At 46.2% G+C, this 252692-nt stretch overlaps 1 protein-coding gene across 1 annotated transcript; it reads right to left on the bottom strand.

Annotated features, from left to right (window-relative positions):
* Nucleotides 1-91658: 91658 nt before the first annotated feature.
* On the bottom strand, nt 91659-212281 carry LOC115320859. The gene is made up of 14 exons (XM_040209978.1): nt 212164-212281; nt 211650-211822; nt 211465-211554; nt 209724-209847; nt 209532-209588; nt 209301-209416; nt 148110-148181; nt 140266-140408; nt 129143-129192; nt 124465-124573; nt 118014-118193; nt 109670-109817; nt 91811-91945; nt 91659-91691 (listed from the first exon to the last, which is right to left on the bottom strand). Exons 1-14 carry the CDS (start codon nt 212279-212281, stop codon nt 91659-91661), a joined length of 1548 nt encoding a protein of 515 aa, XP_040065912.1.
* Between the last annotated feature and the right edge of the window lie 40411 nt (nt 212282-252692).

Below are 252692 nucleotides of genomic sequence, written 5' to 3'. Positions count from 1 at the left end.
AAAAATTTCTAGCGCAAGCGGTCATTCCGCGAAAACACCTCTGAAGGCTGCACTTTCGTGCCGGTAGCCTTCGCTGTTTAAGGACAAGCCTCGGGCACGTGCAGCATTCGCGCGGAAATATATGTTGGTGGTGTTGCAGTATTTTGAAGTGCAGGAGAAAAGCTGGAAGCCACCCGCATCTATTTCACAAGCAGAGTGCTCGCGAAAGTAGCGTAAGTGCTTTTAACGTAAGCTACCACTTTTAGAAACAGATTGTAATTGTGTGAATAATCTTCATTCTTTTTTTCCCAAAAAATTGATTTGTGATAGGAGTGATCTCCAAGAATACGGGTCACCAGTGATACCTGTATAGTGCCATATTGGCGTGATATTTGAGTGCTGTGCTCTTGATGGATCGTGTTCCTTCTTATTATTCCTGTTTTTTTTTTCTTTTTTTTTTTGCAATTTGAGAACTGGACTTTTATGTAGTCGGACGCTGTGTTTCTCTACCTGTGACAATTTGATAGTTTATGTACGAAATTAATCCCTAAAATAATGCCCTCTGCACACCGTAGGTATTTTATAAATAAATAGAACAAATAAATATCCGCGGGAAGGGTGCGCTAATAACTGATTGAATAATTTTCGATTAGTCTTTCATAGGTTGGCACTTTACGACAGTTAATCATTCAAATATTAAGCTGAGATCTGTTTTTGTAGTGAAGGCAACGTGGAAACCGTTCGCGAGTTTTAGAGATTCGAAGAGTTACACTCTTAGAAAAAAAGGAGTCCAAAGGGAGTCACTGCTTCCATGACTCTCTTTGACACTTCACGACTCTCTTAGAGAGTCAATTTTTCGTGTGACTCTGTTTTGACTCTTCCCCTTCTCAGCGGGAGTCACAGGCCAGCAGCATTTGTACTACCGAAAAAAAAAATTATGAATGCTGCTTCGCGGCGTCCATCCGGCAACCCAAGCCCCGCCGTTTCCCTGTGCACCTCTAGAAAGGGAGTCCGACACCATTTAGTTCAAAGCTTTGTCGACATTTTATTTTCAATAATTGTGCAAAAAAAAAAAAAATTCAAAAGGAAAGGAAAAAAAAAATAATGCACAAAGTTTCGTCGACATTCATTTTTCTCAAGAATAATTGTAAAAAAAAAAAAAAAAAAAAAAAAAAACGTATGTTTATTTTTCCATCGAACCTGGGTTCGCTTTGCAAGAAGCGGGCACCTTTCCACATAGCTACACCTGCGAGTACTCGTTTTGAGAATTCGTTTTATACGAGATTCAACAAGTTTCGCGTCGTGCACATTATTCGAAACCGAATCCTGCGTCTGCATTTTACATGTTTCTAGAACTGTCGTGGGGTGCGTCTCTGGGAGCGAGTGAAGGTGCAGCAGCTTATTCAAGACTATACTCCGTTTCATACGTAGCATGCAACGCAGTCAAAGCTAGCGCACCGGTTTGCATCGCCGACCGTGTCCACGTTCACCCCATAAAATAGTGCGTCCCCTGCGAAAACACTTATAAAAAAGTCGAAAAAGGTGCCTCCTTGGATCTAGAAACTGATAGTGGTGTTATGATTTCGACGGAGCACACATTTTTTTCAATAAAAAGGAAACGATAATGTAAACTACTTTAAATTGTTTTCGTTTTCGTCCGTGCGGCAGCAGCTGCGGGTTTTCGGGTTGTGTGGCACTGGCTGGTTTTGAGAAGATGGCGTCTTACGCAACAAGCTCAAGTACCTCTCCTGCTCGGATATGTTCAAAGATTCGTTGTGCGCAGACCTTGAAAGAGTGCAAGCAGGTGATCGCCAACGTGTACGCGAGTAGAAGAACGCGTTTCCCGGAGAAGTCGGTCGTGAAGTCCTGGAGACGGTCAGTAACAACACCGGAGTGTGGGCCCGTACTGTCGCGAAGTACAAGGCGCAGTGTCTATCTGGCAAGCTGGCGTCCCCGGAGCGAAGACCTCGCCATGTAGAAGTTTCGAGCACGGGCTCTGTCAAGCATGCCGAATTCACAAACAACGCCATTCGCCTCAAGGTGCATCGCAAGTACCCCGAGAGGGGGATTCCTACCCTTGACAGCTATTTCAAAATAAGCTGTTCAGGCCACAACTATTGTCGATTAACGTCCTATTATAAATTTTGGGGCAAGGCTGCTATCAGTGAGATTCCTCATTCCACGCTGCACGAAAAAAAAAATATAACTCGGTACTGCAGGCAAATAACACTTGCAAAGCGGCAGAGCAGATGGTAGAAATGTGGCCTCTCGGCGACTTACAAATAAATAGCAAGAAGAAAGGAGGAATCGAAATATGTAGTTCGGCAATGCGCACAATCTTGCACAAAAAATGGCTAAAAAAAAAAAAAAAAAAACTGCGCGTCTAGAGGGTTTGAACCACTGCCGCCGAGACGTCGGTATCGCCAGAGCAGCCCTACCACTCGTCCACGAAACGCGCCCAGGAACACTTTTTTTTTTCTGTATTTTCATGCGCACCACTTCAGTACCTTTGACAGCTATGCACGCTATGTATGAAAATGAGTATAAGTGCCCATTTTGAGAACCACACCACCACACTGCGAGTTGAAGCAACGCCGAAGGCTCGCGTCTCGCAGCGCCGCCTGTTGAATAACCATTCGAAGAGTTTGCACACTGTGAAGGTAAGAGCGCTCACACCGAAGAGCTCTCTTTACAACGCCTACACACACACAGAGCTCACAATTGAAGGGGGGCCACTGAGGTTTTAAGAGCCACTGATCGTAGCAATCGCATTCCAAAGACGCCGCGTTGTCGTAGATTGTTTTTCACCAGCTAGGTCCTATAGGGATGAGGCCAAGGCCAAGGCTGGGGGATTCATCGCCGGAAACGTAAAGGAACCAAGCAAACGGCGTGAGGCTCGCGGAAGCGGTTCGTGGGAGCCGACGACGTCCAAGCCACGATCCAAGTAGCCCTAGTAGCAGCCTTGCTTCCGAGAAGACTGTATATTCTTTCCGGCGGGCACACAATACTCCGACAGCATGCTTGCGGCTGATGTGGATTGCAAGAGGTGGCTAACAGGACGACCAATGCACAGAAAATAGGTTGAGCACAACACAGCACGCAACGAATGTCGCCGCCATGTTGAAATAAAACCAAGCTGAGACAGGCCAAGCTACAGTTTAGTATACGACGAAGCTGACACAGGCCAAGGTTCAGTTTAGTACACAACCAACATACTTCATTACAAAGAATTAGATAAATGTTTAAACAAATTTTTTTACGTTTAATAGTTTTAATGTATGTCGATTAAAACAGAAACATTCACGTTGCGTCAAATGAGTTTCGTCGTAACCAGCGAACGTCGCCGCGTCGGCCGCGACGCCATCGCCAGCGTAACCAAAATCAAAAACAAAGCAAGCTGCAAACTTTCGGGCGGTTTCAGGCCTTTAGTGCCTTCGAAGAACGTTCTCCGAAAAACAAAAAGTGTCTCAGATGTCGCCGTGCCCATGGACCGAGCTGTGGGTTTTGTGTCTACTTGGTGAGTACTCGTCTATTCGCTTGACTTTTCCAGTGCTTTCTTTTCGGAGCGTTTGTGAAGTGTCCTTGTGTGTGTGTGCAGGAAGCGTGAAGGCGAACGCGGCTAACGTGTGGGGCTCCTTGTCGCACACGTGCTTTGCGCATGGGATGACCTTCGAGCTTTTCCCGAGGAAGTCCCGCAACCGACCTGTCAGCACGGCCTGTCAATGAGCGAGCAGTCCGATTGCGGGAACGCACACAGAGGCGAAGGTCCCACCGAAGCCGGAGGGGGGGGACGGGACTTCGTAAGTGTATCGGGAGCTTTATCTCGTGGATCGGTGGACAAGGCGAGTTCTACAAATCGGGTGGCGCCTTGGTACGGCTGTGGTACCACCTAACTAGGCGGTGTGTTTCGCGGAACCCGACTGCTATGGTACCCATTATGTGCTGGCGCTCGTATTTGCATCCCGTTTGCTTTTACTGCGGGTGTTCGAAATCAGGTTCGTTTCTCTGCATTGTTGATGTTGCTTTCGAAGAGGTCTTTTTTGACTAGGGCACAAACTTTTTATACAAAATGCTGTATATGTTGCAGTTATTTGGTAGCCCTCTGGCTGTAGTGTATTGTGAAGGTTGTGGGAAAAAACGCGCATTGAGTAATTACAAAAAGATATACCGGGTGTTTTTGCGAAGACTTTCAAAAATCCTAAAAATTAGGGCGATTGAACAAAGAAGAAGCTCTCTTCGGGAACAAACTACGAGCCACGGCGGACGGCAGGAATTCCCAAAAACCTACTAATTTGCCAGATAATTAAAACTTGTTAATTAACTTTTTAATTAGTGGAAATAGACATATGATTCCAATTAGAAAGTTGCTGAACGTTATTGAAAACCACTAAATCAGTCATTTTCAGAAAGACTTCAAGCGCTTGAGAAGAGTAGTAGCGCACTAAAATTACCACTTGTGGAGCAGGTACAAGGCTGGGGCTAGATAAGAGGCAGAAAAATCGCGCGGGCGCCTTACCGCAAACGCTAGCCTTCTACCTGCTCCACGAGTGGCAACTTCAGTGCGCTACTACTCGTCTCACGCGCTCAAAGTCTTTCTGAAAATGACTGATTTAGTGGTTTTCGATAACGCTCAGCAACTTTCTAATTGAAACCATATGTCTATTTCCCCTAATTAAAAAGTTAATTAACAAGTTTTAATTAATTATCTGGCTAATTAGTAGGTTTTTGGCAATTCCTGACGTCCGCCGTGGCTGGTAGTTTGTTCCCGAAGAGAGTTTCTTCTTTTTTCAATCGCCCTAATTCTTAGGATTTTTGAAAGTCTTCGCAAAAACACCCGGTATATATATAATGTAGTGTCGAGTACCGTCCGACGGCACTCTTGCAGAACGTTCACGTGCCTTGCAGTGGCACTCCACTCACGTCTTCAAGTGCCGTCCGAAAGTCTTATGTAAAGCGAATTGTCAAAACGAGTTTTTCGAAGTTGTAGCGTAGCTTATTGGAAATTGTAGCATAGCTTGCCTCATAGGCAGCGTACCCGGATTCGATCCACAGTGTGGGCTTACTTTTTAAAATCTTTTTCTCGAACATTTTGTTTTGTCGAGGCATTTGGCAATATTTACGTCATTTCTTTTTTACCATTAACACTGGGAAAAAAAAAGGATGTTGTCGACGAAACTTTGCTTAAAGGGGGCCCTGCAACAACTTTTTGACTGGTTCTTAATTAACACCGAATTTGAGCGCACTGAACGTAGTAACTAAATCTTTTCCCAAATTTCGCTTTATTTTAAAAGTTATAGGCAATTTAGAATTACAAAAACAAACAAAAAATAACCTCTTTCATGACGTTGCAGGTCCTGGCTTGAGTGGCCGTGAACTAGAGGAGTAGTGAGCTCATCGAGCGCTCACGGCTGCTGCACTCCGTGTCGACGGCTCGAGAGGGCGCTACTAAAGCATATTCTGGATAGGCTGTATGAGACGGGTGGCCAGGGCGGCTTGCATTGCATTTGCTGCGCAATTAAGGACTAATTTGGCATAACACTTCATTGGCCACAAACTACAGCAAACACGGTGTAAAGATCAGTTCAGAACGGGAGCCACTTCGCGCTGCCATACCGCCAAACGGCCAAATCGCCAGCCAAGCCCGTGCTGAAAGCCTTCGGAACGCTCGGAACCGGTCGATTCCTCGATCCGGTATACGACCGCAGCGCCGCCGCGTACATCCGGGACCTTTCTACGCTCGCTGTTCGTCGGAGCCTCATCCCACAAGCCTTTTCTAGTATGCGCCGTTTTTTCCGCCGCTTGGTGGCGGGTTTGTCGACGAGTCTTTTCTTGTTTCCATACTTTATAAACCGCATTTGTTTCTTTTCTGATCTAAATTACCAAACAAAAACTACTTTCATACATAACTGAAACGGTTCGCGACACTTATATTTTGTATTTCGACTAAAAAAAAGCTTTAGCGGCTCTGACCAGTGGTAAGCCCAGGACCAAAGACGTTACATAGTGCGCGCTTTCGGCGATGCCGGTCGCCCTCATAAATGGAGGAGGTTTCCGCATCTTCCGGTTAACATATGACTCACTGATATTTAGTTACTCTCTCCGTGCCCGCTGACTTGCCCGAACCCCAAGAGACGTGGAAACCGCAAAGAAGGTAGGCGCTTAAATATGATTGCAGGGCCCCTTAAACAAAATGGTATGGGCGTCCCTTTCCGGAGGTCAACGGGGGACAGCGGGGCTCGGTATGGGACAGAGGGGCTGGACGCTGCGAGGCGTCATGTGCAATGGGGCCAAGTAGGTTAATAGTTTTGTAATTAGCAGCCGCATACTGTTGCCGCGAGGCGGCATGAATGTATGTGGGAAGTTCGTTAACGAGCTCCCCAGGGATACATGTGCTGTTCGACTTTCTTTCGGACGGCACTTGTAGGCACGGGTGGAGTGCCGTCGGACGGCACTGTAGACAGCCAAAAAAACAACAGAAAATGAGGTGTTTCAAACAACTTTCTTGAAGAGATCGTGAACTGATGTTTCAACAACTTCCTCGTCAGCTTTCCTCCTCAGTACATAAGCAGAGTGAGAAACCATGTGGTCGTATTCCACTGAAACCCAAAGTTCTGCCAGCAGTCTGAGAGCCGGCATGGACAAAGCCCTACATAAATTTCACACTTCACATTTTTGCAAGTGCTGACAACCATGAAGGGAGCGACAGGACAAGCGATGGCGACCCTTTTTGCTATCGCTCAGCCGCACGACGAGGCACACTGCATGAAAGCAACTGGAGCAAGCGACCAATGTGATGAGCGACGTTTTCTTGTAATTCAAGACCGAGCAGCGTTACAAGCGACAGTGAGAAATCTCCGTCGCTGTTGCCGATGCTCGTCTCGTTGCTCACTAAATTGCTTACATTACGGTCCAGCCTTAATTGTCTGAAAGCGAGAGACACCTGCCACGAGTGAGTACCGTGCTGCCACTCACTTCCAAGTGCCTCTCATTTCAGGGCTACACTGCCATTTGCTTCCAAGTCCTGCACGGGCCTCCTGCTCAGGCGCTTTGATGCCACTTACGAAACTAGCACAAACTCGTCAAGGGGGTTTAGGTGGGGTTAGTCATCCGGTGTGTTTGCCGCACTATTCTTTACGGTGCCTCGACAGTCCACAGTCACTTCACAGTAACAAGTTGGGACGCCATGATGGCAGCGGCACTTGTACCTGCTTGTCTTATTCACTAGAGGTTTGAAGACCAACTGCAGACTTTCGGCAGCATGACACTTTCGGTTTTGTAACATCATTGTTGCTTCCTTGGGACAACTCTTAATACATGGGAGGAACAAGATGGCAATTGCGCCAGTGGAGAATACGTCCAGGCACTATACCTGTACTAAAACTTGCTTGATCACCTATTTATTTATGATTATCTTTACACTTGCAGCGTTACCTCCGAGGCGGGGATGCCCGACCAGAAGAAAAATTTGACAGGGCCATAGGCAAGGCCAAGTTCGACTCGCGCTGCTGATCCTGTTTTCCCGGTGCCTCTACAAGGGCGAGGACCTGGTCGATAGGAGTGTGACAGGCCAACCTTCCAGGCGTGACAAAGTATGGCGCCGTGGGAGGGAAGCCCATTACACCTGTCAAAGTGGATGCAACTGCAGGTGCGAGCCTTGCTGCATGTCCGCCTTCCCGGTTCTAAACTATGTAGAAATTGGAAGGTTCAGCATCGTGCATTATATAGGTTTTATAGACCATACGCGAAATAGCTCTTGGGTATCATCATCATGCCGCTCGGAGCGACATGTGGTGGGTTTTGATATCTTGAATGTGCAAATGCCACTATACCTCGTCTCGCCTCAGCATGAACTAACTGCAAAAGCTGTGCAAGCGCAAGCGGGTAGCCTTGGCTGGAGGATGGAACCGCAGTATGTGTGCGTCCACAGGTTTCCAATGTCAACGGCAGAAACTTCCGGGGGTGTCCCAAGCATGCACCAGCAACTTCGGGAGGATACATGGGCACTGCTATCTTGGATTTCCAAGATTAAAGAAAATGAACACAGTTGGCAAAAACTTGAGTCTTAAGGTTCACACTCTTGCAACTGAGTACGACCGAGAGAGACGAGATCTGTTAAAACTTCTTAAAAGTTCTTAGGACGAGGGTACATACTGGGGGCATTCTGGCACCATCTATGCGTTGACCCTGGAACTGCATTTTACAAGAGCGAAGGTTTCGCGGAATTTCCAAGGTCAAACATGTGTAATACCTGTAGGAAAGGCTTGTTTATAACGTTGACAAAAGTTTTTCGAGCCAAGAAAGAAAGGATAATGCGCAAGAGAAATAGTAAATATGCCGGACCGCCGAGTTTACACTGCTACCCAATAGATGGTGCCAGTGTGTCCTCTCGTTGTAAGAAGTTTTAAGGAACCCAATTTTAAGAGGTCGCAAGAGTGTGAACGGGCCTTTAGAGAACCATGCAGTGAACGGAAAACTTAACAGTTCATGCATTCTTGGCATTTCATCAGGTTGTCGGCAGGCCTCTTCACGATGTATAATATGTGCATTACTTTGGTATTTGTTCATTTTTCTGGAAACGGGTGCCAGCAGGTACGGGCATAGACAATCCTAATTATATTCGTGCATCTGTACAACTTTTTTTGTTATTTTATTTTAAAGCTTGCTATTTAGTTTTGAAAGAACTTCGTGGTTCCCATGGCGAAGTTGCAAACATTATATTGGTATGCTCAAAACCAGTCCAAGGTCAGAACTAATCATCTAAAAAAATAATGTGACCAGAAACAATGTCATTTATTATGTTGTCAAGCTAGGCCTCGCAAATATTAGCCGAATCAGGTACACTAGTACCCACCCATGTAGGAGGGTGTCTTTAGTGCCCATGCTTGTTGTTTAATTAGACCTTGAACATGGTTCCTTACTATGTAGGACTTGCATTACGAATGAGTTTTCTAGTTAACGGTGGTGTTCCTGTTAACAAACCATTGTATTAGGTAGGTAGAAAATAAGAGTGAAGTGAACTTTACTCTTTAATGGCAAGTAGGTTCATATGGAATCATTTTTGCTTCAGTGGAGGCTCAAGTATGCACGACACTGAAGGGACTTTCCTTTCAGTCGACGCAGACAAGGGTACCACAAGATCCAGCGAGGGAAAGAGAACGGGACCTCTTGGTGTCAACGCCTTGCCGCCTGCGTGGCTGTGCCCCGAAGCGTGCAGTTTTTGCCGAGGTAAACAATTGGGCCATTTGAAAGTTTTGCGTTTTTGCGGATAAAAAAAACATGACTCACTTGCATGCCTTGCTGTAAACAATCCATTGCAGCACTGAAATTTTTGAGTTGCAGATAATGTCACAGGTAGGATAGATAACCTCTACATTCTCGGAGTTCTGTAGACAAAGGGGCTGCCCAAAGATTACACAGCAGGATGGTGCCCCGCTACAGAGCACCAGTATATGTCGTACCATAGCCTCCTTTATACTGACAAAACCTGGCAGATTGTCACGAGAAGCGGTCGCCGAAATGGAAAAGGTGAAGTGGCATACAACGGAGAAGAGTCTCGCCGTAGCGGACGCGAAACACGAAAAATGTATGTTTTGGGTCCTCGCCACTGCAAAAGCTGTGTGCTGACGTCCAGGTTCCGCGAGGAATGGCTCTTTAATGCTCTGTGCTACTAAATCCTCACGCTCCAAAATCTGACCAGGCACTCTATGACTCCGTCGTCGAACTGGCAGGCTTTGTGAGTTTAGAGGTGCTATAATCATACTCTAATCCACTTTACTCCTTTTTTTTTTTTTTTCAGGGGGAGGGCATCTTTTTGTTTGCATTCTTAAAAAAGAGGGTTAGACTGTTGTGATTAAATTGGTGTGGACAACCACTAACAAGCTCTGTTTGCTGTCGTCAGGGCCTACGCTATTCTTATCAATTCCAATCTTCGCAAAAGAAAAGATAGGGGAAGGGACAAAACCGGAGGAAAGTTGCGCCGTTTACGTAGTCGATGTAACTACTCATGCTAAAGATAAATCACATGTAACTATGGTTGTTTGAGATAAATCTGTTTGAAAGGGTGTCTTCGCTATGCCAATCTGTAAACATATTTTTCTTTAAAGCTGGAGACCAAGTGACACAAGTATCATCGCTGTCTTCTCAACTGGTTATTTCAATATTTTATTAGGAGTACTTGGCCATGACTTAAAACAAACCAAAGACCAGATTCGGGCTCATGTTGGCCTTAAGCTGAATTTTGCCAGAAAAATAAATGCTGAAACTAGACAACATAATTCAAAGCAAACTTTCTGCAGCGACAAAGAGTTGGAAATAGTTACTGAAAGAATAGGGGAAGCAGTTTCGGGGCAACGGTATACAGATTGGACCTACGAGAGCCTAACCAGGCTTTTTGCTCTGGAACTAGACAAAGTTCAGAGTAAACGAAAGGGGAAGCAAGGACATAGACCAAAAAGCTGGTGGGACAAAGAAGTGAAGCAAGCGATACAAAAACGTCAAGAAGCCTATAGAGAACACAGGTATTCTAAGCGCAGTGGGGATTCAGAAACGGAAGTAAAGTGAAAATGGGACACTTTTATAACTTGTCGCCGAGAGGCATCCAGTTTGATCAATGCGAAAATTCAGAGAAAGGGTGAGGAATGGATGAGTAATGTAAGCAAGAAAGATAGAAACGCAGCTAAGAAGTTTTGGGAGCACTTGAACTCACTCGGTGAAACGACGCAACCTAGACAGAGGTTCATAATCTCGCGTCAGGGAGATCAATTAGAGGGAGATGATGCGTTACGATATATAGGAGCAGTGATAGAGGAGAAATATCGGGAACGGGTACTTGTGGAAGATAGGAGAACCGAAGGAAGTAGCAGTCCAGCTTGTGATATCGCGGATTTTGGACAAACAGAATGGGAAAAGGCAGAACGAAGAGTCCCTAGTGGCACGTCGACAGGCACAGATGGGATCCCAATCAAGCTGGTGAAGAATTTGGGTCCTAAATCTAAGGCAAAACTAAGGGATGTAGTGAGCGCTATGATAACAGAAGGAAATATTCCAGATGAATGGAGGTTTAGTAGGATGAGTATGATATATAAGGGAAAGGGAGATATTTCTGATATTAGGAATTATCGCCCCATAACCGTGACACCAGTTATTTACAGGTTGGTAATGCAGATTATAAAGCACAGACTGGAGGAATGGGTAGATTGCGAGGGCATACTGGGCGAGTTACAGAACGGGTTTCGGAAACAAAGAAGGTTGGAGGACAATATATTTTCTCTAACACAGTGTATAGAAATAGTTCAAAAACAAAACAGACAGCTCTGGCTGGCATTTCTGGATATCAAGGGTGCCTATGACAATGTGAACCAAAGGAACCTGTGGGACATACAGGAGAGCTTAAACCTAGATTAAGGACTAACAGCCCTATTAAGGAACATTTACAAAGATAATAAGGTGATTATAACATGGGAAGGAAAGGAGACGGGGGAAATAGAGGTAAGACGAGGCCTTAGGCAGGGGTGCCCATTATTGCCTTTGCTGTTTATGTTGTATCCGAGAGGATTGGAGGATAGACTAGAGAAGAGTGGGCTTGGATTCAACCTTTTGTACAGTAAACTAGGCCAAAAAATTTAGCAATCCTTACCGGGATTGATGTATGCGGATGATATTGTACTAATGGCTAACAACAGGACAGAGTTGCAGGAATTAATGAGCATCTGTGGTAAGGAAGAAGAAGAATTAGGTTTAGAATTCAGTAGTGAAAAATCAGCAGTCATGATTTTTAACTGTGATGAAGTTGAGAGGCTGAAAATACAGAATATTACAGTTAAGAGAGCTAGTAAATACAAGTATCTAGGAGTTTGGACATGTGATGGTGCAGAATATCTCAGTGAGCATGAAAAGTATATAATAGGTAAGGGCAACAGAAATGCAGCTGTAATGAAAAATAGAGAACTTTGGAATTACAACAGGTATGAGGTGGTGAGAGAGATCTGGAAAAGGGGTCATGGTGCCTGGCTTGACTTTTGGAAACGCAGTGCTATGCATGAAATCCGAAGTGGATGCAAGACTAGAAATAAAACAGCGCGGAGTAGGTAGACTGGCTTTGGGGGCACATTACAAAACGCCAAACCAGGGAGTACAAGGAGACATGGTTGGGCGTCTTTTGAGAGCAGGGAAGTGGTGAGCAAGATAGGATTTGAGGATCGGTCGAGGCAAATGGATAGGGACCAATGGGCACGAAAGGTTTTCAGCTATTTATGCATGAGTAGTATAGACACAAGGTGGAGACAGCGCACTAGGAAATTAAGAGGAAAGTTTTTAGGCTATAGTGGAGATACGGAAGAGCAGGTCTCAGTTAAGAAGAAAGTTAAGGCCACAGAAAGAGATCGGTGGCTAGACGGAATGCAGACAAAGACGGCTCTGGAAAGCTATAGATTAAACAAAACAGTTATTGCCAAAGAAAGCATTTATGACGACTCTACGGGAAGCTCGTTGTTTGAGGCGAGGACGGGTGTTCTGCGAACCAGAACATACAGAGCGAGGTACCAGGAAATGGATACAGTGTGCACTGCTTGTGGAGAGGAGGACGAGACGGCTGAGCACTTGATAATATACTGTAACGGGCTTCACCCTATGCCTACTGAAGACAACATGAATTTAATAAAGTCATTGGGTTTTAGAGACAGCGAAGGGAAAGTGGATTTCAAGACTGTAGAGATTACCAAGCCAAGATTAAGTGAATGGTGGCAGAAAGCGAGAGAAAACTAGGTATTTTCTTACTAACTGATGGCAAGGGGTTTCATAGCCCCACTTCCTTTGCGGTGCGGAGTGAATATAGATTTCACATATAAATATTCTAAGCTTAAATGGTGAAACAGAATGGCTAAGTGGCATAAGCTACCGTCCGATCCAAAGGGCTCAGCCGGATTCATCCATCTATCCATCCGTTGTAAGAGGTTTTAAGGAACCCAGTTTTAAGAGGTCGCAAGAGAGTGAACGGGCCTTTAGAGAACCATGCAGTGAACGGAAAACTTAACAGTTCATGCGTTCTTGGCATTTCATCAGGTTCTCGGCAGGCCTCTTCACGATGTATATTATGTGCATTACTTTGGTATTTGTTGATTTTTCTGGAAACAGGTGCCAGCAGGTAGGGCATAGACAATGGTAATTATATTCGTGCATCTGTACAACTTTTTTGTTATTTTATTTTAAAGCTTGCTATTTAGTTTTGAAAGAACTTTGTGGTTCCCATGGCAAAGTTGCAAACATGATATTGGTGCACTCAAAACCAGTCCAAGGTGAGAACTAATGCCAAGGCATCTAAAAAAAATAATGTGACCAGAAACAATGTCATTTATTATGTTGTCAAGGTAGGCCTCGCAAATGTTAGCCAAATCGGGTCCACTAATGCCCACCCATGTAAGAGGGTGTCTTTAGTGCCCATGCCTGTTGTTTAATTAGACCTTGAACATGATTCCTTACTACGTAGGACTTGCATTTTGAATGAGTGTTCTAGTTAACGGCGGTGTTCCTGTTAACAAACCATTGTATTAGGTTGGTAGAAAATAAGAGTGAAGAAGTGAACTTTGGTCTTTAATGGCAAGTAGGTTCATATGGAATCATTTTTGCTTCAGTGGAGGCTCAAGTATGCACGACACTGAAGGAACTTTCCTTTCTGTCGACGGAGACAAGGGTACTACAAGAGCCAGCGAGGGAAAGAGAACGGGACCTCTTGGTGTCAACGCCTTGCCGCCTGCGTGGGTGTGCCCCGAACCGTGCAGTTTTTGCCGAGGTAAACAATTCGGCCTTTTGAAAGTTTTGCGGATAAAAAAAAACATGACTCACTTGCATGCCTTGCTGTAAACAATCCAATGCAGCACTGTAATTTGTGAGTTGCAGATAATGTCACAGGTAGGATAGATAATCTCTACATTCTCAGAGTTCTGTGGACGAAGGGGCTGCCCAAAGATTACACAGCAGGATGGCGCCCCGCTACAGAGCACCAGTTTATGTCGTATCATAGCCTCCTTTATACTGACGAAACCTGGCAGATTGCCACGAGGAGCGGTCGCCGAAATGGAAAAATGTGGAGTGGCATACAACGGAGAAGAGTCTCGCTGCAGCGGACGCGAAACACGAAAAAAGTATGTTTTGGGACCTCGCCACTGCAAAAGCTGTGTGCTGACGTCCAGGTTCCCCGAGGAATGGCTCTTTAATGCTCTGTGCTACCAAATCCTCACGTTCCAAATCTGTGACCAGGCACTCTATGACTCCGTCGTCGAACTGGCAGGCTTTATGAGTATAGAGGTGCTATGGTCATACTCTAATCCACTTCACTCCTTTTTTTTTTTCCAGTGGGAGAGCATTCGTTTGTTTGCATTCTTAAAAAAGAGGGTTAGACCGTTATGATTAAATTGGTGCGGACAACCACTAACAAGCTCAGTTTGCTGTCGTCAGGGCCTACGCTATTCTTATCAATGCCGATCTTCGCAAAAGAAAACAAGATGGGGGAAGGGACAAGAGCAGAGGAAAGCCGTGCCGTTTGCGTGGTAGATGTAACTACTCATGCTGAAGATAAATCACATGTAACTATGGTTGTTTAAGATAAATGTGTTTGAAAGGGTGTCTTCGCTATGCCAATCTATAAACATATTTTTTTTTAAAGCTGGAGACCAAGTGAGATAAGTATCATCTGCTGTCTTCTCAACTGGTTATTTCAATATTTTATTAGGAGTACTTGGCCATGACTTCAAAACAAACCAAAGACCAGATTCGGGCTCATGTTGGAAGGCGGGTCTTTCCTGCCAAACTTCAGAAACATTTATCTAAGCAAAGATGATAAACAAATTAGTATTAGTTTTAGTGTCCCGCCATTTCTGCATGCAAAAGATGCCTATATAGGTACAGCACATGAAAATTTATAAGAGACTTTGTAGTGCAGAGATGCATTATGTACTCTTTTTTTTATTGTTGATGAGTGATGATGGAAATTGTAATGATTACTACCTTGTAGTAGGCCTTGTACATGAAGCATTCCCTCACATGCACACAGATGTTAAAGCAAGCTTTAAGCCCTCTCTAAATTCCATCGTGGCTTGCTTTCGTTACAACTCAAAAGGGAGCACAATAAGACGGGGACGAGAAAGGAAGAAACAAGCGCTCACTACCAACTAGTTTATTCAGAAAAAAAGTCTTCCCTTCCTTTCTTGTCCCTGCCTTAATGTACTCTTTTCTTTCATTGCAGCCGCGAAGCACCTTGCCCAGCAAAGAATTTTATAATGCTTCCTTTGACTGTACTAGACACTCTCAGTAGATAAGCCCCAGTCTTGCCTAGCAACTAGATTATGCAGAGTGCTGCAGAACAGGTTCAGCTAGACTTGGTATCCTCCCATCTTTCCTCAGTAGGGACCGTGCCCCTTGTGCTTCAAGTGCTCTCAGTGCACTTACTGATTTATTATTTACGTTCCCTTTGAGCCTTAAATTGATATTCTTTTAAAAGAAAAAGCAGACAATAGCAGCAGCAGCCTCCCCCGCCCCTCCACTCTCTATCTCTCTCCATGGGAATATTTTAAGTTCCTCCTGATGGCTAAAATAATTTTGAATGCAATAGTCTGCATTTTTATGGTGTCCATCTGTAACCTGATACATCATCAGGGTGTCTACCAACCTGAAATTCTCAGGGAAATCGTCAAAAAGTTGGCTTCATCAGGGAAAATGACCACTGAGAGTGGAACGGCGATACGAAACAAAGCTTGATGGTTGCACATGGGCACGACTATGCTGAATAATGTTTCCGAATTATGATCCTTTGACCCAGCAGTGGTCAGGAAGTTTTTATCAAAATAGTCAAGGGAAATTTTAGAAAAGTCGAGGAATTTGAAATCAGAAATTTGGTAGACACCCTGATGCACTAGTTCCACCGTACAAAATGCTTCACAATCAAGTGAGAATTGGGGAAAGCAAAATATAGAAATGCAGCAATGGGCGTCTGCCTCACTTGCCTTCACCCTGTTGCATGGACTTTCCATCTATGACACTGCGGGCACTTAACATGTCCTCGACAATTTTACTTTGCTCACCTACAACTTCGTCCGACTTCCAGAACTTATTTCTTATCATTGGCTTTTTTTTTCCCAGGACCCACCCGGTAAAGACTTTCGGGAACCCGGCGTTACTTTTCACTGGAAAGCACCCATGGACATCTGGCAGCATGTGCGTTGTCTGCGAGGCCCTATCAATCGACATCCTGGACTTTTCAGCAGGAATCTCTCGGGTATTAGCCATGTACTGAGCATAGAAAGGTCAGTATGTGGGGGGAATCGACGAAGCACACTTTTTGTGTTTGAGCACCCTCATGGGTAAAAAAAATACAAAGATTTCGGTAAGAGCTGTGAAAGTTGTGACAGCACTTAAAGCACATTCCTAGAACAGGGGAAAAGAATTACCAATATTGGTTACTCTTTTAATGTTTTCCATATGTATTTGGTGAATATTCCAGTTATAATACAAAGGTTTGTGTGTTCCATTGTGTATCTAAACTTCTGTTAGATTTTTTTTTTGTGCATCTGTTGATATGAGGATTCAAACCATAGAAGAAGAAACTGCAAAAAGAAAAACAAAGCTTTGAAAAAACAGCAAGTAGGCAAACAAAGCTTTTAGGAAACTTGTTGTATTTTTTTAAATTCTAATTTAATCCTCAACGTCAAGCAGGCAAAGCAAGCCTTCACAAAACTTGTCATTGTAATTTATTTTCGTTCTTGTCTAATAGTTATACCAGTTTTGTGTATTAGTATTATTTCTTATGATGTTATTTGTTTAGTGTTTGTGATAAAACCCCTGTGATAAGCCAAAGCAGGCTTTTGAGCCAATATGTATCACATTAATTTCTAATAAAGTAATTGTTTTAAATACTTGTGGCTTGTTTTGCAGTGCCTGCATGGTAGGACTCATGAAGTTTCATTTCCACAAATGGCAGTGATATGAGCTGAGAGAAAACAGCTATCTTTATTGTTAAATTTGAAGATTCCTGCAATTTATTGCCACCCACCTGCCCACTCAAAGCAGGCATAAAGCAACAGAACATGCTCGTTCACACCAGCTCTTGCCAATAGTATAGACATGTATCAAAAAAGATATACAACCTATTGTAAATGATAAGTATAACCAAACTAATAGAAAGTTAAGCTGCCGATTAAAAAAAAAACTTTTACTTTTTTTTTGTTGTGTGCAAATTCCAATGTAACAAAACAATGCTGTCCTGAAAGCTTCTGTTGTGTTTCATGATAAATTTTAGAGCAGCATTCAGTTCAGCATCGTTAAGGCCACCATCGTTCATTTTTCCATGTTTCATTACAGGCAATTGTAAGATATCAGTTCTGCATTTCGACGTTTACACTTGCAGACAATTGGTGTTACCGCTTCTTTTAGGTGGAATCGAAATTCCCATTTCAACTTTTATATTTTCACACAGTTGATGTTACTACCCTTGTTTTAGAGTAATTCAAGTTGAACCTCGCAGGCGACAAGAAGTCTCCTAGCGATCACAACGCCTCCCTTTGTTCAACAAACTGATACTTGACTAGGGCTGCTATACTCCAGACAAAGTGAGAGCCAGCACTGACTATCTTTCGGAGAGTCGCTCATACACTCCCATGACTCTTTTGCGATAGGAGTCGGGGGACTCTTCATAAAAGGAGGGTCCTCACAACTCTTGTTAGAGAGTCACGGGGATTACCAGGATGGAGTCGTGTGACTCTTTTTCTTCGTTGGATAAGAGTCGTTAAAGAGTCGCAGTTGACTACGTCACCTGGAGTCGCCCATACACTACCATGACTCCAGTGTGATGAGAGTCGCGGGACTCTTTTTTAAATAAGAGTCAAGTGACTCTACAAACGAGTCGTGGAGGAGTCAAATCTGTAGCGCGCAGAGACCCCCCACGGGGAGTCGTGGCGACCCTTTTTAAAAAAAGAGTCGAGGGACTCTACAAACTGGAGTCGATTCTGCGGCGCGCCAATACCCCCCAAAGAGAGTCATAGCGACTCTTTTTTTTTTAAGAGTGTATCGCTGTAAAACGCCAAACACTATCCAATGTACTTTTTTTTTTTTCGGACATGTTGGTTTGAATATATTTACTGTGGCGGATGCTTTCAACGCGTGAGCTCTTGTTTAGTGGGGGCATTCCTTCAGTAGTGCACCCGCTCTCTCTTGCCTCGGTATTACGCAAATCATATGATTAATAACCCCTCCAACTAGCAATCCGGAAAATGGGGTTTATCGACGTGTTTTATCCGCTATGGCAATCAGTTTGTTGGAGGATGCTTCATCGACAAAATCGTCTCGTCGGCACCCTGTGCTGTCCCATCGACGGTTTCATCAAAACGAGCGTTGTATCGTTTCATAACATAGCTTGCTTTGTGGTAGCATTTATGGGCGAGCCCTGCGCACTTCACGCGTCCGTAACGGTCCGCCGGTCGGTCGTTTGTAACCATACAACAGATTGGAGCCACCAGGTAACCACAGTGGAAATAGCGCTCCATATAATAGTCACAAGGTCACGTGACTATAATCCATGCGGGCGATGTAAACATCCTCACTGATGAATCCATGAATCCCGAACAAGAGCTCTGCCGGACAAAAGCTTTTATGACCCGTACTAAACCTCAGCACATGTTTTCCAGAGACCCGGATAAAAGTACATCATTTTACGACTACACATGAGCAAAGGGTGCATGAAGAATTTTTTTTATTTCATTGCCGATCTTGATATGGGGACCGTATGTTTGTTCCTGGGGGCCGAAAACTGCGATCAGAAATGTCTCGATATGGGCTCATCGGGGCCGCCAAATGGGGCTGCCGATGTCCGCGTCAATGCCTCGCAGTTCTGTCGCGGCCAAATGCATGGGACCTTTCGCTCCAGATTATTATGTTGACTCTATGACCTCGAGAGAAAAGCTTCGTACTCTAACTACGGGTTTATAGACTCCATTTCGTGTCCAGTGAAGAACCCCGGTGCGATTGACAGGACAAGAACATATTCTGAAACGTGGTTATACAAGGACGGCTCTATGATTTTACGGCACTACTGCTGCCACAATAACACGCCGAATGCCTCCAACATGGCACCAAGGCACTGATAGCAGACGATAACGTTGTTTTTGATTCAGAGTTTAGCCGAAAATAACGTCAACTGCAAAACGCAAAAAAAAAAAAAAAACGAGCACAAAGAAGTATGAGTGCACACTCGGCGCGCTACTGGCTACTGAATTTTATTTGGAAAACACGAACATATATACACACATTATTATACCTCACCCCAAATGAATCTGATTTTCTTGTTTGATGAAACGAGTGACGACGCACTGATGCAACCGTCATCCTTCTTTACACTGATTTTGAATGCCTGGAAAATTTTACCCTCTGTTTTCGGTGCCTACTTGCCCGGAATAGGTATTTTATCTAGCAAAAAATCATACGAACGCTTATCACAGTGGACTGCCAAGTTCCACAAGGGAGACCGCTTTACAGAAAGTTCATGCCCTGTGTACGATCTGGTGGTGCACGAAAGCACCCAATGTCAAAAGCCCGTGCCAAATGCCCCACGACAGACACCTCACCCTTTAGCCCCGCCTTTAAAAGGCTAGCTTGATCAGAAGCCCATGACGCGAATCCCGAGATCACATGGCCGGGTTCTCACCGTGACGGCGGAGCATTCTGCTTTTAATTAAGAGACAGCAAGTGTGCACGCGAGCGTGTGTAACGTAATCATGCCGTCATTTGTAGACCCTCAACGTATTAGCTTAAGACATGGAACTATGCTGGTTGAAGCTCGTACAGGGATTCTGCCCGTACGATCGCCCACATGTGGTTGGTATTTTAGACTACCGATCTGGCGCAATCCACATGTTTGCGTGCATGTTTTTTTTTTTTTGTGCGCATGTTTTGCTGTTTTGTTTATTTTTGAGCTTCGCTGGTGCTCCAAGGCAACGCGAAAGTGACTGACGATTTTCTTGAAAATCATATTGCCTCTTTTTTATTCGTTGGGAGACATTTGATTTATCATTCTCTTTTTAATGTTGACATTAGGCTTCAGGCTGAGTTCGGAGCGTCGTGTCTGCCAGATTCCTTTTGTCTTCTTGCTAGAGCTGTCATGTCTAAGCAATCTCTACCACATTGGTTTTTTGGATATCCGGCAAGCAGATACCAGCAGAGACAAACGAAAGAATTCGAGCGCCCTTCCCCCGCACGGCGTGGGGGGGGGGGGGGGGGGGGGGGTGAAGGAAGGCGCACGCACCGACGGCCTCGAAGCCGGAATGCTTACAAGGTCGCTCGGCCTGGTGCAAGACCTCTATCTTTCCCTGGGAAAGGGCGAGAGAGGGTGATGAGAGGACAGTTCCCCACCCGTTTTCCCCACACTGCCCTACACCATCACCAATATCTCCAAATCTCTTTGTAAGCGGACTCGGCGTCCTTGAGGCGGAACTCCCTTCATTCCTGATAGTGCCGGGCGAGCTAAGCGCCCACCGGACCAGTTACCACCTGCCCCGCTCTCTGCGTGTGGTTACAGGAGGGAGCGTGATCACGTGATTATGGAGAGACGTGCGATTAGTTCACCGGGCACCCCTTAGCTTCCTCTACACTTTCAGCTTAGGAGTGACGGAGCCCAACCCGCAAGACACACACGCTGTAAAAAAAAAAAAAAAAAAAAAAAAAAGAGAAGAAGGCGTTGAAGCGGCGCGCAGCAAAACGCCGTCGAGGCGAGATCTCTTTGCTCTGGCGGCATTTCGCCATCGGAGCGGCGGAGGGAGACGAAAGCCGGTGCACTCAGCTCGCGGACGAACACGTCCGTCACGTGATGTTTACTGGCCGCGCTGGCCGCGCCGTCGACACCACTGCGTGCGCTCGCTCGCGCGGGAACCACCACAGGCGGTCCGGATGACAGCTCTTCCATGACTTCGCTGTTGCCGCTATCACCTGTCACCATTCAACCGCACTTAAAAGGTAAGTAGATCATTTTCGCATGCGCCTTTTAGAGGTAATCGAAGTGCAGAAGGAATGAAAGACGCGTAACTTAACGCGATAGGGCGTGTTGTGTCAGGAAACGCGCTCAACCTTGTTGCTTCCGCTTTCCCCACTCAGTCGCACGAGGTCAACGCTTCCTCGCATCAGACTCGACTCGATTGACGTGTGCAGGACAAGGGCTCATTGCCATGGGAGTTTGGTTTGTTCTGGTTTCTTCCGAACACTTCCTGTTTGTACCTTTTCGCTTTCCGGCGCCGTAAGAAGAACAGAAGAAATCAAAAACACTGAACCGCGCTCGTTGAATAATTATAATGGGCGCTCTCGCGTGCTGAAATTTAAGAGAGCATGTCATCTTTTCTTTAGTCTATATATATATGTATATATATATATAAAAAAAAAAGTTCTTGTCTTAGGCAGTGGTGTGTTCGTTTCACATCGCGCATCCCCGCTCCGCGAGTGCAACCACCGGACGGCCATGTTACAAGTCGAAAAATTGCCTATTTGGAGCGTTGCGGATGCTGGCGGCAGCGTGCTGAAGATACGTGTTCTACTCGTTCGTCGGTATTCGCCGAAGAAGTTATTTAAAACCCTGTGTAAGCCGTGAGACTTGCCGTTGAGAACACGTGAAAAGTTTTACGGAAGCGCAGTGCCGAAGGGAAAAGACGCAACTCGTCGAGATCAAGTTAACCGCGGCGTGATCAAAGCTTCCTTGGCACGCCGAAGCGCTGCGTCTCTCTGCCTTCGCGCGCTTGGATACCGATCAAGAATCGGCGCCGCGGCAAAGTTTTGAAGGTGTGTCGCGCGTATATGTCATTGCATCATATATCGGGCACGGAGTTCTGGGTCGTCCAGCTGTTCCGGCGAGTTGCTATGAATAAAGGGGGAAAACAATATGGGGACAGTTGCTCTTATGCACTATTAACCAAGTTCCATATCTGCTCTAATGAATCACATGGCAGCACAAATAGAGCAACGCTGCGGAGCAAGTTTGGTTTTTGAAGGCAAACCTACAAGACGGCGAGAATTAAAATTTTTGAAGTGCGACCCATACGGTCGTGTGCAGTCCCTTGGCCAATCCCAATTAGGCGAGTCGCGCTCAAACGTCAAGTGCAATAAAGTAGGTTTATAATGAGTCAGCACTGATCATTATAAACCTACTGAGGAGCTGTTGTGCACAATATTCTGTAAACCGTCTAACGACGAAAAAAAGACGTGCTGAGTGCGACACAATTTGTGCGAACAAGTGATCGCTGGTTTTTCCAGTTTTTCTCTTTGAAACCAAGGGATGTCATCCAAGTTATTATTGCTACGGAAAGAGCTCATATAATGTAAGCAAAAACATTTTGTGTTCGCTAATACTATTTGGAAGTAAAATGTGCCGATGTCGTGTTCGCGCTAACAATGTCGTGATGTGTACCTTCCTCTCCTCGTTCGTTGCCACTGGACACTGGATCAAGCTCTTTCTGGACCGCTAGTGCCGGAAGTTACAAATACAGCCGTCAGAGTAAAGTAAAACGCTGCTCCAGAAGCACATATGGCTTCATGTACATTGCACTCGCAAAGCACATTTACACATTGATTCCTGATAGTTATCTGAGCATGGGAAGGCACAGAGACACAGCACTTTTCTGGGCCAGGGAAGCTTTGATCATGCCGCTAGACCGGTGAAACTTGCTTTCGACCAGTTATGCCTTTTTCCTGTGGCACTCTGCTGCCGTAAAAATGTCCACGTTCTCTCAACGGCAAGTTTCACGGCTTACACAGGGTTTTAAAGAACTTCTTTGGCAAATGACGACAAACAAGTAGAAAACGTCTTCAGCTCGCTGCCGCCAGCCTCCGCCACATTCCAAAAACAATTTTTTGACGTGCAAGATGGTTGTTCGGTGGCCGCACTCGCGCTGCAGCGAGGAAGTGGGAATGCGTGATCCGGCAATTGTCATAGAGACCAGTGGTTCGTTCGTTTCGCGGTAGGCCTACCGAGGCGAACGACGACCGTGCTTGCATAACGTACCGCAGGATGGCGCCACCGACATCATTAGATGCTGGCTGGAAGCAGACGAAGACGTGCCACCTGCTTTTGCCACTATGATTTATTAAATACTTTCAGCGGATATGATATGTTACCGCTCGATAATAAATAGGACTGAGGTACACGAACCACTTCTGTCCCACGGTGAGCTGAGCAAGCACTCTGCCATAGACGGAAATAATTTTGTCCTTTCATGAAATTAAGGAACCCCAAGTTACTCGCTCATATTTCTCTACGTAAAAGCAACCATTAAAATATGTGCTTGAGCGAAAAGTAGCCACTTTCCGAGAAAAGTTTTCAACTTTTACTTTTCCTTTATGGCTGCTTCCCTTTGGCTAAAACGATTATTGATGCCTTGCATGGGAGGAAGTGAGGTGTCAATCATTGTTTCAGTGGCCCCAATTACTTGAGGAACACTCGTACGATTCTTCCTCGCTGTATTTGCATTTTAAAGGGATGCTGAACCGAAATCTAGATTCCACAAAACACGGTGGCAAAAGCGTGCAACGGGATGCTACAAACACCAAAACATCACCCTTATAGCGATATCTCGACCATATTTTCTAAAAAAGGAGGTGCATTTGACAGATATGTTGACGTCTTGTTTCTCCGAGAAGAGTCGAGAAGGAAAGGGAACGGTCTCGCGTCTTCCCCGCCTCGCCGCCTTGATAGGGCGAAGCGAAGAGAGGAGAAAACCAGATACGTTGACGCCACGTCCCTCGTCGGCCTCGTTCAATCTTGACCTCTTTTTCCAAAAATACGGCCGTCAATTCAAAATATCGCCTTACGAGTAGTCTCGTAGGGATTCTAGCGTCCCACCTACAGCTCCTGCATTGTTTTCTGAAATCCAAATTTCGGTTCACCATCCCTTTAAGGAAAAATGCATGTTGCAACGTGTGGTTTATTCGCTCTGTTGAAATAGTTTTATTGCCCTGCAGTTGTCGAAGACTGAACTGATTTAGTAAATGGATCGAGATTTAAAGGCGTTTTGCGCTTTTACTTTCTATCCCCTTCTATTACAACACTTCCAACAACAATCTTTTTGCTGCAAATATTTGTCTGTGTTTAATCACAGTTAAAATAGTTTTTATGGCACTTTGAGGAACTGCGGGGTTTTCTATAGTACTTGCATCGCTTTTAGAAGGTGATGAACCGGAACCACCTGCTCCAAAAGCTGAATTCAGAAGGGGGGGGGGGGTCGGGGGTCACACTACCACAGCCATGATGGAGCACTCACACATATTTTTGTTGCAGACTATACTTCTGAGCATCGCCAGCAATGACGGGGCCCATGTGCTGGACGGACCATGGGACGCCACTGAACCGATCATTTTCGAGCCAACCACGGGAAACAGCGGCTCCCAAAACCCGTCCTGGTGGATTTCAAGTTAGGAGCATTAGGAGCCTGCCAACATTGGTCGTCAGCTGCGATGCCTCTACAAAAGCCGTTATCCCATGCCGGTCATTCGGGGCACGCTACCACAGCCGTGATGGAGCACTCAAACATCTTTTTGCTGCAGGTTGGTTATTTGAAAACTTCAGCTTGCTGTCATTCTAGCAACTAATGTCTGCCAGTGCTATTGTGGCCCAGTGATTGCCAAATTTAACATAGCTCTCTCGAAATTTTCTGACAATTATGTTGTAATTTTTTTTTTTTAATTGTACAGTTAATGACAACTAGTTACTTTCCAAACAGAAGTTGGTAGAATTTATTCTTGCCTTTGTTCTATGCTTTCGTATTTGGTTAGACAGCACTAAACCCCGGTACAAGGAAGATTTTGAAAACTAGGGCAACAGAAAGAAAAGACTATTAAAGATAGCCAAAAACTCGAATGTCGAGGCAGCCTGGACCAAATATAACTCTTGGGCCAAACTCTGTATCGAACGTATGCATTTCTTCGAAGACAAATTTTATAACTGTGACCTGCCTTTAATATTATAGAATAACCAAAAAACGTTTTGGAAACTTATTTTCTCATATCAGTCATCCTGTTCAATACTCTTGATGAACAATGATGGCAGTGTTATTTCGGACGCTGTATGTCCTACGGTTTTGAGCAATTGCTTTTAGTCTACTTTTACTGATGGAGATAGTTCCTTCTTACCTTTTGTACCAGATGTCGATTTTAGGTATATGAACACTATTTCTATAACACCGTCTGAAATTGCGATATTGATGATAACCTCAAAATATTCAGCTTGGCTGGTGTCGACTCAATTAATACAAAAATTCTAAAAAATACCAAGGGTGTAACCAGCAAAATATTGTCACCAAAAATAGGTGATGAGGCAAAGTAAAAATGAACGTTTAATGGGGCGAACTTTGCCCAAATTAGAGGGAAATAACAGCACGTCGGAGGCGTCGAGTGTCTTCAATGCAACAGGGTCGAGCACAAGCGATAACTGGTTGCATAAGGCCACGCGGGGCTTCTTTTATAGCACTTTCCTTTCTAGAACATTCTGTACTCGAACATTCTGTACTCGAACATTCCGTACTAAAATATAGAATTAACCACGGCCTTCTCAAATTTTCCAGAAGCATCGTCTTAGGAGTAAATAAAAACATCTGCCGGTCCCAAAATTCAAACCCGGGACCTCTGCATGACAGTCAGGCGCGGTGCCCACTGGGCTACCCCTAAGCATGCCGTAATATGCAGTCTACTTTTCCAGCATTCGTCCACTGGTTGCATCCCACACGAGCGGAAGGTTGGGAAGGTCGTTCCAATCTACAAAAGTGTCGACCGTCACTCTGCGGGAAACTACCGTCTTATATCATTAACCAGCGTTGTATGCAAGTTGTTAGAACCCAATATTTTCTCATGTAGTATCGCTTTTGGAATCTACTAACAACTTTTTCTACCAAGATCAGTACAGGTTTCGTAAAAGATATTCATGCTAGAGGCAGTTGCCGGAGTTCACCCATGATATTCTTGTTAATATGAACACTAACTCCCAAATATGATGCCATATTTTTTTATTACTCTAAGGCTTTCGATCATGTATCTCTCTGTCATTTAATATCAAAACTTTCCTCACTGAATCTTGATTCTCCCACTTTATCATGGATTAAAAATTTTCTTTGTGAAAAACAGCTCAAAAGGGAAAAGGACAAAAAGGAAGGACTACATAGGATAAGTGCTGAATAATAACTGATTTTTCATTGGAATGTGTAGATGGCACTATGTTCGCACGGGCATAGGGCGCACCATGGATTTTGCACTTCTTTCTTCTTCATTGCACACTCCACATGCTAACCAAGATCCAGAAAATGAATCTCACTGTTCGTTGGAGTCAGTGAAGGTTGGCTCACTCAAGATGGTCTGTTTTTTATTATGTAATAGGTTTCCTTCATTTCCTTATACATTTGGTCTTGGTGTTTAAACAATACAATGGTGTTGGAGAACTGCGGTTTGCACCCGCAATCGCGACAGTGCACCGCTAAATACTAGTATTAGGTCCCTTGCAATGAGCTTTGGTGTTCTCAGAGTTCGATGTTCAGGCATCGCCCGGTCACCCAGGTATCCTGGTCACCAGATAGAAATCAGAAACGTTAAAAGATATATTTTTGTAATTATTGGAACTTTAAATATTCTGAAATGTTTTCTGTATGTCCAGTAACCTATGGGGCTGTCATGTAATGAATACTCTTACTTGCCTAATGTCTGTGTCCTGGCGCCTTTCAAGTAATTTCATTTGGGTTTACAGCTTTCTTGAATCACACTGGCACCTGCAGTGCACTTACGTGTAACTCATAGTTTGCAGGTATCGGGTGGTTTAGTTCGTCATTGCATTCTGTTCAGAACCTAACCACATTCCACATTTTTTTGTTTTTCTTTGTTTTCGAGGTTCTATAGTTGTTCATATAGACTTGATTGCTGTGCAAGTTACGAACATTGCCTTCCACTTGAAAGCTGGACGTAACCCACTAATTATTTTTCAAGAAAAAAGATACGAACATGTTTTACTCAGTGCTGCATCTTGTGTGCACTTGCTTGAAATTTCTTACTAACACGGTGTTCAAACACCTATCTCTGAGAGGTGCACTTGGCAGTAACCTCTGAAATTAACTTGTGACAGCAGGCTTGATGAAACTCATTGAATGTGGAAATTTCATTTTGGAAGGTATTTTTCGAACTTGCCTTGTTAAAGTGGTTTCATAGCATAAGTCACAAGTTGGTTTCTCTGCTTAGTGCCTGCCAGAATGAATCTGAGTTACCTGCACTGCGCTTATGTATAACTCATAGTTTGCTGAAATCGGGAGGTTTAGTTTGTCATTGCATTCTGTTCAGAACCTAATCACATTCCACTTTTTTTTTCCAGGTCCTGTAGTTTTCCGTATGGACTTGATTGCTCTGGAAGTTAGAGATTACCTTCCACATAAAAGCTGGACATGGCCCACTAATTTTTTCCCAAGAATAAAGGTATGAACAGGTTTTACTCCGTATTGCATCTTATGTGCACTTGCTTGAAATTTCTTACTAACATAGTGTGTAATTATCTCTGAGAGACACAGTTGGCAGTAACTTTTGAAACTAACTCGTGACAGCATGCTTGAAGAAACTCATTGATTGCAGCAATTTTGTCTTCGAAGGCATTTTCGGACTTCCCTTGTTAGTTCGTAGCATAAGTCTCAAGTTGGTTTTGCTGTCTAGTTCTCGCGAGGAGTTCAGCTGAGGCTCTTGCAATGCGCTTACGTGTAACTCATAGTTTGCAGAAATTGGGAAATTTATTCTGTCATCGCACTCTGTTAATAATCTAATCACATTCCATATTTTCTGTCTTGCTTTTCCAGGATCTGTAGTTCTTCATATGGACTTTGTTGCTCTGAAAATCAGAGATTGCCTTCTACATGAAAGCTGGAAATGACCCACTAATTATTTCTTGAGAAAAAAAGGTATGAACATGTTTTACCTAGTACTGTATCTTGTGTGCACTTGCTTCAAATTTCTAACTGTTTAAGCACCTGCTAACCGCTGGGATGTGCAGTTGGCGTTAACTCTTGAAAGTGACTTGGGCCCACAACCTAATCACATTTTATGGGCGCTAGATATTTAATTTGAATTGTTCCGGCATCAAAAATTAGTTGGCGTGTTCTCCGTAACTTGCGGCATTAGAAAACTGCAACTCTCAATCACTGAGCTGCATGTCAGGCGTGACAACGGGAATCATTCACACATTAAAAATTAGCTGCCGTGTTGTCCACACCTTGCAGCAACGGCTATAGCCTGTTGAACTGCTAGCTGCAATGATCTAATAAAACGGACGTCTCAGTGAACAATAATTATATTAGTAAAATGCCATATTTATTGTTCACTGAGGCGTCCATTTTGTTAAGTCACTGCAGCTAGCAGTTCAACAGGCTCTGGCCGTTGCTTCAAGGTGTGAACAACACGCCAGCTAATTTAAACGATTCCCGCCGTCGCAAGTTACGGAAAACATGGCAGCTAATTTTTGATGCCGGAACAATTCCCGTATCCGTGCATCACGTGCGGTACAGTGACTGAGAGTTACAGTTTTCTGCCATGCTTCTACGGGTCAAGTTACGGGGAAAACCGTAGGGCCTCATTACTCTCATGCACGTAAGACATAGTTAATGCTGTGACCATGATGGAAGACAACGGTAATTGTACCGGCATCAAAAATTAGCTGGCAATTTCTATTCATTTGACGGAATTTGTTTTTACAGTGAATGTACTTTTTGTCAGGATCCGATGAGCTTGGATTGTGTCTAACTCTGGACCGGGAATCTGACAAGTCCAGCGTGTAATCCACGGCGAAAGGCCCTGTACAGTGCTATTTGTAAGTGCTTTTTATTCTAATAGTTCATGAAAGACGTTATGATTGGTTACTTTTGTGTTCGAAGTCATGTTTATTTCATTTTTGCTGTTAAAATATGGCTGTCTTCTTGGCGGTAGATGTGTGCTGTAGTAAAGTCCTCCCAGTAGGTCCAAAGCCGAATGCCACAGAGCGTTGAGTTAGTCCTTATTTGCCAAGATTCGGCTTGTTGGGTGCGAGTGGAGTGTCAGTTACGTCACTGCGATATGTGAATGTATTTGCCAGTAATTGTCTTTAGTCGACGATTTCTTTTTATATGACTGATTTATTTTAAATTCTTGATTCATTCAAATGTCATGTTCTTTCCTATAACAGGGTATTTATTCGACTTAATTTAGTAGTACATTTGACGCTAGTGAGCTGAAGAGGAAGGCCAGCGGTTTGATTTTTAACTTGTAAATGATATGGAGGCAATATGGGTACATTTATGACTACATATTTCTGTGCCGCAAATACCGTAAGCCTTAAAACATTTTTTTGTTTGTTTTCAAATCAACATAAAAATATAGGTGTGAATTTAAATGGCGAGGTTGTAATTATCAGTTCTTAAAAACCGGTAAAAGGAAAAAAAATGTTTTTTTTTTTTTAAATCTGGTTGGTGCACGCGTGTCAAAGAAAATTGAAGTGAAAAAATTTTTTTATTTTAGAGAAATATTGATGGCGCGAGGTGCCTTGCAACTAAGTCAATAGTCACCTCGTTTCAACTGCTTTTCTCTTGGCATTCGGGCGTGTGGAGGAGAGGTGGATCGGCTTCGCCTTCACGTTGAGGTGGAAAGAGCAAATGACCATGCTGCGATGTCATGGACTTTGCCCGCATAATTTCAAATCAACCTTTTGCCGTCAATATTGCTCTAAAAATTTTTATTTTTTTCCGCATAAAATTTATTTTTTGACACGCGTGTCCCAACCAAACTGCATAAAATATATATATATATTTTTTTTTTCAAAGCCTCTTCAAGGTTAGATGAAGGGTTAAGGGTCACTATGATGTTGCAAGGTTAGGCCTAAGCAATTTATGATTCACCTTCCTACTATTTGAAAAAAAGAAAAAAAGAGCTCTAAATTCAACCTTGCAATGCAATGCATTCAGAGTGGTGCAACCAGTTCATTCACATGCAACGAGAAATTTAGAGCCCACATCTATTGTGCAGCTAGCTGCATGATGAAGTGGCACACATGAACAGCTTGCTGACTATCTAGTAGTGTCGGTTGTGGCGGAGCTTAGGCATGCCACGATGCATTCTTTGTTTTGACATGTGGCACATTTATCAATTATTTTAACTCTTGCGAATCAAAACCTGTGTGTTCTTGGGTTGGGGTACTTTTATATATATATATTTAGAATTTGTGCATTTTAGTATGTATAATTTTTTTTTTAAGGTTAAAATGTACTTTATGGCAAATTAGCTCCTTGTAGAGTTGAAATTACTTTCCCCAAACTCTCCCCAAACTGAGATGTTACATGCATTCGCTAGCTTTTTTTCTTTTTTGTAAAGTTGTAAAATAAATTATAATATACGCCAGTCAGCACTGAACCACCACAATAGATTGTTCACACTAACTAATCTATAAAAACTTGAACGAGTCTACTTGGACAAATCCAGATGTTAAGAAATTGCATTCATCCTACCCTTCGGGAAAGTCTGTATAAATATAGAGCTATGTCTTTTACCACTGTGGGCAGAGGCCAGCTGAATTGCTACCTTTTGGAAGGTGGAGGGGTGATGTGCAGGGAAGCTAAACCCTGTCCCCCTCTCCCATATTGTTTGCTACTATAATTGTTTCAAATGTCAGGAAAAAGGGGGGGGGGGGGGCAACTGCCCCCTCCCCTTGCACCCTTGTCCCGATGCCACTGGCAGGGGGTGCAGGCTGGGGGTGCCATAAATAAATGCAACCACTTACGGCTGCCATTGCATACAAAGGAAAAAATAGAGAGAGAGGGAGAGAGATGTGGATTATTTTTCTTTTAGGTGTTCATGTCAGAAGGGGTACTAATGGTTTTGGATGGTTGCGGCTGAGTGAGCTAGCCATGAGTGCTGCCTAAGTGTTCGGTTCAGACTCTTGTTCAATCGGCAAAAATGCAAGTCCCAGCCAACTATTCAAGTATATTCTATGAATGGCTCCTGGGATTTTCGAAAATGATCTATTGTCTTGCAAATGAGTGCACTGGTATTAACTAAGGGCACTTAGCAAGCTTACTCTTTTTTAATATTTCTGACTTTACATTTATGCATTCATTCTTCACAGGAGGAGTGGCACGACGGATCGACCTGCCCGGTGATGCGCAGTGATGAAGAGGACTCAAGTGCCATAACTCTGGTGTCGGAGGACCACTTCTTTGAGGTGACGGATATTGTGGCTCGTGCTGTGCTCGTTCTTGGACTGCACTGGGTCCACGACATATCTTACCGTCAAAAAGCAAGCCGGTCACTCGCAGTGATTGGGCACTTCATTGGTTTGAAGTGCAAGATAAGGTCCGTCCTGGCTTTGGATCTGATATCAAAGTTAGAAACTTTTAGCCACAGGGAATTTAGGTGCCAGTTTTGGTTTTTTTGCCATGTGCTGAAATTAAAGTCTTGGTTTATTAAGCTTTTTTCTACTGTTTTTATTCTTTCCATGCTGACTTTTCATGAAGACCTGTAGCCTCTGTACAGGCTCATTATCTATGTGCCGTTCCACATTTCCTATGCAACCATCTTGTAAACATGTACATAGCCGATTTTAGATTTTAGGGCTACTGTTCATTGCAAAATACTTGAGTTGTCCCTAGTTGTATGCAACAACTCCTGCAATAAGGCCAAAAGCATTCCACATTACATTGAAATCAAGAGAGGTATTGACATTCATAAAATAATTGCAAAAAGAAAAGTACAGTGGTCGCACTTTAACTGGCTAGAAATGCTGATTGCCAGTAGTTTTTTTCTTTTTTACTTTTTTCCAGCAAACTTTTTATTAACAAACAGCCAAATTTACACTTCTGTTCTTCTAATTTTCTTTTCAGGCGTTTCTGTTACTTTTTACTGGGTTAACTTGCACTCAACAACACAACAAAAACAACATATAAGAGTATAATTGAGTGCAGTTTGTGGGACCCCTTCCTGAAAAGTGTGTTTAATTCTTTTATATAGAGTTTAGGCACACGGGGGTGTACTTTACACAATTCTTTGTGGAGAGTAATTGACTCTATTAAAGAGTTAAGCACTCTTCGAAAAGGGGTCACACAAACTGCTCAAGTGTGCTGTTATTTGACATTAACTCTCGCTAGAGAGCATACTTAACTCTTTAGTATGAAGTGTAGGCAACACTTCTAATGGAGTTTTATTTACTCTCCTCAAAATGGTCATCACAACTCTTCCTAGAGAGCATGCTTAATTCTTTAATACAGAGTTTAAGCAACACTTCTAATGGAGTTGTAGTTACTCTGCACAAACAAGTGAAATCAACTCCTCCTGGAGAGTTTTTTTAACTCTACACAGAGTTTAGACAACACTTTTAATGGAGTTCTCATTACTCTACACAAAAAAGTGAAATCAACTCTTCAGGGAGAGTATGTCTAACTCTTCAGTACAGAGTTTAGGCCACACTTCTAATGGAGCTGTAGTTACTCTACACGATGGAGTGAAGGTAACCCTTCCTGGTGAGTACGCGTAACTCTTGAATACAGAGTTGAAGTTACTCTACATGAAGGAGTGAAGGTAACTCTGCTTGGAGAGCCTCCTTAACTCGTTAACAAGGAGTTTAGGCAATACTTTTGGTAGAGTTATAGTCACTCTACACAAAGGAGTGATATTAATTCTCGTCAAAGAGTTTAGACAACACTTTTATGGAGTTATAGTTACTCTACACAAAGGAGTGAAATTAACTCTCACACTTACACATCGAAAGAGTAGTGCTGACTCTGGCAAAAGTATTGGTATGACTCTTTACAGAAGAGTTAAGTGAACACTCGCATGGCAGAGTTAAACTGACTCTCGTCGTTGAAGAGTAACCGTTACTCTCAATAGAGAGTGTGGTTTGCGACAACCCAGATACTCTCCAAAAAGAGTCGAGTCGACACTTGTCGACTCCTTTTTTTTTAGAGTGTAGTCTGACCAATACATGATCAATGCAACTTTTTGTTATTTTGTTTCCAAGATGCTCGTCTCTGATGTAGTCCGCAATCAAGTTTTCAATACCAAAGCCTGCTAACATGTCAAGATAGTCATTGACGCCACTTTTTGAAGCATTTCTCACGTCTATATTAAAGTCACCGGCTAATAATAAAGCTTTACACACATTTAAATTACTTAGCGTATCCGAGAACTCAAAAATGAATGGTCCCACATTTAAATCAGGAGGCCGATAAACAGCACAAACTGTAAATGAAACCGTCGGATTACTTACTTCAATCACTAACAACTCTGCCTGTGTAATTATTATATTAAGCTGATTGGTTAAATAGTTATCATTTATGAACATTACGATACCTCCTCCTTTACGGCCTTGTCTACAAGCTTGATATCGATGAAAGCCCTCTAAAGTGAACATCTCACAAGTTTCTTCATCAACATTTACTTCAGTAAGAATTATCACGCTAAGCTCAGTCAATCTATCTACAAGATAAATGTTTAATTCATCCCAGTGCTTTCTCAAGCTCCGAATATTAACATGCAACAAGTTTAGACCAATAACACCGTTTTTATCCTGAAGAGCGGACTGTACGAACGCGTCCCACTCTTGAAAAGACTGATACGTCCCTGCCACTTATCTTGTTATGGTCATTCTCGTTCTCGATTCGTATGACAGGACTGGTTTCTTTTTTTTTTAACGAATATCTTTCCGTTGCCCGCCCAAACAAATTTGTAGTTCTTTTCCCCTGGCCTTGGTCTTTGTGCTCCAGAAGAGGTTTTTCAGTGTCTTTGTCAAGTTTTCATTTACATATATCCCTTCCTCTTTCAAGGAAAAACGTTTCTTGATCCACATGTCCCTGGTGCTTCTCTGGGTGAATCTGACTAAAATGGGAGCGATTCTCCCCTCTCTGGCCCTGAGTCTATGTGCCGTTTCGATGGTTTGACTTGTTGGAGGTGGGAGGTCAAGTTTCCTGGCTAGGTCAGTCACAACCTCTACCAAGTTTTCGTTTTCACTTCCTCTGACCCCATGTATCTCAATGTTTTTACGCCTTGAGTACTATTCTGCGTTGTCAATAGCAGTCTTGAGGCTCAGGATTTGGTTGTCCCTTTCAAGAATTAGTGCCTCCAGATGGTTCGTTTTCTTGTTTAGCTCCTCGATGAGTTTTGCCTGACTTTGGGAGTTTGCAAGTGTCTCCCGATACTGCGCCGATAGCTGGTTGACGGTTGTTTCCACTCCCTCAACCTTTTTCTCATTTTCATTTATTTTTGTGATAATGCTGTCATACTTCGGTCCATGCGCTTCTAAGGTTTTCTCAATTTTTTCTATCCTATTCAGCACTGTCACCAGAGTTGAGTTCATTTCAGAAATTTTTGCCGTCAAAATGTCGAGACCAATTCCATACGAACTATCAGTCGCTTCTTTACTTGGCCCAGATACATCATCGTTCGACCCAACCGACTGCCTTTGACGGTGGAGTTTGCAAGTGTTGCAACTCCAAGAGTTCAGATCTACCGGTGACATATCTTTCAATGTTTTTTTCCCAACGCCGGAACACTTGCCGACGTGATACTTGTATGAACATTCCGCACATTTCAAATGAAGACAGTCAGGTGACACGGCTTTAAGGCAAGCTAGGCAATCGCTTTCCGACGACATGTTACATACAGGGCAGTCCAGCGGAATTTTAAAGAACCTACAGTAAGGAAAAAGTGTCGGAACCTTACCTAAAAGAACAAGGCGACAGCGTTACACACTGCAGTTCTCATTCCGCCGGACTGCAGCCTGCCGAACCGCCGCAGTTACTTTTGTAGCCCTTCCTGGTGACGTAGTTGCCCCGGACATGCGTCGATGCTCTCCCCGATGATCTTGATACGGCTGTGGTGCGGCCGCACCGCCGTCCGCTGACTGGCAGCTCGAAGATATCAGGGAACCCTTGTCACCGACGCAAACTAAAAGAGCAAGACGACAGCGTTACACACTGCAGTTCTCATTCCGCCGGACTGCAGCCTGCCGAACCGCCGCAGTTACTTTTGTAGCCCTTCCTGGAGACGTATTGCCCCGGGCATGCGTCGATGCTCTCCCCGATGATCTTGATACGGCTGTGGTGCGGCCGCACCGCCGTCCGCTGACTGGCAGCTTAAAGATATCAGGGAACCCTTGTCACCGACGCAAACTAAAAGAGCAAGGCGACAGCGTTACACACTGCAGTTCTCATTCCGCCGGACTGCCTGTGTACACCTGTGCGCTCGGAGGTGACTTCCGTCGTGGAGGAGCTCCGCCGATCAGATCTGGTGCTCTTGGGGGCGGACAAGGTGGGCCAATTCGTCATAATGAACAGAGACAAATTCGGAGAGAAATTGGATGAGGCACTAAAAAAGAACTTTGTTCCCCTAAAGAAACGCCCACCAGGAGCACTCCGGTCTGATGTCAAATCTGTTTTTGATCCTCTCAGCCTCCCATCCTTAAAACGCTAGTTTCTGCCCCGTCAAAACAGTACCTTTCGATCTTCTTCACGGCAAAAATGCACAAGCCAGACATTCCCCTTCGAAGCATAATCTATGAGGGGGATGCTGGCCAGAAACCTCTTACCCTCTTCCTACAAAAGCACCTTTCTTCGGAGGCTTCCTCGATCTCCTCCGGCTCTACCTGGGATCCACTCTGGTTGAGCACGAAGGAAAGGTTTTCATTCAGAAATCGGGTGTATGCATCGGTTCCTGCCTCGCGCCGATCCTCAGCGAGATTTATCTCTTTTTTTGTGGATCGCGCGGTGCAGGAGCATCTTGCTCGCTCGGGTGATGAATGTAGGATCTTTCGGTACGTTGACGACTATCTGGTTTTCATCCTGTCTCCAACTAAAATGTTTCCATTCTTCGGGCATTCAAAGCTCAGGCCAGTGGCCTCACCTTCAAAAGGGAAGACCCTACTAAGGAGGGCATTCAAATCCTCGATCTTCGACTGACCCACTCGTCTCACGGTTTATGCTGGTCTCTACAACAGCGTTCCCAGAAGGCTGTCCTCCCCTTCTCTAGCCATCATTCAAAAACCGTTTAGTCCGGAATTGTCCAGTCTCTCCTTTCCTCCTCTTGCAAAAAGTCCTGCGATCATAAGATCAGAGGGAGCCTGTCTCTGCAGGCCACCAGGCTCCGGAGGGCGGGCTACCCGGAGGGCCTTTTAGATAACTTCAGCAAGAAACTCATCGTACAGTCGAGGAGCCGCCCAAAGGAGGCACCCTCCGGGACCCGGTCTGCCCGCCCTGCGTGCATCCCGTACTCCCACAACACGGCACACCGACTCCGCGCGCTTGCACGTCGATTCGGCACCAGAGTTCTTTTCACATGCAAATTTAAGTTGGGAGGCATGTGCAAGAGAGTAACCAACCCAGAACCCCCACCCACATGCACAAAAAAATACGCGCAGTGCTTATGGCCCTGCACAAGGGAAAAGGTGTATAGCATTCCTCTTGTGTGCGGGCCCGAGTACATCGGCCAGACGGGGCGGTGCGTGAATGGCCGTCTCCGGGAGCACGCCAAGGAGATCTCGTTTTCCTCTCCGGACTCCTTCCATCCAGTCGTGGTTGACGCCAAAAAAGACTGCCCCTCGTGCACCCCCGAGTTCTCGAAAACCAAAATTCCCGGCGGGCACAAATCTCGATTCGGCAGGGAAATCCTTGAGTCCCTACATATCAAATCTTCAGTCTCAAACCTGTTGAGCCCATCCCTTTCTCTTTCCGATCGAGAGATTCGCTTCCTGCGGGGCCGAGAGGGTTTCTCCAAAAACATAAGAAGTCTAAATTCGCGTATCTTCTTCTCCTTCTCTTCTCAGCGCCTTTCCCCCCTCTTCCCTTCCTTCCCCAAGAGAGCATCGCCGGCACATCTTCTCCTCCTCCTCTTCTCCGCGCCCTTCCCCCGCTCCTCCCTTCTTTCCCAAGAAGGGCACCACCCGCACTCGGGGCGGCGTGTAACGGCGACGTGTCGATTGGCAAACAGCAGCCCCCCTTCTGCTACGCACGCTTAGCTGCGAGCTGGCTCGCGCTTCTCTCACCCACCCTCTTCCTTCTCTAACTCCCCGACGCCCCCCGTCGAGCTTCAGGAGGCGAAGTCGAGCCAGTAAACATTTTGTTGAAAGTCGAAAGCCTCTCTTGTCTGTTTGTCTTAAATGTCCCCCTCTTCTTATCGTAAACGCTCCTTACGTTTTAATTTAAAATATGTGTTGCTTGTGTGCGTCCTAATAAATAAATAGGACTCTCTTGCATCTTTAAACAAATTGAGGTTGGGCATCTCAAAATTATATAAGTAGTCTCCCTCTTGATAAAAAAATTTCCTTTAAAAGAAAATCCTTCCGTAAATGTGCTGGGCCAAGTGATTGAAAATAGGCAGGCAAACAGACAGAACCCAGGCAGCACACAGTATTGGGCCCACACTGGATTTCATGTGGCAAAGAATGGCCCAACAATGGCCCAACTGAGCCATATGTTTTCCATTATTGGAAACACATTGGACAATAATGGACTATCAAAGCCAATGGTTTTCCAATATTGGTGATACGTTGGCATAGGCTGTTCAACATTGGACTGTCAAAGCCAATAGCTTTCCAATATTGGATATATGCCGGCAAAAGTTGTCCAATATTGGACTGTCGGAGCCACTTGCTTTCTGATATTGGCTATACGCCGGCATAGGCTGTTCAATATTGGACTGTCAAAGCCAATAGCTTTCCTATATTGGATATACGCCGGCATAACCTGTACAATATTGGACTTTCAGAGCCAATGTTTTTCCGATGTTGAATATACGTTGGCTTAAGCTGGCGAATATTAAACTTTCAAAGCCAAGGGTTTTCTAATATTGGTGATGTCTTGCTATAGGCTGGTCAATATCGGTACTGCCATAACCAATGGCTTATCGATATTTATGTCGCCTAGGCTAAAGACCCGCGAACCTCTTTTTTGCATTGCAGAGGTAGGAAATTGGAAAAGAGTCATTCATGAGCTCGCTCGGGCGAGAGTTTTGTTTAGCCAACTTCATGGGGCGTACGTCGCCGGCGCTTTATAACCGCGATCACAAATACGTCTATAGGACTATTGCAGTTTTTTTTGCCGGCTGCTCTCCATTCGCATTGTCTTTCCTCGGCGTTGACAACTTAACTCCGTTTTTTTTAGATTTAAGTATTTTTGTCTTTTACAATCTATTTTGTATATATACGTAGCGTTAACGTATTCTGCTTGTCCGTGCCCCTGTCGTGTTTGTATTTCTTTCTGCGTGCTCTATTTTTTATATCTAATGTTTCTGTGCATATTTAGTCATTGTCGACGCAGGTGTCAACAAACATAAAGCCGCCGCTTACGCCGCAACCGAAGTGACTCTCAGTTTTACGAGACTATATCGCGCTATAAAGTCATATATTAAACTCGAGCGAAGTTTCGAGAGGGTTGCTTCGACTGCCAGTGCACATGTCATCAGTGTAGGCAGAGCAGCGACGTAGCTATGGCGACGCGAGAGCACACTGCGCCTCGATCTGGCCGGCCGCGCTCGCTCTGCGGAAATGTGAGCGTGGGACTCTTGAGCCCCGTTAGCTTACTGAAGCTGCTAGACACTACTTCGTTGTCGCGAATCATTTGCCCTTCGAACGGTCGCGAAGCCGTTGCGCTCGGAGTACCCTACCCAGCATCTTTCAGAAACCGTTCGCGCAGCATCGCAACCTTCCGTCTGCGAGCGTCGGCGATTCATCGTGTGTTGAAATTCGGACGATGTGCTGTTCGGGGTGTCTTTTATGTGTAACTCTTTCGTAAAACAATTTGAAGTTTAAAAACGCGAACCTAACAGCGTACAAAAAGTTTTAAATTTATTGATAAAAAATATATTTATATGCTTATAGATATACTTGTTTACATCGAGCGCAAAAAATAGTCGCGCTTAGTTCTTCATTATATTATATTATATATTTATATATTATTATATTTACGTTATGCGACGTAAAACATACTGTCTTCAAGCTTGCCCCGTTTAGAACCGCTTTTGGGCTGGAGAGCTTCTTTAGAAGTTCAAAAGCTGACCTTCAAAGAGCTGTCCTGTTAAATCGGTATTGACAGCAGGGTAGACGCTATGCGTGTTTAAGGCCAATCGTGTCTCCGGTTAGGGTCACTTGACTACAGTCTCGAAGCTGGTGATAAGGCAGAGCACGGAACCTGCCTAAAGCCCAAGGTCACGCATAGCATCTACTGCACTATCAACCTTGGGTAGAAGTGACAAATTCTCTCGCTGCGTTCATTGTTGAGATGCCCCTGAAGATTAGCCTTTGTAAGCGCACCCCACCCCGTTCTGGACTGCTTGCTTTGTCCTCCTTCTCTTTTTTTCTCTCTCCCTAAGCTGAAGGCGCGGTAGACGGTCCGTACTCGCTGGACCAATGAACCGTACACGTTTTATCGCTTGAATCTGCTCTCTGTGCGCGGGTGATCACGCAGAAGCGTGATCACGTGGTTTGACGGATGACGCATTAGCCGTTGAAAAACTCGGAATGCCTGCGTCGCGAAGACCGGACCTCGCGTGTGATGCGGCCTGCGGGGTGCGGGCCCGCTGTGGATTTCGCTTCTGTGGTAAATGGTATCTCGTTCGAAAAGTCCCACCCGTGTCGATTTCTTCATAGAAGCCCAAGACATTCTTCTGAATCGTTTAGTGTTCGGTTCGGCAAATGGCAGCGTGTGCTACATCGTGTTGAATCTTCACGGATCACTTCCTTCTGGTTTTTGTGTTTGAGTGGTTTTTCTGCAGTGCCCGTGTTTACAAATATATTGGATTACATCTTTCAAGTCCGGTATTTTCAAACTAAGTGCGCTGCAACCTACTTGGTGATCATTGTCCGTTCTTGTATGGGTAATCTTCCGGATAACCTCTAGAATTGGGCAGGGCCTATCTCCTGGCAGCCGGGTGAATAAGTTTCCCGCAATCTTACCGACAGTCGCCTGCCATTATCTGTCTGAAATAATGTCACAACTGCAGGTAGAATGCTGACTTTTTTATTCTCCGTGCGCTTCGCAAAAACACGTTTCGTGGCCACCTTCTCGTCGACATTTTCGTTTCATCGACATGCGTTACGCGAATTGCGCGCTGTAGGGGCATTTCGGCGCAACGTTTCCTTGACATGCGTTACGCGAATTGCACGCTGTAGGGGCATTTTAACGCAAGTGTATTCCTGAGGCGCGTGCTCACCGAACCAGCCCACCCTTTCACGCCGCTTCATGCTAAGTCTGAAGCAATTCAGTGCAACAAAAAAAAAGGAAAAAAAAACATACTTTGAGTTTTTTTTTATGAAACATCGGGTGTTGATGAAACGATCTGTCTATGATATGTAGTTCGATGAACTGATTGCACCGCCAATGAAGGGCGAATAGCGGTAGAATTTTGGGGAAAAAATTCTTCCAGCTGCCGGGAGACTGGACACTACCCAAGAATTACCCCGGTTGGTGTTTGCTTTGCAATCTTCTTAGTTGTATCACAGTTGAATAGTACCTCTTCACATGTTACAAATTGCTGAGTTGTGCTTGTCTACAGAATAAGCTGTATGTAATAAACTTTTTGGAGATTTTAAAACAATCCCTTGTGTCTGTTTACCTTCCTTTTTGCAAACAACTTGGTGAATGCACTTGCAAAGAGCTGGGCGAGTGCAACGATGGCCAAAAATCAGCATAACGGGCAACATTGGATCGGATCGCTCTTCCAGTGTTGTCCAATATTACGCCGGTCTTCGCCAATGTGGGAGCACCTTGGCTGGAACCATGGTTTAGCAATGACCTAACATTGGCACCGATGATAGGGCCGACATTGGCTGGAACGATGGCTGAACAGTGGCCCAACATTGGCACCAATCACTGGGCCAACGTTGGAAAGGGTAGCGCTTCCAATATTGTCCAATATTGAGGCCGGTCTTTGCCAATTTTAGGCCAATGTCGGACCGACATTGGTGTGCTGCCTGGGAAGGGATTGTTTTCGAATCTCCTAGAACAGTGCTTCTCAACCATTGATGTTTCGCGGACCTTTTACAGATCGGCGAAGATGATGGAGGACCCTCTTTTCGGTGAGGGGAAGGGGAAGGTACAATAGGTTAATCGTGATAATGATTTAATAAATGGATATACATAAGGGTCGTGTGAAGTAGACTTCTATCATTGACAAATATACGAGAAAACTCATTTGAAAATTTGAACGTTTTTTCTCAATCTGAAAAAAATAGAACTTTTTTTTTTGCTGGGAGGCAGGGCTTCGCGGAACCCTAGGATGCCTTCGTACACCCCAAAGGGTCCCCGGACCTCCATTTGAGAACCACTTTCCTAGAAGTTTATTATTCATACAATCACAAAGATGAAATCGATATATGGAACGTCAAGAGATACTTCTGATGTGTTATACAACGGAAAAGATTGAAAAAAACACGACAACCGGGGGCAATTTAGAGGTACAGAAGTACGGTCAATTGCCACTTGGAAGCAGATCGCAGAGTAAATACGATGAAAATGGCGAACTTGATAAATGAACCCGAGATATAGGCTCTGCGAAGATTAAGAATCCTGTGTCACAAGTTGTCTTTTGCCAAACGATCATTTGCCGATATTGGCGACCAGGGCCCGTTTGCTCGAAGCCGGTTAACTTTAACCGCGGTTAAAAGTTAACCGCCCTTTCCTACTAGGTACCTACAAGTACCTAGCCAAGTTTGACGAGGGTTGGATGAGCGAGAGCTCCGTGTTTTATTATGGGGTGGTAGCTGGTGTCACCTACTGGCTGTAGAGAATATAGGTGGCTTCCGTAGAAAGGTTCCCGAAATGGGGGGGGGGGGGGGGGGGGGGCCCAAAAAATACGCGCTGCCTGGTGTTCGCGACGCAGTGCCGCATACATTTGAGCTTAAGAAACAATTTTCACTGCTCGTGGTACAAATAATCGGCAAGGTAAAACAAAATTAACCCTTGTTGGGAAATTTCCTAAATGTTTGGCTGTATGAAGTGAAGAAAGGCCTCGTTGAAATTTCCTTCCGAGTTTGAAAGAAGACGACGAAGTTGAGTCCTAGAAACGACGAGAAAGAAGTGAGCAGTGAAAGGCGGGCGGTACACCGGCAGCATGGTTGGCCAGCATCTAAGAACTGTATATAACACCGTCATAAATTGAAAAACCTGTAACTCGGCTCCACTGAAAATTGACCTATTAGTAAATTACCCGAACATCGAGAAGAACGCTGGAAGTGTAATTCTACGATCCGCGCGCGCTGGCCTTCCACTTAAAAAAAATTTGAAGTAAATAATCATAATAAATTTTTGACGAACGCGCGTGGCCGGCAAAAAGTTTGTTTTAGGCTTTTTGCTTCAGAACAGTTATTACTGCAGACGCCAGCAGGTGCAGCGCGTGTAACTATACGCCCGCAGCATGCACCTCGGTGCTTTTGAAATTTAGCAAAAGGTCTATGGGAACGCTTTGTGTGCTATCAATACCCGGCCGATTGAGTCAAGGCAATCCACTTTCCAAAGACGTCGCCATGCCGACAACTATCGCGTTCATTTAGGCTTAGGAATGGCCAGAGTCGAAAGTCTGTCTAAAAATGCGGCGATATCATTGCTCATGTTTTAAGTGAGGTAAGGCAACGCGAAAACCTCCTGCACCATTCATTGTTGACTAACGCGCCCGCTACTGCAGCTACTGCGACGTATTATTTCCAAAGCGAGCGGCGCTCACTCACCGGGGCACCGCCATGTTTCCCCGCCGTCCTTACTCTGCCGGTCACGTGACACAAAATTCCCCCTCGTAGGGAAATCCGGTTAACCGCGGTTAGTTAACCAGCTTCGAGCAAACGGGCCCAGATGTTTAGGTGTCACTAACTCGCCGCCGACCTCCTGTGGCGGAGCTGGTAGGATGCGAGCAGGCGACGCGGGATGTCAAAGCACGGAGTAGCTACGTTAGTTCGCAACTATGCCGATTGAAACTGTTTTTTTATTTTTTTATTCAAGGTTTAAGGTTTTTTATGGGTGATTTAAAATCACTCACAAAAACGTCATACGGGGTAAAGAAACCCCTATGACGTTTTTGTGAGTGATTTTGAAAATGAATAACAGCGCCTCGAAATTACTGTTAATATTAAAAGAAAAACATTAAAGGGTAACTACAGAGAAAAAAAAAGTGTTTTTTTAAACAGTCTAATTTGGACAAGCATGTCACAAAACATATCTTCCGCGAAAAAACAAATTTTCTTTAGCAATATTTAGGCCACAGGACGTAATTTAGTCGGGGTAACAACTTCTCCACATTTCAAACTCCCGCTCTTTCGACGCGCGCGGAGTGGCTGCTACACGTCACTCCATGACGTATAGCAGCCACTCCGTGACGTATAAAACCAACTTTGTGGCGCGCGATTTAAAACGGACGAAATAGCCGCAAACTAAAATCAGTCTGGCGCAATAAATATTGCTGCAAAAAGTTTTGTTTTTGGCGGAAAAATTGTTTTGTGACATGTTTGTCCCAATTAGGCTGTTTAAAAATACACTTTTTTTCTTTGCAGTAACCCTTTAAAATCCGCGGCTTGAGTCAGGGATATTCACAGCCTTCTGATAATTTTTTTTTCGGATCCTGGTGACTGCTGTAGAAAATGGTTTTGCATTTATCAAAGTAAATGACGTGTTGTCTTCATAGCTGCGCGCGCCCAGTTGTGCTGCAAAGAGTCACCCAATTATTTTAGCTACACTGAGATTGTCGATACCGACACTTCTACTCAAGTAACTCGACAGTTGCATACGAGCAAATGCTCTTCTGAAGCGTACGCGTAGCTCATCCTGCATTGAATGCTTACAAAGAAGTTTCTTAAATCGCGGCTACGGCGCGAAAACAAAGTTGAAATTTTATAAATTCTTAAATTGTAGGAAACGGCCCCACGAATTCAGGCGATTCACTACTTTCGTCTAATATTTAATAAGAATGTCTACAAATATTTAAATCGCTCGATGAGAAGCACATCAAGCATTAAATTCATTTGGGTCCACAAACGTAAACATAAAAACGACAGTAAATCATTGCAGGTGTATATTCGTTTTTCTGATTCTGATGTGTCCTCAACTTACGAGATTTCAGGCTTTGATCACGAGGGACTCTCGCACGTTTTGCGTCGACCGGGATAATACGCAGGAGATTTAACTTAAACGGCTCCGGAAGCCGGCCACCGCTTCTTCCTTCTGGTTATTTTGAGAAAATATTTTTACTGGTTTACAGAATCATGATGATGATTAGGAGTTTATTGGCGCAGCAGCAACGAAGGCCGTAATGCGCCAAACTTAACGTATTTAGAGCATACTATAACAAAAGTTTACTTTGAGGCTACATATTTACAAATGTTATAAATATCCAGTTTGTTTTAAGAAGTCTAAGACACGACTGAAAGGAACTAAAGGTTTATCGCCAAGCAAAAACGAGGGATGAAATGGGAGATGGTCCCTAAAAAGTTCGAGAAAACATGATTGCTGGAGTGGCTGATGGGATGAACAATGCCACAAAATGTGCAACACGGTCAGAAGCTCTCCACAATGTTCACATAGTGCAACATCCTCACCACGAAGCAGATACTGATTTGTCACACGGGAATGACCTATTCTTAGACGGCACAGAAGGACCTCCACACGACGTTCTCTGTTATAAGAGCTCTCCCAAACGCCCAGAAAGGACTTGACAATGCGAAGTTTGTTGTTGCTCTCTGCATCCCATTCCGGCCGCCATTTGAGAAAAATAGATTTCCTCAGAAGTGGTTTCAAATCTTGGCAGGGTAAGCAATTGAATGTTATAGATAAGCATCGGGCAGACACGGCCAATTTATTCGCCTTTTCATTGCCCAAAATCCCAACGTGGCTGGGCACCCAGCAGAACTTAATGTCCCGACCGCGTCACAGTGCGTTGTTGATCTTACCATGTAGATATTGTACAAGGAGGTTCTTTGTGGGCATCAGGGAGGACACAGCCAATACGGCACTTTGTGAGTCGACAAAAATTACAGCTTTCATTACACTATTGTCGAGTATATGTTCGACCGCCAGTAAAATAGCATAAAGCTCTGCGGTGAAAATGCTTGCCCTACAGTCCACTTGCGTGGCTTTGCTGTAGGAGGCGGAATACAGAGCACACCCTACATAAGACGACGATTTGGACCCATCTGTATAAATCTCCAGGTAGTCTGCATATGTTTGTTGCAAGGAGAGGAACTTTTGCCGGAGGATTGTGGTGAAATGACCCTCTTACTGTATTCTACGAGTGACCAGTCAGAAAAAAATCGGCAGAGCATCCCAAGGAGCAACCCTATGAGTGGTTTTAAGAAAGGGAATCTCATGAAGGGGAATATTAAGAGATTGACAAATACTTTGCAAACGGAGTCTTAATGGTCTAATAATGCTCGTCTTGTTTTCGAAAAGCTGTGAACTTCTCCAAGCATGAAGGGCACTGTAGGAGGGATGTTTCGGATTTGAAAATACGTTGTAAGCATAAGAGACGCTAAGGTACTGCCTCCGTTTCTCGAGGGACATTTGATGCATATCAACACAGAAACTCTTCACAGGAGATGCGCGAAATGCACCTGTAGAAAGTCGTAGTCCAAGGTGTTGTATTGGGTCAAGCATCTTAAGAGCAGATGGCCGCGCTGACCCATATACTACTGTACCATAGTCGAGACGGGATCGAACTAAGGAGTTATACAGTTGCAGGAGACAGCGCCTATCAAAACCCCACGACATATGTGACAGCACTTTTAAGATGCTTGATGACATCAAGCATTTCCGTTTTAAAGTTTTCAGATGGGGCAACAAGGTAAGCTTCTTGTCAAAAACCACACCCAAAAATTTGTGTTCTTGCTGGACTGATATTTCAATACTATTAAGATGCAAGGCAGGATCAAGAGACAATCCCCGGCGTAATATAAAAAAAAACCCTGACTGTTTTTTTAGGAGAAAATTTTAAGCAATTTTCGTCTGCCCACTTACACATTCTATTGACTCAGGGATGGGCAGTATTTCAAATACAAGTATTTGAAATACGTATTTTGCATTTGTATTTAATTATAAATTGGGTAATGTATTTGACGTGTGTATTTAAATACTAAAACTTGGGTATTTCAAATACAATTGTAATTAAATACAATTTTGTGGGCGAAAATACATTCTCAAATTTATTGTCACTGTCCAGAGCAGGAAGAGAACTACGTTCTGCACCGAATGTAGTGTCTCTCAATCAAGCACAAGCGTTTAGTGACTTTGTGATTACGGTGCTAGTTTAGGGCAAGAATAGTGACGAAATCGACGTTCACAGGCAGACTGGCTAAATAAGTGCCTGTGACAACTTGTGATGCTTTTTAGCCTGATTTCCATCCATATTTTTGTCTGGAACATTGTAAGTGCGTGGGTCGTCCAGATTTTTGTAACTGGTGCGAGTTGCAACAATAAAAAATTCTCTAGCTAGTGCTACGCGTCTTGGTCGTCTCGGTTCTTTGTTGGTCTATACCAAAATGTAATCGACAAAAAAAGCTGCTTGAAGCTCTGTACTCTTTTTTCACCTATTACGTCCAAGCTGATTACATTTGTTTTTTGTGATTATATTTCTATTACGGTACTAGAGCTTCGCACACTAACTCCCGAGTGTGCGATGCAAAAGTAAAATGAGATACCCAGAAACCCGTTGCAGGTGCCCTGAAGTCGCTGATGCAAATTTTGAGGAATGTATTTGGAAAAGTATTTGGAGGAGACCAAATACATTTGGTTGTATTTGTATCCTGCATTTAAATGCTTTTTTGGAAATGTAATTAGATTTGTAATTAAATATTTTTGACGAAGTATTTTGTATTTGTATTTCGATACATATTTGCATGTATTTTGCCCATCCCTGTATTGACTGTAAGTTGCAACTGTCGTTCACAACTGGAGAGATTACAGGAAGACACAGAGATTTGCACATCATCCACATATAGAGAGTAAGTTACTGATGATGGCATAACCATAGCTAGACTGTTAATCTTAACAGCAAAGAGGGTGACGCTCAGCACTCCTCCCTGAGGAACACCATTTTATTGAGATAAAACATCTGACAGTGTGGAGCCCAATCGGACTTGAAAAGTTCTTTCGCCGAGGAAGCTCTGTATGCACTGAAGCATGCGGCCCCGCACACCACAGTTGTACAAGTCACGAAGTATTCCGTACCTTCATGTGGTATCATATGCTTAGGGTAAATAAAAGAACACTGAGACGCAATGCTGCCGCTGTACGAATGCCTCACGTATAGCCGTCTCTAGGCGAACCAAATGATCTTTGGTCGCTCGTCCCTCCCGAAAGCCGCACTGGTTTACATCAAAAAAATGCTCAGTCTCTAAGAAATGGACAAGACGACGATTCAAAAGCCGCTCGTAAGTCTTCCCTAAGCAACTTGTGAGTGCGATGGGACGATAGCTCGTAGGAATGGAAGGGTCTTTCCCTGGTTTCAAAAAAGGGATTATGTGGGCATGATTCCAGCAACGAGGAAAGGCAGCGGCTTGCCATAGATGATTAAAAACAATTAACAGATCGTTCATAGATTCAGGGGACAGTTTTATCAACATTTCATAGTGGAGTCTGTCTGGCCCTGGTGCAGACTGCTTCTTTGCACGAAGAGCGACCTTGAGTTCACACATTGTGAATGGTCTATTGTAAAAATATGAACCACCCTCCGACATCGAGATGGGCTGCTTTTCAACAGTCGACTGGAACTTCTTGAATTTTTCGCTAAAATTAGAGGAGCTCCTAATAAGCTGAGAATGCTCACCGAGAACATTTGCATGATCTTGCAGCGATACAGGGGGGAAGAAAACAAAGGAGTTCGGAAATATTGGTAATCTTCTCGAACTTTCCGCAGGCAATCCCACACTTCTTTAGCTGAAACAAAGCTATTTAGAGAAGATATATATTTTTTTCATGATGTCCTCTTCGCCTGTTTCCGGGTCCAACGTGCTTTGGCTCTACATTTTTTTAAAAATTCAATCAGGTTAAAAGCAGTGGGATAACGGCGAAATATACCCCATGCCTGGTTTTGTTTCCTGCGAGTGACTGTGCAGTCCTTATTCCACCAGGGTTTGCATCTCTGGGGTAGGACGCCGGATGTTTGCGGAATAGAAGATACAGCAGCATTAATTAGACATTCAGTGACAAACATCGTCGCCTCCTCGGGGGACATACTGCGAAAAAGCGATGAATCCAATACGGCATTTAAACCAAAAAGAGCCCAGTCAGCTTTCTCTAACTTCCACTTTGGAAGGCGGGTCGAAAGCGAAGGAAGGGGTATTGAGCTTTCTAAAATTATAGGGAAATGGTCGCTGCCAAATGGATTATTTAAAACCTTCCATGAAAAGCACGGAAGTAAAGTTGATGATGACATGGAAAGGTCTATTGATGTCAAGGTGTTATGAGCAGCACTAAAAAACGTTGGCTCCTTTTTATTCAGAAGACGAAGCTCGGAGGATAATAAAAATCGTTCTATAACTCCACCACGGGAATCCTGACGAACCCTACCCCACAAAGGGTGGTGGGCGTTAAAATCACTTAGAATTAAAAAAAGGCTAAGCAGCTGATCTATGAGTCCTTGTAGCTCGTGGAGCTGCAGTGGAACGTTGGGTGGCAGGTAGGGGGGGACGAGGGTGACGAGTCGATCAAGGAGAACGCGAACTGCTACTGCCTCGAGTGGTGCTTGTAGAGGAACCTGAGCACACACAACCCCGCTCTGCACTACTACTGCGACACCACCAGAAGAGTTAGGAGAAAGGCGGTCCTTCCTAAAAACCTGGTGACGGCGTAAGAGCTGTGTGTGTTTGTCATTGAGATAGGTTTCCTGCAAACAGAGTGCCACAGGACGAAGCTTATCGAGAAAAAATTAACGTCATCAATATTACAAAGAAGGCCGCGACAGTTCCACTTCATGATTCCTAATTGTTTAATCATAGCAGTGCTAAAATTAAAATAAACTTTAACTTATAAACTGCAGAAATGGGTAAAAACAGGTTACTAGGGCTTAAAACAATTTTTATGCGCGGAGCGTTTTTCCTTTTCGCGGCAATCATTCTGCTTCCCACTAGAGGTAGTGGGAGCAGCGAGGGAGGACTCCGATCCCGAGAGGATAGCCTCGTCGTCGGATCTGAGCCCACACTCTTCCATGGGCTCTTCCGGTGGTGTCGTCAGTTGACCATTAGGGGCCAACTGCTTCGACGTCTCACCGGGCTTCCTCGGGGCAGTGGTTCGAGGTGCCTGGCCCCGGCTCCGGGTGAACACAAAGGCAGGGGGGCCATCCCCTGCTCGAGGGTGGATGCTGGCGGGTCAGCACCCTTTCTGGGCTTGGGACATAGTACCGCTGGCACCATTCCTGCGGGTTTGGGTGGGGACTCCGACGAGACCCGCAGATCGTCCGGAGACGTCTGTGTTCCCGCCGATGCCATTACTGGCCGTGCAGGTCCCATACGCACGACCTCGGCATATCCACCTTTTGCCAAGAAAGAAAAACGTTTTCTGGCCTCATGGTAGAGAATATTGTCCTTTGCCTTTAGAGTGAGAACTTCTTTCTCTTGCTTCCACAAAGGACAGGGGCGAGAATATGCCGGGTGAGGACCGTCACAGTTGGCACATTTCGGATTATTATCGCAGGTGTCAGCAGCACGCTCTCTGCTGGAGCACTTGGCGCAAGTGTCGGCTCCCCGACAGCTCCGTTACCCATGGCAAAACCGTTGGCACTTGAATCACCTCTGAGGGTGCCTGCCCTCAGAGTTCAGGTAGATAGCCTGCCCTCAGAGTTTCAGGTAGTGTGGTCGAGTCAAAGGTCAGGATGATGTGTTCGGTTTTTCTTTCAACACCATCTCGGCGGATGGTGATGCGGCGCGGAGCTACAACCCCTTGACCAGAAAGGCCCTCAACGATTTCTGCCTCGGATGTTTCAAGCAAACATCCTCAGAGATGACTCCCTGTATGGTGTTTAGCTTGCGATGCGGTGTTACGCTAACTTTGTAGTCTGCAACGGCGTTCAAAGCTAGGAGAGCTTCACTTTGTTGTTTTGTATTAATTTCAACAAGGTCACCTGATGCCATCTTTTTGGCATTAAAATTCATTCCAATAATACCCTCAAGAACTTTTGATACGAGGAAAGGGGATAACTTTGCAAGTGGCTTTTCGTCTTCCGAGTGTAATATAAGGAACTTTGGAAATTTTAGGAATTCAATACGTTTTGCGGGATGGTCTTTTGCTTCGGTGCGGACCCTTTTCTTGGCCCGATCAGTAGTTTTTTGCCTGGAACCCATAAAGATGGGAGGAAAGTTCAGTGCCCGGGTGCACCACCCACCACGGAGCCCAACAAGAGGGTAGGTAATGTGCCATAGCAAGAAGGGCTTGGCTGACACAATTACGCTACCAGTACTGCCCGGGCACTATACCCTAGTGTGCCTGCTGGGACAGGTCCTGTTTCCACTCAAGGTTGGCCCTTGCCGCCTAAGAAAATGAAAAAGGAAGGAAGAGAGTGTAGAAGAAAAGAAAAAGAGGTGGGAGGAAAAGTGAAAGAAGGAAGAAGAGGGTAGAAGAGGCGACTGACTGAGTCATCCTGGTCGGGCCAAGCCAGGACACCCGTCTACGAGAAGCAGTTGCCGAAGCAGTGTATTGCCTCGCCCGGGGGGCCCCGAAGTGTCCAAACAAACCCCGGGCTCAGCTCAACCACCAGGGTCCCCTTTTCCCCGGACACGGGCACGCCACGCACAGCCAGACGTGGGTGGGCGGACCCACATGGCTCGGGGTTCGTAGTGACGCCACTCACCGAGCACCTACTAAAGTAGGTGCCCCCTGCTTGCGGGTGTTGTGGCCACGTGGCTGGGGTCCGTGGTGACGCTACTCACCAAGCACCTAGCACCTAAGGTGAAGGCGCCCCCTGCGGGGCTCGGGGTACGTGGAGACGCCAGTCTCCGAACACCTGCTTTCGCAGGTGCCCCCTGTGGGGTGGTTTACAGAATTAAAAAGATGAATTATTTTGGAACAAATAAGATACCCGCACTTACAGAACACATCCGAACCATCAGGATACACTGAGTCACTTTCGCTGAAGTCCTTACTACAGTCGCGAAATATTCTGGAATTTCGATTTCCTATTTCCAATTTGATGAAACATTAATTTGTCATTTTTATTTTGTCTGAATCATAATTTTAAAAAATGCACCCTTTTCGCCGTGTTATATACTGTAATGGGGTCAAGCGCTGGATGTTTCAATTTCATTCTCCAGTTTCGTTAACTGCGATAGAAAGCAGTACATCACCATCCGAACGCTTCGAAACTTTAGCGCCAAATGGGTTTGTTAGCACGACCACGCGTGCCAAGGTTTCAAGATTTTGCGAAATGTCGTACTACAAATATTACTTCAGCAAACAAAAACAACGCATAAAACTGGCTTTGCTATGCGTTACTCAGACAGCTCGTTAAGCGAGTTGACGATCCGAGATATTCAAGATCTGCGCAGTCTGTCCCAGTCTGTCCTACCCGTGAGGTTACAAACTACAATAATTATAAGTAGAGAAGCACCCCCTGTAGTTTCTGCGCGCCGCCAGTACGCGTTGGAAATGTTGAAGGCTGATAGCTTCGGTATATTCGAAACACGTTGTCGCTTGGAACACTTCATTTATCACCGAAAACCACGGCAGCTCCGACGAATACAAAACTAGGTCAGCAAGCGGACATTCCGGGAGCTGCTATTGCGTCATCTTTCACCTTTAGCGCGTGATCACGCTCCTGCTCTTACCAGCGAGCAGAGAGCCTAGTTAGTGATAAAAAAAAAAGACGGTTGATTGGATCGGTGAGGGTGTTACTTCTATGCTAAATTCACCCATAAGTTGACAATACGGTGGATGGTACACGTGCTCGCTGAACCAATCATGCGTACACCTTTCGCCATGCTACCATACTCCCGATCCATACCCACGCGTACAAGAGCAGGGTTATATGATGAGAGGGAGGCCTTTGATTGGTCCGGCCAGTGCCTACCTCTTACTGTACTGTCAGCTTAGGGTTTGACGGAGTGCACTGCCCTTTCAGCTTAGAAAGGCAAAAGCTCCTTCAAGATCAGAATGGGGATGCGCTGCAAAAGTCTAGTCTGGAGGGGCTTACCCCAAAAATGAGTTTGAAGAGAAGATTTGTCACATGTATCCATCTGTAAGCTCGCCCCAAAATGGGGGACGCAGTGGTTGCTCAGTGCATGTCAGAAGGCTATCGGACAACCAACCAGACCTTCCGGCAGGTGCCCGTTTTCCGCCTTATCAACGTCTTGTGGGGTGTTGTCACGCGACCGCAACCGGAGGCACGATTGGCATAGAACCATACTTGTGCCTGTCTTAAATACTCTACTCAAGATATGGTATTTGAAATATATTTGGCAGTTTTTCGGTTTCTCGCAAACACATTTTATCTAGAGTATTTGCTAGTCTATCTTAGTAACATTTCTCACTATCTTGTACTCAGTATCTCGAACACATTTTTAAACCTTCCAAAATATTTGTCGCGTGCACAACTAACGGAACTAGGGATCGCCAAACACCGGGGCAAATCTGAACTGATTTCAGACTTAGACGGAAGCAGTCAAACACCAGACAGGTAACCATTGCGACCAAACGTATTCTCCGAATGCTAACAAAAGAAAAAATGGATAGCCTCAATTACATCTGCCTTTACATGTCTTTTTTGTCCGCTTTTTAATTAAAATTCATGCTGTTTTTGAATGGCATGTTACGCTTTTAGATATCAAAGTGCTGGTGATGTCATCCGTATTTACACCTTTTGTCTAAAGTTACAATGGTTCCGTGAGTGGACGATTGTGACGCCGACGTTCGGGTACGGTCACAATCGGACAACTTCCGGAAATTGCCAGTCCTGGGGGGGCCTTGTATGAAAATGCGCGAACACGTCTTCAAGCGAGCGCGAACACTTCCTCGGCCAAGGAAGCTAGGCCCTACTGGTTTTATTGAGATGCGGTGACCGAGATTGGGCTTCCCCAATGCCCCTTGGTGCCTATTGTGGCTTAACTGGGGCTGCCAAGCTCGTTCAAAAGCTTTTTTTTTTTTTTTTGTTCTTCCGAGTGCGCACATTGTTTTATTCTCAGAATCCTCCAAGCCAGTTTTCCACCAGGGAGAAACAGGAATTGAAATCGGTTTAGTGGACACACTTTTGAGTTACTTGTGTTTAGCTCTTGACCTTCCTAATATATTTTCACCGTTTTTGGGTACAAGCGCTCCTCCTCACCTTTGACTGGACAGACAAAATACTCCCCCTTGGTTGTTGATCAGCGACACAGGCTGCTGTCCTCTAGCCAATGTTTTTCCTGAGCCTGCAGGTTTGTCGTTCACGCGCGTACTGATCGGCAAGTCTGGCTGCCTGATCATGTTCTAGTTTCAGTGAATTCATCGGAAGTAGAGCACCTCCATTACTTTTTTATTCTTATATCACCAGCTTGCAACCTACTTGCCGAGTATCTTCGAGTATTATTCGATTACTTTTTTCGAAATATTTCTACTTCACTCAAGAGAGTATGTAGTAAAATCAACTTAAATACTACGCTAAATATATTTTCAAATTAGTGTTTAGTATCTCATCTTCAAAAAAATAGTTTGTAGTATAAGTAGCTCAAATACTACTCTAAATACAATTAAAATGGGTATTTAGTATCTTATTTTAAATACTTTTGTTGAGTATTTTGTACAACAACGCGCAGAAGACGCATAGCGTTGATTCGGCTGTCAATGCGGGCAGTACTGCTTCGTGAAGGCTATTCCTGGGAGTTTGTAGGAGGAAGATCTTATGTTTTAGGCGACAAAACCCACATTCTAAATCGAACTGCAGATCTAATCCCGACACTGTTTTAGGCGCGATGTTCATAAATAAATATATAAATGAACAATAAAGTTGGAATAATGGGTACACTGCAAGATTCGCGTTCATTTTCAATAGACACGGCAGCCATTTGATCTCTGTCGTGATACACCCTATTGCTCCAGGTCTGATCCTTCAACCTAAAATGTAACAGGAAACAAAGTATAACTACATTTAGTTTCTTAACTCTGTCAATATCAAATGCAACGACCAAAATTGTACTCACATATTCATTTACTTCTGTTTCTCCTTCGAAATATCGTAGCAAAAACATATCAAGAAAAATGTCGGCTCGTTCGAGATTTAGCGTTATTTCGTCATTGACAAAGAGCTTTAGCGGACTCTCTGGACTCCGGGCTTCCAGTAAACGTGGATTACAATCCTTGTTTTTCTGAGGTGCGTTGGAACAAGAAACAGTCCGTAAGATTTTAACATAATTTGGTCACTGTCCAAATGACAATAATATTGCATTGAATAGCGCGGCACATAGGGCGAGCTTTGTTTATTCGAGTTTTTTTATGTCCAAAGTGTATTATTTTAGCCCATGCTAAACTGAAATATCGCTAAGCACACCCGCGCTAGAACCCAGACAAGAGATATAATGCACGCGTTTGTGATATGGGTTTCAACAGTGCTAGCATTTTTGCACGAAACGATGTTTTGATCGAAGTAATACAGTGAGAAATATTAAGCATGACAAAAGCACCGAGAGGGCGGGCAAAACACGACACATACACTATAGTCGGTTACAAGTCAAGAAGGTAGGAGAAGCTCCTCCCACAAGTGTGATGCGCCCGTTTCAAATCTCTCCGCAGTCGAAAGAAGAGTTCACTGGAAGCGCTCCTTGTTCCGCTTCAATGGATTCCAACTTGTCTCCGATCCCACTTTTTAAGAAAGCGACCTTTGTATTCATCGGAGAGGGAACCGAGCCCCTGAAAGCAGCCTTTGTATCCATCGGAGGGGAAGCTAATCCCCGAAAGTCGTATTTGTTTCCGTCGCTGGGGGAGAACTCTAATCTCCCTCTCGTGGCTTCCACAATGCTAAGTCAAAGTCGAAAGATAAAGCAAATATGTACAGAAAGGCAACACCCTCCTCGCGCGTTGTCCGCGACGTCACGGAAACGGTGGGACGCTATTGGATGCAAAGGTGGCGGAGGGATATACGATTCCCTTTGAGGAGCATTTGCCGCTACCTTCTTAACCTGTAACTGACTATAGAAGGTCCCAAACACAGGTAAAAAGAAGTTCCGTGAATATGAAAACAAAAACAAAAAAAAAACATTTTGTAGAAAAAAGAACAAGAGTTAGAAGTTAACATCATTAACAGTGAGAAATATCACTGTTATTCAGCAATGTGTTGTTTTTCTTTCACTAAATCATCCCAATTAGGAGGTAGTCCAGTGCATTCATCTTCAGGTATACGTCGCGTACCTGCAGAATTAAAAGAAATATTTTCTTTAGATTATGCGCATGCCGATTTGGAAGAAGCCCAGTTTTCTCTATATGTTTTTTAGTTTGTCCCTTCATCACTTACCACCCTTGCTTCGCCTTTGGAAACTATTAAACTAGACAAGGTGAAACAAATCTTTGACGAGAGGTCAACACTTTTGAATCTGTGGTAGGAAACATAGCGCGACCTGCGCTTAGGCTGCGCTTCCAACTTGTTCAATTCCATTTAAGAAGCAACTATACCCAATTGCAGAAATGCTATATATGCATTCGCTAGGTCTTTTGTACCCAGGTAATGTCATATTTGTACCGCTCGCGTGTACGAGATGAATATACACAAATTTTTTCATGTTTCAGCTAAAGCTACTCAGAATTGCTTGAATGGCGTTATAGTTGACGGATGTTTTTGCATCTGCTGTAATCAATAGGAAGTCCGGAAATGTACCGATTTCTAGCTTTGCATAATATTACGTTATTTTAGCAAACTTCTTATTTCTAGGGCTTCTTATTATACTTCGTTTTCGCTTAAGTCCAGTCGCAGCTGACGTTACGAGCTAATGGGACCAATCAAGCTGTGTCAAAGGCGCAAGTTACTGAGCCGTTTATGTTTGTGATTGGTTCAGCAATGATAGAACACGTACTACCGAGTACGAATGGAATGCGAACAGCGGAGAGCGTGGCCTACGATACATTCTGCGCGACCAAGACGGAACCAAGAACTCATAAAACTATAGGATGGAAAGGGGCTGCGAGAATGCGCGCCTACTCAACACCTAGATAACAAAGCCGTAGTGTTGTATGAGATGGCGTCATCAGCGAAGGCCAACGCTGGTCACAAATTGGACACGACGATCACGTCAACGCGATCGTCGTGTCCAATTTGTGACCAGCCCAGGGCTGAAGCAGCACTCATTTCCAATCTGTGTCCAGTGTTGGCCTTCGCTGGTGACACAAAAGTATCAGCACTACGGTCTTTTCTTCTAGGTGGTATTGGCCTACTCCCATGTTCACACGCTCGTTGCGCCTCCTTCCACCTTACGGTTTTAGCAGTTCATAGTTGCCTCTAGGTTGCACTGCATGTATCGAAGGCCTTGCGCTCCGCAGTTCGCATTTCATTCGTACCCGATATTAAAAAAAAGTGACGAGTATACTGATGGCGCGCTTCTAACACTGTCTGATTGGTCCCATCAGCTGGTAATGCCGGCTGCGTTTCGCTAAAGGTGAAACGAGGTATACTTACTTTTATAAAAAGTCTGAGGACACCTAAGCACTTCTTATGAGTTGTGAATGCGCAAGCATAATTGTCGATCTTCAACACCCTTAGTTCGGCTGCGGCTTAGTGGCGTGGACGGCCACGTTTCGGCCCTGCCGACGGTCGAGCGCGCGCTCTCGTGAAGTGGCCGCGCCGCGCTGAGCTCGGCCGTACAACCTGTACGGAGTTGGCCCGGGCAGGCTCTGGGGCCAGGCCCGCACCACCGCACCTCGCCGGGCTGCGGCGTGCACTGCGCCGCCATGGAGAGGGCTTCTCTGGTGGTGGTTTTGGAACTGCGCCGCACAAGAGCCAATGGGATCCTCGTTCCTTGATGGCGCGCGCCAGCCAATGGGAGCCCAGCCTCAGAAATCGGCTTAACTTCGCTCCTTTTCGAGAGGTGATTTAAGTTTCTGTTCTGAGTGGCTTTTTGGACAGCTTCAAAGCCGGCAGGCTTCATATCGCGGCTTTACTTCGCTTCGTTGGGACAGGGGAATTTAGCTGCCGTTTGGCGCGGCTTCAAAGCTGTTGACGTCGGCTCATTCCATGGGGCTCTTAATGCTTTTGCAATAAAATATTTCTATGAAGACTGCCCGAAAATTCACCGATTTTAACACATGGTTGTAAGAAGCAAGATACAAAAATCAAAACGGCCTCGTGTCCCATAAGTACATGTCTTTTTTTACTAGTGAACAAATGTTTTGTGCTAGGACAAGTGAAATGCCTCCGGAGATTTTGGCAGGTCGTCAAAAAAAATAGATTTTTGAAGTACTTTTTTATTTGTATTATACCGCTGTACACAAGTCGAACAATAGCGACTTGCTAGCAAAGCTTTTTTAATTATATTACAACTGGGCTGTATATGTTGTTCAGCCTTACCGAGCTCTATAAAAAATTGAGAGTAATTTCACTCTAAGAAATTGGATGGCCAGCGAAGGTGTTCAGCACATGACACAGACGCTCACAGAATTTTTAACGAAGGCGCGAAAACATTTATTGTTTTGATCGTTGGTCATCGGGACGAAAGGTACGCACCAGACTTGTGCTTGTTATTCGAAACATGTAATGAATTACAATTACAAATTATCGAGCCTGAAATGTAATGGGTTACCGTTACAAATTACTTTCGCTGAAAAGTAACGGATTACTTTACTCGTTACGTTACAAATTATTTTTGCGTTACTTTTTTTCTACACTTATCCAGAAAACAAAAAGACAAACAAATTTTGATATTTAAAAAAACAAAATTCTTATACTAGTGCATTTTTCATTCGACCGTATTTGGTGGTCCTTGCAAAAATAAAATATTGTGTTTAACAGAAAGAGTGTAGGTACACGTTGTTACCCTTTAAGCTGACAAGGCACCGAAAGCTGCAATCACACCCGCCATCCCGCTAGCTTACGACCTCCGGAAATAATCCCTGGAATTGTACGGATAACGCTAGCGGTGCGCACGCTCAGTAGCAGGGTCTACATCCGCTACAAGATTCTCAGCTAAAAGAGCGATGAGCGAAAGTTTTTTTTTTCTTTTGACTCGGGTGTTTTGCCAGTTATTTACAAGAAAAGAAAAATTTGGTTCTAACATTACAATGTACAGCCAATGCAGAATTAAGGTGCCCCAGCTTACCTTGATGTGTTTCCGTAGGTTAGACTTTGTTGTGGATGGTGATGACAATTCGTGTGTTTTTGGAAAGCAAAGTGTGCACTGAATCTCTCGGTTTCTGTTCTCCTTAATGCCCTGAATTTTCAACATCTCATTGAGAGATGGCCATGGAGACGACGGACACTCATGACCAAAAACTCGACCAGTCAGCTAAAAAGTGGCAGTTACGGGTTACTGATAGTTCATCGGTTCTCACTTGCATACCAGTATTCGTGGAGGCCAGGGGAGGGGAGGGCATAGAGAGTGAGAGACGCGGTGACCATCGGGCTCTCAAAACAATCCAGGATCACAGCACCTTTATGTGTTCGGTTTCTCTCTCTCTGAGCACAACTTGGATAAGGCCTACCCCACGCCCCTTTATATTGACAGTTGACTGTAAAGTGAGGAGTGGACTCGACCACCATGCCCAGAGAGGGAAACCAAAATAAGTATCGTCCGTACCCTCGAAAGACGATGCTCTTAGCCTAGCGCCCGGCGTTTACAGCCGTGCCTCATGAGCGCGCAAGAATAAAGTAGCGCGCATCAAAAACAATGAGAATTCGACCCCCTCGCGCGAGGCTACATCGTCTATTACGCTAGTTGTAAACCCGCGAATTGAGGGGATACGGACCCGCGTTTGAAGTCTGTCCAGGTGGCGGGCGACGTTGAAGAAGTTGAAAAGGGTGAAACAGTGTAAAAGACAAAAACAAATAAACACCAAGAGCTTTCTCCTGCCCGGAAGAAGAAGAAAAACACGATGGAAGGCGGCGGAGAGCCTACTGGGCGTTATCTTACTTGATCGTTGTGTTTCGTGTATTTGTGCATGCCTCGCCCGTTTTTCTAGTGGTTCTAGTGACCGGTCATGCAAAAAAATCGTGTTCACTTTTCGTCTATTCTCCCCTTCCTTATGTTTTTTATTTTGTTGAACTTGCTCTCTTTATGCTGCTGAATGTTCTGGTGGTATGGCTCCAGTTACTGTATTATGCTCATTTTTTTAAAGTAAGGAGTAATTGAAGTAATCCGTTACCAATATTTTGTAACAGTATTACATTACAAATTACTTCCGAAAAAAAGTAACTTGGGAATTACAAAATCACTTAAAACAGTAACAGATTACAAGTAATCCGTTGCTTGAAACGGATTACTCCCCAAGTCTGGTACGCACACGCACGTGCCGCCCGCCGCCGCCGCTGGCATTCTTATTGCCGTTCTCGCCGTTGCTCTTCGTAGGCGCGTTGCTCTGCTGGGGTCCAGACTATGCGAGGCCTCCCCATTACGACGAGAGAAGAGAAGTGAAATTGAAACTGAATACCGGCAGCTTGCCTTTCGGTTTTTTTTTTTTTTTAATATTTACATTGGAAATTATCGCTAAGTAATTTGGCTAGTAAACTCTTGTTCGCAACGTACAAAACAAAGTACCGCATCCGCTTTGAGCTTCGACCTGTTCACTGAATTGCAGGAGAGTTCCCTGTCTTAAAGGTTCATCGTCTGTCACTCCCTCCCGGGGGAGAGGGGGGGGGGGAGAGGGAGGGGGGCAGTCTTCAGTAAAGTCGCTAATCGGTCTAGTCAATACCACCTAGAAGACAAGGCCTGCGCATGACGTTTCGTGAGTAGATCCCCGACCCGCCCCAAGCGGCAAACACCCCGAAGCTTGACGAGAGTAGGGGCCGCGTCACAACGGTCGCGTTCCAAATCTTACCCAAATGGATCCGAGTTACTCTGGCGCAGTGCTCTGGCGGGTCGTGTCACGTGACAACACAGATTGAAAAACGCTGGACGCGGGTAGGTTTTAGAACGCCAAGGTATAAACACCTTACTCTGGAGTAAGATCGAGTAAATTTTGGAACACGGCCAACTACGTCGCATTCACTTGCGGCCACAGCTGCGTGCGCGTCTGCTGAGCGCGAGCTGATAGCGAGCTTCCAGTTCATTTGTAACGTGCATGCGAACACTCCCTCGGTCAAGAGCGCGAGCTAGCACGCGCTCCTGGCTTTGAGACGAGCATTTCTAGCGCGCGAGCTCGTTCTGCCGTAGAACGCTTCAAAGCATCGACCTCGAGCTCTCGTGCTTGTGGCGTTGGTTGCATTATCTGTTTAAAGTGAACGGAGTATAAACAGCACCCTAAAAAATGGCGTCTAGTGCCAGCGTCCAGCGCCCAGCGAAGGGCTTTGCCCTTCACTGGGCGCTGGACACTGGGCCCTTCACACAGCAGTAAGGCATTTTCACTCATGCATTTGACGCTCCACGTAAACGTTTAACTTCATCGTATGCTATAGCAAGAGACACTGGGCATGAGCATCTGTTTCATTATCTGCTACGCAAACTACTGAAGTAGTCAATGGAGCAGACGATGTCGCAGACGATGTAGCAGACGATACTGCTCATCCGGGATAGCTAGGGGGCGCTGCGGGGATCTACTAGTGATGACGTTTAGAGGAGGAAACGCGCAGGCCTTGTGTTCTAGGTGGTATTGGTCTAGTAGGTATAAATTTTAAAAATTAGAAAAGCGCCGTAGACAACAATATCGAGGAGTAGAAGGTGCCCTAACCAAAAACGATAACCGGAAAGCGTGCATTCAGCCAATAAACAAGAAGAGGAATCGCTTCGTTATTGTTTTTCCGTTTGGAAATGATTTTCGTCGAAGCCAGACAGATACATTGGAGAGGGAGGGTGCGCGTGACGTTGAGTCATTCGTCAGAAAGATGTGACTCATGACCGACCAATGAGAATATCTCTGTCCACCTGCTTCTTCGCCACTTCGCCCGTCTTGGCCTCTTTTATTTTTCGTCCGGATCGAAGTTTCTATTTGCTACTTCCGTTCTTCTCTTGCAAAGTGTTTTATTAAGATAAAAATATTTTATTTACTAAACATGTGGCTAAGAGAAACGTCACAATATATACTCTTTTATATAGTCCTTAACATTTAACGCATGAGAAAGTTGAGCTGTCAGTGCCGGAATGACATTGGTCACCCGCGCAACAAAGTCACACCATCAACTAAGGCTTGTTGCGGACAACCTTCTCCACGGCCTTGTTGTGGTGTGCCAGACACCAACAAGAGCAATCAAGGGTAGTTTAAGGCTCTCATGTAAACAATTTTAAATGTAAAATACCTCCGCGGGTTCTTGGCCGAGATAGACAAGCTCCACATAGAGGAGAATGTCAGTCTGCCTAAGAATGGCTGGTTTAGGGGTTTTCGATTACGTTCAGGCGAGATTCTAGTTGGAAGCATGTTAATTTAACAAGGAGGGATAACAGATTTTCGTGTAATATATGGCCATTCTTTGCAAGCTCCTAGGTGCGCCGTGTTTGATAGGTTGTTCCCGATAACAGTTTTTTCTTTGTTTCTCAATCATCCTGCTTGTAGAAATTACCAGAAGGGTTATTGACAAGTATTCAATGAAATCCCAGTTATCTGCTATATGGTTGAACCTCAAAACAAATACCATATAGCTTCGCCAATACTGGAAACTCCTCCGAAAATCCATGGGAATGGCGGCGAACATGACAGTGGAGCCTCTAGCGGACTCGGAGTTTACGGAAGCAAACGACGCAATAGAAAAGTATAAGCTCTACGACGTCCTCGAGCTTTGCGAGCCCTGTTTCTTTACCCCAACAGCTGAAACAATTCATTACGGTCAGCCCACTTGCAAAGTGGAATCCACTGATCGCAACTGCAACGACAACCAAATAACAACGTGTTCATTAACAAAAATAGAACAGTTTATAACTTTTTATAGCGGTCTCAAACGCCACTGAGGGGATGACACGCGTTTGAAGCGCGTCTGGAAAGGGGAAAAAAGGCGTTTAGCTACTCGAACTACGTCGTAAGAAGTTACTGTTGATCCATGACAAACTGAGTTGTCACAATTTCTTACCTGAATAGGTGATGATTAAAGCGTGAGCAAACAACATGTAAAGATTACCAGAGCAAGCGGACCAGCCTCTGCAGCATAACAAAACCAAAAAGTAGCGGGAAAATGACTGTGCGAACACTTTACAAACTTTTGCAGAGAAGATGGGGTCCCCATCCCGGACGAAAATAAAAGAAAAGGGGAACACTCCTAGACTACGGTGAATGAAACAAAGTTTGCAGACAATACAAAAATGCAAATCATCCAGAAAAGACCTCCTTCAACGACGACGATCGCGCGAGGAGTCGGTAGGAGCATTAAAAATGAGGCGCTGTTGGTAGCCGTCGGTAGTGAGTCGACGACAAACAAAGCGAAAGCAACACTACGAAACTATAAAAAAAAAGAGCTTTACTTTCTTTTTTTTAGCTGCACGTTACACATTTGTTTATTTTCTTTCCGGCGTTGGCAGGAACTAAAAGCAAAACAGAGGAAATTAATAACGTAGTCCAGCTCACACTGCCCGGTAAGTTGCACGCTGCAGTCTGCTACGTGCTAGCAGAGTGTCACCTTTTTGCTTTCGCCCTCCATTTTCCAGTGACTTTGGCAGGTTGTTTGTTTGCTCGCTTGAAGAAGCAGTTCAAAAGTATATTCAAGTACTTGTTGACGTACGTGTCCAGGGAATCCTTGCACACCGTGTCTTTGTTTCGAGTGTCGATCAGCAGCCTCAAGTACGCCTTCAGCTGAACTCTTGTTTGGCGCAATATATCAGTGAAATGTGTGTCAAAGGCACAGCTGATGTTACCGACTAGGTGCCGAGCTAAGTCGTAACGTAATGTAATTTTCGCATGCGAGTATTTTTTGTTCCTCAGTAAAATATATTTCGAGTTGTGTTTCTGACTGCAGTTGGACTTAGCATGGCAGGATGACAAAATTGACTGGCTGCCCACCAGGCTACATAACTGAGGGTTCAGTTGTGCATCTGGCCTGTCGTCCGTGAAGTTTTCCGCCATCTCCATGTAGTTGTCCTAATCGTCTGTTGAGGCGTCAGTGTCGATTTTGGTTATCGCAGATGAAAATGAAAAAAAAAACAAAAACACAATAACAACAAAGTTGCAAACGGCCCTCCACATGTCCCGGCATAGAGTAGCAGACGAACCGGCGGGAGTAGCGAAGGAAAGTTCTGTTGCCCTGTTGTGTTTCTTCCTCCATACATTTATACGTGGATGACTGTGTAATTTACCGGGAAGTTAATAATGATGATGATGAATGCCTTTTGCAACCTGATTTGCAGTCGGCAACAGGGCTATCTGGTGAAACACTAATCGCCTGTTTCCGCAGATCCCGTCATTTTCGCTAACGTAAATCTGCGTGACATCAACACCTGCGAGACGAAGTTTCACTTTTTGACTGAAAAAAATTCAAGCCAGCGGCCGCAACCAGGCAGATATGTGCCTATCTGAAATACTCTACTATATTTCAAATACTTTTTGTTGCCATCTTGGTATCTTGCATATACTTTTGTTCGAGAGTATTTAATACTATATTTTAATTACATTTCTAAGTATCTTGTACTCATTATCTCAAATACATTTTTGACATCCCGCCATTTTGCGAGTTTTTTGTATGAAGTGGCGTGGGCGTGGCATGAGTAAACGTGAACATTCTTTCGAGCAACCAACTCCTGTTCGTAACTCTGATTAGCTACAGTGAGTTTGATTAAGCTTGTGACAACATTGCTTTTTTGCCGATTGTGACTCATATTTCAGCCAAAAGTTCGTACAATCAAGGTTCTCCCCTCACCTTCCCAAAAGTGCGTTTCGTCTTTTAGAGTTGCCCTCAAAAATACTTAAAAAAAAGGGGTGGTTTTGAGGATGTAAAGATTGCCACACAGGCGCAACGCAGGCCGGGAAATGACCTACGACAACAATGCAGACATGAGCCTCAAAAAAAAAAAAAAAAAAAACACAAATAGAAGAAAATGAGAAGTGGACACACAAAAGAGAAGACATTTTTGTTTTGCTTGTTGTATATTTGACCCCGTTACGACAAAACACCGAGGTTTTCTTTTTTTTTTTTTGTTTGTGTCGTCAGTCCGTCACCAATTGCTCTCGTGAACACTGTCTATAAACGAACATTGATAAGCAGAGAACAGGACAGGAAATTAACTAAGAGCTGGATGACCCCTCGAAATGCAACAAAGAGTCCCCCAACGTTGAGTGCCCTTTTGAACACAACCTGCTTGAGGAAGGTACGACCACTGCCGTGGCTATTATGTGGGTTCTCTTTGTTATTTATCTACTCATATCCGTATCCCAAGTTCGTTTATAGTGAACTCCCCTAATAGGGAATATGGATTGTAGTTAAACGATGTGTCTAAGGTGCGCCGAAGGGCGTGATATTCGGCAATGTCACTATTGGCGATGCGCTCTGTCCCCTTTGTCGTCCCCACTCCTCGGTGTTTACCGATCACAAGGCCTGTGTACATGCCCACGGGCTTTGTGGGAATGTCGATGTCATGATATCAAGGAAGCTAAAGCTCAATACTACAAAAATAAGTTTAATGCAATATATAACAATCCGCGGAAAGTCTGGCAAGCCGTAAATGAACTTGCTTCTAGGCCTCGTGCACATGCTCCAAAAGAACTTACAATCGAGCGGGTTACTTACTTGGGTCAGTCTCTTGTAGATAAATTTAATTCCCACTTTCTAGAATCCGGTTCTTCTACTATGCCCTCAGCGAGAACGCCTGCATGTGAGTCTTATGTTGGATACCCTTTATATAACTCAGTATTTCTGGCACCTACCACTGAACTAGAAATAACTACTATCATTGAATCCTTAGGGAATAGCGGTGCCTGTGGAGAAGATGGGCTATGTTCTAAGCCAATCAAAGCAGTTTCCTCTTTCATATCTACTCCGCTTTCGCATATCTGCAACCTTATTTTAAGTACCGGTATCTTTCCAGAAAAAATGAAAATAGCGAAAGTCTGTGTGATCGATAAAGGTGGTCCCCAGAATAATATGAATAACTATAGACCAATATCAGTACTTCCGGTCTTTTCTAAACTAATGGAACGCGTTATTTACAAACGTTTAAGTGATTTCTGTAATAAACATAATATTATTACAAACAACCAGTATGGTTTCCAAAAAGGTAAATCAACTGAAATGGCACTGCTAAATATCAAAAACAAAATCATAGACAATATTGAAAATCAGTGCTATACTCTGGGTGTTTTTTTAGATTTCAGGAAGGCCTTTGATTCTATAAAACACGACATCCTACTCCGAAAGTTACCGCTCTATGGAATAAGAGGCAGTGTGCTAAACTTGATAAGCAGTTACATGACCTCACGTTTTCAATATACCGTCCTCAATAATATGCGCTCTCCTTTAGCAAAAATTCGATACGGTGTGCCGCAGGGGCCGATTCTCGGGCCATTACTTTTCCTTCTTTACATCAATGATATAGTAAACATCCCACAAACACCTAACATAATTTTATATGCAGATGATACGAATGTATTCTTTACTGGTAGCTGTTTGGATAGCATAGAAAGAGAAACAAATAATTGGCTGGAGCAACTTCATTTATGGTTAGGCTCAAACAAGTTAGAGCTGAATACGGCAAAGACTAAGTACATTATTTGTAGAGCAAAAAAAAAGTGAAAGCCGTTTACAACTCCCTGTAACATCGAATTAGAGCGCAGCTCTTGAGGAGGAGGAGAATAGGGTACTGGGGGGGGGGGTGGAGTGACCTGGGGGGGTCACGTGACCTTGGGGGTCACGTGACCTTGGGTTGACCTTGGGGGGCCGCGTGACCTTGCGGGGGGTGTCACGTGACTTTGGGGGTCACGTGACCTTGGGGGTCACGTGATCCTGGGGGAGGGGTCACGTGACCTCTGGGGGTCAAGTGACCTTGGGGTGACCTTGCGGGCCGCGTGACCTTGGGGTGACCTTGGTTACGCCGACGCCGACGCCGCTCAAGCCGGGAACGGGCCCCTAAGAGCTGCGCTCTATAAGCCCATAAATAGCGAAATAAGTATATCTTTTCAAAACTCGAATATTGAACGCGTGGAATCCTTTAAATTTCTCGGTGTTCGTTTTCACGAAAATCTATACTGAACTTGTCAAGTGAACGAACTCCGAAGGGATATTTCTAGATCAATTGGTTTAATTTGTAAGCTAAAATACCTTCTTCCAGCCTGGTTAAAAAAACAACTGTATATATCTCTGATTCACTCGAGGCTGCATTACTGTTTATTGGTCTGGGGGACGACTACAGCAAGTAATATTAAGCAAAATTTGCATTGCGAAAACGCGCAGGTAGGTCAATTGATAATTTACCTTGGACTGAATCGACTTCCCCTAGCTTTATTAAACACGGAATATTAACGTTAGACAATCGTTTTTGCCTAAAGCTCGCAATTTCAGTTCATACTCAAATAAACACGAATCCCGCAATATTTTACGAAACATATTTATTTAAGCTAACAAATTACAATTTGAGACACCAGCAGTTTTCAAAACCTAAAATAAGAACTAATTACGGTACACAAAAAATATCGCACCAGATAACCGATCTTCTTAACATAAATTATTGTGTATTCGAATTAGCCCAGACAATAGCGCCCATGTTTCTTTTCAAAAAATACCTTACGGTATACTTCAATGTGCCTAGTGTGTATTCCTAGTATAGTTCACATCAAAATAGATTGTACATTTTTTGTGTCTCATATTTGTATCTTCTCAGATATTGTTTTATTTTTGATTTATGCTGTTTTTGATTCATTTCCTGTGCCCTGCTGCTGAGTGCTGTAACGGGGGTTGGGGACCTAGTCAGGTGATTCGTCTTCGCCTTTTGTCCCAAGCTCCCTGACAATTGTGTCAAAAATAAAAATAAACAAACAAACAAATCTTCTTCAGTAGAGCGCGGGGCACAGTTCAATGTAAAATACTAACAATAAACGAAGTGGCGTTAAGTGCCGGATAAATCCCGTAAGCAGTCATCAGGGAATGCGAGCTTGACCCATTTCGGCTTTTGTGCCGAACTGGGCACAGTGCATGCTGCGTTGTTCATGCAGGCCGGAGTGGTAACAAGAGCCCCTCCTCGGAACTCACCGGAGAACACGAACTCCAGCCGAACGCTGACGCCGCAATCGGTAATGTCAGCCTAGTGCTAAATCACTGTATTTGTTGTCGGCATTCTTGTGATTCTAAAATTAACCGTTTGGGGCGCCATGGTCTGACCTCCTCCTCATATTGGGGTATTGCCATGCGCGTTACCGAGCGAGCTCGTGGACGAATGGTGTCCGCGCTTCGCTCTCGTGCGGAGGCACCCGGTCCGATTCCAGGGAGCGGACTCCTCTTTTATTTATTCTTTCAACGTGACACTCTCGTAAGTTCGAGAACCTTTTCATCTGATCGAGTTACAAATGTTGTACGCGCCGAACGTTCTACGCCGAATGTTCCAGAAACCTACGCGGGTACAAAAAGTGCTCCGCGACGCTAGCCTTTATCGTGTATTTTGTTTTCGGCACAAGTTCGCTCCATTAAACGTTCAGTTTCTTCAGTTAATCGCCGCGTCATCATTTTTCATTCGTGACAACATCCTGCTCCTTATAGTCGAATTGCTGAAAATAGCCCTACGATGTTTTTATTCTTTTTTTGTTGCCGTTTTTTTTTTTGTTCCGTGCTAATAAGCCATTCTGGTAAACCAGATTTGAGAGGCTGTATAACTGTTGTTGTCAATGACATCGATACAAATTAAGCAATGCGGAAGTATCTTCACAAGGAATTGAATTAGATTTCTAAGTATTTGCATTCTACTCAAGACACTTAACAGTGAAATTAGGTTGAGTAGTATTTTAAACACTTTATGAAGCAGGTATTTAGCAACTTAACTTAAATACTTTTATCGAGTATTTTGTTCAACACTGCAACCAGGCGACTGTGGCATCAGCTGTAAGAGCGGCTGCAGCGACAGCACGCTGCTGAGACACTGGAAAAAGAAGCGTTTCAGCTTCGACGGAGAGCAGTCGCTGACAGGGCTATCTGTAGAAACACTAATCACCTGTTTCCGCAGGTAGGAAAAAGTGTCCTTATTTTTTAATTAAACACTTGGTAATCCTTGTCGCTGACTGCTGCTCGAGAGTTTCATTTTAAATGTCTGCCCAGGCAGCACACAGTATTGCCCCATAGTAATGTCGGATCGGAGAAATCGGGCCAATATCATTCTGATGCTGCCGATATTGGCGCTGGATCGTAAAGCTCGGGACAGTATTACTGTGATCTGGCCGATGTCGGCGGAACATCACTTGGGTCGCCCAACGCCACGTTGATATGCAGTATCCAGCGCCGTTTTCCGGTAATTTGTCGGGCCTGAAAAGGCTATATCGGCCGGTATTAGGGATTTTTAACCGGTTTTAAAACGATGCTGAACCCGTCAATCGCGGCGGTAGCCGCTGTTGCCACGGGACGCGGAGAGGGCGCGCCGGGCAATCGGCGGCTAGAACTGGGTTTTTACGTACAAACGGAAAAAAACTATTTTGTAGTAACTTTTCTTGGAGATTAGTGCAAAACAAGTGATGTTTTCTAAAATCTTTAGTTTACAAGGTTTCCGGCGCAATTAATATTGTTTTTATACAACCATGTCTCAGCGGTGATTTCAGGTAGCGCGTCCGGACCTTGGCGCATCCTAGCTTTGGCAGTAATTCGCGGCGCGTCCGCTTGGGAGTCGGGGCTAGCACCCTTGAAGCTGCTTCGGAGCCAAAAATGGCCGATTTAAGCCAAAATAGAAGTCCCGTGCAGTTCCTCGAGTGGCCGGTGCGGGAGAAATGGCGGCGTTGTGATCACCATTAGCTCGGTTCTCGGGGACAGATCGGGGCCACTTTTTCGGAGCTGTCTCTATGGCAGTTCCCCAACTGATCGGTTAATTCTATAGAAATGTTGGCTTGGCCGCTTAGCCCAAGTCCATTGACACCGGTACAGCCGCGGCCATGTTAGCCGATATTCGCCCATTTCAGCTGAGAACTGCCGATTCTGGCCCATTTCTAGAACGATCGTTAACCGATATTGGCCCGATTCTGGGCCGTGGTGCAAAGCAGGAAACTGGGCCAATATTGTACGCAGTGATCCCCCGACGCTGCTCAGTGTCGGCACGCTGCCTGGGTGTTTGTCTTAAGCGCTGTCGAGTCCGGTTGAGTTGTTTCAAAAGTTTGAGATGTGAGCCTGCCTTGTGACGTCTAGGATTGGAGTTCGCTGTCACTTCATCATAAGTATACGCCACCAAGTTTTTTTGGCGTTTCTCGACCATTCGCTTGCAGCGTGATAAAAACTGATGCGGTGTTTTGTTGTTGCTCTTTTGAATCCTTGTTGCAACTCCTATTAAAAATTGATCTTTTCTGTTATTATTTTGTCATTCTTACCTACACCGTATTTGTATGCGCGGGAGTTTATGTCGGTGTCAGTTGTTGTGTAAAAAAATCTGTCAGAATTCGCGAGTTTCTCGGGAGAGCAGAATTCCATACTAAGGACAACATTCGTATTAAGTGAAAAATAAAAATGCAAAGCTCCTGAAAAACAAAAATGAGACGTTTACAAACCTTTGTAACGCCGAATTAGAGCGCAGCTCCTGAGGAGGAGAACGGGAAGGAACAGAGAGGAGAGTATGCCCCTCCTACTCATCCGTACCCTCCCCTCCTCATGTCCTGCCAACACCACCTAGAGCAAAGGCCGCAGCGCTCGGAGTTGTGACGTCACAGATTCGCGATGAGAGGGCCGACCTGAAAGAAAAGCTGCTCCGCAGAACATGTTATTTTTTTTTTCTTATATGTGTTTTCCCGAGGACGCCAAGCGGTGCATGCTCCGGCCTTTTTTTTTTTTTTTTTTTTAGCTTTTTCCGCGCTTAGGGTTCTCCCGGGGCAGTTGCGCAATGACCAATTTTTGCCTCCTTTGCGCACGGCGGCTTGCACAAGTCTCGCGGCGGGAGTACGCGAAATGCTCTAACCGTCTCTTTTGTCTTTTGTGTTTGGTGTGCATGGCGGTTAACGCGTGGTGGTTGTCAAGTTACGGGCGCCGGGCGGCTTTCGGGCTAGCGATGTCTCATAAATGCTGTGTCCCTGGGTGCCATGGGAACTAAGAAACGTCTTCGAAGAAAGTGTCTTGTGTTTAAGTTCCCGGACGGTGAAGAACTGCGAAAAAGTATCAGTACGGGCGATTCCTCGAAAAAAACTGGTTCTATTGATGAATACCAGGATGAGAACTCATATCGTTTCACTTTTTGTTTTTTAATTATCGAATTTATTTCGTTGAATTTTACGTTGACGTGGCAGTGAAGGCGAGAAGCACAAGCTAGCACTCGCTTTTAATTTTACCAACGTATCCTTGTAGCGCAAGCTCCCGTTTTCAAAACCACGGTCAGGAGTCTGTAGGCTTCGCTCTATGTAGGCTTCGCTCTATGTCCCCTTCTTGTTCCTATATCTGTGACCAATTATTAAAGGAATCAATAAAATTTTCGAGGTCTCGAAATCTGAAGGAAATTTTAACATGAACGCCGAACAAAGGAACGCGACTCAGAGACGACTTTCAAGTACCAGTGACTTCTGCAGAGGACGATCCCAATGGGCATTTTTTGAGCAATCTTTTTGACTGGCTGGACGCCTGGCTTCACCTATGGGAGAGCGAGAACCTTACGAGTGGCACGCTAGCCAAGGAGACTAACAGAGCACTCCGTCAAACAACCCGTGCACTTGTAGAGATCACCGAATACTGCTTCACTGAACTCGGGCTGAACAATGTCCTTCTGGGACAGATTCAAACAGATAGCTTGGAAGACCGTTTCGGGAAGTACAGGCGGCTGGCTGGCTCGCAATGTCACATATCGATAAGGCAGCTTTATGAAGGTGAAAATAAGCTGCGACTGCAGAGTACACTGCCGACAATCTTGTGTGAAAACGAGCGATGGGAGGAGCTTGAAAAAGAAAAGTAGACTCGCCACGGCCCAGCTGCAACTAAGTAGAGTTACAGAAGAGGCAGTGTCACAAGCGATAAATTAGACCCTCCCAGTCCTAATCTTCGTGGCAGGGTACGCAGTTTAGGCCGGTTTGAAAAAGTCGAAAAGTCAAAAATTCAGGGCGGCGCATACTGAAGAAGATGAGACGGCAACAGTTTCACTTGCGCAGGAGAACTACTCTCTTGTCGAGCAATTGGATCGAGGGGGGCTCGTTTATCCAACTATGTTCGCCGTCAATGCCGTGACGCACAATTAGGTTGTTGTTCAAGAACTCTCCAAGCAGACAGAGTTTCCGAAGGTTCCGATCCAGCGTCAGTCCGTCACCGAGCTTACAATGGAACTGCTGTCTACCAACGAGACTTCTGACTTCGACGAATGTGAAGGACACACAAGTAATCTCGTGCTAAAGAAGGTGTTCCGGTGCAGCACGAACATTGTGCTGAAAACTATTGTGGAAGGGTGAAGGAAAAGCTTATAAAGCTAATTCCAAGTAAAAAAAAAAGTGAAAACCTAAAATCTAAATACTTATTTTATATTCAGTGCAACAGTTGTCATAGCAATGTTATTGCGAAGCGGCCTTAAAGTAAACATGCCGTGCATGTGCTGTGTCTTAGTATCGCGAAAGCTGCAGAGTGGCATCTAAGTTGCTTGTGCTTGAATTGTTGCAACATGAATACAATAAGAAAGTATGGATACACGAGAATATACAATTTGAAGCTTCCAAAGGTAAGATAACTTACATTCACAGCATCTATTCGTAGTGTGAATGAACTCGGGTAGATTTGTGCATGAAGCTCCCACAGCTCCATGTGTCCCTTACTGAAAATTATGCTTTAAGTTTGCTAAGTTTGCCTGCACTCGGTAAAATTTAAACTTGTGCGCTTCGATCTAGGCCGCGTCTTTCCCTCTTTTTTGTGTCTTTTTCTGCGTTTAATTTTTCGTCTTCGTGTCTCAGTCTCGGATTAATTAATTTCTGACAAACATTCCCAAGTTCGCTTCAGTTTCGTTTTTATTATCATATGTTTACTTCTGGTAAAAAAAATGCATTTCAACACATTACATTTTTTCCGTGCTCCAAAAGCCCACATTTAAAAAAAAATCTTCTTTTCATTAGCTTCACATACGAATTCACTAACCACATATGTCATCACCAACTTGATCGTTGCTATTATGCATGTTGGCTGGTCCCTTCACTTACAATAAAGTTTCAGGGCATTTATTTTTGTTCGTTTGTGTCTTCTCACTCCTAGAGATAATTAAAGCACCCAAGATTTGGGGTGCCTAAAACGAAAACCCATCTCTCTCAAAACGTCGTTAACCTTGTTCTTTCATATCATAACAATAATTGTACGTCCGAATATGCTGTCCGTGGACCAAAATATGTTTCCCAGTCATATAGATATTTATAAATCCTGTTCTACCAATTAACAAACGTTTGAATCAATAAAGAATGCCATTCTACGTCGGTAAATCTATGCGCTACGCCTTCGGTGCAGCACTTTTCCGCGGCGCTCGCCAGCCGACTCGTGTGACGTCGCCGGAGGAGCGCTGCGGCCTTGAGCTCTAGATGGTGTTGGTCCTGCTTCCCTCCCATTTAGCGGGAAATTTTCGCTAAGTTTCCCGCTAATCTTCGCGGAAAAAATTCTCCGCTAAATGCAACGCGGTATTGTTTTCGCTAAATTTAGTGGTAATCTTTTCCCGCTAAATTAAGCGGGGAATTTTTCCGCTATATTTGGCGGAACATTTTTTGCTAAATTTAGCCTGATATTTTTCCCGCTAAATTTGGCGGCGAACTTTTCCCGCTAAATTTAGCGGGGAAATATTTCCGCTAAATTTAGCTGGGAATTTTTTTCCGCTAATGTGAGCGGGGAATTTTTCCTCTCAATTTACCGTAAACATTGTCCCGCTGAATTTAACCGGAAATCTTTTACGGTATATTTCGCGGCGAAAATTTTCGGCTAACTTTAGCGGGGAATCGTTTTTTTTCTAAATTTAGCGGGGAATTTTTTTCGCTAAATTTAATGGGAAAATTTTTTCCCTAATTTTAATGTGGAAATTTACCGATAATGCAATGCGCGGTAACGTCACGAGTGACCCTCGTGACGTCGCACGTGACGCCACGTGTGACGTTATTATGGAAAACGTCCCCTAATGCTACGCAAGGTCACGCCGACGCCGACGCAGATGGCGACGCCGCTCAAGCCGGAAATGGCCCACGGGCGCCTAAGAGCTGCGCTCTAAAAAGAAAGAAGTACCAGCATAACACACACGAGTTCCATCGCTATAAATTTGTTATACATGAGTTTCTGGTTTTATTGTTTCACGTATTATGCTATTTAAACCTGCTGGTTTGTATTTTTGAGAATATAAATTTATGCACGCTTATAAGGCATGTGTAGTATATTCTAAGCACAAATGTTTCGATTATTTTAGATATAGGGGGCGCACAGCCAATGTATGGCTTAAAAGTACGCTAGAAGCGCGCCACAAGTACACCACGAGTGTACTCCAAATTGGTCATGTTCACACAGAACTATTACGAAGAAAATATGCGCACTAAGTTCGTCAGAAGTACGCTCGAAGTATGCTGATTTTCGCTAGGGGTGCTTCCAACGTGATGCGTGTTCCATCTATAAGTGGCGCATGTCTAATGATCTTGCCCTATACGAATCAAAAACAAATAATTATTCTCTAGGTTGAAAACGTGACATTAGGCACTCCTGCTACACTTTAGATACTACTGTTATTAGCCGCTGTTTCTGACTCGCAACTTGCTTATTTATGTAGATACTGAGATCTGTTTTAATCACCAGGTTACGCATATTATCAATTAGTCTGTGCGTTTTAGGTGTCATAACGCGTATATTTAACATATTTAGGAGCCCACTTTGTTTTCTCATGTTATTCATTCCCTTTCGCGCAGCCGCCTTAAGTTTGCCTCAGTCGTAAGCAGGGTGTAAGATAGACAGGTGGGGAAACGGCCCATAGGAGCGTTCCGCAGCGCCGTGACCGGATTCTGTACTCGTCAGCTTGCGGGTACCCCCGATTTGCGACAGATGGCGCTGCGGCGAGAGGAACAAAATCGGAATCGGATTTGCATGGAACTTTACGGGAGAGTGCGCAAAATAAACCGAGAGCAAGACAGTCCTCCATTGAAAATCCATGAGAAATCATCTCCGTCAGTTTAGCCGGTCGCCACCGGTCGCCCACCCGGAGTGAGAGTTCGCGGTGCTCCACATAGATGGCGCCACAGAAAAAGAGAAAACCGAGGGGTACACAATCCGGTCGCTCATTTGGCTCTCGTTTCCCCACCTGTTTATCTTACACCCTGGTCGTAAGGAAATTCGTTGGATTGACCAAATCGTCTAGTATTGAGCATATCTAAAGAAAATTTATAAGCGTGTTTAATTATAGCTATTTACAACCCAGGGTATGTTATTACAACTACAAAATTTTTATTATAATTCCCCTAAAATGTTGGTGTACTAGACGGATCATTTGAGGTTGTATGTTCCCGACGAATATTCTAGATATTGCCCTAGACTCACCTGCGCTACTGAACTGTGTATATTTCCATGTTCCTCAGAGGGTGAGCCATATTTACAGCTTATTTTATATTTTCCTTCTGTACAAAACAGATTCCATGGCTCGTTTGCAACTGGTTTTCAACAAATTCGAATCTAGCTCAGGCAGTCTTAATATTGACAGTTTTTGACCCGAAGAAAAATTTCGAGAGTGCACTGACGTTTTTCTTTAACCCTGATATGTAGACCAGATATGTTGTTTCTTAGTGTATAACTAAGAAAGCCAAGGGCTTTTCCTGTGGCACTCAAAAGAAAGCTAATAAATAAATATATAAATATCTGTAGAACACATTTTCATTTGGAGGAAAACGCATACTGTTTCCAACAGTGTAAATGTTTACAGTGTCACATGATTATGATTGACAAAAATAACATTTTATAATGACGACTTACTCGCGCCATCCAGTACCGCAATGAAATATGTCCATACAAAAGTTTTCAGAAGAGCGTGCCACATTCTGAAAAAAATATTGAAATCACGACATACGAATGAAGCCGAACTTGACTGTATATAAGACGAAGCAGACAATGAGGAAGTATCTCCCATTTTGATGTTAGGAGACGTTCTAGGTTTCAAAACAAAAATATTTTTGAAACATGCCTTTCTATTGTGCACATGAGAGATTTAAAGGTCTGCATGGCCTTGTGAAATGATGGATGGGGAAGTTGTTTTTCGTGCCCTGCTTCTAACCTTGTGGCGGGCATATACTTAGATGTAAAGGGCAGTACGAAAATGTCAACTTTGGAATTACGTGTTGCTTGTATGTGATGTATTGTTTACCTTACAACAAGGAAGAACGAACACGTAACCTTCAGCAAAACATTATGATTCTGCATCGTAATCGCAACTAAAGAACAAATTATTTCTTGATTTACAGCGATGTATGCCTGTCGTGGGAACCACGATGGGATCTCATGGTGTGGTCACAGTGTTTAAGACAGCAAGTTGTGCTATTTGCCATTCAATTCAAGGTTAGTTCTGATAATTTTTTTCCTAAGTGTGAATACATGAGCGGAAAGTGGTGTAGTACTGCGGAAGTACTATCAGGTTTTCGTATTGCCATCTACTGAAAGAAAAAAAAAACCTCTACGTTGCTAACGTACTCGTGTTGAGCCGGGTTTGTTTAATGAACGGAAATTAGCTTGGACTTGCGTTTGTTATTTATTATAGACTTCGACCGCCCTCTCTGAAGATGCTAAAGAAATGAGGTGTACTGTCGTGCACAAAGTGGACATTGAAGAGTCCACGACCTATAAAAAGTGGTCTCTAGACGTTTATGGAATACTCGATGGTGAGCTATACCGGGGTGCTAAAGTCAACCGTAAAAAAAACAAAAAAAAACAATATATCCAACCATAGGAAATTCCATGGCACTCAGCGTAAAGAATCTCTTTCATTCAATTTTCTTTAACCACGTGTAGTGAGCCGGGCACATGTATTCGAACCATAGATGCTTAAACATTCAGTCCTCCTCAGCGGGCTATAGAATTGTATACGTTTAAAGTCCCCTGACCATTGAGTTTCCTTTAACCGGCTATATTAGAATATATGCGACCATATAGTTGTGTTTGGCCGGGTATAGAAATATTTCTGACTCGAATGCTATGGACACGCGATCATTCGATGATTCACTTTAGGTGGCTGTTGAGCAATGAATGTTACAAAAAAAAAACTACAGACAAACGTTTAGTAAGTTATTTTAACCGGGTACGGACGAGTTTTCCCCGAACGCAACAGCCCTGCGACCATTCAATTGTCTACGGCCGGCTATAGAAAGTCTTCGTAGGATAACAAAGTCGTCTCAGGGATAACATAAATGATCATATAAAGTTTTGCCTCCACGTATGCATAAAAAAATATATCTCACGTCTGTTTTTTTTTTCCTGTGACTCGATTGATTTCAGCTATTAACATGCAAAATCACGTGGCAATAACGTAAAGTATGTCTTTCTATCGGAAGCGGAAGTTTAAACAGCCGAACGAGGGAGCCCTCGTCAGTTAAGCATCGCGTTGCGTCGAAACAACATTTTTCCGTCGACGTTCGACGGAAGGACGTTGAAACGAACACCTACTGAGGACACTATGAACAGCGATTGCTTCGTAGGACTCGTTGGTCCGCGACGGTTGTACGATCAACGCCATGGATACGGGTACGTCGCGGCTGAGTGAAGTACAGCTTAAAATATTTCGGTATAGTGAAAGTATGGTCCTTTTTCCGTACGCCGGGACGCGGCAAAACGGTAATTCGCACGACGAAGGCCGTAGCAGTCCGGCGCCGGAACCGACTGCGGAGGAGTATCGATTATTCAGTACAGATTGTTCACGGTTAGCATTTCGGTTCCTTACACAAAGAGCTATAAACAAACGTAATATAACTTCCTAATTAAACTCCTCGGGGGACACCTCTCGTGCTCTCGTTGACGCTGCGGCTTATGCAGCCGGATATTGAACTTGGTTATTTCCATCGAGGGTATTCATCGGCGATTTCACCGATTGCGAGCACAGTTCGAGTGACACACTGCTCGCATTAAATACGAAGCTAAATTCAGCTGACGTGCTTAACAAAAAAAGGGAAAAAAGACTCTGGCACTTTGGATGTGGCGGTGACTTTGTTAAGTAGGCGCAAGCTAGGGCCCATTGAAAAATATTTCCTCCCCAACTCATTTCTTATTCTACCCATCCATATGCTCAGCTTCCTTGGCTTGGTTACGGTGCCTGCAATGCGTCTCCAGCTGGTGTGTTTACCGCGTTGAAGAAAGTGTTCCCTCGATTTGCGCCAGATGACGCCATAGAAGTTGCATGCTGTCGCCAGTCGTGATCCTGTCGACGTCCCTCCAGCCGTGGTGTACACATGTGACCGACGCCTATTCTGCTGCAGGCCGCTTTCCAGTGTGGCAGTCCACGGAAGTTTCAGCAGCCAGAAGTTGGGACGCAGTGACGACAGCGAAACTCGCGTTCGCTCGCGCTTCTCGCAGCTTTTTGTTAGCATTTCTGGGACTAACCGCTAGGATTGCAGCACGCAGCAGCATGACACTTTGCTTTCTGTGACGTCATTTGTTGCCACTTCGGGACCGATTTTGATGTACGGGCATAGGACCACAAATACCCCAGGCGAAGAAGCGCTCCAGGCACCAAAGCTTGCTTGCGAGACTTCGAGGGAGAGAGTGTAAAATACTCTGGCTAAATGCCGTGCCAAAAATTAGGATTTAGCCTTCGTAATGTTGCACGCTTCTTATCTTTTGGTCCCATGATCGATATGCAGTGAGTAATTAAATGTTCATTTGAAATCGTTTATTGGTTCCTTTAGAATTAGTAGTTTAATTAACTAAACTATGTTAATTATCTTTTGAGTAATTGTTTTACGGGTAATGTAATCCCAGGTAGCACGCCAGAGGAATGCGCAACTTGGGCGAAGGTCTGGCAAGCATAAGGGCCTAACTTTAGCGCAGTTAGGTTTTTGCACCATGGCACTCATCAGTGCCAAAGTACGGTGCCTAACTATAGCCTTAGTTGGGCGATCCTAGGGCATTCTAAAGCTTGGCTCTTTTCTGGCACGCCAGAGGAGTGCCAAGGTTGGTGACATACTTGATCCATAACTGCCATAGTAAATACTAATCTGGGAATTCGGGGCATGCCAAGGTTTGGCGTTTCTCTGGTCTGCAAGAGGAGCGCCAAAGTTGGTGCCATACTTCAGCCATAACTGCCAGAGCAACGCCTAATTTCGGTATTTGGGACGTGCCAAAGTTTGGCTTTTCTCTGGTCCGCCAGAGGAGCGCCAATGTTGGTGCCATACTTGAGCCATAACTGCCATAGTAAATCCTAATCTGGGAATTCGGGGCACGCCAAGGTTTGGCGTTGCTCTGGTCCGCCAGAGGAGCGCCAAAGTTGGTACCATACTTCAGCCATAACTGTCAGAGCAACGCCTAATTTGGGTATTTTAGACATGCCAAAGTTTGGCTTTTCTCTGGTCCGCCACAGGAGTGCCAATGCAGTGCCATACTTGAACCATAACTGCCGCAGTAAATCTTAATTTGGCAATTTGGGGAATGCCAAAGTGTGGCTCTTCTCCGGCTACCCAGTGAAGTGCCAAATAAGTGCCAAAAGTGGCAAAGAAAGCCAAGAGTCCTGCCCAAGTTCGGAATATCTCTGGTGTATCACAGAAGTGCTCTTTCACGCGTGCAGAAGAGAATTACATTAAATAAGCGTTGGAAACATGATGGTCGGATGTCGTCACCTCCGTTCTCAAGCAGCACGGCAATACCTTGCAGTATCGTGACAGTACCGGCCGAAACTCGATTTCAATGTCAATCAAACGTCCAGTTTCGCACCACCGTTTGATATCCGGCAAGCATTGCCGTACAGCCGTTTTACCCCGGCCTAGCGTTCGCGCAATATTGTCCGAATACTCTACGATGCGTCTGCTCCGTATTGACCGAACGTCGTGCAAGTTTGTGTACGTTGGATATCATTTGTTGCATATCCAATCACATATACGGACAAACAAAATTTTTTCGATCAATCCCATAAGTTTATTAAACCACTATCATTACTCACAGTGTATTCTCGACATATTTACAATGGTCACACTTCTCTGTAAAACGAAAAGCAAATTATAAAACAGAATCAACACTGTCCTCATGCCAAGCAAAACTCATCACACAAAAAACGGCGGAGATTGAGAGGAAAGCAGGACTACTATCAGAAGCATGCTTGCAGTGTACCTACTAATAAAATAGCGATATCATGTAGTCCTTGATGGATGCATAATCCAAATCAGGCACCCCACAAACACACTCCAGAAAGAACGTTGCGCACATTCAACTGACGTCTCGTCGTCGGCGAAGAGCAGTTTTTGTCGAAGCGAGTCCAACAAAAACGTCACAAAAATTCCACGAACTTCGGTGAAAAAAAATGCCTTTACCAAAAAATTGGCATGGACGTATTCCGGCCGTTTACGGCGAAAAAACACGGCGGCGTCTGCAACGCACGAAAGCAACAGAACACTGAAAAGCGCATTTTGAAAACCGGACCTACGTGGCCCGCCTATTTGTATAACTAGGCAAACGGCGAAAAAACAGCCCCAGAGATCCCATCAGCGTGACAGAGAGAGTCACGTGACAAATTTTCGTCCAAACGTTTTTGTCCTACATGTCCTACATAGAGAGGTCACGCGTTTCGCTCCACCCTTTTGATTTGCTTCAAGCGGGTGTCGCGCTCGCTGAGAGCCACAGGAAAACAAAAAAGCAGGTGGGGAGGATTTGCAAAAGGCGACATCGAAGGGGCATCAACAACGCAGCTAAGCTCCCTCTGAATTTTCGACGCTTTAGAGTAAACAAAAAAAAAAAAAAAGAAAACGAAAACAACTTATAAAAAAACAAAAAAACAAAAACTCTGCTGTACAGCCAAAGCTAGAGAGGAGAGAGTGTATCACGACCTGTTCAACAGTAGGGAAATAAGGGACGGAGGAATCCCAGCCTTTCTCTGGAATAAATGGAACGGAACGAAAGGAAAAGCAGCTTCTGCCGGTGACTTTTTCGCCTTGCCTAGTCTGTCAGCGTTCGGCTTCCATTGTGGGCCTCAGAAAGAAAATCTCCTTTCTTGAGAGCAAAATGGAAAGGGTGCTTATGTTTTGCGGGCTTGTCGTCCTCCGATAGGCCTCAATTATTTCTCTCCCGACTCGCTCCCAGTGGCCTCCCATGGCTTTTGTGCCGGTGAAATTAGGAGCGCAGCCGGGACATTTTCTCCAGTGAATGACGATCCGGTGCTGAGAAGCAGCTCTTTCGGCGTCCATTTGATGTTCTCGGAGTCGGTCGTTGAGGCATCGCCCCGTTTGCCCGATGTACCTGGCCCCGCAGAACAGGGGGATCGCGTACACTTCCTCCGCCTCCTCTCCTTCCCCCGAGAATTCACTTTCCCGTACTCCCACGGAGCGGGCGGGCGGGCTTTGAGCTTGAAGCCGAAAACAAATGTTGTTGAAGTTGAAAGATTGTCCTGTCTGTATCGTCCTTTATGTGTCTCCACTTTCTAAATGTTTATAAAGTACCAACACGCTAAAATAGTCCAAGTTCCGGGATTTCATTTTATTCCCCAAGTGTAATGCGGGAGCGGCGCCACGGAGCCCCGGTCGTTTCCGCTCTTTGTTATCGCTAGGATTTGACAGTGCTCAATCACAATACAAGACACGCACATGAGCCACGCTCGCTTTTGCAATGCGCCATCGAATAATAATCTCTGTTGAGTAGACGTGCGCACATCGGACTCGCGCAGCGCTAGCTCGATGGCAGCACTTTCTGGAAAGGCGCATCCACACCGGGGATGTAAGCAGTCGCGCGGTGCAAATAAATCGCATCGCAAAAAAAAAAAAAAAAAATTAGATGGTCAATCTGGCGTGCGCGATGAGCGAGTCCAACGTCTTCGTTGGCAAGTCGCTTTTCAGAAACTCTCGCTCCGAACGCCGTTGATTGGCTCAGCCTCTCCGCGACTAGATCGCATCGCAAAAAGTCGGGTCAGCAAAATAAGATAAAGTGACCAGCCAAATAAAACTTGATTTCTATTTAATTAAGATGAAGACCACCCGCGTACATCAATTACCTCATCAGCCGAACTCCAAGGCAGTATGCCTAGTTCTGGCAATTGTTTGGCAACTTTGGCCCGTAGCTGCCACATGACAGCCAAACTATCGGGAAGCGAGCCTAACTTTGGCACTTGTTTGGCGACTTTGGCCCGTAGCTGCCAGATGACAGCCGAATTATCGGGAAGCGAAGCCTAACTTTGGCACTTGTTTGGCAACTTTGGCCCGTAGCTGCCAGATGACAGCCGAACTATCGGGAAGCGAAGCCTAACTTTGGCGCTTGTTTGGCAACTTTGGCCCGTAGCTGCCAGATGACAGCCGAACTATCGGGAAGCGAAGCCTAACTTTGGCGCTTGTTTGGCAACTTTGGCCCGTAGCTGCCAGATGTCAGCCGAACTATCGGGAAGCGAAGCCTAACTTTGGCGCTTGTTTGGCAACTTTGGCCCGTAGCTGCCAGATGACAGCCGAACTATCGGGAAGCGAAGCCTAACTTTGGCGCTTGTTTGGCAACTTTGGCCCGTGGCTGCCAAATGACAGCCGAACTATCGGGAAGCGAAGCCTAACTTTGGCACTTGTTTGGCGACTTTGGCCCGTAGCTGCCAGATGACAGCCGAACTATCGGGAAGCGAGGCCTAACTTTGGCACTTGTTTGGCGACTTTGGCCCGTAGCTGCCAGATGACAGCCGAACTATCGGGAAGCGAAGCCTAACTTTGGCACTTGTTTGGTAACTTTGGCCCGTAGCTGCCAGATGACAGCCGAACTATCGGGAAGCGAAGCCTAACTTTGGCACTTGTTTGGCAACTTTGGCCCGTAGCTGCCAGATGACAGCCGAACTATCGGGAAGCGAAGCCTAACTTTGGCGCTTGTTTGGCAACTTTGGCCCGTAGCTGCCAGATGACAGCCGAACTATCGGGAAGCGAAGCCTAACTTTGGCACTTGTTTGGCGACTTTGGCCCGTAGCTGCCAGATGACAGCCGAACTATCGGGAAGCGAGGTCTAACTTTGGCACTTGTTTGGCAACTTTGGCCCGTAGCTGCCAGATGACAGCCGAACTATCGGGAAGCGAAGCCTAACTTTGGCACTTGTTTGGCAACTTTGGCCCGTAGCTGCCAGATGACCGCCGAACTATCGGGAAGCGAAGCCTAACTTTGGCGCTTGTTTGGCAACTTTGGCCCGTAGCTGCCAGATGACAGCCGAACTATCGGGAAGCGAAGCCTAACTTTGGCGCTTGTTTGGCAACTTTGGCCCGTAGCTGCCAGATGACAGCCGAACTATCGGGAAGCGAAGCCTAACTTTGGCGCCTGTTTGGCGACTTTGGCCCGTAGCTGCCAGATGACAGCCGAACTATCGGGAAGCGAAGCCTAACTTTGGCGCTTGTTTGGCGACTTTGGCCCGTAGCTGCCAGATGACAGCCGAACTATCGGGAAGCGAAGCCTAACTTTAGCGCTTGTTTGGCGACTTTGGCCCGTAGCTGCCAGATGACAGCCGAACTATCGGGAAGCGAAGCCTAACTTTGGCACTTGTTTGGCGACTTTGGCCCGTAGCTGCCAGATGACAGCCGAACTATCGGGAAGCGAAGCCTAACTTTGGCACTTGTTTGGCAACTTTGGCCCGTAGCTGCCAGATGACAGCCGAACTATCGGGAAGCGAAGCCTAACTTTGGCGCTTGTTTGGCGACTTTGGCCCGTAGCTGCCAGATGACAGCCGAACTATCGGGAAGCGAAGCCTAACTTTGGCGCTTGTTTGGCAACTTTGGCCCGTAGCTGCCAGATGACAGCCGAACTATCGGGAAGCGAAGCCTAACTTTGGCACTTGTTTGGCGACTTTGGCCCGTAGCTGCTAGATGACAGCCGAACTATCGGGAGGCGAGGCCTAACTTTGGCACTTGTTTGGCAACTTTGGCCCGTAGCTGCCAGATGACAGCCGAACTATCGGGAAGCAAAGCCTAACTTTGGCACTTGTTTGGCAACTTTGGCCCGTAGCTGCCAGATGATAGCCGAACTATCGGGAAGCGAAGCCTAACTTTGGCGCTTGTTTGGCAACTTTGGCCCGTAGCTGCCAGATGACAGCCGAACTATCGGGAAGCGAAGCCTAACTTTGGCGCTTGTTTGTCGACTTTGGCCCGTAGCTGCCAGATGACAGCCGAACTATCGGGAAGCGAAGCCTAACTTTGGCGCTTGTTTGGCGACTTTGGCCCGTAGCTGCCAGATGACAGCCGAACTATCGGGAAGCGAAGCCTAACTTTGGCGCTTGTTTGGCAACTTTGGCCCGTAGCTGCCAGATGACAGCCGAACTATCGGGAAGCGAAGCCTAACTTTGGCACTTGTTTGGCGACTTTGGCCCGTAGCTGCCAGATGACAGCCAAACTATCGGGAAGTGAAGCCTAACTTTGGCACTTGTTTGGCAACTTTGGCCCGTAGCTGCCAGATGACAGCCGAACTATCGGGAAGCGAAGCCTAACTTTGGCACTTGTTTGGCAACTTTGGCCCGTAGCTGCCAGATGACAGCCGAACTATCGGGAAGCGAAGCCTAACTTTGGCACTTGTTTGGCAACTTTGGCCCGTAGCTGCCAGATGACAGCCGAACTATCGGGAAGCGAAGCCTAACTTTGGCGCTTGTTTGGCAACTTTCGCCCGTAGCTGCCAGATGACAGCCGAACTATCGGAAAGCGAAGCCTAACTTTGGCGCTTGTTTGGCAACTTTGGCCCGGAGCTGCCAGATGACAGCCGAACTATCGGCAAGCGAAGCCTAACTTTGGCGCTTGTTCGGCAACTTTGGCCCGTAGCTGCCGGATGACAGCCGAACTATCGGGAAGCGAAGCCTAACTTTGGCGCTTGTTTGGCAACTTTGGCCCGTAGCTGCCAGATGACAGCCGAACTATCGGGAAGCGAAGCCTAACTTTGGCACTTGTTTGGCAACTTTGGCCCGTAGCTGCCAGATGACAGCCGAACTATCGGGAAGCGAAGCCTAACTTTGGCGCTTGTTTGGAAACTTTGGCCCGTAGCTGCCAGATGACAGCCGAACTATCGGGAAGCGAAGCCTAACTGTGGCACTTGTTTGGCGACTTTGGCCGGTAGCTGCCAGATGACAGCCGAACTATCGGGAAGCGAAGCCTAACTTTGGCGCTTGTTTGGCAACTTTGGCCCGTAGCTGCCAGATGACAGCCGAACTATCGGGAAGCGAAGCCTAACTTTGGCACTTGTTTGGCGACTTTGGCCCGTAGCTGCCAGATGACAGCCGAACTATCGGGAAGCGAAGCCTAACTTTGGCACTTGTTTGGCAACTTTGGCCCGTAGCTGCCAGATGACAGCCGAACTATCGGGAAGCGAAGCCTAACTTTGGCGCTTGTTTGGCAACTTTGGCCCGTAGCTGCCAGATGACAGCCGAACTATCGGGAAGCAAAGCCTAACTTTGGCACTTGTTTGGCAACTTTGGCCCGTAGCTGCCAGATGACAGCCGAACTATCGGGAAGCGAAGCCTAACTTTGGCACTTGTTTGGCGACTTTGGCCCGTAGCTGCCAGATGACAGCCGAACTATCGGGAAGCGAAGCCTAACTTTGGCACTTGTTTGGCAACTTTGGCCCGTAGCAGCCAGATGACAGCCGAACTATCGGGAAGCGAAGCCTAACTTTGGCACTTGTTTGGCGACTTTGGCCCGTAGCTGCCAGATGACAGCCGAACTATCGGGAAGCGAAGCCTAACTTTGGCGCTTGTTTGGCAACTTTGGCCCGTAGCTGCCAGATGACAGCCAAACTATCGGGAAGCGAAGCCTAACTTTGGCACTTGTTTGGTAACTTTGGCCCGTAGCTGCCAGATGACAGCCGAACTATCGGGAAGCGAAGCCTAACTTTGGCACTTGTTTGGCAACTTTGGCCCGTAGCTGCCAGATGACAGCCGAACTATCGGGAAGCGAAGCCTAACTTTGGCGCTTGTTTGGCAACTTTGGCCCGTAGCTGCCAGATGACAGCCGAACTATCGGGAAGCGAAGCCTAACTTTGGCACTTGTTTGGCGACTTTGGCCCGTAGCTGCCAGATGACAGCCGAACTATCGGGAAGCGAGGCCTAACTTTGGCACTTGTTTGGCAACTTTGGCCCGTAGCTGCCAGATGACAGCCGAACTATCGGGAAGCGAAGCCTAACTTTGGCACTTGTTTGGCAACTTTGGCCCGTAGCTGCCAGATGACCGCCGAACTATCGGGAAGCGAAGCCTAACTTTGGCGCTTGTTTGGCAACTTTGGCCCGTAGCTGCCAGATGACAGCCGAACTATCGGGAAGCGAAGCCTAACTTTGGCGCTTGTTTGGCAACTTTGGCCCGTAGCTGCCAGATGACAGCCGAACTATCGGGAAGCGAAGCCTAACTTTGGCGCCTGTTTGGCGACTTTGGCCCGTAGCTGCCAGATGACAGCCGAACTATCGGGAAGCGAAGCCTAACTTTGGCGCTTGTTTGGCGACTTTGGCCCGTAGCTGCCAGATGACAGCCGAACTATCGGGAAGCGAAGCCTAACTTTAGCGCTTGTTTGGCGACTTTGGCCCGTAGCTGCCAGATGACAGCCGAACTATCGGGAAGCGAAGCCTAACTTTGGCACTTGTTTGGCGACTTTGGCCCGTAGCTGCCAGATGACAGCCGAACTATCGGGAAGCGAAGCCTAACTTTGGCACTTGTTTGGCAACTTTGGCCCGTAGCTGCCAGATGACAGCCGAACTATCGGGAAGCGAAGCCTAACTTTGGCGCTTGTTTGGCGACTTTGGCCCGTAGCTGCCAGATGACAGCCGAACTATCGGGAAGCGAAGCCTAACTTTGGCGCTTGTTTGGCAACTTTCGCCCGTAGCTGCCAGATGACAGCCGAACTATCGGGAAGCGAAGCCTAACTTTGGCACTTGTTTGGCGACTTTGGCCCGTAGCTGCTAGATGACAGCCGAACTATCGGGAAGCGAGGCCTAACTTTGGCACTTGTTTGGCAACTTTGGCCCGTAGCTGCCAGATGACAGCCGAACTATCGGGAAGCAAAGCCTAACTTTGGCACTTGTTTGGCAACTTTGGCCCGTAGCTGCCAGATGATAGCCGAACTATCGGGAAGCGAAGCCTAACTTTGGCGCTTGTTTGGCAACTTTGGCCCGTAGCTGCCAGATGACAGCCGAACTATCGGGAAGCGAAGCCTAACTTTGGCGCTTGTTTGTCGACTTTGGCCCGTAGCTGCCAGATGACAGCCGAACTATCGGGAAGCGAAGCCTAACTTTGGCGCTTGTTTGGCGACTTTGGCCCGTAGCTGCCAGATGACAGCCGAACTATCGGGAAGCGAAGCCTAACTTTGGCGCTTGTTTGGCAACTTTGGCCCGTAGCTGCCAGATGACAGCCGAACTATCGGGAAGCGAAGCCTAACTTTGGCACTTGTTTGGCGACTTTGGCCCGTAGCTGCCAGATGACAGCCGAACTATCGGGAAGCGAAGCCTAACTTTGGCACTTGTTTGGCAACTTTGGCCCTTAGCTGCCAGATGACAGCCGAACTATCGGGAAGCGAAGCCTAACTTTGGCACTTGTTTGGCAACTTTGGCCCGTAGCTGCCAGATGACAGCCGAACTATCGGGAAGCGAAGCCTAACTTTGGCACTTGTTTGGCAACTTTGGCCCGTAGCTGCCAGATGACAGCCGAACTATCGGGAAGCGAAGCCTAACTTTGGCGCTTGTTTGGCAACTTTGGCCCGTAGCTGCCAGATGACAGCCGAACTATCGGGAAGCGAAGCCTAACTTTGGCGCTTGTTTGGCAACTTCGGCCCGTAGCTGCCAGATGACAGCGGAACTATCGGCAAGCGAAGCCTAACTTTGGCGCTTGTTCGGCAACTTTGGCCCGTAGCTGCCGGATGACAGCCGAACTATCGGGAAGCGAAGCCTAACTTTGGCGCTTGTTTGGCAACTTTGGCCCGTAGCTGCCAGATGACAGCCGAACTATCGGGAAGCGAAGCCTAACTTTGGCACTTGTTTGGCAACTTTGGCCCGTAGCTGCCAGATGACAGCCGAACTATCGGGAAGCGAAGCCTAACTTTGGCGCTTGTTTGGAAACTTTGGCCCGTAGCTGCCAGATGACAGCCGAACTATCGGGAAGCGAAGCCTAACTGTGGCACTTGTTTGGCGACTTTGGCCGGTAGCTGCCAGATGACAGCCGAACTATCGGGAAGCGAAGCCTAACTTTGGCGCTTGTTTGGCAACTTTGGCCCGTAGCTGCCAGATGACAGCCGAACTATCGGGAAGCGAAGCCTAACTTTGGCACTTGTTTGGCGACTTTGGCCCGTAGCTGCCAGATGACAGCCGAACTATCGGGAAGCGAAGCCTAACTTTGGCACTTGTTTGGCAACTTTGGCCCGTAGCTGCCAGATGACAGCCGAACTATCGGGAAGCGAAGCCTAACTTTGGCGCTTGTTTGGCAACTTTGGCCCGTAGCTGCCAGATGACAGCCGAACTATCGGGAAGCAAAGCCTAACTTTGGCACTTGTTTGGCAACTTTGGCCCGTAGCTGCCAGATGACAGCCGAACTATCGGGAAGCGAAGCCTAACTTTGGCACTTGTTTGGCGACTTTGGCCCGTAGCTGCCAGATGACAGCCGAACTATCGGGAAGCGAAGCCTAACTTTGGCACTTGTTTGGCAACTTTGGCCCGTAGCAGCCAGATGACAGCCGAACTATCGGGAAGCGAAGCCTAACTTTGGCACTTGTTTGGCGACTTTGGCCCGTAGCTGCCAGATGACAGCCGAACTATCGGGAAGCGAAGCCTAACTTTGGCGCTTGTTTGGCAACTTTGGCCCGTAGCTGCCAGATGACAGCCGAACTATCGGGAAGCGAAGCCTAACTTTGGCACTTGTTTGGCGACTTTGGCCCGTAGCTGCCAGATGACAGCCGAACTATCGGGAAGCGAAGCCTAACTTTGGCGCTTGTTTGGCAACTTTGGCCCGTAGCTGCCAGATGACAGCCGAACTATCGGGAAGCTAAGCCTAACTTTGGCGCTTGTTCGGCAACTTTGGCCCGTATATGCCAGATGACAGCCGAACTATCGGGAAGCGAAGCCTAACTTTGGCACTTGTTTGGCGACTTGGGCCCAAAGATGCCAGATGTCAACCGAACTACAAGGTAGTAAGCCTAACTCTGGCACATGTGTGGCGATTTTGGCCCGAAGGTGCCAGATGACAGCCGAACTATCAAAAAGTGAATTCCAACTTTGGCATTAGTCTGACAATTTTGGCCCAAAAATGCCAAATATCTACCGAACTACCGGGCAGTAAGCCTAACTCTGGCATTTGTTAGGCGATTTAGGCCCAAAGATGCCAGATGACAGGCGAACTACCAGGCAGTGAAGCCTGAGTTTGGCATTTCTTCGGGGAATTAGGGCCGAAATACCCAGAATGTTGCCAAGGGAGGTGAGGTTTGGCTCTACTTTGGCTTCTTCGGACTTTCAATGCCCTAAACTCCCAGACAAAAGGCAAGTTTTGGCCCAGAACTTGGTGCTACCTGGGATAATTGCAGTATTGAGTGAAATTACTATTAACATTTAGGCCAATTTAGAGATTTGGATAAAAGGTAACACGATTTGAGATCTACATTAGACTGTTTCGCTTTTTTGTCGTCTAAGTTTGAAAATATATGCAGAAAAAGCACTGCGAGAACTGGTACACAATCATGATCAGAGGAGTGACGTGCTTGGTATAAGGGCACCTCGTAATTAACTTAAGAGCACGCTGTCAGCGCATCTACCATGGAGGCAATGTTGAGATAATAGGGAGTTCTCGAAGACCGCGTTTCCCTCTCCGCTAAGCCCTCCGCAAACGAAGAAGCACTGCGAAACAAACCATCAACTGGGATTTGTTGCAGACAATCGTTTCAATGTCCTTCTTGTTGCGTGCCAAACGTCAACAAAAGCAATCAAGGTTAGTTCAGGGCTCCCATGTAAAAAATATTTAAACGTAAGCTACCTCCGCGGGTTCTTCGACAAGATACACAAGCTCGACATAAAGATGATCGTTACTCTACTGAAAATTTGCCAATTCAGGGGTTTTCATGAACGTTCAACAAGCTTCGAGTTGCAACCATGTTTATTTAACAAGAATTTTTGTTTATTATATTCCTATTATTTTGCAAGTTCTGATGTCCGCCGTGTTTGATAGCTTAATTGTTTGCGAAAAGAGGTTTTTCTTTGTTCCTCAATCAATTTGCTGGTAGGAATTTTTCAAGTAGTCGCTGAAGCCCCCGTTATGTGCTGTATTGTTGAACGTGAAAATCACTTCATCTCGCCCTTTTGGAATGTCAAAGAATAATGACTCTTGTGGCTGTCGGAAAGCAATTACTCTTGTCATTTTTTGAGTAAACAAGTTCTCAGTGACAAAGCAGCAAGGCTATTGCTGTGGGCATTCGTGTGCGCTACTTGTTTATGCTTGCGTTTTAACAGAACGTTGCGATTCTCCTTAGTAGCCGCCGCTTGGTGCTCGATGTGTTACGGACATGTCACTCTGCATCATACCTGTCCACAGCATTCAAATCTCGAGTGCAAGAACGACGTTTATCGGGAGGTCGAATGCTCATGATTCTAACATTCTAGCAATATACAGGGTATTTAATTTTCATTCAATCATGTTTTTTTCAAGATAGGGGATGAAAGTTAGCGGAGTTCTGTCTTAACCGCATTTTTATAAGGCTTAATGGACATTAGATGAAGGAATAATCATCACGGTAACTTGACTAAGCAACTAAGCCCTTTTAAATACAGTTTCAATCGTTGGTTCTGATGGGTAATGCTGAAATTGCCTAATTTACGGCAATAACAATTAGAGCCCAGATACATTTATATAGTTTGCGAGAAGCTAATTGTTTTAGATATATTAAGCAATCAAGTTTCGCGTTTTTTCGCCCAGTTTACAAATTGCGCCGAAACAAAGCGCACCAAGCCCTGCTTTCAATTACGCTTGGAAGAATGACTTAGCCGTACATGTCACGTCGTCACTATCTCGCCAGCGTGTCCTTGGCGGATGCGGCGACGACATAAGTGACGACGTAGCCTAAACGACTACGTCACTTTTCCAAGCATCATTGTGGGCAAGGCTTGATGCACTTTTTTGCGCACAATTTGTAGATTGGGCAAAACGCGAAAAGTTTTCGAATAGTATTTTAGAACAATACCTTTTCACAATTTCTTTTATTTTTCCGGCTTCTACAAGATATTGCCGTGAATACTGCGATTCCTACTTTACCACTATAATAAGTTATTAAAAAGTTAATTAAGAGATTCTAGCTGATTTGTCCTTTATTTTTGACCATTTCGCCCTCATCTAATTAATATCCGCCCAGCCTGATCATAGTGATGTAGACTGCGATTGTCTAACTCTGACCCGGCCTTTTCTGAATAAATCCTGTTAATTAAAATAGAACATCCCGTGGATTTAGGTTAAGCAGACCACCTTGAATAGCATAGCTAAACACTGAGATCTACTCAACAACAACACTATAAAAATATACGGGTTTTCAACTCCGTCTATTTGTACAGTTAATTTTTCTTCTTCGATTCAAATGAAATACACAGAAAGGACTCAATTTAATATTCTGAGCGAGGAGCTTGTCTTATTCTGCCTAGCACCTGTAGTTTTGGTAACTTTGTTATGGTAAGGTCGTAATGTTGCGTATTCTTTGTTCCATAATTGGTCGTTTTAGCTGCTTGAGCTCTGATTTAAGTTGAAATTAACCATCGAAAAGGACATGCCTCGGAGTTGTGGCATTTCTCGCAAGATATCATATATTAAGCCCAAAGAGATTGCATCCTTCAAAGTACCACCTTGGTCAACTGTGATTACTTTAAGCCTCTTTCTATCATCCTATCTGTGGGCACAGGTTGACGACAAAGGCCGTAAACTAACATATTATAATTGCGGCCGAGACCTGGAAATCGCAGAGTATAACTATTTTCACATATTTTGAAAAAGCGTTCAAATATCTGCTTAAAACACCACTTTCATTAGTTATTATCATGAAGGCTCAGATCTGACGGCTTATTAATTATAAATAATGCCGAATCTCTGTAAACGTTGGTGTGCGAAATGAAGCGATTCTTAAATTGGATCACTGCCGACGCAGTTGAGGTATTGAACTATAATAAATACATTTTTGAAGGCCATACTTCATATCAAAATCATGCTAAATTGAAGCTTCCCTGGCAAAGAGGAACTCATTTTTTATTGCTAAATAATTATTAAAACTCAGTTGTGCTTATCAACGAGAGCGTTCACAAACATTTTTTTTTTAAACTTTATTATGTGGTCGTAATTCTTGGGGCCTGGATTCTTCAAACCTACAGAGACTTGATTTTTTTTTTGGGAGAATAAAATAAAATAATGCACACAAAGTATGGCTTCCAGTGATTTATTTAACACGTAAATTGTGTTTTCGCTTTAATTACACTGAGACACATTCTTCAGCTTTACAGACCTAGAGAGGATAAAATAATGCATATATGAGCACAGTTTCAGTTCGCAGCAAAGAATGCCAGCGGAGTTTTCAATTTATTTGAGAGCGTATATATTTCTAAATGACAGAAATGAAGCTGCTCTCACCTTTTCCTGTTTAGATTGTTTATCACTGCAAGGAGTTCCATCAGGTGCCGTGGCATTAGCCACCCAATAAGTTCCTTTTTCATCAGGAGGAGTAGCACAGGCAAGAATGCAATGTTGCAGCAAGTTATCCTGCAAGGTTTATCCACTGCACTTTTATACTGTGGTATAGCTGTCAGACTTCAAACGTTTCTAAATTTCGGGACTACATTGTAGCACATTATAATGAATGACTTGAGTTTCCCATGGCTATCAATGGTTAAAGGAGCTGTGCAGCAGCTTCAGTGTTTCGCTTAAATAATTTGGGGGTTCGTGTTTCGATTTTTCTGAAGTAAAGAACTAAAAACCGCTTTTGCCTGCATGTCGTAGTTTTTTTTTTTAATAGACAAAGATTGAGGTTTCTGCCACCTCTCAACTCGTGCATCGCCTTTCGCGTCACGTGCGCAGTGACGTCGATGGGGTAGGCGCGGGGCTCCGGTGAAGCTCTCTCTTAGAGCCATCAGTGAGCAGCGAGCACTCATCCGCTCGCGACCACGTGACCACGTGCTGGCGGGCGCAGCGCGAACAATATGCTGAAAGGAGGAAAGTCTCATCCGGGTCCGGCCATACCCGTTCCGCCCTGTCCCCCTCCCCCTCCGGCTTCTGGCGCTGTTCGCGGGAGCATATAGAGCTGACGGTTTTGTGGCCCTAGGATAGATGGCGCCACTAAAACTCCGTATAATAAAAGTTATGTCGATGATACCAGGTTTTTGACGCATTTATATTTATGTTGGACCGACAAGATTTATAGAAAAAAGTTACCTTTTATCGAGCAGGTATTCGCACAACTTGCTATCTTTCTACAAGACCCGATTGACGTCATTCTGAGTGTTTCTTATGGCCGCCGCTCACGGCTGCAGGTCGGGGAATATTCTAGTTTTTGGCTCGCAATTACGCGGCTGAATCGCAACATTTCGAAGGAAGGAGGTGTGTTTTCTGTCCTTTGTGCCAAGGTGAACAATGTCAAAAGTAGAAGATGCCAATTCTTTCAACGTTAAAATCGTTGCACAGCTCCTCTAAGTTTCTTTGAAAATACCAGACGAAAGCACGTGGTGCAAAATCATACACTGCAGAACCCATAGATCCTGTGTTTGATCGCCAGTCGGGTCAAGCTTGTTAATGACGTGTAGTGAACCGGTCTTCGGGTAGGACAGTCGCTATTTGCGATTCACGTCAACAACCCCAGATGAGAAACAAGTGTCCCCGTACTGGCGTAATATCCCCTCTGAAGGGTACAGATAAAGTTTGAATTCCATAGAGCGAATGCTCTTCATGGAGTTCACTTAGCGCGCGGAACAACAGCCATTGTCTTGAATCAACGCGCAGAACGAAAGCCACCGGACGAAGTTTATTGAGATTTTCGCTTTATGAACTCCAGCCGTAAGACGCCTCACTTTGAAGACAAAATAGGTTCACTTTCTTTAAATACTTACCAATCAGGGCCGTAACCAGGGGGGGGGGGGGGGGCGTTAGGTGGTTCTGACCCCCCCCGAAATTTTTTTCTGGGTACGGCCCTGGTCGGTGCACTCGCAGCCAGCCGATTTTAATCTCCACCTCTGCGCACGCGCAGTGGCGCCGGTCGGCTACCGGATACCAAACCGGGACCGGTTCTCCGGTTTGCTGCAACTCTCCATTATATGCCACCGATGCACATGATTCGTAGGCGAAAATAAGACAATAGACACTTTCAAAATGGCCGCCGTTGTCCATGAAAATCCCCCCCGCAATGTTTTTCTGGGTACGGCCCTGTTACCAATACACTTTAGTTTTGGAATATCTTGTTCGGTGTATATTTCATATCTCTCTTTTTTTTTTCGAAATTCACAGTGAGCAAACTCAATCGTAGTGCTTTATTGCTTCAAAGGTTATTCATTTCTCGGTTGATCTCTTTAACACAAATAAATCATGTGCGCAATCCAGGTGTATATGGCAATTTGATTAATTTTTAGAATATAAAAATTATCCATTAAGCTACCCAATAAATACTAGTGCTTTAGTTGCGATATTTTATATTACCAGTTGGTCGGCAAAATTTGGACGAACCAAAACAAAAGTAAAAACTAAACGCGTTAGCCACGCATTTGTAAATCGCTGTACCTGTATGAAAGGCAAACGTTAGTTTAAACTTTAACCTAAACTAAACTGTAAGGGCGGTATTCGTTACTCCAGACAAGTGCAGATGATTACACGTGTAACAGTCACTTCAACGCCGTACGAATGTTGGTTTAGCGCCCCAGAAACTCTTGTGAACAGTCAAATGAGTTCACTCTCGCCGGAGAATATTAGGGAACCCCTTTGCCTCATGCGGCTGTTTTGAACTCTGCAAATATAGGTTCATTCATGATCGAAATTGTATACTGCGCAATCTCTCGCATATTTAGCACAGGCAAGAAAAAAGTAAATTACTCTTTCTAAAAATAATATGGATAGAAAAGAACCGGATCGATCGGGTGGTGATTAATCGTGCTAAAAGTTAAATCCACGCCCACTCTATTATGTTGTTTAAAATGTTTGATAATTGTGAGTAAGGAATTTTCAGTTAGTTACTAACAGATAGTCGGATGACGGTTGGTTTGTTCACCCCTGCCATTTCCTTAATTGTTCTTCCATTACAAAGATGTAAGGAGAACAACTGAGTAGCTTTGTGCGAGGTGGAATAGCAATTGTTCTAACGTCCCGTGCTGAACGAGCATTGGAACCCTGTGTTTATCTTCAAGAGTAAAACTCGCAAGTAACAAATATTACCTAATCAACCGACGTATTACTGCAATTTGTCGCCTATATTATGTCCCCCTGGGGGTATAACGGATCTGAAAAGACTGCGTTATTGTAGCTTTCACGGCTTTCTTTAAGGGGAGCCAGTAAGTCCTGAACAAAACGCCCGGTATATTCAAGACGGTTAGACAATCGTCCAGTTTTAGGTACTCGGTTTGAAGTTGGGAATATATTACGTAATAATGTTTTTTTTTTATTATTATGGCAGGTGATTATTCAAAGAAAATATTAGAAAAATTTAAGTAACACTAACATTTAGTTGTTACGTAAACAAACCAGATGTGTACAGCACTCATTAAACAGACCAAATTACTTGTAATTGGTTACTTTTGGCGTAATTTTGTAACCATTTGTTACATTTATTAAAAAGTAATCACAAGAGTTTTCGATTGATTTTGAAAGTACTACGATTACTTGAAACCATTACTATGTTTTTCTTCCGTTCAAAGGCGGCCATTTTTGGTACAAGTCCTTCTACATTGAACTCCTCAAACTCAAATCTCCCGACAAGAGGATGGTTTTCCACTATTGGTGGATTAAGCAGATTGGTTGTTAATAATTCGGTGATTATATATATTCCAATAGTGGACAGTACAACAAAAAACGTATTCAAGCCGGTGGAAATATGTCTTTTTTCAAGATCTGAAGTGATCGAGAAATAATGGTTACTTTTTAAATAACAATCAAATACTTTTTTCCCAAGACACACGTAATTTAAGTGAATATTTTTAACCAACAGTAATTGCATATGTAATCGATTTCTTTTTTTGAGTAACGTATAGAAGACTGAAATCAATCTACTTTCATCAACTGTGAGTGACTCTTTTCGCTCAAAGTATAACTTCAGTTCGAGTCTTTTTTTTAACTAAACCCAGTGACCGGTAGATAGATGCCGTCGTCCCTGCACGTGTGTCGGGCTTGGCGGCCATATGAGAGGAGGAAACTGGAACAATCAATAGGCTAAAATTGTTATTTGTTAATCAGCTTTTTAGTTTTTAGCTTCATGGTTCCAGTTGTTATTGCGATATTGACAGCAATTATATAGTTCATAGGATACACAAATTTTGTTATTTCGTTGCCGAAACACAATAGGGTTCGACAAATGCATCGCGTGGCTTGAGTTGCCGCGATGTCCAGTTGAGGCGTATGCTCCTTGAGGCGTCGGTTCAGCTCAAACACCATCCGGTAAGCGCGGGCGGCACCTCGGCACAGGCGAAAGTTGGGCCAGTGAGCTCGGCACCAAGGTCTCGGCGGGTGTGCCCCACGAAGCAGAGCGCGAGGTGTTTTGCCGGGTCGTTCGCTTCATGCAGGATTGAGATCGTCGTCTTCAATTTAGGTTATCTTGGTGTGCAGTCTACGCAGGGAAAACTCCATCCTCCTCGCTCTCGCGTGAGGGAGAGCACAGGACGAGTGACGAGCTCCGTCTTCTCTGTCCAGAAAAATCTTAACAGAGAGCTCCGCACCTGACGGAAGAAGTTTCTCAGTAGTACCGCCCCCTGTGCGAGGTACCACGGACGCCCGCAGAACAGTGAGCAGGTCGGATACCTGAGCTCGGTCATGGGGACGGCGTAGCCTCCAGCCTGGTTCACGCTCATCACGATGTCGCTCGCCAGGCTGGTCTCCAAATGTTGGGCGAGATTCCCACCGCGCTGTACGTCACGCTGGGTGTCTTCGCTACGGCGACCGCCGGGAGTGGGGAGGCTGGCTCGTGTAGGCGGTTGACCCACAACGTACTGCTCTTTTGCTCGTTCAGGCGCGTACCGCAGAGCGATCCGTAGGACATGAAGACCTGCTGATGGGAGCGACAACACGTCAGCCGCATCCACCACACGTCGAACATAGCGGAAATGTGCAACAACCGCTGGGTAGTGTCGACAAGGAGTCTCTGCTTGTATGACTGCGTTGAAGATGGTGCATTCGAGAGTGTGACGATCAAGTGCTCCGAGCCAGTAGAGTGCAAGAACCCCTGCGCGGGCTGTCCAAGGTTTGCCAGGAAACAGCGTTTTACGAAGAGCAAGCTTCCGAGCAATAAGAGTGACATTGGGAATGCTACATCCTTCACGTTCGCGGATAGGTGTGCACTTAACGAGCTCCGTCTTGTTGTCCAAAAAGAAGCAAAGATTTACACCACCCACTTCTTGTGGTGTTGGCAGCAAGACGTGTGCAAGGTGCCACATTTTAACACGAAGAACAGTCTTTATTAGGTATGATTTCTCGTGGAACGACAAAGCGAAGGATGCTGCATACAACACCCTGTCCTGCACCATGCTTATCACTAAATCCAAGTTTCGTGACACTGCACCATCAACGTCAAAGAGAACATTGAGACCTTCACGTCCAAGACGCTCACGATTCCCAAAGAGGAGCTGGTTGGAAAGATCGTTCGAATTTCGTAGGTTAAGCCGCGCACCGCATACGGCTGAGTGCTACGAAACAAGCGATGTACTTCAAAATTGAGTCTTCGTAAAGAGGATACAAAAATACACGTCATCTGCATATGCTGACACGCTGAGAAGTACATTTCTCGGAATAAGGAGGCCTTGGTGGTGCGGGGTATTTAGTGCCGCGTGGAGGAATGAGTCGATCATAATCGTGAATAGCAAAAGTGACAGGGGCATCCCTGACGAAAACCTCGTCGGATAGGAAACTCCAGGCCAATGCCGCCACAGGAGGAAATGTGAGCTTAACTGAAAGAATAGACACGCTCTAGTTGATGCACAAAATTGATTGGAAAACCGTACTCATGACCAATGTCAAATACTGGTGGTCCGCTTTGCCAAGGGTTTTTTGTTGGTTCAAAGACAGTACGTAACCAGGATCCTTGCGTGGCCAAGTGTAGGAAATAAGGTCGCGAATGTTTGACAGTGTCGAGTACATGCTTTGTGCCGACACGCAGCGCATTTGCAATGGATGGGTGGCCGTGTGAAGGAGTGAACGTAGTGGCTAGGAAAGAAGTGACGTAAGGAGTTTGTAGTCAATGTTTAGGAGCAACACAGATTTCAATGTGACTGCCTTCATTTCACCAGTACCAGCTTTAGGCACAATAACGATAAACATTTCACACAAAAAAAAACATTTCCAATCGGGTGTCCGGAACAAACTGCAAAAAAGCTTTAGAAAGAAACGTCGCAGTTCCACCCATATGGTTTTGTAAAAAAAAATGGTGGTAAGCCATCACGGCCAGGGGATGAATCAATCTTCATTCGTTTGACGGATTCATCAACGTCTTCAAGGAGCGGGGAACTTGCAGGAATGCTCGCCGATCTTCACTTAGGTGAGGTAAATCTTCGCGTAAAAGAGAGATTTTAACTCGGCTGGGTCCCATTTGAGTCCAGCGCACATTTTCCTGAAATAATCCGCAAATCTTGGTAGGTTGCAGTCACCAATGGCCGCTTGAGGTTGCCCAAACTTGATGGTCGCTCCCGCAAACGGAGGTAGCGAAGGCCACCAGGTCCTCCTGTCAACTGGGCACGGAAGCGTTCCGCTCGAAAATACAAGAATGATAGCTATAAAATTGCTTGGTGTTGCGCTTGAATTGCGTGTGTGTCTGATTGCACCAGCGGTGCCCTTGTCAGAATATGAATATTTCCGGGAACCATGTTCAGTAGTACGGAATGTTCACGTGATAGCACTCTTCCCCACGTCATAACAATCTTCTCTAAGCGATAAAGTACGTATTTTACATTTTCCCAGTTGTTATCAGTCGCAGGAGTATAGAATGCAGCATGACTCCCGGCGAAGACATTTTCGAACTTGCGCAACGTTTGCGTAATCTCTGCAACCACGATTAGTGGTTCCGCTCTACGCTTGTTGCAAGTATATCTATCGTGGCCGCGACTGTTATATGGAAGCTCCCGTGCAAGCCGATCATTGGACTGATGACTTGGCAACATGCGGGAATGAAGCGAGTCGTGCAGTTTAGTCGGTGAGTAAACGATACCAAAGTGTCGAACCAATATGTGAAAGTTTCGCGTGAACCGTTCTGGACGAGGATTTTAGCGCAAACTGCGGGTGACCGTATGAGAGTACAGCACACAAAAAAATTCCCCTCATAAAAATGTGGATGTACTGTAAATGATACTCCTCCAAGCTACAAAAAAAAAAAAACTGTTAAAACATGCCGATGGGCAGGACCATAAAATTTTACAATGCGAAATTTGCTGAGACTTGAGGTAACATCCAGGTAGATTTACATGTCCTTTACTATAGATAATGAAAAAAAAATCACTCTCAAGAAGGTGCTTACGCAAAACAACTATTCTGACGCCACATGCCGGCCGCGTCCTGAGACTAAAAGACGAATCAACTCGAAATCGAGTCATAAAATTGAACACTTGAGAACTTATTTGGAAGCAATTATCTCCTCTGGAAGCAAGATGTCAATTCTAGTAGAGCTTGCCAAGTGAATTACTCCAGCTTCTTGCTTTCAAAACTTCGCAAATTGAAGGGTGCTGTCGTAGGTTGGTGGGGATGTCGTGCCATAAATAATGAGAACGAGACCGTCGGCTTTGAGAATTGTTTAAACAAAGAGGGTATAAAGAAAATATTTACAGCAATGGTATTAGCAAAGGTTCTACAAAAATATTTAGAACAGCGATATCAGAAGACGTTACGAACGCGGCTTCCACAGTTCTTAATGACAATAGAAAAATGTTCGTCATACGTTGGGTCTTGGAGTCTTCTGTCGTTGTGCTGGTGGAGATGGCTGAGCGGGCGGAGTGTTGGGTTCCGGGTCTTCAGAAGCCCGGACGAACCCAGCGAGGGCGGAGGGCAGGCTGACGAGTCTCTGAGTTCCCGGCCTTGTGGAACAAGGACGCACTCAGCGGGAGCGGTGGCCAGGCCAGCGCATTCTTGAGTTCCCGGCCTATCGAACCGGGGACAAACTCAACGGTAAGCCAGTTTTTCGGACCGCTTGTCTTCTTCTCCCTCTTTTCGTTCTTTTTCGTTCGTGCCTTTTCTCCGGCCGTCTACAGTATATCTCGTGGCACGCGGGGCCACGTCATGGCGAAAACATCCGTAGCCCGGTGATGGTTCTCAGCCGGGCACATCACAAGAGTCCCTTTTTACGAGTTTTTTTTTTTCCAGAAAAAAGATTATGTTAGGTGCGCGAAGTTTACACATATCAATACATGTGCACAGAAAACCCTTGACGGACAAATATTTCAGACCGCTTGCATTCATCACCGAACGTAAACCTTACCTTATCTAGACTAGACTAGGCGGCTCATGTAATCCGCACCTACGTTCTCGGAGCCTCTGATATGTTCCACACGAAAGCAATATTCTTGTAAGGACAGGCTCCATCGCAGAACTCTTTCGTTCAGGTGTCTGTCTTGAGTGAGATACTGTAACGGCTGGTAGTCGGTTTGAACCACAAAAGATGTCCCGTAAAGATAGAGGTGGAACCTCTCCACGCCCCATACCAACGCCGAGCATTCGCGTTCTATGGCTGAATATCGGGTCTCGCGCGGCAGAAGCTGTCGGCTGACGTAAGACACCGGGTGAAGAAGTCCATCGTGCTCCTGCGTGAGAACAGCACCTAGGCAGGTGTCGGAGGCGTCCGTTCGTAGCACAAATTTCGTCTGGAGGTCCGGCGCCTTCAACACTGGATTAGACGCTAGTGTCATCTTGAGCTCCCCAAAAGCCGTTTCTCTCTCGGGGTTCCACGCGACCTTATTTCGCTCCGTCTTCCGAGTCATCTGTACCAGAGGTTGGGCCTTCCCGGCGTAGTTTGGCACAAAGTAGCGGTAATAACCCGCTAGTCCTAAGAATGAACGCACCTGCTTCTTGGTTTGAGGCTTTGGGGCGTTCAGAAGCTTCGCCACCCCGCTTTCTATCGGCTGTACCTGACCGTCTCCGAAACGGTGTCCCAAGAAAGAAATTGCGGTTGCTCCGACCTCACATTTCTGCGGTTTGATTGTGAGGCCTGCCTCACGAACTCTGTCAGAGAGTTGTCGCAAAGTTTGTATCTGTTCTTCCCGTGTGGCTGTTGCCACGAGCACGTCATCCAGGTAGTGAACCACGTTAGGAATTCCTTGGAGAAGCGTCCTCATGAGTCAGGTGAATATTGCGGGAGCAGTCTTAATGCCAAATGGCATGAAAGTGAAGTGGTAGTGCCCCGACTGTGTCGAGAAAGCCGTTTTTGGGTCGTGAACTTTCTGCTAAGGGTACCTGCCAGTATCCCTTGGTGCGGTCAAACTTGGAGAAATATTGTTTTGTTCCAACCTCCGCGAACACCGTGTCCGTCCTTAGGATGGGCTCTGCGTCCGAGATGAGGACATCGTTGACGCGGCGGAAGTCAATGCACGTGCGATAGGTGTTATCTTTTTTCTTTATCAGCACCAAAGGCGAGTTGTATGGTGAGCGTGAGCGCTCGATGACTACTAGCCTCAGCATCTCGTCCACCTCATTTTCTACGATATCCTTCAATGCGAAGGGAAGAGGATATTGAGGTGTGTTTATGACCTCGGAGGGTCATCACGTCCAGCCGACACTCGAAGAGATTTGTCTTCCCTGGGACTTCAGAAAAGATATCTTCAAATGCAGTTAGAAGACTTCGAATTTCACCCAGTTGTTTCGCATCCAAGCGGTCGGACACTTCAACGGCTTCAGACCCGGTTTTCTTTTCCGCTATAAAGGTAGGAAGCTGTGCTTCTGATTCTGCTTCCTCGATGACGATGAATGACGAACTTTGCGGTATAGCTTCTAGGTGACGTTCTTCATAGCGTTTCAACATGTTCATGTGAAACAGCTTCGCGGAGTGCCCCAGGTCTAACCAGTAGTCGAAGTCATTTTTCTTTCCAATGACTGAAAAGGAATTTTTCCACGACATCAGTAGCTTTTGTGATTTGTCGGATGAAGGATAAGTGCCCGATCCCCCAATTTGAGCTGTCGTGCTCTACTGTTTCGAAGGTAGTATTTCTTTTGGGTGACTTGTGCCCGGGCCAACATTTGGTGGGCTAGCTGAATTGTTTCTTCCAGTCGTTCTTTGAAGTCAATGACGTAGCCGTACGTTGTTTTGACTTCGCCTTCAAGGTCGTCCTCGGTCCATAATTCCTTGAGTACCGTGATTGGTCGGCGCACGTGGCGTCCGTAGATTAACTCGTAAGGAGAAAATCCAAGGCTAATCTGTGGCACCTCCCGGTACGCAAACAAAAGCGGGGCGAGGTACCGGTCCCATGATTTCGGTTGATCTTGACATAACTTCCACAGCATTTGTTTCAGGGTACAGTTGAACCGTTCCACCATCCCGTTACCCATTGGATGGTAGGGTGTTGTGTTTAGCTGCTTGACGGCTAACAGATCGTTAACTTCACGCATCAGGTCGAAAGGGAAGCATGTACCGCGGTCGCAGAGAACTTCGCGTGGGAATCCTATCCGTGAAAACATTTGGACGAGTCCCTCCGCGACCGTCGCCGAATCCACTCCGGGTAGTGCCACAGCGTCTGGATAACGTGAATCAAAATCAACCAAGGTTAGAATGTACCGGTTTCCCTTTGTTGAGGTCGGCGCCAGCGGTCCAACGATGTCTACCGCCACGCGGTCAAATGGTGTGTCAATCAAGGGCATACGCCCGAGTAGGGCTTTGCCTACCTTGCCTTTGGGAAAGGTTCTTTGGCACGTATCACATGACTTCACGTATCTTTGAACTTCGTTCTGGATCCCGGGCCAATAGAGTCCCGTAAGGACACGGTCAAGAGTCTTCTTGATGCTTTAATGGCCTGCCATTGGACTCTCGTGAGCTAGCTTCAACGCATGAGTCCTTAGAGACTTAGGTAGCGTTGCCTGCTTCAAGGTTCTGCCAGGAGATAGCTGGTAGCAGCGAAACAATATTCCCTTCTCTACTACGCATTCATGAGATGTGTCTCGTTTTCCCGGGAATACCTTTCCTACTTTTTGCCAGCAGTTCTCTAGAGTTTCATCTTTTTCTTGCAAGTCTTGAAAGGCTCTTCTGGTCACCTGCATTGCGCCAATGCCGACGCTGAGGGCATTTCGGTGTTGCTTTGTAACGCTTGCTCCGGCCAGCTTCGGAGTCGGGACAAGTTGCTCCGGTTTTTCGTCCCCCATGGCGTTACTTCCCCGATGTCTAGCGGTCCCCACCGGTTCATTCCAATGAGCGTCGCGCGAGCCGGGAACATTGCCGACTATTACATCATAAAGGGGAGTGTCCAGGCACTTAGCCACTGCGGTTCCGTGAAATAGGGGGAGGTGATATCCACTTGCGCCTCAGGAACTTCAATGCTACGGCCATCTACCAAAAACAACGTGGCTGTAGTTCCCGTGAGTGCTGCCTCCGGGACGAGCGAGCGACGCACCACCATGGTGTTGCTACCGGTGTCCCTTAATACGGAGACAGCCTGGCCGTCAAGTGTACCTTTTAAAACAGGCATGTCATACGTCGCCTTTAGCCGCCCTCGATCTACGTCGATGGTCTTTTCGCCTCCTGGTGGCTTAGGGTTGGGTTCCGAGGTTTGAGGTGCTTGGCTTTTCTTGTTCCCAGGAGACACACAAGAGGACGCCTCTTTTGGGTCGTTACCGTTTTTCGTGCATGCCTTGATATTGTTGCCTGTCCGACGACAGTACATGCAGTACAGCTGTTTCGGTTTTGAACGGCATTCGGATGCCTTGTGTCCCGGTTTTTCACAAACAAAGCATTTGACCTGAGGTTTGTTGGTAGTGTTTACTTCCTTTTCTCTTATGTCCCCCACCTCAGTCTTTTCTCGAAATACGAGCAGGTTGCGTTGTCGCTGGGCTTCCAGGAAACTGTCCGCCACATCAGCCGTCTCGCTGAGCGTCTTACATTTCCTCTCTCGGAGGAACAGCGCTAGTCGGCTGCGGCAGTTGTAAAGAAACTGCTCGGTAATGACTAAATCTCGTAGCCCCTCAACGGTAGACGCCGTGCCAGGAAGTTCCACCGCGCGTTTAAAGAAACTGGCAATTCTTGCCGCATATTTTCCGGTTTCACCGTCCTGGGGTCTGCTCTCGCGGAACTTCTCGTTGTACCCCTCCGCGGTGAAACAAAAACGCTGCAGCAACGCTAACCTCGTTTTCTCATAATCCATCGAATCCTCCGGACCGAGTCGACCAAAGACCTTCAAAGCCTCCCCGTTGAGACCCATACTCAGAGCTGTGGCCCACTTTTTCTCTCGGCCAATTGTATCCCGCTGCGATGTGTTCAAAGCGTTTCAAATACGCGTCGAGATCATCCCGTCGTTCATCGAAGGGTGGGATCATCTTGTGCGGATTAATTAGCAATGAAGCGCCTCCATCCGCCCCTCGGTCGCCTGCTGCCATTACTCTGGTTTGACTCTCGGCCTCTGCCAACCGGACTTTCTGTAACAGAGTTTCGCATTCGCACTTGGCTAGCGCGCGTTCACCAGCTAACTTCTCCTTTGTCGCCTCTCGTGCGCACTCGGCTAGCGCGCGATCAGCATCTAACTTCACCTTTGTCGCCCCTCTCCCGGCTGTGCGATCCTCACGTGAGAGCCTTTTTCTCTCCTTTTCCTCCGCCTGTTCAGACTCCACCCATGCCTTGAACTCCACGTTGCGCAACCCCAAGCTTTCTCCAAGGCCGATCAATTCTTTCGTACTCATAGTCTATTTCCTATTTAGACAATGCTCAAACAGTCTCGTCCTGTCGCGGACGCCAATTTGTCGTAGGTTCGTGGGGATGTCGTGTCATAAATAATGAGACCGAGACCGTTGGCTTTGAGAATTGTTTAAACAAAGAAGATATAAAGAAAAATATTTACAGCGATGGTAATATCAGAGGTTCTACAAACATATTAAGAACAGTGATATCAGTAGACGTTACACACGCGGCTTCCACAGTTCTTAATGACAATAAAAAATGTTCGTCATACGTTGGCTCTTGGAGCCTTCTGTCGTTGCGCAGGTGGAGATGGCTGAGCGGGCGGAGTGTTGGGTTCCGGGTCTTCAGAAGTCCGGACGAACCCAGCGAGGGCGGAGGGCAGGCTGACGAGTCTCTGAGTTCCCGGCCTTGTGGAACCAGGACGCACTCAGCGGAAGCGGTGGCCAGGCCATCGCATTCTTGAGTTCCCGGCCTAGTCGAACCGGGACGAACTCAGCGGTCAGCCAGCTCCTCAGACCGCTTGTCTTCTTCTCCCTCTTTTCGTTCTTTTTCGTTTGTGCCTTTCCTCCGGCCGTCGACGGTATATCTCGTGGCACGCGGGGCCACGTCATGGCGAAAACATCCGTAGCCCGGTGATGGTTCTCAGCCGCGCACATCACAGGTGCAATGCGTAGAATAAAAAAAAAATCACAAAGAAGAAGAGTACTGTTCGTTGAATTAAAGATAGTGAAAGTCTCTAAATTATCGATGCCATCTGAAGCCGAGCTTTCCCCTTTTGCTTAATTTTGTTTTTTCGTTCTTTGACGTGTCTTTTGTGCAGCCTGTATTGGAAGCGATAAAGGTTGGGGTGGAGTCGCCGGTTGTCTCAGGGAACTCCGCTGACTTGCGGGAAGCGTCGTCTCGAGTGCTGCTCGTGGCAGGAGACGTCGGTGCCGCGTTCGGACTGCGCAGCCTCTACTGAAAGCAAAGATTTTTCTTTCGTCGCTGTTAAAATGGCTGACTCGGAGTTCCTTGCCGGAAGCGTTACCGACAAGTCCTCACATTGCCGTGGGGTTTGGGGCAGATATGAACGGACGTCTTTGTCACGACTGCCACAAACGAATTCTAGAAGATGCAGAGTGCCATAGCGTGGTTTCCAGCACAGCGTCTACAAAGCCCAGAGTACGCAGCTGTCCCGTGGCCTAAGGTCGAACATTGAACAGAGAAAGGAATAAAACACGAGTAGCGGTAGTGACCCAGCAGTTTGCATCTGCTGCAGACTCATATGACGTCCGCATAGACGCATTTTACTCGATGCTCCAGGATCCGAACGAAGTTTGGAACAGGCTTTTCCGGTCACATTTTTATCCACACTATCTGGAGACCATTGCAAAATGTGGGTCTGGCGATGTCTGTTGGCCGTTCAATTTTCACGAGCTTGACGTGAGGGGCTAGCGCCCGCACGGGGTATTCGCCTTGCCCATATCCGGGGAGAGACATGCAGGCAATCCGCGTTACACGCGGAACCCAGGACTCGAGAGATCTCTTCTGGCCGCAAATGGAAAGTTCACAATGAGCCTGCAGCTGAGTGATGGCGGTGGAAGTACGTACGACGCCCCTGAATACGTTACCTTCAAGGTGATGAACCATTATACAAGCGGAAGACAGACGATGCCGGCAAGAGCGTCGATGATCTTCCTTGACAAGGTTTGGTTGGGCACCACGACGTGGAGCGTAAGTGCCTTCAGAGGCTGTAAATTCAAAATCACGGAAGGGGTGGCATCGACGTTGCAGGGCGTGACCATCGTGATTATTTCCTCGGATGAGCGTAGCAACTCAGCGGCAACCAGGGCATTACCGATTCAATCAACTGTACAGGCTATCCAACGAACGTACCTGGCAACGGCCGCCACAGAAAGATAGTATCCGCCTTCATGGCAATCGCCTATTTGGTACACTCAAATCTTCAAAGCTTGGAAGGGTCGTTCTGAATCAGTCGCTCCAAGATCGCTACAGAGCAACATCGTACTGAAAGCTTTACTCTCCAATATAAGTGTATTTGTCAAAGTGCATGCAATCAACTTATCAAATCATCCTTATCTCCACAGGTTTCTTACTAACGTATTGTTTTTTTACAGTATCTTACGACAGAAAACTTTCTTTTTCATGCCTCCGAGCACCGAAGCCGCATATGGTGGCGGTACGATGTGCGCTTGTGTCACCTGTGTCTGGATAACAAAATCTCAGCACACAAAAAAACTTCTCTATAAAGCTACCCGCCACCAGCGAATGTAGATCGGCTCACTGAAAATAGAGAGGTCTAGGACAAACTGCTCATTCTATAAACCAGAATTCCGAACATATGGGAACCTTGGTTTTACTTTCTGAAAATCCAGCCACTTTGTTATCGTCTGGTGAGTACGGCTGTGCATGTTTAAGAAAATATATTTCACTTTGTACTGTCCAGACATTTTTTCAGCGATTGTCACTCAGTCAAAATATATCGAGTCGCTCGAGTGTAGACACGTTCCCGGCGTCTGATATCTTACAAAATAGATCTACTGTGCATGCCCTGAACGCGTTCCAGTGCCAATTATACCAACTTGGCAACGCGCAGCTGATTATTAAAAAGTCTCTACTCAAGTTTCTTTTTCAAATATGTTTTTCGCCACGCAGACCCAGTGTGGTTCTCTAGTCCCCGCAGCATAAGGCTGGATGTTATGCAATGTACAGACTGAGGACGAAACTTAAAGACGGCTCCAACTCCCCATAGGAAAGCGAAGCACTAGCTTACGATCTACTTAAAGTCCATGTTGATGGATGCCTCTTGGTTAAGGTTTGTACGACAGGGCAATCAGGATGCAAGGTGTGTAATTGACGTAGCCAGGGACACGCCACAAGAGGCCGTCAAAGACTCATGGCAAAACCCAAGCAGCTCAAATCGTTACACTTTGCACTCCTGCACCCCCCCCCCCCTCCCAACCCAAAATAAATAAATAAATTACTTGGCTGGCTGCACTACCGCGGCCGTACTTTCGCTGGATCCTGGAAATGTACCGCCAATCTACCCGTACGGTCGATATTGGTTCAAGGCATGATCAATTTATTTTTGACCTCTCGATCTTTTGTGAGCCAATCTTACCTCCAGGTGACAGGTTGCTTATCAACACATTTGTTGAATACCAAGATTTTGTTATCTACACACCGGCAAAACAAGAGAACATCATCACACCGCCACGAGTGTCAGTAAAGGGGCATTTGTCGAACGTCTGAAAAAAACAAAAATATCACAAAATAAATTAAGAAGGCACAGGGCACCAGGTTTATTAATGGCACTGTCACATTGAGGAAAAAGTTGGACAACTTTCTTTGTCAACACAAAGGCAACATGTCTACTTCGACCCTACCACATTGAGGCGATAGCAGCTCTGAAGAAACAAATGTTTGTCGTCCGGTAAACGTGTTCTCTGGCAATCGGAGACTACCCTGTCTCACCGCGCTAACGGTGATGCCTAGAGCCACTAAATGCTTTTTGCTTAGAGTATTGTCACTCCGTCCTCCGATCTGCTAGTGGGCGCCTCCATCTTGGTGCTTAATGCAGAGCGAACACAACTGCCCATCGTCACAATTAAAAAATACGACTTCCTCAGCTTTAGGCACGGTGTTAGGAAGCTCGGGGGTATTGTATTGCTCTGTCGCGAACTTTTTTTACATTTCTGAAAGACGAAAAGCGTTTCCTGTGAGTTCAGATAACGCTTCAGATAACTGGCAACCATGATTTGAAGCCACAAGACGGCTGGATTTCCTCACCTTAAAGCGTAACTAACTTAGTGGTTCTTGTGCTGACAACACGAAGAGCATTTCTTTCTTTTTTTTTTACCTTTCTTTGCGTGAGGTGTCGTCGCTCGAAATATGTCTCTACAAGGTGTTAGCGCTATCAAAAAGCGAAACATCAGTGCGGGACGATCTCACAAATCAGACTGGCTGTAGCGATCGAAATTAAAAGGATTTTTGCATTCCTTATTTTATTAAAATTATCTTCATTCGCTGACGAGGCAGCTAGTCCTAATCGAAAAACAATACATATATTTGCTAGTTCTATAACTAACTCCAGCGCATGAAGCCGTCTTGAGATTCTTGAAATTCAAATTTCTTGTGTAAGAGACACTGTCGTAAACTGTGCCACAAATTGTTTTGTGTGCGAGGCGCTAAGCTACAATGATATGAAACTGACGTATGTTTCACCGGTACGAAAATCGGTGTAATAAATACTTTTCAATGCTGTCTACTTGTCTTCCCTGCGTGCTTTCTGATCGCTTTATTTTTATAAAAGTTCTTAGGTTTTTAAAAAAATTTTACGTGCCTCCAGCGACCGCTTTCATGATCGAGCGTCAACAATCACTAATGTCGGCTGTCGTTTCCATGGTCCGACCTTTGTATCGGTCAGTCTTGAGGGTGATGTTTAACATATGTTCAACAAGTAAGCAGGCTTTCCATTTTTATTATTCTGGCAGTATGTGGGCCGATCATTGTCGGGAATTCTAATTTCAACTCTTAGTAGCTGTGACATTTTTCACAATCGTTCTCCTCAATTCCGTACACATTCATTAAAGTATCTCAGCTGCACATCAGGCTGAAATCTCGTTAACTAGGATATTTAAATAGAAAATGCCAGCCTTTCTGTATTTTTAGAAAGAAACACATGACGGATTGGCATGGGCGTAAAAACCAGGGGGGGGGGGGGGGGCTGGGAAGGGGGGCGCTCGCACCCCCTGCCCTCAAAGTGGGGGGCAAAGCATGTATTTTGCCCTCCCCCCCCCCCCCCCCCGAAACAGCCACCGCTGGGCAAAGCAAACACTGGAGGGTGGCGGCCAAGAATTACCACGGGCACCGCCCCCGGCACTGAGGGGGGGGGGGGGGGGGGTCTGGTTTGCCCCCTCCACTCAAAAATAAGTTGGTACGCTACTGCTGATTGGACGCTTCACAATTGAAGCACTCCGGATTGTGTTGGCACAAAATTCTCTCATTCGACGGATCGGGCAGCACGCCTAGTCCAACACAAGGTGCTGAAGTTTTTGCTGCTGACAGCTGTGACACTGAGGCGAAATTTTTACTGTTTATGTTATGTTGACGCTCTCGCAATGAGAGAGGTCTGTTAAGCAACAGAGCCAACGGACAAGTTGCCCGACTGTTGATGAACATGTGCTGATATCATCGATGTTTTTCCTCAACTTTACATATGCTGAAAGCTTGAACAAAGTGTTCTAGTTTAATTTCGTCTTCAATCTGGGATAGCATACTCCATGTCTGCGGACTAAGCGCCAGTTTCAGACACAGAAACTGCAGTAATTGACTTTGTCGCGTGAGTAGTTACTTGACGCTTATTGCTTTTAAAAGGAGAATGTTATTCAAACTCGATGATATGCATATTAATGTATTACTCTTTTTGAATTATGTGTATACGACCTTACCTGATCGGCTTCATTATGATATCCGTCATCTCCCCTCTTTTTAAGCCTTTCTTTACAAGTATCGTTTGCACTTATAAAATATCCTGGTAGTTTGGTTTCTTCCTTAACCATGTGTGTGTCTTGTAAGAGGCATTTAAATAAGTCGAGTCTGCAAGTATACATTAAATAATATAAAGATCATGTTTTATTTTGTGCGCTGTTGAGTAGAAGATAACATGCTAGGTCAGAGCACCTTCAGAGATGGATACTGCATCGACATTCTGGCATTGCAAAGTAGTAATTTGCTCTGAAAATAATTGCTAAATTTAGTTTGAACCAAATTGGACAACTTCGTTCATCAACTTGCAAACCTTTGATGCGTCATGAACGAAGCGGCAACCGTTAGTTGGAACCATATAGTTATAATGTACGCTAAAGGTTCAACTGGCGCTATTGTCTATGGGACTTCCGGTTTTAAATTGAAGCAGACAGCAAGCAGTCCACTTTTGTGGTGCTTTTGCGCGTTCCTATGGGAAAACGCGCGTGCACTTGGTCTCTTTATGGGGGAATAAGATAAGTTACATTTTTTACTTAGGTCGTAACGTATATTTGGTAAATGATTTAACTTAATAAGCGTGCCATTGCTTTAGCAACAGTCATGTTTAACTTCCAGTATTCCGGGCCATATAACACGTTCCACATCAAGTATGTAAAGAAAAGAGACGAATCTAAGCAAAAATAACAGTTAAAAATACGTAGAGGTTTTTTAGATAGCGCCATGGCGTCCCGTTGACGCTAATATTTATAATCTGCGAATTTTTATGCCAATAAAATAGCCCCCATTGACGAGTGGTTAAAGCACGTTGACAGTTAAAGTACTCGGTGCGTATCTTTTATTACTGTGCGGAAATTATCTAGCGATAAGATGTTTCCGGCGTTTTCCATGTACAAATATTTGGAGCATGCAGACATGATGCATTGAGCGCTATAGATTGTTTCAGCTTAAGTTCAGACGCAGCCGACGCTACGAGCTATTGGGACGTCCAAGGAGCGTCAAAAACGCAAGTCACTTAGCCTTTCTGTTTATGCTTGGTTCAGCGGTGACAGAACACGCACAAAAACATGACGAACGCTATGATGATGAGCTTTTTACGCTTTCTGATTGATTCCATCAGCTTGCGTTGGCTGCGTCTGGACTTTAAATGGAACGAAATTTAGATAAAACTTTCCTTGCACCCACACATAAGTAGATAAAATAAAACGAGCGCTATTTATTGTAAATGGCGATGGTTAGTTGGCTTTCACTTTATTGTTATCGTTTACATGCGCCGGTAGGTACTGAGACATTGTTATTGCTTAGTTCTTGACGTCTCTTAATTTTCGAAATGTTCTTCATTACTTTGGCACGTAAGTCTCCTGCAGAAAAATCCTGATGCGGTGTTTGCGCTAGCAGCGTCGGTGTACATAAATGGATAATTTCACACGGTATTTAAAACCTTTATTTTGAAAGAAAAAAAAAACAGTAACTACCAAATATTTTTATCTACACGACAGAGAAATGTTATGAAATATTGCAGAGAAAATAAATATTTGTAATATTTTATTTAATAATAAACGCAGAAAGACATAATGCACCCCACCTTTGTCATAGAAATGCATGAACGGAAGTCAATTTTAGACAGGTTTCCGTATGCTTCAATGTGTATCCGTACACTAGTGCCAGCTGAACCAATAGCGTACATACATCAGAGTAAGCCTATGGTGGGGAATGTCTCTAGGTAATTGCATGGGCCTTCTCCGCGAGTACCCCGATGACGTCATCAATTACATGATCGCACTCCACCACTCCTGCCGCCACTGAGTTTATATCAAAACAATACCATCCGCCGTCTAGCCGGATTGGAACTAGCGACCCATGGACAGACTAGTGCGGTACTATTACAGGTAATCAAATTACTCGTAATCAATTACATTTTATAGTACTTTTATAATCGTTTGAATAAAGTAATTAGTAAGTAATCACAAGAGTAATCTGATTATATTTAGAAGTATTAAAATTACTTCTAACGGTTACTATTTTTTTCCCTTCCTTTGCTAATGGCGTCTTTTGTTCGTACAAGTTTCCTACCGAGGAATCCTCGACCCATGTCTCCGGCGGAAGGATTGTTTACCAAAATTGGTTGATCAAGAAAATAAATAGTCTGTAATTCGGCTATTCTTCTCCAGTAAAAAACCGTACAAAATACCCGTTTTCAAATCGGTAGGCAATTCAGTAGTTTGAAACTTCTTATCTAATCGGAAAAGTAACGGGTACTTTTCATGTAACGGCCAATTACTTCTTTTTTGTCAGTTAAATGGGTAATATAATTTAATACTTATTAACCGAGAGTAATTATAACAGTATTCTATTAGTTTTCTCCCAGTAACGTGTAGAAGACTGCCTATTAAGGGATGGAAAGTTTTCTTCCACAGTCAACGGCTCTACCAACTAAGCTATCGAAGGAACAACGTTCAGGAATTTCCATCGTAAACCGGAGACACGGAAAAATAAAAAAACGGACAAAACAACAACAAGTCTCAAACACAGCTTCTAGTTTATTTGAACACCTCCGCTCTTATATATACACAACAACCCTCCTCTCCAAAGGTCGACACACCTCCTCTCCACTCCATCAAGGACATCTCAAACTGAACCAATGACACATGCTACCTCCCTTCCTTTCATACCAACCAAAAACTGACCCCTTTCCAATCCATGAAACAGGCACTCAAACCCTGCTAACAAGGAAAACACCCCCCCCCCCCCCTCTCAAAAAAAAAAAAAGATAGATTTTTCGGAACCGACTGTGGCTGGTCGATTCCAAAAAATCTATCTTTTTTTTTTTTTTTTTTTTTTTTTGAGAGGGGGGGGGGGGGGTGTTTTCCTTGTTAGCAGGGTTTGAGTGCCTGTTTCATGGATTCGAAAGGGGTCAGTTTTTGGTTGGTATGAAAGGAAGGGAGGTAGCATGTGTCATTGGTTCAGTTTGAGATGTCCTTGATGGAGTGGAGAGGAGGTGTGTCGACCTTTGGAGAGGAGGGTTGTTGTGTATATATAAGAGCGGAGGTGTTCAAATAAACTAGAAGCTGTGTTTGAGACTTGTTGTTGTTTTGTCCGTTTTTTTATTTTTCCGTGTCTCCGGTTTACGATGGAAGTTCTTCACCAGCTCGCCTGTGCTTTTACCCTTTCTTCGTTCAGGAATTAAGAGAGAAATCTAGAATATGGTCAGCTGAACAACTACAAATTAGAAAAACCGTGAGGTTCAGCTGACCATCTTCAAGTAAGTACCAACTAGCTCAAGTAAAACCTGTAGCACAGTGATATATTTCCATGTTTGATAACTCTTCGCCGTCCCATGAGCCTCCAGCATGCACGTGGTGTCTGAGCACGGCAAAAGGCAAGGGGCGGCGCACTGGAATTTCCTCAAGGAGTACATCCAAATTGTACAACATAGGGCGAATCCGGGGTCCTGACAGAGTCCTGTCCTGGTGGCCTAGTCCTTAAGCAGAAGGAAAAAACGGCTCCCGGATGATATACAGTGCTTCCGATGCACAACCTGAGGACACGCGCAAAAGACAGCCGACGGAAGATGAAATGTAAATCAAGTGGTGGCAGGCACGCAAGTTTCATGTGTGATCAGATTCGGACTCCAAGGAAAGATATCAACACCAATGTCAACACAACAAGCGTCGTTTACTCTAAAGTTACGATGGACTCAGGAGTGCGTCTGCAGACTTTCCGAGCATTCACCGTGGGAGATCGTGCAACTAGCTACTTTCGCGGCGTCATCTGTGGAGGAAGTAAGCGGACTTTCATACACACCGACGTTGCAGGAAAGCTAAATCTTAAAGCGATCAGCACTACGAGCCTCCAGTTGACCACCTTCGGAAAATCATCGACACGCTCCAACGAACAAGCTGGTTAAGGTAATCCTTCGTAGTCAGTGTGACGGAAAGGAGTGTGTCCTCGAGGCTATCGAGGTGCCTTTCACCTGCAAAGACATCTTGCAAGTACCAGGGGACCATGACTTCATAATGAGTATCGAGGCTGACGGACGACTCATCGCGGACATGACACTGAACTAAGGTATGGAGCCCCGACTTGGCATCAGTTTTCTCCTGGGTGCAGACCAGCCTTGTAGGATCACGCGAGGCGAGGTTCGTCGATTTAGAAGAAATGACAGCATGGTTGCCATCGACACCATCTTTGGCTGGACATTCTAGGGTCCAATGTCCCTGCGCAGCTCCCTGTCGGGCAGTGCAAACACGATGGTCTGCGTCCTGAACATGAGCATGTGGACACACGACGGCAGCGATGTGACACTCCGTCGCTTTTGAAAGTTTGATAGTCTCAAAATTACTGACGAGTCACAAGCAAAGAACGCGGAACTGGAGGCTGTATGAAGCGAAATTTAACGCACAATCATGAAAGCGGACGGCCGTTATGAAGTTGCATTGCCGTGGAAAGAAACTAGGCAAGACCTTCAGGACAATCAATCCGTGGCTCACAAACGACTGGAGGTACCTCTCCAACGACTATCGCAAAACGTGCAACTTCTGGGTGAATACGACAGACCCACAAGAAACTACATGACGCCAGGCCAAGCTGAAAGGGCACCACGGCAGAAATTCATGGCTGACTCCCAACGAGTAAACTACACCCCACACCAGGCAGCGGTACGTAGCAGCTCTACCACAACAAAATTACGGATCGCCTTTATGCATCACCTCATGGACCCGGATGCAGCTCACAGAAGAGGGTCCCAAGCTTAACGCCGACATGGTGCAGGTTTTGGTGCGATTGAGGCTATTTCAGGTTGCCATCGCAGCCGAAATGGAGAAAACGTTTTCGCGGATTAGTGTTCGCCGACAGGGGTGCCCTACGATTCTCGTGGACGAAAACGAAGCCAACACCAGGAACGGCACCAGACGTTGAAGAGTGGAGAATGACCAGAGTGCCATTTGGTACCACGTCCAGTCTATTCTAGCTGACCCCAAACCTTATGCGCCACTTGAAGAACGCGGAAGAGCACGTCATAAAGACAGCTGACCGATTACGGGGTGGGTTTTACGTAGACGACCTACTTGTCGGGGCCTCTACAATTGGTAAAGCCAGACCGATTTACAGTGATGCGAACGCAATAATGGCCGAGGCCGGAATGCGACTGCGCAAGTGGACGTCCAGCGCAGTTTAAGTACCGAACGCATGTGATGAGAACGAAGAAATAGCATCCGAAGAACCAAGCGAAGTCCTCGGACTCGTATGGCAGCGCAGTTAAGATACACTGATGATTCTCATGGAAAATGTCCTACATTTTTGTCATCACTGCGACAAAAACCAAGCGTTTTGTGTTACGGGCATGTGCTCAAGTGTTCGACCCCATGGGCCTTGTCGTACCATACATTATTTGAGTAAAGATCATATTCCAGCAGCTGTGGGAACGTAAGATCGGCCGAGATATGGTGTTGCCTGACGATCTTGCCATAGAGTAGCTGCAGTGATGTATGGGGCTCACATGCTTGAAGACCCTCTCCTTCGGCCGTCGTACTTGCCGTGCCTGACAGAAAGCGCCAAATCAATGCAGCTCAACATGTTTTGTGACGGAAGCTTACTAGCCTACGGGGCGTGCGCCTACCTACGCGTAGAGGACGAAAAAGGGAACACATCTGCGAGCCTCGTACTTGCAAAGTCTCGAGTGGCGCTGCTGAAGTGGCTGAGGCTTCCTCGCCTAGAGCTGCTGGGAGCTTTGATGGGAACGCGTCTTGCCCGCTGCCTTATCACGACAATGAATCTGCAGGTGAAGACGTTCTACTGGATTGACTCAACAATTGCACTTCATTGGATTAAGGCCAGGCATCAAAATAAAAGCCTTTCGTCGGAAACAAGGTGAATGAGAAACAAACCAAAAGCGACCCCTCCCCAAGCTTGAAACTGGAGTCACTGCCCGAGAAGTCAAAACCCAGCGGACATGTTCACGAGGGAATCGGCGCCCAGGCGTTGATCGAAAGCCGACACTGGTGGCACGGCCCGAATGGCTTCTGCGGAACCTGGCGCCTGGCCGAAGAGAGAGGTGTTGCGCGACAGCATACCGGCGATGCAGAATGAACGAAGTCGGGAGCACCACGTGCTGCACACCGCGGAAGAGACGACGTCGGAGCTACTGAATCTGAGCAGCTGCAGTCGCCTCCTCAGACCCCTGCGAGTTACAGCTTGGATTTTACGTTTCATCGCGAACAGCCGAAACAAACAAGAACGGGCCGAGGGGCCACTTACGACTGAGGAGCTCGGGCGAGCTGAGAACTACTGGATATTAAAGGTACAAAGTGCCTACAGAATCAAAATGGCAAATACAGGAGGGAACCGAAGTGCAAAAAACGATGTCACATTGTTAAGACCCTTTATGGTTGCGGATGGACGGCTTAGAGTTGGTGGGAGGCTTCAGAATGCACACGTCGACGTGGCCGTCAGACCCCCTCCCCCCCCCCTCCCCCTCAGCTTTTGCCACCATCTCGCGCCCTTACGGAACTCGTCGTCAACGACGCACACTGACGGACGATTGACGGTGGCGACCAGGATACCTTGAACGAGGTCCGCGATCGTTATTGGGTGCCGTGAGTGCACCAGCTAGTCAAGATGGAGGTAAACCATTGGAACGCTTGCCGAGGAGGAAGGCTGAAGCCAGCTACTGCGTCGACCGCTCCGTGGCCGAAAGAGCGTCTTAACCGAGCCGCCCCCCTTCGAAGTGGTGGAAATAGATTTTCCTGGACCACTACTGGTGAAGGTCGCCCGACCAGACGAAAAGGCCTACATTTCTGTTTACTTGTGCTATGACAAAAGCCGTACACTCAGAATTAGGGTGACCACCCGTCCTGCGACTCGCTGGACTGTCCCGCATTGAGGGCTCGTGTCCCGCGTCCCGCCCGAGAAAGTCCCAAATCTACAAAACGCCCCGCATTTCACACTGTCGTAAAATTCACTCCGCAACTCACGGTGCTGCCGAAAGATGGGGCACGGTGAAGTGAGGAGGTCGCTAGTAATGGTGTGAATCGAAATGGTACGCCATGTTCTATGATCTATCCAAGCACTGCGGGAAGCGACCGTCGTTCTTGCAACAGGATCGACGCGCATGCGCCGTTGTGCCTCTCTCCCTTTGGTGGGAAAATATTGTACGAAAAAGTTATCGCCTAAAGTTTAAATATAAAAGGTCGTAATTATTTTCGAATTGCCGTGCCAATGCGAAAGGTGTGCTGTGGATTTTTGTTTTTTAGTGAAGGGAGCTAGCTACACATGCAACGGTCGAAAAAGAACATAATGTTAAAAATTTGTGTAGCACCATGCCAATGCGAAATGCTTGCTGTATATTTCTTTTTCTTTTTTTAGTGAAGGCAGCCACACATCTAACGGTCGAAAAAGAACACAATGTTAAAAATTTGTGTAGCACCATGGCAATGCGAAAGGTTTGCTGTGGATTATTTTTTCTTTTTTAGTGAAGGCAGCCACACATGCAGCGGTCAAAAAAGAACATAATGTTAAAAAATTTGCGTAGCACCATATTGATTGAAGTAAGCGTGGACAGGAAACAATAACCAGAAAAATATGTACTGTTTCTTACTTCCATTTGATGCATTGAGTTCTGGTACAGTCGATTTTTATGTTTTCAACTTCGGCACATGTAATACCATTTTTGGCATTCAAAATAATCTACCACTGGTAGTCAAAATTATTTGAGCTTAATTGCTGCAATACAATTAGAAGGTGTACAAACAGTATGGGTTAATAAAGGTGTTAACAGATCCTTCGTTCGTTGTGTGCGTCTTAATAAATCCCCCCCCCCCCCCCCCCCAATCTGCTCCACGTGTCCCGCATTTCACTAGCAGGAAGGTGGTCACCCTACTCAGAATTCTTTTCATACCTAACGACTGAGGCCCTCATTTTGTCTTTCAATCATTTCGGAGCTTGGGAAACCTGAATTTGTCGGTAGGTCTCATGACGTCAGGTCACGTGACATTAATTTTCCCGGCAAAGTTATCGTGGTAACCTTTAGTTTATGCCCATGCCGTTGCAAAACAGGAAAACGGGCCACTAACAGCAACTGCTACAGAAAAAAAAAAAAGAAAATAGTTGCACGAATAAGATTGCGTGGACACTGACATGGGCTGTGGCCGCAAGGACAAGTGTGTAGACCAACACCTGTTCAAAAACACGTCAGCGTTTGCCCACACCAGGTAATGGCGTAATCTAATCAGTGAAAAAATTCGTGTTTTGTTTTAGTTACCACTTCATTGATACATTATATAACCAAACGCAACTTCTTCAAGTAGGTCTTACGTGAGAACATGCCGAATATTGGCTTGACAGCAGCTCGATAGGCGATATATATTCTTGTTATGATTACCGACGCTCATTGTTGAGCTCATTACGAACCCTTGGCTGTTTGAACATGTTTCTGATCCTGGAGCCTTTGGCAGATTCCTTGGTGCTGGGCTCCCGTCATGAGGGCAGCCAAGTCTGTAGATTGAAAACAGATACTTTTTAGTCAGACACAGCTTTAATGCGAATGCCAGAAAACACGAAAAAATATTGACCACTAAATAAGATGCTGTCATATAAATTTCTTCTCCTCTTTTATAATTCAAGTTTCTCTAACCTCCCTCAGAAGCCTAAAAGGTGAGAGGAAGATCAAAACTTCTTGAACAATTATTTACCTCTTAACTAAAGTTATTGACCTGCTGAAATTTTTCTGTCGGCGCCCGGTTGAAAACACATAAAACGAAACCCTATTAGAAACATTACGAGGAAATTAAACTTTTGCTCAATGATCCCCGTTTTACAATTAATTGGCTTCGCGTTGAATTCAACAGGCAATAACTGAACAGTTTTAGTTCATGAAATAGGCATAATATATTTTAGTCGTAATCCATAATTTTCGGTGAACTGGCACTTTAGCACCATGCTGAAGTACAAAAATAAATTCGTCCGAATTTCAAGTTAAAAACCCAGTTTTCGTGTAAGGCTCAACAATTATTAGACGCTGGAGGAAATTAGCCATCTGCGTTTATTTCTGTAGTTTTAACCTCTTTTGTTCACGTTCCACCATTGAAAAGCACGGCGAAACAGCACGAGTACGCAAGTGATCTCACCACCTCGCTGCCTCGTTCCGCGCGATAAAGTCTGTCTGCTATTGTCAGCGTCTTTATGGCAAAGAAGCGACTTCTTTGTGGACGAACGCACGAACATTGCGACTGAAGCCAGCAACAGTAGACGCTGTTTCGAAGGCCGTCTGCTAAAGTGATCGCGACAGCCCTAGACCAAGTCGGACGCGCCGTAGTCGAGATGAACGCTGAGAGCTGGTAGCGGTAGCCTAGCCAACCCTTAGCGCCTCTGACGAGGCTTCCTGCACGCTCGGGCCTGAGATATTTTTCCCATTTTCTCCGAGCGAAGAGAGGCCTGGTTGCACCTAAAACGGTTTGCTTGGAGGCAGCTTGGAGCCCAAGCAATCGTTGCCGCGTTGGTAGCAGGCGATATTCGAAAGATTGTGCGTTTGTAGCTTCAGGCGCTGGGATTGTGTGCGCGTACATTGATATTCCGTGACCATAGCAGACGGACGTTATCATACGTAAGGAGACGACTGTTTGGCAAGATCAGGTGCGCACTGGGGCTTTTTTGCCGTGGTTTTCAATGTGCATAGAGCGAACAAAAAGAGCTCTAAACAAATACTTAAAGCAGATGGCTGATTTTCTCCAGCGCCTAAAACTTTGATAAACCTTTAAAAAAAAATACGTACTTTTTTTTTTTTTGCAATCCGGCGGCTGCTTTTTGGCTTTAACAAATTTTTTGTCTCTCTCTCTCTCTCTCTGGAACATGGGGCTGAAGTATCAAACTGTCCGATCTACAGTAACCTGCTCTTCTTTCTCTCTCTCGCTTGCTATTTAACATTAACGATATAAGAGCGAGCTCCGAGATATGAAATAATTTTTCTTCTTTTTCTAAACTCGCTGCACGAGCTTCCTGAGGCGCGAGAATAAAAACGAACAGTTCGAGTCAGAACACCGTGGAGCTCGGACGTCTTTTCTACAAACTGGTGACCCGGAATCCGAAGGCCTCCGCCGCCTCGTACCACGACCACAGCCAGCATGCAGAACCTGGCGCAAGACGGTGACACTACCGGCGACGGCGCGCCACTTTGTTCTCCCGACACTGCCCTCACGGCCATTCAGCTCCGGCTTCCGGCATTTTGGCCGAAAACTCCACGAGTCTGGATAACCCAGATCGAGGCTCAGTTTCATCTCCACCGCATAACATTCCAGCCGTCTCGGTTCTACTATGTCGTCGCCTCCCTCCCTCCGGCCGTCCCCGACGAGCTGGACGACATTCTGTCCCGGCCTCCACCTGACGACACCTACGACCACCTGAAGGGCGTCCTCCTCGAGCGGACGACAGCTTCGGAGCGCACGAGGATCCAGCCGCTGCTCACAGCCCAGGAGCTGGAAGACCGTCGCCCATCTCAACTTCTTCACCAGATGCGGCAGTTGCTCGGTCCCCAAGCCTCCGGCTCCCAGGACCCTATTCTGCGAAAGCTATTTCTCCAGAAACTTCCACAAGGAATACGCATGGTTCTGGCAGCTGCGGACGACATGCCGCTAGACCGCCTGGCGATGCTTGCGGACCGCACCGCTGAGTACTCCTACTGTCCATCGCGACAATCACATCGCACGAACCGCCTGCGTGGCAAACAGCCCTTTCGAGACTCGAGGCGCGCATGGAACAGCTATCCTGCGCTGTTGCCGCTATGAGGCCGTCGCACGAGACACTTTCCCGACGAACGAGGCGAGATATGTCTCAAACTCGTTCATCCTCGAGACGCACCTCACGGTCAGCCGACAGATCGCTCTGCTGGTACCACAGGCGGCATGCAGAACGTGCCACACGCTGCCAACAACCATGTTCCTGGTCGGAAAACCCCACAGCCCGTCACTAATAGCGGCAAGTGACTACGGCCAACACCCAAGCCGCTTGTTCTACGTCATGGATAAGATCTCTGGCCAACGTTTTTTGGTGGACACGGGGGCCGAGGTTAGCGTCCTGCCAGCGTAACGACTAAACCGTCACCAGACGCAGCACACTAGACCCCTACGAGCAGTCAACAGCTCTGCCATCGCCACCTACGGCCAGAGATCCCTCACCATTGACATTGGACTGCGACGACTCTTCCGCTGGGTCTTCATTGTTGCAGACCTTCGTGAGGCAATACTGGGAGCGGACTTCTTGGCGAACTTTGGCCTGGCCGTTAACATGCGTGGCAGAAGCCTCACGGATGCTACGACATCGTTCACCATTCAAAGTATTCTTTCGTCATTTCAAGCTTCTCCGATGCGCCCTTTGGCGGCGTCTTCAAGATATGAAGCCATCCTCGCAGAATACCCAGCCATAACCCGACCGTGCAACACGGCGGTACCCGCCAAGCACGCCGTGACCCAGCACATCATTACCAACGGCCCTCCAGTCTCTGCGAGACCTCGTCGACTCTTCGGCGAGCGACTTAACATCGCACGCAGAGAATTCGAACATATGCTCGAGCTTGGCATCATACGCCCCTCCTCAAGCAATCGGGCGTCAACTCTTCACATGGTCCCTAAGAAGGATCCAAACGACTGGAGGCCATGCGGAGATTATCGCGCCTTGAATACGTGCACGGTACCCGACCGGTACCCCTTGTTACACATTCACGATTTCTCCGCTGGCCTAGCTGGCACCAACATCTACTGCAAGGTAGACGTTATTAAGGCCTACCACCAGATTCCAGTCGAGCCAGCGGATATGCCCCAAACCGCCATCACAACTCCGTTCGGACTTTTTGAGTACGTTTGGATGCCCTTCGGCCTCCGTAACTCCGCGCAGACTTTCCAACGCCTTATAAACGAAGTCACCAGAGGCCTTCACTTCATCTTCGCTTACCTTGATGATATTCTCGTGGCCAGCTCCTCTCCGGAAGAACACGAGCAACATCTGCGACTTTTGTTCGACCTGCTGCAGGAGTATGGCCTCGTCATCGACGCGAAGAAGTGCGTTTTCGGTGTCGACGCGCTGGACTTTCTCGGCCACCACATAACACCGTCGGGCATCCTACCACTCCAAGAAAAAGTCCGGGCAATACGCGAGTTCCCTCAACCTACCTTACTTTGAAAGCTTCGCGAATTTCTCGGGCTAGTAAATTTCCACCGTGGATTTATTCCCCACTGTGCCGAAATTCTACAGCCTATGACGGACCTGCTGAAGACCAAGAAAGCGCCATCATCGTCACTTAAATGGACCGATGAAGTTGCATGAGCTTTTTCCGCCGTGAAGGAAGCCTTGGTCAACGCAACCCTGCTGGTCCATCCACAAACTGAAGCTGCTACCCGGCTCATGACCGACGCGTCCAGTACAACTTTAGGTGCTGTACTACAGCAGCTTCTTGACGGCCAGTGGAGGACACTAGGTTTCTTTTCTCAGAAACTGAAACCCGCGGAAACGCGATATAGTATGTTCGGACGAGAATTCCTTGCCATCTACCTTGCCCTTCGGAACTTCAGGTACATCCTGGAAGGTTACGAGTTTACGTCCTAACGGACCATAAGCCCTTGACTTACGCGTTTCATGGAAATCACACAGCCTACTGCTCCCGAGAATTTCCACAACTCGCCTACATCTGAGAGTTCACGGTAGATCTCCGTCACATCAAAGGAGAAGACAACTCAGCAGCGGACGCTCTTTCCCGCGTCGAAGCACTTTCAGCAACCTCTGGAGGAGTAGACTTCGAACGCATCGCTGCCGCGCAACAAGACGACTTTGAATTGAACAACCACCCTGAGACGCTGAAGTCTTTAATGTTGAAGCGGATTCCCCTCCCTCACTGCACCGGTGCCATCCTCTGCGACATGAGCATGGGACATCCTCGACCTTTCGTCCCATTGGCACTTCGTCGGCAGGTCTTCGACCACATCCACAACATCAGCCACCCGAGCATCCGAGCCACGCAGCGACTGGTGACAGCTCGCTATGTGTGGCCTACAATGAACATGGATGTACGAGGTTGGGCCAGACGCTGCCTTCAATGTCAGCGCTCTAAGGTGAGCCGACACACTGTCACACCTTTGAGACCATTCCGTGCCCCCTCGGCACGGTTCGACCATGTTCACCTCGATCTTGTGGGCCCCGTGCCATCATACCGAGGCTTCACGTACATCTTGACTTGCGTCGACCACTAGACCAGGTGGCCCGAAGCCACTCCCCTGGTCGACATCACTGCCGAGACAGTCGCCAAGAACTTTATCGACATCTGGATATCCCGCTTCGGATGTCCATCCACCGTCACTACGGACCGGGGACGACAATTCGAATGCTTGCCGTTTGCTGCCTTAGCCCAGCTCCTCGACACGCACCACGTGCACACTACCTCATACCACCCGTCAGCCAATGGCATGGTGGAGAGGTTACACTGACAGCTCTAGGCCGCAATCACGGCACGAGATGGACGTCTCAACTGGGTCGATCATCTCCCATTCGTCCTTCTCGGCATTCGATCCGCCTTCAAACAAGACCTGGAATGCACCTCGGTTGAATTGGTTTATGGATCGCCACTCCGACTCCCTGGAGAATTTTTTCCATATTACCAAGTGCACTCCAACAATTCCACACCAAGTGTACCTAGACCACTTGAGGCACTTCATGCAAGAACTGAAGCCCACACAACCTTGGACGCCCCATTCTCAGATCTTCGTAAGTCAGAAATTGAAAACTTCCACCCACGCATTCGTCAGAAAAGAAGTCAAGAAGAAAAGTCTCACGCCACCTTACGAGGGACCCTTTAAGATACTCGAGCGCACCGAGAAGACCATGACTCTTGACATTCACGGACACCGAGAAATCGTCGCCATGGGCCAAATCAAACCCGCATTTCAGGACTCAAGTTCTCATCCTTCATACTCGGAGCAACTTGTGACACCCAGGAAACCAAGAAACCAAGAACTGTTTCATGGGCCACATAACTCCCAACACCCTTCTTCTTGTTATTGCCACCATTGGATCAACTACAATTTTATTTGTATTACCGTGCTCTATGCTGCCAGGGGGGAGCCCTATTGGCGACGTGCGCGACTGAAAGCGTCGCTGTGGTCGGCCTTCCACGATTGGCCGAACGCTGACTATGACGTCAGAAAAGGATTTATCATCGACGGAAATAAGAGGAATGAAAGAACTTTAATTTTGATGGTATTGGCAGTGTCCTTTTGAGAGCGCAATAATTTCAAGCTTCCACCATGCTATTTACAAACACCATCGAACTTGTTGTTTGCAATGTAATGACGTCACAAGGGGGAACCGTAGGAGGGTGCCACCAAAACATCTCGCCGCTGATAGGAGCTAGCTCCGAGAAATGAAATAATTGCTCTTCTTTTTTTTTTTTTAAACTCGCTGCGCGAGCTTCCTGAGGCACGAGAATAAAAACGAACAGTTCGAGCCAGAACACCGTGGAGCTCAGACGTCTTTTCTACAAACGAGATACGGTTTTTTCAACTAAGATTTTTTTAGCTAGCTCTTCCATCCGTTTCTTCCACCTGCAGTCGCCGTTATTGGCCAGGCTGGGTAGCTAAACAGGATATCACACGTTTGAAGACGACTCTTAATGATAGGTCTATCCTTAACGCACCTACTTTTCCGCGGCCTATGAAGGTGGCATAATATTTTACATTTTATTTTCTATAACTCTCTTTGCATAGATATTGAATCCTGTGAAACTTACATGTGTCCGACTTCATGCGCAAAGGCGGTAAGTCCATGGAGAGTAAAGCCGGTGTCTTCTACAATTCCTACTCTTGATTTCGTGCACGCAGAGCCTGTGAAGGCCACACCTAAAAAATGCAAAATATATAGTACTCATCATTTAAAAATGAGGTCGCTTGACCAGATGAGAAGGCATACGCTCAGATGGTGACATGCGACTTCACGACTTTCCTCAATGTGTTATTTTGGTGGCCACGACCGACTCCCGGGGGCATATCCAATGATCTTGAAATCAGGGATACATATTCTGGGAGCTCTTTCAGTCAACCATATCCTCATCCCGGCCAGTTTTAATTCAAGCTCAGACTTTCCTACAATCCCGGATTTATCTGTGCATTCTCCTAACTCAAGCAATCAGGATCATGTTAAAAATGCAGAAGTGAGCGTCGCTCCTAATCGGATCATCGAGCTGCGCAGATAAACACTTGAATGCGATAATGTTTGAAAACGCTTGTGCTACAGAAACCAGAACCGTAGCCTAATTTTATCGAGTGCAATTTTATTTTTCTACTAAGCTCTTCCGCAGAAACCTTAGTTCTAGCATACCACATGTATACTATAATGATAGCCTGCTTTTAACGTTGCCGCATAAATATAACATCGAAGGCAGCGGTCAATACCTAGATGACGGAATGTACGTGTCCAAAATTATAGCATACTTCGTGAATACCAAATATGACAATCCGTGCTTCAAATAGGTTTTCAAAGCTTGCGAGGGGAGGCACCAAATCGGAAACTTCTGGTCTGCTCAATGTACGCTATGTGACAGAGTCGGCACTTGGTATTTGTTGTTTTGAGCGGGAACGGCTGCCGCTGCCCACGATTACACTCGCTGGCCGTAAAGTGACAGTACGAGGGAAGCTACGCGATCGCTTGGCCAGTGATGCGTCTATCTTTTCATCCGTTACCGTGCTCCCACACATACCCACCCACAGACAGCAGGACCAGGTGATGAAATGGGTCATATGGATAGGTCGGGAGAGTGCGTAGCTCACACCGAGCTGTCAGTTTAGAGATTATTAAAATATAGCACATGATCATACATAGTTCATCCATGTGATAATTTTAAAGGGGCCATACACAAATATTGGGTAGGGATATTTTGTCATGTTACAAAATCTTACTTGAACTATGAGTTCCCAAGTATACTCGCATGCGACGCCGCCGACCAAGAAGCTTCTTTGTAGCCGCGAAATGTCAGGGATTAAAACGAATGTTTTTTTTTTTTTTTAATTTCATTTGCCAAACAAGATGACGTAGTTGTTGGAATCGCGATGTTGACATTGTCAACAATCTGATACCCAGGGTTCTGTCGTCAGTCTTGGCAATCCCCGCGGTGACGATATTTGAATGCGGTTCATCACTGGATATGAGGACTGCTTCAACACTTGGTATGGGCTGGTGACCATCAATGCCTCTACATGCATTCGTGTAGTGTCTCCTGCCCTATTGTGGCAATGACGAGAATAGCCGAACCATAACAATGTGTTCAGTTCACTTCACTGAAGTTTTGTATACTTCAAGGGCATCTGAATGAAGAGATTTACAAGAGTCCAGTACGAAAATTGAACAGTGAAAGTTTCTGAATAACAGTTTTTTTTAATGATGAACAATATTCTTATTATGCAGTCATATAAAGGACACAAGTTAAAAAAAAGTAATAGTTAATAAACGTTTTGAGTAATGAAAAATAATTTGACAGTTTACCAACTCACTAATGTGTCAAGGTCGGGAGACCAGAGTCATTGGCTATGCCAGAAGCTACACGCGTTTTTATCTTGCATGATGCAGAAGATGTTACAAAGACATAATCTCTGGAACTGAATTTATCTCCACAAAACATGCCCCCGCCGCTGCAGTTCTTTTATGATTTTGCGTAGCGACATTTTGTAAAGCAAACATCCTTTCATTTCTGAGTGCTTACGTTTTCTGAACTTTGCCTGTGATGACAAGACACCCGGTCGCCCCGTTCAACGTACGTGGATTACGATATTCCCATTTTGTGCATCCTGTAACCATTCACCTGGCTGCTGTGGGGGACGGCTGCCTGGATGCAGCAGACTTTCCAGCCAATTAATATCGTTTTCGAGTTGAAATGCGTTCACGTTATCGAGGCTAGAAAACCTTAAGACGTCATCTGCCACAAGCAGAAAGAGACCGTGTACATTGTAGTGGTCATGTTCTTCGCCGTATCATTATCCGAAGATCGTTATAAAGTAGCTTAGAAAAAATCCGGCATACTGTCCTAGCCCCCATGTGCTGCACACAATTCTATAAAAGTCGGAGTCAGACTCACTCTATTTTAGGAAAAGTATGAGTCTAATTTCTGATATAGTAAACAGCAAATGGAAATGATATCCACACGCTTTTGCCTCAGCCTCTTCGAAACGTGTTCAAGTTGAAATAAGTCCAGGTCCAGCTTCTAATAACGTCCAGTGCCTCTAGAGGAAACTTGCGAAATTTACATCAATCGTTAGTTACACCTCGATAGGTTATCGAGAAAAGGCTCACTCGTTAGTTACACCTCGATAGGTTATCGAGAAAAGGCTCACAAGTCAAACGCGCACTATAAAGAGTCGCGAACCTGCATCCAGACCCAAACTAAATGTAAGATGCCATCCGAAAGTTCTGGTACTAGATACGTAGTTTAAAAGCAAAAGGCAACACGCCTTCGACAGCTGCACACGCAGCTGTCGAAGGCGTGCACAGTCGCCCAATTTTTTAATAATATCACGCGAGCGCCGACTGCCGGGACGGGCAGTGCCGTGCCGCGGAGAAATGCGGCGTCAGCGGCGTCACTAGAGAGATTAAGCGCGTGCGCGCAAAGCCCTCTGCGAGGAGAGTCGTTTGCTAGGCTGTTCCGCTGATCGCACACAGCCCCTGCTCCGTAGCAAAGGAGCGCGTTGAGCCGATTGTTTATACTCCGTTTCCCTTTGTGTTGTACCGCAGCCGACGCTACGAGCCATCTTGGCCAGTTGATCGCTAAAAGTGTGTCACGTGCTGGGCACAACTGCACGTGGAAGCACGATGTCAAGTGGCAGGGTGACAGCGCTGGATTGGTTTTGATAGCTCGTAGCATTGGCTGCGGTATATAGCTTAATGCATCGTTGCATTCAGTTTGTCGCGTCATCGTATTATTTTTTTTTGGTGCTGACAAAGTGGACGCAAACAAAAAATAAAAGAATAAAAATAAACTAAATTAAACGAGATGACGCGCGGTTTTTTTTTACGCCTGAGCAGAATCACGGTATCACGTCACAAGCGCTGTTCAGATCTTTACTTGAAGCCGGTCAGCTATGTCAGCAGAGAAGGAACAGGGGCTGTGTGCGACCAACAGAATAGCCTAACAGACGACGCTCGCACCGGAGAGAGCTTTGTGCGCACGCGCCTAATCTCTCCCGTTACGCCGTATTTCTCCGCGGCACAGCGCTGGCCGACCTGTCGGTCGACGGTCGCGTGATATTATTTAAAAATTGGGCGACTGTGCATTCATGTCTTGTTATGGGAAATGGCGTCGTTCTGAGGACACTTGGAGCTGTGCTACCCGCGTTTTGCGGAACACGTGCGAGAGGATCATGGTGATTTCAGCTTACATCACAAACCAGGGCGAGAGCTAATATCAATTCTGTGTCAAACGATTTGGCAAATATAAAGCAGAAACATTTGAAATGACTGGGAAGGCTTACGACGAAACTGCAATAAGGCGCGCCAGTGGTTTGGAGTGGCCCTCGCAGTTCGAGGATTGTAGAACATCAGTTGAAGACCAAGAAAGGTCAGGGGAGGTCCCCTACCTCTCTTCATCTTACAAAAAATATTTGGGGGCGAAAGTGGTAAAAACACGAATTTTAGACTCTTAACTGTGCTCAACTCACACTATAAACGCGTTTTGGAGATATCGGAGGTATCCATATTAGCGATACTAAACTGTATAGGCTGTAAGAGTCAGCCTGCGTCGAACTAAGGTTTTGCTTGGACCTGTCTGACGACAAGAAAAACCGACCCAAGTGGACGCTGGATAGAGGTTGTGGGATGTATAGTACGTCAAACTAAAGCGCCGGACGTTGTCAGGACATCTCATGCTGGACGTTAAAATAGCGTTCCCAGACAGACGTGGGATACGCGCTTATTCGAGTCGAGAACTTCGAGTTAAGACTCAGGGCGCTATCAGGACGTCCCGCGCTTGAACTTTAAAGAAATTGTCAAGCAGACGCCGAACAGACATTGTTCGACGTGCAAAAAGTCAAACTAAAGCTCATAACGTTGTCAGGATGTCTCGTGAATGGTATTAAATGAGCTTCCCCAAGGCAGAGGCAAATAGGGGTTAACTAATCTCGAGGATGCCGAGGCTGAGTTCAAGACCATCTCCCCAAGTCGTGTGTCAGACGTTCTTCGAACCTCTATGGACGCTTCACATGCGTTTATAAAAGGATTGTCGATGACCTGGACCTGTTGATGTCTGGGACCTTCATTCAATAAAATCTCGATCCCAGCGCTAATCTTGATGCCACGTCGTCGCATGCGCAGCCAAAACTAAGTAAAAGACAACAAATCCGTGCTGCAGGCGAATGAGGTTTTGCATTCTAACCCTGCCCCCAACAATACGTAGACTTTATTTTGGATGGTTAAACGCTGCGTACCTTCTAGTGATGTATCCATCGTGTTCCCAACTTGTATTGCCAATGCTTGCCTGCATGTAGAAATTCGTTCTATGATGGTTAGTGCACATTTATTGAGTATACACTTTTCAACAGTTGCGCTTTCGGAAACATTTACCAGCGTCTTATTCATAAATATAAATTTGTATGATTGACGTAATGCGAAAACGGGTAAAAGAGAAATACATTACACCGATTAATCAGTATGTAAGCAGAAACAGCTAATAGATGTTTTTTTTAGTTCATTCAAAGGCAGGCTTCCGAGACAATTTAAAAAAAAAAAAGTTTTTTTCGTATTTGTTTTAATATTGAATTTTAATAGCTACTCACCAGGTTGGAAGGGGCACCTAAAAATGATTGTACTATCGGGGAAAAATGAAATGCGAACAGAGGAGCGCGTGGCTCGCGGTACATGCTGCGCCGCCTGGAAGTGAGCCTAGGAGCGAGGGTGCGTGGCCTACTCCGACGTGTTCACGCCCCTCCCTCTGCGCTCCCCAAGCTTCAGCAGTGCGCCTCTTAGTGCGCTGAAAGCTATCACCGCTATCTTTGCTGGCTCAGCGCGTGCGGTGCAAAAAAGCTCGCCGCACTCGCCGAGCAGGCAAAGATAGCGGTGACAGCTTTCAGCGCACTGAGAGTCGCACTGCCAAAGCTGGGAGAGCGCCAATCGAGGGGCGAGAACACATCGAAGTAGGCCACGCACCCTCGCCCCTAGGCTCACTTCCAGGCGGCGCAGCCTGTACCGCGAGCCACGCGCTCCTCTGTTCGCATTTCATTTTTCCCCGATAGTACGTCCAACAGACACACTAAACTTTAGTTGTGGTCTCATTTTATGCTACTTTCTCAAGAGCTAGTGGCAATTTGTAGCTTTCAATTTTTTTCTAAGGCACGACTGAGTGGCTAATTTAGGTTGGAATGGCGTTTTCGGCTTTTCTTCTCAAACCTCTTTTATATCCTCAAACCCTCCCATGTATCGACTTTTCTTCGATGAAATTATCAGTTAAATCTAAAAATAGTCACATTATATGTTTTCACTTTTCTGTGCACAGCATATTTTCTTTTAATAAACCATTTCTTGTAGTTAATAAACAAAGCTGTATACAAAAGCCGCTGCCTGGTGTCTATAACACGAGAACCCAAAGCAGGTGCATTGCAGAGCTGGTGGAGAAAAGAAGGCTGAGAAGCTCCTCGGTTTTAGATGCGGAAATCTTCACAGCGATAGCTCTCCGTGGGAACCTATCCTACCAGAAGAATGGACCTTTTTAAAATAATGAGCGCGGTTTGCTTACTTGTTGCCGAACTACAAAAAAGGCGAGCGTAAATCATCTCCGCCCGTCAGTACACATTGGCATCGTGCTTCAGTTCAGAAAGCGTTTATTGGCCTTTGGGGGAGGGAGAACGGGGCTGAGATTGGTGGCTTACAAGCCTGGATCTATGGCCAAGGGAAGGGGTTGAGGTTGGTTAAAGATAGGCGGTGAGCCCCGCATCGTGGATGAAATCCACGAGCGTGGTCATAACCGCCCGACGTTTGTCGGGAGGGCCCTGAGGATGGACCCATTCCTCCATGCTGGATACGTCTGGTGGTATGTGTTTTCGACGAATCTCTTCCAGCTCCGGACAGTCCCAGAGTAAGTGGCTTTGGTCGGCAAGAAGGCTGGGGTCTTGACAGAAGCTGCAATGGGGTGATGTGGGTGGCTTGGTCCAATGCGTCCTGCGTGCCGGTGTGCATGTGGTGTTTGTGATTATCCTCTGGAGCAGCACCGTTGATCCCCTGCCCATTCCGCCCGGGAGCGGATTTACGCAGGGGGTCAGGGCTGCCCTCAGGGTCTGTCTTGAGGATTCTTTAACGAGCTGTTTTGCCTCCTCAGGGTCGTAGTCTGGGTCTTCGCCATCGTCGCCAACCTCAGGCGGGAGCGAGTACCCGTGTTCTTGTAGGTGATTTGGCACACTACTCGGCTCGCGGGGGGAATCCAGATGCGCGCGGGCCATGCAGTGAGCTTGTACGTTGCCCTGAATGTCTGCGTGGGCAGGTATCCAGGACACTTTGATGGTTGTACCGGCTGCAATTAGGTCGGAGGCCATCCTTCGGATTGCCTTAACTCGCTTGTTCGGGGAGTGGCGAGAGCGACATTCTATTAATGCAGCCGCAGAGTCAGTGAAAATCTGTAGGTGTGTCGGTCGGATTTCCTTCTCGATGACGGTACGCAGTGCCAGTTGGATAGCTCCAAGTTCTCCGCCCTTGACCGATGTGCCGCCGGGCAATGTTTCGGCCATGGTGATTCCTAGGCGGGGAATCACAACCGCAGCGGAGCAAATCGGTTTAGGGAAGGAGACGAAAGCCGCATCAGTGTATACTGCGAGCTTCTCGTTGGTGTCCGTCCACTCTTGGGCGAGTTTGCAGTGCTGTCGCACTTGGCAAGCTTGCTTGCCAGGGCGACTGGGCCCGGCTCCCCTTGGTACCGGTCGGTCGTCCACGAGGCACACATCGTCGCTCCATGGAGGGTCAACCTCCGGGAGAGGGGGAAGGGCTCTGATATCTGAGCCGATCATCTCTAGGATTTGTCGTCCGGAGGCTGAGTGTTGGAGTCGCTCTAGATGAGCTCGTGCTCTCTCCTCTACGGTTTCTCGAGCCGTGTTGAGCTTCGCGTGTGCCTTGAGCTTGTCTAGCGGTGTATATCGGGGGAGGCCAGTGACAATTCGAGCTGCGTTGTTGGTAAGGATTTCCAGTTTCTTCCATTGTGTTTTGGTAAGTCGGTAGTGGGGGGCACCGTAGCAGATGCGGGAGACGATGAGGGTTTTCACCATGCGGCGGGCAACTTCCTCGTCCGCGCCTCCTCTGGTGCCGCTGATCCTTCTAATGACGTTTAGTGCTGCCTGGCACTGTTGGGTGACCATTGTTAGCCAAGCCTTTGCGGTGCCATCCTCGTGGAATTGGAGTCCTAGGATGCGTACCTCAGGTGCTGATCTGATCGGTTGGCCCGCGAGAGTCAAGTGAAGAGCTGAGCTTATGTTCGCGTCCCTTTCCCGTCTGGGGGCTATGACTACGTAGGTTGTCTTATCCGGCGAGGCGGTTAAGCCTACGCTTTGGAGGTGACTTGTCACGACGTCGATCCCCCGTTGGAGGGCGCGCTGTTGTTGCGGAACGTTGCCGCGCACTGTCCAGAGGGAAACGTCGTCCGCATAGATGGTGAAGTGGAGGTTGGATACCTGTTGCAGTCGACCGGGGAGACGCGCCATGGCCAAATTGAAGAGAAGTGGGGACAGAACGGACCCTTGTGGAACTCCTACTTTGTTCGGTTTTGGCGCTGCCAGGTGTTTGCCGATCCGGACCGCGAAGGTGCGAGTCTCGAGGAAAGACTTGATGAAATTTAATGCGCGGCCTTCAATGCCGAGGGCGCGCGCTTCTTGGACAATTGCCCAGTGTGGGACGCTGTCGAAGGCTTTTTTGACATCGATCGCGACGACTGTTCTGATTTTAAATTTCTGTGGAATGGGCTTTGGAATAAGATCTTTGGAGAGTAGGATAAGGCTTTCCTGCGTGCCCAGGCCAGTTCTGAGCCCTGTCTGCGTCGGATGAAAGGCTTTCGTCCGCTCCAGATACCAGGAGAGGCGGCCAAGTAGCATTCTCTCCACCAGCTTGCAGACGCAGGAGGTGAGAGAGATTGGACGGAAGTTGGCTAGGGTGGTCGGCTTCTTGCCGGGCTTCGGAATTGGAATAACAGTGGAGAGTTTCCACTGGTCTGGAATGTTGCTAGTGCGCCACACTTCGTTAATGTCTTCAAGAAGCCGAGTTTTTGTGGCTTCGGGAAGCTTTCGGAGCATGGCGGTGGTTATTCCGTCCGGACCTGGAGCGCCGTTTGGTTTCCCGTGGTGTAGAGCGTCCTCCATTTCTCCTCTGGTGAAAGGTTGGTTCATGGGGTCCTTCTCGTTGATCTTGACCCTTTCGTATGGGTCCCCCACAGCTGGTGGGGTGCTGGTCGCCGCTGGCTGGGGGAAGAGCGTGTCTCCAGCCTCTTGCGCCAGCGTTTCAACCGTCTTGTTTGTCGTGAGTGCGAGCGTGAGGGTCGCTGCGCGATCCCTTGTTTTGCCCAGCATGGCTCTGGTGGCTGCCCATAGTTTTTGAGCAGATGTTTTTTCCGAGAGCGAGGCACTGAACTCCAGCCACTTTTGCCGATCGAGCTGAACCGCATATTTGCGGGCAGCTACCGTGGCTCTTGTCACCTCCCTCAAGGCTCTCGCGTTTTTCGGGCCTCTTCTGTAGCGTTGTAGAGCCCTCAGCCGCCGAGCCCAGAGATTCAACAGGTGAAGGTCCGGGATGGGAGTGTCGAGCTTTATTTGTTTCTTCGTGGCCGCGGCCAGGAGGCCCTCCTTGATGGACTCGAAGACCGTTGGTGCTGTGCTGCTTTGGAGTTTGCTCCGGTACAGGTCCCAGTTCACGACATGTACGAGCCGTTTCCCGGGCTTGGAGGCCGCCGATCCGTTGAGGGCCAGGACTATCCTGATGGGCAGGTGATCGCTCCCGCGAGTGTCGGCCTCCGGCTTCCAAGTGTGGTTGGCCGTGTGTGGGCTGTTTGTCCAGGTGGTATCTGGGGTGGTGTGTTTCTGCCGAGCGTTGCAGCTCAGCCGTGTCTTCATCCCTGCGGTGTTCATCAGGGTGTAGCGGTGGTGGGTCATTTCATCCAAAAGATTTTGGCCTGCCGAGGTGTCCTGGGCGTAGCCCCACGCTGTGTGTTGGAGGTTGAAGTCTCCCCCGACTATCTTTTGCTCTTTTGGGTAAAGGCCGTCGAGGTGAGCAATCCATCCGTGGTCCCTGGGTTCCCTGAGGGAAGCCCCAGGTCGGTAATACACGGACACCAGAATGACAGGAATGTCTTGCTGGGTGGTTCGGACGGCTACCACTTCCTGATGTTCCGTGCACCATTGCTGAAGGTCGATCTTGTGCTGCGGCCAGTGTTTCTTGAGGTAGACCATGGCTTGTCCTTCCCGGCCTCCGAACTGGCCCGCCCTAACGGACGGTATCGAGGGATTTGCGTAGGACTTATAGCCGGTCAGCTTGACGGTGGTGCAGTAGGTAGGCGTCTGGGCGTTCCTGTGGTTTGTTATGATGCGTGGCTTTGAGTTCTGCGGCACGTAACCGCAAACCTCGGCAGTTCCACTGGGTAACGTTTACTGCCATGCTGGGGGGTTAGGGTTGCTCTGCACGGCAGTGCCGGTCTGGGCGGCGATGGCCGTGAAGAGCTGGAGCAGCATGGCAGGGTCGATGGTAATCGTTGTAGGAGCAGTTAGCTGGGGCGCAGGCTGTTGACCCTTTCCCCGCTTCTTGTGGTAGTCTTGTCGGATGCGCTTTGAGTTGTCTTGAGACCCCGGAGGAGTGGTGCGCCGTCGCGCCGCCTCTCGAATTTTGCGGACAATATCAAGTCTCCTTGGGCAGTATTTGTCTGTAGCCAGGTGTCCATTCTTTCGGCACATTTGGCAGAAAGGGATGGGGGAAGGGCAGGTCGCGTTTCCTTGGTCGTCCATTGTCTCTTCGTGGGGCATTCCGCTCGTGGAGCAGACCTGGGGTTCTGGACAGATGTCCGGCTTGTGGCCGATCTTATGACAGTTGCTGCAGGTCACAGCTCGTGCCCTGTACGGGTGTACCTGCAGGACGCTGCGCCTGTACCAGACGTGTCTGGGTAGATGGGTTCCCTGGAAGGTGATGAGTGCAGTATTGCCTCCTCGGCTCATCGGCCGAGCTGCCACAATCACTGACCCCTCAGTCTCCAGGCCTGCCATCAGTGAAACATTGTCTTCTCCCTGGTCGATGCCATAGATGACACCGCGGATTTGGTTGTCGCCGACTGGCTTGTACGCCTGGATGGGTAGAGGTGGTTTCCCAGCAATATGGATTTCGGTAATGGCAAGAAGGGTTTGGGCGGTGGCCTCGGAGTTTACCATGACGGTTATCGTGTTGGTTTCCTTGGTGGTTTTAATGGAGACAGCACCCGGTGCGAGCTGGACGGAGGCGGTGATGGCCTCCATTAGCCCTTTTTTTGGGAGAGTTGTGACGTCTGTCTTGGTCTTTGGGCGCAATGTGATTATGTGGCGCTCTTGCGTTTTGGGTTTAGGCGGGGAGTCCACGGTGCGCGTGTTGGATTTCGCGCTAAGGCGTGCTCTCTTGGCCGCTTTTTTCGAAAGCTTTGTCACCCATGGGTGGGGCGAGTTGTGATCGTTGTCGCTGTTTTCTTCCTTGTTAGCTGTGAAGGTGAACAGCGACGTTGAGGCCGCGGCAGCGCCATCAGAGCAAGAGGAGAGCCCACTTGAGGAAGGATTTTGGGCAGCTGTTGTCGCCGACGGGGTCATTTCTGACGACCCCGCTTCCATGTCTTGGTCGCCGGGCGCGTGGTGTTCAATCGCGACGTCGGCGTTGTCGAGTTTTTTCTTCGGTGGTTTTCGTGACGGGATGGTAGTGGTTTGCCCCGTGTTAGGCTTGGGAGTGGACGAGGCTTGGTGTGATGGATCCTTAGTCAGGCCGAGTTTTGAGTTGCGTTTCAAACGGACCTCAGAAATCGCCGTCTGGAGACAGGCGTGCATGTCTGCTTCGGATACTTGTTCGAGGTAGCGGCCTACCATCGATTTGCAGAAGTTGAGCATACCTTGCGGCAGGGCCTGGGCGGGCTGGCGCTGGGATGCTGTCATGGCGGTGGATACGGCCGGTGTTGGAGCCGGCCGGAACCATGGCGAAGAGGCCGAGCTGATGGGTGTCGCAAGTCCTGGTTGAGCCGGTGGCTGGGCCAAGGACTGGCGTAGAACTGCAGCAAATGTGGCTGCAAATTTGTCGACCATGATTGACTTGGGCGCGCTGGGTTGGGTTGCGGAGCTTCGAAAGGACACGTCCTTCCTAGTCCTGGCATCGTGCTGTTGTATTGATCTTCGTTGCCTTTTTCTACTCATACTAGCGTATATTCAAACGAGAATGGGGAAAAAAGACGAAATACGCACCACAACTGGTGCTGAATATATTGGTCGACGGGAACTTTGTCCTGCGAAATATCAAAAACAGGAAGCGATGACAAAAGAGGGGGTGTACGCATGCGCAGTAACTTACTGTGGAAAGGTTCATTGCCTGGTCGTCCTTCGTGAAGGCTCGCGCTGAAGTCATGAATCGTATGATCGCCCCGAGCCGCTGCCGGCACCGCTGAGTTTATAGCAGGGTTGGGCAGTATCGCGATACAAATCTATCGCGATAGTATTTCAGAAATACATTTCGTATCTGTATTTCTGTATCGCGATACATTTTTTTCACCAGTATCTCTATTCCTGTATCGAAATACATTTGTAATGTTTCTTTGTATCGCGATATAATCAGGGTGAAATGTATTTCGTTACATTTCTTGAGAAAGACTCCCCCACCCCCCCCCCCCCCCACCCCCCCGCCCCGGAAAAAAAGAAAAAAAAAGAAACAAATCTGAACGCATTTTTTTTTTTTTTACTTCTGATGGCACCAGAGTCATGGAGATGCTGGGGCATTGTTACTATGCTGACCAAGGTTCCTTTTGATTCTGCAAACTATTTTTCTATGCGTCCTCTTCTCTGTTCTGAGAAGTGCTGCGTAGTCGGGGACTCGAACCAGGTGGCGTGCCAGAGGTGGAGTCAGAACATCTTCTGCCGCAGGTCCTTAGGTAGAGATTTCTTGTGTCATTGTTTGCTGGCATCTAATGCCCGCTGCTAACCGTCGCTCTCGCCTTAGCGAACACAGTACACCCAGCCGGCAAAGCTGAGTCACATTCCGTTGCAGCACGAGCCTGGCAGTGGTTGACGTGAAATAGTAGGAAGACTCACGCTGTGATGTTCAAGACATTTTCGAATGCATCTGCGGCTGCGCCCGTAATATTGCACGGCTCAAGGGTACGTCATCAGCCGACATGGACGTGACCCGCTGCTCTGGTGATCCGAAACCCAGAAGGAGGCCAGAAGTGGCCTCGCTGTGCCTGTGCCATCCCAGTCTACGTACTCCCGCGACTCGTCTCGAGACCGCTGTTTCTCGGACAGCTCGCACCTGTGCCGGCAATATCAGCTCGCAATCCACAAGGTCTCTGTTTGGATAATGCTAGGCAAAACTTGAGGAGTGCAATCCGTGCGTCGGTGGCGGAGGGTCGGTAGTAAGGACCTTCAGAACAGGGATGCTACCGTATCGTTTTTTCAACCGTAACAGAAGATAAAACATGTATTCCAAGATGCTTCAGGAGGTCCACTATTTTCAGAAATTCCAAATGACACTGCATGTACGATCTTCAACTAGGTAACCTACAACGAAAGTACGTATTGTCCTTTCACACAGCAGCGTGGTAAATTTTCATGTTCAAGGCCACACCTACAGATAAAGAATACTAGTTCATTCCACCGTGACATCATGTGATCAATGTTGACAGGATTCCCTCGTCACACAGACAGGATGTCACGGAAGGGACCGCGGTCAGCCCTTGATGGAACGTTTTTTTGGGTCTATTAAAGACTCCCTGTCGTCCAAAACCACTACTTTCAAGGCAAAGTGCCAAGCCTACAGGACAGTAATTTCGGGATCGAAAACATCCACTTCAAACTTCAAGCTTCATCTCAGTTGGCGTCTCAAAAAATTTGGAAAATGTATTGCAGTATCACTATTTCTGTATTTGTATTTCTGCCCTCCCTAAAATGTATTCCTGTATTTGTATTTCCAAATACTTTTTGCGTGTTTTTAAAATGTATTTCCGATACGTATTGCGATACATTTTTACAGATATATCTTAGTATCAGTATTTTAGCTACTTATTTAATGTATCCCAGTATTTGTATTTCCAAATACATTTTTGAGTATTTCTGCCCAACCCTGGTTTATAGGAAGGGCAAAATGTTCCTTCCTTCCAGCCCCATTCGTACCAACGACCTATGGATAACAACAATGGTTGTTACCGCTCTCGCAACTTTTTTTTCTTTTTTATAGAGTTAAAAAATGCATTGAAGCCATTTTAAAAAGCTGTACAATACTCTGAAGAGCGTGCTAAAACTCGCGGATTTCGAAAAGGTTTCCCAAATGCCAATTCACTGCAGCGCAACTTCCGGTTCGTGATTTACAGATACACTCGGAACTTGTTTTAGCAGGCGAAACAAAAATAATACCGAACGTTTCTCGCTTTGAGGTCAACCTGTCGAACCGCCATTCTACATCCGATAGAAATACCCATGTCTTAAACAGTAGGTTCCTTTTAGGCGTGATGTACTCGGACGCTGTTACTGCAGAAACTAGGCGTGATGTAAACTCCCGTTTCTTAAACACTGTCAGAATCGTGTCGAATGTCGCCTTTTTTGTCAAGGCGTTTTCATTATAGATTCATGTGTGCTTGTTGCATTTACCCGACTTTAATGTCAGATTGCGTAGTAGGTACTTCAACCAATATAGAAAGATATAAAATTCATTTTCGACTCATTGTTTGTTACTTGTAACAATGCACTTCGCTCGTTCTCTCTTGAACGGTACACCGTGTCCACTTAAAAAACAAAAAAAAAAGTGAAAGCCGTTTACAACTTCCTGTAACGCCGAATTGGAGCGCAGCTCTTGAGGAGGAGGAGTGGAGGGTATATTCCTCCTGCTCCCTCGCGATCATGCCTGCTAGTCCTCCTCCCCTCCTGCTCCCCCTCCCTCTCCTTTACCACCTCCTCGTCCTTCAAGCTCCTCCCCTCCCCTCGCCTCCGCCTCCTCGTCTCTCCTCCCCCCCTCCTCCACCTTCGTACTGCTTTCCTCCTTGCCGCTCAAGCCGGAAAGGGTCGCGTAAGAGCTGTGCTCTTACGCGACCCTTTCCCCCCCCCCGAACCATACTAGACAATGAGGGGAGGAGGAGGAGGGGGAGGAGGAGGAGGGCAGAGGTCCGGGGGGTCACGTGACCTCGAGGGGACGGGATCACATGACCTTGGGCGGGCCGTCACGTGACCGGCGGGGGGAGGGTAGTCCCCCCCGGGGTCACGTGACCTTGGCGGGGGAGGAGGGGGGAGGAGGAGGAGCGGAGGGGGAGGAGAAGGGGAAGAGGCGACGCCGACGCCAACGCCGACGCCGCACAGGCTGGAAACGGGTCATGTGACCCCCTCCCCCCGAGGTCACGTGACCCGCCCGGACCATACTACACAATGAGGGGAGGAGGAGAAGGAGGGGGAGGAAGAGGAGGAGGAGGAGGAGGAGAGGGAGGGGCGCGGTTACGCCGACGCCGACGCCGACGCCGACGCCAACGCCGACGCCGACGCCGACGCCGACGCCGACGGCGACGCCGACGCCGCTCAGGCTGGATAAGGGCCCCTAAGAGCTGCGCTCTAAAACACTAAACCTTTTTGTTAAATAACGTGAAGCTTTTCCATCGTGTATGAATTCCAGATCCCGAGAATATAAGATTTACAAAACGTACAGCTCTCTTCGCCGGCTTCTTGTCATAGCCGTCTACTGAACAATTGCCAGGACAGCTGTCGTTTTGTTGTAAAAAATGCTTTTGCTTTACACATATGCAACATATTTGTATCACTATAGCTTACTCAGAACTTAAAGTTTAATTACAGCTCAATGGATCTTCACAGCATTAAAAAAAAAAGTGAAAGCCGTTTACAACTCCCTGTAACGCCGAATTAGAGCGCAGCTCTTAAGGAGGAGGTAAGGGTACTGAGGGTCACGGTCATGTGTTCTCGGGGGGGGGGGGGGGGGGCACGTGACCTTGTGCATGTGCACCTTGTATTTTTAACGTTTTCCCACATGAATGACTATTCCATATTGTTATTCCCTCGTTCCTAAGACGACTTTTAAAAATTATTGATAATGAATACATTATCCCGATAGATTTGTATTTGGATCATGTCAAGTTTCAAGAATACAATTATTTCCTGCAAATTATTTTGACATATATAATTTTGTTTAATCAGAAGGGTTATCAATAGCTTGGAACCACGCTCGGGACTGGCTGTTGGCTTTAATGTTTCGAGAGGAAGCATATACTTAGGGATTCTTATTCGATAAGGAAAGTTGATAAACTTTAAACTATTTCGAGAGATTCCCACTTGAGACCAAAAATTATTGCTATACAAATTATGAAAGTAATATAGTAGGCACTTACTCTGTTAACAAGATGACAATATCGAAGTTTTTGTATTTGTCGTTTTTTACTTCCTCTACAAGTTCATAAATTGTAGCATTTGCATCGAGATATTTTGTTTTTATGGACAGCAAGAAGTGATACAACTTATTTTTTAGTTTCTTCTAGATTGATAAAAAAGAAAGAAAATGACGTACGTTCATAGATTAGATAACGCATGGTTACGCTGTGCTAAAATTCATATAGATACAAAGGCACGTTTATGTGCTACTTCGCCATTTTTTCTTCAGTATCACTCTTGGGGTTGCGCATTTCGATGTGTATTTTAACGTCAGTGCATGAAAGTAAAATTTCTAAAATAATCGGCTAACAAGATATTTCGAGATATATATATTTGATTATTGTACCTCTGTGATAGTACGCAAGGTGTGAGGCATGATTTAACATAATTTGATACACGCATTAAAATATTACATCAAAATGCGAGTTTCTGCGTCCTCAACTTGGGGGTACGCATTTATAATGTTTCACATAAGAGTGGCATAACTAAGACTAGAAACGATAACAGTGTTGTTTCATTGCTACCAAAGATAAGTTCTATCTTAAAAATAAAGAAATTCACTTCTCAATTTGCACACAAATGTTTTGTTGGAGCACCTCCAATTGCCTTATAATATATATTTAATTGAAACTGATAGACTTTCTTATTTCCCATTACGAAACTAACAGATGAAATATAAGAAAAAGAAGAGGAGAAAAAAAAAACGAAACCAAGACACACGTGTTTATTGAATAAAAAGGTTAAGTCAATACATATATCCTGGCTAAAGGCTAATTTTGCTCAACTCCAGATATATGCCCAAAAGTCTACTGGTTTATATTATGTAGCTTCTAAATACGAAAGTCGCCTTGGATTTGAAAAAAAAAAATCCAACGCGGCATGGCCCTTGAGCCGTCTGTTCTTCGTGTAGTGTCATATTGTTTCGAACTAACCGAGATGAGCACTTGATAAGAGTTGGCATTTAAGCGAACTAGCGTTGAAGGGTAACCCCGTTCAATGTCCAACCTAGAGAAATTCCTGACGTCACTTTATTGGAAAAAGTATGGCCATATCCCATATATTACGTCAAATGCAATTCGTGCTTCTCAACAGGCCGCCAGTGGGTTAGTTGTGTCGCTGAATCAACATTAAGAAAACAGTTGCGATATAATATATAAGGTCACTTTCTATAGCTATTGCATTTTCTGTGCTCTTCGATTCTGTGTTTATGGATGCCTAATGTTGTTGCTTTTTTGTGTATTTTATGTTCCGTGTTTTTTTTGTTTTTTTTTTTGTTAAGCTCGAACAAATGCTCTGAACCTCTTGAATAACTTATTTAATATGGTTTTGTAAGTTATTTTGTATGATTTACAAAACACTCAAAGTTGAAGATGTGGGTTGATACCCTTCAGATGAAGGCTTCGACGAGTCCGTGATTCATGGCGTGATGATTTCATGGCTGTTTTGCTCTGTGGTACTATTATAGTTATTTATTACAGAGAAGTTGCGGACTAGTATACCAGAATTGTAAATCAGCACCCTCTGTTTGTCTTTTTTGTGTATCTCCTTCTCAGATAGCAGAGTCCTTTGGGCTAAACCCTTCCAAGAATAGGTGTAATAGGCCCGTTTGAGGGGTGTACTGAGGGTTTATTCTAATAGAGCAGGTCCGAGGGACATGACCAGCTGCCAAGATTCCAACTCGCCGAAGAACGGAATGCACGAGCTCCCGTGTCCCAGCTCGTGCTCTGCTGACAAACAAGACGATGGTCTCTTGCGGTCACCACATTTCCTTCCCTCTTAGGAAGGCTTGTAACGGTCCGGCTTGAGGCGGCTGCGGGTCGGGTATCTCCTAATGGAGTCTAGTTGCAATGGAGACCCCCAGGTAACTTTTGTGTCGGTGGCCTCCTGCTGGGTGTAAAACTGAGAAGGCCCTGGCACATCTGTTGGGAAGATTGAAGTGTCGGGATTGTCATATGTCAACCTTGGTTTCAGTTGATCTGCATTGACCCGACGGGTTTTGTGATCTTCATCTGAAACTTCGTTGATGACGTTGCCAATTCTCTTTGTGACAACGCCTTTTATCCATTGTTGTTTGTGGAAAGGTTGTTTTACCCGCACTTTCTGCTTGATTGTGAAGGTAGCGGTTCCATCGTCTTTCTTTGCCGTTTTGGCATGAGTCCGTACCTTGGAAGGCTTCAATAAGTCGAGAACCGTCCGTAACGGCCTGCTCGTGAGCAGTTGACACGGGGGTTCTCCCATTGGGGTGTGGGGGGAGGGGCTCTGGTACTTGGGCAAGAAGTCTCGGGTGACTGCCTTCCTCTCTCTTCCAGAGGAACGTCGAAGAGCACTCTTCAAAGTCTTTACAAAATTCTTTGCTTGTCTGTTGGACTTGGGGTGATACGGTGGGGTAAAGAGATGAGTAATTCCGCCGCTGTCCACGAATTCTTTTAAATTCCGAGCTGATGAACTGTCGCCCATTATCAATGACAAGTTGTTGTGGCAGCTTTCGACGAAAGAAAATCGCCTGCAAAGCGTCGATGGTATCTACCGCTGTTATGGATTTCACCGGCACAACCTCAGGCCATCTGCTGAACGCATCATGACAATGAGATAGCTCTACTGATCTATCTGTGAAAAGTCAGCATGAAGTCTCTGCCACGGTAGTTCCGGAGCTTCCCAGCGGTGAAGAGGAACGTGTGATTTATTGTCGCAAACATTGCTGCAAGGCTCGCAATGCTGCGTCGTGCGCTCAATGTCTCTGTCGACGTGTGGCCACCACACGTACGACCGTGCCAACATCTTCATTTTTGTTTCTCACACGTGTCGTTCATGAAGAAGTTTCATTACTTGGTGCTGGGATTTGCGTGGGACTACGGTTCGCGAAATCCATAGGATGCAACCGTTGAGGTTGGTTAATTCCGACCTCTGTCTATGGAATTGTGTGAGGTCGGAGTCCGTCATTTTTTCTGGCGAGCCCTGACTGATGTACCGTTCTACATGCGAGAGGACAGAATCTGACGCAGCTTCCGTGGCGATGTCCTTTGCCTTCACTGGTAACTTAGACAAACTCTGGGTGTGAAGCGCAAAGACATGTTCTGTATCACAGGAGATGCTGAAAACTCCGCTTGCCCTTCCTTGTGGAAGTCCTCGTTGGGACCTTGTGCGGACCGCGAAAGTCCATCAGCGTTTCCGAACTTTGCTGTTGGCACGTACTCATATGTGTAGCTGTACTTCATTAGTATAAGGGCCCAACGCTGAAGTCTGTTCGCCGATGTCACGGGTATTCCATTCACGGGGCCAACAATGGTAGTCAGAGGTTTGTGGTCAGCATAGAGCACAAACGTGCGTTCCCGAAGGTACTGGTGAAATTTACGGACTCCAAAGATGATGGCAAGTGCTTCCTTCTCTATTTGTGCATAAGCACACTTTCATGAATTCAGTATCTTAGAAGCGTGCACTATGGGGTCTTCTTTGCCATTGATCTTGTGGTATATCGCCGCGCCCACGCCTTTCAACGATGCATCCGCCGCTACCTAAATTGGCAGATCAGGGTTGAAATGGACTAGGGCCTCCGTAGCCGTCAGTTGTTTGATGTTTTCAAACGCATCTACGCACTCGAAGCTCCATTGCCTGGCGGTGTCTTTTCTCAGTAGATTTTTCAGCGGCGCACATTTGTCAGCAAGCTTCGGAAGGAACTTGCCGTAATTCTGCACCATGCCGAGGAGAGATCTTAGCTGGCTGATGTTCTTGAGCTCTGGCATATTCAGGATAGCCGAAACCTTTTTCATGGAAGGCGTGAAGCCGTCGGCGGGAAGGACTTGCCCTAGGTACTCGACCTTTTCTTGAAGGAAGGCGCATTTTTACCTCTTGAACGTAGAGCCGTATTCCGGTAGCCGCTGGAGCACTTGTTGAAGATTCTGAAGGTGTTCAGGAGTATCTCTAACAGTGACGATGATATCATCGAGGTAACAGGCAACGCCTTCGAGCCTTGCCGTTACCTGGTCCATCGTGCACTGGAACAGTGCTGGGGCGGAGGCGACTTCGAAAGGCATCCGGTTGAATTGGAATAAACCGTTGTGTCTGTTGATAACGAGAGCCGTTCTTGCCTCTCCATCGAGTTCCAGCTGGAGATATGGTTCTGACAACTCCAGCTTCGTGAATTTGTTGCCTCCATTTAGTGTAGTGAAAAGTTCTTCTGGACGTGGCAGTGGGTACTGAGTTATGTCGAGCTGAGGATTCACGGTGACAGTGAAGTCACCACAGACTCGAAGCGATCCATCCGACTTTGGGACGACCACAATTGGAGTGGCCCACTGCGAGAAGTCTACGAGTGTAAGAACGTTGTTCTAGACTTGCTTGGCCCAGCCTTTCTCCACTGCTTCTCGCGTAGCAAACCGAATTGGGCGGGGCTTGAAGAACTTTGGTTTCGCGTCAGGCTTGAACTGAAGTTGCAAGTCGGAAATCTTGCCAACATTGTCTGAAGCGAGACTTCGACTTCCAGTTCCACAGATCGAATAAACAATTTGTTTAGGTCGATCTTCAGCCGGTGGATCCACGTTCTTCCTAGCAGGTTGGTGTGTCGCTTGTTAGTCACCAATGCTTCTAGCTCTTTGGAGCGTTTTCTAGTCGTGACCTGAAGCAAGCACCGGCCTTGAATTACGATTTTCTTCTGGATGAAGCAGAAAAGGTTGTATTCGCATTTCTGCAAGCCAGGTTTCCCTATCTTCCGCCACGTATCCGTGTCGAGGAGTGTCAGCTTAGATCCTGTGTCGACCTGCAACCTTACGGGTGTTCCTTGAATAATGCAAGTGACAAATTCTCCATCTGATTCTGGAGTGACGAATACGTTGGTGATTGTTTTCACCTTTTCCTTTTTCTGGGCAGATGTCTTATGGCGCTCCGCTGATCGACATATAGGCGCTTTGCAGCAGCTGTGCATGGACGCCGCCATAACTGACCTTCAGTTTTTGTTTCCTCTTATTCCGTTTCTTTCATTTTATGATTACCATAGCAAGCGAGGTTATTGCCATTTTAAGTGTTACTGTGTCCTTTTCTAAAGAATCGGCCTTTGTAGAGGATCGTCAACTACCGTTTCAGTTGCTCGGCATCTCGGTAAGACAAGAGAAGGTCAGCAATGGTGGCTGTAATTTGGCGCGTGTGTAAAGTGTCTATACTTTTGCAATGTGGCCTCGTTTGCTGCACGCATTGCACGACTCAGTTCGGAAGCGGCAGTAACTCTCCGAGTGGTTGGTGTTGCCGCATCGAAAACACTTGACAGGTGCGGAAGTCGATGGCTTCACCTTTTCAACGAGCAGCGCAGCGTGATCTCCCCGGTCTAGACGTCGGGACTCTGCTTCGGCGGTGAGGGTTGACTCGGCCAACACACTCTGAAGAAAGACCTTCCGTTAGACGTACACGGCATCAGATATCTTTCCATAGAAAATGAGGACAGGGTGCCCTTTGATATGCTAATGTTATTGGGCCTGTACAGCATTTGGAGGTGTCGGATGGCTACGTGCCATGCGGAAATTGACGCGCGCGAGGCGGGGCACTTTTCCCGCGAAAGTATTGTTTCTTTGGTTGAAACGCATAAAGCACAAGTGTGCGTGCCAGACTGGATTTCACTCGTAGAATCCTAATGACCATGAAAAGATATTAGGTGGTCGCGCCTCGCCCAGCGCGGTGAGGACTTTTCATTAGTCATTGTTCTTTTTTTGTGTGTTTTTTGTGTATTTTTTTAATTGTCAATCTCCTGTATATATGGTCATCTACACAACAGTAATAACAAAAAAAAAAAATGGCCGTGGCCTAACGGTTATTGTGCTTGCTTCCCACGCGAAGAGCCAGGGTTCGACCAATGGGAGCGACGCGTCTTTTATTTATGCTTACAATTTAGTCTTCTGGAACGTTCCAGAACTATGTTGTTTGTTCAAGGTACAAATGATTTAGTCGCCAAACCTTCTAGGTTGATTGTTTTAGAAGCCAATGCGTGGTGTACAAAAGGGGCTCCACGTGGCGATCCGCAGTCAGTCTCGCTCCAGTGTTCAACTCTTGTGGTGCGTCGACGCCCGCGACGCTTTGCTCTCTTCTGTTTCTTTTTTTTTATGTTTGGGTACAAGTTCACCCCATTCAACGTTTCAGTTTCCCCAGTTATTCTGTGTTTCACCTCGTCATTCGTGACAATATACTATACTACCACCTTTTTCATGGCTACCCGATTTGTGGCGTCAGGGTTTCTCTCGTCGTAAAAAATTTTAAGAAGTCTTAAGGCACGCAATCGTAAGCCGTCCCAAGTGTTTGAACCAGCCTTTGAACACTGGCCATCGCGAATGTACTCAGTTTATGTTAATCACTTAGCTGCTAACATTTATCTCCAATTTGTTTGTTTCTTAATGATTGCGTTGTCTATCGTAATATCTGATAATTTGCAGCTTCAAACGAACCTGGATTCCGTAGCCCGTTGCTATGATGCTTGGCTGATGGAAAAGAACTGCTAATAACTGTAAGTGAATGAGAGCGCCCGCTCTAACAGTGCATGTCCTATATATCCAATTAGCATAAGAATGCTGCTGTTTATTTCAGCTTACAAATATATAACCTCTATTCTTTCCTGGAACACGTATGTAGGGTATATGGTTTACATGCAATGCAAACCGTATACTTGACCACCTGAAATTAAATTTATTTCAAGCTCTTTAATCACTGAAACAAATTCTGCACATATGCGTATTTCATTCAAAAATGTAAAAATCGTCATAAGTATGGGATCTCAGCCATCAAAATGTAATAACTACATTGGAAGCCATTCAAGAACAAACCGCTCGTTACATATTAAGTAATGATCTCCGTACGACGGGTGTAACTAATATAAAATCAACTTTATCATTACCTGATTTGTCTTCCCGCCATAAAAAAAAATATTCATCGATGTTCATTCCACAAGCTATATCACCATAACTCATGTCTCCTTCAGAAATTCATCCTTGAGCTATCTTATCAACGTGGTCGTATCAATCACAATTACAAGGTTGGCATACCAAGCGTTAACACTCACACATTCAACATCCCTTTTATACCTTGAAGATCACATTACTGGAACCACATGCCCAACTCAATTGCTGCACTTAGCGATGCTGTTTTCATTAAGCAAATTTTACTAAGATCGCCCTTAATTGATTTAATTGCCATCTTGTTATGCATTCACCCCTATCTATGGTATATGTTGTACCATGAGGGTAAATACATAAATAACTTGAGGACTATACTAGATCTCGCCCAAGGAAATGGTTTTCAGAATTTCGTTATAGAGCCTTCAGTGCAAATTAACTATTTAATTTTACGCCCTATTGATATTTTCGTTACTCAAATTAATGTTCAGTAATACTTATAAAAGTGGATATACTATAGTCTGTACATGTCTTTAATCTTAAAAAAAAATTTTGCGATCTGGCACTTGAGGCAAAATAAAGAATAATGTCGCACGGTGACACGTAAAACATTTAATATTATTAAAGACTCTCCTGATTTTATTTCCCAATGTTTTAAAATGAATAGCCGCAACAAACAAACACAAAAAAGTGACTCATTCAGTCCTTTCAATATTGCTTGGTATGTCCCTTCGGTCGAACAATTCTTATTCTGGAACAAGTGAACGCGTGTGAAATGCCTACTAAGCTACATTAAATGTTTATGCCAATATTTACTGCTACGTCTGCAAGAAACACATGTGATATAATTATATTATTTTTTGTGCCAACGTTCTGGTTATAGTACGCCAGTTTTTTTGCATCCTAACGACTGCGACAAAAAAGTTAGTGTTACTTACCGACATGATTTCGACAGAACAAAGTCTAAGTCTGACTGTTGGGTTGGTCATGGTGGAGTATCGTATGTTTGCCTGGAGAGAAATGTGGCAGAAATGTATTGTTTTACAACCAATTGGGTTTTTGTTGCTTTTTATATGTTCAGGTAGATTGCACAAATTTTTATCTTCTGAGAACCGATCTTTCGTTTAACCCCTTTTCTAATAGCGCGGTTTTTGAACACCCAATGCGTTCACCAACCGCCCTGATTACTCCAGCCCTGTTCCGGAGCGGAAGCAAAATAGCTTGAAGATTATATTTTTTAACTTGAATATTTTGTCAATACAAATACTTAGCACAAAGCAAAAGCTTAAATATCGCAAAAATATGGCCATTTCGACATGTTTAAAAACATTTTGTTTAACTAAGTATTATTTCTGAAAAAAAATGACGACAGTAAAATAACTGAAACATTATAGACTCTCTACAGAATCTTTGCATGGATGCCGCCATCTTGGTATCAGGTAGCCCTGCTGCCATAGTTGACCTTCAGTTTCTTGTGGGTGGAACCATAGAGATATTATAAAGTTCGCTTGAGGTTCAACTGGCGCTAGTGTCTATGCGACTTCCGTGACGCAAATTGAAGCAGACAGTAACCAGTTCACTTTTGCGGTGCCCCCGTGCATTGCTATGGGAAAACGCGCGTGCATTTTCTTTCTTCGACGGAAAATAACACGGAACACTTTTGTTATTTGGGCCGTACCGAATAGTATGTACCTTGATTAACACAGTAAAAGTGTAATTGCTTTAGTTAGCGCATTTTTCTTAATCAGTTAACGATGTTTAACTTTGCTGAATTTCAGTCCCAAACGTGTGCTCTGCAGCAGGTGTGTAAAAACAAGCGACGATTCAAAGCAACATTACAATCTTGAGGAATATAGAGTGCGTTCAAGGCTCGCCAGCATTCCGGTGACGCTTATATATTGATAATATGCCAGTCCTGTCATTATATGAAAATGACCCCGTCGTGCATGAGTGGATGAAAACATTCAAAACGTAGAGAATAAAGTATGTGGGCTATGAAAGGTGTCGTTTCGTATTGTTTTCTCTGCCGGGCAAGTTTTATCGGGCACTTGTTCTCGTAGATTTTGAGCGTGCGGGCAATATTTCGAACGTGGAACGAATATCATCGCTCAGAGCAGAAAGAATAAAGCGGTACTTACTTATTTAAAGTCGAAATAGATTACGTGGCCCTCAATTTATTTTGATCGTACATGCACGGGTGGTTATACTGATCCAGTGTTACTGGTTCTTGCCGTCTCCCTTAATTTCCAGATAGTCTTCGTTCGTTTGGCACGTATATCCCTCATGCTGAAAAGCGCCGACGTCGTGTTCGCGCTGTGTCCGACAGTGCACATATATATGCATACAGAGCCGTTTTAGCACCGTTTTTAATGCGATGAATTTCAAAGAAAAACGCCGTAACTGCCCATTTATTTCGTTGGCCTGAGTGAGAAATGTTCTGTTGTGTAGTTACCGCCAAGCGCGCGCTACTGGGACTATAGTGGCGGCGCTTTAGTTCCTTCGCTCTTCTTCTTTATCGTCGTGTCAGTTTTGATAGCACGAGATGTTCGTTCTAGTTCCACGCTCCATGGAATAAACCTCGGGCCATGGTCCTCCGCTCTACTGTGTCTGTTGCCCCGTCAAGACACGACAACTTGGCGACGAGGAGGCTTCGCTGAACTGCTACGCGGAAGCCGACATGGAAACGGGGGATCCGGCAGCGACGGGTCAAGTGCCGCAAGTCTTCGGCCGACTGGGACACATCGAGCCCTTCGACGAATCGACGAGCGAGTGGCCGTCGTATGAGGAACGACTCACGTCGTTTCTTCTGGTCAACCGAATCGACGAGGACGACAAGGTACACGCATTTTTGAGTCTCATAGGCCCGAAAACGTACAGTCTTCTGAAGTCATTGACCGCACCGGAATTGCCAGCAAGAAAAAAGTTTGATGAGCTAAAGAAGCTTTTGGGGGATCACCTGGCACCGAAGCCATCGGTAATCAGCGAGCGCGCAAAGTTTCACAGAAGAACGCAGCTCGAGAACGAATCTGTAGCAGCCTTTGTTGCAGAATTACGCAAATTGGCGCAAACCTGCGACTTCGAAGCCGCACTTGACCAGTCCTTGAGGGACCGTTTCGTCTGCGGTTTGCGCAGAGAGGACATTCAGCTTGTGTTGTTCACAGAGGACAACAAGCTAACATTCCAGAGAGCCGTCGAAAAAGCGCTAGCCATGGAAGCAGCAAAAAAGAACGTCACTGAAACACATGCGTCAGAACCTAGAGTTTCGGACGTACACAAGGTGAAGGCCGTCGCGGAGGCGAACGTGACGCAGCGAGACTGCTATCGCTGCGGCTCAGCGAAACATGGAAGCCGGGTATGCCCGCACATTGCGGATATCTGTTTCAAGTGTAAAAAGAAGGGGCATGTCCAAAGAGTGTGTCATGCTGACAAAGAAAAAAAAATCGAAGTGGACGCCACGTAAGGCGATGAAGAAACTGGTTCCTGTTCAAGACCCAGTTGGCATGATGGAAATGACCACGTCTGGTATGGAACCAATAAAACTCACAATAAACGTGCAGGAAGTTTCCTTGGAAATGGAACTGGACACAGGAGTAACTGTTTCTGTCATGTCACTGCAACAGTTTCGTCAGATATCTCCTTCAACAAAGATCATGCCGACGACGCTCAAGCTGCGCACGTTCAAGGGAGACATCGTTCAGCCCGTCGGGGTTGCTCACGTCGACGTGCAGTACGGACAGCAGAGGACCGAGCTTCCCCTCTACATCACAAGAGAAAAGGGACCACCTCTGCTCGGCCGGCTGTGGCTGCAAGCGATCCGATTGGATTGGAGCCGGATCTTCGGGATCAACAGCATTGCCAGGTCAGATGTTTTGGCGCTTTACGAACAACGCACGAAGCTTAGTGCGCTTCTGGACAAGTACCAAAATCTGTTCAATAAAGACTTGGGAACTATTGCTGAAGAAAGGGCAGAGCTGACTCTAAAAGAAGGTCACGTACCGAAATTCCTCAAGGCAAGAAACGTGCCTGCTGTCGAGGCTGAACTAAAGAAGATGCAAGACATGGGCGTCATAACACCAGTCACAACGAGTGATTCTGCGACGCCGGTTGTGCCAGTAGTGAAGAAGGACGGTGGAATAAGGTTGTGCGGCGACTACAAGACCACCGTGAATCCTTGCCTTGACACTGACCAGTATCCGCTCCCGAGAGTCGACGGCTTGTTCGCAGTGCTTTCAGGAGGCCAGGAATTTTCGAAGATTGATTTAAACCGGGCTTATCACCAGGTGGTGATGGCTAAAACGTCGAGCAAGTACCTAACTTTAAATACACACAAAGGACTGTTTGCCGTAAACAGGTTACCGTTCGGAGTCTCCTCGGCACCAGCCATTTTTCAGAGAATCATGGACACAATGCTGAAAGATCTGAAAGGCGTCAGTTGCTACTTGGATGACGTCCTCATCACCGGTAGGACGCCGGCAGAGCATTTGGCCAATTTGGAAGCAGTCCTAAAGCGGTTGTCAGAGCGTGGAGTTCGTGTGAAGAAGGAAAAATGGGCGTTTTTCCAGAAGGAGCTGGGCCACGTGATCAGTGCTGCAGGTGTCAGCACGACGCCAGAGAAGATCGAGGCTCTGCTGAAGGTTGCTGCACCCTCAAGCAAGCAGCAGCTCCAGTCATTCCTGGGTATGGTAAATTACTACGGGAGGTTTTTCCACGATTATCCACCCTGGCCAGCCCGCTCTACAGGCTGCTGCGTCAAGACCAGCGCTGGTGCTGGGACAAAGCGTGTCAAGCAGCGTTCGAGGAAATCAAGACAGCGCTAGCAACACCATCGATTCTGGCACACTACGACCCAAGTAAGCCATTGCAATTTGCGTGCGACGCATCCCAGTATGGCATAGGCGCTGTTCTGTCTCATGTGACTGAAGATGGAAGCACTCGTCCTGTGGCGTATGCATCACACACACTGACCGAAGCTGAAAAGAAGTACAGCCAACTTGAAAAGGAGGCACTAGCCATTATTTTTGGGATCAAAAAGTTCCACTTATACATCTACGGCCGAGTTTTCACTCTCGTCACGGATCACAAACCGCTGCAGACTATTTGGGCCCAAATACAGGCATTCCGTCTATTGCGGCAGCACGGTTGCAGCGCTGGGCTGTTACCTTGTCAGCGTACAAGTACCCGTTGGTGTACAAGAGATCCAGTGACAATGCAGAGGCCGATTTTTGCTCTAGGTTCCCTCTCGAAAGTGGGAAAGACGATAGTTGCGAGGGCGAAGAGTCCTTCTATGCACTGCGGCTAGAGTCAATGCCGGTGTCCTCTCAGGAGATTGCACGCGCTACGTCGCGCGACCCGTTACTTTGTCAAGTACTTGAATACACAAGCATGGGTTGGCCAACGCACGTGCAAGAACAACAAGTAAGGAGCTGGCTCGCAGCTATGTTTGGTGGCCATCAATTGACTCAGACCTTGAAAGAAAGGTACGAAGCTGCGAAGCATGCCAGGAACAGCGTAATGATCCATGAAAAGCGCCTCTTCACCCCTGGGCATGGCCGACAGCACCGTGGAGACGACTACACCTCGACTTTGCAGGCCCGTTCCGCGGAACCATGTTCCTAGTCGTGGTGGACGCGCACTCAAAGTGGCCAGAGGTGTTCACCATGCAGAGCACTACCACCGAGCGCACTGTGAGGTGCCTACGTGAACTTTTCTGCAGGTTCGGAATTCCGGAAACAATCGTTTCAGACAACGGGCCGCAGCTGGTGTCCGAGGAATTCAAGGTGTTCATAAGGAACAACCGGGTCAGACACGTCGTGAGCGCCCCATACCACCCGAGCACAAACGGCCTGGCAGAACGGTTTGTGCAAACACTGAAGTCTGAACTACGCAAGTCATCCGCTGGTGAGTCCCTGGAAGAAGCATTGCAACACTTTTTGCTGACGTACCGGAATACTCCACATTCAACAACAGGAGAGACGCCAGCAAACTTGTTGATTGGATGTAATCAAGCCTACGGTAGAGGGGAAAGTGATCCACAAGCAATTTATACAAAGTAAGCAATTAACGGAGGACAAGCAGAGAGGAAATCTGCCCTGGTGACAATGTCCTAGTGCGAAATTACAGGAGTTCGCCGAGGTGGTTACGTGGTACCGTCCTCAAGAAGACTGGTCCAGTATCTTACGAAGTCCAGGTTGCCACGCCTCGAGGCAAGTTCATCTGGCGTCGGCACCTCGATCAACTTTTGAGCCAAACACGGCCAACGGCAACGCCGGTACCTTCGGACACCGACGACGCTGAGGGGTTCCTGGTCTTTTCACCAGGCGAGCCAAGTGTCCCGACCACGGTACAAGAGCATGGGCCACAGCAGCCTCACACCATCCCGCAACGGGATCCTGTACCTCCTACAGGCCGATCTACTTCTGAAGGACGCTACCCATCGAGAGAACGGCGTCCGCCTGACAGATACCAAGCTCGCTCCTAACTTTTGTATCATACTGCCGTTGGCGCTGCCATGTAATTAAAGGGGGAGGAGTGTTGTGTAGTTACCGCCAAGCGCGCGCTACTGGGACTATAGTGGCGGCGCTTTAGTTCCTTCGCTCTTCTTCTTTATCGTCGTGTCAGTTTTGATAGCACGAGATGTTCGTTCTAGTTCCACGCTCCATGGAATGAACCTCGGGCCATGGTCCTCCGGTTTACTGTGTCTGTTGCCCCGTCAAGACACGACATGTTCCAAGCTACTTAGTACGTACGAATTATTCGAAATATTTGCTCTTATGATCGAGCACAGGGCGAAAATGCACTCACTTTTTCCCCTAGAAATGCATTACCGGTAGTCAATTTTCGACTGGTTGCTGTCTTCTTCAATTTGGGTCAGCACACTAGCGCCACTTGAACCTCTAGCGTACATTATAATAACTCTATAGGTGGAACGCAAGGACGTTTAAATCGGGCAGGATCCGGCATGACGTCATGCCCAGCGACGCCGGGTCCAACGTTATTACATTACCTCAGTTGTGGAACTCCCACAGAGGGGGGTACCCCCCTCACTCACTTCAATCCGCCTAGCGTCGTTGGAAGCATTATCTATATTTTCCTTTCATAACTATGCGTTCCAAAGAGCCCAGCTGAAGCGCCAAGTGGCGATCACAACGCCGCCATTTACCCTGCAGCGGTCACTCGAGAAACTGCACGTAACAACCATTTTGGCTTCAATCGGCCATTTCGGAGCCGAAACAGATACAGTGGAAAGAGTTACAGGGATGCCACCCCCGTCTCCCCAGCGGACGCGCCGCGAATTTGCCCCGAAGTTAAGATGAGCCTAGGTCGGGACGCGCTACCTGAAATCACCGCTGAGGCATGGTTGTATGAGAGCAATATAAATTGTGCCGCAAAACCTTGCAAACTAGAGATTTTAGAAAAAATCACGCGCCCCTCATTCTGTGCTAAACTCCAATAAAAGTTACTACAAAAAGAGTTTTTTTGTTCTGCTGGTTTTTACGTTTCTAGTAACGTTGAAACCGTTGAAACGTTCGTATCCTGATTCAGTTACCAAAGCAGCCGTCTGGCGGCGCGTCGAGCGACGCTTGGCGAGTCGTGGTGAGTGAGGGGGGAGGGGGGGGGGGGTACTGTTCGTGCAGGAGGCGTCTATGAGCAGTTCCGCAACTGAGCTGATCTAATAACGTTGGCCGCGTCCTGATCAGCGACGCTGTAAAAAGAACCCAATCCCAGACCTCCCTTCGCATCGAACCGCTCTCATCCAAACTAAACCCAACCAAGCTCCCAGAGTCTGCTCGCTGCTCGGTCAGCAGCGAGCAGACGCTGGGAGCTTGGTTGGATTTAGTCAGTCGCGACAGCGAGCAGACGAAGCAGACCGCAGGCACGGAGCAGAAGTAGCCTAAGCCTAGAGGCTTAGGCTACGTTTGCTCTGTGCCTGCGGTCTGCTTCGTCTGCTCGCTGTCGCGACTGGCTTCCGATTCGACCGGTGCACTAAAAGATGTTTCGATGCGAACCCGCATTCTCCTCAGGGCGGAGTGAAACCAACACCTTCTGGAAGCAGGATTTGTACGGCTTTCTCAACCCTCAGTGCCATTCTCAGCGTTCGTGCGTACGACGAGTGACACGCGATCGCTTTCCAAAGCCGTGCTATGACGACTCGTTCTAGACGACGCTTCAGGCACGGTGTCGAGAGCGTCCGCTACACGCCGATTTCCTACTGGTCAGGCAAGTGTTGGGCACCAAATCTCGCCTGTTGGACACCGATTCAGTGGACGCCGCCATTGATTTTTGGGGCAAACAAAGCGGGTTGCCACGGAAAGGCCATGGCAACGAAGGTTGTTTCCCCCAAAAATCAATGGCGGCACCCGTTGACGAGCTACCCCCATTGGTTGAGAAGAGTTCGTGGCTCCGCCGACTTCCGTTACACATCGCTCCGTGCATTGGGCATAGGGATGCCACCTCCTGCCCATTTTAACCTCCTTGGCGGGGCGCGTTTTCTGCTGTGACCGCTACTCGTCCACCACTGGAGCTTTATTTTCGTAATTTTTAGAAAAAATCTACGTTGTAATTAAAGGAGTGATTCTTATATAAGGTTGCTGTACTTCGCTGCTTTACTTAATCGTTTAAATAAACACTGAAATAAAAAAAAATCTAAAAAGCAAGATGGGACACGAATTGATATAAATTACCAGGATCAATTCTATTTATTTATTTTCATTTTTTATGAATATGTACGCCGTTAGACGCCATTCAGCTGGAGAAGGTGAACGCTGCAGCCCACTAATTCAAGCCCCGTGCTTACATCTCTCATCGGCTGGACAGATTATTGACTTGTGAAATATTGGTTGTAAAATTGTATCTTCGTGCCGTAATGTTATTTTAATCAACATATCATTTTATCTTCGATAAAAAAAGAACTAGATAGAGTCATTGTTGTTTCCAAAAGTATTCCAAGATTGCCTTTCCCGGATTGGTGTGAACCGACACCAAATATAACTGTCGGCGTCTGCGGAATGCGCAATGAGCGCAGCTCGTCGAGCTCGTCAGTTTTTGGAAGTGCAAGTCGTTCTGCGTTCACAGAAGTGTTAAGAGTAAGATCTCAGCAAACGTAGCTTGCCACAAACAACTATCGCGAGTACGCGCCTTCATGAGCGCTGGGCGGGTGCTTGTTTTCGTAGCGGGACTGGACTAAGCCTAGCCTCCGACGTGAGCTATGTTGCTCCATCTGGCTCGATTTGTTCGTTTCCGCGTGTTGATGCTGAATAAAGATGTTGGTTCCCGTGAAAGCGGTCCAGCTGCTTTGTGAATTGTGCAACCGTCATGATTGCAACCATGGTTTCAATACCGAAAAGATACCTACACAAGTCAGAAATTTTGAGCCATTTGGCTGGAGGCGATCGGGCGTTCGGCTCCCATCAAGTTAGTCCAGGTATGATCCCGTGTTTCGCTTCGAAAGGAAAGTAGCTCTAATGTGTTGCTGTCACCTGGCCTTCCAAAGCTCTGCTGCATGACGCTTACTTAACCTGCTCGCGGATGCCATGCGAAATAAAACACAAGAAGAACGTAAAAGCTTAAATTACCGCGTATTGATTTGTTGAATTCTTAGTCCTATCGGTGGCTTTGTTCCGCTTATCGACGGGTGCTGATTGGAACGTCACTCGCACATGATGGAACCCTAGAGCGCCGCTTTCATGGTCACTTCTTCTGAGCGTTGCAGTTTTCAGACGCGGGCGAACTAGCAGACGGACGAAGGGGAAACAAGACTCCGACGCGCAGCTTTTGTGTATGCGTCTTGTAGACATTGCAGACGACGATATGCGATGGAGAAATAGCGGACGTTGCCGGAGGCTGCCGCACTTCTGTTCGTATGACTAGCAGGCGATGACAGACGCCAGACTAGATGCACCGGATATCGGAAGAGGGAGACACTATGCTTCCGAGCGTGTTCGGCCGAGCAGCCAAGCCAATCCAGTAGTAATGGGAGGAGCCTGTGATCTGTGGGCGGGCTTAGAGCAGCCCATGACGTCCGCCTAAATTACGTCTAACAGTGTAATTATTGCGTGATTTTTTTTCTTTGTGGAAAATATACAATACCGTCGTGTCCTAGCCATGCTTTTTCAACTTTTGAATTCATTTTAGTGTCTCTTGAATTCCTTTTTCAACCGCACTAGTGCTTTTTTCATCTATCAATTATTATCGGACTGCTAGTTAGTAGACGACACACGAACGGGCTGCGAGTTAGTAGACCCTTTTTTTAGTATTTCCATCGACATACCGCAAGCGCAACGGCCTTCTCTGTATGCACGCTGAATAGTAAGGTAATAATAAGGTATTATCTCGCATTTAAAATTACAACCCTTTGTGATTTGGTATTAAATTAAGCTGATTTTATAACGTGCGCTAAGTATTCTATAAATTAGCTGGAAGTGCCGTTTTGGGAGTTGCAAAGGTAGTAAATGCTGGGCATGCACTCTTAAAAAAAAAGGTGCGCAAAGGGACCAATCGCCATCTTTCATCCCCGCGACCCTAGCGCCCCCTATTCAGAAGCGGTAACTCGAGCAGTTCGTCCCGCGGGCATTTCGTTGCTCCCGTCTGGAGTTGATCCCCTAACGAATACTTTAGTCCCCTCGGCAATAATGGCTGCCGCGGGCCTTCGATGAAGTAGACGAAGCATCACTCGAGTAGCTATTTTGAAAAGAAGCCTTGGCAAAACAAGATTTTGGCCCCGGGATTTAGAAATTGTGACTACACGCGCATATTTGGTGAATGTTTCCGACCGCGAAAATCATGAGAAAGGAATCCGAGCGACGCGGAGGCGCCGGTTTTGAGGCTACCTACTCTCCGACTGCCGCGCGCGCCATAGAGTAATATAGTAGAACGTAAAGAGTGGCCACTCGGACCCTATCGCGGCCCAGAAAGTAGGTTTCACGGCAGCCGCCAGCTGGCGCCATAGTGCCTATTTATTTACATATTTGTTATATTGTCACGGGTGGTGACCAATAAACAATAAATAAACAGAAAGAAATAAACGTTTAATGTGGCGAACTTGTGCCAAAAATAAAAGGGTACAAAAGATAATAACGGAGCGTCGCGGACGTCGAAGTCGGCGTAGCAGCAGAGTCGAACGCTGGGCGAAAACTGACTCAACAAGGTAGCGGGCGGCCTCTTATCTAGAGTGTGTCACTATCTCGAAGATTCGGCGAAAGCGGCTCGAGCGTCGCGTGATCGGGGCGAGAATGAACACGCACTTTCTAGAAAACAAAAGCAGGAATAAATGATAGAAGTTACGTGGGGTACATGAATAGACGAGAACTTTCTGGGGGTCCGTGACCGAGCGTTGCTTTCTCAGCCCTGCGCGCGGCATTATCCCCCCCTTTAAAAGTGCATCGTCCCGATGCAGCACAAAAACGGAAAACAAAAAAAAACAAAAAAAAAAAAAAATGGACACCAGAATTGCTAGCCGGAGTTCACAGTTCACTCGCCGACGAGAGTGGAGAGTCCTATCGTTCGTAATACGGCTTCAGCCGGACGACATGCACCACCTCGGGTCGCGGCTGACGTCTTGCAGATGGGCGCGTTCCGTCGGGTAGAACTTCGTAGTTCAGATCGCCGAGGCGTCGGATGATCTTGTAGGGCCCAAAGTAGCGCTTCAGCAATTTCTCACTGAGGCCGCGGCGACGGATGGGCGTCCATACCCACACCCTATCTCCGGGCTGGAAGTGGACGTCCCTGCGACGAAGGTTGTAGCGGCCGGCGTCGACGCGTTGCTGGTCTTGAATCAGGAGTCGGGCGAGCTGGCGAACTTCTTCGGCGCGTTGAGCAACCGCCTGGGCGTCGTCGCTCTCGTTGTCAGATGGCTCATGGGGCAGCATGGCGTCCAGCATCGTCGTTACCTTCCGACCATGTACCAGCTGGAAAGGGGTGAATCCAGTGGTCTCTTGAACCGCCGTATTGTAGGCGAACCCCTATTGGAAAAACGTACAAGAAACAAACCTGCTGCTTGTACAGTCCTGGTATGACACCACCGTAATTTATTGTTATTATACATGCAGCTAGTTTGGTTTTGCGTTCTCCATAACTGGAGATACCGGCACCGCTATGGCTCCGGGTCTGTCTATACTGGCAGCCGGTTTGCTCGCCGATATGACTCGGTATGGCTGGTATGATTTTGCGTCCGATGACGTAGGCGACCGCCATCTTTCCAACGAAACGCCTATACCACAAGACCACCGGTATAACTAAACCATACATGCAGAAAGACGACCGCCATCTTCCAACAAAAACGTCCATCGGTCTCGTTAGATACATCATACATGTCGAAAAATAACATAAGCCGCGTTTACATGAATGCGACTTAGTCGCATTGAATCCAGTTGCCGCATTCAATATGCGGTCATGTAAACGGCATAATGCGCAAAGCGCATCGCATTAAAGTCGCTAGACAGAGGTGGATCGAGATGGCGAGTGCGCATTCATTCAGCCCATGTAAACGAAGATCGCATCGCATTTTGGAACGGGGAGGATTATCGGAAGGCGCTCGCTGCGGGAGCGAGTGAACAGCTGAGAACATGGTGGCGGCCAACCTCGTCGGCGGCGCGGAGAGCGGTCCCGCAATTTTTTTCCCGAGAACAAACGCAAGCTTTTATTGCGATCATAAGTAAGCGGAATTTAGCGGAGCTGCTCGGTGAGGGCGGCCCCGTCCAAACCTTTGCGAAGTACGACTTGCGCGTCCGAAGGGGTCACAAAGGCTTCGGTGCAAGCACGCATGACACCGAGAGCTCCGATCACTGTAGAGCACTGCATGGTTGCGCAGAACGAGCAGCTCCTACCTCGCTGCCGTTCCTGGCTGCGCAAGAGCCTCTCGGACTCGGGGTCTGGTCGCGATCGGCGAGGTCTGGCGCGGCGAAACGTGGAGGCTTCCTCAAAGCGTGCACACACACGTCGCCTCTCGTTCAGAGTGGACCGGCGGCCCGGACTGGAGTCCTAAACGCCTTGGTTTTGATGCTTCTTCCGTCTCCCAACTTCTTCCACAGCACCGAAGACAGCGGGCGCGATCTTTACGTTCACTGAATGCGTCGAAAGGCCTCCACGTGCCATGCACCGGAAAACGTGGTGCGGCTGGTGCCGGAACGGAACTGACGGAACTGCATAACTTCGAGCTTTGAGTCAACGTGCACGGCAACAAACCGATCGTGACACTAAGCCGCGGATACCGCATCGCCGGTCGACAGGGGCAAATGGCCCGTTGCTCGTATCGTGGGCCGTGACTCGTACTCGGCCAACTCGGCGTCTTTTCGTGGCCCCTCGCGTCGTCGCAACCAGCCGCAAACATACCAGCCCGCGACCGTGGCCGATGTCGGAGAAAAGCGAAACCGAAACGTAAAGCTTCCGCCAGGTGGCTTCCGCTGCCGCGCCTTTTCTAACTTCCCGGCCAGTCCCGGTTTACACACTTCCGGTCGTCGCGGAGATGGCGACGCAGCCAGACGTAGCGGTTTTGGCGCTGGCTCCTTCTGCGTTTTACGGGACAGATGTTTTACGGTCCGTTTCTACTGCGTCTCTGGCTCTCAACTCGACGACGCCTCTCATGGTTCAACCAGGCGTGGTCAGCCGGGGTCAGCACAGCGCGGCCGGCTCAACTCGTCCGATCGCCGGACCGCAGGCTACTTCCGATTTCGGCCGTTAGGCCTAGGATCCGAAGGACTCTGTTTCCGTGAAGCGGTAAGCGAATCTCGTCCCGTTTTCGTTCTACTTTTAAATTACGTTAGGTGCGCTACAGTGTAAGCATGCGTGCCAAGTGTTCGTGACAATTTTGAACTAGAATAATTGTGCTTCATTGCGGTTTGTCATTTACGAAAAAGTAAATCGAGCAATGAACGAGGAGCCATGCTTGAAAACGATGTATGTACGATGTTAACTTCTACCTGGGCGGCTTAAAAAAAAGTCAAGACTGGTTACGGTTGGATGCGAGGCTGGTCCCAATGCAATGGTAACCACTTAGAGCACCTTTCTGAACAGCATGTAAGCAATATAGCGATCAACGAGACGAGCGACGACGAGAAGCTACGAGTGCCGGCGCCGAGCGACGAAGATTTCTCACTCTCGCTGCTTGCGCCGCTCGGTTCCTGGGCTTCTAGAAAACGTCGCTCATCACCTTGATCGCTCGCACCAATCGCTTTCATAATGTGTGTCTCGTCGCGCAGCTGACTACCGTGTTTATTCAAATATATGTCGACCTTTTTTTTTTTCTTTTCTTTTATTTATTTTTTTTTTCGGAAATCGTGACTAAAGAATTTCGACCTACATTCGCGACCAAATTTTGCGACCGTACCGGAGGCATGAAGCTATCGAGTCACCGAGCCGGCGTTGCCGTAGAGCTGCGCCGCTTCTTGTTTCCAAAGGCTTTTGTTAAACAACCGAAAACAACAGCGGTGGCCGATGCCGCTATCGCGCGCACCTCTTGGGGCATTGGATTTCGCCATCGCACCTCTAGCGTTCCCCTTGCTGGGCAATGGGGAAGGAGAGGAACGCGATGCGCCATGCACTTTGTCCTCCATCCTCGCAAACGCGCACAAAAAAAGAAAAAAAAAAAAAAAAAGATGTTACTTTTGTTAGTTGCTTGAGGCGGCTCGGCTCGCGTGTTGCTCATGGCGACACGGCGGCTTTGTTTGCGTCTTTGTGGTTTGTCTTTCGTCGCTTCGCACCTTCTTTCGTTTCTTGTCGTCATTTTACAACGGTGTCAGTGAAGTATTGTGGCGGATTTTCGAGGATGTCTACCAAGCTGTGAAGTGATGTAAATAAAGGTTTCTTTCTTTTGCCCAAAATTTCCCCTGTTCTTGAAAATAAAAAAAAAGTCGACCTATATTTGAATTTTTTTTTTTTTTTTATTCTCGGTGGGTCCAACAAATAGAGTTCGACCTATTTTCGAGTAAATACGGTAACTTTAATTTTTATTTTGGGTACGTCGGACGTAACTCAAATGCTTGACAGTTACGTTGGGCGTAACTTTAATTTTTATTTCGGGTTCCGTCGGACGTAACGTTAGACACTGCGTTACACTTAAAAAAAATAGGGGCTGATGGTTCATCATATAAACCAACCATTTGTGTTTAATTAAAGCGAATCACTGGCCTAAAAAAAAATACTGCTGTCCTATAGGAATGTAGCGCTTCAGATAAATTTGTTAATTTTTGCTTTTAGTTTCTGCCCCACCAGATACAACATCTGGCCTAAAGCAGTGTTCCGGATCTCCTTCCAAGACCTCAGGCGGGTCGTCATTCAATCCAGGAGGCGGCGGCGTCTCATGGGCGTGTTGCTGGTGCTTCTTACTGGATGGTGCTACCGAGGGAAAAGTGGTCGTGCTTGGGAAAGGCAAGTATGGCCGCCGTAAGTATAGATATTGTTTTTACCTTTGCTCGAACCCACCTTTAAGAAATGCACAGTTCGCATGTGTGCATCTCTCAATGCTTCTACAGTCGGCTGTTAATATTTGGAGTGCTCCAACTCTGTCAGCGCTAGTTTCTCTAGATTATGCAAATGGGATGCAACACTAAACCACATATGCTCTCGCAACAAACAGTGCTCTGCTGAAGCACGCACTGTGGAATCTACTCTGGCTTTATAATGCAGCACAAAATAGTTGACGCCAAGTATAGCTACTTTTGTGACTCCGTTTTACCAAAAGCTCTGCCGAAATAAACTTGCCACCTTATAGGTAGTACAAAAGAACCTCGCATGCCTAACCTGGAGAAGGGCATTTTTTTCATAGGTCAATTTTTTCTTAAACCAATACCTTCAGCCTCCTTGAAATGTTAACATCATGTGACACACGGAAGAACAGTAAACTCTTTAATGTTGGCGAACCTTTAATTTTCGCGGCCTTTAATTTTGCAGAATTCAGTGGCTGCGATTATGTCCTCTGTGACCGATTCGAGAAGAAATAGGGGCCACCAAGATAAGGGGGTTTTACTGTCCATCGGAGGAGAGAGGAAGTCACCTTTGTTTGTATGCAAGAGTAAAACCAACAACAACAATCATGGTGCCGACACTTTGTGAGCCTATCCGTGTCTATTGAATGATATCAATTTTGTTTTTGTTCGTTAAAAATTGTTGCCTGTCCACTGTGGGATGTCGTCTTCAACACGAGCAGTGGTTTTCCTCTGAAGCAGGCAGCATGGACGCGTGCCGCAGCACAACATAGTTTATTTGCAGGTGGTACCGCAGTTTGAAGGATGGTTCGCACAATATGGGGGAATCGCAATTCAATGTTCTACCTCGGGCGTAGACAAGATTTGCTCATTCTAAATCATTTTGTCTACAAATCGGGAACTTGCAACGAATGTACCCGCATGGTTGGAAGGGCCAGACAAGCCTTGCGAGCGCTTCGTTTTCTAGCCTCTCAGTCCTGAACCTACTCACGCACCACATGTGTAGATGTTCCGGTACGTGGGAGCACTTATTTGGAAAATGGTGAATGGCAACTGTTGTTATCTTTAAGGTGGACTGCATATTTGCAGTACTTTTCCTCACTTAAAAATATGTCTTACTAAAAATATGTAGTATAGCCGATGACAAAAAGTGGAAACCGTTTACAAATCCCTGTAACGCCGAATTGGAGCGCAGCTCTTGAGGAGGAGGAGTGAAGGGTACTGAGGGGAGGGTAGACCCCTCCCCCTTCTCCTCCTCCTCCCCTCATTCTTTAATATGCTCCGGGGGGGGTGTCACGTGACTTCGGGGAGGGGGTCACGTGACCTCGGGGAGGCGTGACCTGGGGGTGACCTCAAGGCCACGTGACCCCAAAGGTGACCCCCACGTGACCTTGGGGTCAAGTGACCTGGAGGGGTCACGTGACCTCGGGGGGTCACGTGACCTCAGAGGGGTCACGTGACCTCAGAGGGGTCACGTGACCTGGGGGTCACGTGGGGTAACGTGACCTTGAGATGACCTTGGAAGGGGTCACGTGACCTTGGGGGTCACGTGACCTCGGGGTCACGTGACCTCAAAGGGGTCACGTGACTTGGGGGTCACGTGACCTTCAAAGGGTCACGTGGGGTCATCTTGGGGTCACGTGACCTTGAGATGACCTTGGAAGGGGTCACGTGACCTCGAGGGGTCACGTGACCTTCAGGGGGTCACGTGACCTTGAGATGACCTTGGGGGTCACGTGACCTTGGGATGACCTTGGTTACGCCGACGGCGACGCCGACGGCGACGCCGCTCAAGCCGGGAACGGGCCCCTAAGAGCTGCGCTCTAAAAGAGAATGGCTGGGCGTCCTCCAGCACATGCTTGTGCTTTTCACCCCGCTTTAGACAGATGTGCTCGCTCCAGGCTCATCAGGCGCTGAAACGTCATCGAAGGTAGCAGACGGGCTGGAGGTCGAACAACGGAGACTTCTCCGTGCCTTTCTGATGGTGTCAGTGAGCATGTACTTCTATACTCTAACTTAGCTTAACCTGCACAGAGCTGAGTAGAATAGGCTTGGCAAGTGCCCTTATTGCATATGCATTTGTACTGCTGAGGCACTTTCTAAATCAAGAACATTGTGTACCTTACCTTCAAAAACACATCATTTTGGGGGTGCAAAAGGAATTCTAAGGCATATTTTTGTTTGTATTGTCCTATTACGCATCGACTCCTTCAACTTAATGCGGAGTCGACCCAGCCTCTTGAAAAATTTAATGCTTGCCAGGTAATTGTTTTGCATTTAGTTGATATATCAGTATTCAGTTAGGTATCCCAAGTCATTAGTCGTTGAGGTGGAGTCTCTCTGTAAGTCAGTCATGTTTAACAGTCATAGAAATGCTTGTCAAAGAATGGCACTGTCGAGGACATGTATTCAGCTCGAACAATCGCTGGGCACAAGCTGGTCGTGTGGTTACAGGCAGCAAACATCCCGGTTGGAACGTCCTATTTCGCAATGTAGCTGCAGACTAAATGAGGGCCCCACTCATAAACGTCTATACTTTTAGTCTCTTTAAGCTGGACCACTTTTGAAACTACAAGCCTTTGCAGCAAAAACAGCATGACGCATGATTATAAGCTCGACGTACCATGGCGTCCAACTAGAAGGTCACATGGCTTGCTTTGTGCACTGAATTTGCAAGGATGGCTTGAAGCTTCTGTCGTGGTTAACTTTAAGCTGAGATAGTTTAAAATAATGCTCTCAGTTTTTATGGCGCGTTCACACTGGAAGCGGATCCGCGTTCGCGAAGCGGATCCGCGTGTTCTCAACCGCAAAGCGGCTAGGATCGAGCGGTTGGAGCGCGTTTTTGCCAACCGCTTCGGGACCGATTTCTCCCAACCGCTTTCACGAACCGCAAAGCGGCAACCAATCACAACGCGACGCTGACGTGACGTCAGTGACTTTCGAAACAAGATGGCACCTGTCGCTGGTGAGGCGTCCAAGGCGCTGTAGTCCTAGCGCTGTAGTCTTAGCTTTTGACAAATCAGCGGAGAAACTTGATGTTCACGTCCGTCACTTGAATCCGCCGCGAAAAGAATTGACTCGTAATATTAATGAGCTTCGCACCGGTGATTTGGTTCGGGTAAGAGTTTGTTTATTATTCCGGGTGCCACAGCCTGAAGCTCGGTGCCTTGTTAGCCTCTGCCCGTAGAACGTCGGAACCCGCCCCTGATCGACTGAAATGCATCCTTGCACCCCCTAAGATAGTCGCGTGAACTATTGAAAGCTTTCGACACCGTGCATGGCCACCACGAAAGCCGATAAAGACGTCGTGAGCTTGATTGCGTAGCCAACGCACTACCATGGAGGGGGCAGGGTACCTGCGCTAGCTCGACCTGTAACGTTTACTACTAATAAAATAAATGAAGAGAACCTACTCAAGGAATAAAGTGTACGTACCAGACAATTCAGAGGTAATCCATACGGCGTTTATTTGAGCTTAATGTCAAACAAACAGTAGACTCGATCGACGAGCGAGTGACGAGAGGCGAGTCCGCCATTAACGAAGCCACGACCGGCTAGCACCGAACACATTCCCCCGCACCACGGTTCACCCCACCGCTCACAACTTCGAAAATGATAAGAGCGAACAACAACGAGGGAACGAGGGGGGAAAACTGGCCCTCTATCCCGAAAACAAGGTCAGCTATCCATGCGGGAAAGGTCCACTTCGAAGAAAAGATCGGGGGCATCCTGTTCTGAGTCATCAAGGCGCGCCTAGCTGGGCTTTGCTTGTGGGCGAGGTCGAGGGAATCGCAGGCAAGTTTCGCGGGTCCATGTCTCTTTTTTCACTGCCTGAACTCGTGATGCGTGCGAACATCCCGGAGAAAAATATTCCGAGTGCCAAAATAGCAAAAGTTTGGCTTTGGATCTTGAATTAAAGTGGATTTTGGATTGTAAAACAGGGTTGCCAAACGCAAGTCTCAAAAGATCACGCGAGATCGGCGAGAAACCGCCAACCGCCTCTCGGTGTGTCTGAACGGGGTCGCTCGCGAACCGCATCCGCGACCGCTTCGCGAACGCGGATACGCTTCCAGTGTGAATGCGCCATTAGTGTTGCCCGGCATGGTTAACAAGTTGGTGATATAGCGCTGCATTGAAAAGTCTGTGCATTCATGACTGTATCACCTTATGAATGCAAGCTACCTATTAAACTCTTCGTTTTTCAGAGAAATGAAATGCACTTTGCTTCCAATTGCACCCGCTTCTGTAACTTCATGGTATGAAGCACCTTATGGCTGCAAGCTCTGACCGATCTTGTTCTGTGGTCTGCGCAGGCCCATATGAGGGAGTCACTCCGAGAGCCTCACCAGAGTTTCCTGCCCGTGGTCGTTCTAAATGTTTTTGTTGTAGGTATGCATCCTTTCTGTCTTTCCCTTAATTGTACTCAAACGTCTTCTTTTCATTGTCGCCGATTTGCCTCAAAATTGGTTAAGCACACAAATGCACGCTGTACAACTGTATTGTACATATTTTTTCCAAGGTAACTTTTCTTTGCCAAAGTTAGATTTTTTTTATGAAGGTTAGTCTTTTTTGTTTTTATTTTCAAATTTATGTGAGTTTCCATGGGCAACACTAAAACGTTATGCCAGAAGCAAGGACAAGTTCACTGCTCTAATTTGTTCTCAACTGATTGCAAGAAATTTCGTTAATGTCGTGAAACCTCCTTCCAGCGCTTGCTTTGCAGCATAAAAAAAAATTATACATAGGACATACTCTGTTTCTTAAACTGCTTGCTCATTCTGCAGGTCTGCCTGCCATAGATGTCGTGCTACTGGAGAGCAGGCGAATTAGATTGCTGGTTTTGCCATTGCTTTTTTTTTTTTTTAGACGTTGTCTTAGTAGTTCTTGTAAATTTGGAGATTTTCCTAAAAAGCAAGCCGGGAAGAATATTTAGTTTAGTTAGAAAGCTGAAAATAATGATTTAGTACCCCTTTGTCACTAAAATAGATACTGTGTGCCGCTGTTAGTGTCAAGCCGAGATCCACGCTTTTTTGTCATTTTGCTCAGAGTGGTACCCATTCTTATTCGTTAGCCTCTTGGTGTGCCAACTAAACTCTTTGTATACAGACACCTGCCCTCTGCTGGTACACTCTACCCTCATGTTCAGCGAGTGTATGAACCGGAGTTGTATCCACAGTCGACACTCGCTGAGCACGAGGGTAGGAAAATCTTTCCATTGCAGCAGAGCCATATATGGGGAGAGTCTGGCAGTCTATGATTTCGCTGCCGTAACGTCTCCCTTCCGAGTGAGCTGATCAGCCCGCGGCACAGAGCAAGAGGCGTGAGCGCGTGCGCGTGAACTCTAGGCTGCTCCCAGCTGAGCGGGGAGGGCCGCCATTTTCATTCATTCGCCCGGCATGGGATCGATATTCAAATTTCGCTTCTTTCCTTTTATTTGGCAGGCTCTGGCAATAAAATGATATAGTGTTATTCCTCGGTGGCTTAAAAACCCAAAGAATGAAGTTCCTCCATGTTTGAACGCACTTTTATTTAGGCAAAAAAAATAAATAAGCCCGTAGCAGACGACACATAGCCTCAACAGTGCTCCGTGCAGACAGCTTTGCGTCAAAATGGTGGTCGTCTCCTCTTTGTTTCTCTGCTGCCTTCTCTCTCCCTCCTTCGGCGTTCTCCTCCCTTTCCTCCTCTCCGGCGCCTTCGTTGCCACACCCGCTGGCTAAACTCTCCCACTATACGGCTTTGCATTGCAGTAGTAGTTTTATTTGTAGTCTTTACAGTTGAATGTGAATATTTGACAGAAGTCTCAGGTTGGGGCGAAAGGGGGTTAAATGAATGCATTTGATCATTCACCTAAATTCGGTACCCATCATTTTAACGCCTACGTAGCTTTGTCCTGGGGGGTGACTATGACTAAAATAAGAGGATCTATGTGCTGATCACGAAAGAATATGCTAGCCATTCTAATGTAGCTCTGCCAAGTACTTGATTGTGATTTGTTTTTATTTTCAGCTACTTGGGTGCCTCAAGATCTGGAGATCCTAGTGGCCACAAGCTTGGACTCAATCTTTTTCTGTGGTCTGGGCAGGACCATGGGGGAGGTAATCCCAGCAACAAGAGCATCGCAGTATCTCCCTGGCTGTGACTTTCGGTCTGCGTCACGACAGGGGAGTCCTCGTGCCACCAGGTGTTAGGTATGCCACTTGAAATAAGCATTTTTCTTACCTATTAATAGAACAGCAAAAGCACTACTAAGCCTAAAAGGAAAAAAAAACATATTCAAATCTTGGGTTGGATGAAATTCCAATTACAAAAAGGAGTCTGCAGACATGATTAACATGTGAACTTAAAGCCCGCGGATGTAGGTTCGACGGTGTCACAGAAATAACTTCCCGCAGATCGCCTTGCTCGTGCTATACCCAAACAAATTCTTAAAATAATCATTGTGTTTCGTTGGTGTCATCAATCTTATGTCCCTACCACACTCACCAGTCGGGACATGTGAAATATAAAAAAACAGGAACTTGCACATTGTCAGCTCTGCAAAGATTTATATAGTAAACAGAGCATAGCACGTTCAGCTTAAGAAAAAAATTCAGTGCAGGCCTATATTCATGGTTCACACATGTGTAATTGCTCTTTATAATGAAGTGAAAACTGCTTACATTGTGGCCCACTACAGGCTTTCTATTAGTGTTAAAAAGTGCGGTAGAAAATATGATTGCGCTTGGAAGACGGGGACATAGGAAGGACAGACACAACAGAGCGCTAACTTTCAACTGATTTAATTCAAGAACCTCAGCATAGAAACGGACTGTGTCACCGCACCACATCTCAACTAATCCGTGGCCCTGCCACGGACCGCAAGTACGCCAAATCCTTATCCGCCAAGTCAATTGACGCCACACTGACACAACTTGTGCCGGAACTATTTATAGTGTCAGCCTCCATAATCTCGCTAACAGTCATATCTTTGTGCCTCTCAAGAACAATAGACGAAACAAATAATGGTTTGCACCCGCAGTCATGACAGTGACACGACAGATCATGACTGCGAGTGCAAACCATTATTTGCTCAGTCAACTGTTCTTGCTAGGCACAAAGATATGACTGTTAGAGAGATTATGGAGGCTGATGCTATAAATAGTTCCGGCACGTGTTGTGTCAGTGTGGCGTCAATTGACTTGGCGGATAAGGAGTTGGCGTACTTGCGGTCCATGGCAGGGCCACGGATTGGTTGAGATGTGGTGGGTGACGCAGTGTGTTTCTACGCCGAGGTTCTTGAATTAAATCAGTTGAAAGTTAGCACTCTGTGGTGCCTGTCCTTCCTATGTCCCCGTCTTCAAAGCACAATCATGTTTTCTAACGTACCGTACCAACTTGCCCAACAATCAGCACTTGCTAAAAAGTGCTATTGTGTTTTAAGCAGCTCGCACCAAATATTTTCTTGAAATACATAGGTTCATGGAAATTATTATGTAGATGTTGGCAGACAGTGATGGTGAGGCCAATCTTTAATGCCAAGTGGTCCACTTATTCAGAGTTAATTGAGTTTGTAAATATTGTAGGTCGCAAATTAAATTTTTATGGTACGCAATGGGCACAATCATCCGTAATGACTAGCTCTACCTAGGGGAACTTCATACGTTTACTACGGCAAGATGGTTTCGAAAAACAAAGTATTTAGTTTATTCAACTCCTGCACTAACCTTGTCTTTAGAAACTTTTTATATTCTTTGCGATGCTGAGATAAGATTCTGGAAATAGTTTTTCTAGAACTACTCTAGATATTTCCAGTTCATCATTTTTCTCGCAAAGCATTCGAGAGAGCCAAACCCTGTAATATACGGAGGGAACTCACAGAATGATGCGACTGACAGTTTGGAACATTCGGCACTGTAACAGTAATAATGACATGTCACTTATGTAATGTTCATTATCGCAGATCAAACTGCTTTTTCCGTCTACACTCATTTTCAGTAGACTCATTCAGCGAACTCCCACCTGAGACTGCAGCGCTGGGTTCTGCAAAGTAATTTGAATGAATATAGATGCAACAGGTTTCTTTGAGCGTGCGTCTAACACATATTCTTCATATTGAATGTGCTAACTGTATTCATGTCCATGTCCATAATTCCACATTCCAGCTTATTTTTATTTTGACATTTGAGTTTTCTTCAGTACTTTTCTCAACATCTGTGCTTGCTGAGCCGTACTCAAGTCCATACATCTTGTCTTTCGCTATTACATTAATATATAAAACTGTTGATGCCGAGTGAGAATTCAAGGTACCGAATCTGTCGTGCGAGCTAAATAAGAACCAATAAAAAGCTCTACAAAGGAAATTTTGTTAAAGGATGCTGTATGGGCATTAGAATAGCACATGCCATGCTAAAAAGAAAAATACAAATTCTTGTTAGGTATGCGAGGATGACAGTGCTGTGCTGTTTCTGATGTGTCACAAAAAAAAAAATCAGTGCCATACAGTGTTCCTTATGGAAGTACAAACTGTTGAATTCGAAGCCCAGAAGTTTTATTCAAGAATGTTCCTCAATACAAATGTATTTAGAGATCTGAGCCACTGACTCATACATGACTATGTGGCAAACATTAATTTTCATGTGGATTATAGTTTACAAGGTCTAGTCTGCATTGATTTATTGCATTCATGCTGAAACTGGGAGGGGTTCTCTGGGTATGAATAAAGAGATAAACATTTCTTGAAATCAAAACATTTGAGAACGGACAAAAGGAAGGATCTGAGAACGGTATCTTAGATTCTCTTCTTTTTCTTACAGTATCTCTAATGTTCACTTTATTTCACCTGATGCATTTAGTTTTTAGCGCAGCTCTTAGCACCCGTTTCCGCGTTTCGCGGCGTCGCTGTCGGCGTAACCACCCAACTAAACTTGGCAGGAAATTGAATTAATGTTGTGGTCATGTGACGTTAATATTTCCGCTAAGTCTAGCTGAGAAACTGAATTTTTTTATGGCTGACGTGACACGGTCATGCGACGTCATTTTCCCTGCTACTTTTAGCGGAAAAACTGCATTTGTGTTGAGGTCATGTGACATCAATTTCTGCGCTAAATTTAGTGGGAAACTTAACCAGCTAAATTTAGTGGGGAAATTTTCCCGCTAAATTCAGGGAAGTTTCCTGCTAAATGGGAGGGAGCAGAAGAGGAGGAGGGGAGGGGGAGGAGGGGCATACCTTCCCATCCTCCTCTTCAAGATCTGTGCTCTAATTTCACGTTACAGAGAATTGTAAACGTCTCATATTTCATCTCATGTTTATTCAACTTTTATATTGCAGGTGCGCTCGCAGCACAAATCTGGGTTGTGCTGATCCTCTACGCACAAGTTAGGAACTCCTGAGTGGCAAGAGTGGGAGTTTGGTCTGACAGCTCAAGGGACACCATTGTTCAGTATTGAATTTTTAATAATCTTCTTTTAAGCAAAGTTAAGCTTTGCTGCATGCAGTTCTTGTAAAAATAAATACCTGCAACCAAATTTACCAGGTCACGACATTTCGCCTCTGCTCTTAGTGGTCCTGGTGAGCCTCGGATAAGAGCTTACTGGTGTGCAAACACCATGCTTGTTTGAAACCACTCACTGATGTAGAGACTCGCTGACATCCAGCATTCCAATGAAACGCTGGATGTCCACAAGTCTTTCTTGAACAATGCAAGCGGGGAAGGAACCATACAATCGTATCGTATTGGGGGACATTCTACAGAGTTTTTTTTCTATGTTTTACAGATTTTTTTTTAAAAAAGCCGTAAAAGCTACATTTACGCGGTCTGTGCACGTGAGTTATATGGCCAGGGCGGCATAGTATAAAAGGCTAATTTGTAATGATCCGTCGGCTTATTACAGAGATGTGCCAGACTTCTTTCAGAAAACTAGATGGAGGTTCATTCTAGCGTAGTTTTATCCCGCGAATCTGAATATCCCGTTCGTTTTCCTCAAAGATATAACTAAACGTGAGAAAACACAAAAAACATCCCACCAACAGTGACATCGTAAGAAGACCTTTCGGCCGCCAAGCGTGTGTCGCTTAAGGGCCGCGCGTCCAATCGCAAGTTTTCTAGGTATATTCTCCGGCACTGGCACCAGTCGTGACACATTTTTCTGCCCTTTTAAAAAATAGCATGTGCGTGCATAGCTTTGATAGGCGCTGAAGATGCGTGAACAAAGATTTTGAAAGCTGCTGTTGTGACGTCGCTCTCTTGGGAGGTGCTTTCACAGCGCTTTAAAAATGACTATGCAGCCTTGATTAATTAAATTAGCAAATAATTTTGATATTTGAGATTCTGGAGGTCGAATGAAGAAGATTTAAAAGTGTTTTCTCAAATACAAAACTGCTTCAGCCTCTCTCTAAGTATAGTATGTTCGTGAAATTTTTGATCAGTGAAAATAGACCCATGGTTCCAATTAGAAACCTGCTAAGCATCATCAAAACACACTAAATCAATTTTCTTTGTAAAGATATAAGACGAGTAGCATTTTATGGCGTTATAAAAAAATGGTCAATTTGGACGCATTTCCAGACTTCGGTTTCTTACCAGAGCGCATCTTTGCACCTGCGGTCCAGCTGCCCGGTGACCGCAGTGCGAAGCCGCCCCTCGCCTCCCTCGTAGGATGAAGGGAAGCAAGGCGCATGTGTGTTGCATGTCTGTGCCCCTGGGGAACAGGACCGTGGGCGCAGAGATGAGCTCTGATAAGAAACTGAAACCTAGAAACTCGTCCAAATAAAGCTTTTTACAGAATGCATAAAACGCTACCCCTGAATTATATCCTTCTAAAAAAAACTTGATTTTGTGGTTTTCAATGACTCAGCAAGTTTCTAATTGAAACCATATTTTCATTTTCACTAATTAAAAAGTTGATTAACAAATTGTATTTAATTATCTGACTGATCGTTACGACTAGGTCCCTATACTACGTACGCCTGGCCGTATAACTCGCCTGCACAAACCGCATTAATATAGCTTTCACGACCTTTCTAAACATATATGTAAAGCTTAAAACTAAATCGCCCTGTACAACAGTGAAAAGGCGAAACCAACACGCTGGAGCCATATGGCTCCACCATGCTGGTATCGCCTTTTTGCTGGTATAGGATGTCCCATATTACGTTATGCATGTATGGTTCCGTGCGCCTACATGGTTCCGCCTATATCCACTACGCTGGTATAGGATGTCCCATAATACGACACGCTTGTATGGTTCCGCCTACCTGTATCGTTCCGCCTTATTCCACTATACTGGAGCCGCCTTTTTCGCTTGTATAGGATGTCCCATATTACGGTTACGCTTGTATGAGCCTTTTCCGTCATCTTTCCATCATCGATATTTTCCAACAGGGACGTGACATAGGGCAGCACCTCGTCCCACGTCTTGTGCTCTACGTCGACGTACATAGAGATCATATCGGCGATTGTCTTGTTGAGTCGCTCCGTCAGCCCGTTGGTCTGCGGGTGGTACGCAGTTGTACGACGATGGCTGGTATGACTGAGTCGGAGGATTTCTTGGGTCAGTTGTGCCATGAACGATGATCCGCGATCTGTAATCAGAACTTCTGGAGCGCCGTGCCAGAGGACGATGGACTCAATGAAAAACTTGGCAACTTCCACAGCAGTCCCCGAAGGAAGAGCTTTCGTTTCGGCGTACCGTGTGAGATAATCTGTGGCGACGATGATCCAGCGGTTCCCCGACGTCGAAGGCGGAAAAGGACCAAGTAGATCCATTCCGATCTGCTGGAAGGGTGCAGTTGGAGGAGAAATAGGCTGCAGGAGTCCGGCCGGCCTCGTCGGAGGTTTCTTGCGTCGCTGGCACTCGTGGCATGATCGTGTGTACAGGTGGACGGTCTTGGGGAGCTTGGGCCAGTAATACTTTTCACGAATACGGGCCAGTGTCCGGCTCTTTCCAAGGTGTCCGGATGTCGGGTCGTCGTGACATGCTTGAAAGATGTCCCCTCGAAGGTCGGTCGGGATTACCAGCAGCCACGGCGAGTTGTTGTCCCCGAAGTTCTCTTTGTAGAGTACACCTTGTCGAATGGCGAAGGTCGACACGGCTCGTGAGAAAACACGGGGTACGGTACCGCCGCGCCCTTCTAGGTGCTCGATTAAGGCTCGCAGCTCCGGATCGTCTCGTTGACGTCGTGCCATGTCATCGGTGTTCACTGCCCCTAGAAAGCACTCGTCATCATCGTCGTCGCTGCTGCCGGAAGGTGTTTCGACAGGGGCCCTGGACAGGCAGTCAGCGTCGCTGTGCTTGCGTCCTGACTTGTAAACCACAGTCATGTTGAACTCTTGTAGCCGGAGGCTCCATCGAGCGAGGCGTCCTGACGGGTCCTTGAGGTTCGCAAGCCAGCAGAGCGAGTGGTGGTCCGTGACTACGCGGAACGGGCTTCCGTACAAGTACGGACGAAACTTCGTGATTGCCCAGACGACCGCAAGGCATTCTTTCTCAGTCGTGGAGTAATTTCTCTCTGCCTTGGACAGTGTCCGACTTGCGTAGGCGATGACTCGTTCGGTGCCTTCTTGTACTTGAACTAGTACCGCGCCAAGTCCTGCGTTACTTGCGTCAGTGTGAATCTCGGTGTCCGCATCCTGATCGAAATGTCCAAGAACCGGAGGCGTCTGGAGTCGTCGCTTCAGCTCGTCGAATGCCTGCTGCTGTTCCTCGGCCCATTCGAACCTCTCGGCGTCCTACGTGAGGTTTGTGAGCGGTGCGGAAATCCGTGCGAAATCCCGAACGAAGCGACGATAGTAGGCGCAAAGTCCAAGGAATCTTCGCACGGCCTTTTTGTCTGTCGGCGCTGGAAATGACGCGACGGCGCGAGTCTTCTCAGGGTCTGGGCGCACGCCTTCGTTGCTAACCACGTGACCTAGAAACTTCAGTTCGTCATAGGCGAACCGACACTTTGACGGTTTGAGGGTGAGTCCAGCGGTCCGTATGGCTTGAAGAACAGCTCGGAGTCGTCGTAAGTGCTCGTCGAAGTCGCTGGAAAACACCACGACGTCATCGAGGTAGACCAGACAGCTCTGCCACTTCAGTCCTGCCAGTACGGTGTCCATAACACGCTGGAAAGTTGCTGGAGCCGTGCACAGTCCGAAGGGCATCACCTTGAATTCGTACAGCCCATCTGGCGTGACGAAAGCTGTCTTCTCTCGGTCCCGTTCGTCGACTTCGATCTGCCAGTAGCCGCCCTTCAGGTCCATCGATGAGAAGTATCGAGAGTGGCGCAGCCGGTCTAACGTGTCGTCGATTCGGGGGAGTGGGTAGACGTCTTTCTTCGTCACCGCGTTCAGCTGCCGGTAGTCCACGCAGAACCGAAGCGTTCCGTCCTTCTTCTTAACCAGTACGACTGGAGAGGCCCACGGACTGCTTGATGGCTGGATTATGTCGTCGTTCAGCATCTCTTGAACTTGCTCCTGGATCACCTCCCTTTCTTTAACGGAGACTCTGTACGGTGATCTATGCACAGGGCGCGCGTCGTCCTCGGTAATGATGCGGTGCTTCGCAACGGCTGTTTGGCGTACCTTCGACGACGTCGCAAAGCAGTCACGGTATTCGGCGAGGAGGTTAATCAGCTGCCGTCGTTTCGGGTCCGGAAGCTTAGGGTCGATGTCGAGTTGCGCTGGCGACGAACCGTCTTGCTGAGGTGGCGAGGATTCATCAGTAATGGCGGCGATTTCGGCGGAGTTTCGGAGATCCTCGACGTGGCCAACGGCTGCACCTTTTGTGAGGTGTTGCGTTTCATTCCGGAAGTTCGTCACGAGGACCACAGTGCGGCCATCCTGAAGTTCGGCTACTCCTCGTGCGACGCCTATTCCTCTTCCCAGGAGCAACTGGAGGTTGCCTTCCAGAAGAACTTGGCTACGGGTAGCTGCATCGGTCACGACGGGTACGACAACACTTGATCGCGGCGGCAGATTCACGTGGTCGGCAGCGACTCGGACGGCGGCTGACGCAGTTTGGAGTTTCTCTGAAGGCGGAACAGGTGTCCGCAGCGTCAATCTGTTTTCTCCAAGGTCGATGACGGCGCCGTATTCACACAAAAAGTCCATGCCGAGAATGACGTCTCTGGAACAGTCTTGTAGAATGACGAATTTCACAGGACACGTCTCGCCGTGAATTTCGACGCGAGCGGTGCACCTTCCAACAGGCGTGATGAGGTGTCCTCCGGCGGTTCGTATCTGCGGTCCATCCCACGGCGTCGTGACTTTTCGAAGGTGGCGGGAGAGCCTCCCACTCAAGACTGAGTAGTCTGCTCCGGTGTCCACCAGTGCCGATGCGTCGTGGCCGTCGATGATGACGTTTAGGTTGTTGGACACCGTTTCAGGAGCGTCGTTTCGGTCTCCGGTAGCGTTCGAGTGGGGGCCCTCCGACGTTCGTGGAGGATCTTGGCGTCGGTCGTCTTCGGCAACTCCACCTCCAGGGGTTGCCGCGCCTAGTTTCCCCGGCGTGGAGCGAGGGGCGACAGGCTTTCACGTCGGGGTCGGTGCATCGGCGAAGCTGGACGTCGTGGTGAAGGCGATCGGAACTCTCGGCGGGACGCAGGCTCGGGGGACTGGGGTCGTCGCAGATACTCGTCGATCTCCCGAGGGCGTTCACCATACCGGGGGCGCGGGTCGTTTGGGTGGAATCCGCGCAGCCCGAGTCGTCGGTATGGGCATCGGCGGTACACATGGTCAGCTTCCCCGCAGTGGTAACACAGCGGGCGTCGGTCGGCCGTTCGCCACACGTCGGTCTTGCGGGGTGCGCGAGGCTCCGGGCAGGCGTACTGGACCTGGTCGTCGTGGCGTCGGTCGTGCTGCGGCGCAGGAGACTGACGTCGGGGCGGCGTGACATAGGTGCGGCGAGGAGGCGGTGGCCGTCGGGCCACTGCGGCGTAACTCAACGTCGGTGGTTCCGGAGCGGTGCTGACGAGAACCTCAGGCTGCAGCGTTTGCTGGACTTCTTCCCTGACAATCTCGGCGATTGAGGGCGAAGCTGGGCTTGCGGCGTCAGGTAGAAGTTTCTTGATCTCTTCCCGGACGACGTCTCGGATCATCTCGCGGATATCCGTGGTGTTGCAGCCGGAAGGCGAAAAGGAACCGACGCCGGGAACTCGGTGATAGTGGGTGGCTCGTGCTTAAAGGGCACGTTCGATGTTGGTGGCCTCCGTCATGAAGCCTTCGACGGTGGTAGGCGGGCTCCGCACAAGACCACCGAAAATGTTTTCCTTGACGCCACGCATCAAGACTCTGAGCTTCTTTGCTTCGGATGCTTCGGGATCGGCGCGGATGCTCAGTCGCAGGACATCTTCCACGAAGCTAACGACGCTCTCGTTAGGGCCTTGAATCCTCGCTTGAAGAAGCTCTTCCGCGCGTTCTCTTCGTTGTTGGTTCGTGAACGTTCTTCGCAACTCAGCCTTGAGTTGCTCCCAGGAAGTGATCGAAGCTTCATGGTTCTCGAACCAGTTCCGGGCGGTGGCTTCCAAGGCGAAGTAAGCGTTTTGCAGGCACTGTTCCGGTGTCCACCCGTTATGACGGGCCACTCGTTCGTACTGTTGGACCCAGTCCTCGATGTCTTCGTGGCTTTCGCCGTGGAAGGGAGCCGGTGTCCGAGGAGCGACGGGTAGGTAGACGACGGCAGGAGCGGCGGGGGCCTGCGACTGGTTGTCCATTCTCGTCTTCTTCGGCTTGGGTTTGTCCAGGAGCAAACCGTACTCCGGATCCTCTCCCTTGGTGCGGCGGCTGGTCCGAGTTTCAGGTTCCGCGCTGAGTGGTCTTCTCAGCGAGCTTGGAGTCGGGCTTGCACTGCGGGTCCTGGGAGGGGAACGCTGCACGGGCATACGGTACCCAGCACCTCCACCAAAATGTCACGGTTGGTGACCAATAAACAATAAATAAACAGAAAGAAATAAACGTTTAATGTGGCGAACTTGTGCCAAAAATAAAAGGGTACAAAAGATAATAACGGAGCGTCGCGGACGTCGAAGTCGGCGTAGCAGCAGAGTCGAACGCTGGGCGAAAACTGACTCAACAAGGTAGCGGGCGGCCTCTTATCTAGAGTGTGTCACTATCTCGAAGATTCGGCGAAAGCGGCTCGAGCGTCGCGTGATCGGGGCGAGAATGAACACGCACTTTCTAGAAAACAAAAGCAGGAATAAATGATAGAAGTTACGTGGGGTACATGAATAGACGAGAACTTTCTGGGGGTCCGTGACCGAGCGTTGCTTTCTCAGCCTTGCGCGCGGCAATATTTGCACCGTTCATAAATTGTTCTATCTTAATTTAGAAGCTTTTAAAATTGTTAGTAGCTTCGAAGGTCAGAGAAAAATATTCCAATGATTGCGACTTCCGCTTGGGCAAAACGCCGCCATAACAGCAGCCTGCCCAGGCTCCCTGGGTGTTGGGCTCGGCGGCTCGGGCGGTCTGTCTGCTGTTCCTGTCGTCAACGATTTCTCGGTGTTCACTTCGTGGAAAAGGTGAGCCATTTCAAAACACTATTACGCAACCACATGACGAGTCTTTCACGTGTCTGTTGGGCGTCAGCGTCTTTCGGGCTCACCGCTTTTCTCTGTTCCATCAGGTTTCATAGCGTGAAATGCGGCAGGGCAGAAGCGTCTGACGCTGCAAACACGTGCGCGTTGTCTTCAGCGGCGCTGATTCCTTCCAGCTTTCACTTCTCAAACGCGCGTGCATTACATGCTCATTTAAAGCGTCGAGCTGTCTCTCGTAGTTGTTTCTTTTTTGGCACTTACGGTGAAATGGAGCTGTGCACACAGTTTCTGCGGGGGCCGAGAGTCGGTGACGCCAAAGAGAGGTCCTTAGACGCTTCGCTCAATGTGGTGTGGTTTCTTCATCCTACTCGCACGAGTTTTTCCTTCTTTGCGTGAGGTTTTGTCCTTATTAATGTTGAAAGTACATACCGCAGCACCGTGCTTTTAATTTGATCTGGTCGAGAACAGCCAGCTCGGGGAAATGAAATCACAGGTGAGCAAGGCATCCGATTATCAGCGTAATTCGGTGCACCCTGCGCGCTGGAGTATGCTGGAGCATCATAGTGAACCATAGTATCATGAGGCGCCGAAGCATTGGTTTCACGTCGTCCGAGTTGGTGTATACTAACATGTAATTCATCTTTTTATTTAAGGGCGCTGTTCGTGCACCGTGGTTACCTCGTGATTTATACAGTACGAACTTGACCTTGTGTTTTGTATATTAGTACAGTTTATTGCGTCATGACCAGCTCCCTTTTCGCAGGCATATCAGAATCTCACGGCGCCAATTCTGTAAATTGTTTTCTGCAGCGCACGCCGTCGAAATGCCCAGCTACGGTAGCTACTGCTGCGTAGCGTGGTGCTCTAACAACGGAAGAACGTGCAAGAAACCGGGAACAAAGTTTTTCCGGGTTCCACGGGACAGAAGGTAGCCATGGTTTTCACCTGTCTTTGTTCTAAAAACTTACTGGATGACTGTTCAGCTGTCAAAGCGAAAAACGGAACGTTTGTTTCTTCAAAACTAGTTTCAAAACTGTAGTAAGGGAAAAACTTGGGCGAGTTCTTTTGCATAGGGATGAATAAAAACAGTACAGGCGAGACGAAGGAACAGAGCTCTGGAGTACTCACAGTACCAAGTTTTGCTCAAACTACACTAAGGTGGTTAAGTAACACAGTCACTTACCAGCCGTGGAATTGTTATGTATTTCATTTTTCTTAAAACTGTACTTCGTAATCTCGCACATAGCCTGTACTTATGAGAAAATAATGTATAGGACACTACTGTGTGTTTGCCTTCACATCAGCACAGACGTAACACTTCACTGAATATATCATGAACAAAAATAGTTGTCATTGAAAATTTCTGCTGTTCTTTTTGTGACATCCTATAACTTCGAAGGAACAAATAAAATTATATATCTGTGATGAAGGGACAGAGGCATTCCAGTTAAACAGAGATGGCCTATGTATTAACCGCCTCTGGCATTTTAATGTCCAAGTCATCTTCAGGCATTTATATACCTGTACCACATGTCACAGGTCTAAGGCGTGGGTCGAGTACGCCAAGAGACATGACCTCATGGACAAACCGGCGGCGCGCCTATATGCCAGCTACTACGTGTGCAGCGACCACTTCACTGTACACGACTTCATGGACCCTGGACGAACGAGGCTCACAAAAACAGCAGTGCCCAGTGTTCGTCCCCAGGAACACTGGCAGTCTGTGATATGTCGTGGTAATGCTTTATTCACTTCCCGATGTATGCAAAATATATAAGTAGAAAAACTTGGCTTACATGTAACTCTACTTTCACTGCTTCGTAAGCTCTGACGTTACTCTTACTTCTATCTAGCATCAGTGGTATGGTCACGTTTAGGCGATCGTGTCATGTTTGCGCATCTCCATCACAATATCGTGTGTTCACTTAGTCTCAGTATCATTGGTTTTGGAGCTTCCCTAGCTCCAAACCTTCCCATCATCTAGGAATGTTTTGTTTTTGTTTCAATGTCCAGAACGTGTTGACTGCTGTGTTACACCCCCAACACTGCTGCTTTCGTATCCAACATTTTGTTAATTGCAGGTGACTTCATCTTGTTTTTTGCAGACCTCGTGGAGGCCAGCACCTCGCACGGCACGCCTTCGGACAGCCAGCCGGTCACCCTGTCCAGGGCAGCTCACGGTGAGGAATCGACTCTGTTTGAAGCAACAACTTGTTTCTAATAACCAACTTCTTGCAGATCTCGCGGAGGCCAGCACCTCGCACGGCACGCCTTCGGACAGCCAGCCGGTCACCATGTCCAGGGCAGCTCACGGTGAGGAAGTGACTCTGTTTGAAGCAACAACTTGTTTGTGATAACCAACTTCTTGCAGATCTTGCGGAGGCCAGCACCTCGCACGGCACGCCTTCGGACAGCCAGCCGGTCACCCTGTCCAGGGCAGCTCACGGTGAGGAAGTAACTCTGTTTGAAGCAACAACTTGTTTCTGATAAACAACTTCTTGCAGATCTCGCGGAGGCGAGCACCTCACATGGCACGCCTTCGGACAGCCAGCCGGTCACCCTGTCCAGGGCAGTTCACGGTGAGGAAGCGACTCTGTTTGAAGCAACAACTTGTTTGTGATAACCAACTTCTTGCAGATCTCGCGGAGGCCAGCACCTCGCATGGCACGCCTTCGGACAGCCAGCCGGTCACCCTGTCCAGGGCAGCTCATGGTGAGGAAGCAACTCTGTTTGAAGCAACAACTTGTTTCTGATAACCAACTTCTTGCAGATCTCGCGGAGGCCAGCACCTCGCATGGCACACCTTCGGACAGCCAGCCGGTCACCCTGTCCAGGGCAGCTCACGGTGAGGAAGCAACTCTGTTTGAAGCAACAACTTGTTTCTGATAACCAACTCCTTGCAGATCTCGTGCGGGCCAGTTCCTCGTACGGCACGCCTTCAGACCTCAGCCCAGTGACACCATTCTCCTCTGCCAGCTCTGAATCAGCCGAGGCTTGTAAGTGTCTAATTTAATTTGCTTATGTGGATGTCTCTATGCTTTTCATGAGTAAGATTCTTCTGTGCAAATGGAAAGTTGGTATTACTTCTGGATATCTTTAGTTAACAGGCATTAATGACCTAAAAGTTTAATACTCATAAATATAAGGTGGTGTTGATTTTTCACATTATATAAATATAATGCAGAGTTGAGTGGACAAGCTCAACTCTATGGCCACATATATTGTTTCTCAGCTGGCTAATATTGTGTTTCTTGGTTCCAGCTATTTCACGCACCTCCACGCCCAGTTTCCGCAAGTCAGCAGTGAGACCTAAGGACGTCATAAAGCGTCTTCAAGCCAAGGTCTCGCGCTACAGGAAGGCCATCACAAGACTGCGGAAGCAAGAGCAGAAGGCGCCTCAGACAGCTACAGAAGCCCTCGCCATGATTCGCCCTCATGTCACTGAGGAGGTATTCCAGCTGGTGTCAAGTCATGTGAAACTGAGGTCGAAGGGCAGGGGGAAAAGATTTCCGCTGTGGCTAAAAAAGTTTGCCTTGCACCTAAACTTCTGTGGGCCGCAAGCGTACCGATTTTTGTCCACACACTTCACTCTGCCTTCTCGGCGCTCCCTGAGAAGGTGGCTGTGTAATATCAAAATGACACCCGGAATTATTCCAGGCGTAATGTCGTCTATCTCGACCAAGACGCAGTCGTGGAATGAACGGGACCGAGTCTGTACCCTCATTTTTGACGAGATGGTCCTAAAAAAGAACTTGGCCTATGATGTCACTCAGGATGTCGTTCAAGGATTTACGGACGATGGCATCGAACGCACTTCCACAATCGCAGACCGAGCCTTGGTTGTCCTACTCTCTGGTATTTCTAAGAGGTGGGTTCAGCCTGTCGCCTACACTATTGGTCATACATCGACGCCATCGACCGTACTTCGTAACTTGCTGACATCCCTGATCGAACAGCTAAATGACATCAGAATTACTGTAAAGGCTGTCATATGCGACCAAGGGGCCTCCAACGTCAGTTTGGCAAATCAGTTGGGTGTGTCGGTCAGTCAGCCATATTTTACTGTAAAAAATGAACGTGTCTACTTCATTTTCGACGTTCCACACCTGATAAAAACAACTCGCAACAATGTGCAAGCGCACAGGCTTCACATCGAAAATGAAGTTGTGGATTGGACGTACATAGTACAGTTATATCATTCAACACATGAGAAGCGGCTGCGATTGGCACCAAAGCTGACTGACCGGCACATTTACCAAAAGCCTTTCAATAACATGAAAGTCAAACGGGCCACACAGGTTCTGAGCGCCTCGGTATGCGTCGCACTGCTGTCTCTTGTGCACGCAAAAGAACTTCCAGAGGCAGCCATGTCTACGGCATACTTTTGCGATCGGATGGACAAGCTTTTTGACTGTTTAAACAGTTCGAGGTGCAAAAAAACAGAGCAAAAGTTGCGACATGGAATTCGGAAGGGAAATTCTGAGTTAGTTGAGTTCCTTGAGAAGCAGCTTCCTTGGATTGCAGCGTGGACGTTTGAGGGGAGACGCCAGCCACAAACCATCATAGGCTGGCAAGTCACTATTAAAGCCATTCTGCTGCTCTGGGAAGATGTTTCTCATAACTACGACTTCCAGTTTCTGCTGACCCGGCGTCTTCAGCAAGATCCGCTTGAAAACATGTTTGGGCGTATTAGGCAGAAGCAAGGCTGCAATACAAATCCCAATGTGTCTCAGTTCACTTCTGGGCTGAAGAACATTGGGATTCAGAAGCTTTTCAAGCTTTCAGAAAAGGGTAATGTCGAAGACGACGGGTCTGGGCTCCTTCAGGAGTTGTCGCCATTTTCGCTTCAAAGTGAATCGCTTGCAAACATTGTTGAATCTGTCCCGCCTGACAACTTTCCTCCGCTAGACAACATTGCAAAACTGTCGGCACATGACGACTTGCACATCATTGATGAATCTGCAACGTACTATGTCGCGGGATTTTTGATAAAACTTTTTGCTGAGAAGACTGCGCCTGGTTGTTCATGTTCGGAATTGTTGAACAATTAGCATGACACCCTGTACCATCCTCATCAGTATTTTACAATGCTTAAAGCGTACCACATCCCGGGGAAGCTTTTTGGAAACCTGACCGTGCCCTCAGAAGCTGCCTTCAGATATATCCAGCAGCTTGAGTTACACTTCCTTTCTGTCATTGAAAGAGTGGCGCACCTTCGTAATGTCTGTGGTATTTTGTATGCCAAACTCGTGGACGTTGGCAGTTTTATGTTTTGCACTAAGGAGTGCCATACGAAGTTTTTAAAGATGTTTTGCAGAGTACGTCTCTGCTGGCATATACGCTTTATTAACCGGAATTTAGACAGAGTTAGGCTCCAAACTTGCGTCTCTGGGGCACAACTGGTGAAGTTCAAAGGGTAGTATAAATTTAAACATGCGTTTAGCATTAGTTTTGCATTTTATTACATATGTGTTACAGGTGCGAAGAAAGCTTTATCTGAGCAGTGCAAACCGAGTGTCAAGCATTTTTGGTATTACTTTTTTAAGGCTGGGTCGCAGGCCACCTGGCTATATTAGTGTATGTCTAATTTCAAAATACTTTGGCCTTGTATTTTTATGTATGGCCATGTTGAATGGGAGAGTTGTCATTTTTCTATTATGCATAGTCCTGTACATTGGTCACGCGACTTGGATGTCATTGAGCCTTTCCTGGTCTTGTTCACGATTGCTGCTTTAGTTTGATGTGCAGCTTGTGCATAGGCAAGAAGAGTCATATTGTTTGGACAATGGCCGCGGGCTAGTCATGTTTTGAATTGTAATTTTATGTTGTGGGGACAATCTGCAGGTGTGGAATATACCAGGATTTGTTTTTAGAAGATTGTTCCTTATGATAGATGCGACGGAATTTGTGGATAACGGATTGTTAAATAATGATTTGTTATGCTAACTCTTTTTGTGCCTTAATAATTGATACTAGAAGTTTTTGTACACTAACAAGGCAGGCATTTTACACAGCGATCTACTTAGGGGAATTTGTTTGTGTGGGTACGCAAACAAATTTGTGTGGATTCTGAAGACTATACCACTACCCTGTGTGTGGACTATAGTCCGGAAAAGACGGTACTTAACAGAACGGTGCACACTGCACGCCGAGCAGTTCCAGGTATAATTTGTAATGACCAGGTTGCAGGCCAGCAGTCGACCAGTCTTTACGAGCGACTGCAGAACCACTTGATGTGTTTTTTTCTAGTGTGTTCGTGTTCAATGTTTCTTTATTGGTATGGATCTTCGTATTGGGTCACCCGGTTTTGGTGTCAGTTGTGAACTTTTAGATGTTTCCTCCCTCAAACCTGTACAAAAAGGCTGATGAGGTTTTTCTGACAAATCTTCTTTGTAATACGTCCTGAAACAATTAAGTGCAAAAATAATTTTCACGGTCTTTTGTTTCTGTTTTTTATGTAAAGTGACTATTTTTTATGGTTATCATCGTGGCCAAAATAAAATTTTTAATATTTGTTAATTGCTGCCTTCTGTTGGTTGTCCCTTTTTTCCTGTTCCGTGACATAGTTTTATAATTTATATTGGGATTGTACATGGTTACCTCATTACCTGTCTGTCCTGAAATTGCAAATGAATTTAAGCGTGCTTTTGAGTTGTTGAATACACAGATAAAACGCCCAAGTAAATTCTAATTTAGCAACCGTAAACAAATTTAAAATTGTAATTAAACTTGATGAAGAAAACGAGAAGGACGGACAACCATAGTTGGAAGTTTGTAAGGTGTCCGTCCTTCTCGTTTTCTTCCTCAAGTTTAATTACCTCTTACCAACCCGCGCCGCTCGTTCTGTCCTTAAAATTGTAGTTAGTCACGACAGCCTAGGTGGCGCAAGCTACCGCACAATACAGTTGGAAGCACTAATAGTTATCCATTCATTTGACTACTAGTATTCTGTGACTCTATTCATGTTAAAAAACGAAACCGAAAGCATCCAAACAGGAAGTCGAGAAAAATTTCACGGCGGCCGCTAGGAGTGCTGGTAGTTGAGTGGGCCGCTGGGGTCTATGGGAGTGGCCACTCTTTACGTTTTACTATATTACTCTATGCGCGCGCGCCCGAGTTTGAACTGGAGGTGACGGTTGACCCAGTTGACCTGTGGCGGTGCGGTGGAAGCCTCGTCGGATGCAGTCGGAGTGGCGACCGATTGAACGGTGAGTTTTGATTGCTTTGGCTACTTGTAGAGCAGCAGAAATGTTATAGTCATTTCAGAACGTACTTCATAAAGTCGCAGGGTTACCTTGTACGATAGGCGCTCGCTCTCTGACGCGGTCGGGCGCGTACTCGTCCATGTTAGCGTGCAAACGAGGCCTAGCACTTCAAAACTAGACCCGGCTGCAATCAGTTCATCAAACAAACGATGTTACACCGGCAGATGGTTTCGTCGACGCAGCAGCGTTTTAATGCCACTTAGGTTCATCGAAAAGTACCTGTGTTCGTTTCATCGACCAGCCTTGCGACGCTTCATCGGAAGCGTCTTTCCGCACATATCGCCTCGGTCGGCGACCAAGGCGATGCGAGCTTGACGAAACCGTTGCGGTTCGCATGAGGCCTGGTGCGAGTTCGCGCCTCGAGAGTAAAGTTTCGCGCTTACGCTCTTAGGCGAAAGGTATGGTCGTATCCGGTATGCATAAATAAACATGTTTTCGGTCAGTATTAAAGTGTCCCCGAGCGGAGCGAAGGGTTTCAGCGCGTAGTGCGGACGGTTTGAAAGCGGCGATCGCCAATTCATTTGTGGCGTATCAGAGTCGCCTGGGCAAGTCCGCTTTAGTTGAGGTAGGCTTGCGGCGAAGGAAATTAAACCAATAATGCAATCCCCGTGGTGAAAAAAACAAAACAAATTCGACGAAACGTTGTAGGAGCACGTATCGACGAAATTGAGCGGTGCCGCGAAGTCGTGCACGCGCGCGTTTAGTGAAGCACTATTTTATGTTTTTACTTTCTCTCCGGGTTTCCGAGTGTCTTTCGGCCCTCTATGTTTCGGCCGATGCTGGTCGGCTCCGCGCCACAGTTTATAGTTTCAACCAAGGTCGGGAATCACCGAATTGGAATTGAACTTGAACGCTGTAACGATGCACTTGTTTATAAAGCCCAGCGTGAAGGTGTTTTGTCTTGTAATACTTCTGCTTTTGAGATCCTCACTTCGGAGTTTGGTTTCGCCCTGTGTAACGTGTGCTCGTGGCTTCGAAATGTGTTTTGTATTCTTCAAAGCTGCTCTTAAAATCTTCGTTCAAAATTTTTTTTTTTCTTTCTTTTATATGCTTGTTATTGATAGCTGTGTTTCCTTTGGGCTCTGAGCATTTTCATTGCTTTGGACTCTGAGCATTTTCAAACAGTCTGGTTAGGACACGCGTGTCAAAAAATTAATTTTACGCGAATAAACAAAAAAATTTTTAGAGCAATATTTATTTATTTTTTATTTATTTATTGAAAGTACCCGCAGGGGCCCGAAGGCATTACAGAGGGGGAGAGGCACATACATAAAATAAAGATAGTAATATAGTAACAAGTGAACAATAGTAAGTATGCAACAAACAAAGAAAAACAACAGGTCATGGGTCACTGCTAAAATAGTTAGTGATTGCGCGAGACGCGACTTAGTCGGTAATCACGTCCTTTCCACTTGTTTTCTTTCGGGTGCGGGGAGGAGAGGTGGATTGCCTTGGCCATCGCGTTGAGGTGGAGAAATGGTATGCCAACCTTATTGAGGGGGAAATTGCGTATTACCATTCCGTGACGTCATGGAATTAATAGAAAATTAATCTTCCGCCGTCAATATTGCTAAAAAATGTTTTTGCGCAAAATTAATTTTTTTGGCACTTGCGTCCCTTACAAACTGTTTAAAAGAATTTTTTTTTCATGGGTCCTTTAGGGTGCAATTTTCCCGTCTTGACTGTCATTCAATTTTGCATTAATAAATTCTGGTTATGACAGACACTATGCTTTATGACAGTATCTGACATAAAGCATAGGGTAATACCCCATAGCATCGTCATTTTGGAAAAGAAGTAGCCGCAATCAAAAATAAAAAAAATCACGTAAAAATAAATTTGAACATGCCATGAACAGTTGTTATCACGACACAAAATGTTTCTATAGCTTCATTTAAAGGACACTTTAATTTTGAGTTGGCCTAGCACCTCCTAAATACCAATAACTTAGCCCTTAATTTTCTTTCTCGATTATCATATTTCAGTGCAGGTTATATAGTGGACAGTGCTATGTTAGCATTGGCCTAGAACTCGTGTTCAGTTTGTGAGAATACGTGTTCCAGCTGAATGCAAATGCACCACTTTTTCCAGTCTGCCTTGCGATGACCTATGAGAGGGGGTAGAATCCAGCAACACCAAGGCCTTGCGATCTAGGAGGCATTGCACTAACTGAGTAATCTCTGATTATTGAGCTCCTTAAACTATTGATTTCGGCCTTGTAGGCTTCTTTGTCTCTTGAATGTTATTAGAAAAATACTTTTGATGTAGCAAAAAAATTCGACCACAGGTGGAGAACAGACAAATGGAAAAGGGTTGATTTATGAGGAGAGGTTTAGGGCGAAAACGAGCTGGTGCTAGTTAATTAAGACTGTGTCTGCCTGTCCTTTCTTTTTCGAAATCTCTGAGTGTTTTTACTATGTTCAAGGTTGGTTTACTTCGTTCCTTCTAATTTTAGGAAGCTGCAAGCATCCTCGCCCACGACTGAAGATTAAAATTTCATAGCCGGCCACATGGACGCAATGAAAGAGAAAGGAAGGGAGCGACTACGTATATGGAGATGGTGAAAGATGCCATGGAGAGGACTTTTTGGGCAAAGAGGGTGCATTAGCATACACCCTACAATCTTCAACATCGTAGACGACTATCCAGCCCTAAAGCTCAGACCAGGTAATATGTTGCTTACTAACGATGTTGCTCATGCTTTTAGGAGCAGTAAGTCCCCTGATATGACCACGACCACCCCCCTTATGGTGCATTCGCGCCGCTAGCGAATGGAAGCTCCTGCAGAGAGATCTCATTACTCGGTGACGCGGTTGGGGAAAATGTTCCCCAACGCACAGATCTGCTTTGCGGTTGCGGCTTCAGTCCTGGCATAAATGCGCCGTTAGTCCTGTCATGGTGAAGTCTGGCACCGTGATGGGTCTCCTTTTTTATCCCACTCGCATCAATTACCATTTTGTTACAACTAATAACTCATGATTTTTTTCGCTTTTTCTTTTAAAAAGAGCAGTTTACAAATATCTTCAAGTAGACTGAAGATGTGAAAATAATTTTTCTTGCAGATCTTTGCAGTGTCTTTTTGTATTAGTACTGGCGCCAAAGCAAAGGAGCGATTTATGAATGTTGCCTCAGAAAACCTGCCAACTGTTCTCATGGTGACTGAGGGAAAACCAAGACCGACCCTGCTCTGCGAGATCATCATAAGGCTTCATGATGCAGAAGATATAAAAAAAATGTGCACTTTACCCTTTGTTGTATTACACTTTTCTTTTTTAGCACATTTACAGTAAATGAAGCCGTTGGTCGTCTTTTGCTATTAATTTCCTTCCAAGGGCTCAGCTTACGGGTTGGCAGAAACTATGGGCTCTCTGGACAAGTATTTCGTTACCTGACCCTGCCCTCATGCACATGAGTATGTGCAGAAAGCATGGTCACCAGTTTTATGATCGACAGCTGGCTGGATCTGAGAGCATACCCAATGTGATAACAAGGTTTAAAATGGCACTGCCCTGCCAACCTGTTGGAAGTTTTCAAGAGAGCAAGCACACTGTCCTTGCCCTGTGGTACTCAATTCAGTGTGAATTATTCAAGTTCAACATGCCTTTCAAAAAAATTCTCCTCATAGGCCAGTTCTTGCTTGCCTTTTTTATAGCAGCATTATAAGAAAATACTTGCGTTTTAGTTATATTTTTGTAGGGCTAGAAAACAGAGCAAATAGCTTTATATTTTGGGAGGTTCCTCCTGCTGAGCGAGATTTGGTGCAGCTGAGATGCATCTGATCGAAACTGGCCAACCAAAAACACTGCGCATTCTGAATTAGTTGGCTTATGTAGAAAATTAGGGTACCTCATACTTGTTTTTATTCCTTGGTTTATTTTAAAGTAAGTATTAACAACATTTCTCAAAGGACGGGCAAAACTAAATGGGATCACAAGCATAATGATATGTGCTTGGAACGAATTACTTTCAGAAAACTGATAACAACACCATAGCCTTATTAACTGGCACTTCCTCCATGGCAAAAGCAAGCACCGCGAGTCTTTTATTATCCCACTGACATCTTTGCAATTACGATTCTGTTTCTCATAATAAATTGGGAACCTTTTTTTCTTATCTCCTGCTTTTCTATAGGGTAGCTTACGATTTATTGGCTCACTAAAGATCAGCTATTTTTATTTCAGATTTTTCCTGAGTTTCATCGCATCGCAAGCATCGATGCCGAGCAACGCTCTTTTTAAATTGCCTCAGAAAACCTGGCGACCGACCTTGGACTGACAGAGGGCAAGACAAAGCCGGACATTTTCTACCAGACTGTTGAAAGGATGGATGATGTTAAAGAATCGGAGAAACAAGGTATACCTGCTTTAAAATTTAGCCTTCATTGACTGTTAGCGGAAGTCCCAATCTAGCTAGCTTTCTATTGCAACCAAATCGGTGCCGACTCAGTTCATGTGATAGGTGGGTGCAAATTATGTAAATTAAATTTGAGATATCTAACAGTGAGCTGTACAACATCTGAAATTCCAAATGCTTCTGTACATTAATTTTATATTGTGAGTGACCGTCTGGTGATGAGTAACATTTAAAAAAATGGGTGAATGGCTGCATTTAAAAAGAAATATAAATTTGCATTACTGATGTGATGCTTAAATACAGCCTTCATATTTTGTGTTGAATTGCCGTGACACTTGGCACTGAACACAATTGAATGGATTAGTTTAAAAAACAATCTACTAGCATGGGTGATTAATCTGTTATTAACTGTGTGCACATGAGGAAACAAAATCAGGCCCTTATTTCTCACCTGGTAGGATTTGGCTGCATGGTATTACTGTTTCACCCTATGTCCGGATGCAGCTGATGCTAAGAGCAATCCCAGCCAATCGTGATCTTTGAACATAGCACATAACACGTGTCGCCGCGCCCGCTCTCTAAGGACACATGACACTCGCACGGCTTTGGATTTGCTCTGATGGCTCGCAGCATCCGCTGCGCCCTGACTAAGGTGATACAGAGTATAGTGTAGATGGTGGTTGGACAAAAAAATTCTGAAGTTCCTGTGCTATGTGGTATGAAAATATTTTAAAGGGATACTTAACAAAATTTGAAATATACCCGTCGCGTGCAGAAATAGGCCGAATATGATGAACAATTTCCGTAAATGACAATCTCACGTTTGTATTTTGAGCCCGACGGCTGAATTTTTTGTTATAAACGAAATACCTTTCTGGCTTTAATGCAAGGCATTAGATGCATCCGTGTTAAGAGCCATTGCACATACATCAACCGCATCTAGGAGTTTTAGATATCGCAGTGCTCCCGAAACTTACTGTTGACCGGAGATGGTCCATCTTTTGCGTTGTTTGTGCTACTCCTTGGCTCACCAGTCGAACAACGTGGTGAAGTTTGGGTACCCGATGATGACCTAGCCTCGAGAAGATATTCCAGCTGCTCCAATGACCAATTTAGCTTTGATATGCCAAGAGCAATATTAGGGTAACTGGTGTGGGGTGTTAGGTTTAGGGAGTATGTACTGAACCTGTTTCAGCTAGTCTATCATCAGTTACCTTCATCTGCTTATCATCAGTTACTTGTATCTGCTCTAAGGGCAGGCCTCTCTTTTTGTTAGAAAGGCTTCGATTTTATGATTTGTTTTAATTCCCAACCTTTGTTTCAGACGTCCCCCGCAGTCTATTCCACCGCAGTGTGTCCCAGGACCTCGACAAAGCGCTGCAGTGTGCTTTTTGCAAATCAGGCTTATGAGTCAGAGGGCCCTCTGGAAGCTGTGGCACTTAGTTTCTGCCTGGCATGGGTTTTCGACCTTCAGTACTTCGTTAAATATTGTCGCACATTTGTTTCTTTTGAGAGACTTGTAGGTTTCAAACATTCAAAGCTGGGCTGCATGGGCAGAAGGCGGCTGACCAGCATAAATTTAAAAAAAAAGTTTTTTTCCAGACATGTTGTTAAAAGAATGTTGTTCTGGGCTTGTGTAAAGCATTGAAGGAATGCATTCGCATTTAAGTGAACATTATTTTTACTTTCTTGAGCAAATGTATTCCTCAAGGTCTAAAACCCATGCCAAATTTTATGTTCTTTTTTTTTTTTGTTTTTTAATTTATAAATATAGGGTGACCCAAATCACCGGGCTCGATCAAAAAATTTACCGTAAAGATCGTCGCCTTCACGTCGTAGACCGTGGCAAGTTTATTCGCCCTATTATTTACAGAAAAAGAGCTACGCTTTGTAATTAAAAAAAAAAAAAAACTACCTGTGAAATATACCTTTGACGAAAAATTTAGATCGCTACGTACAGGCGTCAATTTTTACGGTCCATTTGAGGTCGAGCCTGGTGACTTGAGTCATCTTATATACTAGTAATTTCTTGAGCAGCTATGTTCCTACAGGCCAAAAACCCTTCCCAGGTTTTTTATTTTTTTTATTTATAAATATACTAGTAATTTTACCGCCTCACATTTTATGATTGGGAGCTCTTTTACTAGGGTGTTTGATTTTTTATAGTCCTTTTTATCATAGAAGGGAACAAACGACGTTGAAAAGAGCTGTCTCTTGGTAGCTTTTTTTTTTCTCTACAAGTTTTCTTATTCTTGAAATGATATTAGGGTGTCTACAATATGTTTAGTGCTGTGAAACGAGCCAGAACAATTAGATCCCGCATGTAGAAAGCTCAATTAAGATTTAACCGAATGTGAATTTTTCCTGCAGAAATGTAAAAGCTTAGCTCCCTTCACATGAAAAATAAGACTAACAAACGGGCCAGTCAATAGCAGTCACGTCTGCAGATGATGGAGTTAACGATGGTTGTAACTCCCGGTAGGCACAACGAGCAGATGAGATCGCCTTCTGCTTTCTGTGCTTAGAACAAAATGACGTCGCAGTTTACAAGCATTGCTAACGCTGCAAGCATGTCCACCGTAGGCCCTGCCAAGTTGGTCAATTTTTCACAGGAAGGAGGCGAAATTCCTTACAATTTCAACAGGTAACATGCACATTCAGTAGATGCTTTAACTTTTAATGTGGAGGCACCAATTTTTCGGGCTCGTTCCGCAGCACTAAAAACCATTGTAGATTCCTATATATATGCTAGACATGTAAAATTTCGGCAAGTGCTTCAGTGCCCAGATGGCAGTATTTTCTTGTATACTTTCTTGTGATGTGCAATTGTTTTCATTTACAGTGTTGTGTAGTTCTAGAATAAATATATTTGCACAATAAAAGTGCTAGTTCTTTTTCAACAGATAGCTGGTGCACCGTGTTTCGTAAAATGGTGATGTTAGCTGTTAAAGCCTGCCTGAAAGTTCTACGAGTGTTGTTCACATATCCAGTCTTCGCAGCTTCTTTAATGGCAAAGGCTTGCTTTTTCCAAACAAAGGTGTGTGGCTTTTCATATGTACTGCAATATTTAGCTGTGAATGGGAGTGAAAGGTCTGCGGTATTGAAACCTCCCTGCTCTGAAAAGACACTTTGTACAACTTTTCAGAAGATATACCTTTTCAAACAAGTTGCACAATCTGCCTTTTCTGAATAGGAAGCTGTTCAATGCCGCAAACCTTTCACTCCTATTCACAGCTGAAGGGTCTCATTACTAGTAATTTCGGCTCTAAAAGTGTCAAAATTTGTCCACAAAAGGACGAAAATTACTCTCTCATTACTATAAAATTAATCCCTAAACGGGTCGAAATTGATCCTCAAAGGGACGAAATTTACTCCCTGAGTACTGTAAAATTCATCCCTAAAAGGGTCAAAATTGATCCTCAAAGGGACGAAAGTTACTCCCCCGTCTTTATAAGTATCATCCCTTTAAGTGGCAAAATTAATCCCCAAAGGGACGAAATTTAGTCCCCAATAGAACAAAAGTTAGTCCCCCAATTACCACTGTTGATCCCCAAAGGGATCAAAGTTACTCCCCCAATTATAAACACGACGGCGCTCAAGGGACCGTAATTAATCCCCTCAAGAGTTAAACTTAGTCCCTGATGCCCTGCTGTAGGGATCAAAAGCACTCCTTTTAACGGTTCAAAACTTTGGCCTCAAGGGATCAATGGAAAGGGACTAAAAGAAAAGGGAGGGACTAAACCGCGGTTTTGCCGTTTTTGGGGGTCACTCTCAGTGACATCGATTTAGTCCCCAAAAAGGACGAAGTACTACTCCTTCTTTTTTAAGAGTGTGCCCACTCGTTGTTCCCTTGAAGCACATCTCTATGCTAACTCTGCCTCTGTATAGAGTAACAGTATAGGCTCTGGTTCAATGCCAGAGTAGCAGGTTAATTTTTATTTTGCCGCCAACTTCACATTGGTGGAGATGTGGTCAAGCGCGCAGAGCTGGGTCCAGAGTTCGTGCGGAAAAGCGACCTTGCAACCGCCGAGTTTTAGGCGGAGCATGTTGCTTGATTTGCGTTTACGAAATGTGCATCCTACTCTAAAACTGTGCGTACTGGAAGGTTTTGTGATATTGAAGATTATGTGTAGCCATTGGGCACAGTATAATTCTGTTGTTTTATAACGCTGGCGATATTTTAAAGCGTGTTTCTAAAGTCTAGGAAGACGACACGAAGCATGATCGCATTTCTCGCATCTGCGGCGATCGGGGAGTGATTCGAGACCGGCAGATTCGGTCACCTACAACCACACAACAACGCGCAGCAACGGCTCGCGAAAGGACGAAGTTTTCGTTGGCCACTACGTTCTACTGAAGGAATTAAGAGAAAGAGGGGACAAATCACTGGACGAAGGCGCACGCGCGGCGTGTCGCCGCACTATACCTTCTCTGCTCCGCACGCCGCAGCGCGTCGCCTCACAGCCACGTCATCCGCGCTTCCGTGTACCCTGCAGAAGCGACGGTCGCTTCCCAGACTGCAGCTTGGATCCAACATCCTACCCTGGGACCACCATTGCGATACTCTGCTCCGTGCTCCGAATGCGGAGCATATACAATTACTATACCTCCGTATAACCGAGGTGGAACCTACGAGGGTATTGCATGGCCAGCTTAAGTTTGGCTTGCCCAAGTAGTGGCTCATGAAGCTTACCTTTATGCCAACTCTGCCCCCCCCCCCGCCCCCCTTACCCGAGGTGGTAGCCACGGGGCATTACACGGGAAGCCAAAGTTGGGCATGTCCCCGTGGAGCCTACCTCTGTGCTAACTCTTCCCAGTATAGCCGAGACAGGAGAAAGAGGCATTGCATGGGCAGATCAAGTTGGGCATGCCCCTGTGGAGCACCTCTGTTCCGCCAACTCTGCCCCCGTATATCCGAGGTGGGACCCACGGGGGCATCGCATAGGCAACCAAATTGTACATGCCTTTATAAAGCCCACCTTTCTTCTAACTCTGTCCCCTTATAGACCATTCCAATAAATGCTCGCGTGGCGGCGCCATTTTGTTACATCCGGGCATTTGAACCAATTAAGTGGAGTAAAGGGGAAGGCACACTCCAGATTCGGCTAGCAAACAACAAACTGTTGTTCACAAACGAAACCTGAAAGCGCCAGTAAGCTGGTGTAATTCATAATTGCAGAAATACCGGAGACTGCGGTTGTAATACAAAAATGGCAGAAAGAAAAAAAACACCTCGAAAATACTTCTTTGAAGAAAGGTAAAAAACGCAAGCGAGCTGGTGAATGACATCTATAGTAACCTTGAAACGTAGGGACAATAAAAACAGAAATAGCAACACAGCTTCATATTTATTGAACAACCATCGCTTTAACACATACCCCAGAAGGAATCCGACCAACTCTTTCAAACTCAATTCGTCCATGGCCAACTTGTCGACCCCCAATTCGCCGAATGGGCCAATGCGTAATAGGGCAATTGGTCGAAGGGCAGCTTGTCAAAAGGGGCCATCCGTCGAAGGGCGATTCGTCGAAGGGCGATTCGTCGAGTGGGTTGAATGACGATCCGAGGAAAAAGTTCGTGGTTTCTCGTTATTTTTTTACCTAAATTTTTATTTGTGGTTGGACAAGGGACAGCGCCTTTGTCAGGTTACAAGACGGAAAGAAGAGTAACAAGAGACGAAGACAGGACAGTACCTTTAGACAAGTTGAGAAATGTTCATTTCGCGATCGTCAAATTTGTTCCTTTTCTTTATTATTTCTTCTAATGAGCTGCCGCAGATTGTCGCCTCGAACAGGCGTGAACGGGTGGTCTGGGTAGGATAACCAGCGCCCGAGTGATACACGCGAGTTAGTGGTCGTCCTCCACTACACCGTGTAAGCAGCGTAAGCTTCAAGTTGGTACCTTCGACAAGAAAGAGCGCCCTGGAGGTCAATTACCGTGCGGCGGCATTACACATTACCATAGGGCAGGATTTGCTTTAAAATTTCGGGACAAAAATTACATAATGTTTCTATGATAAAGCGGTGACCAGTTTCGACGAGTTTTTCTTCGAGGAGTTACCCTATGACGAATTGGCCTATTCGACGAATGAACCGCCGCCGAGTTGGCCATCGACGAGTTGGCTTTCGACGAGGTGACCTAGACCCGTCCCAGACCACTTTCACAATTCGAACGACCTCCTCGCCCACTAAAGTGTGCCCTAACTCTCAAACTATACCAGATGGCCAGGCTGACCCGGCCTAAGAGCCGCAAGCAAAACCACGAAACTTCCAAGAGCCGGGGGGGGGCAAAGTTTTGTTCAAAGCAATAAACGAAACTCAAACTACTTTCAATCTATCCGAGTCAAAAGCAGTCCAACTGTACGTAAGGTAGCAGTAGCACAAGAGTACCAAACCGAAACCTATCTTTTGATTTAAAACGCGTTCCATTTCTCTTTTTGGGGAAGTGCTCGTGTGACCGGGAAGGAAGGGCGTGGGGGGGGGGGGGGGGGAGGGGGGGGGAGGCGGGTCGGGGGAAAGCCACCAGCGGCACTTCAACACGCGAAGAGCCGCATGCGGCTCGCGACCGCAGCTTGGCCACCCTTGACCTATACCAACAACCGCACACGAACCCGGATCACACAAGTATACAAGCCCGAAGCACAAAACACAAGGAACCCGAACACAAAAGACTTGGCAAAGTCAGACTGAGAACCCAGCACCACGTACCAACTTTTTTGTTCCCTTATCAAAAGGCAAGGAAGTTTGCTCGTCAGGGAAACCACAAAGCATCACAAAGAAAGGAAGAGAAATCAAAAACAGTAAACCCTTCCACAAAACAACAACAAAAAACTACCAATTTAGAAATTGTTTTCTTCTCTTATCAAGGGATCAGGAAGGTTGACTGATATAGTTCCCGGAGCTTAAAATATGCATAGTTTCTCTTCGCACTCTCCCATTGCTATCTTTCTCTCTTTGTAAGAAACCAGTGCTGTCCCACGCGGGTACACAGTTGTTGCATTCGTCTATACGTTTTGCAAATTCGGCATTTGGTGCATTCTTTTTAACCGCCCTTTTATGTTCCAATATACAATCGTTTAAGCAACGACCAATTCGTCCTGCCTCGGAAAAACTGCACCGCAGAGGAATATTATACGCGGCCACTTCCTTACAAGCCACCGAGGGATCCCTGTGTTTTTTCGTGTACTCTAAAGCCGTTCCTGAAAAAGGCGTCAACTTTTATAGATTTAAAAACAACGTTAATGCCGATTTTTGACGCCACAGCCCTGACATTGGGCGAAATGGCATGATAAAAGGGAACAGACACCATATTATTTAATATGGCTTTCTCCGTAGGGTCAAAGACAATTCGTTCCAACACTTTCGCCACCACACTGCAGATAACTACCTGTCCCTAGCCCGCCCCCAATAGGCGTTCTGACTGCAAGGCTATTGCCCTCTCCATACAATGTAAGTTACAGGATTTTGGCATGCATATCCTATGACAGAAGCACAGACCTCTCTTCTCGGTTTTCGAGTGGCAACTGTCGGCGTCCCTCCGGAGGAAGCAGTTCTAAAGGATGTGGTGTCTTCTCCCAATCGCTGCGTCTATTGCGTAATCAGAAAATAAAATCCTGATTTTGCAGTTATGAGTTAAAACAAAAATGTAAAACGTAAGGCTCTAATCACGAATAATATAGATCCTGACATTTCGGGGCAAGCTCGGCCCCTTGGTCGCTTGTGACTGTTTTGTCCTGGTCGTCGTCTTTCATATAGTGCGTGGCGTTGTCTTCTTTTAAATCGGCCGATGTTTCCTTGTGTTTATTGCTCATGACGTACACTCTAAGAAAAAGTGAGCACCCCCCCCCCTCGTCATCGTGCGTTTTGACGGCTGTAACTACCCCACAGGCTTACTTATCTACCCACTGGGCTCGAGCCATTGAGAGTTAGCACTTAGCACCCTGTTGGCAGGTGACAAGCATGGGGTAGTCACGTTTTATAAACTCTTGAATTGAACATTCAAGTGCATGCAGTCGTTCAATAGTGAAAGTCACTTAAAAAATCTCAAAAAGTATTTGAAACTTGTTTTCTTTATGCGTTGGTTATCATTCATTCAAATTTGAACCGGCCGAAACAAGCGTGTGGCTCAGTTCGTCTAAACTGGCAGAAAACAAACAAGTAGAGGCAACCTTGGTAGGCACCTGCTAAAACCCGAGGCAGATAAAAAGCATCGCGGTTGTCCTTTTTGGTTCCGTCGCGGGTTTTACCATGTACAGCAGTAAACAGTTGGCAGCTGGCGTCGTGCTCGAGGAATTTAACCAAATTTCTAGAAAAGCACAGGAAACTACGCACAGGCGTGAGTTGACTTGAATGTTCGCCGGACGAGATACTCTCGTCGTCTTTTATTGTGCGGTTCAATAAAGAGCGTGCTCTCAATAAAGGTGGGATCGGTCAGTTCTGCGTGCAGATCAGTTGCAACTGGCCTCCTGGGTTCCGCCGAACTTGCGCGCCTGTCGTACCCAATTTTTTTGCTTTCAAGTGCAGTGAAGTATGAAGCATTGAACACCACGACTGAGGCCGGACAGGACGAACGTACACAGATATCTGGGATCATGTCCGTGTATTTCACTATTTCTCTGTCTCGAGGTACATGATTCGCCTTCTCTGGTTCATTAGGAACATTTCATCGAGCATACTCGATAAAAAAATGCTTCAAACAAGGCCGGTTCAGACACTAGCGTTTGACAGCGTTGCGTCGAGAACCGAAAGCCACTCACCGGCACGTCTGTGCTTCGTATCAAGCGTGGAATCCAATTCAAGGAATCATCTTGGCACGCGATATAAGCAACAGGGATGTCCTGATTTCTTGCTGCCACAACGCAGTCAGACGCACGCAGTCAAACACTACTGTCTCCACCACGATTTAGATAATTTAGCATACGTATTTCGCGTTCGTTGCAGGTGAAGGCACGGGCCCGAAAGCAGCAATTCTGCACTGTCCTCTTGGCGCGAGCGCGAGCGCATAGAACGCATATTTAGCGAAAAGAAGAAAACTGAAATAACGCTTCGGGGAGGACCGGCGGACGGGCTTCGCTAAAATCACCTGCGTGTGCTCAGTGTACTCAACGTGTACCCAACCGCCGCTAAAGTCAGTCTGGATATGTAAAAAGAGAAAAGAAAATGCATCAGTGTGTTCAGAAAGTTGCGATTGCAGAAATCGGTTTCGATAATTAATATAATTAATTAAACAGGCTTCTGTATACTTGAAGTGTAGGCAAGCGAGAAAACGAAACTGTTCAAATGTGACGTGTAGCAACTATTCAAATTTATTTAAACCTGCAGTGCACTTTTGCAATGGCCCTACATTAGAGATACGAGCGCTTTCCTAAGGGCAGTAGAGGAAAAGAATATATACGGCTAAATCTTGCACAGTCTTTTCGTATTTATGCAAAATATGACAGTGGTCACCATCCTAATCGGTCACATAAAATACAGCTGTATATAAGCTAGACGTGTGTATAGGAATGTAGAGTGTCAATATGTGATGTTGTATCTTGTGCTGTTTCTGAATGCGTTGATGTATAAAATGCTGTGATGTCTGTATGTTGCGTATGAGTGAAGTGTGGCGTGGCATATGTACATACGGCATTGTCTGGCGAGGCGCTCAGAGCAAGAATTGCTGGTTTTTTTTTCTTCTTTAGTTTGAGCGCTGTCCGTTAGGTGGCGCGTGTCGCCGCCCAATTCAAGGAGTCGCGCGTTTATGTGTCTACTTATTTGAGTGAAAAACATGGAGGCGTTCCATGGCTCCACGTAGCAGCCACAAAGGGTTCGGTCTGGTTCGGTTCTCGGCCTCTCGTCCAAATGGGATCAGTCCCATAGCCAGTTGAATGGGTGTTCCGTGCGGTGAACAGCGCGAAGTGCGTGAACAGACGCGGTGAGGATTACCAGGGACTTGAAAGTGGATAACGAATGCTAACAGGTGAGCAGGAGCGTTGAACGATCGGAACCGACGCCGCTTAAATCGGTGATGCTTCGCCTCGCCGCTGTCAACCGAAAACGCCGGATCACTTGCGGCAAGCACAGCAAGCAGATACTCTGTTCAATAAAGACATCATTCCATTTGTCGCTATTTTGTTTCCTTCTTTGAATGTTTTCTGGCCGCGAAGTAAATGCAGCCGGCCTCGCGAAAGCAATCGCGGACAAACCCCCTCGAATGCGCCCCCCCCCCCCCCCCCCTCACATCGTCGCCCCTACTCGTATTAGGTGCGGTGCCGGTGCTTCGAGGCGCGTTTGGAGTGTTTTGTGCGCACGGAAGGCAGCGAACGGGCGTACGCACTTGAGAATCGTATTTTAGCAAAAAGCAGTCCAGCTCGCTAGGCCTTACTCGCATTGCTCCACTGTCGCTTGCCAGCCGCCATGTTGCTTTTGGGGGTGCTCACTGTGATTACCTGCTGATTGCGTGCCGTATGACTGCCCATGGGGTTGTTAGTATTAAGGTCTGTTCACACGATGCATCTCTTAGGCGCGCAACAGTTTCGCGACACTCAAGTTTCGCGAAATGTGCTCGTTCACACGTACCACTTCACGTGCAACAACGATGACGTTTAGACTCGCGAAAATAGTTTCGGTGTTGACCATAAAGTGGCGCTTCAGTTCAAAGCCAACATCATCATCATCACCATTACCCATTCAGCGTCGTGTTCTCCATCTCCCGCCACATTCGAAGAGTCAAGACGCAGGCGAGCTGGTGAACAATCATAATTAAGAAATAAAACCTTAAGGACAAGGAAACAAAAAGGGACATACACACCACCGTCTTAAAACCAGCACAGCATACAGCTGTCATTTACTACCATTTACTTAATTTACTCTTAAATTGTCATTTACTAGTTGTTGAATTGTCATTTACTGCCATTTACTTTATTTACTGTTGAATATGTATATTTTGGATGGAGGTTGACAAAGAAGAAGACTGTTGTGGAAGTAAATGACAGCTGTACACTGTGCTGGTTTTGAGACGGTACTGTGTACGTCCCTTTTTGTTTCCTTACCTCAAGGTTTTATTTCTTAATTATGACGAAAAATAGACGCGAATTATCATCATCAGCAATTACGTCTTCGTCCATCGCTGGATTTTTTTTCCCGATATGCTACTCACTTTTTCTTCAGTGGTGCTTGACGTGCTTGCGGAAGCGCCGGCAGTATCCATCGTTTGTGGTTTCGGTTTTTTTTTCGGATTTGGCTCGGCTACAACACCGGTAGCGAAGTAGTCTTCTCAAACAGCTCGCTCCCCCCTCAAAGGCCACGTGAGAGCGTTTCTGAGCGGCCATTGGCGGCGCCCTCAGAGTGATTGACAGGACTCGGCAAAGTTTCAGCACAAGCTCGCTCCAGAAGCGAGGTGTGCGCGCAACTTTTTTTTAGATGCGCGCGTCCTTTTCGGACTAGTTCAGACGGCGCAACCATTTCGCGAAACTACATTTCGCGACACTAGATGCGCGAGAAAAATGCATCGTGTGAACGGGCCTTTAGCGGCGAGATGTTTTGGTGGCGCCCTCCTATGGTTCCCCCTTGTGACGTCATTACCTTGCGAACAACAAGTTCGATGGTGTTTTAAATAGCATGGTGGAAGCCTGAAATCATTGCGCTCTCAAAGCAACACTGCCAACACCGTCGAAATTAAAGTTCTTTCATTCCTCTTATTTCCGTCGATGGTATACCCTTTCCGACGTCATAGTCAGCTTTTGGGCCAACCGTGGAAGGCCGACCAGAGCGACGCTTTCGGTCGCGCACGTCGCCAATAACGAAGGGGGGGGGGGGGGGTAGCGATATCTGTGACGGCTTCCGACTCCCCCAAATGTAGTACCCTACGACTACCCTTTTGTTGAGAGTGTACTGCTCGACGCACCCCGCATGATGTATCCAGTATAAAAGGCTCTGGATGTATCGTAAACCAGACACATAGGCAATTGGAAGTGTCCCAGCTGACCGAATAATGTTTTCTTTTTTGTTTTCAATGTGCCAAGATTGCAATAAATGGCGTCTTTGCCATTTTATTCCCGTGTCAAGAATAAATCAGGCCCCGTCTGCTCGAAGCGCAAACCGCGGCTAAAGTTAGCCGCAGTACCTAGGAGAGCGATTTTAAATCACGTGACTGGCCCGGTAGGGATTCGGAGAAACATGGCGGTGCCCCGGTGAGTGAGCGGCGCTCGCTTTGGCGTTAGTCAGCAACGAATGGTGCAAGCGGCTTTCGCTTTGTCTTACCTTACCTAAATCGCAAAGCATGAGCAATGACCTCGCCGCATTTTTTAGACAGTCTTTCGATTCTGGCCATTCCTAAGCCTAAATGAAAGCGATAATTGTCGGCTTGGCATCGTCTTTGGAAAGCCGATTGGCTTGGCTCAATTGGCCGGGAATTGATAGCACGCAAAAGCAGACAGCGTCCCAATATACCTTTTTCTAAATTACCCAAGCATCGAAGAGAATGCTGAAAGTGTAATTCTACAATCCGCGCGCGCTGGCCTTCCTCTTATAAAAGAATCACAGTAAATATTCATAATAGGGCTTTGCCAAATGCGCGTGCAAGGCAAAACTTGTTTTAGACTTTATGCTTTACAAAAATTACTACTGCAGACGCCAGCACGTTCACCGCGTGTAACTACATTCGTAGCAAGCACCTCGGTGCTTGGGAAATTTAGAAAAAGGTCGATTCGGACGCTATCCGCTGTGGTGGGCTATCAATACCCGGCCGATTGAGTCAAGGCAATTCGCTTTCCAAAGACGTTGCCATGCCGACAATTATCGCGTTCATTTAGGCTTAGGAATGGCTAGAATCGAAAGCCTATCTTTAAAATACGGGGAGGTCATTGCTCAGGCTTTGCGATTTAAGTGAGGTAAGACAAAGCGAAAGCCTCTTGCACCATTCGTTGCTGACTAACGCGGCCGATATTGCAGCTAAAACGACATATTAGTTCCAAAGCGAGCTTCGCTCACTCACCGGGGCACCGCCATGTTTCCCCGTATCCCTACCGAGCAAGTCACGTGATTTTAAAATCCCTCTCCTAGGTGCTGCGCCTAACTTTAGCCGCGGTTAGAATTCTGGAAACAAGTCCCTGGGACCTTTCTTTAAGAGGGGGAGGGGGTGGGCGATCCTTGGAGGAGAGAGGAGACGGCCAATGGCGGACACAGGTAGATGTGTCACACTCACACCGCATTTTCGTATCCACGAACTCATCTCTTACGTCACCGCGCGGTGGTGGCGCGTCGGGCGCATTTCCGGTCTGGGGCTGTGGGCGGAAGGCCCCAAGTGAGGCGTGTATTCCTGCGTTGTTTTGAAAAGAACCTGACGAAAACTACCTTCTCGTCGAAACGCCGCGACTGGGCCTGTACAAAAAGAGTCGAGATAGGCTTGAAGATCAGTTTTCACGTGCTCCGTTCGTCCGAGAACCTGGATATGTGCCGCAAAAATGGAAAACCAGACGCCGTCGGGCCACGATTGCTTGGGCAGGAAGCACTTTGGATTGAATTCAGGGATACTTGTGGTCATCGGAGTTATTTGTTTCGTTACAACTTGAACGCCGGAAAACCGTCAAGTTTTACGGACCACCAGCGGACTACGTTCAGTGCGCGCTCAAGTTCGAACGGCCGTCTGATCGTTCAAACTGTCGTCTGCTCTTTTAAACGCTTCTGCTTGTCGTCTGCTCTTTTAGACGACAATGGCCCGTAGACCAAATGTTGGCCCGGTACTTGCGATAAGAAGTAAGAGCAGGCCTCAAGAGACTTAAGTTTGAAGGTTGGTAAGCAGGTTCGATGTAAACACTAGATACTAGGAGATGTTCAATATCGGTACCAGTGGACATCACCGATATGTTATGCCGGATTCACTTGGTTCGATTCTGCTTGCTATTTTCAGTATCGACGTCGACCATCTCAGCTACGGTTCACGCTTTTGCAGCCCGAGCGACATCGCGACTGAAAATTGCCAGCGAAATCTCATCATGCGAATCGGGCTTTAGCGTACATTCTGTCGCGTCCACGCGGAATGAATCGCCGCATGCCACATTATTCACGCGAAGGTTTGCGGTGTAACGAGCCTCGGTAATTTCGCTGAGGCCACTCAAGTAGTCAGGCATTGTCAGGAAGACGTAGAATCAACAATTCGAACACGAAAAAGGGCAGGGGACTCACACCGGCGCCGACAACATCGCATTTCAATGGTTTGTAAATAGGCGACGGCGAGCTTCTTGCCCGCACTCCATCGCGCATGCGCGGCGCCGGTGGCGTCCGCTAGGGGCGCTCCGGTTTGTTTGTAAACTTGAGTTGGTGTATATTCGTGAGATACTCTCGCTTTTGCCCTTATGGGACGCATACTCGGTTGGGTGGAGGGGAGGGAGGGGAGGGGGGCGTCTCTTGTTAGATTGCGTCGAAGATATTTGTAAGTGTTGCTCGGGTACTGGCAGGATACCCGCTCTTTCTGATCTCTTGTTTGACCGTTTTCTTTAGAGTCTCTTCAGTGGAGCAGTAGAGACTCTGCTCCATTTTACTCCACTACTCCACTCTGCGTCCTCCAAAATGTTTACTTTCAAGTTGTGAGTTCGAAAAAGCCTTGCTAGATTCTTGCGAAACGCTATGCAAACAAACGTAAATGTGGTTTTTCTTTTAACTCCGGTTTTAGAAACATTAAACACAGAGCGGTTTTTTTCAGTGTTCACAGACAGATGTACTCTCATTTTGTAAGCCAATGAAGCGTCGTCACGTCACGGTTTGCTGATTTGCTTTTATTGTTTACAAATTACAATTAGCGACCTTTCACAAACCTCACTGCCGGTGTAACGGCGTCGTTGGGTTTTCGGAGGGGCATTAAAGTTAATAGCCCAGTCATTAGTCGCTTTCCAAGTACTATACCGATGCATAAACATCACACAACGTTATTTTCGGTACAAATAGACTATCACAAACATCTGTGATAATATAAGCACTATTTATAATGCTAGCAGGCAATAAATGTGCGCGAATTTGTTGTTCGTTAAAAGAGAAATCGTGCAATTATTGAGTCAAATTTGGTGAGCACGCATGCAAGACAGATAAAAGCGAAATCGAGCGTGTTTTTTTGTTTTTTTCATTTGGGATAACAATTTACATTAACGTGGATATCTAAATCTGCGCATTTTCGCCTAATATTGTTGAAATGAAAACGACTGGATTTTCGACCGTGTTTGCACGCCAACCGAACGTTTGGTACTGCCCAGTCTGCGAAGCACACGACGCGCAAGGTTAAAAAAAGAGAAGGCATTTCACTGTCCACTCCCTTCAGTGGAATGATATATTACCCACGAAAAGATTGAGCGGCGACACCTGACGGCTCCTCGTCGTGACGTAGTACCCAGGATCATGTGACCGCTTCTACGCATCGTTGGTAGCAAGTATCTTGAGGTACATGGTTCACAAGTCATGTTTCACTTGCTAATTTAAACGTGAGTTTAGGGTTGCTTTTGACCTAATTTCTTCCTTGTACTTTTTGACAAAATTTAACCGAAGGGGAGCGACAATATTGACGTATTCGCTTACGCAAAAAAAAAACCCGCTTCGTGTCATCGTACTGATTACGACCAAGTCGGTCGTCATCGTGGCTTTGAAAAATTGTCAAATTACCAAACAGGTATATTCTGGAACCGCATAATTCCCGGGCCATATTTTGTTTTTCCAGCATTTCGGAAACAGACAGGAAAAAAAAAATAAACAGAAATCTACCGCGGGGTTGGACGAGCAGGCGTCGAACTTCATTCCCATCGTCGCGGTTTGTTTGCAGTTTTCTCGCGACGCTTTAGAGACACATACGAAGAATAAGGATACGTAGCACATGATTAGAGGATAATTCACACCACGTTTATTTAAGCTGTAGTCACAAAAATTATCAAATAGAATTGGCGATTTTGACACAGTGACGGGAGCGTCCCTCGCCACCGCACAACACTGAGAGAATGAAAAAAGGACGACGAAGAGATAAGAGACTTTCTAACGGGAAATGTTGATCAAAGTTCAGGCTATTCATACGGAAAGGATACATTTAAAAACAAAGGGTTGCGCAAACATCCATTTAAAGGGCAACTCTGCTTCATTTTTGATTCTTATAAAACTATGCAGCCCTCTTCAGTAACATATAGTAAGACCCCACGTCAAATATTCCGATCTAATTCCGTCTATATATTTAATAAACTGGCCAACAAACTTTCAAATGAGCCATGTCGCCGAAATCTGCCAACTCTAGCGTGCGACCTGAGGCGCAATCGTCAGCGCAGTCAATGCGACGGAGTTGGAGCGGCCAACGTTGAGCAACTACGTCAGAGGCATGTCTACGTCATTCTCACGGTTTGTTTGTTTTTAGTTCTCTGAACGAAATTGAACGATGACGTCATGAGAATGACGTCACAACTACGTCATTCTCCCGGTGTTGGCTGACAGGGCGTCCACGTGATCACCGTTCGCGGATGCGCTAGTTTGCGCTGCCCTGCGCGCTTATCGGTCTGTTTCTCCGCTCCCCCTCTCCTCTTTCGTCTTCTCCCCTTCCCCCTCTTCCCCGGGCCATCACCGCCCACGCCATGCGGAGCGACCTGCCCGCGTCGCGTGTCGTGTACTTTGCCCCCACGAACGTCACAAGACCACGTGGTTCGACGTGACGTGGCCATGACTCTGACGGCACGAGACCACCGTCGCCTGACGCAACCAAAGTTTCGGTTTCGGTATCAGCCTATGTTTAAATTAAGAATACACAAATAATATTCAACATTTCGCGAATCCGAAGACGTAGAGCTGTTTAGTAGTGCTTTATGAAATGGAATCACATGTAAGCCTAAATTTTTCGGAATTGAGCGGGGTTGCCCTTTAATAAGCAAGAAGGTCGTGGGCAGCGAGTGCCAGGCACCTTGCTAGGCCTTGAGTATTTGTACGGGCTCGACCGCTCAAGTCGATCGAATAACTCTCGTTGCTTCCGGAATTCGTGGTTCTGGCGGCCATCACCAAAAATTGTAGTTTTAAGTGCGTTTTTTTTTTTTTTTTTACTGCTTGAAGTTGGGAAGCGCGCGAAGAGCACCTAAAGGTGTTCTCGTTGGTCTCCACGACAGAGCATGCGAGCGGTGTTGGCGGCCACGAAACTCTCACAGTATTCCATTGTAACCTGCACACAACTTCCGATTGCTTCACTTGGCATATTCGAATTTGTTCTTAGGTTTCCTCGTACGCACGTTTCGCGTCATATGAAAAACGCAAAATACTTAGCGAACAGTATTTGCTGCTAAGCGTTAAACCATACAAACGAAGAACAATCAAGCTGAGAAAATACCTTGCCCCGTCACGTAATACTTGACACTACGTCACTTTCGAGCGAACAAAGCGGTCCAATTGGTCCTGCTCGTATCTAATAGCCGAGGTGGGACCCATGGGGTAACTGCATGTGTCGCCCAAGTTGGGCATGACCACGCGGTTCCGCGGTGGAGCCCAACTCTTTGCTAACTCCACCCCCGCACAGCCGTGGCGGGACCAAAGGGAGCATTTCATGGGCAGCTCAAGTTGGGCATGCCGTCACTGTGCCTCAGTTGAGCCCAATTTTGCGCTAAATCTGTCCACGTAAAGTCCAGGTGGCACCCTCGGGGCGTTGGACGGGCAGCCCAGGTTGGGCATGTCCACGCGTTGCCGAATGGGGATCCACGGGGGTACTGTGTCGAAAGCCCAAGTAGACGTGCCATAAATATACCCCCAACTATGCTATATTTGGCCTCGCATAAATTAGGAGGGACAAATGTACGCGTTGCATGGGCAGCTTGAAATGGGCATGCACACTCTACGCCGATGTGGGACCTAAGGGAGTATTGCAGCGGCTGCCCCAGCCGACTTTCCTCTTTGTGCTACCTCGGGGCCTTCTTCACCGCGGGGACGCTAATCTGAGCGAAGCCTTTGAAGTTACCGCATAAATCGGCTTGGCAGCATATCACGTTACAATTTGCCTCAGTGTTGCATGAATATAGTAGAAATATCACATCGAAAGTTTAGAAAACAAAACTACTTAAGTAGAAAGTATAACAACCGGCAGATGGCTGCAGTGGAGGCTAACGGCCCTAATGGCAGCTGAGCATACGCCCGGTCGCGCCGAAAGCAGACAACCTTTGCGAACCATAAACGGAGCGCGCCTTTTGGGCGCTATAACAATTAGTGCATTATTTCTTTTTCGTTCCCAATAAAACACATCAAGTGGACACAAAACAAATAAAACCGTCGATTAGTGAAGTATTTTCAGGTACATGAAGTCTTGTTTTGGCGCGACCGGGCGTCTTCTGAGCGGCCTTAAGCCGCCGGGGATGCTGCCGCCATCTGTCGGCTGTTGTGCTAGGGAGAGGGTGCGCGGTAAGCGGACGGGCGCGGTAGGAAGAGCAAACCAGTCATAATATCGTTTTACTTTTTACTGAGATAAGTTCATTTCTAGACATTTTTATGCGATCCTTCCAACTCCTACAAGCACCTCCGTGGTGATTCGTAGCGCGATACGTTACCAACCAGATTTGTGCGATCACTTTAAATGTTTCACCGAGATACGGGACCACCGAGTACTCCAGGTTAAAAATTCAAAAAAGGTACTTACTGCAGCTACTGTTACAGCAGCGTACGCTGCCACTTTGACCTTCTTTGTTAGAGTCTTGTGCTTAGTGGTATCCACCAAGAGAAACAATTCTGGGTGTACCTCGTTTGGAAGACCACCTTGTCGGTAACAAACGTTTTTTTGTCATATGCATTTGTTTATTGAAAAAAAATGCAGCTAATCGAGTAAATATTAAGAGTGAATTAAGTAAGCTTTTGGAGCAAGAGGCCTTACCGTGTGAATTCCTCTGCGTGTTGAGTTGAACAAGCTGCTGTTCCGGTACTGCAAAAACTAAAAATTGTTTATTGCGTACCATTTTACTTTAACAGACAATGCTTGGATCTTAATTCTGATAAACGTTCGCTCTAATTAGAGAGAAAACAAATTATATACTACAAATTGAAACTATTTTAATCTTATACTTACAGTCGTCACGTGTATTTGGAAAGGGCTCTTCAACCTCAAAAAGTTCGTGTGCAATAGATGCAGTATTCGATTCCTTAAGAGGGAGAGTTGGTCTTATTCTTAGTGAATCGAGGATGATTCCTTCCTACACAAGAGAAATACAACGTAATTTTTTGAGAAAAGGGAACACTGCAGATAAAAAAGGGTACAATATTTGTTTTTAGTTTATACATAAAATTTCGAGTTTATTCTATTCATGATTTATCGCAAGTTATACAGAAAACTGTTTCCTAGAATAAACTATTCAAAACGTATCTTGCTACTAATGACTACAATTATGGTACGTTTGGATGTATCTTATAACTGCTTGAGTTATAACTTTTGATGATACACTTCGGGTTTGATGGTTCAGCTCTGTAAACTACAAACAAAAAACCACCAGAAATTATATAAGCACTAACATGCATGCGTTTATTTTCTTCAAATATGAACGTAGACAAATTTGCTCGTTACATGCAGGGTATGTTTTTTTGCCGATAGGTGCTCGGATTATGTTTTTGAAGCCTGTTTCGGCTTAGCAATTAGCCTACCTTTAGTAAAGTAGCTTCAAATCGCTACAATTTTATTTAAATTTTCTGCGTGCCTCGTTTGCCAGACTCACTATGTCTAAATAACACTGGACTTTAAGAGTATCATTAAAATATTTCTCAAATGATGCAACGTGGACATGAGAAAGACATTACCGCAGGAAGTTTTCAACTTATTTTCTTGGAGTGTTCGTTCTGGCCACGCTGGGCGAATTAGTTCACCAGATATATTAATTAATATTGTCAACACAGGATTGTCATACAGTCAATCATTGTACAAAGAAACGTCGATACCTAGCCACAAAGACTACACATAATATTTTAAAATATTTATGGCCTATCCCTTTGGTTCTGTGCTTTGAAGTTTATTCTTTTTTAAATCGGGGGTGTTAATTAGGAGATTTTTTCCAGATATTCGGCGTTTTCCGGTGTGTAAATTTCCGGGCCCAGAAAAACAATCGGCGTTTGTGGGGACTAATGTTTAAAAAAAATAACACAAGAGAATGGGCTACGATCTGAATACTTAGGTAAATCATTTGTGCCATATAGAAATAAAAATCGGATGTACGAGTTCTGGCTCCAAAGAATAAACCAGCCTCGCGGGCAGTTCAGTGGGGTTCTATTTAGCGTTATGATAAACTGAAACTTTAATCACATATTTTCACCCCCCGTAGCGTTGGCTTTTCTTGGGCAAGGGGAGCTTCGAATTGGGTTTGTTAGGTTTTCACCGATTTTGACAAAACTGTCTCGGGGGTTAATTTTTACGGTTTATCGCTACATACCGGAAACACAAAACCCTACATGTAACCCTAGAAAATAGTGTAAAGATACAATTACACGCAAGGCCTGCAGGAATGTGATTTTTGTTATCCTAATTAGGCGAAGTGTTAAATTGATTATGTTAACTTAATTTCATGAGTCATTTTGTTTTCTACAGCAATCATATACTAAAATGATTGCATTGTGATTGCATTGACTGTATTAAGGTTGACTTGAAGTTTTAATCTTGTCCACCTTGCCGTAACACTAAGTTAAATTACCAAAAAAATGAAGTCTTATCATTTGTCTGACCTCATCATCTCACATAGCATTAAACTCTATTGCACCCAATGTTATGACATTATATTTTCCACAAGGGCATATAAAAAAAATATCAGGGATTTGTAGATATTTACCACGCGAAGTCCATTATCTCTGTCAAGAGATACGGCTGCCCTTTGATCCTTATCATCATATACCATTTTTCTAAGGTCCGCTCCCTTAATCTGAAATGTAGAGGAGAAAATTTTAACCTCTTTTTTTTTTTATACCTCTACTGGGTGTTGAAAGGTATTCAAAAACAATTACGGAAAACACTAACATATTCCTTGACCGGAGTCCCCCCTTCGTGATACTGCAAGAGAAACTCATCCGGAAAAATGTCCACTGGTTGTAGAGATAGAGTGATTTCATCATTGATGAACAGCGTCAGCTCACTATCGGAATCCCGGGACTCTATTAAACGTGGATATACAACCCTCTTCTTCATGAGATCTGTAATTACAGAAATGAATAGGAATGCAATATTTTTGTTGTAAATCGGATGGTGGAAATATATGAAATTAGCGTTTCAGAAAAATTTACCTGCCCAGTTTATGAAATGCTGATGTATCACTCAGTGTAACACTATCAAACTGGTATACCAAAAACGTAATTGCTGCAAAATATTTAAAAAAATACATCGTCGTGCCTGGGCATGTGAGATCTGCCACGCAGGAGACTAACTGCATTATAGCTTTATTTAAAACTTCTCTTTGTGACCGAGGCAGGTTCAACTTCCGTTGTTCTGGAACATCCAGGTGCCGAAACCCTAAAGTTAAGTCCGATCCGCCCACCGGCATCTTGTAGTTTCAACTGAAAATGATCCATCGCCAGACTGAACTTGTCCCGCAATCGGTCGCCTAAAGTCACCGTTTTCAAGAAAATTAGATGCATATATCTGCCCGTGACCATAGCAAATACTACCGACACCAACACGTCATTTGCTTTATGAATCTTTGTATCTTCAAACCCCATATGTATCAACTTCTAGCACACTGAGCTCCACTGAACGTGACCAGAATGGTGAACCAATAAAAACTCTTTGTAAATTACCTCGAAACTTTAGGCTACCACGAAAACAATGAAGGACCGGAAATAATGCTTCAGCAGCTTTTTTTCTTCCCTTCGCTGGCCAGTGTTCTTGTTAGCTAGGTTATCAGCAAACTACCAGTACCAGCTCTCCAAATCCTTACCAAGGAGGCCTTTAAACTCACGACGTTCACAAACAAGAAAAGCTTTAAATGCGCTTTATCAAACGAGAAACAACTTAGCTTTGATCATGTGAACAATACAGATCCCTATGAACCGCACTGCCGGCAAACGCAACTTCAGTTATAGTTCCCACACCATGCACCTCACTGTTTGCTAACCGACACAACGACAAGATACACCACCATAACTGATATTATGAAAACCAGCCGATGGAAACAGACATTAGTAAGGTATTGGTAGAGGCAGTAGAACTCATCAGCAAACTACAATTCGAACCTTCTGGAAGTCGGCCAGAGATGTCACGCCAGAGTCAATGTCGCACTTACTGCTTCGTAAAGTTATATTTTCTTTGCGCATGCATCTTCCTTACAAACATCTTGAACACACTATCATTCAAGTCTTATAATGTCGTCGTGACCTGACACAAAGAAAGCAACTCTAAAACTCTAAGACAGTAAAGTCAGGACTGTATTTACACATCTAGGTTGACAATAATGACTGGTTTACATGCATGCTTTGGGTCATGAGTGAATGTGTTGTGCAGCCGTTAGCTGCCTTGTGATCGCTTATGCCAAGTGGACACACTAGCACGCTAATGCCATCTACGAGGAAAGCCAAGAACTGCACCGAACTAGATTGAAGGGTCTACAGTATTCATCAGATAAAATGTAATTGCTATCTTACGAAAGAAAGTCGTTTATAACATTGTCAAAAGTATTTTAAGCCTTTGGCAAAAGTATGATGCACAATAAAATTCAAAAAAGAAAAATGTGCGCATATCGCGAGTTCTAGGGTCACCCAATAGATGGCGCCCGTTTTTTCTCTCGCCGTAACGTAGCACAATGGAGCACAACGCACTCGGTCGACCCTAAACGCAAGTGTGTAAACAAGCCCTAACCTGCGGAGCAGACTTACGACGTTGGATGAGTCAGATTCCGGCAGCCATTGAAAATTCGAGTAGCAACGGAAGAGCTCAAGAAACCAGGGCCGACACAGCAAAAGACTGGTCATACTACGCGTGGCCTCGTGACTCTGCGGCCTGCTAGTCTACTCTTTGCTTACTCGAACAGAAGCCATGTGGAACTATCTAAGAAATCGCAAGCTTCCACACTTCACCTTTCAAATAACGTCCCGTAAACCACCTGGATGATGATTAAGATCGATAAAAAAAGAAAGAACACTGCGCTTTCCATGCCGGTGAAGGTTCTGTAACCCTTATCTGGGCGGCGGGGGATGTTTAATATAGAGAAAGATAAAATAGAAAAAAAAAAAGCAAAGATTTTTGCTAGATTACTTCATCACTAAAGCGCGAGACAGATTCGCGTCATCGGTGTCTGGTCCGACATACAAACAGTCGGAAAGACGGTTGGGTCGGATTGGCGTGGTCGCTCCGGAACGTCGGGTCGGGGCTCCTGTATGTGACCAACTAGCCAGATATTCTACGTACGAGGGTCCAACTGTCGGAGGGCCGCAGCCATTGACAACATGGATGGCGCGATCTTCATGTTGTCACCTGACGATCGGTCCGATAGGGAGAGGGCGCGTTAGACTGAAGAAGCGGATGTAAGCGGTGCGTGATGTGAGCCGTCGTGAAAGCAATGGACGCCATGGAGTCGTCTCGCGCGTACAAAATGAACTGCTGATTTCGCTCGTCCATACGAAGCTAAACCTTTGTGTCCGATCGAAACTGTGGCGACCCGAATATACTTCATTTCACCTCACGATGCACAGCAGCGGACGCTACGAGTAAGTATAATGTTTTGTGAATGTCACGGTTCATACGGAGAGACGCAGCAATGCGCGGGTGCATAATCACTCCGGAAGATGTGCCTGCCAAGGGTCTCTCGATTTCTCGCTCTATAAATATTTCAAGACACCTTCAAAAGCTATAAAAGACGCCACAGTGAGCTCCGCACCATGTCGCCTAATCACATCGGGAGTGGCTGTTTTCCCATACTACTCATTGGAAAGCTCGCGACCGCCTTCGCTCTATAATCTTACGCCATGACGGCAATCTTAGGTATCAATATTTGTCAGTCAGGCTCATACTACACCGCATGAGGCTTGGACTTGGTGGACTACAAAAATGTGTACATCCACGGCATAACACTGCGATCGGAGACGGTTTCTCGCCGAAGCTAGATTGCACCAATCTTGGGGAGAGTAAACTCAGAGATCCACCATCTAAGCACGTTTTGTGTTCCTGTCTTCAGTTAAGGTAGAAGTAATCATTTAAATTCAGTAATTGCTTACGCCTTATAGTCATGTCGAGCCTCCAGGTGATTGTCTCGACCACCGAAGCGTGTTTTGTGATACAGATGTCTGTCCTACTCTTCGTAGTGATGTTTAGAAAAGCCCCGGCTCCACTCTTGAGGAAGAAGTGAGCACAATTCTTAACCGACATAGTAGCAAACTGAAGCGTTACACAACATCAAACGCATGACCAACGTTCTCTACGAAAAATGTATATACAAAACTACAGAAGGCATAAAAAATATAAGAAACGTGGATCGAACAATTTGACTCAATTCAAATTTTTTTATTGCAAACACAGAAGAAATGTAGAACCTGCGGGCCAAAATCCTACACCTTAAGTCGTTACTTAACGGCGTTACCGAAACCCAAACTACTGTCGTTGACCTCAGTAAGGCTGTTGCAGGCCTGCTTAAAAAACTGGACGACCTTGAAAACGAGTTTAGGCGGAACAACCTACTAATTTTTGAACTCAAAGAACAAGAAAATAAAACGGCTTCTGGCCTGTCAGCTCTTATTAAAACGACTGTGTTTTATGAAATAGAAATTCAACAGAATAAGAGCATTGATCGTGCTCATGGAATTGGTGGAAAGCAGACCATCAATGGACCAGCGTTCTTGAAACTATTCGACACCAGTAAAAAATAGCTATCCTCTATAACTGCAAAACACTGAAAGAAAGCAAAATATCAGTAAGTGGTAACTTTACAAAGAGCGCCCAGATTATCCGGAATAGGCTATGAAAAACTGCTCGAGAAAAATGCACTCAGGGTGCTAAAGATCGCTTGGCCCACGACAAACGATATCGCTCAATGACCAACTGTTTTTTTTTTTTTTTTTTTTGCACAAGGATTTTGGCACACGGTGTCGGTCCATTGATGATTTGACGGTTACTTTGGTACAGCGCTCATAGCATCAGGCCCCACCAAGCAGCCGCCCTGACAGTGTATCCACTTTACTAAAGCTCAATGCTCCGAGTTCGCTACACGAAACTGACTAACTATGCGCTACTTTAATGGAGCATGACCTTGATCTTGTGTACATTAAAAAAACGTGGTTAACGATCTAGTTATAAATTGCCGAATTTGTTCTACCAACTTTTGATATTTGTTTTCTAAATATCATCGCTCAAAGACAGGCGCGTTGCCATTCTAGTTAACAAGGGTATCGAGTGCACTTCGATGTCTCCTGTTGAAGGCGTTGAGTGCTTGTTCTGTAAAATAACATTTGTAGATCTAGTTTTTTATTACCTATGCTGTATATTGGCTGTCTAGATTAGAAGCGGTATATCTTGCTCCTCTTAATGATTACTTGTGCATATACACAAAAAGCAAAAAAAGTCAGGTTAATTATTGCCGGAGATTTTAATTTTCCTTTGATAGAATAGAAAAATATTTGCGCAGAAATAAGTGAGTGAGGTAGCTGTGTCTCGAGTTTTTCTTGATATAGTATTTTCTTACACCTCACAGAAGTTGTAGGAGAGCCTAATAGAACATAGTCATTTAGAATCAGTACTCGACTTAATATTCGTAAGTAAGCTATTTGCCGGAGAAGGTTACCCATGCGAAGGAGAAGATGGCATCTAGGACCATGACATCATAATTTTTCAGTGCCAATTAGACGGTCAAACCTCGCAGCCATCAGCAGAGACCAGATGTCCAGGTTTTACTTCAGTCGATGATGAAGCTATCTATGACTTCTAAAATTTACGTTCTACAGACATCGAACAGTACATTATAGCCCGAACCACAGCGGCAGAACAATCGTGGACTGCTTTAAAAACTCTATCAGAAATAGCTTAGATATTTTTGCATCAATTCGTGTCATAAAGATACAAAAAAAAAACAATTGGATTGCACGAAGAATTACACAGCGGAAACACCACATAAAACAGCGAATAAAACGTTTACGCTTGAAAGAGTCGCCCGACTTGCGCGCCGAAATAAAAGTAATGTTCAAGCAACTAAATATGATGTAATGAACGCCAAGAAAATTAACAATAATGTTACCCTCCAATATTTCCGAAATCATTTCTTGATATGTTCTGGAGGTACAAGAAAAACAATAATTTGTATCCCCCTTCTTGATGATGAAATCGTCAGACATTTAAGCAAAATCGGTGCATTGTTCAAAAGATGCTTCCAGTCTGTTTTTATAGATGATAATGGGATCATTCTCCATCATCAAACACACTCATCACCGATTTAAATGTGTTGATGGTATTCGAATTGACCAAAAAGGCATTCTTGATGTGCCGCTAAACTTAGGTGTCAAAAAGACGCGCAAACATATTGCCCCGCGCGCAGCTGGCGCGTGGTGAGCCAAAGTCAGTTTCGCCCCCGGCGTCCGACTCTGCTGTCACGCCGACTTCGACACCCGCGGCGCTCTGTTGTTATCTTTTTTTTTTTTTTCCTTTCATTTTTGGGCATAAGTTCGCCTGAATAAACCTTTAGTTTCTTCAGTTCTCCTTCGCCTCATCATTAGTCATTCTTGACATTTTGGTGGAAGTGCGGGGTGGCGCATGCCGGTGCAGCGCAGCCCTCCGAGTTCCCGCAGTACAAGTCCAAACCCAAGCTCCTGAGGACCCAACCAAGACCAGACCGAGACCTGATCAAGTCGCCGCACCCAAGGTCTACACCCGGAATACGGACTTCTGCCACCCAGGACCAAGCAGCCAACGAGGCCGACAATGGACGGCTAGCAATCGCAGACCCCGACCGTCGCCGCCGTCATCTACCTGCCCGTTGCCCATCGAACACCGACGACCTTCCATGGCGAGACCCACGAGGACGTGGAGGACTGGCTTCTGCACTACGAACGTGTAGCACACCATTATGGATGAACCATTGAGCAGCGCCTCCAAAACCTCTACTTCTCTTTGGAGGCTACCGCGAGGCAGTGGTTCGAGAACCAAGAGGCGTCGCTTACGTCGTGGGACACCTGTATCGGCGGCCTCAAAGAGACATTTACGAACCAGACACGACGACAGCGAGCGGAAGACCTCCTAGAAGTACGAACTCAAGGGTCCAATGAAACGGTCATTGGCTTTGTTGAAGACGTCCTCCGCCTGAGCAGCCGCGCCGACCCTCAGTCAACCGAGGAGAAGCTGCGCGTCCTGATGACAGGAGTGAGGAGTGACATCTTCGGTGGCCTTGTTCGTAACCCACCAACTACTGTCGATGAATTCGTTGCTGAGGCAACTAATATCGAGCGTGCCCTGTCAATCCGAGCCAGCCACTACAACCGACTCGCCGCCACGCCTGTTGCTTCGACGCTGACATCTTCCCGATTCGACGAGGGCGGCACCGGCGCTGACAATCTTCGTGCAATTGTCCGCGACATCGTCCGGGAGGAGCTCAGGAAGCTGCTGCCTACTGCTAACCAGCCGGCTTTGCTGTCGATAGCCGAAGTGATACGCGAAGAAGTTCAGCGGGCAATTCAACCGGAGGCTTCTGCCAGCGTAGCAGCACCCGAGGAGCCCACACTGACTTACGCCGCAATGGCCCGACGGCCACCGTTTCCTCCATAAACCTATGTCGGGCCGCCCCGACGTCAGCCTCCTGCGCCGCAGCACGACCGCCGCCACGACGTCCAGGTACAGTACGCCTGCCAGGAGCCCCGCGCACCCCGGAAGACCGACGTGTGGCGAACACCCGGCCGACGCCCTCTGTGTTTCCACTGCGGGGAAGCAAACCAAACTTACCGCCAATGCCCATACCGACGACTCGGGCTGCGCGGGCTCCACCCGAATGACGCACGCCCCCGTTATGGTCGACGCCCTCGGGAGATCGATGAGTGCCTGCGACGATCTCAGTCACCCGAGCCTGCGTACCGCCGAGAGTTCCGGTCGCCGTCGCCACGACGTCCAGCTTCACCGATGCACCGACCCCGACGAGAAAGCCTGTCACCCCTCGCTTTTCGCCGGGGAAACTAGGCGCGGCAACCCCTGGAGGTGGAGTTGCCGAAGACGACCGACGCCAAGATCCACCACGAACGTCAGAGGGTCCCCACTCTAACGCTACCAGAGACAGAAACGACGCCCCTGCTGCGGTGTCCAATAACCTAAACGTCGTCATCGACGGCCGCGACGCATCAGCACTCGTGGACACCGGAGCAGACTACTCAGTCTTGAGTGGGAGGCCCTCCCGCCGCCTTCGAAAAGTCACGACGCCGTGGGATGGACCTCAAATACCAACCGCTGGAGGGCACCTCATCACGCCGGTTGGGAGATGCACTGCTTGCGTCGAGATCCACGGTGAGAGGTGCCTTGTAAAGTTCGTCGTTCTACAAGGCTGTTCGAGGGACGTTATTCTCGGAATGGACTTTCTCTGCGAGTATTGCGCCGTCATCGACCTTGGAGCAAACCGGCCGACGCTACGAAAACCTGCTCCACCACTGGAGGAACCCAAAGCGACGTCATCCACGGTACGAGTCCTCGCAAGCCACGTGAACCTACCACCGCGGTATAGTGTTTTCGTACCCGTCGGGGTTGATGAGACTTTCTGCGGCGACGTTTTGCTCGAAGGAAGCATCTACTTGCTTCTAGGAAGAGGGATCGGCATCGCGAGAGGCGCCGCGGAGCTCGAAGATGGACACACTGTCGCACTCGTAACGAACTTCCGACAGGAGGCCCAGCACCTTAAGAAAGGCACCGCCGTGAGTCATGCCGAGGAACTCCCGGACTCAGCCGCAACCGCCGGAATATCAGAAGACCTCTGTTCGTGGCCACCGAGACAACGCCGCCTTCGCAGTTTGACATCGACCTAACCCTGCCTACCCCACAACGACGACAACTCAGTGACCTTCTCGCCGAGTTCAATGAGTGCTTCTCCACGTCGTCAAAGGTGCGCCAAATAACCGTTGGGAAACATCGAATTGTCACTGAAGACAACGCGCTTCCTGTTCATCGGTCGCCGTACCGTGTCTCTGTGAAAGAGAGAGAAGTCATCCAGAAGCAGGTCTAAGAAATGCTCGATGACGACATTGTCTAGAACTCAAGCAGCCAGTGGGCTTCACCGGTAGTTCTTGTGAAAAAGGAAGACGGGACTCTTCGGTTCTGCGTGGACTATCGCCGACTGGACGCTGTAACAAAAAAGGACGTCTACCCGCTGCCACGCATCGACGACACCCTAGACCGGCTGCGACGCGCCCGATACTTTTTGTCGATGGACCTCAAGAGTGGGTAATGGCACATCGAGGTTTACGAACGAGATCGTGAAAAGACTACCTTCGTCACGCCGGACGGGCTGTACGAGTTTAAAGTGATGCCGTTTGGACTATGCACAGCACCGGCGAAGTTTCAGTTCAAAATGTCAAAATGTCAGTTCGCTTACGGTGAGCACCGATTCCTGGGCCATGTCATGAATGCTAAAGGTGTAAGTCCTGACCCTGCAAAGACATCCGCTGTCGCCGAATTTCCGAAGCCATCAGACAAGAAAGCCGTACGAAGATTTCTTGGGCTGTGCGCATACTACAGACATTTCGTTCGCGATTTTGCCAAGATTTCTGCATCGCTCACGCATCTGACGAAGGACGACGTGAACTTCCAGTGGGGGAGGAGCAAGAATAAGCGTTCAACGAACTGAAGAAAAGAATCCAGTCACTCCCTATCCTCGGACACTTCGATCCATCAGCGTAAACGGAAGTTCACACAGACGCCACCAACGCCTGGCTAGGTGCGGTGCTCGTCCAAAAACAAGACGGAGCAGAGAGGGTAATCGCTTTCGCAAGCCGGGCACTGTCCAGGGCAGAGAAAAATTACTCGAGAACCGACAAGAAATGTCTCGCTGTCGTCTGGACGTTAACCAAGTTCCGCCCATACCTGTACGGGATCCCGTTCCGCGTTGTTACGGACCACCACGCTCACTTTTGGGTCGCCAACCCTGAAGGGTTGGCGAGCCAAAACGAGCGAGTCAGGACGCCTCGCTCGCTGGAGCCTTCGACTGCAAGAATTAGACATGACCATTGTGCACAAGTCTGGCCGCAAGCATAATGACGCCGAATGTTTTTTCTAGTGCCCCAGTGGAATCTCCTCCCGACAGCACCGATGACGATGACGACGCTCGTTTTCTCGAAGCAATTACAGATACCTACATGGGAGCACTTCAACGAGACAACCGCGAACTTCGCGCCATGATCGACCACCTCGAAGGTCAAGGACGCTCAGTTCCGCGAGTCTTGGTCCGAGACTTGCCAAGCTTCGTTCTGCGGCGAGGCGTGCTCTTCAAGAAGAACTTCCGAATGAGCAACCCTGCCTGGCTGATGGTTGTTCCGGACAGCCTGCGAGAAGAAATCTTTCAAGCATGCCATGACGACCTGACGGCTGGACACCTTGGCTACAGTAGGACGCTCGCCCGGATTCGTGACTACTGGACGAGACTGCCGAAAACAGTCCACCTTTACACACGGTCGGGCCATGAGAGCCAACCACTTAAGAAGCCTCCGACGAAGCCAGCAGGACTCCTGCAGCCGATACCTGCACCGAGTACGCCCTTCCAGCAGGTCGGCAGGGATTTACTTGGGCCGTTTTCAACATCGACGCAAGGAAATGGGTGGATTATCGTCGCGATCGATTATCTCACACGATACGCTGAGACGAAAGCCCTGTCATCGGGAACAGCGGTAAAAGTCGCCAAGTTTTTTTGTCGAGTCTATTCTCTTTCGACACGGTGCACCTGAAGTGCTGATCACAGATCGCGGGTCATCCTTCATGGCACAGCTGACTCAAGAAGTTCTTCGGCTCAGTCATACCAGCCATCGACGAACAACCGCTTATCATCCGCAGACCAACGGGTTAACGGAGCGGCTCAACAAGACGATCGCCGACATGATCTCCATGTACGTCGACGTAGAGCACAAAACATGGGACGAGGTGTTGCAGTACGTCACGTTTGCGTACAGCACAGCGGTGCAAGAAACCACGGGAACGACACCGTTCCAACTGGTACACGGCCGGACGGTTACCACAATGCTCGACGCCATGCTGCCTCACGTGCCGGCCGACGATGGCAACGACGATGCTCAACTGATCTCGCAATGCGCGGAAGAAGCTCGCCAACTGGCAAGAATCAAGATTCACGACCAACAGCGAGTCGACGCTCGCCGCTATAACCTTCGTCGTCGGGACGTCCACTTTCAACCCGGAGACCGTTTGTGGGTGTGGACACCGATCCGCCGCCGTGGTCCCAGCGAGAAACTTCTGAAGCGCTACTTCGGACCCTTCAAAGTGCTTCGTCGACTCGGGGATCTGAACTACGAGGTAATGCTCGACGAAACACGGACTTCATCACGCCGCCCTTTACGTCCAGAAGTCGTCCACGACGTGCGCATGAAGGCGTGCTACGCACGATAGGACTGTGGACCTTATGTGTTCCAAATGACTCTTTAGTTTACCGTTATTTCTGTTTGCTTTGCTTTGTCTTGCGCTGCATCGGGGCGACGCACTTTTTAAAAAGGGGAGTAATGCCGCGCGCGCAGCCGGCTAAGTAGGCAGCGCGCGCGTGGCCTAACGGTTATCGCGCCTGCCTCCCACGCAAAAAAACAGGGTTCGATTCCTGGGAGCGACGTGTATTTTGTTTATTCCTGCAATTTAGAGTTCTGGAAAATTCGCGAATCCTGTTCGAGGTCCGAATGTTCTACGCATCGAACTTTCTACGAAAATTCTAGAAGCCCACGCGTGTACATGGGGTTTCGCGTGTTGAGCCAAAGTCAGTTTTGCCCCAGCGTTCGACTCTCCTGTCACGGCGACTTCGACGCCCGCGACGCTCTGTTGTTCTCTTTCATTTTCCTTTCAATTTTGGGCACAAGTTCGCCTGATTAAGCGTTTAGTTTCTTCAGTTCTCCTTCGCCTCATCATTAGTCATTCTTGACAATATTCATTAAAAAATATGTGGAATGGGATTTTACCTACTTAGCCGCTATATGCAGGGTGCTTTTTGTTAAGCTTGTGGGAGGGCCAGAAGCAAGGTTTTGCACATACATATATTTACAAGTATTTAAAAGCGGAACGAGTTCGCGTCCCCCGATGCCGCCGCCGAGCCGTTCCGTTCGTCTTTCGTGAAAACTTCCGCCGGGCGTATCCCGAGCTCAGGGCTCGCGCTTGAGTACCCCTTCGTCGTCTCCGTGGCACAATTGCCACAGATTCCCCCCTTGGAGAAGTAGCCTGTGGCACTTCCGCTGTACGACTGTTGTGGGCGACAGCGTAGTTTTGGGATATTGTGGGAGTTGTGTCCAGGGGGAGAAACGATCTAGGGAAATTGTTTCCCGATAACCTTTTAGGAGCACCGTGTGTTCTATCCACAACAAGGTATGGTCCGTCGTAGATAGTTTTGATGGGTTTCTGGGGAGCATTCCGTCGAATGAATACATGCGTAGACTGGGCGAGGGCAGGGTATACAATGACTTGGCGACCAGTGGGTTTTCGTGTTTGCGTCGGGCGTTAAAATGACATTGCCTTCCCAAGTCGTTCAACATATGATCTTGGGTCTATGGTGGCTGTTGTCGTCGAAGGCTCTACCATGTCGGCTAGGAGACCGAAGGAGTGCCCCATAAACAAGTTCAGACACGGTGCAATATAGGTCTGGCCTCATGGTTGAGCGCATAGCCAGGGGAACGACAGGAAGGTTGTCAACCCACGCGTCAGGGAGAGGTTGTGCTCGTAGAGCGGTTTTGAGCTGTCGGTGGAGGCGTTCAAATAGAGCATTAGCAGGTGGGTGGCAGGCTGTGGTACGTGTCCGCACACAGCCAATGAGTGATGCGAGTTGCTGGAACAAGGCCGACTCAAACTGGTGTCCTCGGTCTGTGGTGACTGTTGAAGGGACACCAAAACGGGTGACCCAGTTGAAGAAAAAAATGCTCGAGCTACCATTTCCGCGGTGATGTTTTCAAGTGTTATCACTTCCGGCTATAGAGAAAATCGGTCCACGCAGGTCAGTAGGTAGGTAAAGCCTCGTGACGATGGAATTGGGCCTACAATGTCCAAGTGAACATTCTCGAAGCGAGCCGAAGGCAAAGGGAACTTTACAAGTGGTGTCTGTGTGTGGCGCTGTATCTTTGATGTCTTGCAGGCCAGACAAGAGCGCACCCAATCTCGGATGTCGGCATTGATCTTAGGCCATACGAAACGGGATGTAACTACTTCCTGTGTTGCTCGTATGCCAGGGGGACAACGAAAGCGAAGAGAGGTATGACGTGGCACGTACGTGACGTAGATGCGTGACGTAGATGTTGAAGTGTCGCAGATCAATGTAACGTTATTGTTGTGAAAATTGACCTCCTTGAGCACAAGTGATGTGTCAGTCAGCCTCATCGGATGAGGTTCGTCATCTTCTGCTTGAGCCGCCGGCGAGGTAAAGTGCTCCTTGTTTGTGTTGACCGCATTGAGGTCCAAGCGAGACAAGGTGTCTGCGACACTGTTGTCTTTTACCTTCGCATATGTCGGAAGTAAATTCCGCGATGAAGGAAAGATGTAGCTTTCGTGGTGAATGGTGTTGGCTCGACGACTTCATCGCGTAGACCAGCGGCTTGCGGTCAGTGGCAAAGAATAACGCTCGGCCTTCCCGAAAGTGTCTGAAGTGCTAAACAGCTAAGTATTTCGCGAGCAGCTCTCTTCCAAAAGTACTGTACCCCTACTCGGTGTCCTGCAGTTCACGCGAGAGGAATGATATGGGTGTCCAAATATCGTTGATCTTCTGTAGTAAAGACACCACCAGCTGCGACGTTCGAGGCGTCGACCATGAGGCACGTTGATGCATCTGAGGAAGGGTGCACCAGAAGTGTAGCATTGGCTAGTTCTTTCTTTAATTTTTTGATGGAGAGCGTCGCTTCCGAAGTTCATGTGGGGGGCGACTTTTCTCCTTTGGTTGTACTCAGCAGTGCCTCTAACGGGTGTAAAAAGATGGCACAATGCGGGAGGAAACACCTGTAGAAATTAATGAGTTCAGGGAACCGTGGGAGAGCACGCTTTGTTGTAGGGCAAGGCGAATCAAGGATAACCTTTACTTTGTCCTGTAACGGTCGGATACCGTGCGAGTCGATGTGATGACCAAGGAAGGCTAGCTCTTGCATTCCAAACTAGCACTTGTCAATGTTGTTCACGATGCCATTTTCTTGCAGTCGCTTGATGAGCTTGATTAGGTACTTCTTTTAGTCTTCTGAGTTTCTGTTCGCGACGAGGAGATTGTCGAGGTATGCGAAGCGGAATGGTAAGCCGCGAACAACCTGGTCAATGAATCGTTGAAAAGTTTGGGCTGCATTACGAAGCCCAAACGGTATTGTGACGAATTCAAATAGGCCAAACAGAGTCGCGATTGCAGTCTTGGGCACGTCAGCAGGCTTCACATGAATCTGGTGGTATGCCCTTACGCGATTAATTTTCGAGTCGCCGTTCAGAAATGCTATGCAGTCCTGGACATTCGGGATAGGGTAACGATCTGGCACCGTTTCCGCGTCAAGCGGGTGCTAGTCACCACACGGGCACCAATAACCGGTCTTCTTGGGCACCATATGGAGGGCGGACGCACAATTCCAAGTTGAATCGTGTGCTCGAATTCTTCACGAGCCATGCGCAGTTTTTCTGGTCCAAGGTAAAGAGGTCGGCAATGAACTGGCTGTCCGGTCGTGAGGATATGATGAGTAACAAAACGGTTCGGAACTTTATCGATGTTTCTTGGTTTTGTTAGTTCAGGGTATTTGTCAAGAAGGTGGACGAACTCACCAGGTGGCGGCTTCACCAAGGTGGGGCTGAGCGCTGGAGCTCGTGATAGGACACACGACACGTACATGTGGGTTGTCGCATCGATGAGCCACTTGCTTTCCACGTGAACCAGGAGGTTGAAGTTGCGTAGAAATCGGCCCAGGTGATCGCGTACCCCATGTCTGCCAGCGAGAAAAACCATTGGAAACGACGCCTCAGATCGAGATCCAGGGTCAGTAATGTTTGTTCGTAGGTGGCAATAAGGGAAGCGTTGACCGCTTGCAGTGAAGATGTCCGGGAACGATTTCCGTGGTCGAAGGTAGTAGCCGGGATGGTGCTTACTTCAGCGCCTGTACCGACCGAACATCGTGCACCACTGATTCGGTCACTGACATAGAAAAGGCGGCTGATGGGTCGGGTCTGGCCACTTGCCGCCGCTAGCGACCGACCCTCCGGTTTTCCTGGTCCAAGGAACAGGGAGCACGTCAGTGGAGGGCTTCGGATCCAAACTACTGATTGTAGCGGGAGAGTGTCCGATCCCACCGTGGGGATGGTGACGTTCTACGAGGTGTGGAAGGAGAAAACCGTTGTTGCGAGCGTTCTGACAATTGACGCCGTAACACACCGGGTTGTTGACGTATTTCCAGGCGAAGGTTGGCTACCTCGAAAGTCAGGTTCTGCATGTCCTTGCGAGGTTGGGTAAGTTTCGATGTTACATCGGGTGCTGTTTGTAGGGCATTCATTGTTGGTTCCGCAACTTCCATCATCCGGTCGGCTAACTCAGTCAGTTCCGCCAGTATAAGGCGATGCACCGCTGCTAGTCAAACTCGGACGGTTGTCGGGAGACGTTGCAAAAACAATTCCCGCAGGATGGCGGCGTCGAGGGACGAAGTTTTATCACCTAGCAGATGTTGAAGGTGACGTAAGAACTGCGTCAGTCGCCTGTCACCAAGCCCTTCTGCTCTTTTCTTTTCAGGAAACGTTTCGGTGACTCCCTAAGCAATACAAATTATTCCCAGCATGTTGATTTTTTCCTAGCAATATCATACCTCTGAGAGTATTTTGAATGGCTCAGGGGATGACTCTATTATTAAAAAGTAAACGCTCGATCATGTCGTAATTATTTGAAAGCCAATAAACCAAGCCGCTCCAATGCGGTACGAAGCCATGAGTTTGTTTCCCCGCACGGCACGTAGTAGCCTGCATTTCTGTTGTTGTGTTTGTTTTACTATTAGTGTTGTTGGAGGACGGCTTCAATTGCAGTCTTGACTTAATCTCTGTAGAGCGGATATTCACTCAGCTGGAAGTGATGCTTCACGGGCAGAGAAATCGCTTTTCGATCGACTAGAATCCAGACAAAGCCGCGACTTGCGGCAGGTGTTAAGTGTAGGGAGCTACGCCGTGACGAGCTCGAAAACTTCTAGCGCTCATCCCAGCGCGCCACTTGGAGCGCAGTTTCTCCAGGAGCTGTAGTATATTTAAAAAGCAAAATAAAGGGTAGCTTTTTTTTTTCGATTTTGCCTAGTATTCTTTTTAATGCTGAAATTGCACACTGTAAATATACGTACTTTCCGTCATAATTTCGTACTGCTCAGTCCTTTCCCGAAAGCGCAATCACTCTCGGGGAGGAGACAACCGACGGTCACATTGGCCACTGTACGATAGGAGCTTACTGTTCAGACTAGCGTTCCAACATGAATATTCGCACGTCGACCGATTGCACCTAATCCCTCAAGTGGTTTTAAAATTTTTAATGTAAAGCGGTATGCCAACCTGCAACACCCCACCCGTCCGATCACGGCCCGACCAGCGGCATCAATGCCCAACAGATATACGTCATTTCATCTTGTTGTTACACCACTGATACACGAACACAGGGTCATATCGGCGATAATTACAGTCTTTTGTTGACAACGCACAACACTGCCATCACGATGTTGCTGCTATGTTGCTGACACGCAGAAATACAGAGCCACGTTGATTGCCGGTTGGCTCTCGGCATCGGAAAACAGAACCGAACTCAGCACGGAAGGCATCGAGGCAGCTGACAGCAAAACCTGCTGGTCTTGGACGCAGTTCCTGCGATTTCCATAACGTTGAAAACGTCGACACAGTTCCGCGTAATTCCGCTACTGTAGCCAGTTCCGCGTGGGTTCCGCAATCCGGAGACGGCCATCTTACACAGTGTACGTAGGGCTGCTGCCACTGCTCCGCAACTTCGCTGTTTCTAGCGGCTTCGTTTACTCGTTTAATAAAATTAGTGAGAAAAACATCAATGCAACAGAAATGCTCTGCACGTTTGGACTAGAAGACGGAATTACAGCCGGTCTTCGCTGCCGCTGAAGCTCAATCAACTCAACAGCATGTATTAAACAATGTGCGCGACGTGCTCGAAAAACGAAACCGAAAAAAGGTGAGTCGGGACGGCGAAAGCTTTCCCCCATTTGCCTGTAGTTCCTCCCTTTATCCTCCCTTTTTCGTTCCTCCCTTTTTCTCGAGTCCGCTTGGGGGCGCGTCATTAGAAGGGAGGAAGACGCGCCGTTGCTTTATTTATTTTATTTTCACAATACTGCAGGCCCCGTTGGGGCCCAGGCAGGAGTGGGGGGAAAAGAAAGGGGAAGGGATGGCAGAGACACAAACACATACGTTCTTCAACAAAACACTGATACTAAATAGCATATATCATCGCAATCTCGAAAAATATACATCAGGGGTAGGGCCATCAACAGTGTATTTTTCTAAGCAATCCATACTATTATGGTCCTTGGGAAAAACACATTTTTACAAATATTGTTTGCGCTTTGGTATGGCTCTAAAAGACTTCCATGATTAAAGCGTGTATTTCGGCGTGTGACGTGCTTTATGTAAGCTGATGAATCTAAATTAAAGTAATTATTCTTGATTAGGTACAAAAACTTCAATCTCAAATTTTTCCGGCGCGATCTCAAAGACTCCAATTCAAGTGATTTCAACATTTCTGATGGGCTGTCTAAGCGGCGGCACCTATTGCATATGAATCGCTCAGCTAACCTTTGAACTTTCTCTAATTCGTCTATGGCTTTTTGAGTACACGGGCCACAGACTACGCGCGCGTATTCTAAAACTTTCCTAACTAAAGTCTTATAGGCACAGAGCTTGACACTGGAGGGTGCCAGTGGAAGTTTGCGCCTTAGGGACTACAACGCTCGTCTCGCAGCAGCACAAACATTGGCATCATGTGCATTCCAGTTCAAACTGCTCGTAATTGTTACCCCAAGGTACTTAACTTCAGAGGCTTCTTTAACTTGAGTGCCATTAATTGTATAGGGAAAGTTCAGTGTTTTTTTTATTTGTAACCCTTAGTGATGTACATTTATCCAAGTTCAACGGCATTTGCCACTGTTCACACCATGCATAGACATTCTGAAGATTATTTTTGAGAACTAGTTGATCACTACGGGTTTCTACTTCTTTGTACAATATGCAGTCGTCTGCAAACAACCGAACCCGAACTCTGTCATCTACGCTGTCAACTATGTCGTTTATGTAGATAAGAAACAATACCGGTCCCAGAACCGATCCCTGTGGAACACCCGATGAAACAGATAACTGACTTGAAGATTGCTTGTCAATTTCGATAAACTGGAAGCGGTTTGAAAGGTACGACTGAACGAATTGGACTAGGTCGTTTTTTATTCCGATTGCGTATAGCTTCTGCACTAGTTTATGATGTGGTACTTTATCGAAAGCCTTCGCGAAGTCTAAAAAGATGGCATCGACTTGCTTTCTTTTACTTAGGGCGAGGGCAAAATCATGTAAAATTGTTACTAACTGTGTCACTGTTGATAGCCCTCGACGAAAGCCGTGCTGAGCACTGGTAAGGAGGCTATTTTCTTCCAGATAATCAGTAATGTGCGTGCACACTATGTGCTCCGTTGTTTTACAACAAACAGAAGTAAGGGATATGGGGCGCTAATTAAAAACGCACTGAGGATCACCACTTTTTAAAATCGGCACAACACGAGCGCGACGCCAGTCAAAAGGCATCTCTTTTTGTTTTAGTGAGTTATTAAAAATGACGAATAAATAATGTGATACCCATTCAGCATAGCGTCGAAGGAATTCGTTAGGCACATTGTCCGGCCCACACGCTTTTTTAACATTTAGCCGAAGCAAAAGATCAAAGATTCCTTCCCGGCTTACGACAAGGTCCCGCATTGCCGACGACATATCGCAGATGCCATCTGGTTGTACTGCCAAACGGAGGCTGAATACGGAATGAAAGTACCTATTGAATTCGTTTGCCATGTCGGTTTTATCAGTGACAAGAACCCCACTAACATTTAAACAGTCAACACACTTTTTTGTTCCTGATAAGAAGTTCCAAAGTTTAGCGGGCGCTTCCTTTAGAACACTGATAAGAGATTGCGAGAAGAAAAACTCCTTAGAAGGTTGAAATTTTTTCTTTCAATTTTTCTTACTACTTCTTTCCTCGATTTTTTTCTTAAAGTGTGTTCCGAGGCGACGATCCGGTTGACCTATGTGCCGTTGAGTATGTCGTACGAATTTTCGCGAAGGAGGGCTAGAAGGATGTCCCTCATCTCGGTAGTGTCTTCAGGAGGAAGAGTGTCAACGAGCAGCTCGTACTGTGGAACCGGAGAGGTGATTCTGTGCAATCTAAACTTGGTTTCGACTTGCACGACCCAAAGAGACGGATCCTGCGCCTAGAACGTGGGCAGAGACCGAACCGCTGTTGTTTCGATGACAGGGGCGGCAGCTGCTGATGCCTCCGTTTCCATCGCCGGGTAATCACGTTCGGGTCACCAATTATGTGGGAACCAGAAGTAAGGTTTCACACATAAATATATTTAAAAGTATTTACAAGCGGAAGGAGACTGTAGTTCGCATCGCCCAATGCCGCCGCCGAGCCGTTCCGTTTGTCTATCGTGAAACATCCGCCGCGCGTGTTCCGAGCTCCGCGCTCGCGCTTGCGGACCTCTTCGTCGTCTCCGTGACACAACTGCCACAAGCTGAAAAGATTTGTTTAAAAAAGCCGTGAAAGCAACACATATGCGGTTTGTGCAGGTGAGTTATACGGCCAGGGGATACATAATATAGGGGGCCAATCGTAACGACCAGTCGCCTAATTAAGTATAATTTGTTAATTAACTTTTTTGATTAGTGTGAATAGACATTGTTTCAATTAGAAACTTGCTTAGCGTCACGAAAAACCACTAAATCAACTTCTTGTAGAAGGATGTACGGCAGGGGCAGAATTTTACCGCGTTCTAAAAGAACGCTCAGTTTAGACAATTTTCTAGATTCCGATTTCTTATCAGACCGCATCATTGCACCCGAGGTCCTGTTCCCCGGTGGTTGCGGAGCGAAGCCACCGCTTCTCCCCCCTCGGTGAATGGAGGAAAATATGACGCGCTGGGGACCGGGACTGCGGGCACAGAGATACACTCCGATAAGAAGCCTAGAAACGGGTCCAAATTGAGCGTTTTTGCGGAACGCGCAATCTTTATAAAAACAGTTGATTTAGTGCTTTTCGACGACGCTGTGATAGTTTTTAATAGGAACCATATGTCTATATTCACCAATTAAAAAGCTAATTAACAAATTTTACCTAATCAGCCGACTGATCGATACGTTTAGCCACCTATACTATATTCATCTGGCCGTTTGACTCACAGCGCAATTGGCATAGCGCAATTGGCATAGCGCAGCTTTCAATGCTCTTTTTTAAACAAATATGTTAAGATTAAAAAAAAAAAAACACTGCACAAAAACACTACCTTGCAGCAGCTTCCAGGTGACTGGGAGTCAGGAAAGATAAGTTTCATACTAAAGCCAGGAGAAGTGATAAATTTACAAAAACTATCGTCTAATCTCACCGACAAAAGTGTACCAGTTATAAAATCCCTGAACACGTCATCGCAATACACAACACAAATTTTGCTGAGGAAAATAACTTTCTAGGAAACGATGAATATGGTTCTTGCCGAGGTCGCTCCACAGTCATAGAACTAATTGAAGTAACCCACGTCGTTATTTCATGCCTCGACAAGGGCAAACATATAGATGTAGTGTGCTCATTTTACCAAAGCACTTGATTGCATTTCTCACCCAAAGATACTTCGTAAACTCAAGTATATTCTTAACAATGATCAACTTCTGACCTCGCATGATGCATATCTTGTTCGTAGAGAGTAGTTCGTGCAATCGATTACTATGATGTCAGAAGAGGTATCCGTTATATGAGGAGTCCCTCGGGGGCTGTTCTTGGGTCGCGGTTATTTATCCTTAATATCCGTGATATGAGCCGAGAATTTCAAGTGGGTATCAAAATTAAACATTTTGGGGATGATACGATTATATGTTCCAAAATACAGACATCCGACGATCAGAGAAAATTAAATTAGCATCCACAGAAATTAATAAGATGGTGTGAGGGATGGCAAATGAAAATAAACGAAACCCAGCCTTCATTAATGAAGATAACGCAAAAAAAGTGTCACCACAGTTCACCTATAGTGTTCGGGAAATTATTTAAAAATTTGTATGGGAGTACTAATACCTGAGTGTGTTTTAAACCGAATTTTAAGCGGGACGCACATAAAAAATGTGTTTGCCATAAAGCGCTAAAAAAACTTGGACACTTAGAAGCCAGTTAAAATCGGCCGGAATGATGATTGAAGGTGCAGGTGGGCTAGTGAATACTAGGCAATATAATAACTAGAAAATCCGTATATACATATTTTTTTTTGTTTTTGTTTACTTCTTTATGTGCCCGGATAAGCCAATAATGCTTGCGCGTAAGCGGCGGCCGGTACATACACAGGTAAACACACACTAATGTTAAGAATTAGAGTTGTGCCTCATGCATGCACAATAGGTTTATTGTTGTATACATATTCATATCTGCTTTACGAGTTTCAACCAGAAGCAACGCGAAAATTCGATTAAATCAAAAGGCTTTTTAACATTTATTTACTGTCTGAGGTGGAACAAATTATAGTTAATAATCATAAAAAATTTATAATATTAGACACGGCCAGACGGGTGGTCCGCTTCGTAGATTCTGATTTTCTTTATGATTATTTTCCTTTCTGAGTTAATCTGTTTATTTTATGTTACTTTCCGTTTTTGATTAATCGTAACCATAATGCAACCTCCCTTTCGGTCATTTCTATTGTGGAAAAATACCTCAAAATTGTCTAGAGCATACAGTGTTTCTTCACTTTTGATATTAGTTTCTGAATATAAAGTCACGTCCAGCTTTTCAACATATAGTCCCACACAACAGTCTACTTCGTTCCAATGCTACCTAAGGCTAGGAACATTTGCAAGCGAGAAAACAAAACAACACTCATCAACATTGGCGGAAACACTTGTGCACCACTACGTAGAAGAGGATTACGTCTGGTTGCCATTGACTTTTGCCTTATTTAGTTCTATCGAGATTGTTCTTGTCGTGATACGGATTGTACGTTCATTCTCTGGCTCTCTTACGTTCGCGGAACCTCCGATACCGATATTCAAGTGACTTCGTTTTCTCCGCCCTTCGAAAACAACATTTAGTTTGTTTCGACCGTTTTCTATTTAACAACTACATGTTATCAGTTCCATTTTCCGAGCGCAACTTGTTCATGTTTTTGAACCATTCATCTCTCGGTTCTGTCGATTTAGTAATTTCATCATTTTTGGTGCATTTTCACTTTTCTTGTTGATGCACTGTGTGCTGCTTGGACATAAGCTTTTTTTTATTAGTAGCGCCTGCAGTTTGTTGACAAAGCATCTAAGCTTGTCAATTAGGTCATCAGGTTCTCTGACAGCAATTCCGTGAACTTCAAATTTACTTAACCTACAGTACTGCTCAAGGTTGCCCAGAATTCTGTTTTAACTTTGTGATTTTTTTTTCACTTTTTATTGCTTCTTCAAGCTTACAAACTCTTTTCTTGCTTTCAAAGATTTCTACTTCATGCGCGGATAGCTTTTTCATAGATTCGTCACATCTATCCGACATATTTTGCTGATTCATAACGATTTTTGTGGTTTTTTTTTTACCCTGGTCAGCTTGTTGAATCCATTTTCTAGTGACCCAAGAACTGTTAGCTTTTGCGCAATTTCTGCCGACTTTTTGTAAATGTTATGTTCACTAGTTGCCGCGCTAGCTTGCGCTATACCTGGTTGTGACCGTGTTTTGAAAATCCGACAGGTTTGACACACTCAGCCTTCGCTCAGGCTAGTTCACTGTTTTTTTTTTCTTCAAAATCGGAGCGATTTACTGTTTGATACAAAATCCGCATTCAATAAATTGCATGTCCTTTCCATCTTTGTCTAAAGTTTGGTTACAGTTCAGGCATCCAACTCCACGATCAGTTCATGACGCCATCACAATGCTAAACAGCAGTTTCTCAGTTAATGACAGTTTTTCGTGGGGAAATCATTACAATGCTTAAATGTTAGTGCTTACCTGTAAAAGTTTGTGTGTTACAATCAGGCGCAACTCCAGCCGCTGACGGCGGTGAAGGCCTGGTGCTGGTGTTAGGTTACCCTCCCCCCCCCCCCTCCCCCGGTTGACGTGGCCGCTCCCCTGACCGTCGGCATTCTGGTCTGCTTGATCGATTCCACGACCGTTGCTGCATCGTCGTCATTCCTGCCTGGTCATGGGCGGCTTTAGAGGAATCGATCCTCTAGCGAAGGGTGCAAGATTTGTTAGAGTACAACTTAGCAAGGTTTCAATCATGTATGGACATTCATGTTGGCACTTGTCTTTCCTTGCTTGACCTCCATCTCAAGTCGAGGGCGGTAAACCTGATGGGCGCATGCTTAAACAAAAACAAGGTATGTGCATCCTGTCTTCGTTGGCTCGAATTTTGTCGGAGATCTTTCTTGGCGCCCTGGGTCGAGAGGTTCGTCCGAAATTGCAGTCATTGTCGCCTTTGTAAGCGATTATTCGATAATATGTTGATGACATTTTTATTTGCATATTACGGGGCTCAATGTTGAAGGGTGGTTGACTTTCATAAAAGTCGAAGCTCCATAACTTTCATTCAGTTATGCGAAGGCTGCGAGCGGTTATCTTCCCTTTCTAAATTTAAAGTTTTTTTTTTTTTTTTTTTTAAGTAAGGTTGTGACGGCGTTACGGGAAAGACGCGCCAAAACCTGCTTTACCGTACCGAAGCTGTCACCCGAAGACGGTCAAAAGAGGTGTGGTGTCATCCTTCCTTCTGAATGCCGTAGGTCCTCCGCACATTTTTGAAGTGACGCGCTTTTGTAGCCGTTTTCTTTATTAGTTTGTTCAGGTATCCCGGAAGTTCTGGTAAGTGTAGCAAAAAAAAAAAAATTTTTTTTTGGTTAACTTGGGCAGTTTACTATTTCTTCATGCGGTTTCTTACAATTTGAATGGTTTGGTGGAGAGGTATGGCGTCGGAGTAGTTTTAATAAATTGCTTTACTCTCAGCCATTTAGCTGCTCTCTCGGGAGCAAATGAGTAGTGTGGAAAAAAGAACAGGAATCCAGCCGTTGATTGGAAAAAAGGCATAGTTTATGACATTTCCTTGGCTTGAGCTTTTTTGTACACTGGACGGACAAGCCTTTGTGTTAGAAGTCAGCACGGTCAGTCTGCCCAATATTAGAAAATAATAGAACACAAAAGGGTGGTGCTGTCAAAAGCGGCTAACTCTGAACTAGTGAAGCATCTGGACAAATGCAGCAATCGTTTTCCTGAGCAAGCGTCAACACTCATTCTTATCAAAATTTTAAACCGTTCAAACGCGAGGTTAAGGGAACGATTATAATCACATCTGCAGGAAATTGTCAGAATGCTCCCTACATGGTGTTTGACAAACAAGCGCGGAGTTTGAGCGACCGTACTTTTTTATTTTTATTATGTCGTGTTTTTGTTGGAGATTTTAGAGTGTGCGTTGAAAGTGGCCATGTAGGTCTGGTCCGGTTGAGCTTTGGTTCCTAGAAGTCGTCACGGTGTAGCTTGAGAACTGGTCGTGTCTTTGGTAGAGAGTTTGACCCTGTAGGTTGGAAGTGGACCCTTGTTGGGGGGGGGGGGGGGAGTGAGAGTATTAATGAAATGTGTTGAAGTGGAAATGTGTCACTTGTTGGAGAGATTTTCCCTGCAAGGTGGAAGTGGGCGCACAGGGTTGGGATCCTTCTCTGTTCAGACAAGACAGAAGACTAATAATGACCACGTGTCTTTCGCGGTGACTGAGGGTCTTCGACTAAATAGGGAGGCTGATGTGAATGAACCTTTAGCTCTGTCCGAGACGGTGTGGTGCGTGGTATTTTTGGTTCCGCGTCTCCGGTTATGTTGCATAGAATTTGCCAATCCACTGCTAAAATGAACATCATATAAGTCGCTGATATTACAAACGAGTGAACATGAGCCGAGTATGGGAATCGTTCACGCAACAAAACATTTACAAAATAGAACTCAAACAAAATACAGCTGTGAAATTCATTTTCAGTTGCTGTCGATCCACATATTGTCTCACCCGTGAAGTTAAACGCCGACCATCAGCTGGTAAGTAGAAGGATAATGTTGAATCAAAATAAACCATTTTTGAAATTGATGCATAACTTTACGGTTTTTCGGAAATTTGTTGCAAATGAAAACCTCAATATCCCAACTGGAACGAAAACACAAATTTATTGTGCCTTATAGCTTTGATATGGATAATTTAAAACTGTGTTTATTCTTAAATATGTTAATCTATAGAACTGCCTAACCCCAGATGCTGCAAACGCTTAAAATGTGTGTCAATTTATTAATTACATTAAAAAAGGTTAAGTGTTCTTATATTTTTAATGTGTTTAAACCTGATTTGGCCTCACGGCTGGCAGCATGTTAAAATAAATAAAATATGCACGGAGCGCTCAATCCGCTAGGAAGGCTCATTGGGTCCGCGTGGTTCATCGCGATTAGGTAATGCTGACCAATAACTTAACACTACGTATATCTTTTTAGGCAAACACATTACAATATAATACAATAAATCAAGTTTTGTTTCTTTCAAAACCGGAAAGACATGTGCTCGCAGTATCTATTGAGGGAAGGTGTTGCCAAGATCAAGCGGAATTAGGCAACATTGAGCTGTTGATGAATGGTGGTAAATCTTCCGCGGAACAGGTTGGATCTGAACGGAACAACGCGTCGGAAAGTATTCAGCATGCGTATCTCGAACTGTCGTGTGCGGCGAGGGAGGGGCCATCTTAAATGCGTTAATATTTATTGACTGGTGCATGCAGCCGCCTACCGTTTAAACGGTCGTGGCTTCATTTCGACCGGTTTGGATTGGACTAGACTGGTTTCATGAGGCTGGGGAGACGTGTGCGGTTCCCGCCGTGCTCATTCTCCTCCTTCTTCGTTTGCTCGTTACGTCCACTGTCCCGCTTAAAATATGGAAAGTATTCTGGTGCGCTTCCAGTGACGCTCCATGGCAGCGGGAGAGGCAAGGGGATTTGCGGCCACTCGCTTGGCTACAAAGCTAATCTTGTCTTCCACACTTGCAGTTTCATCAACGAGTTATCTCGAGCTCAAAGTGAAGCACAAGCGCCTACATCATTGCCGTATCGTGCTGTCCTTTTACATGAAATTCAACGGCACTCAGCGCCCTGCTCAACGGATTTACAGAGCCAACTGGTTCCCATTACAACCGCTAAACGCCGCTCGGACTCCAATCGTCTGCTAGTTCTACACTTCAGTGTCACGTGCTTCCGTGACTGCACAAAAGGCTCGTCAAGCCTTCATCGCCTGGGATTTGCGGCCACTCGCTTAGCTGAAAAGCTAATCTTGTCTTCCACACTTGCAGGTGAGAGTACACGCTTACTCTTTTTTTTAGATGAATTTTTTATACTACCCTGCCGCAAATCCCAGTGTTCTACTTTTGTTTGTACCGTGCGCGTTGGCAATAATGGGTGTCGATGTTTGTGTTTATCGAGCAAGAATAGGATGTTTCCTCCCTTCTAGCACCCGCAAATGTGTAAAGTGGAAACGTTTTTTGTTTTGTCCGCGAGTTCTTGCTGTTGCTCCGTCGATCGGAGTTGTGTTTGCACTGGCATGGTTATGCTCACTCCTCATCTTGTCCGGAGACGCAGAGATGAGCCCCGGCCATAAGAATGCTCCCGACCAGCCAACTCTTGCTACGTTGCAAGAGACGCTGGAAGGTCTCCTCCTAAAGACTGAGTTAAACCAACAAGAAAGTCTGTCAAAGCATAGCGCAATCACTGTAGGGGTCGGTGAATTAAGCGAAGGGTCACGAGTCTTGAAAGAATGGTTGAGGAATTGTCGGGAACTAAAGAAGAAGTTACTAGAGTCTCTCAAGACCTACGCTCGCTTGAAGAAAAAGTCGAATATATATGGCTTAACTTTGATACTACGCAAAACCTTGCTAGCGACCTGGACGCTCTTGGTAACCGTATCCGCCGGAATAATCTTGTATTCAAAGACATTCCAGAGGAACTCAGGGAAACCTGGGCCAGATATGAAGAAATAATAACTTGCTTTGTCAAAGACCACTTGGATCTAGAGGCAGGAGAAAATGAAAGAGCCCACCGGGTAGGTAGAAAGAGCGCAAACTTCCCGCGCCCCATCATTGTAATATTTCTGAGCTTCAAAAGTAAGCAAACGATTCTAGAAAACGAACACAAGTTAAAAAAAAACCTAGTATCTACTAAGTTATGGATTGAGAAAGATCACTCGCAAGTGCTACGTGAAGCACGCAGAAAGCTTTGGGACTACACAAAAAAGCATCGCGGCCCCCACCGCGCGTGCGTCTAGTGTTTGATAAACTATTTTCTGAATGACAAGGTGTTTTTGTACGATTCTCAAACAGATACCGTCGTTGAATCGCAACGGACCATTCCAAGCCGAAATACGAACTGACTAAAAAAGAAAGAGTACGACTCATGATTTGTCCTTTTTTCTTGCCGTCTTTCGGAGTATACTATCTAAGCAAGACGCTCTCGTTGATACAATTGCAATCTGCATCCCCGACGTCGTGTTAAGAACGAAGACTTGGCTTTCTGATAATATACTGAGTAATGATTTAGTACTCAGCTATGACTTCGCGATTTTTAGAAAAGATAGGATACAGTCACGTGGTGGTGGAATCCTTATTGCTGCCAGAAGAAATTTGCCTGCTGTTCCCACTCTAATTGATGACAACATTGAAAAAATCTGGGTGCGTGTAAAGGTTGCTTCCTCGTTGATTTTAGTAGGTGCTTGCTATCGACCGCCGAACTCTTCGTCTGATTTTGTTGATCACCTGTAGACGTCTGTTGGAAGTGTTACCTCTCGTTGTCCAAGCTTGCCTGTTTTTCTTTGAGGTGACTTTAACTTTCCCGGGATCGAATGGACCACTGTTAGCGTATCTGACGAATGTGGCAACATTTTGCTGACATCTCGCAATCATTTTGCCTGACTTAAATAATACTTAAACCCACTCGGGACGATGCAATTTTATATTTATTGTTCAGTTCTGTGCCAAAATTTTTAAAAAGGTCACGTGTCTTGACAAGATGAGTGACCGCGTGGCTATCCTAATTAACTTCAGAATATCTATAAAATATGCTCCCTTACAGTCCAACGAAATTCACGACTTCTCTAAAGCAAACATTGATGGTATAAACAGTGTTTTAGAAAATTTTATTGCCGAAGAAGAGAATTGGCAAAGGATAAAAAATAAGTTCAAAGACATATTTGCTACTTTTGTTCCAAAAATTACTATACCTGATGCACCAGAAAAGCCGTGGTTCACGAAATCCCTGAAAAAAGTGCTGAACACTAAAAGACGTCTCTTCAGAAAGGCAAAATCTCGGAATACTGACGAATTATGGTCTCAGTGCGATACTCAGACAAAGCTGTACAAACGTGAAACCAAGGTTGCAAAATCCATCTTTTACTGTGATAGACTAAAAACCTTGATGCAAAAAAATCCCAACAACTTTTGGAAAATATAACCCACCTTAAGACACAAATCCTAATTGTTTCTTAGACCAGCATGGAAAGGTAATGTCACCAATGGAGTGTGAAGAAAATTTAATGAGTACTTCGGAGATGTTTCTACCGAGGAGTCTTACCCGCTGCCCCAGTATGATTTCGCACACAACCATTCTTTATTATCGAAGATTAAAATTGACCCGGATGGTATTAACAATATAATACAAAACCGGCCCCTCCAGTCTTCTCCTGGTGCGGGCGGGATCAGTTCCAAGCTACTAAAACTAACACAGCCATATGCCGGGCTTCTTCTTGCACAGCTTTATCAACAATCCTTAGACCGGAGCATTGTACCACATGACTGTAAACATGCAATCGTCACTCCAGCCATCAAATCTCGAACTAAATCTTTGTTTTGTAATTATCGACCGATGTCTCTCACCAGTGTTCCATGCAAGATCCTCACGCATGTTTTTGTACACTCATATAATCAACTTTCTTATAGACAATGATTTCATTTTCATAGACCGACATGGCTTTAGGAAGAACCGGTCTTGCGAAACCCAACTTTTTGAATTATTAACCGATCTACACACAAACATATATTCACGAGTTCAGACTTACACTATTTTTATTGATTTTTCTAAGGCGTTTGACCGCGTGCCACGTAAACGCTTACCTAAAAAACTTGAATGTGTTAATATTGATAGTTCTTTAATTAATTGGATTCGCGAATTCTTGACCCACAGAACACAGGCAGTTTCTTTTCATTGTAATGTTTCATTTAGTATTAATGTGAAGTCTGGAGTTCCTCAGGGATCAGTTTCGGACCCCTTGTTTTTCCCTATCTATATTAATGATATTGCCACAAGCATTTCCTCCACAGTCACTCTTTGCAGACGACTGCGCTATTTATTAAATTGTCAAAAACCAGACCGACTGTCTCTCACTACAGCATGACCTAGACGCCCTCTATTTGTGTTGTGATCGCTGGCAAACCAACATCAATACGTCAAAATCAAAATTCATGAGCTTCGCCATAAAACAATTTACTGTAAGTTTCAACTACTCAATAGGTCATCTATAAATCGAGAAAGTAAAAGACTACAAATATCTAGGGGTTATTTTGAGCGATAATCTACACTGGCAAGATCACGTAAATTATGTGGCTAGCAAGGCTAGTAGATCATTAGGTTTTCTAAGACGAAATTTATATCTGGCACGTCCGGATGTTCGGTTACTCACTTACAAATCATATGTCCGGTCTCAATTAGAGTATGCTTTTATCATATGGAATCCTTCTCAGGACCTGAATTCCTAAATAACCTGAATAACCTGAATTCAAAAAATATTACAAAGATTATTCTCGACACACAAGCGTATCTCAGCTGAAAGAAAAAGCAGACTTGCCACTCCTCTCTACCAGAAGAAAACTTTCTAGGCTAATCTTCATCCATAACATCTATTAACCCACTCCTCAAGCTTGAACTTTTAAAGCCGTTACACCGTATCTTTCTTCGATTTGATCATCAGCATAAGATACTATTGCAAACATCATATACTAAACTTTTACAGACATCACCCTTACAGTTGGCAATTTCCGACTGGAACAAGCTTCCAGCTAACATTGTTTCTGTAATAAATGTTGACGAATTTAAAAGTGCGTGTGCTCAATACTGCGTAAATTAGTATGTATGTTTTCCACGTGTTTTCATTATATTGTATTTTTGCATGATGTTTGTTCATATTTTCACTGTTCAAATTTCTTGCTATACTGTTGACTTTCCCCCCTCATGTATGCCCCCTTGGGGCGCTTGTGAGGTACAAAAAAACTAAATGAAATGAGATGATCGAGCGGCCGTCGCGTTGGTACGTGACAATACAACGTAAAATCGAGGCACACCGATGACACCGTTTGCACGAAACCGCCGACTCCCAGGAGGAAAGATCGGCCCTTCGAAGACAACGGTATGCGGACCGTAGGAGGTGAACGATTGAAGCTATAATGGTTGCAGTCAAAGCTGCCCGCGCCGGCAAGAACAGACTGGCTCTCCGAACACAACAGTATGCTAACCGTTGCGAGGTTGAGATACTCATCGTTCGCTGAGTCCATACGCTTGCGATTAATGCTAAAGTATTTCGTCGAGAATCGGGTTAGTGACAGCATCGATTTTGGCATCATTTTTATTGCGGTTCGTACGTTGGTTCGGCCAGCCCTAACGCGCATGAGTGCTGCACTTTACAGTATCACTGATAGTTTAAGTGATCATAATTTTATTGCCTTTCGGTTTTCAATAAAAACCAGACCATACCAAAAAAACTCGAAAAGCTACTCAAGAATAGAACTACTTATAAAACAAGATGATTGGTTTAAGACCTGGGTACCTAAACACTACTCGCCAGAATGAATGCATCACATATTGGATAAACTATACAGCCAATTCTTTAATTGAATAGAAAAGTGTGAACGGAATGTTAATGCCGGAAATCGCACGGTCCTTGGTGGTCAATTGAACTAGAAAATCATGAGATATAAATCCAATTCACTGAGAAGAAGGTACCAAAGATCATATAACCTTGAAATAAGATATACTGCAAAAACGAATTTGTTACGACTACTCAACCACGTACAAAGAAGCCATCCTTCATGCTAAAATTTCAACTTGGATAAGAATCATGTTTTGCTACCACAAAAAAGTCGCTCGTCGGAATCCCATACAAATTTGCATTTAATAAGCTTAAATCACCCCTAATTCATCCACCAATATAGAAAACAGATAATACTTTAAGTTCTTCATTTAATAAATCAGTTGAATATATTTTAGACACGGTGCTCCCAACAGACAACATTACAAAAGACTCACCATATATAACTAACTTACGACAATATTTATTCACTCTCTCATATTCTTCTCCTGATGTTGAACTAACATTTCAAGAAATATCAAGCATAATAACTAAACTATGACTTAAAACAGCCGCAGGATTAGACAAAATTAATGTTACTTAAATATTTCTGGCATAACCATCACAAATTTCTGGCAGTCTGCCGAGAGGCTCCCTTCAACATCAAGATGGCGACGGCGGAGGACGTGTGTGCCGACTGCTCCAAGAAGATGTTCGGCATATAGCAATTTATCGAATGCTGCGGCGATTGTGGGCAACGGTTTCATTGCAAATGTATCAATGTAACTGCCGAAGGTTACGACGGGCTGATGGCAAGCAGCCTGAGCAAATATAAATTAAAAACTTGCACTCGGCGGCCAAATTCGATGAGCGACACACCCCACTTTCGAAAGAAGTTGACGCCAAGGAAACAAGCGGGAACAGCGGTGGCTTTCAACGCGAATTCTGAAAACAAGCTTCTAGGCCTCGTGCCCCTGTTGCTCGCAAGAGTAGACAAGCTGTCTGCAGTGGTGTCGCCTTAGGGGGGAGTGATTGCTGCGCTACGTAACAAAATTGCGTGCTAGGAGCCAAGGCGAGTAGGACGCTGCACACCGATAACCAACTTCGTGCTGGGCTCCAAAAACGCCCAACGTGATCCCATCAGGGGAACAACAAGATGCGTTCTCCTGCGCTCTGCAGAAATCTGCAGAACTGGGCAGGTTGACCAGCACTGTAATATGTACCGTTGCGCAAAGATGCGGTACGATGACAAATATGCATTCCAGTGCCAATACCACACCCCACAACAGAAAAGGCCAACAGGTCGACGCCAACGATGCTAGGACAGATAAAGACAACGAAGGATTTCAAGCGGTTGGATGAAAGAAAAGCACAATGAGAGCCGACAGATGCAGGTCGTCGACCATCTCAAGCGCTGTTCGCTCGCCTTCAACCGGGTACATTATTTCAAAATGTTCGTGAACTTTTAGTGTCGATTACGGAGGTGGCCTGTTTTCTGCGCACCAGACTAGGAAGCAAGTTTATAACTCACTCATCCTTTCACAATGTTGTAGACGATGACAAGCTGGAGGTCATTAGCGACGTCGAACTGTGGCCTGAAGGTAGTCTATTCCGGTCATTTTACGGTCTCCTGAAGAAGAGCATGCGTTCTGTCCAAACGAGCATCCAACCGATGAAAGACAGTGACTAATGCACGCGGACTATCTTTGTATTTCCGAAATACACGTACCGTGCACGGAGAGGCCGCAACGTTCATGAAAAATTGTATCGCTTCTGACTATGTCATGTAATGTAGTACTGAGACATGGTTGCCTGAGGTTATTTCTAGCACCGAGTGTCTTTTGTACCACTATTTTGTGTATTCCAAGGACCGGGCCTAGAAAATCCGCAACCAAATTCACGGGGGTGGCGCTCTGATAGCAATCCAAAGCAATTTTGAATCATATCGCTGACTTGATATGAAAATATTAGGAAGAATGCGTGTGGATCGAGATTAATATTCACGGAGAACCGAATCTTCTCCTGGGGAAATACTATTTCCCTCCACAATAAGACTTTTCCACCTTTTGTCCTTGTATTAATCCTAATTTCAACACGATAGACTCCGCAAAGTACCGAGTTTTCCGAAAAGTACCGTGTTTTTATTACGAGCGATTTGAACCCACCTGGTGTTAATTGCGACACCGTTAGCGTAAACTTATGCAACTCAAAGGTTCGAAGAAAAGCGAAAAATTTATCTCAGCTCGCGAACTACGTGAAACTATACAAAAAAAAAAATGTTCTTGTGAACTAAAAAGGCAACGTGTTGCATCTGTTCTTTACAAATTATGACAAATGCACACCCCGACAAGCTAGCGCCCACCTTGTCCTTGTTGACACCTGGCATGTCCCGTTTGAAGGAGATTTGAACACTGCTGATAACCGAGATACAGCACTTCCGCTAGCGACTGCTTTTTTCCCCAACAAGGCGCTGCCGCCAAACTTACCTCCGCAAGTGACACGCACATATAGTCTGTGTCACTAGTTGTGTGCACTGCATATGAAGGCAACGCCAGGCGATGAGAGAAAGGGCGAATCCTAGAAAGGCAAGACGGGAGAGGAGGGCAACGGTAGAAAGGGAGAGCACTAGGAACGTTAGAGGAGAGGAGGTTTCTCCCATGCTCCTTGCCTTGCTTTTTTTCCCCTCCGCTAACTTTGCCTCCGCCTGTACTCCGCGCAACTAGTGACATATACTTAAAACGAAAGAAACACATAAGAGGACGAAACAGACGACACAGCTTTCGACTTGCAACTACAGATTTACTGGGGCGGCTAGCCGCTCAGAGCTCGACTTGGGGAGGCGATGGGGAAAGGGGGAGAGGGATGAGGGGAGGTGTAAGAAACACAGGGAGACCGTTGCGGGGGCGAACACAGCGGGCGGTCGGGAGTCTGGTCCGTGTCGCCTCTCTCGTACATGACACCTCGCGTCGCTTCGTGCCGTCGGGGGCGCGGCGGAGAGCGGGGGAAGAGGGGGGAGGGGGGGGGGGGGCGTCATCGGAATTCCTTGGGGAAGGCGCAAACGGACCAGAGCACCAGAGGGTCAAGCGAAAACAGAAGACGAGAAGAAGTAAGAACAGAGGGCGGCTTTCCGGGGTTGTTTTTGTTTACCACTGTTTTTCCAAACCTTTAAGCTCTAGTGCCGCGCGGGCTGGGGGGCTCCCCACCCTCGCAGGAAGCTAATCTCTCTCTCCGAGAGGGAAAGGGAAGGGCTGGAAAGGTTTGTTGTCGCCGACTTGATGCTTACGGATTCTATTGTTTCTCTTCCGAATCGAGATCGGTGTCCACCTATGATTTTTGTTTGGTTGGAATGGGGTGTGCAAAAGGAGCGGTTTTTTGCGTGGACAACAACCGGACGCACGGAATCTTCGGGCGGGCTCGTGATCTCCCTCGCGTTTTCTCGTGTCGTCTGTTTCGTCCTCTTATGTGTTTCTTTCGTTTTAAGTCAATGTAGATCACCAACACGCTCAAGTCCTTAAATAGTGACATATGTTTACAAACAAACCGGAGCGCCCCTAGCGGACGCCACCGGCGCCGCGCATGCGCAATGGGGGTGTGGGCAAGAAGCTCGCCGTCGCCCATAAACAAACCATTGAAATGCTATGTTGTCGGCGTCGGTGTGAGTCCCCATGCCCTTTTTCGCGTTCGAATGATTGATTCTACGTCTTCTTGGCGATGTCTCACTACTTGAGCGGCGTCAGCGAAATCACCGAGGCTCATTACACCGCAAAACTTCGCGGGAATAATGTGACATGTGGCGATTCATTCCGCGTGGACGCCGCAGTACGTACGCTACAGCCTGATTCGCATAGTGAGATTTCGCTCGCGATTTTCAGTCGTGACGCCGCTCGGGCTGCACAAGCGTGAACCGTAGCTGAGATGGTCGACGTCGATACTGAAAATCGCCAGCAGAATCGGACCAAGTAGATTAGGCATAACAAGTCGGTGATAGTCACTGGTAACAATGATCAACATCTGCTTGTATCTACTATTTACATCGAGCCTGCTTACCAACCTTGAAACTTTAGTTTTTTGAGGCCTGCACTTACTTCTTATCGCAAGTACCGGGCCAACATTTGGTCTACGGGCCGGCGTCTCCTAAGAGAGCAGACGACAAGCAAAAACGTTTTGAAAGAGCAGACGACAGTTCGAACGGTCAGGCCGCCGTTCGAACTAGAAGACGCACTGAACGTCGTCCGCAGGTGGTCCGCACAACTTGACGGTTTTCTGGCGTTCATGCTGGAACAAAACAAATAAATCTGAAGACCACAAGTGTCCGTGAATTTAACCCAAAGTGCTTCCCGCCCAAGCAATCGTTGTCCGACGGCGTCTGCTTTTCCCTTTTCACGGCACATATCAACGTTCTCGGACGAACCGAGCACGTGAAAACTGACCTTCAAACCTTTCTCGACTCTTTTGGAACGGCCCCAGTCGCGGCGTTTTGACGAGAAGGCAGGTTTTTGTCTGGGTCCTTTAAAAACAACGCAGGAATAGACGTCTGGCATGGGAACTTCTGCCCACAGCCCCAGACCGGAAGTGCGCCCGACGCGCCACCACCGCGCCGTGACGTCACAGAGATGTGTTCGTGTATAGACCAGCACGCGTCGGGGCTTTGTTTTCCAACACGGCCGGAAGGCCGCGCATGCGCAGCAGCTATGTGGGAAAAAACGCCCAGGCTCTTCATGTTTTTGCCGTTGCGTTCTATGGCGTGGGCTCGTTGTTGACGTTGTAGAGACGCTTCTAGTTTTATCTGTGCGTCGAATTTTCTGCCAACGTATGCTGTATGTTATGCCCGACTATTTGAGCTCACTACCCGAGCCTGAACGGCAGCGGTAGCGAGAGAAACTGCGTGGACGGCGTTGCCTTCGACTGACCTGGTGCAGTTCCGACGCGAAGTTGCTGCCACCGACGTCGACGGCTCACGTCGTCGTTTATTTAGTTTTTTCGCCAAGCCAGTTGACGGCATACACGGTGCAGACGTACAAGTCTCTCGAGGCCTACGGTTACTTCGAGTCGGTCTCCGCACTGCCGGTGGGATCAGCAGACTTAGGGTCTGCTGGAGTGTATTTATTAATTGATTAAATACACACAGCGTCTTTGAGTCAAGGTATGATATTTTTCTTTCGCTCATGACCACAAGGCATGACAAGCGGTAACACTTTGTCCGTTCTGTAGTCTTGGCGGTAAGACGTTACAAGTAACGCCGTTACCGGTAACGCGTTACTTTTTTTAGTAACGTACTCGTTAGTTTTTCAAAACAGTAACGGGTAACGTATTTACCTTACTATTTCAAGTAACGCGTAATGTAGTTATGTTATTTGTTGCTTCTTCTTCCCAAGTCTTAGAGGAATTACACTTCAATTTTTTCGTATTTTTAGGCGTCAACCCACGTGAATTTCCGAGTTTTCTGCGTTTTTCTTTGCAGTTTTTCTCTTGAGTATTTAGCTGAAACCGTAAAAAGAGATAAAGTAGTGATGCTCAGTTTCTGCATGAACATAATGTTGCTTCAGATATGATTTTATGCATACCTGTACCGTCAAAACAGTAAAACGAAATAAATCATAATTAAAAAAAGTAACGTGCATTACTTCTTATCAGTAACGGTAACGGGTTCCTTTTATATTGAGGTAATGTATGTCGATAACGCGTTCCTTCTATTTGCGAGTAACGAGTAACATATCTCGTTACCCTTTTTCGGTAATGTCTACAACACTGAGGTTCTGTCGCCGATCTTCCGCCCGAAAGCGCGGGCGTAGCGAGCCACAGACGAGTGCTTGACCGGTGCTTTGTGCTCGAACAGTGTGATAACAAAATCCCGGGGGTCTCGATCAGACGACGGTTTCCCTGCACATAAGCAAGCCTCGGGACGGAGATTGAAATGGAAGCCACACTTCCGTTCAAGAAAGTGCTTGCCGCACGAACGGTCGTCCGCCGCGAAGCGAACATTATTTTCAATCCACGAATATCATCCACCTTCTGCGCCTTTCAAAGTCAGCCGGGAACTTGGGAAAACTCACCCTGCTACTTTTTCTGCACCTTTCGGTGCAACTAACGGCTACACAGCTTCGCGGCATGCTGAGATGCTATGACGCCCACGCAAAACATGCGTCCCTTTGCCCACACCACCCGGCTCCGGTGCGATCGCAGCGCCGCCGCAGCTCCGTGACGTCAAGCCCGCGTTTCGGTCTATGGGTTCCTTGCGCGAAATCCAGTACTACAGCTTTGTCAAGGCCGGTTCACAGATCGCCCCCTTGTCTATGTTGGGTTGGCGGCGACTCCAGTGGTTTACATCATGTGAACAAATAGATGGGGCGAGAGCGACGCTCTTTCTTCTTGCCTCAGTTCTTCGTGGCGCTTGGTAGTGTTGCCAGATTGGGATATTTATAGCTAAATCGGGCTTTGTTTTGTGTAAGTTGGCATCAAAATTTGGTGGTTGGCTGTGTGAATAATTTTGGGCTATTTTTAACATTGGCTTGGCAGCGGCAGAAATCTTACCATAAATCAATTTTGGCAGGTAAAAAGTGCAGAAAAGTAGAATTTTCTTCCGAGCATTTGAGATATTATTATACCAAAACAATAAAAGTCTCTGTAAGAACCACACGCAAAAGAGTCCAATAGATATTTTGAATCCGGAAACATGCTAGGTGCATATTTATAAAGGGACTAACAACACCGCAGACATATTCCCTCCCCCCCCCCCCCCCCCCCCACCCGCCCTGTGCGTTCTGGGGGTTACCAATGGTGATTCATCTGTCGACCGCCACCAGCATGGGCATTTTTACTTTATATTTATCACCTATCTTTTGGCATTGTCCTGTTGAGCTCAGAGTTCCCACCGCCTAAAGTTCCGGCTGTTCTGCGTGTCCTATTTGTTATGGAATGTTTGTGCAATGAAGTTTATAGTTTCTCTGAAGATACGCAGAAATATGTCTTTAAAGGATTGAGGAAAATAACAATGAATATGCGTAATAAAACAAATACCCGAGTGTTTGCAGTATTTTTATGTTGTCTGTGTAGCATTGGCGTGTCAGCACAGCCCATGTTCAATGCACCTTTTAACACGTCAGTCCAAAACCGATCTCGGGAATCGCCAGAGCACTTTCGCTGTGGATATGGAACGGCAAATCCATCAGCAATTCTAATCCAGTGAATACATGATCTCGAAACCATCAGGCAGCCTAGTAAAAATATTATATATATAAGAAATGTATTTATTCAATAAACGCATATGATCAAATAAGATAATATAAAAGCATACAACAATATTAAAGGAACATATGTGAACAATATAAGATTCTATAAGAAGTTATACGAAACTTCTTTTTAGTTTCTAATAACTTATATAATCTTATATTAATCTAATATTTTCTTATGAAGTTTTTGCATCTTCCTATATAACCTGATTTGACCATATACATTTACTGGACAAAGAAATTACTTATACATATAATATTTTTCACTCGGGCACGCACGCTCGAAGAAACGTTTGCGCAAGAAAAAGAAAAGAACGAGGATAATGGCTCTCCGACTTGGAGAAGGAAGAAACAATCGAATATATCACACGCACTTTCCCTGAGCTCCAGCTTATAGGCCTGGAGTGGAATACCAACGGCTTCATAAACCCCATCTACACCAAGCCCCTCACGCGCCGCGGACGTTTCTGCAGACAGGGACCTCGAGGAGATGAACACGGGTCGAGCAAGCCAGGCAAGTCCTGCCGCCGCCTCGACTGACCTTCCTGAGACTTCGCTGATTGCAACAGAAAACCGAATCAAAGCAAGCACCTTGTCACAGTGGGTTTTCTACAAGCTCCATAATACGGAATCCATAGAAATCGCGCTAGAGGATTTTATCTTTGGCGATTGTGAAAGACTGCCTCGACGACATATTTAAGAACTTTATCGAAGGTTTTTGGTCAAGCAAACCCAAGGAGGGGAAGAAGGAAACCGACAAGAAAATACGCACGCAAGGGCTTCATCGACGAACTCTAAAAGCATTGATACATCCGTGACAACAATGCCAGACGACACACATGCGAGTGCCGCGGATAGACGGCGCCAAGCCGCTGAAACTGCTGCCCTACCGCTACCCGTACCTGGTGGCTCCAAGATAGCGCGGCCGTAACCTATAGACGCAAGACACATTGAACTCGGACAAGAAAGAATGACGTGCAGTCACCCATAAGAAAAAAGGGCAAATGTTCCGAGTAGACCCTTCACTCCAGGTCTAGGCAGCGGTACGTCCCGGCGGCGCCTGTTTCAGTACAAGATTCTTAAACGAAGTCTCAAGTTTCAATCAAGTCCTACCTTGAGTCACTCAAGATGCACATCAGAAAGATTTGCACTACAACGTATTTTTTTTCCATTGCTACAGTGTAAAATATGGAGGGGGTTGACCTGTAGTAAACAGCCAAAAAGAGTCGCGAGCCGCAATTTTTACTCTCTTTGGCAGTAGCTTCGATTAAATAACAATTGTTCGACCGTTTCAATATCTTAAGATCACACATGTGCAAAACGATACGTGCGAAACTTTACGTCGATGTCTAGTACAAACTTGTTTCAAGTCCAAAATATTTAACACAATAACACGTGATGATCACTTCTCCAGACAATTCACAAACAGATTATGCACTTCGTTCATTCCAGAGTGCTTGACAAGCACAACTTTCTCATGAGCCAGATCCTGATAATGCCTCAAGCCCTACAAATCGGTACCACCAATTGACACGAAAATTAGTAGCAAGTAAACTGGCTGTTTCATTGATCTCAATGTTGTATTTGGCACCTTATGTAAAAAAAATAAAACAATATTTTTTTCAATTACAATGTTGTACAATATTGTTCTCTAAAAGAGGAATTATTTTACTAGAACTTTGTGTTGACATGTCTGCTTGGTAATACTGATTAAAAACGTTTTAGGTATTTTTTGAGTGCCATATGTTTTTTTTATGCCGATAAATAAAAAATAACTTGCTTCAATAATCGGGAAAAACTACTATAGCCTTATGGAACTACTGGATACAATGAAGAATACTTAAGCGCGAATAGCACCCCAATGCGACGTAGTCTTTAAATATCACTGAATAAAAAGAAACTGCTTCAGAATGTCTTGCTTCGATGAGAAATTTTATAAAATCGACGACTAGGTTCGTCTTAACTTACGGTACGCATCGTGTAGGACGATCAGCAATGCTAATACCAAGCTCTTCTTCACAAGAGTTCGGAGCATCTTGGAGCGTGTTATTCACTATGAGCAGAAGTAGTCTTTACCAGACCAAATATGAAGGCAAACAGACAATGAAGCCAAGAAATGTTAACGGGCGACGTTAGTTTAACAAGTCGGCTGAAAACATCTTACGCCTTGTGGTAGTCAGTTGTTTCACTAGACAATTGCAGAAGCCGTTAGTCCGTCTGAACCATACTTCAAAAGTTCTTGATTCAGCGTTAGTGCAGAATGGACAATAATAGATCAAGGGTGCCTATATTTTTTCTTACCTTAATGTAATTTTTAACATTTCAGTACCCACTCTTTCACACAAGATTTGAGAAGAGGCGAGCTTTATTTTCTATAAAAACAACGACTTTTGAAGTGCGAAGTATCAGATATCTTCAATATTAAAATATTTATGTGATAATTTTTTGTTTAATGCTGCTCTTTTTTATTGTGTGGTTTCGAAGGTTGCGATTTGGATGGCACGCGGGTAATCATGTAGTGAATTTCCTAAATTCCCATATTTTTTTAATAACATTGTACCTTTGGCGTATAGGCTACGGTCAAGTACAGTCTCACACAGGTTTAAAAAAGTCGCGCGAGCAATGTCAGATTGACTAAAATATAGTCGCTGATAGAGTAGGACTGAACGCTTCTGGCTATTGTCATTGCACGGTTGCGTCGCGAAAAAAAAAAACTAATTATCTTGTATTCGAGTAGGTAAGCGCCGAAAAGCACAGGGACTATAAAGTAGACAGACAGGGGCGCACACATATCAAACCTTCATTTAAAAAACACTCCCATATATAGCCATGGCAAAACAAACACTCACAGATAATACTAATGTAATCTCCCTAAAAAAAAAAAAAGAAAGAAAAACGAATGCAGTGAGTTGCAAAGTGTCCTGAGGAAAACTAGCTTGTGGGGTCGCGGCCTATGTTCGCGCGAATAATCATTGAAGCACATGCCTGTCTGGCCGATTTACGAAAAGTCGCATGACTAGGGTATTCTATGAAGTACTCCCGTAGTGCGCTCTGTGTATTTGGTGCGGTGCCTGGTTTCGCAAGGATCTGTAGGATAACTGGGATTGTTGATCTTACGGCACAACCGTGACGGCTTAATAGGGGCAGTGAAAACCACAGGTAAATCTTATACCGAGCAGCCACTTTCTTAAGATTAAGCGTTACGGTGTGCATATACAAAATTAAAACTGGCCTCGACGCAGCCTTGTCGGTGGGTTGGCTCTGTATATCTTTATTTTCTTTACCAAGCTTTCTGCCCCCTCAACCAGAGTGCCGTGAGGGAAACCCGCTCTCTTTGGCCGCGCTACCTGCTTCCCGAAACTTTCTTGAACATTGTTCCGGCAAGACTTCTTTAGAGCCGCCTCAAAACACATAAAGATCTTTCTTTTTACTATTTTTAAATGGGCGGAGTTAAGCGGAAGTATACCGTTTTTGAACGAAGCACATACATCAAGCAAACATGTCATTCTGTAGACTTAACCTGAGGTTCAGAAACTGCAATCGTCTTTCTTTTTGCTCCTCATGCGTACATTTCAAGCCATTACAGCCTGA

Source organism: Ixodes scapularis, unplaced genomic scaffold (genome assembly GCF_016920785.2).
Source record: "Ixodes scapularis isolate PalLabHiFi unplaced genomic scaffold, ASM1692078v2 ptg001152l_1__unscaffolded, whole genome shotgun sequence".
NCBI lineage: Eukaryota > Metazoa > Arthropoda > Arachnida > Ixodida > Ixodidae > Ixodes > Ixodes scapularis.
The sequence above is the reverse complement of the archived record's forward strand: the minus strand, read 5'-3'. Positions and strand labels throughout refer to the sequence as shown.

Bases quoted from the DNA above. Each gene is read 5' to 3' on its own strand.
- LOC115320859 (XM_040209978.1), bottom strand. From the start codon at position 212,281: ATGGTCACGGGCAGATATATGCATCTAATTTTCTTGAAAACGGTGACT. The intron at 140,409-148,109 runs GTAAGTAACACT...TTATCAATCTAG, and splicing joins GTTCTGTCGAAATCATGTCG to AAGAAACTAAAAAATAAGTT. The intron at 118,194-124,464 runs GTAAGTTTCACA...TTCAATCTACAG, and splicing joins GCGCATGAAGTCGGACACAT to ACTTGGCTGCCCTCATGACG.